Source organism: Tachypleus tridentatus, chromosome 2 (assembly GCF_004210375.1).
Source record: "Tachypleus tridentatus isolate NWPU-2018 chromosome 2, ASM421037v1, whole genome shotgun sequence".
Lineage (NCBI taxonomy): Eukaryota > Metazoa > Arthropoda > Merostomata > Xiphosura > Limulidae > Tachypleus > Tachypleus tridentatus.
Window position 1 is genome coordinate 62594996 of NC_134826.1, and position 262343 is coordinate 62857338.

Below are 262343 nucleotides of genomic sequence, written 5' to 3' on the forward strand. Positions count from 1 at the left end.
GTGCCATTCATATATAATTCTTGCTGTTGTTTTTTGTGTTTTGTCAATTTCGTAAAGACTACGAGTTGTGTTTTTGCTGTGTTTGTTTTTATTCTATATTTTTGACAGTATTCACTTATTCTATTTAGTTGCGGTTGTATGTTAGTGGCTGCTATCGTGGGTGTTACGGCACTTTTCCAGACTGCCACATCATCTGCGAACTGTGCAGAGAATCCATGATTCGGATCCCTCAGTGGCATATTGTTTACATATATGATGAAGAGTATAGGGCTAACCACCCCTCCCTGAGGGACACCAGCTTCAGGAGTAAAGTATTCAGAAAATGTTCCTTCAACATTTACTCTACACTTTCTATTTTACAAAAAAGTTAGATAACCAGCGAATAATTCCTCACGGTAGTTCCATTTCATTCATTCGGAACCTTAGACCATCGTGCCAAACAGTGTTGAATGCTTTCTCGATATCAAGGAAGCAAGCGACAGTACATTCTTTTTTATTGAAGCTATCTATTATGGTTTCGGTTAATCTGATTAGGTGGTCTGTCGTTTGTCTAAATTTCCTGAATCCACTTTGTTCTTTTGGTAATTTTGATGTTATTTCCAAGAATGTGGAAAGTCTATTACTGATTATTCTTTCAAGAATTTTGCCTACACAACTGGTCAGGCTGATTGGTCGGTAGCTATTAGGTTTATTTGCTGGCTTTCCTTCCTTATGGAACATTAATATATTTGCAAGCTTCCAAGAAACTGGGATGTATCCTGAGGATAGAGATAGGTTAAAAAGTGAATTTAGGTGGTCAAACAATTTCGGAGTGCCCTTTTTTAGAAGGATAGCTTGTATTTCATCTTCATCTGGTGCTTTGTTTTTTGTGTTTTTTATTGCTTCGAGTAGTTCTTGAACGGATATTTCATTTGTTAGTAACGTGCTTGCATAATCTGTGTCGGAACTTGTATTTGTATCAGTTATGTTTATTGGAAAAATTGGTTCAAATTGACGTTTATTGTTTAATATGTGATTAGTGACTTTATTGTACAAATATGTATCCATATCTGGATCAGAGTGAATTTTAAAAGTATTTTGGAGTTGATCTTTGAAAGCTTCGGCTATTTCTTTATTTGTGTGTGCTGGCTCGGCATGGCCAAGCGTGCGACTCGTAATCTGAGGGTCGCGGGTTCGCATCCCCCTCGCGCCAAACATGCTCGCCCTCTCAGCCGTGGGGGCGTTATAATGTTACGGTCAATCCCACTATTCGTTGGTAAAAGAGTAACCCAAGAGTTGGCGGTTGGTGGTGATGACTAGCTGCCTTCCCTCTAGTCTTACACTGCTAAATTAGGAACGGCTAGCACAGATAGCCCTCGAGTAGCTTGGTGCGAAATTCAAAAACAAACAAACAAACTTGTGTGTGCTATAGTATTATTATGTTCAAGTGGAGGATATTTCTTTGTGTGACTAAAGTTTGTTTTTTTCTGCATAATTTAAAAATGACGGTATAATCATTGGTTGAATGCTGAAGTAAACACTAGAGTTTTAGATTTAGTAACGCAAAGTATAAATCAATACAATCAGATTCATAGCTTTTGAGCGTTGTTTAACATACTTGATACTATACATTAGTATTATTAGGTCATTTACACATTTAAGTTCTACTTTTCGTTATTTAAACCCTTAGGGTTTTTCAAGAATTAAAAAAGAAAGTATTTCAACCACAATATATTCGCCATTTCAATTGTTAAAAATGTTTGTTTGTTTTGAATTTCGCGCAAAGCTATACTAGGGGTATCTGCGCTAACCGTTCGTAATTTAACAGTGTAAGACTAGAGGGAAGGCAGCTAGGCATCACCACCCACCCCCAATTCTTGGGCTGCTCTTTTACCAACGAATAGTGGGATTGGCTGTCAAATTATAACGCCCCCACGGCTGAAAGGGCGAGCATGTTTTGTGCGACCGGGATTCGAACCCGCGGCCCTCATATTACGAGTCGAACGCCTTAACCCACCTGGCCATGTCGGGCCTCGTTAGAAATGTAATAGACCAAATAACTGGCGTAAGTACGGGAAGGTTCGTGTCAAAAGGAGTCCAGAAGGACCTAATAAACTTAAGAATCACTGACAAGGAGATTAAATATAGCGGGGCCAATTGCTTTTCGTGTGTGTGTGTAAGAGGGGTACGCCTTTTGTAGTTTCGCCACTGGGCCTGGTACTAATGCCTTATGATAATTATACTTATTTATAATTATGCTTCTAACCTTAGGGGCATTGTGAAGTAACTAGGGCACTCGATCATTTCGCAATCTCAGAGTTGGGGGTTTGAATATCCGTCTCCTTAAATATGTTCACCCTTTCATCGGTGTGACGGTCAATCCCACTAATCGTTGGTAAAAGAGTAGTCCAAGAGTTTACGGTGGATAGTGATGACAAGCTGCCTTACCTCTAGTCTTACACTGCTAAATTAGAGAAGACCAACACAGATAGCCGTCATATACCTTTGTGTGAAATTCAAAATAAACTAAATCGCAAGCTTAAAAAATGACATTCACATCATAACAATTCTTTTTAATTTGGGAAAGGTTTTGTTTCACAAGCAGTGATTGTTGGCTAGATAGTAAGTTTGTCAAAATACTTCTTATAGCCAAAAGTGTTTTTAATTTTGATGTTGTTATTACGTAAAGTTTTTATTTGCTGTTGATTTTTCAATATTTTAAATTATGTGTTTGTTGAAGAAACTCTATTCTTATGATGACACTAAGATCTAGAAAGTTCATAAAAATTAAGAACTGAGAAGGTTTGTCTAATACAGAGGAACAAGGGTACTATATAAATATAAGAAATGACTGATTGACTGAGTCATTTCAGTGTCAGAAGAAAGAGTTACGCTTCTCTAATTTTATTTAATTATTTGGCTGTTTGCTCATTTATCAAAATCAGTTAAACCTTTCACTGGTCTTGGAATTTCCGTTGAAACATTGTATTGGGCCTAAAAGCAAACGTTTATTGAAGAAATGTATTAGTTATCGTTAGATGGCTTAAACTTAGCATAACTGTTGCCAAACAATCGAAACGTACCTTTCCAGTGATATAACATGTTACAACGATATACATATGTAGTTTTGACCATTTGGTTTTACCAAAATTGAAAGAGAAAGGAAGTTTTTGTCTGAAGCTGTAAAATGACCACTATTGTGAATAATATCCAGAGATAATTTTACAGTGTTATTTAATAGGTTAGTTTCCGCATTTCATTACTGAGGCGTTTCAGCCTTTTTTTTTTTCATCGATCTTCAATATTGTTAAACTGGAATATAATAAAACGGTATAATGAGGCCTAGTAAGTTAAAATGTGTTTAGATAAATATAACTTAATTGAGCAATCAAAAGTTGTTTTCTTAATAATGCAAAGTTACACAATGGGCTACCTGAGCTCTGTTAATCATGGGATAGTAAACCCAGGATTATAACATTGTGTTTGTTTGTTTTTTTAATTTCACGCAAAACTACACGAGGACCATCTACGCAAACCGTTCCTAATTTATAAACTAAAGGGGAGACAGCTAATCAACACAACTCACCACCATCCCTTGAGCTACTCTTTTACTAACAAATAAGGGTATTCATCGTCACATTATAATGCTCTCACAGCTGAAATATTGAGCTAGTTGATAGGACAGGGATTGGAACCTATCAACCGCAATTGCAAGTCGAGGGCCCTAACCGTCAGGCTATACCAGGTAGTTTTGGAATGTACTCACCAGAAAATATCTAAATCATTTCTTCTGAAAATATTTTCCTTTGTAGTGTAATGTTATTGTGGATATGTATCAGAAACTTTTTATGATACATTTAAACTGACAAAATAGTAATATTAAAATAACTAAGAAAATAAAGAAATGTCGCATACCAAACCTGTTTCAAATTTTACTACTAATTTCTAAGGCAATATATGTACGGTGATTGAAATGAAACTGTAAAATAAATATTGTATATTTAATATTATAAAAATAATCTTGTAGGTTATAAAATTAATTAAAACTTTAAAATAAATGTAAAATATGAATGAGCTCTTGAATCTTTTTAGATGGAAGTGATAATTTAAAAATAATAAAATTACCAAAGAGTTTTGAATTCTAATTTGTCTTCTAGTTTTATAAGAAAAATATTTCTATTTATCTAAACATTTTGTATATATTTCTGTTTTAAAGCACTCGACTCGTAATCCGAGGGTCGCTGGTTCGAATCCCCTTCACATTAAACATGCTCGTCCTTTCAGCCGTGGGAATGTTATAATATTACGGCCTATCCCACTATTCGTTGGTAAAATAGTTCAAGAGATGAGTGGGTGGTAATGACCAGCTGCCTTCCCTCTAGTCTTACACAACTAAATTAGGGACGGTTAGCGCAGATAGCTTTTGTGTTGTTTTGCACAAAATTTAAAACAAACAAACAAGCTGTTTTAAAATTTATCGGGAGTTGTTTGTCTCTGTAGTAGAACTCTGGATTCAGATTCATACGTTAAAAAGAAATGTTTCCCACACTTTGTGCTGTAGGTGAGTTATAAGAGTGACAATCACACCATTGGTGTGGGTGATGGGTGGTACGGTTCTGCTGACCAACTGAAGGACCTCTGACCAGTGGTTGAATGTTTCGGACAGCGTGCAGGTAACCTTAACAGCTTTGCTGTAAATAGAAATAAAAACCGAAGTTTTTATTAATCAGATTGCAAAGAGCATAGATACATTTGTATTAATTTGTAGGAATCAAAAATTTTCATAATTCCAATTTACTCATAATTATTATCTATTCTATTAAGTTTTGCTTCAAGTACACATTATTTCTTATACCATTGAAGAAGAAAAAATACGGAGAAAATTATACATTTTGGGTGAAAACGAAAGCGAAAATTTACTATATAATTTTAATATTATATAAATTATGAGATAAAGTTAAAATTATTTTTGTATTTTCTGTTGCCCCACTGGTTCAACGGTAGCTCTGACGGCTTATAACGATAAAAACCGAGTTTCGAAACCCTTGTGGACACAGCACAGAAACCCAATATGTAGCTTTAAGCTTAACAACAAACAAACAGTTTTCTCTGTTGGTGTTTCCAGTGCGAGTTCGATTGAATAAAACGACAAATTTAGTAACGCCACACATGCTTACTAGGTAGCGCCACGGACCCCAAAGTTGTATGCGCACGTATTTGTTTTGACACGACATTGCAACACACTTTACGTCTTACATTTTTACCTTCATTAGACTCTAATGAGGTTTTTGGTTTGTTTTGAATTTTGCGCAAAGCTACTTCAGGGCTGTTTGTGCTAGCCGTCTCTAATTTAGCAGTGTAAGACTAGAGGGAAGGCAGTTAGTCATCACCACCCACCTCCAGCTTTTGGGATACTTTTTTTTCCAACGAATAGTGGGATTGATTGTAACGTTACAACGCCCCCGCTGAAAGGGCGAGCATGTTTGGTGGGACCAGGATTCGAACCCGCCACCTTCAGCTTACGAGTTGAACGCCTTAACGCACCTGGCCATCCCGCGCCAAACATTCGTGACACTAAACATTTCTTTATATGATATACATGTATTTAGCGTAACTTATCAATCGGGTTTTTTTTTTGTACAGATGAAAATAAAGCTTATTTTATTAAAATTAAATAGTATATTTTCTAATAGCAACAAAGGAAACAAGACATATGCTGGATATCTTCTTATTCATATAAGAAACAGTTCATAAGATATCGACTCGAAAGCAATTTAATAAAATTGTATGCAAGACCTGAATTAGTTAAATAAAAAAAGTATAGCTCGAAATGGCTTAAAAATTGTTTCAGAAAACCCTATATTGGAAAAAGAGTTACAACAGTTGAAAAATTATAGTTAAAAATCATAGATAGAATAAATATTCTGGATTGAAAAAATTCCGCAATACGTGAGAAAAAATAACTTGATTGAATGATAATAAAGAATAAACTGATACATTGAAATGAAACGTTTTTCTCGTTTATATTGGGCCCGGCATGGCCTGGCGCATAAGAAGTGCTACTCGTTTTAGCCCCCTTCGCGCTAAAACATGCTCGCCCTCCCAGCCGTGGGGGTGTATAATGTGACGGTCAATCCCACTATTCGTTGGTAAAAGAGTGGCCCAAGAGTTGGCGGTGGGTGGTGATGACTAGCTGCCTTCCCTCTAGTCTTACACTGCTAAATTAGGGACGGCTAGCACAGATAGCCCTCGAGTAGCTTTGTGCGAAATTCCCAAACAAACAAACAAACAAACAAATCGTTTATATTGTGCAACGTTTCGGGAACACGTCCCTTGTCACGATCTTTCCTGCCTGACGAAGGGCGTCTGTTTGAGACGTTGCACAAAATAAACTAGGTTTTAGTATCATTTTTCCTAGAATAAGTATCGTTACTACATGTATAATTCCATAACTATGTAAGTTCTAAAATAAAGGTAACAGATACTTCAGTAAGATCTGATAAACTGTATAACTACAATAATTATATGTTTATTACCTTTTGTTTCACTCAAAAGAACTGTAAGCCTGAGGGCTTATACTGTTAAGTATCAAGGTTAGATACCCGCAAGCATCAGAATACACATATACCGTTATGAATGTATGTACTTAACCACAAACAAATAGTATTATGTTATTGTCTTAGATATTCAAGTTTCAAAAAATGCTATTTTATTAATACCTACAGACGGTTTAAATAAAATGATATTAATCCTCAATAGATTGCTTAAAAAAATGAATCTTCCGTTAATAAAAATTATATATTTTTCAATTGTTGATTTACAGAAACGTACTAACGTAACGTTACATTACATTTCAGTCTTTGTGGATGTTAGTAACATGTACTTATACATAAATAATAGACATCTGTTGTGTTTCTGTGTTTTACTTAAGTAATAAGAGCTTTTCAGTTTTCTCATTCTATTTATTTTTACTTTTTACGTAATGTCAAATCTATTTATCTATAAGTATATACATTTAAGGTAAATATTTATAACTAATTATTAACCGCGGTGTTTTTTCATTGTAAGACTAGTTAATGTAAGTCTTCTAAACTGAACTAATCTCATAATATGATTCCGAAATTAAGTTGACAGGGCAATTTTCCTTATTTTAGTAAAGGAAATACGGTTGAAGTTATTCATAATACATTGTAAATATACTAGAGCAATTATAAAATCATAGCCTAGAGAAAACAAGAAATGACTTTTTTCACTGATATTTTAAAATTAACCAACTATCAACTAAAACTAATACTTATTAAAATTTACAACGTTAAGATCAAGGGTTCGATTCCCCTCGGTGGACACAGCAAATAGCCTGCTTTGGATTTGCTCTTAGAAAACACACGCACAGAGGCTCTATTGACAAAATACGGCATTTTCTAACAGTGCACCTGGTGGACTAGTATATATATATATATATATATTTGAACTACTACGAATTTTAATATATACTTCTAGCTATTATTCCCAAGTTACTAGAGCATAATTTACTTTTAATTTAGTTTAATGCGTCTGTTATCTTAAACCGCCATCTCCAAGTGACCGCATATTATAAAGCTCCCAGGGCTGAACGGCCGAACATGTATGGTGTGACGGGGATTCGAACCATCGACCCTCAGATTACGAGTCAAGCGCCCTAACCACTGGCCATGCCGGGCCCCTGCATGGAACGAACTCTGAATTTATGTTTTTTTTAAATTCTCACACTTACTGCTGATCGTTTTTTTGTGAATGTTAACTACATTGGAAAACTGCTATCTTCCGTAAGGCCATTACTGTCTTAGACTAGCTGTGCGATAGTCTGTGACCAAGGAAAAATAAAAGTATTTAAACATACCATATTGATAAAGGTTACAAAGTGAATTTATATATTTATCACCGTGTTTGTCATTCATTTAGAAGTCTTATTGCCGTTACGAAGAATATTTTGTAGCTTATAACAGTGTCAAGTATTGAATAAAATCGTGAGCAATGTCTATATTTAACGTGAAAATATCAATGACTCATCTTTAGTAATTACCTGAACATATCACTGTTGTGCAAGGTTTGAGATTAATTTTGTTTAGAAAACTATTGTAAATATTCTTCGTATTCCCCAGACATATCAGAGTTTTCCACTCGAATTCCCTGCCAAGTTGAGTAACTTTTATTTTGGTTATAAATTATTGCCGAAATAAGATGTGAAATCGCAATCCATATACAAGAATACTCACGTGGTCGTGAATAATTATTCGGATCTTTCCAAAATTGTATTACGTTATATTTGCATATTAATGCATTAGAAATATTTTCGCTTTTATACATAGGCTCTCCTAAAATAATATATGCACAGGAATGTTAATTGTCTTATGAGAAGCTGGATAATCCCTAAACTTTATAACTGGTTTGGAAATAGAAAGGAATGAAATTTCCAAGTTATAAGAGCCATCAAACCTACTGATTATGTTCTTTAAAACTTACACCAGTAGCATATGAATAAAGTCACCCGCTGGTACAAAGGTAAGTCTACTGATTTACAACGTTAGAATTAGGGGTTTGATTCTACTCGGTGGACTCAGCAGATAGCCCCGTGCGGTTTTGCTGTAAGAAAACAAAGGAAAGAATAATATTTCAGCAGGATCTCCGAAATTGTCTTGCTTGAAGAGTAAATAAAAGTAACAAATATTTTTATTTTTTGTTTTTGAAGTTCATACGTCACGATGTGTTATAGTCTACAGAGTGCATAATTCTTCTCGTGATTCTTGGCATGCGGACATTTTACTGGCGCCACGACAGTATAAATTGTTAAGTTAAGCGTCGCTTTTGTGACAGTCTGTTTGTTTGGGAATTTCGCACAAAGCTACTCGAGGGCTACCTGTGCTAGCCGTCCCTAATTTAGCAGTGTAAGGCTAGAGGAAAGGCAGCTAGTCATCACCACCCACCGCCAACTCTTGGGCTACTCTTTTACCAACGAATAGTGGGATTGACCGTCACATTATACATCCCCACGGCTGGGAGGGCGAGCATGTTTAGCGCGACGCGGGCGCGAAGCTTTTGTGACATCATTTTAGTTTGTTACATATTATAATTTGTCCCGGACAAGTCTCCAATTTATTATGTTATTTATTACGATTTCAAATAGTCGAAATTTTAATTTTAATTTAGAATTTACTTGAATATCGATAACATATCAATTTTATGATGTTTGCCAATAAGACTGATACATACCATATTATTTCTTAACATATATATTTTAATATACAAACAATAATACAATTTATAATAACGGTTATTACAGATATTTATTAAAAATAATGATTTATATACAAATGTTTTACAAACAATATTGAGCCTTATATCTGGTGTGGAACTGAATATTTTATCGAAGGTTCTCGATCAGCGAATTAGTTTCGAGTTGATATCAGTATAGTTCACTTAACAATTTTCTCTATTTTTGACTGGTCTCACGTCACGTTTCAAGCTGACTTTTCATCAACGAAAATATCTAATGTCTTCGAAGAAAAACTATCATCCGAAGTTAATTCTCCGAATCTAAATGATTTATAATGTTCGAAATCTATAAACGTTCTTGGTGAAATATCTCTTGAAGACAAGAAACCTACTTGAAATAAAAATGTATCTCAGAACGGCTGGTATAAATATTAACATTTTTAATGATAAGCAGAGAACAACGTTTCGACCTTCCTAGGCCATCTTCAATGATTATCAATAAAAGTGGTGATACTCATACCAGCCGTTCGGGTCAAATATTTACCTGTAAACTATGATAAGCGTTTATCATAGTTATTATTTCCGAAATTTATAATATAGTAACTGTAGCAAACCAACAGTATAAAATTGTCTCTCTGAATTGCGTTGGTTACCTTTTATAAACTTTAGATGAGATTTTCTAGAACGTTTAGCTAAGGCAACAATACTGGTATACATTCTTGATTCTTATACTCGAGAATATTCTACAAATTTAATGAATAGGCGAATATTTTGCAATGTACATTTAACGGTATAAGTTACACGTAATTATAAATATATATATATATATATTTGACTAAAACAAACATCAATATGAAAATACATTTACATTAGTAAATCCGATACAAGTGCTATCTGACTGACTCACCACACAACACATTACTGTATCGTTGTGCGAATGATTAAAAAGGTGGCATTTAACATGCTTTCAGGGAAATAATCTGAAGATAACGGAAACGGAAATAAGATGAATTTATGAACAATGGATGTATACAGCAGATTCACTTATAATTTTGAATCGTTTTCACGTGTAACAAGAATCTTTACGTCATATTGTATCGATGACAGGTATGTAAGATAAGAATTAGCAGATTAGTTTGTCATAAAGGAAGTAAAACGAATTTTGGATAAAATTTGACATTTTATGAAATATATATATATGTGTGTGTATTGCACAAGCTGAATGTAATACGTAAAATGTTATGTACCCGAATGTTAACAAAATACATTTTTGGAAAAAAGAGTCTTAAATATTTGCCTAAGAGCATGTCATTCACAGGAATAAAAACGTTTTTAGATCTCAACTGTGTTGTCGTGAATAAGTTTAAACAAGGAATATTTAATGACGAAATCGATAAGAAAATATTTCTATGTTTCGAACTCTTAATGAGCGCGTAAGGCGTGCGACTCGTAATCCGAGGGTCGCGGGTTCGCGCCCGCGTCGCGCTAAACATGCTCGCCCTCCCAGCCGTGGGGGTGTATAATGTTACGGTCAATCCCACTATTCGTTGGTAAAAGAGTAGCCCAAGAGTTGGCGGTGGGTGGTGATGACTAGCTGCCTTCCCTCTGGTCTTACACTGCTAAATTAGGGACGGCTAGCACAGATAGCCCTCGAGTAGCTTTGTGCGAAATTTCCAAACAAACAAACTTAATCTAGTTTTTCAACCAGCAAACAATATTTCTATTTCTAAACAAAATAATTTGTTCTCACAAAGCATATGCTAATGAATAATAATAACATGGAAAGACCTGTATTTTTTCTCCAGTTTATGTGTTTGCAATGAATACATTTTCTGATGAAACTAACTGCATGATACACAAACAGCTCAAGTTTTCACTACATTCTTATCCGTGCATCTTGAAGAAATATGTCTTAGCAGTAACCGGTATTAATTCTTGATGACGAGAAACGTTGTTCTCTGTTTATCAATAAAAATGTTAATATCCATACCAGTCGATCTGAGATAAAAATGTTAATATCCATACCAGTCGATCTGAGATAAAAATGTTAATATCCATACCAGTCGATCTGAGATACATTTTTAACCGGTAACAAGTTCTGTTAGTATAAACTCGTATTACAGATGTGCAACTTTTAATTATTCTGCTCACAATCTGTTATGGAGTTCACCCATACATATGTAGTGCAAATTAATAGTCGTCAGCGTTATTACTTTGTTTTATTTCTCTATTAACTTGAACATCTAAAAATTAATTGAATCTTGCATTGGAAGTTTAATTTCACATGAAAATGATGTATTATCACATGAACGAGGCGATGTAATCGTTTTTGTTTGAGAGAAAAACGAGTTTCTTGGAGTGAGAGGAATTAGATGGATGACATTTCAACGATTCTTGTGAAGCCTTCATCAATATTGCTACAGAAACATACTGTAACTGCCATCCACTTACTTTACTTCAGAATGTTGAGTCCGAGAAACGAGTTCGCTTTCGTACGTGACAGTAAACGTATTATACGCGTTAAAAAACAACAAAACATAAATTAGTGTTTATGAACGAAGTAATCAAGTTTAACAATGTTTTGTAGAAAAAAATAATATTTTTCAAGAGCTGACAACAAAGACACTTCAGTTTTTTTGTCATGCCACTCTAAGTTACTTGGTACGAAAAAGAAAGAAAACGAATACAAATGAAATCATAAGAAAGTGTATCAAAAATTCAATAATTTTTCATTTAAAATTAATTTTGCTATAACTAAATATAATAATATAGCACTATATATATATACCTTTTAAACCAAAATAATCGGGTTTTATTATTCGTGATGGGCATAATAAAGATAGCTAATTGTGTGACTTTGTGCTTACCAACAAAGAATACGATATTTTTTTCCTACAATTATCACAATATATTTCGTCAAATTAACTAATTATACTATGATAGATTAGAATAATTAATAAGCGGATAGAATGGGTGTTTTCTTATTGCAAAGTCACATTGTGCTATCTCCTGAGTCAGTCCACCGAGGAGAATCAAACCTTTAATTTAAGCGTTGTAAATCCGTAGACTTACCGCTGCAGCAGTGGGGAACCAGCTGAGAGAAAAAATTAGCTAAAACATCTTTCAACTAATACCCTATTATTTCACATAGATATACAATGTTGAACAAACGTTTTTTTTTTTCCACACGTAAATGTTGCGTTTACAAGGGTTTTTGTGAAGTACAGATTCTTGTGTTAGTTATGTATCGCTTTCAGTTTCTGATAATTTGATCATAGTATGTTTATACTAAAATTAAAACATCACTTGTTTCAGTTTCTGAGAATTTGATCATAGTATGTTTATACTAAATAAAATTAAAACATCACTTGGACCGCTTCCAGTATAAATGTTATTTTATTTTTAGGTTATTCACGTGTAGTAATACAGTTTATTGATCAACGTAAAGAAAGTAGGAAAAAACAAGCTTAGCCTACACAATTTCGTCTTCTCTCGTGGCGAGTGTGAAAGCTCAGCAACACCTAGAATCTTTTGGGCCTTGCACACGAAACTACTGAAGTAATGTAGATAGTAGGTGGAGAAACAGTGTTTGTTGTACTGATTCACTAACGAATTCACTTGCAATCTGGTTTCACTTTGAGGCCATTCAAGAATTGTTCACCAAAGGTTTCTTTTCTTGAGCATTTTGTTTTACTTTGAAAAGAAAAGAAGTCCCATAAGACATCGATATCTTAAACTATTGCGCATTGTATGCAAGTCTGACTTCAATTGCGCAAGAGTTCATCAATACGCTAATCTTCGTAACGACGTTTATAGACGTCTGTTAGACAGCATTACTAATAGAAATATATGTCAACAAGTGCACGATATATTCATTGTTAGCCCTAACCACCAAAAGTATCATAGATAGTTTAAACACAGGCAATTGTATGTAGTCCAGTATCTGTCACAGAAACACCAACAGGTTGACAACAGATTGTTTCAAATACTAATTGATAAAAAATGCAATAAAGAAACATTGAAAATACCCATACTAAATTTTTTACACTTTCTTTAAGTTATATAAAGAAGATATTTGTTTAACACTTTAAGCATGACATACGTCAGTTCCATTTAACCAGTAGCTTTATTGTTCGCGGTCCAAACTGTTTTGGAGCTTGCTTCCTAAAGTGGACTCGTCCAATTAATTATCCATACAAACCTTATTTGTTTAAAAGGAATTCATATAACATTGTTACTAACTGTCTTTTAATAGCACATTTTTTATAATCGTGAATAATCGTATACAACATGATGACTTGCCGAGCAAACACGTGGGTCAAGGCTAATAAGAATTTTATAGCTTCATTAGATTTGGATGTAATGTTGTTCTATGACAAAAGAGAGCGCCTCATTTTTATTCTGAAAAATTACATTGATGTGAAGAATATAATTATAATTTTCTTCTTTAATTTTGCAGATTCCAATATCTATTAACATAAATAAGCAGGGACAAAAACAAAATCATTTGGGGCAATTTTCGAGTCATAACCATTATTTTGTAGGTATATAACTTATGTACCGATAGTTTCAGTTTCATGGAAGATTATATAAAGTTAATTATAAATTTTGGACTTATCGTAAGAAAATACGAAAGCATAAAAGATAATTCATTTTAAAATCATTTTCATAGAAAATAAAATCTTATTTTAGTTGTATTTATTTTCGCTTTTGCATCGTCTAAAATCACGATTATAAAGCGTAACTACACTTCAATTACTTAAGGCGTCAATTTTTTTTCACATATTATTAGGCGCTGTTCCAACAGCATGTGGAAACGTGCTTATACAATAACCTTTAAGAATAACAACGGCTGTTTCTTAAGCTCTTTTATTTGAAGACAGGCATTTGGTTTAACACTGTTATTTGTAAACAATAGGTTCAAGATTTGACATTCTTTATCAGAAATTTACTAAAAAAATACCTAAAAACCGGTCTGGGAAGTCTATTCAGATTTTATCACAGGGGAAATTGCGAAGGGTAGAAATTTACTTTTTAAAATAAATGTCAGATTGCTGAAATGAACTTTCAGATAGACTTCTGTCTTGGTTCTAAAAATCGATGATGTTTCGGGCTTTATGCTGAATATTTTACAGGAACCTTAAAGTAGACATGAAAACAAAGTCAGACTTCAGCATACGAGTCCAAAATGTCTCCCACTTTAAAATCCAGAATCAGAACAGTCCAAGCTAATATAGACTTAAAATGCCAGTTTCTAAACTGTTTTGTTAATTTTAAATTCATTAATAACCATATTAATTATTTAAATGAAGTATTAAAATGTTTTGATACCTAAAAACCTGATTCCTAAGCACCTTTTATTTTGTTTAAATACACCTTTTTTTCTAAATCACCGGTATGGTTTTAGCCACACTACTAGAGTGAAAATTGAGCATTTTAATAATCTAAATACCTTTGCCTCTATTATTAAGATGAAAACAAAACTGCTAAGGGTTCTAAACCCACAGTTCACATGAGAAGGAGATACAGTGTGGAAAGAACTCCATCTAACTTTTGATTGACGTAAATTAAAGGCCCAATTCTGAGATATTTCTGGAATCATTATCAATTTGACTTTCGATAATGATATGTAAAACTGGAATTAATAGAGAATGGTAATTAATATTTTATTTAAATCCTGAAAATATTTCGAACATACTAACTTGTCTGAACAATGTAGCTATTGTAATCTTTAAACACTAGTCCTATTCTAAGTAAATTTACTTCCACACTTTTACTTTGGTTACCATAAAAATAATACTTTAAATACATTTAAATTCTACAAGAGTAGCTGGGAAATATACATACATACGTTTGGTTATTTATAACCTTATTTGAAAAATACAACACCCATGACATACTTTATGTTAGAGTTCCTTGCTATTAAATTAACCTTCACGAAGTGTGAAAGGTTATAAGGTCTCTAACACTTTGAGTTCACTCTCATGAAGAAAGTTCCATGACAGTCAACATGTCAAATATATTTACAGCTCATTATAATAGAAAATAAAACATTCATAAACAATATTCAGATATGTATACACAATAAACATCCCATAATTACAATTTATGAATAATATGAAGAAATATAGGTCAATAAAACCACAAAAATTTTAAAATGCAAAGAAAAAAAAACAACAACAATAAAAAACAACACATTCTAAGACTAAAAATATTATATAGTGTAATATGATTTTAAATGTACCATTAGACGTGAACTTCATTAGTTTAAAGTGAGGCAAAAATGTTAAAATGCAATCATGAAAAAGAGACTTTAAGAAGATGTTTTTCTGACACTTTCAGCTGCCTATTTCTAATTTCAAAAAATTCTTAAGTACGATCAAATGATAAAATAATTAAAATTAACAGAATTTTACAAAGACTGTAGTTAAATATAAATAAAGAATAATTTTCACCTTAATATTCGTTGACAAAGTGTTCAGGTTAATTATCTTTAAAAGCATAAATTAAGAAACAAAAATTGTTTGCGTAGTTAGAGAAGACAAGTATCTTTAACATATAACATTTTATTCCCCAAGATTAACAGCAAAATAAGAGCTATTAGTCAAATTAAGGTCTAGAGTGGATTTTTAAAAATAACTTTTACCTGTTATGATTTTATAGCTTATTTTGTTTCAATAAAACAAAAATGATGCATATTAGTCAACTTGAACCTTAATGGAAAACTAGTACAATAGACGAATTTCATTAAAAGTTGTTTCGAACGGTAGAAACTTTTTCCAATTATTTTTAAGCTCACGGAACTTGGTTTCATTGTTTCATTTTTCGAACGGTGAACTTTAAATTAGGTATATTTGTTTTATCATTATCACTTTTCATATAAAATTCTTAAAAAACAAACAAACAAACAAACAGTACAGAGCCTTACATAAACACGTCCAAAAAAACTAAATAAAACTGGCAGTTACAAGAGAACTAACAATTTCATCCTCAAAAGAATCTTCAATAATCTCAAGTTGAAACTATGTTTATTTAAGAAAGTCTGGACGTTGGAGCTTGGGACAGTTTATAGTCTAAACATTCGCGTACGTACTAAATTGGCAATAATGTTACACTTTGAATATGTATCCTGCACAGTCTTTAATTTTTACCTTAAAAACACTAAAAATATCATAAAAATGATAAACTATGATAAAGAATAGTTAGTAGTATACATATCTAATAAACATGTTACTGATAATAAACATGCCACTGATTGGACTTGTGCTTCTTTTAGCCCTTCAGTGTTGCCCTTTCTCAACTTACTTTTCTCACTAAAACATTTGGCAATATACAATTAAGGTGTGATTATAAATGGTATTATGATATGGTTAGAAGTAATCAAATATGTGAATAAGAGTTCACATCATAAGATCAAAATGAAATAACTTGATGTGACATTTGTTGTGTTTAATGACGAACGACTAAAGTCCTGGAACAGAAACATGAGGAACATTTTTAATCACAGACTGAGTTACATATTAAAAAATTATTTTCTCTAACACACTAGCTACGTCATTAGAAGTGACTTTTTTTTTTCACCACCTCAAATACATCACGTGAAACTGGTTATGAATCTCGCTGCTTTTGGCAAGTACAAAAGATTCACATGTTAGCAGAAATGACGAAAACATCACTTGAACAATCTCGTTACTCCAGCCGTTTATAATTCTTACACAAACAATAAACAGAACTGATGTGACCAGTTTGTGTATATCTATATACAAACAAACACAGACACATACTAATATGGGTCAAGAGTCGAGCAAATAGTGTAGGACCACACACGTCGAGAACCAGGTCGGACGATCAAAATGTACCTAGTTTGTTTTATCACACTTGTACAGTTATTATTATTTGATTGCTTAACCCTAACTTTACACACATAGCAACATGAGTGACTCTTTTACCATAAAACACGTCAATCACAGCCTTATTATACGCTTTAAGTGTAGCTAGTGCTACTGTTGCCTTCTATTGTTACAGACTCATCACACAGCTTAAAGGTAGCTAGTGCCACTGTTGCCTTCTATTGTTACAGACTCATCACACAGCTTAAAGGTAGCTAGTGCCACTGTTGCCTTCTAGTGTTACAGACTCAACACACAGCTTAAAGGTAGCTAGTGCCACTGTTGCCTTCTATACTTACAGTTTCAACACAGTTTACGGATAGTTAGTGTTGCTGTTGCCTTCTGCAGTTACAGATTTACCATAAAACGTCAGGGTAGCTAGTATTCCTGTGCCTTCTATATCCACAGTCTCATCACATTTTAAGGATTGTTAGAGCCACTGTTGTCTTCTACAGTCACAATATACGGATAACTTGTATCGCTGTTGCCTTCTACAGTCAGAGTATGAGGATAATTTGTGTCACTGTTGCTTTCTACAATCACTGTATAAGGATAACTTGTGCCACTGTTGTTTTCTATAATCACTGTATAAGAATAACTTGTGTCACTGTTGCTTTCTATAGTCACTGTATAAGGATAACTTGTGTCACTGTTGCTTTCTATAATCACTGTATAAGAATAACTTGTGTCACTGTTGCTTTCTATAATCACTGTATAAGAATAACTTGTGTCACTGTTGCTTTCTATAATCACTGTATAAGGATAACTTGTGTCGCTGTTGCTTTCTATAGTCACTGTATAAGGATAACTTGTGTCGCTGTTGCTTTATATAGTCATTGTATAAGGATAACTTGTGTCACTGTTGCGTCTATTGTCACTGTATAAGGATAACTTGTGTCGCTGTTGCTTTCTACAATCACAGTCTCGTCAAACAGATTAAGGACTTTTATTTGTTATTTGTTGCAACAGTTTCTCTCGTCCGTTTTTAACATGCTGAAATGAAAACATATCTGCTCGTAAGCCCAAAATCCGGAAATATATTGTATGAAATTATCATTTTTTGCCAATGTTTGAAGTCTACTCATTACTTTGTTTATCGTTTTATTATTTCTCAAAAATAAAAAAGGACGTCTGTCAAGCTCGATCTTTTCACGTATTTGTTTAATTATACGATGGCCTGGATCTAGATGAGTAGCAAAGGTGATAATAAAAACTTCAAGCGGATGACGTCACGCTTCGAATCGTTCTTATGCCAACCAATCAAACCAAATGTTGGAGAAAATGAAACGTGAGCGAAACCTAATAGATGGTTTCGATGCTGTAGGGAAATGAGTGTTCGCAAAACTGAGAAACTTTGAGCAATGAAATGAGTAAACTTTGTGACTTGTGAGCATGAGAAATACCTGTAAGTGTAAAGCTTCTGTAGATTGCACAGTATATTTAGAAAGAGTAAAAACATAAACCGTACAAATTTTTAACATTCATACGCTAGTTAGCATATTTCTACTTCAATCCAACAGTCTTTGAAACGAAACTTCAACCAATATGCATCGTAGTTACATATTTCGTAATGACTTTTGGGGCTAAATTTTTAATTCAATATGTTTAACTTAAAGCAGACTATCCAATTGTATAATTCATACTATATATATCATACGGTTGTTGGTGCTCAATTTGAACAGTAGTAAAAATGGTTAATATAGTTCAACAAAACCGGCACAATCCTTTGTAACCATCGCCAACTACCTTTAAAGCTGTGTAAATTTTATACATAAGAAAAACACATACGTAACAGGCTCCTTTCTTAAATTTTGAAATAGTCCAAACTTAATAATAACATCTGTATTTAAACAAAGCAAAATCACGTATGAGAAACGCAATTCATTTTTAATAAAATATATGAACACATCTATTAATAAAGTGTTATCATAACGTTATCTTATAATTTTTAAGTTACACAAACTCATGTCACCATTGTTTCTTATCTTTCGGTATACCGAGTTTTAGCTACACTCTTTAAAATAATTAACTATCAATAAAATATATTTTCACATATGTGTATATGGTGTCAAGGTCCCATATTTCTTTTCCCTTTTTGTAATATAATACAAAAGAACACTAGGTTACTTCAACACTCATAAGTTAACAAAATCGTTTTTTTAAAAAGTTAATCAAATCGAATTGAAATTTAATACAAACTAATTCAAAAATACAACAATGTAGTCGTCCATTTTTACGTTTCAAGCGACACACAGCCATCATAATGAGTCTATATCTGATAATTTTGTATTATGTTTCAGTGCGTCGGTCACTCTTAGTCCAAAAATGGTTAAAACTTGTTTTAACGTTGCAAAACCATAACGCATCACATGATTTGATGTTAAAGACATTTTAAAACTGGTGTCACAACATAGAAGAGCTGGTATTAAGAGAGAGTAATACTGAACAGAAAATACCTTTTTCTTCAACATTCATAATTCAAGTAAAAAATACGTCTCGAATGTGGTCATAATTAATGGCACGTAAGATATATTTAGATTTTTCATGTTTGCCGACTGTGTGACTAGAGCTCCAAACAAATCCAATGTTATCAAATATAAACTCTTTTTGGTAGAAATTTCAAATCTATCATTGAACACCTGTTCAAATTTCAACACTTAAGAAAGATATAAGGTTTTCACCAATTTTCAAGAATCGTACTTCATTTTGGATCTCTCGCAAACGAATATATTAAGATTAGTGATACGCATCATTTTTTTATTTAACGTCATTGTCAGTTATCTTTTACTTGGATCCCCCTAGTGCCAAAGAGGCAAAATAATACATGATATCCTATAAAGCTTGCCCTAGATAAAACCTTGGCATAAATACCCCAAGGTTTCTAAAAAGGGCGTGGCCGCAAGAAGTTGACAGTACTTGCATGAAGGGCAACAGTATTTCCCTTTGAAGACATAATGACACATTGTCGCTTTTCCGTCCATAACTTTCATAAAACCTGCAGAAAAAAAGAAAACAAAATACTTTTATGAACGATTGCAAGCAATGAAACATACAAAAATTTTAACAGAATCATTCAACAGACAAAGTTTCTGATTATAAAAAAATATTAGCCTAAATTAATAGTAACTAGCGTAACATGAGTAACCGATGCGAAATCTGCATCCTTTATTATTAAAATGGTGAGACAGTTGTATTACTTATGAAATACAAATATAAAATAACAGAAATTTTATATTATCCGATGAAGGATATAGTTAAAGCAAATAAAAATATAATTTTGCTTTATTCAAACCTGCCTTTTTCTAGGACCACTAGAATAATTCACTTTCATTCATATTGGATAACTATTGTTTTATAAATTTACAAATTTCTGGAATGAAAATAATTTAACAATTCACATCAGACAGTTAAAATCCAGCGTTTAATCAGTTTCTCAAACCATGAAGCCTACTTCAATACTTTATTAATGCAAATGCAATCACTTTTAATATGTTGTAGAAATTTATAAAATTACTGACATAAACAATTGTGTTTAAAATTATCTACTTTTATGGTTAGCTTAGATACGGAAGGATGGATTCCATCTGGAATCTTTCACAAAACATGAACTACTTTTCAGTAAAATCAAAGATAAACAATGAGGTCAAGTTCTTTAAGTCACCTGGTTTTGATATTTTGGAGAGAGAATAGTTCAAAATTAAACTGGCCTGGCATGGCCAGGTGGTTAAAGGCACTCGACTCGTAATCCAATGGTCGCGGGTACAAATCGCTGTCACACCAAACATGTGTGGTGAAGAAACAGATAATGCGAAATAAATCCATTAGACTCTTACAAAGGTAGATAAAGAACATGTCTACGAATATTGTATGTTGAGGTGGTATTAAAAAAATTGTTGTTTGTTCTTGAATTTCGCGCAAAACTGCACGAGGGCTATCTGCGCTAGCCGTCCCAATTTAGCTGTGTAAGACTAAATGGAAGGCAGCTAGTCATCATCACCCACCACCAACTCTTGGGATACTCCTTTACCAACGAATAGTGGGATTGACTATCTGTTGAAGAGTACATAACTAGTTTATTTTTGAAGTGAAGTATTCAGAAATACAACAGACCTTACTTTTCAAAGACGAACAGAGCGACATGGTGGTCAATTACACAAACCTGTCTTAAAATCTTGGCACAGTTCCAGGGTGTACAGCAACTAGAGGAAATAAGACAATAATTTATGTTTATAAAAAAGATAAAAATATATAAAAATCACTAGATATGCCACTAACTTGTCCACCCAAAGTACCATATTTGTTTGCATTTTAATATCTTGAAAACAATACAACAGTTGAATTAAGAATAAAATTACGTCAAAGTTAGGACTAAATTATTGATTTTATGTTTGTAAATTTACCTTTAGCCTATTTTATTGTAAATAAATATGGTTATTCAGTTAGCCAAGATACACAATATTTCTTGAACTTTCTAAATAAAATACTTTAAGAATCATACTGCTTTTTACTTAACGGAAACAGGTCATCTCTGAAGCACAAATATGTATTATAACACAGATGTTTAAAACTATGAACATCACCTATAACATTTATATGTTTCACAGATCATTGCTTTTCATGGTTGGTATTCCAACCATTCACAATCCGTGTAATCTTATTCTTTCAAATTCACACAAACAACCTGAAAGAAGGAAAACTAAATACTAACAGTGAACAAAATTATGCATTGCTGTTCTGTTGCTGGCAAAATTATGCATTGCTGCTCTGTTGCTGGCCTTAGTTCCAATAATTTACTTTTCGAAGTGATAAAGTTTCGTAATAGGTGAATGTAATTTGTTTTTCAACTTGATAAATGTCATCACAAAAAATCGAATATCATGCATACACCTCAAGAAAGTAAACTGAGGATTACATTGTAATATAAAACAATTCTAACTTACAAATGTTTTATTATTATATTTAAATATAAAACACAACTCCTACAAGTAAGATAATATCGAACAGCACCAACTCCTACAACTGAGAATAATACTAAAATATCGAACAGCTCCAACTCCTACAACTGAGGATAATATTGAAATATAGAACAGCTCCAACTTCTACAACTGAGAATAATATTGAAATATAAAACCGCTCCAACTCCAACAACTGAGAATAATATTGAAATACAGGACAGCTCCAACTCAAACAACTGATAATAATATTGAAATACAGGACAGCTCCAACTCAAACAACTGAGGATAATATTGAAATACCGAACAGCTCCAACTCCTACAACTGAGGATAATATTGAAATATAGAACTGCTCCAACTCCTACAACTGAGAATAATATTGAAATATAAAACCGCTCCAATTCCTACAACTGAGAATAATATTGAAATACAGGACAGCTCCAACTCAAACAACTGAGGATAATATTGAAATTCCGAACAGCTCCAACTCCTACAACTGAGGATAATATTGAAATATAGAACTGCTCCAACTCCTAAAAATCCTAACATTTATGCCAATTTTTAGATACATATTTTTCTTGAGTGAAGTATTGGAAAAAAAATTTTCTGTTTCTCTCCAAGAAAAAGTTACAACACAGACTATCTGATATGCATATCATAGGTATCGAAACTCGTCATGAGCTTCCACGACGACAGCTTTCTCGTGCCAGTATCAATACTTGAGTCGCAAAGAAATATAACAGCTTGCATATCGGTTTCGTTTTCTGTCTGATTTAGGTATATGACAGTAGAACTGAAATGTCACAGAAAAGATTTTTGTACACGCGACTTTTGTCGGTTCTACAGACGGAAATCCTTCTTGATTATTTTATGTAGTATCGTGTACAGCACTTGAACGACTTTTAACACTACCCTACGTCCTCGTAAATTCTCAGATTTCACAAGACGCCTTACTTTGCTTAACACGGCTGGAATATGACTTGTTATAGGTCTCTTTCTGGATGATTCTTCACCCCAAATTGATATATGATCCTTTATTTTCTTAAACAATTAAGCGTAAGGATATTTCTATTTTGAAACGTTTAAATCCTTGATCTAAGTAACATCCTTACAATCTGAGTGCGTAAATATTTTACGTTTTAAAGGGTCGTTATACCCTTACCAAAAGCGACTAACGTTCTAGGAATCCGCACAACCTCTGTCACATTTTAGTTCTGATACATGCCATTCCGCAGCAACCTTGTATCAGTTGTGATCGTTGTTCGACTTGCTGATTTACATACTCAAAGTCGTTTTAATATAACCCAATCAACTTTGTATTTTCTCAAAACGTTTTAATTTTAATACATAAAAAATGTTTTAAATATAAATACTTTCGTAATCTACTTATTAAGTCTTTATATATACATCAATCTCCTATTCTGTTTTTCTTAACATTCCAGTGATGAAAGGTTAAAGTGTTAGATAAAGCTTCTAACAGGCCAAATAAAGTTAGTGTTAATTTTTTGAGGAAAACATAATCTTTAACGAACAATGCATTATATAATGTATCACAGTTCGAGGGAACTATGGTTGTCATGGAAACAGAGGCTCGTGCTATTAATGAGCTATAGAAGGAGGGAGGTATATATACAGAATTTAATTCAAACAATATATAAGAATGACGCTGAGAGAAATATACAAAACATTCAATTTAAAAGCGAATGTACAAAAAAGATTATTTCTCCTGAAGTCAAACTAATCAACAGCTCGCGAAGTTTTATACTCAATTTTTTCAGGCCTACGTGTGGAATTACTGCATTAAGTATTTTAATTAAAAAGAAGAAAAAACAACCTTAGTTTAAAGATAAAGAAGATATATATACGAAAAGTTTACATCATATATTCTGCAGCGAACAAGATGCAATTGTTTCAAATACTCCTTTACTGTCGTCTCAAAGAGATAAATATAAAAAAGTAGTGATTGTTATTAAGCCTAAAGCTACACAATGTGCTATCCGCGTTGTGTCTATGGCGGGTATTGAAATGCGATCTTAGCGTTATGAGTTTTAAGAGTTATTCCTAAGCTACTGACCTCGTTTTCACAATGGTTTTCCATTCATCTCCATCCACTTTTCTTTTGTTCTACCTTTTAATAGCACGAGACTTGTACGACATACACATCACAAACTAATTTAAAGTATTTTTGCTTTATTATAACCCATCAGTGTAGGTGATTGTTTCACAGTGCAGTGTTCTCGTTCGCCTTAAAGATGACCAATTTTATTGAAGTCCTGTGATAATACTGATCTACAAATGTCTGAAATCAATACCATGTTGTTGTTTTTTTTTTTGTTTTTTGTTTGGGGGGGCTTTTATGAGCGTGAAGAATTGTTCCATTATATCCTGGAAAAACACTTGCCACCAGGATGGAAATATTGTATTTTTGTTTGTTTTTTAATTGTTTGTTTTTGAATTTCGCGCAAAGCTACACGAGGGTTATCTGTGCTAGCCGTTCCTAACTTCCTAAGCCGTTCCTAAGAATGTAAGAATAGAGAGAAGATAGTGAGTCATCACCACCTACCGCCAACTCTTGTGTTACTCTTTTACCAACGAATAGTGGGATTGACCGTCACATTATAACGCCCCCACGGTTAAAAGGGTGGGCATGTTTGGTGCGACAGGAATTCGAACCCGGAACCCTCAGATTACGAGTCGAGCGCCCTAAACACCTGGCCATGCCAGGCCGCAATACTTTGAAAAAAAGACAATAGATAACAGCAAGAAGATGCATTATATATTGTATTTTACTTTTAAAAGAATCAAATCCCTTAACTTTTGCCATAGGAGTATTCTCCCTCACCACTCTACCACCTCAAGCATATTTTAGCAGATACCTCATATATTCATTTTATACTCAGTAAAAATAGAGTGAAACTATACTTAACATACCACACTACATATTTCTAGCAATTAACGAGTTTATGCTTTAATAACCACTGAAGTCGCGCTTTCTTGTTTGTATCGAAATGAACGATTTTCGTACTTGTTTCCAGTCCTCAAGCCACAGCTACGTTAGTTGACAAGTACGCATTTGCTTAGGTCCAAACCCACTTATAAAACGTGAATATCAGAATACATAACATTTGTAAATCATTCTATGGATATGTATATATAGACATGTATATAAAGTAAATATTCTTATTATATTCTACATCCTTCTTGTTCGAAACTTAATATACAATTTGTATTATTATTTTGATGCAATTCTCTACCAAAATTGCGAAGCTATTCTGCCTGGCTTGTTTATTTTTGCACGCGAGGTTAAAGACCTGGATTGCATATAAAAACGAAAATTTTCTACGTATAAAATAAAATTCGCTTGTAGATAAAACACTAAAATTTTAATGGACTACCAGTATTCTAAATACCTGGAGTAAAGTTTTGCAAATTAAAGTGGCGTAACTCGACTTCACATTAGTACGTACGAAGTAAATTCATAAACATTATTTTCCCATCCACATTCTATTAATATTCGTGAGACAGAAAATTAAGTCTTTTTTTTTAATATGTGCACAAAACAAATTAGCAATCAACCATAGCAACTTTTTTAAATAGAGAAACAGCAGAGGTGTAGTCACGCATGTATTTTTATACAACTATATTTAGGTCCATCCCACGTGATGAATTCTGATTTTGAGCGACAAATCTTCATCTACTTAAAGTCCTATATAACATTTTCCTGGGCTCAAGCATGCGTAATTTCCATAGCATTTAATACGCTTAAGGATATTTCTCGCTTTAAATACTTTGGCTTATGAACCCAGGTTTATAGTATTGATGCAGCTTTAGGTTTAGTTAGGACTAAAAGGCTATTGATAAAAGCAGAACAGAAGTAGAATTTACATTCTCATACATAATGGATTTCGAAGATAACTGATTGGTTTGGCTTGTTTTGAATTTCGCGCAAAGCTACACGAGGGCTATCTGCGCTAGCCGTCCGTAATTTGGCAGTGTAAGATTAGAGGGAAGGCAGCTAGTCATCACCACTCACCGCCAATCGTTGGGCTATTCTTTTACCAACGAAAAGTGGGATTGACCGTTACATTATAACACTCCCACAGCTGAAAGGGCCAGAATGTTTGGTGTGACGGGGATTCGAACCCGTGACTCTCACATTACAAGTTGAGTGCCCTAACCATTTGGCCATGTCGAGCCAAAAAACATGTTTCGCGCAGCGAAATGAAAAGAAGGTAAACAATCAATAGAAGCTCGAAAATGGCAGAATGGCGTATGTAATAAATTTTTATATACTTAATAAGAATTAGCAATTAATTATTAATTAATTGGAAAAAAGTGACGATCAATACATAAAATAGGATATCAAAGAAGCAGACACTGATTTTGAAGGAACAATTATCGAAGATTATAAGATACCAAATTATGGCGTTTAAGGTTATAAAATAGTCTACAAGGCTATAGTTTCATTGGTAAATATATAATTGATCAACCTAAAGACTTATGATGGTTTTTGCTTCTAGAGATTTTTAACATTCCTAGGAATAAAAAGCAATTTACATAAGGAATGTCTTATGTAATAGAAGGAATTAAAACATCGTTGAAAACGAATTCTTCAGTAGACAGTGCAGCTCAAACTTTAATCGAAATTAAACGACGTCATTTAACTGGCGTATTTAATAGGCTAATTGTAATTGTTAAGATATTTTGGCACAGAGAAAGAAACCATGGTTTTCACGGTACATTTACTAAACTAAGAACGCAGTAAATGATATTTTGTTTTTAATTTGCAATAAATGGAATTGATACCAAAGCCTGATTCCATAACTAATGAATTCGCCAAAGTAAATTTTCATTAACTGAGTCTTGAGGTTCAGAATAAGCTAATTCAGATGTTATTTTGAAAACTCGTTTATGCAGTTTTAAAAATCAAACGTAAAAGTTGTAGTGTGTAATGATGAACTGTAGATCTTACTTTAGTCACCAGGAGCAGATAGAAGGAGAATGTTGAAGAAAATTTAACCTCCTTCATTAACACTGAGAATACCACGGGTTCTACTCTCTGAGAAGTGATTATTTTTTAAGAGTTTACAAAACATGGAATATTTCCAGAAGTTTGCAGATGACAGATGTCACAATAGCGACACAAATAAAACTGTTCAACACAAAGGGTTCAATGTTAATTACTGGAATTACTTAAGAAGGTATTTTTCGCTCCTTGTGGCCGCCACTCCTGAAGCTTCATGATACTGCAAGATCTTGCAACTGATCAAAGCTTTTTGGGGTTTTCTTCAATTAATATACACTTTTCTCTGCAACATCAACTTACGTATGGGCAATTTAAAGTCCTTTATCAATATTATTCTAATACCTATTTCTAATACTAGGTGGGGCTGTAAAGCTGAAAATTGAACAGTGGATTCCAAAATGAAACAGTACTGACAGCATTAGTGACATTGTTTGTTTGTTTTTGAATTTCGCGCAAAGCTACATGAAGGCTATCTGCGCTAGCCGTCCGTAATATAGCAGTATAGGACTAGAAGGAAGGCAGTTAGTCATCACCACCCACCGCCAACTGTTGGGCTACTCTTTTACCAACTAATAGTGGGATTGAACGTCACATTATAACGCCCCCATGGCTGAAAGGGCGAGCACGTTTGGAGCGACGGGGATTCGAACTGTGACCCTCAGATTACGTGTCGAACACCTTAACCCATCTGGCCATGTATCAGTTGGTGGAAACTTTTGTAAGAGATCTATAAACGAGCAACATACTCATCACGTGATGAGTTAAGCCGTTAACATAAGCATCGGGTCTACAGTAGTTGGTGAGATATTCAAGGGCTGTGCTTCACGGTGAATCACGGATAAGTTTGGCAGGTTATAAAGCTAAAATTCGGGTTTCGATACACGTGTTGGGCAGAGCACAATAGCCCTTTGTATAGCTGTGTGGTTAATGGTAAAACAAACACTTCCAAGAAATGTACATATGGACGTTTTGTTAAATAACATTTATGAAAAACGCGAAAACGGCCATTTCACGTGAACCATTCCCAATAGCTTATCTCATTTGGGATTTACATCAAAATCTTTATTGTATCCAATATAACCGTTCGCTGTTTATTCCACAAAAAATTATTACAGTCGTGCACATAACTAATGGCAGATCAACATCTGATGTTAAGTCAATTTTAATCTTCCAAACCATGTTAATTGTTTGTCTCTAGTTTTTGCAACTATTATATATATATATGTATACACACACACACACACATATATAATATATACATAAATCAGGGTTAGGCAGTTAGTTACATAAAATAACGAGTGGATCGGATAGGGCTATCCAACGTTGAGGTGAAAAAAAATTCAAACCTTCCAAAAGTACTATTCAAAACAAATAACATTGAAAGCATTTTCCTTTCTACAAAAAAATGTGTTTAAATGGTGTCTAACACCTGTTTGTTATGCAGGTGTTGTGACATAAATTTCCAATAAATAAAATAAACAAGCGAATTGTTAAGTAACTCACACGAAACAGGCATGAATGGTTGATGAACCTGCATTGTGAGAGCTTGTTGATACGGTGTAGTACTTGGCTGGTACATGGGGAGTCCGCTCTTGTCAGGTGCTGGCCTTTTGGTACAAGGGACCATACCAGGAAAAGCCTGTAAAATAAAAGAAATATTTTCAAATTGTATGAAATAATACCATCACCAAGAGCTAAACACAAGTAAATGTTGAATGGTTTAAAGTGTTTGACTGTTACTTGTAATAGAGACGCCTTACGCGTACACTAGTAAAAAAATAGTTTGTTAATAACTCTGAGGAGACATTCGCTCTATCAGTATGTCATTTACGCTACACATTTAAAGACACAAAAATAAATACAATAGGACACTGAAGTTTTTGAAGAAAAAGTTAAATGAAATCCTAGGTTTGAGTAGTTTCTTAACAAGGTAACAATAACTTATTTTTTATCATGTTTAAAAACAGAAACAAATAAACGACACTTTCCAGTTATGTGTATCTTAATACACAAGTATGTAACAAGCCAATGTCTGTCTGTTCGTGAAACTTTTCCCACAGTTTAAGATCGATTTGGATGAAACTTTTCAAAAATTTCCAGCACCATAAGGGAAAGTTACTAACAACGTTTTGTTACAATTGGAATTTTGTAGAAAAACGTTTATTGAGTGCACGTGTTCACTTTGTATTTTAAATAAATAAATCAATAGCAACTTTACATCGTGCCAAACCGAAAAAATGTAATAAAATGATCCTTACAATTTTTTCCCAATTCGCTACCTTAATGGATAAATTGTACTTCCTTCCTCTTAACACGTCTATTAGGAGTGAATTGGTGTTTTTACATTAATATTTGTTGAATATTAAAAGTAAGATAAGTCTGAAAACTCCCAGAGAAGACTGTTTTGGACGTATATTTTCCAGACAAGTTTTCATTTCTTAATTGATAAAATGTTTAGTGAAATACAGCGTCTTCAACTATATATAATAGCTGCTATTAAGGCCTATCTATAAAACCACATTCTCAACATCGTTAATCAGGCAGCTGACAACCTATTATGTTTCTGCTGTCACCTTTTTATGTTTAGTTTTCAACTTCGATACGAATGATTTCACCTATGATTTGGTTGGGAAGGTCGAAGCATCATGATAGTCAGCAGTAAGATGAGTAGACAGGAACACTTTGAAAGCAGCTAAAAGTATAATATTATTTTCAGCTTGATGCACAATATCTACAAGGTGGTTCTAAACAGTTCCTGAACACCTCTGTGTGTAATTTGGAGACTTCCACGTTTCTTGTGCTTGGGCGTTAAGCTCATGAAATGCTGACAGATTTCAGTCACCTTACCATTTAAAATCACATTTTGCAGCCCCAGTGCTAAGTAAGTGTGAGAAATACCTTCCTTTTAGCCAATAAAAAGTCTAAAAAAATGTAGTTCAAATTATGAGAAACCGAATTGGGTATTTCTTTTTTCGTTGTTTCTTGAACAAAATTGTCCCCCATTGGATCGTGATGGGCCTATTAATAAACTACATTATTTTCTATATTTATTATTATTATCAACAAAGTTATTTTTTTAAAATAAAGCTTCTAAAACTGTGGTAAAGTGAGGTAAATGCAGAATTTCAAAGTGACTCCCACAAGTGACTTTTTTTGCTGGAGTAATTCTCCAGTGTACGATATGAATAGAATTGTTCTGTGACAGATGCAATTTTGTTTTGTTTGGTTTGTTTTGGATTTCACGCAAAGCTACACGAAGGCTATCTGCGTTAGCCGTCTCTAATTTAGCAGTGTAAGACTAGAGGGAAGGCAGCTAGTTATAACCACCCACCGCCAACTCTTGGGCTACTCTTTTACCAAAGAATAGTGGAATTGACCGTCAAATTATAACGTTTCTACGATTGAAAGAGCGAACATGTTTCGTGTGACGGGAATTCGAACCTGCGACCCTCGGATTACGAGTCGAGTGCTTTAACAGCCTGATCATGCCACGCCTTGGAATTTTACAGTAACTCGACCTTTATTATAAGTTACACAAGTAATTGTTTACTTGATTATTAGTATAAGGTGAACAAACACATCGAAAATCACGTTACCAAAAACTGTCAAAGGTAAAAGTGACGGTGAAAGCCTGAAACTTTGGGAAAGAAAAATGAAAAGTCAGGATTGAAGTTACAAAAAGAAAAAGCATTAGAAAGATAGGCTTGTTGACCAAGTTATGAAGCAATACTTAGTGCAAAAAGCCATATATATATATATAAAAGTATCAGGTTTCTCGCCAAGATGCAATTAAAAAAAGTCGTGAGTAATTTCGTGACAGAGAAGCACACCGTTCAGCTTGTCAAGATTCTGACTGAACAGTCGCCCGTGAGGGGGCGTGTCTGGATTTTATGTATATTGTTCTTCTAATTTGTTAATATAGTAAAACATAACATAGAAGTATTATAATTAATCATTTTAGTGTAATTGGACAAATGTACAAGTTGAACAGCATTTGTCAGTTGTACTACAGTTGCCCAGTAGTTATAAATTATTGGAAGGGGCGACTCCTCCAATCATCCGGTCGGAAACATCTCTTAAGAGTTCTGCTCCAACACCCTCGAAGAATCTAGATGGATTATCCACAAATTGTTAATTTTCATGGCGCCTTTTCTTAGGTTTTGTTTTTTCCATTATAATAAATTATTATGTTCATTGTATGGAAACACTATTTCATTTGAAGCTAAAGCACCTACTTGCAACCTAATTTAATCACGCCAGTAGTTCTTGTCTGATTAGCCTAGGAATGTGCAATTTTCTACTTTAAAGCGTAGTACCATTAATACTTTATAGTCCAAGACGTCCAATTTAGGCTGTGATTTCTTTTGAAAAATTGTCACATTTCTCTGAAGTAGAGGAAACTTTAGTTAGAGATTGTAGTTTCATTTCTGCTCTGGACGTGATTATTAAATGGATATTTGATATGAATACAAGCACATTTAAATGTTTTCTGGAAAACACCACAATCTTGCTCCAAACGAGTTGTATTTCTGAACACAACCCATGAATAATGTAGTTTTCTGAGCTATCTAGGAGTCCGTTTTTGGCAACATCTTCAAAAGTATGCTTGCTGCAACAAAGCAATGGTAACTATAGACACATTTTACTGTACAAAAGTTATGTTGGTAACAAGCTAGAGAACAGCATACAGACAGTACAAATGTACACTAGCAGTTATAGTATTTAATTTATTACAGTTAAAAACATCTTCTAATGTATAGGGTTAAAATATGAAAGGCCATTAACAGAAGTTGTATCAGTAATTTTTTCTATTCATTTAAACTGATGAAGTGTATAATACATTTAAATTAATATGAGACCAACTACCCCTAATATCCCTAAAGAAAATTTATCATCCCTTAATTTTGGTACCATATGGTACATGCATACAAAATATAATAATGCTACTAAAATGGAAATAAAATAAATGTCGTTAACTTTTATTTCCTAAGTGAATTGAAGACGTTCTAACAAGAAATTATGTATTTTCACTTGACTGTTTCAGAATGCTTCAGGCATTTTATAAAAACAAACATTCAATCTAAGGTAAATGTAACGGAGTATGGAAAACAAAAACAGAACAACTTAAGAATTGCATATTGTAAAATTTCACACGATATTTCTGGTTTTTCAAATCATTATTTGTTTTCAATTGTTTGTTGGATTTCATGTAGAGCTACACGAAGGCCATCTGTGTCAGCCGTCCCTAATTTAGCAGCGTAAGACTAAAGGGAAGGCAGCTAACCATTACCACCAATTCTTAAGTTACTCATTTACCAACGAAGAGTGGGATTCACCGTAACATTACAATCTCCCCACGGCTGAAAGGGCGAGCATGTTTGGCGTGACATGGATTCAAATCCGCGACCCTCAGATTACGAATCAAGCTCCTTAACCACCTGACCATGCCAAGCCATTTGTTTTTAAAATATATTAATATTTGTATTGCTGTATATTTTTACTCAAACAACTCAGTTACAAAAGTTTGATAAATTACGATTAAAACTTTCGATTCGTGGCGTCAGCTAGTGGATAATCGTTTTCATGAGCAGAATTTCTAAGCGATATACAATTGCACATCTGTTTTAGTTTTATATGGATACTCTGTTTAACGATATAGCTACAAAATTAGCTATATGTAAAATGTAACAGACATACAACTAGGGGGAGGCAGGAAATCAGAAAAGTTAATATTTTGTTCAACGTTCTTCTTCTGTGGCAACGTTTATTTAGTTTTACGTCTAACGTAAAACTACTTTTACTACTTACTTGAACTTGCTATACAATTGTATTGCATTATTATAATCAAAAAGCCCTTGACCATATTTCAAAAGAAATATAAGATGTAAAATGGTTATTTGCTTATTTTTTTAATTTCGCACAAAACCACATGAGGGCCATCTGCTCCAGCCATCCTAAATTCATCAGTGCTAGACTGATGGGAAGAGTGCTTGTCATCACCACCTACCGCTAACTTTTGGACTACTCTTTTACCAGCTAATAGTGGAACTGACCGTACATTATAATGCCCCAATTGATGAAAGGGAAAGCATGTTTGGTGCAACGGGAATTCGAACCCGCGACCCTCAGATTACGAGCCGAGAGTCAGAACCACCTGGTCATGCCGAACAGTATAGAATTATATGTTTCTTTGTTTGTTTTCGAATTTTGCGCAAAGCTACACAAGGGCTATCTGCACTAGCTATCCCTAATTTAGCAGAGATAAACTAGAGGGAAGCCAGCTAGTCAAAATGTTCGCGCCAATGTCTGGGATACTCTTTTAACAACGAATAGTGAGATTGACTGACACATTATAACGCTCCCACGGTTGAATGTGTGAGCATGTTTGATATAATGAGAATTCGAACCCGCGATTCGCAAATTACGAGTCGAGTGCCCTAACCACCTATTATAATATGAATGTTCTATTGTAGCAACTATGCAAATATATAAAGGTTTATACAGATATTATGAAATATCTATAAAACGCATTATCTCAAAACAATTCCAGTCACGGAACTTAAATGTAATTCAATTATTAATTGAATTGATCGTTAGGTATAGAATCCAAATAATGCGATTCTGACGGTACACGGTAAACGTAAGCTTTCTGCGAATACCCTTAACTCTGGAATTGGGAAATTGGAAGGAATGCAGCTAGCTAATTAACTTTACCTTATGCTGACTCTTGGACCAATCACTTCTAATTGAATAATGAGAGTTGACTGTCGTTTTTATAACGCATCTATGGCTTAAAGTGCGAAATGCGATATTGCACAAAGGAGACGTCAATCCTGAACCCCTGGATTCACAGTCGGGCATTATAATGACCAGGTCACGTTCGGCTGTGAAAATTAGATACTAATATGCGTACGTAGCCAGTGTGTAGTTTTATAATAAAAAAAACCAACAACAACAAAGAAACATTTGAATTTAGCACATCTAATCATGCCCCCTTCAATACATGAATAATAAGGTATAACCCTACAATATACGGGTAAAAAAAGGATATGTTTTCACTTCAGAAATACGGGCAGAAACTAAATAAAGTCGATACGAGTAAAATTTGAGCTCGTAAAATATGTTAACTCGTTAATGAAATAAAGGTTTGAAATTGATACGTTTAGCAAATCGACATGAAGTAGTGACATACAAAAATAAAATAATCACGTGTTCATGTTATGTAAGGTCCATGTTTCTGCACTCTGATCAGGATAAGAACACAGTAACGTAATGCTGAAAGACATAATTCAAATCCATTTCATTATTGTAAAATGATTTTAATAATCTAAAATTATAATGTATTTGTACTTAAAATGTACATTTATTTCCGTAATGTATTTAATTGTATACTTGAGCAATGAACTAGCCGAAAAGGATGGTAGTGAATTATTACTGAATTCACAGAAGTGTTACTAATAATATTAAAATAGATATACGATTTAATGTGAAACAGCGACCATTTGCGAGACTGTAGTTATTGTAATAATTCAAATAAAATATACAATCTAAAAAAAATAATTAAATTTACAAAGAAAAACATCTACAATATTCGGAAAGAGAACAGGAATATTATAATAGGATAAGTTAGTGCTTACATCAGAGTGTTCTTAGATATTCATTAGATTTACGTCAGGAGATTTAATGTTGTTATTTTTTGTACAAGTGTGAAGTATTATCATAGATAAATTATACAAAAAAGCAAAAATCTCTAATACTAAAAGGTTTTGATCTTTTTATGTGAATAATGCAAGTTTTCTATTTCAAGTAAAAGTACTACATTGAGAAAACATGTGCAAAACATTTACAAAATAAGAAAGAAATGGAAAACAAGACAGAAGGCGTAAGGAAGGCAGTGAAACATTGGCCTACCATAGAAGCGGTGTTTACTCTACTTTGGGCAGCCTTTAGCTGTGACTGCAAGTGAAGTGGAGGGTGAAAGTAGCGGCAGGGATCCCGCGTGCACCTCCCTTTCATGAAATCCATACAGACTGTCACCATGCCTTCCACAATGTCCACAGCCACGTGCTCTTGGGGGTGAGCGAAGCGGCACTCGGTTTCTGTCCTTTTACAGTTGCCGCGTTGGTATTCTCGGCAAACCTAAAGGTAAGGGAGAGGCAAGGCAGGAGAAACCGTTTTAACAAAGCCTGCGCAAACAGCCATAATAGCAACAGGCAATACAGGAAACAGCAGAGGATCGTGCAAGGTTATCAAAATGAAGAAGCAGCAGATATACAAATACAACGAAAAGGGTGAAAAACCAGGCTAAAACTTACTATATAAGATTTTGTCAGTTGCAATTGTAAAACAACAAGGGAAAGTAAACTGTGCTTTGGGAAAAGAATTGATTAGTTTTGTGCTATTTACTTCCATGAATAAAATAAACAAAAAACAGGTCCAATAAAAATAAGATTGAATCATACTTGTGTGTAATACTTCTAAGATCCCACGATATATATATATTATTGTATACACACCATTGCTTCCTTTACTAATTAGATAAACTATATTACTCTGGCAATACTTACGATACTGGTAGCCAATACGAGAAATCTCTAGAAAAATTATTGAAGTAATTAGCCAATATTTTCAATACTTACCGCGCCGAGGTCAACATCTTTAACACTTCTGAGAACAATGACCAGCAACTTGACCATTTACTGCATTCAAATCAGTGGTCAACATCTTGAAGATTTAATGCACAGAGGTCAATTTACATCATTTCGAGCATCTACTACACTGAGGTCAATGACAAGCGTCACGAAGATTGACTATGTTAACGTCACATGCCAGAATCTTGGACATTTGTTACACTGAGGTTAATGAACAACATACTGAGGATCTCGAAGAACAGTACCTGTACTAATGTCAATCACCAATGGCTTGCTATACGGTAGTCAATGTTTAATATGTTGAATACTTTTGAGGTCAATGGCCAACATTTTGAACTATTAGTGGCCAACATCATCAGCATTTTCTGTACTGAGTTTGATAGCCAATAACTTGATAATTTAATCCACTGAGATCATCTTCAACCACCTTGAATATCAACTGCACTGAGGTCAATGGCCATCAACTTGAATACAAACTACACCATGGTCAATTGCAAACATCTTGAGCATCTACCGCACTGAGGTCTTGAATACTTACTGCACCGAGGTCAATAGTCAATATCTTTATCATTGACTATTCAAATTGCCAAAAATGTTCACAAGATTGTCATTATTTTAAAATTCAATAAACTGCCACAGAATAAAGTATCATAAGAACAATGTTTCGGTCTACTTATCATTAGGCTACCCTAACTGTTGATTAATAAAGTATCATAAGACCAATGTTTCGGTCTACTTATCATTAGGCTACCCTAACTGTTGATTAATAAAGTATCATAAGACCAATGTTTCGGTCTACTTATCATTAGGCTACCCTAACTGTTGATTAATAAAGAAGATTCCAAAAAAAATATTACTTGCTTCTCAATTTTTGCTTTAGTAATACATGGAATATATAGTTTATACAAATAGTAATATATTCTGTGCGTTTTATAAATGCTTACATAAAAGAGGTTTGTTCCAACTTTCTCACGTGACCAGGATCAATTTAGGAGTATCACTACTCACTAGTAAGATGTGTTTAGTTACATGACTTGGTAAGTATAGAGGTGTATACTTATCATTAGGCTACCCTAACTGTTGATTAATAAAGTATCATAAGACCAATGTTTCGGTCTACTTATCATTAGGCTACCCTAACTGTTGATTAATAAAGAAGATTCCAAAAAAAATATTACTTGCTTCTCAATTTTTGCTTTAGTAATACATGGAATATATAGTTTATACAAATAGTAATATATTCTGTGCGTTTTATAAATGCTTACATAAAAGAGGTTTGTTCCAACTTTCTCACGTGACCAGGATCAATTTAGGAGTATCACTACTCACTAGTAAGATGTGTTTAGTTACATGACTTGGTAAGTATAGAGGTGTATACTTAAGAGAAAACAACAACAATGATATCTAAATATAAAGAGACATTGAGTTACTTATATTTACTACTTAATATAATGCTCAGTGGAATATGCTGTGAATTTGTTAATAAACTGAATTTGAAACACACGCATATTTTTGTTTCTTAGGAAATTAAGATTAAACGAAATGTTAAAAATACGAGAATGCTTTACTAAAATTAGCAGTTTTAATTTCAGTAATTTCTTAAACATCTCAATAAATAAAAAAGTTTTGATTAGATTTCCAAGAGAATCAGTAAAACAAGGACTTGCAACAGTTTTTGAGACAAAATATTTGAAGATAATATTTATAGGAAAGAATAACAAGTCTGTTTAAATATACATAGATATACTTGTGCAACAGACGAACATTTGAGACCTTAAAGTGTTTTTTAATTACATCGATTAAAATACGATCTACTAATTTACAGTAAATATAACAATTTTTAATTAAAATTTTGCAATGATCCTTGTTTCTTTGATAAATATACGTTTTCCAAAATATTTCATAAAAAGATTGTTTCTCGTTTGTCTTGACTAATTCCAAGTTCAAGACAGAACCCGACTACTTTAACACACGATGTATTCATAAAGATACGTAACCTACGACTATTCTATGAGGTGGAGGAATATTACATGAGAACGTAGAAACTGCTTTATTAAACCGAATTTTACTTACATTCCTTGATTTATAGGGTAAAGTAGGCTTTAATCTTGCTAACAGATGTTCTTAAACAATGATTTTCCTCTCGTTGTCGGCCAAATTTATTTTGCTATTTTCAAAAAAGCGTTCCTAGTATTAGGTATGAAGTATGTTTATGTTTCTAACTAAATGAATCACTTGCACGAGTTCGTTTCGCACGGAAGTTTATTCAATCACTCGCTGGATCTATAAAAGCAGGCACGTGCCAGAGAAAGACATTTTTGTGGTTCGTTGATTACGATTTCTATGCTAACATTTTTGCTATTCAGAGATACAATAGTCTACACAGTTTTATAAATCTTGGAACAATATTTTACTTACAAAGCTCAGACGTTTTTTGAACATATGTACTCTGTTACAGTAACCATGAAGATTGTAGCACTCACGTATACGAAAAATTCGGGTTCAACAAAGCTATTTTAGAAAATGAACTATAATGACGTCAAATGAAAGTATGAATACGCTGATAACAACAAACGCTTGCATTTTAGACATAAAGCAGTTTTGCGCTTAATTTTAGAATATTTTTTCTTGCATAATGATAATTAGGCGGACCCTTGTTATCCTTCATAAAAACTCTTCATTATTCATGAAATACGTATTTCGGTATTTTTTTCTGTTTAGTTTCACGTTTCTGCTTTCACTTAATTTTTCACACATTTTATCTCACGGTATAAAAAATAAATGAAATTAAATTAGTAGCTGATTATTTTCGTCATAAAATTAAAACAAACCACTTACCTCTAACCTGTCCGTACGTGGCACCTTCTGAGGCGTGACCATAGGTGTGGGTATAACACTCAGTGGTGCCACAGCATCAGCTGGCATCATCCCCATCATGGGACTTGGACTAAAGTAGGGACTGAACGTTGAAGGTGTGGCCATTGTGGGAAGAGTGGCCAAGTAAGAGTTCGTTGCAGCCTTTAAAATTTCCCCGAAAAAACAACAATAACAACAAATATATTTATAGTTACAAAATGGAAATGATAAATGGGAACACTTATGACTAATTGCTACGTATGAAATGTCACAAATTATCTGGATAAGTTAAAAGATATTCAAAACAAATCTATTAAGATATTGAAATCAATATTGACTGTCAATTACTATCGATACCGAAGTAAAAAAAAACTGTAGAAAATTTTCAAATCTTCTATGATAACAGTTGGTATTAGAAGTTGGCTATCCCGTTGCTACTTAACGACCGCCACACATAGCGTGTTTTCTTGGCAGTCCAAATTGTTACAGATACATAATAGTGGTTAATAAAGAATCACAGTGGAACTGTAATCTGCCCACAAAATAGTAAGTGTTATCATTAAATGTCATGCTGTACAATACTCACTCCAGGTGCCATCCAAGAAATGGAATAAAGTTTGATTTAGATATTTTACTTTTGTAAAGTTGTTAATTTAACCCTGAAACGACAGCCATCATCAAGTTATGTTGTTACCTACAACATTCCCGCTGCTATAAAGCCCATCATACTGCCAGAATGTTGATATTTGTTTGGTTTGGTTTGTTTTTAAATTCGCGCAAAGCTACACGAGGGCTATCTGCGTTAGTCGTCCCTAATTTAGCAGTATAAGATTAGAGGGAAGGCAGCTAATCATCACCACCCACCGCCAACTCTTGGAATACTCTTTCACCAACGAATAAAGGGATTCACCGTAATGAAAGGGCGAGCATGTCTGGTGTGATAGGGATTCGGACCCGCAACCCTCAGAATACGAGTAGAGTGCCTTAACCACCTGACTATTCCGGGCCTAAGACGTGATCATAATATTCTTGATTCTTAAAGCTATTGCAAATTAATATTAATTGCCACAAATTAAACTAATATTTTGATAAATACATAATTTCACTGTAAATATGATTTCCACAGTGAAATTTATAGCATTACTTTCCACTTGTTATACCTTGGAATTTGAAAACTGAAAAAATGTTAATTGTATATTTTACATCGATAACAATTTTGGATTATAATATAGCCTCACAAAAGAGAGGCATTTGTAATGGAACGAATTTTTTTTATAAACATTAACTTTTTTGTTGTAAAGGTTTTTCAACACATTTTCAGTAACTCGCAGATGCACACAGGTTATTACATTACGAACGGTTATTTTCTTAATATTTTATCTCGTTCAGGGTTAGCCTACCTTTCACTCTTCCAGGATGTGGTTACTGGAGTTAGATTAAAATTTAAACAGCCAAGTGAATAAATATGGAAAATAACTAATTTAATACAGTTTCTTAATTAAGCAATGATGAATTGTTTTACGTCATCTTGATATCCCCTGTTTTTCTAAGTAGTTATACAAACAGCTTGATAACATAGGCAGTGTCTTAACCGCTACTGCGCCTGTTGTATCGTAGCAGACATGATGAGCTCTGGTATCGGGCGAAAGGCTTCGTCGGTGCTGGGTATGGCAGATAAAGTATGGTTGACATATTATTATAAATTATCCTGCATTTTCAATGACACTTACTTATACGTTCCCTGTATATGATACTTTCTTGTCAACCTAGTAGGCTAAACGGAAACTCTAGCATTGCATAACTCTTCAGTAAATTCCTTGCGGATATGACGTCATTGACAGTGAAGAAAAACTTGCTAAATTATTGAAACGTAGCCTGCCCAATAAAAAGTTTATTATCAACCTTCAAGTTCTAGTGTAACTTGTTATTCTACACGAGGACAATCATTCTTAGAGCAAAATACAGACTCATAAATGTATAATTCGAGGGGTGAGCAGTGTGTGTGTCGGAAAAAAGCTACCTCAAGAAGCCAGTAGATTCCATCAAAATATCTCCGTTTCCATCTCTTGGGACCCACAGGAAGTATAGAGTATGGTACTTATGGTGGTATACGTCGACTAGCATCTGACTTTACGACCAACTAATGGGAATTTACACTCAGCCAAGCTAGGGTGGATGTTGGGGGAAGAAACCAAGCAACGTGCGCGTTAGGGTAATGAATACAGTAGAAGCTGCATTTACTGCATTACTTTATGGCCCTAATATCGCCATCATAGGTGGGTTATATCACTCGACAGGAGCGTTTTGTGTCGTCGCAAGGTAGCTAGATGACACTGACTGGAAGCAGAAAATTGGTAATAATGTAAGTACTTAACACACAAGAAGAGATAACAGACTTAAACATACGAGTAAGTAAAGTGAAAATAACAGCTTGATAAACACGAAACTGCTAGAGTACACCGCATAATGTAACTTGTTATTTTTGAGTCCATTCTGTTCACTTGTTGGGATAATAACTGTTTCTTGAATAAGTAAATATGAGATATAATCCAGTAGTTTCAGCGTTACGCTTACAGAAGTTATTGCAACGAAACGGAAATAAAGTGTAAAATGTGGTAACAGACTTTAAATTACTCGTATATGACTAACACGATCCAGTCACTGTGCTGAGGACACTCCTCGAAGTAAACTTTCATAAACTTCATGACGCAAATTTGAATTTCCATGTTACGACTGATATATATCTATAGAAAATGTCTATAATATCGAGATATTAAATCCACTTACATGTAAATGATTTATAACTTTTTTTCTTAAACAAGTTTAATAATTTGCAGGTGCACGAAAAATTCCATAAAAACATGCAAGACTTTGAAAATATCGAAAACGTAAACAGTAAATACTGGCAAAAAGACAAGTAATAACTGTATAAAGTTGGTGAGGCAGACATGCAGCCTGAAGACATGTTCAATAACTGTATAGAAATACAGCTGTTATGTAGTTAACTGTAGGTATTTGTCTTTGCAATGAATACATCACTTAAAAACGATATGAAATCTAATCATTGTAAGTTTTATTTATTTCAGCATGTTCATTTGTAGCACTGTACATGCATATTTAATGTGTTAGAAAGAGTTGTCTTAATTAACATATATGTCATTTTAAAATACCTCAGTTCTGATCCATGTAGTTGATTCACATTTGATCATAAGTTCTTGGTAATATGTATTGAATACTACTAGTTACTAAGTGAAATAGCATGGTAGAAAAACAAGATGGCTGTTTAGACCTCACTGCCATTTTTCCCATTACAATAGGCTTGTTTATGGACTAATGTTCTGCAGTGCAATTTCCATGGCAGTACATTGATATCAATGTTGCCCAAAGTCCATCATCATGTGCAGAAGAAGACTTACGAGGACCTTTTTCAGCAACATAAAGGCACAAAAGCCTATGAAAGATGTCTATGAATGACAAAACATGGAATTCCATTTGTACTTGCGTCGTGTAGAGAAACAGTACTTGTTAACTTGGATAAGTAAAATGAATTAACTGTGAACCAATCATGCAGATGTTACTGATTTCTTGTGTCTATGGATGGATACGTTACATTGATGAAGTCATACTTAATAGCACCGAGGTTTTGGAATGACGATCTTTCTTTATGGTACAATAGTGTTATTACTAAACTTCTGCAAAGCTCACCATGACATTTTTCTCTTCTCTGTGGAAGTCTAACTTGGCATTATAGCTATAACTTGTAATTATCATAATACTTTATACAACTATCAGAAAACCTCTGAATCCTTTATAAAACGTTGTGTTATGGGAAGGATAATAATAAACTAAAAGGACTATTGCAGATACTTGGATAGACATATGCATGACTCAAAGGGATGACATATTTCCATTCGGCAACTGCCAGATACTGTTTGTACAGATGTCAGTCAATTGTTTTGGTCTGTAAATAAGTGGTGTGCTTGGGGAGTAACTTGTAAACATGACTTTTATAAATCTAAACCTGTGTAAGTTATCCTACAAATAATCTTCCTTACCTTAGCTACAATGGAATACTGAATTTCTGGATTATCCTTAATAAGCTGGAATAACGCCTTCCCTTGCTGTACTCATAAGTTTCAACCCAACAGAATTTTTTGTTCTGAAAATTAAATTTGTGCTTTACATAATTTTACAGTCGCAAAGTAGCAGAACTTCGTGTCGCAAACTCCTGTAACATAAAACCTCCCAAAAGGAGGTAAGTTTTAAGATACTATCTTGCATTTTCAAATCACTAGATTTCAACTAATTTGCAACATGTGTAAACATAGGCCAACTGTTATCATAGATCACAATCAGCCCTCTGTAGTTATGAACTAAATGTATTCTATAACATTTGGTTAATGCTACCAAAGATTCCATAGGTCATCTAAAAGGCCGTATACATAATTGATGGCAAAGTATCGCTGATTGACTTAACCTTTTTAATGTTGGTGTAATATCTAATACAGAACCCTGTAAAACAATCAGTTTTATTTCCTATTCGATTCTGTTGAACATACTAATGTTGTTGTTTGTTGTTTTCAATTAAGCCCAAAGCTACACAATGGGCTATCTGTGCTCTGATCACTACGGGTATCGAAACCCGGATTTTAGCGTTGTACGTCCGCAGACATACCGCTGAGCCACTGGGGGACTGAACATACTAATAACGAATATATTGTTAATCACACTTAATATCGACTTGGCCGTTTCTTTTATAGGTGTTACGATGCAAAGCTATAATAAGGGCTATCTGCGCTCCGTCTGCCATAAGGGAACGAAACTTATGATAGCGTTATTAAGTCCGTAAAATTTACTCTGTCCTATCGAAGATTTCGTATACGTATAAATATATATTATCACACCGTATTTCATCAGAAAAAAATATTTTCCTTTGAAAATTAGGTAGTATAATCATCTGTACTTTCAGAAGATATCTTTGACAAAATTTGGTAAAACGACTATTCTCTGTACCGTAAAACATAATTATACTCGTTTATAAACATGTTAATAACGTGAAAATTAATGTTCACAAATTATCACATTATCTCCCCTGCCTCCAGGTTTATCTCAAATACAAACGAATTATGGAGTCTAAATTATATTTCATAAACAATATACATCACACTACATACAACTGAGAAATTTCTAGTAGAAATAATTCATTCACAAAAATTGTAACAGAAAAGTGCGAGACTAATTCGAGTGCTAATTTCGCGTCGGTTTTTATAAAATTTTTAGATTATTACTTATATCCCAGCTCCTTTTATGTTTCAAGACTTCTATATAATAGATCAAAATATATACATTTAATCACTGAAGGAATAATATTTACTGACAAAGTAACTATTTGTATGCATTATAGAAAAACGTTAAATCGCAAATAAATCCACTGCTAGTAATTGAATCTTGTGTAGCTGGAAGTGTTTACATAATTTTATACTTTACTAATCAAATTTTATAACGTAATTTTATGTTTGAAAGCTGATACCACTGCGTAATAAACATTTTAAAGACTGATTAGATCATAATCTTGGAAAGCAAAACAGGGCCATTTAATATTTAATGTTTATACGTTATAAGACCAAAAATTGTATGTGTAATAAAAATAATTTTTGCCATCTTGAACTGAAATATTGATCAGTAATGTGTTAACATTTATATGATTTTATAAAATGAATTACAGAAACGTGAAAAATGTTTTTCATAGAAAAGAGTAAACCAGTTTATAAAAATTAATGACGTAAAACAGTTCATCCGATGAACAAAGATATGCTGTGTCTCCTTTGACGAAGTATAAGAGCTGGCTGGTTTGAAGAGATTTTAAAATACCGATATTGACAGTTCAGTATAACATGATATGAAGAGAATAAACTTATCTTAGCGAAGAGACAAGATTTACTTCTAATTTAAATAGATCTTGTCACACAGATAATAAAAATACGTAAACGGCACCCAGTTGTTTGTACTTAAATTAAGATTATGCATTCAGGGTTATAAGTGTTTAGTTAGTACCATTTTATCATTATTATAATCGTAAAAATATACCTAGAGTACACATTCATTATGTTATTCAGAAAAAAAAAAACGTGACAAGATGGATTACCCACAATTTAAATTCATTCTTCATAACCTAAACTGTCAAAGCGTCTTCCGAGGAGATTAGATCTTACAACTATAGCCACCTGTAGGTAAAAAAAAAATAAAATCTGACTTAATTTACAAAACAGAAGGAGATTTCCGATAAGGCAGAACAGAGGGACCGAGTTCTACGTTGTTTGTGAACACGTAATTACTTCCATTTAAACGGTAGTTCAGGTTTTAAGTTGCTTTTTGTTAGGCTTTGTTTGGGAATGTGTTTCTATAGTTATGATTTTTATTTCTGCAAAGCTTGTAGTTGACATTTAAACTACATATAAGTGTAAAATTACATGAAATAAAAAACATAAGTATAGAAATACATTCCCAAACAAAGCATAACAAAAAGCAACCGGCAGCCAGGATTTTCTGTATTTGTTTTGAATACTATTTAAGTCAAAAGTGCTCGATTTTAAATTTGACGCTTTAAAGCCACTGCTAATCTCCTAAAAATATAAAGCACGTTAATTCAGGATAGTGTCACTAAATCAGCATGATATTCGAATGTTACAACAATAGTAACATCATATGAATAGCAATATCATAATTTTTGTATCACTTTATCATAACAAACACAATAATGAGAATAGAATACGTAAACGCTTGTTCATTCATAACATTGCATACTGTTCCCCGTGGGTCAGAGGTAAAATTGAGCACTTATAATGCTAACATTTAAGGTTCGATTCCTATGATATTCAACGCACAGATATCCCACTGGATGTCTCTGACTAATATACGTATAACATACAACTCACATTTTATTATTATCTTCGCCACTCTCCAAACTGTAAAATCATGTTTAATATAACGAACACATTTAGATCACATTATCAAACTACATTGTCTATTAACTTCGGGAAAACATTCACAACAGTTATATACGAATTGATTCAAATAAATAATAAATCACAATTCTTGAAAAAAATGTTCTCGTAGAGTCTTGTATTATCATTATCATATAGGGTCACGATTATTACAATCTGTTGAATAAAACTACAAACTTGTATTATCATTATCATATAGGGTCACGATTATTACAATCTGTTGAATAAAACTACAAACTTGTATTATCATTATCATATAGGGTCACGATTATTACAATCTGTTGAATAAAACTAGAAACTTGTATTATCATTATCATATAGGGTCACGATTATTACAATCTGTTGAATAAAACTACAAACTTGTATTATCATTATCATATAGGGTCACGATTATTACAATCTGTTGAATAAAACTACAAACTTGTATTATCATTATCATATAGGGTCACGATTATTACAATCTGTTGAATAAAACTACAAACTTACATTCTGATCTTACAACAAACTACTTCTTTTTCATGTAATATTTGTAGTGTAATTAACATATTTTTATAATGTCTATATAAATTAAATTAATGACTTAAATATAGTCTAGAGAGAACTTGAATGTAATTTAGTTTGAGTTATAAAAAATACTATTTTTAAATTTAATGAAGTATGTGAAAACATCCAGTCTTATCAATATGGGGCCCGGCATGGCAGGGTGGTTAGGGTATTCGACTCGTAATCCGAGGGCTGCGAGTTCGAATCCCAGTCACACCGAACATGCCCGCCTTTTTTAGTCGTGAGGGCATTATAATACGACAGGCAATCCCACTATTCGTTGATAAAAGAGTAGCCCAAGAGTTAGCGGTGGGTGGAGATGACTACCTGCCTTCCCTCTAGTCTTAGAATACTAAATTAGGAACGGCTAGCGCAGATACCCCTCGTGTAGCTATCCGCGAAATTCGAAAACGAACGAACAAACTTTGGTAAGTTTGATGATAGTCTTCTATTTGTGATTAAAAAGTAAAATAAAAAATCTGAGTAGGAATTGAAATAGATTTAACGGTAAGAAATCAGATATTCTGAAGACAATAAACATTGTACATCTCTGTCTACAACTTCTCATTTCACTTGTCGAGAAAATAACGATCGGATTTAATATTGATTGTTAAGATTCTCTTCTCTGCAGTGTTCCATAATATTTCAGTTGTTAGCAATAAGTACGATTCGATTTCTTTTGTTTCTTTTATTAACGACATTCGTTTATAAGATTTTCTCAGGAGACCAATTCAATCACGGCGACAAACTTCTTACCTTAATGTTGTTATTTCTTCCTTTATCATTCGCATTCTTTTTTTCTGTTCGTCTGCATGCATTAAGTCTTTTAACATAACTTCTCATTTCTGTCGAAAACAATACTTAAAGAATAGATGGAATTGAAATATACAGTATCCGAAAATCTCAAATGTGGACTTACCACAGTTGGAATCTGGCTGTGGAGAACTGGTTGGAGAGGCATCTGTTGTAACAAGGCATTCTTAAGGGCAAGATGATTTCTTCCATTTATCAACAGCTGATCCTTAAGGTGTTGTGGAGGATGGAAGTACTTACAGGGTGGTTTTTCTCTATTACACCGGCCCTAGAATGACAGATAGTAAACTGGTTCTAATCAGACTGAAGTAAAATCAAAATTCAAGCAATAATAAGGTTCTCTTTCAAATATTTCTTAAGTACCGACGTGAAATCATCAAAATGCTTATGAATTCAAACTTTAAAATATTTTATGAAGTTTTACGTAAAATTAAAATAATTTTTATTTTGCTTTAGATTTTGTTTGTTAGTTTTTGGCATCCATAAACTTTGGAGAACTATCTGTTCGAGAAAAAGACTAAAAATCTCCATGCATTAAATAAACTAGACGAAGTCTTGTTCTCCAGTGGCAAAGTGGTATGTCTGCAGACTTCAGTGTTTGAAACCGAGTTTTGGCATTCATGGCTGAATAAAAATAAAACACTTTGCAAAGGGAAATCAATCAAGACTAGGGTTTATATTCTAGAAGCTACACCGTATTCAATCTTACTACTAGTTATCGACTGTGGGCTCTTATATTCCGATAAAAAAAACAACTTAATCCATAGTATGCTATTATAAAATAATACAACCATAAATCCTTACCTAAAATAATTCAGCAAAAATTAAGTATCTATCTTCCATTCCATTCGAAATCACTGACGAATAAGCCGGGCTAGGCCTAAAATGAACTTACCTGCTTGTAGATAACCTTTCTAGGCCTATAACATTAACTTTGTCACTAATCAAATGGGAATTTGTAGGTTCTAGTAGGTGAATCCTAATTTCCACTTGCAGGCTACCCTGTCTTTGTTAACGTTTTTAGAGGTAAGTGTGAAAGTCAGGATATTTCCAAAGCATTTGAAAGCTATTGTCACAAACATTTCTCGGCCAAATGTTTTTGTTGATTTTTATTAGCCTTTGTTGCTGCCATAGTAATTTGTTCATCTAAATTCGTTTTTTTTTGTTACAGTTATAATGGTATTGAATAATCATTTATGTAAATCTGAGAGTTATGACTTAATATTTGTTTCGATAATCAGTGTTAGCATACTCGGTTCAGTTCTGGCTTATCGACGCGCTGAAACAAATCTGATCCCCTATCACATCAAATCATAGACTAAATACCAATATACACTCATCAGTTGTGGAGGCCGGGCTTGGCTAGGTGGATAAGGCACTCGACTCGTAATCTGAGAGTTTCGGGTTCGAATGCCCGTCATATCAAACATGCTCGCCCTTTCAGCCGTTATAAAGTTACGGTCAATACCATTACGCGTTGGTAAAAGAGTAACCCAAGAGTTGGCGGAGAGTGGTGATAACTAGCTGCCTTCCCTCTAGTCTCACGTGTTGTTTGTTTGTTTGTTTGTTTTGAATTTCGCGCAAAGCTACACGCGAGCTATCTACGCTAGTCGTCCCTAATTTAGCAGTGTAAGGCAAGAGGGAAGGCAGCTAGTTATCACCATCCATTGCCAATTTTTGGGCTACTCTTTTACCAACGTGTGTAGTTGGATTGACCGTCACATTATAATGACCCACCGGCTGAAAAGGCGAGCATGTTTGGTGTGAGGGAGTTTCGAGCCCGCGACTCTCGGGCTACAAGTCGAGTGCCTTAACAACCTAGCCATGCCGGGCCTCAAATCCGTTAGGAGACACACTATAGCTAAATGCAATATAAAGATCTCTGATAATCTATCAGGGATAGGTTGAACATTCTACTATATTACAATTACATTTCTCTATGAGTCGTTTTATCTTACTTTTTCTTTCATTAATAATTGTTTGAAAAATATTTACTTTATTTTTAGTATGCTCTAATGACGGTTTGGATAAACATGCTAATAAATTAACGTTTATCAGAAAATAATAATTATTTTTCTTGTAGTAAACAGTAATGTACATTGATCAGAACGTTATTACCATAAATTCGTAGAACAATTATTGAGCTGGTAATTTTGAAACACACCTACCCACCGTTTTTAGTGAACACAAATACAGTAATATGTGCGAAGATTGAGAAGATATGAATTCAGCGTTAACAACTTAAACGACATCCGGAAATTAAACATCATGGGCTACGCCATTTTCACGGTAAAAATACGCGATTCCTAGTATAAATGAAGCAATTTATATTTGAGATACCATATCCGAATTAGTGGAATTTACAGTAATATAGATTAACGTTATAAAGTCAACGATAAAAACAAAAGGTTTGGTTCTTCTTGATGACGAGAAACCCACTTGGAATAAAAATGTATCTCAGAACAGCTGGTATGGTTATCAATACTTTCATTGATAAGGAGAGAACAATGTTAAAACCTTAGCCTGAAGATGACCTGAGAAGGTCGATACGTTGCTCTCTCCTTATCGATAAAAGTGTTAATACCCATACCAGCCGTTCTGAGATACAAAAGGTTTGTTTTGTTTTTAATTTTCGCGCAAAGCTACACGAAGGCTATCTGCGCTAGTCCTCCCTAACTTAACAGTGTAAGACTAGATGGAAGACAGCTAGTCATCACCACCAACAGCCAACTCTTTGACTTCTCTTTTACCAATGAATAGCAAGATTGACCGTCACATTATAACGCTCCACGGCTGAAAAGGCAAGAATATTTGGTGTGACTGGGATTCGAACCCTCGAACCTCGGATTACGAGTTGAATGCCTTAACCATCTGGCCATGACGGGCACAAAACAAACAAAAGGACTGCCAGCAGATAAATGGTACCTTGTATTGTGAGAATTATTTTGTGCTGTCAGCTTTCCTTACAATTGACAACAGTTGTTTCAAAAACAAAATAAACTTATTATTTGTGTAATTTATTTAAAGAAACCAAATCTAAAATCTTTTAAACAATAGCAACTTAAACCTCTGAATATTAATATGAACATACATTATGAAGTAAGATAAAATACATACATGTATGTATATATGTAACAAACTTAATAATGGTTTTACAGTAGCTTTGCTTACCGCCAATGTCAGTCATATACAAGTCTTATACCAAAAGTTATGACACCAAGAAATTTTTGCTTTTCATTGGGGGAAGTTAAAAACCTAAATATACCCCCCCCCCCCGATATCTTTGAGAGCCCAAGTTCCTGATGGCAAACAGTTTCGATACTAAATGTTATCATATTAAGTTTTCTAAACCAATGACCTATGCTACATCTACAGTGCCCCTTGATGGCTCACGGGTAAGTCTAAGGCCTCTAATGTTTTACAAATCTGCTTTGGATAACCACGATAGATAGAACACAGATGGTCTATTGTGCAGTTTTGCGTTTAACAACAAACAACTATACTATATTGGACACAAATTAATTGGCTGGTGAATGATGTTGACCAGGCAAGACTAAAAGAACAACAACCGTCATTACAAAATGTGAAACTTCTTAAGAAAAGGATGGAAAAGAAGCGCAGGTTTATTCTTTTCTATATTTATCTTTATCGTTACACGGCTATGTACGTACACATCTTTTGGTACAAATCTAGTTCTATGACATGTAGGACCCATCAAAGCAACTCAGTAAAAAATATTTATTTTGTGAAATATATTTTAAAATTAAGAACGTTAAAGTTCTAGAAAACTTCGATTTCCTTAGATTAGTCGCTGTGTTTATTTGGAGTACAAAAATAAGGCAGTTTTTCTTGGCGTGATGTTGATTGCCATATAAGTAGCAGTTGAAAAATAGGCTTAGAAAAGTTATTCAAAGTCAGCGGTAATGCGCAATTTATGCAATAAAATAGTTATTTTTCGAATGATAACGCAAGGAAACTTTGTATTGTTGTTTTGGACAGACATAATTTCACCTTTTACTTTTCCTGATATAAATCTGTGCGATTATTTAATATATGCATGTTTTTGATAAATATAACAAAAGACTAGCTATAAAACGTTTATTCAATATACCAGGGTTACTTTTAACAGTTTCAACTGATCGTAATTATTAATTCGATGTGATTAAACGTTTTCTTTATCTGTTGAATTTTCACGTAAAGATGCTTTAAGACTATCTCCGCGAGTCGTCCCTAATTGTGAAGTGATAGACCATAGCAAATATCTGTTGCTAACTTTTAGGGTACTCTTACCAACGAATATTGGAATTGATTGTACGATCATAACGCCTCCATATTACAAAAAAAAAAAAAAAAAAGTGGTGAGCATTGCGGGCCGAAACAAATGGAAGTAAATCTCTTGTGGTTCGTAATTGGAAGCTTATTTTAATATAGCAAAAAAATCCGTTTGGAAATATTGCATGTTATTTGTTAATAAAAAAGCAAATTTAAGTTTCAATTTAATACGTACAATTAGATTAAAGATATTATTTTATTTATTCAAAATTATAAGCGTTATTTGTCCTAGTGAAGGATTTTATATTATAATTTTGTAATTGAAATTTGAATTTTTTCTTCCGTTTGTTTGTTTTTAATTTCGCGCAAAGCTACTCGAGGGCTATCTGCGCTAACCGTCCCTAATTTAGCAGTTTAAGACAAGAGAGAAGGCAACTAGTCACCACTACCCATCGCCAACTCTCGGGCTACTCTTTTACCAACGAATAGTGCGATTGACCGTCACTTTATAATGCCTCCACGGCTGAAAGGGCAAGCATGTTTGGTGTGACAGGGATTCGAACCCGCGAACCTCAGATTACGAGTAGAGTACCTGAACACACTTGGCCATGCCAGGCCTCTCTTTCTTCCGTTCTACAAACTACTGTATTTGGTAATCAGATGTCATGAAGAACATTTTGTTCACCTTTCGGATAAAAAAACTATTAGCTGATAGAAACTTGAAATATACTTTGTACGTATCCATACTAACACCTACAGATAAGACAAAGTGTGGTATTGCTGTGAATATAGAAACAGCTTTGTATTACCATGGCGTTACATGTACGATCTTAATGCTGGTACACTATTACAGCGTTATGATAGTCAGTAGATGTATTACTACAGTTATAGTATTATCATGGAATAAATAATTGTCTTCTGACACTTACCCTCCAGTGGCTCAGCGGTATGTCTGTGGACTTACAACGCTAAAAAGCGGGTTTCAATACCCGTGGTGGGTAAAGCACAGATAGCCCATTGTGTAGATTTGTGCTTAATTCAAAACATCAACAACTTATGACACTTAGAGTGGTTTACGTTGCACCCAATTGTATTCAAATTACGACAAACGTATTTCAGAAATTGTCTCTCATAATACATAAAGAATAACAGTAAATAGCGAAAATCAATAATGAAATCTACACATTTACTTTATTTAAGTTTATTACAATAAATAAATTGATTTTTAATTTTAAAACTATTTCTAAACTAAGGTGCTTGCAGGCTGTTGATAATGCTTACTCTATTAATATGTCTATTATGTGTACTGGGGTGCCATCTTCAGGGAATAAGTTGAAGTTACTGTAAACCTAATACCCATCTTATGTAAATATGTGGTACTCATAGTTCGAATATCCTCAACTAAACGTGTTCATCCTATTGTTTGTGCCTTGGCTTGATTTGGACTCCCTATATTTTGTTATTTCGTTAGTGTATTGTTGAAGGAAAAACAAACTAAATGAGTAAAACCATATAAGATCACCTTGCGAAATAAGGGTATGAAATTCCGAAATTAAGTAAATACATAAAACAACGTGACAGCTATTGTTAAAATTTCGACAATAAGTTATGGATGATCTTACTATATTAATTTTGAGTTTTAATGACTTAATCAATAAAATATCCTTGAGCTTAGATTTCTTTAATCACATTCTGTTAAAATCCTGAAAATTTATCCATAAAGTTATCACATTACATCTCCATGCTTGAGGGTAACCTACAAGTGTAAAACAATGTATTTAGGATTTTGGCAAGGTGTAATGATGAAAAAAATATTCTAAGTATCAAAGAGATTTTATTGATCAAGTGGTTAAATTCCGCAAGTAAAGAAACAAGATTTGTCTATGAAAATATCATTGATAAAATACGTCTTCTTTTGTGGTCGTTTGACTTGAAATGTGCAAGCAGTATCATTAGACGGTCACTACGCCTACTTTATATTCTTGAAAACTACTAATTAAATAACAGATGGAAGTATTTTCAAAATAACGTTCCAAACAAAGTTGTTTAAAAGTTTGTCGAATCTATTATTTCTCACGCAGTAAGCGTGACGTGCACAACAGACCTTTGGCTTCCGCCAATCATTCTAGAGTAAAGTAACATTAAAGTAAGTATGACGTGTAAAATGGACCTTTGGCTTCCACCCATTATGATACAGTAAAGTAACATTACAGTTAAGGTTACTTAAAAATCGATTCTTTCATTAGAACCCATGATTCTAAGTTAAAGAAACATTACAATTAATGTAACGTGTACAATAACTCTGGTTACCACTAGTGGAAGTTGCATACTTTTAATCCCAGTTTATTCCATTAGAGGGCGAATAATATTTGTGTTAATTATATTACTTGTGTGACATTTAAACTTTCTTTTTTTGAAGTATTCAGTTATGCATATTAATTTGCAAATAAATACTGTTTTAAAATATTAAAACCTCACCAGGTATACTTATAGAATACCAACCAGTAATGCTTCAGGGACTGCATACGTTCAACCTACTAACGTGCAACACGTGCAGACCTTTTACAACTGTGCTTGAGAATGTTTTTTTTATGTTCATAAATGTCATGGTAGCTGATTATTCTTTTGTTGTCATGGAAATGCCACTAGTTCGTGTTCCTCCATAGTTATTATGGGACGATTCTCTTGGAAGGAAAGTTTAAAGAACCACAGATGTATAGGTTATGGTTAAAATAACAATAAAACAAAGCATTATTTTCTTTTACAAACAACTCTGACCAAATTATCGGGATAAAATAGCACTTTCCTTCTCTAATCATCATTGTGAATTATCTTATTTGCTTTATTTAAATAGTTAGCTTTTGAAATAGTAACCGTAAAAAGAACGATGGTTACAATACAGACTCGCTTCTAAATAAGAAGTGATTCTAACTTATCCACTGTGAATGACTCGCTACTCATAACTCACAATATCACTTTAAACTGTTTTATTTTGAAATTGTATATCTTATACGAGTGATAAAATCCACAGTTCTGTTGGTTCTTTTTAATTTCGCGCAAAACTGCACGAGGGCTATCTGCGCTAGCCGTTCCTAATTTAGCAGTGTAAGGGTAGAGGGAAGGCAGCCAGCCATCACCACCCATCGCCAACCCTTGGGCTACTCTTTTATCAACGAATAGTGGGATTGACCTCACAATATAACGCTCAAACGGCTGACATGGCAAGCATGTTTAGTGCGATGGGGATTTGAACCCGCGATCCTCAAGTTACTACTCGAGCGCCCTAACCACCTGGCCATGCTGGACCTCCACAGTTCTAGCTGTAATGATTGTATAACTTATTCTTTTCACTGACATATTCTTTGTTCGAACAGTGACATATGAATGAAGAGGAAGGGTTGAAATAATATGAAAATTAATGTACAGATGTTTTCTTCCCCATTTCTCTTACTTTGTCCATTGCAGCCCAAAATCGGATGTGTGTAAATACAGCATTTCCGACCTGGATTTTGTTTTCCACAAGAAGCATTTCATACAATGCCGCAATTCATCAAATGTGCTGGACAATGAAGGATATAAGACTCAAGGAAATGCTATTTTTATATGCAGTATGATACTTTAAAAATTATGGTTTAAGTGCCAAAAAAACAAAGAAAAAACATTTCTGCGGCTAACTTCGTTTTTACAATAATTGTTAGTCCTATCGGTTTCCAACAGTTCGCCTCCGTTCAGTCTTCATACTGAAATATAAGTAGTTTAAAACAACAAATAACCAACGAAAGTTGCTAACGAGACGAAAATAAACAAGAAATAACGCTATTTGTTGTTGTTGTATATTTTGAGTGGAGAATAAAACACAAATTAATTATTTAACAAAGCGCCAGGTGGACATGAAACACAGCTGCCACAAGCTACATCAGTGGTTATTATTATTATTACAGCCTTATGTTTACTACTTTTCTCCCTTTCATTAAATATTTAAAAAAGAAAGTTCATGGAACACGTTTCAAATTAGCAAAACAAAACAAAAAGTGTTTATAAGATTACAAAATTTCTTACGTACGCAAAGGATCTTTCAACATTCTTTGAAATAACTGCGTTTAAGGGAGTTTTTATATTACAAAAGTTTATAAAATAAACACTCATAGAATACAGAACTCGAATTACTTGAGCACTAATATAATAGTTACAAACTTGGAGAGGAGAAATACGGTACTGCACTTCTATACTGGAGATCAAAGTTAACTGGGTTTGGTTTAGAGGCCATCTTATAAACTAGTATATTTTTTATTCTATTTAATAAAGCAGGAAGTTCATTCAGATAAGCTCGACATAGCCAGTTGGTTAGGGCGCGTCACTCCTAATCTGAGGGAAGCGGGTTCAAATTCCCATCACACCAAACATGCTCGCCCTCTCATCCGCGGGGGCGTCATTATATAACGCTCAACTACACTAATCGTTGGTAAAATATTAACCCAATAGTTGGCAGTGGGTGGTGATGACTAGTTGCCTTCCATCTAGTCTTAAACCGCTAAATTAGGGACGGCTAGTGCAGAGAGCCCTCGTGCAGCTTTGCGCGAAATCCAAACACAAACAAACAATCATTCAGTTACATAAGTAATGGAAATTTCAATGATATTTTTCTCCGTTTCAGTTCATTGTTTTTCTACTTAACATACACTTCTTAATCTTATGGGACTGGGTGTGGCTAATGGTTTGTGTACCCGCGGTGTTAAACTGAGATTTCATAGCTTGCAAGCCATTTCCTAGAAAAAACAAAAAACCTTCACAACCTAGGCCAACAGGATGCTATTTAAGAGTGACGGCTAAATCCTACTATTCGTCCAGAAAATAGTAGTCCAAGCGTTGCCATTGGACGTTGATGGTCAGTTGTCTTCTCCCAGTTTAAAATCAGGGACATCTGTGTACAGATAGTCCCTGTGTATATTTTCGTGAGAAAGTGTTTGAATAAATGTCTCCGAATATGTAACCTGGTGAATACATCAACAAGAGCGTGAATAATATTACTGTACGTAAGTACATAAGTAATCATTATACATATATTTTAAATAGAACATTTTTATTTCATAAGAAAATTGTTTATTTGTTTTTGAATTTCACACAAAGCTACAGAAGGACTATCTGCGCTAGCCGTCCATAATTTAGCAGTGTAAGGCTAGAGGAAAGGCAATTATTCATCATCGCCCACCGCCAACTCTTGGGCTATTATTTTACTAAAGAATAATGGGATTGACTGTCACATTATAACGCCCCACGGCTAAAAAGACAAGCTTGTTTGGTGTTACGGGGTTTCGAGACCCCAACCCTCAGATTACGAGTCAAGTGCCCTAACCACCAGGCCACGCCGACCCCGATGGAAAAGTAGAGACTAGATTTGGTTTTCATCATTTGGAGTATAATTCTGAAATTTCAAAGAGTTGACCCATAATTTCACTCTAAAAACTCAAAAATTGAACGTCCAAGAGTTGATAGCAGGTGCCCAAAAATTATTCTGTAATTAATAATAGTAAAGTTCATCGAGTCATCTCTAAGTACCTAATATTGAATTATTCGCGTTTCCGCACAACGCAAACCAATTAAAACATTCGATGACCAGTTAATCACGTTACTTTGCTTTGTAATGACAGAAAATATAAAGTCTCAACAAACGATGACACACTAATAAAAACAATTTGTTTAACAGTGAAGGTTGTGAAACAAAAATAACCGCGTTCAATGACATTTTCAGCTAACACTGACATTTCTACTGATCCCTGGGAAGTATGTATGTTCCGAGTAGTAACTGTTCAGTGAACCAGACTGAAGATGGTTTGACAAGTTGTGCTTCGACTTGTCATAACAGAGAGAGAAGGGAACACATGCGATGCTAGACAACCGGCTCATCCTGTACGTGTTATCACAAACACATGTCGTTTTAGAACATGAAAAAACTTGCAGACGACACCAGGTGACTGATTCAGGGTAAAGGTACGACGTTCTTTATTCTCAATTGTAATTCACATTCCAGTGTACCGCGAAAAGTGAATAAACGGATAACTTTTGGCAGCTAGATTATCAGACAAGCACGAATGTTTTACATATCAACAATATATACCCCCACACTCATGTATATTCACACACACACACACACACACACACACAAATATACATGTATGTATATATATATATTTCAGAGTGTAGTTTCTAAACATTTTTGGTAAGTTGCGCATGGCTCGTTAACCTATACATGTAAACGGATTTATATTTTGAAAACCTCAACCATGTTGTAAGTTCATAGTGATTATGATGTTTTGCACTCGTACAAATGTTTCATTATTTCAGTAGCTATTTTGAAAACCTCAATCATGTTGTAAGTTCATAGTGATTATGATGTTTTGCACTCGTACAAATGTTTCATTATTTCAGTAGCTATTTTGAAAACCTCAACCATGTTGTAAGTTCATAGTGATTATGACGTTTTGCACTCGTACAAATGTTTCATTATTTCAGTAGCATCATCTAAACGTTTCGTTCAATTACCTAACTTCCCATACTTGTGCTTGCAGGTTTCATTTGCAAAGGCAAAGTCAATCCTCGTGACGCTTGAGCAAAATACCTAATGATATACTTGATGGTTTTCCATATACTGCTATGTGGTTAGACTCGTAAATCAAGTGGTTTACTGCGTTCCAACACGTATAGTTTACATCTGAGGGCGATAACAACATTAATTAATAACGTAAAATGGCGACCCAATTACATTGGCATACAATACAAACTCAAATTATGCGTGGCGGTAATTCTGCTATAATAAATGATTAGATAATTCATTTGGGATATAAGAATAAACTTTAAGATCTATACTGACTTACAAATGTAGGGAGAATTTATGATATCACACCGACTGTTTAGAATTAAGTACCACTGTTCATCTGTATTTGTTAGAAAATAATACAAAATACACAAATTTAACACTTTAAACCCGGCATGACCTAGCGCGTAAGGCGTGCGACTCGTACTCCGAGGGTCGCGGGTTCGCGCCCGCGTCGCGCTACACATGCTCGCCCTCCCAGCCGTGGGGGCGTTATAATGTGACGGTCAATCCCACTATTCGTTGGTAAAAGAGTAGCCCAAGAGTTGGCGGTGGGTGGTGATGACTAGCTGCCTTCCCTCTAGTCTTACACTGCTAAATTAGGGACGGCTAGCACAGATAGCCCTCGAGTAGCTTTGTGCGAAATTCCCAAACAAACAAACACTTTAAAAATTATTTTACAATGATAGTGGGAGTATATTCCAATATTGTTGACATCGGCGATAAATATCCTTTTTTACACATTGTCAACATCCCGTTTATAACAAAATGATTCGTCCGTCTACTAACAGGTTCGTGTCTAGATTCTTTTTATGTAAAATAAACAATTAAGTACTCGGCAAAATCAACTACGTAGAAGAAAACTCGTGTGCTTGTGCAAACTTTTAATACACTTTCATACCTGTTTGTATGTATGAAACTGTCTACCAGAGGCTATATCCGGTATTCGAAGTCTTTTTTTCTTTTTGTGCACAACTACATATTGGGCTATATGCACCTACTCCATCACGACGAATAGAAACTAGGATTTTAGTATCATAAGTTCATAAACGTGTCGCTGATCGACCTGAGGACAGTAGACGATGTACCCTTACAGATGTGCGAGTTCCCCTTTTCATATACATACCTTGCAAAAACCAATATCCATTTTATATTTTCCCAGTATCATCGGGTACTAGGTATCTGTTTTGTACTTTTTCTTACGTTTTTTTGTTATTTTTTTCACGATCTGGATTCACAGTACCCATATTTATGGGTATTAATGGCCATTTGAGATTTAACGCGGATTAGATTTAACAGAGGATTAGGGAGCCCCAAAGTTCTTAGAGTTTTCTAAAAAAAAGCAATGATATTTAGCTTTGTACTATAATTTTTGTCGATTCACAGCACATACAATAACATCTGACACTACTGTCAGGCCTAGCTAATCTGTGTGTGGTGGGAGCTGTTGTCCCTCCCGTCTCCCACAATAGTCTAATCCAATTCTGGCATGTATTAAGGTTTATTATAAAAACCAGGGGTGTTCAGAGATCTTGGGATCCCTCTTCGCTTTGCTCAAAGTTAAAAAGAAGCGTGCTTAGATTAATTTAAGATGGTTATTTTAAGTGTTTTACTGGTGGTTAGGAAGTTCATGGAGTGAAGCGGCAGCGTAGAGTCCATCGATGTTGTGGTACTTGAACGACGCTACACGACTGGGTTATGATTGAAAATTATTATGCGGTTTTCTTCTTCTCATTCTAAAGTTCAAATAGTCCCCGTGGATGGGAAGTTCTACGGGGAGGCAGTAATCTACATATCATATGTCTAGGCTGGGATCAATAAATACAAAGTTCGAGAATTAGCTGTGTGTGTGAGAGAAAACAAACTTTTACGGTCCAGCCGACGACAGATAATGCTCGAGCATAATAATAATAATAATCAATCAAAACATTTCGTAACAATAATTTTATTTTAAATGGCAAGAAACATTCTTAAACAGAGATGTTCTGGAATATTAGTACCTACCTTCATCCCGCTCGCGATAATTTATTTGTTACATTCGTGAAGTATCTAATTTTAGCTAGAGGGATTGGTCGTATGTTGTATTCTAGTGAATTTGAAGTTATTAATTAAGACAGAACTACAATGCGACACCAGAGAACGCTACATGTGTGTCGACCTCAGAGGAGAGAGGAAAGGGGCTAATGACGATGACGTCATAGTTCCACAAAGTGTCAACAGAGGACGCGTTGCTAGACTATCATGTCAGGTGGCCATGACACTATAATTCTATGGAACTAGCATGAATTTCTTCAACATGTCTCAACATGACCATAATTAATACACTCGGTATAAAACACTAGTTCATTAGATCTATAAATTTCATGACAACTTATATTTAACTTGTTTTAAAAAAACGATATCGTGAAATAATTAAAACTTACTGTTAACTCAATTATAAATTAGTGATTATTTCCAAGATTTTTAGTGCTTATGCAAGACAAAATATTTAATTTTACAATGTCATTTACATAACTCATGAGACTTAGAAAGACAACAGGTTTACTATAATTCTACGTGTGATTATGTTATCAAACCACCCGCTAATACAGCGGTAAGTCTATGGATTTACAACGCTAAAACCTAGGGTTAGATTCCCCTCGGTGGGCTCAACAGATAGTCTGATGTGGCTTTGCTATAAGAAAAACATATACAAATACGTTATCAATGTCTAGATGGAATTATTCTAAAACCAGCATATTTTAACATCTGCTAATTCATTTTTCAACAACTAAAAATACTAAACGAATGACTTACTGTTTATCTATCCATTTTTCTATAAAACGTTCATTTGAATATTAAAATTGTATTAAAGATTGAGTGTGTTTAATACAAGGACACTATAAAAAAATCACACACATACAACCCAGACATTGAATTTTAACAATTACAAAAGTCGTGACGTGGCCATACACGTGCAGATAGTGATTCTATAAACGTAGAATGATAGCTTCATTGTGTCAGTGCATCATCAATTACTAGATTTAATCACACGCAAAACGTTCTTCTTCAGTACACAAAATCACCGAGGAAGTTTGGACGTCATTACGTCCAAGTTTCAACCAATTTTTTACTAAGAAGAGAGGAGCAGATAGGTCAGTTTGGTCACGGTTTAACCTGTTTGTTACTCAAGGCGTTAGGTAAAATCGACTGTGACCAAACTGAAATATCAACTCTTTTCTTTTTAATGAAGCGTGGTTTTGTGTACTGTAGAATGCAGTTTTACATGTGATTAAATCTACTAACTGATGATGCACTGACATCATCATCCAACACTGTCTCCAGTGTGGTTTCCTAATAATGTCCAGTGGACAGTTTCAACGTTTTAAGAATTTTAGTATTTCACTTGAGTGAATGGAATTAAGCACAGCACTACGGGTACCAAAACCCGAATTTTAGCTGAAGACATCACTATACTATCATAAGGCGAAATTCTGAATTTACTGCGAGAATCGAATGCGGGTTTCCGAGGTAAAAGCCCGGTATGCTAGCCACTACACCACATAAGATGGTATTTAAACTGTAAGTCGTTTGTTTATTATATTTAGCTACAAAATAATAAAATTAAATTACTGGTTATAATAACTGTCTCATGTATGTTTTACTTCCTACAGTTCATTGTCCGAAAGAAACTATGGGTAGTTTAAATATGTATTCCATACTTTCACAACGTTTGTGTACAGAAAGAAATTTGGAAATATGTTTATCAGTGATCGATTCCTAACAGCATTAGAAAGTCTCAAATGTTTATGCAGTTTTAACCTCCAATTAAATGTTTTGAAGAAAGCAGGATGGATAAATAGCAAGGCATTCATTTATTATTTTTATTTGTAGCAAAATGAATCCGCACCGATGTTAAAATATGCAAATTACTGGTTTTAACGTAACTGAATCTAGACACTGATAACGTAACGACACGCTAATGTATGCTAATACCGTCACAACATATCTGTTAACACCCTACGTAGAAATAATGGTTTTAACATAATTAAATTCAGTATTTGGAGACGTAATCATATGTAGAAATGTAGTAATGCTGTTCGCCTCAGTAAGATAAAATATAAAACTATCAAATGAAATATCTTCTCTTGCATAAACACCAAAAATGTTTAAAATAATCACTTGATTTATAATTAAAGAGTCCAGCGATAAATTTTAATGATTACATTATATCTTACTTTTACGACAATTTAAGTATAAACGGTCATGAAATAAATGTATAAAACTACTGAATTAGCGTTAGACGTCATTTTTATGGACCGTTTACATATAAATGGTTAATAAAGGTAATAAACTAACGAATTAATGTTTTATACAGAATGTATTAATTGTACTCAAGTTGAGAGAAGTTAATCAAATTTGTGCTAGTTCCACGGAACTGGCCTGGTATGGCCAGGTGGCTAGGACACTTGACTCGTAATCTGAGGCTGCGGGTTAGAAATCCGTCACACCAAACATGCTCACTTTTCAGCCGTGGAGATATTATAATGCTCGGTCAATCCCAATATTCGTTGGTAAAAAAGTGGTCCAAGAGTAGGCGGTGGGTGGTGATGACGAGCTGCCTTCTCTCTAGTCTTATACTGCTATATTAGGGACGGCTAGTGCAGATAGCTCTCATGTAGCTTGGTGCGAAAAATGAAAAACCAAACAAACAAACATCTATGGAACTACAACGAAATGGCAGTCTGTCATGGCGGCTTAGCAAAAAGCCCTCTTTGATGATATAATTGCATGGCACTAAAGCCCCATGATGACATTTTGTACAACTATGTTTTCACGTCATTGATTGTAACATTAGCCCCTGCCTTTAGGAAAAACAAAAATTTAGTTTCTTGGTTCACGCACTATCCACAGTTTGTATAAACACTGACACCAATATACTTAAGTCTTTAAATATAATCAAAATTAACTTAGAGATACTAAAATGTAGTTTTTCCACGTGCTATCCCTGATTCTCCGTCTCTAGAGACATTGACTAGTGTACCTAACTCTTTTGTATATGATGAAAAATAACTAAAGAGACACCAAAATCTAGCTGTTTGTTTCACGTACTATAGCTGGTTCTCTGTCTCTAGAGACATTGACACCAGTATACTTAAGTATTTATATATACTAAAAATTAACAGACAAAATTAGATGTTTGTTTCACGTACTATAGCTGGTTCTCTGTCTCTAGAGACATTGACACCAGTATACTTAAGTATTTATATATACTAAAAATTAAGAGACAAAATTAGATGTTTGTTTCACGTACTATAACTGGTTCTCTGTCTCCAGAGACATTGACACCAGTATACTTGAGTATTTATATATACTAAAAATTAACAGAAAAAATTAGATGTTTGTTTCACGAACTGTTCTTCGTTTTCTCTCTTTAGAGAAGGTGACAACAGTTTATTCACGTCTTTAAAAATAAAATTTAATTCAGTAGGCACCAAGATGTAGTCGTCTGTTTCATGTACTACACTTGTTTCTCTACCTCTAAAACATTGACAACAGCATACTTAAACTTGTATATATATAATAAAAATTAATTTAGGAGACAGAAATCTAACTTTGTTTCACGTACTATCTCTTGTCCTGTGTTTCAAAATTTGACAATAGTATTCTTGAGTCTTTCTATATAATTCCTTCCAATAACGACAGATGAGCAACGAACGTCAACTAATACACTCCTTTTGAGTAACCTTGTCTTAATATCAGATGGAAATAATTGTTAGTTTAGTAAAGGTCCTTCAGCGGAAAATATTAACGAATCCAATATGACAAGGAAATGACTTTATAATACATGTACAGAAAGACGGGAATCGGCTTGAATTCCCTCTTCATTTTCTGTTCACTCACATGTTCATAGAATCTTCTATGAACCGTACGTACCAGAGAGTGAAAGAAACTTCTACGAACCTTGTGTACAAGAGCGTGGAACAGTTTTCTATGAAGTAAACAGACAAGAGTGTGTGAAACAGCGTACTGTGAATTGAGTTTCTTATGAATAAAGGAGTGACACAATCTTAGATGAAGTGTATTTTCTGCAAACACGAGAGAGTGAAATACACTACTGTGAATTATGTCTCTTATGTACAACTGAGTGAAATAAACCACCATAAACTGTGCTTCCTACTTACAAGAAAACGGTTCAGTATACTATAAAACGTGTTTCTTATGATCAAAATAGTGTTTTACTTACAACCGAGAAAGTGGAACAATCTAACAAGTGTATCTTATTTCCATAATACCATAACTAACAATTGGCTAGTGAGCCTTAAACATTCATTTGACATTTACATACTTAAATGAAAACCTTAGTTGGTCCATTCACTGATCTTCAAGAAAGCAATGTTGAAAGAGACAATGGAAATGACGTTAAGAGACCCTCTGTACCAGATCTACAGAGGAAATTTTAAGCTACTTTTCTTCCAAATGTTTCTCAGTAAAACACAAACCTTATTTGGTGTTTGAGTAAATTCTAATCGCTACAGATTGAGCTGAACGTTTAACAGTTCAGTCTCTACAAAGACACAGTCTACAGAGAGTTATCATCTAGATAATAAGAGAATACAAGACTAAGTAGTCGAATGCTATCGCTTGGCGTCCAGCCGGCGAGGTCGATGCGGTTGCCACGGCTACCGACAATGCAGACGACCTGCGACCCGCGCAGACATCAATAAATGAAGCAGTTGGATCTCGTAGCACATCGTCCAGGTAGCCAACTTCGTAATGGACGAGAGGTGCCCTTGATGAATACGGAAACTACCAGCTCCTCAATACTTCAGTCGATCACGTGGAGTCTTTTGCTTCCATCTTCTTCACCAAACGGAACTTACTATCACTCTTATCACACTTTCTAATAAACATTGCTTTTTTTTGCATGAATCTGTTACACTAAATACTCAAGTGCTTGGTCTTTCCGTCAGATCACAGTTAGTTAATACCGACTCTTAGGTTTATCAGATTAACTGTTAATTAATTCAGCAAACTTAATTTGTGCTAGAAATAAACAAACGTGAAACTTGAAAACCCTCTCCAAGTGTACCACATCTGTTACTATTTCCTCAAGTATGTGTCCAGTTTAATTTCTCAGGATAGTCACGACACATCGAATTTAGGCAACAAACCAAAATATCATTAACTTGGTTCTAAAATACTTCACTTATTTATTATGGTACATAAAAATATATATATATTACAAAAAACATACGTATTTATAATGATAATTTGTGAATTGGTGTGTTTTGTGTAATTTCAATACTATTACTAGCAGATGCATCAGGTTATAGCACTTCACGGATACAGATATTATTAAAGTCAGTGTATCAGAGACAAGGGAAGTATTAGGTTCAGTAATGAAATTCGATATTTTCCTATGTTGTTGGAAACAGACACAACAGCGAGGGAATAGATTATTGAACTAAGCCAGCATCTTAACACATCACACGCTGTTGGTCTTTAGAGGAACAGCAGCGTTAATTTGGTATTTTGTTTTTATCCAATTTATACGTAGAATGTCTGTTACGAACACATAAGTTTATCTTGCCCACATAATTACTGATAGAACTCGTATATCTGGTTGAAACGATTCAGTTTTTGGGATTGTCAAAACAAACATAGTTCAAACGATTGGGAAGAAAAACATCAAATAAAGAAAAACATTTGTTGTTTATATCTAAGGCTTTTCGTTCCCTAGAGGAAACGGATCAGAACGAAATGTTTCTGTTTTGTTTTCTGGAGTTACAACATCTACTAGGAATCTTTCCTTTTTTGTTGTTCTGGAACTGTACGCTCAGTTGGAGATTTTCGTGCTCGTTTACCCATCACGTGTCCCCATTGATTGCAGGCACTTAGAGATGAACCTCCCAGCAGCTCCGCCTCTGCTTTATAATACTAACACCTCTTTTACTTCTGCTAACAAAGTCAATTTTGGGTTCGATTGAGTCTACTCAAAGAGGAGTTCTTGTTTTTTTAATCTTATTTTCTTGTCTGTTCTTTGCATGTTTCATGGTAGCTGACACTCGAGACACGAACCCAACTTGTTTTTGCTCAACAAGCGTGTTTTATATCGCTTATTGGTTCACGTACTCAGCGACTAACAACGTAGTTTTCCCTAACGTTGAGGCAACTGTCCGTTATGTTATAATTGACGAAAAATCGATTGTTTATGGTTTACTTTTTACCGACGTGATACTTCTGGAAATTTCTATGCAGATGTAAAGTTAATTTCCTTCAATACTCTCAAAAACAAAACGAATAAACAAAGTCCTTTAAAATCTGTAGTACACACTAGAGGAAGTGACATATTTTGATCAAAGGGGTAGGGAAAAAAACGACCTTTAAACTTCAGATAAGTGTAAAAGAACTTTCTATTTAAGCGAGCGTTTTGCCTTTTCGACTCTTTCAGAGTTAGAACATATAACTGATTGATATTAGAATATTAACTAACAGGAAATTGCTGAGATAGGAATATACACACAATATATAATACAAAAACAAACTTATCACTTGCATTTTTTGGTATGAAGAAAATATCTCTGAGAATTAAAATAGAGGTTGACGCTTAAAGAAAGATTAACATGTCCAAGAAATTGGTTTGATATATAACGCTTAACAGAATAACATGATTTCAAAAAGATGTAAAACAATTTTTCTACTTAGTTCACCAGGGTGCGCCACATGTCAAAACGTATAAAATACTATGATTTTGTAACGCCATATTGGTTGACCCTGGAGAAGTTAAACGTGTATTCTAAATTTTTTTAAGGACTTGATACTAATAGATAGTACAATAAATCTTCTCCGAACACTGAAGTGATTGAAGTTTATTATGTTTTAGAACGCAACTTTTGTTGATGCCCTCAAGCTTAATGTAGTGTATTTCAGAGCAAGTTATTTTTAGTACAAACCTATGCAATGGGAAATCGAACCCAAAATTTTAGATTTTTAAGTCCGTAATCTTTCCACTGACCAATCTGGAGACTGTATAACAAGTAACCAGTATTACGTAATATATTTGGTTTACTTTCTACAGAAAGTGATTTCAATTTGAAAACAAGGACGTAAGTACTAACTAGCATTTAGCCTAATCTTTTGGTAACGGAATCGTTTTTCGCACTACATGACAGAAACTGAAAACATCATCACGTTTGTCTTTTGTTGATTTAAGTAACATCTTATGCAACTGCTAGATCTAGAAAAAACCAAAAAACGTTTGATTACGAAGACCATTATCAGCTGTTCTCCCGTACTTCAATATTGTCTGTAAGACTCGAGGTTGGTTTATGTTCAGTTTTCGGAACGCATATCTGAAACGTAATTACATTTGTAACCTTCAAGTACTTTATGCTAGAAGTTCTTCTATTGTCTGTATGTTCAATATACACATTTTAATTGACACAAAAATATATCTGAGAAAATAAAGCGAAAAACACGTATTATAAACCGAAGTCTCGAAGGATGGAAACATTAAATGAACGAAATCGCCTGCAACTTTACAATACGTTTTGTAACGTGATATGAAAAGTACTTAAGATATGTTTAAGTATAAAATTCTGGAGTTTTACAAGTCGTTTGGAACTTATATGTCGTACAAGTTATTACAGCTTAGTTTCATTCGCTATGGCAAAAAAAAATATTGTTTACAAAATATCTCAAGAATGTATGTTATTAACACATCAATGAGATGACTTCCTCACTATTCAGAAACGAATCGAAGGTGGGATTTAAAATATTCTAGACAATTTCATACACAATTATGTTGATTTTGCAGTTTCAAAAATTGGTTCTTATCTGACAAAACACACAATTTACCTTTTGGAAATACTATAAAGCTATCAGAATTCTATTTTCAAAAATGCTGCACTAAAATGAACATGGTACGTAAAGCTTAACTTTATAAACTGGTCTAACTCGCAACAGTTTAGTTATTATACCTCTAGCACACAATCTTCGCCATGGTTGTCAGAAAATGTATCACGCGGTATGAAATATTTTTCAATGTTGTTCAGCTGTCAAGGCCATTGCCATTAGGAAGTGACATCACAGCAGGACTTTGTAGACAATATTTGTTTGCAACACAGTCAAAACGCGTTGATTTATTTAGACCAAATTAGAAACAGTTCGCTCAAACCCATTTAATGAGTGTGGATACTTTTATGGCGTAAGATTTCAGTTACTCACAGATGAAGAGCTACAGGGTCGTTTAGGCGGCAAACGACTTTTGTTTTTGTTTTCATAGCAAACTTAAAACACGCTGCTTCACTTAGGCCTAATTTACAAACAACTTCGGAATTCTCGACAGAGCCTTGGTAAATTTTGTGTCAAAGTTAGACAGATGCATAGTTTATTCACTCATTGCTATGACCACATGATGAGGAGTTTCATTATATTCTGAAAATTAAAAAAAACTTCTTTATTTACCATTGATTTTTGAAATGAGATCAAAATCTCCAATTACTGCTTTGAATTTCGCGCAAAGCTACTCGAGGGTTATCTGCAATAGCCGTCGCTAATTTAACAGTGAAAGGGAAAGCAACTCGTTATCACCACTCACCGTCAACTCTTTAGCTACTATTTTACCAACGAATATTGGGACTGACTGTCACATTATAACGCTCCCAGAGATGAAAGGGCGAAGATGTTTGGTGGGATAGGGATTCGAACCTGCGACCCTTAAATTGTGAATAAAGCTCTCTAACAATTTGTTCATCCCAGGCTCATGTTCGATCAAGTATTGAACTTCAAAATTAACATTTACGTTAAAAATACTACGTGACAGTACTAATAAATAATATTTTAGTAAAACTAATAACAAAAAAAGAGGGCTAGAATAAAACAATTATTTATTGTTTTAACGAATTGTTTTTATTTTCCTTTACTACGTAAAGTCTTTGTTGGCAAGAGATTAATTGAACCAAAGAAAACTAGAAAGTTCTCTTTGAGTCCTTTTATTAATTATTCAGATTTAAAGTCCAGTGCAACACAACGCATTCATAGTCTTCTAGCCTTAGTCAACATAATGTTGCATCACTCTAGACACCTTAACGTCACACCTGTTTTCGTTTAAATTAATTACACTGTGTGTCTGAATAGCGTGTGATTTAGCCAATGAGACGACCCGGATTTGAATCTTCCAATACTGCATAATATTCGCTACACTTTAAGTTGTGGGTGCGTTATAAGTTTGTTTGTTTTTCTTATATCAAAGCTACATCGGACTATCTGCTGAGCCCACCGAAGGGAATCGAACCCCTGATTTTAGCGTTTTAATTCCGTAGATTTACTGCTGTACTAGCGGGGGGGGCGACAGGGTTATAAAAGTAACAGTCATTCCATTGGAATGTGGATAATAGAATGATGGCGCTGACTGGCTGTCTTCCCTCTTGTCTATTGTTCAAAATCGGCAGATATATTTAGTATATTTACCATAGATACAAAACACAAATAGCTGAGTAATTTGCTACGACTATACACACTAATCATGAAATAAATAAAACAAAAGGTCACAATGTTTATATTGAATAAAACAAAGGGTCATAATGTTTATATTGCAAGCAAACAGATTTCACAAACTCATAATACCACTATAAATAGTGGCGCCTTTTCGTAAGAGTTTAAATTAGTTGTTTTATTGTACGGAAGTAACAGTTTTTCTAAAGTGTTACTACCTCCAAACGCAGTTTTGAAATGTCACGTGATAACTGTGATATTTTCTACATGATTATTTCTACTGACGAATATGTAAAGTTAGCTAATAATTTATATATATATTTTTGCGCAAAGCTACACAACGGGCTATTTGAGCTCTGTTAACAGTAAGAAATTGAACCTAGAATTTTAATCTGTAATTTATAGGATTGGTTTTTGAATTATTACTATAGGACTGGATTTTGAATTAGTGCTATAGGATTAGTTTTTGGATTAGAGCTATAGGACTGGTTTTTGCATTAGTGCTATTGGATTGGTTTTTGAATTATTACTATAGGACTGGATTTTTAATTAGTGCTATCGGACTGGCTTTTGGATTAGTACTATAGGACTGGCTTTTGCATTAGTGCTATTGGATTGGTTTTTGAATTATTACTATAGGACTGGATTTTTAATTGGTGCTATCGGACTGGTTTTTGGATTAGTACTATAGGACTGGTTTTTGAATTAGTACTATAGGATTGGTTTTTGCATTAGTGCTATAGGATTTGTTATCAACATGATCATAGTAATTTATATTTTTAATACTTTGCCCTTTAACTATTTCTTGAGATTTTCTTTGTTGAGGTCTGATCATGCATATCTAAGTCTATAGGTCACTGAAGATCAAGACAGTGAAAGTGGTAACAACGAGAACAACATATTCTATTATTTCACAGATTTGTTGCAATCTTTTGCTGAATTTCTATTGTTTCAGGACGACCTTTCTTTATGATCAGTTTAACTTGAACAGGAAACTCTTCGTGACGACATCTACAATATTTGCATTTCATGTACATGATTCAGTACGTCACATTTTCTAACTTTGCGATGGCATTTTTACATTATATATTTACTAGTTTAGGAATAAAACAACTGTTGTACGAATAAATTACTTTGCAAAAATTATTGATTTTCACTAAAACCTTGACACAAACGTAGGTAGAGAAGGACTCACCTTAGAATCACAGATTTCTCCATTAAAGATGTGATTTAGAGATGTGCTATCAGTATACAAGAATCTGTTTTAGTGAGGATTTATTTACATCACTTTTAAATGTAAAGTTGTCATCGACTTATTTTCTTTTAACAAGAGAACACATTATAACGCCCACACGGCTTAAAGGGCGAGCATGTTTGGTGTGACGGGGATTCGAACCTGCGACCCTCAGATTACGAGTAGAGTGCCTTAACCACCTGGCCATGCAGGGCCGCGTAGAACAGTAAAATAAGTTTTCAGTATTTTCACCTGTTTTCTCCGAAATATCCTACAAGTTACTACATTAAACCATAGGATTAATTTTGATAAAATAGACCAAAGCATTAACCTTTAATCCGAATGTTCAGTGACTAAAATTATGTGAAAATCGAGAGCGTTTACTTACCGTGACTTGTTACACAACAACAACTAAAACAAATTCTAAGATATCTTATTACGTTAGATTATAATGTATATCACTACGAGAACTCTGTCGTAAATTATATTTGCAATTTAATTTTCTTGTTTTGGGTCTGGCATGGCCAGGTGGTTAAGGGCGCTCGACTCGTAATCTGATGATCGTGGGTTCGAATTCCCGCAATAAAATATATTATTTTAGATACATACCTTCTGAAATTATATTCTTCTCTGGAATCGTATGAATGTTGTTTTAACTTTTACTTTTAAATGTTTCTATATAAACTCAATTCCATTTTTAGATCTTACAGTCTTTTAATCCCTGCGAAAAACACACACCAAAAAACAGGACCATCACTCAAACTAAATGGTCCATAAGAACGTTAATTGAGCGAAAAACGCAGTGTTAACTGTGAAAAGCATTTACAAATAATGTTAATCAGCTTGATACATACAGAAATGGACACTTAGGAAGGCTTAAAGCAAAACATGCTCATAGTGTTTAGAATATTATCACTGCAATTTGTGGAGACGAATCACTTTTAAAGTTAAACTTACAAAAGAAAAGATCGATCTATTTATTTCCCTTTTTTACGTTGTCAAGGTTGGGAATCTGAGATATGCATTTGATTGAAGGCCTCAGACTAGCAGCACAGAAGTGTTACATCGGTAAAAGTTTCTAGAAGTTAGAAATAAAAAGGAGAGCAGACACTGAAGGAAAGTTTCTGAAGTTCTAGAACCAGGAGAGAAAAAAAAAGTCTCATGAGTTATACTATGAAATACTTAACTAACCTTAATAATCATCGGATAGCTGCTGCCAAATATAAAGCACAAAGAAATATCATTCTATTTACTGGTTCTTGTGGACCCAATAAGAATTTATTTTCAGAGTTTGTCAAGGGTGGTTATGAACACGAAAAGAATACGAATCTGGAAACTTACAGTTTTCTCTGTCACACTTTTTTATTTTTTGTTTTGCTATTAATAGTGCAATTCGTACAGGATCTATCCTAGTTAACTCTTTATTACTATTACATTGGCATCCTGCATCATTTAGATGTTGGCTGGAGAACAAATTACCTTCGATTTCTTCCAGCTCAGTTGTAGATAAGCCAATTGACTGAAATGAGATCCTCTAATTATTGATTACAACATTAAAGTGCACGAATCACAGCACATTTTAATGGGATTTCTTTCTTGTAATGAAACATTTTATTTAAAAAGTAAGCTTAAAAATAGTAATCACAGTCAGATCTGTCTTTACCTATGACAAATGCAAAAACAAAACTGAATGTTATCAAGTGTACAATGTCTATTCTAACCGTTGGACCAATGCATGGTTAGCGTATTTGTTTGTAGGGCTGAGGTCCAATGAATCGTGTCTTAAAAAATTGTTCTCCACGCTGGCGGAACTTTGTGGCATTATAAGTGTGACGGTCTAATCCTATTATCCGGTATGACAAGAGCAGCTAAAACTTGAAGGAGAGTGGTGTTGTCTCCTGAGGTCTGTCACTTCAAAATTATGAACGACTAGCGCAGATATCTCCACTTCTGCTGCTACTAGGTGTCACTTATTGACAAGACTTTCTTGTGTAAATAGGTGTCGTTAGTTTATCACAGTTTCAACAAACACCAGTATTTCTAAGGAATTACGGGTATTCCCGAGTTAATATTAAGTTTAACATACTTGAAGTAGAATATCTCTTGCATTTATTATTAATATTACAAAAATCAGCGTGGTTTACTTTCCTTACAACAGATTATGTTTGGACAGTAAGTAAATAATAAACAATGTAGCTCATTGTTTAAAACGAATAACTTTCAAATTTAGTTTTGCTCAAAATTATCCCCCCCCAAAAAAAAAACAACAGAGTATATGAAATGCATAGAAATGCAAGAGAACTTATTTAATAGTGGCGAATAATATATAACAAATAGGTAGAACTGTCTAATATAATGTTCAGTACACAATCAACCTACTTACATATGTGAATGAAATTGATTCGTAAGAAGAAAAAAAATACTGGTGTTTTGTCATGATCTGGAACTTTTTCAAATAGCAATGTCCGTTGACTTGTTGCCAGACTTAATGTATACGTTGTAGCGGAGGTCGGTTACAACAGAGAAAAGGTTTGACTCTTTGTCGAGAAGAGGACAAAGCTTCAAAATAAAGAGAGAACGTTTCGCTTTTCTTGTCAGTATTACACCTTGGCTGATTCAGCCTATTTGATTGTAAGTTTCATGGGAGTTGAAACGACTAATTTGTCATCCGCATTGTGTGAAGGGGAAGATGACCCACCTGCTTGTGTGTTTTGATGTTGACTCCAAGAAGACTCTCTTCCCTTAAGGGGTCATCTATTCAATGTTTGTCACCAGAAAGGGGACCTCTTCTACCCCACAGAGCTTACAATAATTTCTCTTTTGCAGTTCCCAGATTTCACACTCGTGTGTGCGTGTGAGAGAGAGAGTTTCAAAGAATTTAAACTGTATGTTTGAAACATTATTTCGCAACAGTGAAACGTTTCAACATGATTAAAACATTCTCGTACGTTTGCATTACATTAAAGAAAATCAAATCACTATCAAGAAATTTCATTTTTTCCTTTTCCTGAACCATTTACATTTGTAGGTGTATTTTTATACATTTCTTTCATTATTGTGGTTTCTATAAAATAACCAATTTTGATTTTGATTTAACATAACCGGGAACTATGGCTCATATCATTTATAGGCATGAGAAACAACAGCTGAATTTTTCAGGTTATTAGAATGTTCATTCAGTTCCCAGTTTAATTCTTTCAGGATTCACCTACTTAACATGGTCTAAATCCTCAGTTTACACCTTCTGGACCTAATGCCAAACATGCTTGCCCCTTCACCTTCATATGGTCAATCCTACTTTTCGTTAGTAAAATAGAAAAAGAGTTGGCGGTGGGTGGTGATGACTAGCTGCCTTGCCTCTAGTTTTACACCGCTAAGTTAGAGACTGGCAGCGCAGATAGCCCTCGTGTAGCTTTCCGCGAAATTAAAAAACAAACGAACCTTCTATACCTTCCTTTTTTGTGGTTGTTCTTTTTGGCTTTTGTCAGAAGATTTTCACTGAAGGTCTAGAGATAAATATTACCTTAAATCATGCTATCTGAATCTCCGTCTGGATATTTATTTATTTCCTTGAAACGTTATAAAGATAAGGATCTTTGATCGTAGTTGATGACAAAGTGCTTTGGTCGTGCACAGAGAAATATTTTAGATTTTTCTTTTTACGAATTTAAATTTCTCTGAGACGTTTGGAATAGCATGAACTTCCATGATCCTTTTCAAACGATACAAGTCTTGTCGATATTCAAGTATTGTTGTCTCTTCACTGCCAAAGGTTTGAATAATCCAAGTCTCTGGCTTATAACTTTGATTTGCAAATTTGATGACTGTCTTTTCTGCTTATACCATGCAACGACAGAAATTATTTAACTCACGTTTAGTAGTTAAATGAACAGCAGATTGTTGTTTCATAAACAACTGTTTATGAAGTATTTGAAATTCTACTTTTATATCTAATCAAATCTCGGGTCTAACTGGTACCTTGTTAAACATTTCTTCAAAATCCTCCAAATTAAGAAAAGTGGTAAATTTATTAGTGTACCATCTGACATTCAAATATAGTAAAATTGAAAGACACAACGCAAAGCAATCAATGTTTGGTGTTAACGTAGTATTGCAGAATGAAATATCTACCCTGTGCCCCTCGTGGAAACTGAATGCGTTGTAAGCCTTCAAACTTATTGCTGATCCACCAGGGAACAATCAGTGATTACTATGTGCGTATTAATCTCGCGCTATCGTTCTGTAATGTCTCTGAAGTTATACTTACTGTAACTTTAATGACGTGAGATAACAAGCAGAAGCTCACGCGAACGTTTGTGTTATACTTAATTTGATCTTCTATTTGACTTAAGAAAAGTTTTAACTCGAAGAAATTCCATGTTGATTATGATTTTCAAATGAGATGAGAATTGGGAAACAATGTGTTGAAACTTAAGCACTGACGCGATGCTCTTTTAATTCCATTATATAAAACAGGTTTTAATATTCATCATCACTAATAAAGATTTCAAATTAACAGCAACTGGAATTTCGGTCTTATTACAAAATACTTATTCCAATTCCCTCTAGCACAAAAGCGCCATAATAATTCAGAAAAGACTAGCAGAGTTAAGTTGTAATGTAGGATCAAAAATCAGATAAACTACTAAACAATATAATCCAGGTGCTTTCGTAAATCACACTTTCTTTTTTCACCATGAACCAACAAACAGATATTAAGAGAAGATGGGGAGTAATGTATACCATAATATGAATTAATTAGATGCTGTAAAACTAAGTAAGCTTTATCATAAAAGGCTTAGACAACATAATGAAAATTATTTTAACGCTGCATTTCTAAAATAAGTAACGTTTGTATCAGATTTAGAAGCAAAAACTTTATGACTTATTACTAATTCACATTTTCTACAAACAAAGCAGTTGTCCAGATGAAAGTAGGATGAATATAATTAGTTTTCCGGTTTTGTTCTTTTCTTAGAATGACAAGTAGATTGACAAATCATTTGGCATTTTTTAAGTTTCGCCTTCGTAGTTCATCGTATCATTCATTATATATTAAAATCCCTAACAAAACAACGTTTTGTCTTAGAAAATGAACAACTTCATTCATTCATTTATATCTTTAAAAAGATATGGAGTGATTTATTGTTTAATCAGAAATAGAGCAGTGGCAACATTATTCTTAAGATGGTAGCAGAAGCAAGTTATATAGTTCTGAGTTGTATAATATTGATTCTTATTTATTGATATATATATAGCTGTTGAAGTGTTTGGTGTTAAAGCTGCTCCTTTTGGCGTCTATTATTTATCACTTCCATCTCTATAGATCTGTATAGCAATAAAAAGATGTGTGACGGAGGAAGGTCAGAAATGATACTGTTTAAGCTATTTCACTTTCTTCCAGTTATTTTGAATTTACTGGTTGAAATAGTTTAATACAGAAAGACTGTCAGATAGTCAAGTATCAAATAAACCACCCTGTTCAGCTTATTCATGCTTGACAACCAATTTATATTGATGGTTGAATTCCTACTCATGCTATTTGTTTTCTGTTATTGTTTTGTGTTTGTTCAATACAAACGACTCCTGGAAAAAATACATATTTGTACCAACGCATGAGAATATAAATTTTTGGCTGATACGGAATTTGTCATTCAATTCTAGATAATATGTGTATATATACTTTTTTTTTTTTTTTTTTTACAAAAATAAGACATAACAACAAAAGCTGGACGATAAATTTACTAGGTGATCCTCAAGCACTCTTGCCGTGTAAAAAGAGCACAAACGCATGCGCATAAAAACATTCAGACCAAGTAGAATTTCATACCGAAAGACGCAGCTTGCACCTTTCTCGCTCTGTCTATACGTACAAATACGAAACATTCCTTTTTTATCTTCCTAGTTCAGCCAATGAAGGTTAAAAATTTGCAAAGGTCTAAATCTCAGTCCTAGCTTTGGCGTTGTACAGAGTTTGTTATACAATACGAATAAATTCTGTACAACTACAATCTGAACAAATTCCGAAAGTTAAAGTTAAATAACATACGACGAGAAAAATGGAAAAAGTTAAAATACGAACTGGGATTGGCCTATTGACTAACATATCCGGACTGTGAATCCGAGATTTCATGATTTGCGATCACATATCGCAAAAATGCACTTCACACTTTGGAGCTGTGGATGACCAAACCCGGACTGTTAAAGTCAGACAAAATTGAAGTGAAAAGATAGAAAACCTCAAAATAAGAGTCAGGCGTTGAAATTGGAAATTTTTAACATGAACGGCACTTGATGCAATCATAGTTTGTACAGCGAGGTCAAAAATCAATAGAATTCAGGCTTAACAGTCCTAAGTTTTGAACTACTAACCAAGATTTTCTTTGGCTCTTTGAATCAAATAATTGGCTGTCAGTTATACAAAATGCCTGAAAATCTCAGACAAGCATCCCAACGAACTGATAAAAAGGCATTACCCCCATTTTATAGAAAATTATATTTAAAAAAGGGTTTTTCTATAGACTCACCTCCATACTTTCGTTCACCGAGCTTCTTCAATGTTTAAGAAACATATAAATATTCTAGCTGATTGTTTCACTGGCTTTTGTCCAATTTCGGACAAATAATTCTGTAAAACCGCTTCTCAGTGACAACCCACGATTTCATGAGGTGTAGTTCCTATTTGTACGACAACAACTAAACAAAAATTTAATCAACAACATTCAGTAAAAGTTGTAGTGGATAATAAATATATATATGTTTTTATGCATTAACGTTTCGATGTCTTCGTGATATCTTATATACATATATATTCGCTAAAGTTGACTTTAACCCTTATTTAGTGTATGGCTGCATTCGTAAGACTCAATTTTTTGTTTTCCTGATAAAATTTACATATTTGTTATGTTATATGTTTTGTAATGATCACAAAATATTATGTATTGTTATACCTAGCAGAAGTTTTCGAATTTTAATAATTATTTTTCTATTTTAAATTATAAATTTCCTAAAAAATGTTCCATGTAAACCAGCCAAGAGTCAACGTTTTTTATTTAATTTTTAGAAAAGTTTGACAGTTGAATTTTCACGAAGCATAATGTTTCCGTAAATTCCTAGAGTATAATCACCTTATATCAACGTTTTCTTTAATTAATTAATTTACACTGAAAATAAGATATATTGTTAGATTTTATAAGTTTGTAATTCATTACAACTGTAGCTTCTGTCAGCTTTGACTTTACTGCGTGGTAAAAGCCCTGAACCACTTCGATAAAACGTAAAAAAAATAACCATTACCTTATACATACCTATATAAAATGTTTGGTTTGGTTGGTTTGGAATTTCACGCAAAGCTTCACGAAGGCTATCTGCGCTAGTCGTCTCTAATTTAGCAGTGTAAGACTAGAGGCAAAGCAGCTAGTCATCACCATCCATTCTTGGCATACTCTTTTACCAACAAATAGTGGGACTGACTGTCACATTATAACGCCCCCACGGCTGAAAGGGCGAGCATATTTGGTGTAACAGGGATTCGAATCCGCGACCCTCGGATTACGAGTCGTGTGCTTCAACCACCTGGCCATGCCGGACCCTTCTTTTATAGTTGTTTGTTTGAAGTAGAGAAGATTATTAGAGAGAAGTGTAATTGGAGCATCCATAATTCTGAAAAGAGCAACTAAAGCTGTGCGTAATGTATAATTATACAAAATGTTAGAATTAAAATGTTCCTTCTTTTACATCTCATTTTCCCTCTACATCACTTGCTTTTTTGAAGATGTATAATGAATATTACGTTTATTAAACAGTTTTAAGAAGTGCTATCCACATACAAAGCTGTGGAAAAAATCCATGTTAACAAATTAATGCAAAATGAATAAATCTGAGAGGACAAAGTTTTATTCTAATCTCTTTTCCTCGAAACTGACTCACAATCTGTGAAAAGAACTACAGATAATTATAGGATCTTAGATATGTTTATTTTTAAAATCTCCACTAAGTGTGAAACTCGCGAAAAAAAAGTGTTTTGGTATGTTCGTTTGGTTGTCCTTCCTCAGTCAACATACCCTCATCCCCATTAGCACAGCGGAATATCTCTGGACTTACAACACTAGAAACTGGATTTCGATACCCGTGGGGGACAGAGCATACATAGCCCTTTAGTAAACTACAAAAAAAACTTCCTCAGTCAACATTTCTGATATTTTAAAGCAGTAACAGCGTATTTATTCAATATTCGTCACTTCCGACTGGGCCCGGCATGGCCAGATGGTTAAGGCACTCGACTCGTATTTCGAAGGTCGCGAATTCGAATTCCCGTTGCGCCAAACATGCTCGCCCTTTCAGCCGTGGAGGATTTATAATGTGACGATCAATCCCACTATTCGTTGGTAAAAGAGTAGCCCATGAGCTGGGCTGGGTTCCTAAATTAGGAACGGCTAGCGCAGATAGCCTTCGTTTAGCCTTGGCGAAATTCAAAACAAACCAAACCACTTCCGACCGACATTTATGACACACGAGTTTGAAAGAGAAGATATTTTTATTTGATTTTGTGTGATCATAGTAAATCATACGTGAGAATAAACACTTGGGTAAACTAATATTATAAAATTATCTAATACCATAAACTTCATCTGAAATTACAATGTAAAACTTGAGAATAATAAAAGATTACAGACAGATTGCATGGCTAATAGAGCAACTTCTTATTCTACTTAACTATAAAACATTTACTTAACACCGACTAGTTTCATGTATTTTACTTGACATTGTCTGAACGGCTTCTAAGACGTGGGTTTCAGACTTGGGTCGCGACTACCGATAAGCCAACCCTATAGATATATTACAGATATTAAGCCTCAAGGAAGTCGAGATAAAATCTCAGCCGACCTACACACACCTGTAGAAAAATAAGCTCATAATCTATCTTTGGCAAACAGGCTTTGCTAATAAAATACCTGGAAATAAATAAACATACTTCCTAGGAGTTGGACAAAGATGAAGACGAGAACTTTATCGTCGATCACTAAGACGTGTAGTGGAGAAAAAATACAATAACATTAAGTTATTATTCAATGATAATCAACAGGTATAATCACAGATCTAATTTTTCATTTTAAAATATCGAGTTCCTTGTTTGTCTAACGAGATTATGCTTACGTGAGAGAAAGCAGTAAAATGAAACCTCATACTCCAACTTGGATCAGATAGGCCACACTTAATATTCTGGAAGCATTGTTGTCAAATGCAATGAATCATTTCCGTAAAGACGTGCCCCCAATGGTACAACGGTACATATGCGGACTCACACCATTAGAAATCAGGTTTCGATACTTGTGGTGGACAGAGCATAGACAGTCCATTGTGTAGCTTTATGTTTAATCTCAAACAAACCATAAGGATCTTGTGGGGTTGCGCATCAGTTTAGGGCTTCAAACAAAATTGAATTCTGAGAAAGCAATTATTTAAGACATAATTTGTTACACTTATTACGTTTTACTGTATATCGTTAAATTTCCATAACCAACAACACCAAATAGAGACTAGCGACATCTTGGGCATTGCTAATCGGGAAGAGTTTGCAAATATTATGATTGTAACTCTTTCATTACATAGAAAATAAATGCACAGATAAATACATACACATGTATATATTAAAATATAATCGCTCCTTATATGAGAGAACAGTAAATCTCCAGACTTACAACTCTACAATTCGGGGTTTGATTCCCCGCGGTAGACACAACAGATAGCCCAAGATGGTTTTGCTCTAAAACAAATAGACAAATCAAATATAATCAGATACATTTGTAGAAACTTTAAAACATGTTGCCTGTGCTTAGTTAGATATTCTATGTGACGTAATTGGTTTGGTTTGAATTTCGCGCAAAGCTACACGAGGGTTATCTGCGCAAGCCGTCCCTAATTTAGCAATGTAAGACTAGAGGGAAAACAGCTAATCATCACCAGCCACAGCTAACTCTAGGGTCACTCTTTTACGAACGAATAGTGGGATTGATCGTAACTGTATAACGCCCCCACGGCTGAAGAGCGAACATGTTTGGTGGAATAGAAATATCAACGACGAGACATTATATGTCTTGCAGACAGAAGAGTCAAGTCAAGTTCTTTGAAGCTTGTTATTGAACACAAAGATCTACCACAGTTTTAAAGATGTAAAATAACAGTAGTATTTTTTGTACTATTTTTCATTTATCGCAAACTCCCTTAGAAGTTTTAAATTTCATTCTTTGCTGTAAAATATTTTAAAAAGCGAAATACTGTTAATTAACTTTTAGTAATATCTGAACTTATTTTATTTTAAACGATACGAATTACAAACAGCTTGTTACTTAATCAATTTACGAGTAGAACTCAAAATGTAATCTGTGATGTAGAATTCTGATTTGAACTTCGCGCAAAGCTACACGAGAGCTAATTGCGTTAGCCGTCTCTAATTTTCTGGTGAAAAAACTAGAGGAAAGTCATCACCACGCACCATAAACTCTTTAGCTAATTATTTTACCGACAAACGGTGGGATTGATTGTTACATTATAACGCCCCCATGGCTGAAAGGGTGAGCATGCTTGATGAGATGGGAATTAGAGCCAGCGACCCTCAGATTGTAGCACAAGTGCCCTATCCACTTGGTTATGACAAGCCACAATAAATCTGAAGGCTGAAAATGCAAAAAACCCACAAACAAACAGATAGAGAAACAAGAAAAAAAGGTTCGATATCTGCGTTGGGCACACGCAGATACAGATCATTATGTAGCTATGTGCTTAACTGCAAACCTACAATCTGTATTATACCGAAAAATAAATTAGGCGCAATGCCGTAATATTATTCACACATCTAAATTAATCTAAGTTAATAATATTTTAATTAGAAAAGGACTTAAACCCCCCATTAATATCATTGCGAAATGTCTAAATCTCTCCAATATACATTACAAATTCCAGTGTCGTCACACTTCCTTGCTGGGAAGAGGGCGTAACCCTCTAGTGCCCCCCATCGGCCTTTCACTGGAATGAAATAGCTAGCTCACTTATTTGCTTACAAGGTCTGAAAAACAATACAATGTACGAGGTACATTTCGATTTGCTAAATTCATACTCCGATATAAAACAGTCTGTATGGAAACTTTATAATTTGATATTGTGTAAAAGGTAGAACAAAAAAAAAACTGTCTTACACGGTTAGAAACCGAATCGCTAGAGAAACGTAAAAACATTGTTGCTTTTTATTTATTTAACTGGAATAAAATTTGTGTCTTTACAATATTAAAAAAATATCTAACAGTTCTGCTAAAATGTTGAACAATTAAAAAATATATCAAAATATTTAAAAACGTTCGAAACATTGAACAACGTTGTTAGGCTTAAGTTTTTATATGCCATTAATTTCAGAAGGTTAAATAATCTTAATGTATTTACTGATAATAATGTTTGTAGCATAAATTTTCCTAATAACTGATTTACTTCAGCTATTATTTCTCTTTATTTATAGCTTTTTTTGTTCTTTGTAATAAATTATAACAACACGTGTGTATATATAATCGGTATGTCTGGAACTATTCACAAAAACATTAATGGCATTGGTTTTGTAGATACAAGTCGTATGTTATTGATGATGCTCTATTAAAATTAGTTTGACCACGAATATTCGTCCTTAAAATCTGAAGAAAAAAATATTTACGTTTTGTAATTAAGAACTTATCAAGCAATTTTCTCTCAATGTTACTGTGTAAAATTACAGAATTATGCACATGCTACACAAACCGTCCTAAAAAAGAAAACCCAGCAACATTGCCTAAATTTCTAATGTTCATTCACTGTTGAATAAAAAAAAATGTTGTTGTTTTGAATTAAGCTACACAATGGGCTATCTGTGCTCTGCCCACCACGGGTATCGAAACCAGGCTTTTGTAAGTGCGCAGACATACCGTTGAGCCACTGATGGGCAAATAAAAAAATACTCTGAAACATAAATATGTTTGTAAATTCGAAATTTCCGCAGTTAAGAAACAAATTTCATAATTATCTGATGCAACGGTGTATTTCAACACCAATATATATAAGATATTCAAACTGTACACATTGTTTTTTTTCGCACAAATTAAGAGTAATTTATTGTAATGTAATTGTTTTTATCGACGACTTGAGAGAGTTAGTTGAAGGTTGAACGTTTCTCTATGACAAGTTCTTGAAACACGGTCAAGGCTGTTGGTTAACTCTTCACTATGTAAAACAAGCACAAGAACATAAACAAACTAGCCTTGGTTATCCATATTAGGTCTGTCTGTATTGGCCTAATATTAGATTAGATTTCAACACCAAACGTCATAGGTTGTTATCGTAAACTTCTGTATAACTTGGCAAGGAAAAAACAAGCAAAAATTTACTGATGTCACGTGTCATAGATATGATTTTAGTTGTAAGTTGTCGACAATAAAAATTATTAATCGTATATATTTAAACTGTTTCTCCTCGCAATCTGTGGGTCAAAGGCTCGAATTCCGTCATCGAATATGCTCGCCCCTTCAACTATAGGAACGTTATAAGTGATGGTCAGTTTCATTTTTTTGCTAGAGGAGTAGTCTAGAAGACAGTTGTCGGTGATGTTAACTAGCCAGCTGCATTCCCTCTATAAAAATCGTTTCTAAATTAGGATGGCTGGCACAGATAACCCTTGAGTATCTTTCAGCGAAATTCGGCAAAAAACAAGTAAATTTTAATTTATTGGTTTCAATCAAGGGCATATTTCAGATATAATAACTAAATTTTTTTCTGAAATTAAAAATAATATAAGTAATTAATTTGTCGAAATGAGTTATTTAAATGCTTAGGATAAAAAGTTAATGAAGAAATACAATTCTGTTGAATATTTAATATTCTTTCTAGCTTTGGCTGTCTTAATACCGAAGCCTGGCCACCATCTTGAAGTAAAGGTTTATCTGCCATGACTTGTTCAAACTAAAAAAGTAAACTGGTCATGCTATGGCTGTGAGCTTCTTAATACGCCTCTGTTTTAACAAGGTATTATAAGACATTACTTACAGCTCGTCTATTAAGAAATGCGCTCATGTTTAATACGCTAATGTATAAAAGGGTTCAAGCAGTAATCAAAGAAATGTACCACGACACATTCACACAGGAACATAATTTATTAATGAGGTTACAAATAAAACTCTATATTTAATTAGACTTCACTAATCGATCGATCATGTTTGGCCTGGCATGGCCTGGTGGTGAGAGCGCTCAACTCGCAATCTGCTAATCGCCGGTTTGAATCCCTGTCGCAGAACATGCTCGTCCTTTCAGCCGCAAGGGCGTTAGAAAGTGAGAGTAAATCTCACTTTTCCTTGGTAAAAGAATATTTCAAAAGTTGGGTGTGGATGGTTTTGACTAACTCGAATTTATCATTACTAAATTAAGGACGTCTAGTACAGATGGTCTTCAAGTAGCTTTGCCCGAAATTCAAAACAAACAAAACAACCAGATTTACTTTCTTGGTATTTCCTGTACGTGAGCTCAGGGACAGTCAAAGTTATCTTTTGATTATATCCAACGAAATATTTGCAATTTATAGCGAAATCTAAACTCCAAAACATGTTTCTTAAGACTTTCACATAAAGCATATTATGACAGAAACCTACCAAACATTTTTATGAGTACTTAACTAGCTCATTGATATGAAAATTCAGAGTCTTTCCTTACTTATATTTAAGCTTGTGAGTTTAATATTTAGTTTACACTTACACTGTGTAATATCAAATCTGGATTAGTTCAGCCAAACTATTAAGACAGTACGAGAGCATATTACTGTTTCTGTGCTACAAAGCTGTACGGTGAAGCCTCGGAACAGTTTTCAGTGCAGCTTAATCAGTAAAAGTTTACATGTATACATTACCGTGTTTCAAATCAGGTTTTTATAACGAATTATCATAATTGATTTTAAATTATTTTAGTGCTGACTTTACGTCATAAATTCTAAGTAATTATCTTTTTCTTGTGCAGAAAATAATTACATTCCAAGCTATACGTTCTTGTCTACAGTACCAATTTAATATGTTTGATAAACTCTCATTACTTTCAAGTCGACAATTAAATGTTACTATTTTTGTAACTCTATAGTTAATTTCAGAATTATACCCCAAATTATTAAAACCAAATTTAGTCACTGCCTTTCCATTGTACTCGGCGTGGTCTGGTAGTTAGGGCGCTCGACTCGTAATCTTAGGGTCGCGGATTTGAATCCCCGTTACACCAAACATACTCGTCCTTTCAGCCGTGGGGGCGTTATAACGTTACGGTCAATCCTACAATTCGCTGGTAAAAGAGTAGCCCAAGAGTTGGCGGTGGGTGGAATGACAAGTAGCCTTCCCTCTATTCTTGCACTGCTAAAGTAGGGATGGCTAGTGCAGATAGCCCTTGTGTAGCTTTGCGCGAAATTAAAAAAACAAACAAACAAAAACAATACTTTTGGCCCTTCCTGTGTAAAATACCTTTTTTATCATAAGATCTTAAATCTGAGGTGAAGAATGTTAAAAGTCCATTTATCAGGCATCGATTATCGAATAAAAATTAGTTATTTAATATCTTTAATTAATAGACATCTACCAACAAAAAATAAACAAATGCAAATAATTATCAATCACGGTGCTTTGTTTGTTTGTAGTTAAACATAAAGTTACACAATGGGCTATCTGTGCTGTATCCACCACAAGTATTGAAACCTGCTTTATAGCGTTACTAGTTTGCAGACTTATAGATGCGCCACTGAAGGCTGTTGTGATGCATAGTTAGAGAACGTTTCAGTTTTGAATACAAAACTCGTAAATAGTTAACAGCAACTATCAACCAATAAGCGCTGGAAAGAGGTTACTTATCACCGACACTTATTCAACGTACATCAACAAGTACCTAACAGATGCCAGCATTTACCACCCATGAAAAGTGCAAGTCATTAGTTAACAACAGTCTGTATAATAGATACCCACTATCAACTGCTCTCCATCACGAAACGTAATGATTAAAGAAACACATGTAGAATCGTAAATGTAAGTTACAGCCATGGCACATGATTTAGGACACATGCCAATAGTAAGTATAACACTTACCGAATATGTACAAATTACACCTGCATATGCAATTTAGGAAAATTTTAGTCGTAAGCCTGACATTTATCGAATGTTACAGCCACAATATGTTAGTACATCAGTTGTAAAATATAATAATTTTGTTCCGGTTCTGTTGGTATTTTCTATGTCTGAATATGAAGATTGTACCATCAAACAAAGTTTCTTTTTCACACATTTTTTATACCGTATAGGAAGTGCAAAATTCTGTAACAGAAACCAGTGTAGAATACTATTGTCATAAACCACGTCATTTTTGACATTTAAGGAAATGTTTCGGTATAATTTTGTTTCTTTGGAATTTCGCATAAAGCTTCTTGAGGGTTATCTGTGCTAGCCGTCCCTAATTTAGCAGTGTAAGACTAGAGGGAAGGCAGCTAGTCATCACCACCCACCGTCAACTCTTAGGCTACTCTTTTACCTCAGATTACAAAGCGCACGCCTTAACGCGCTAGGCCACGCCAGGCCGATGTTTCAGTATATATTTAATGGTTAAGTCGCATTTTCTTTCAAAAAGAGCCGACATTAGCTGAACTTTTAGGTCCTTAAAATGACGTATTACAAAGAGTGTTGTACAATTTAACACATTAATTGCCATGGGCTCACTGGAGGGTCACAATAAACTTTTATTTATGGACCATGTAACATCGGTGGGGCACAAGTTAGAAGTAGCTTCAATGAGCTAATTAAACATAGTATAGATAGCCATATAAATATTAAACATCTAAGATAAGTAAAACAAAACATTTACTTGGCACTAGGGTAAGAAGTTTTAAGACTACTGGTGGCAACAAACATGTTAAAGCCCTTTTCAACTGTAGGACACACTATGAGACAAAATGAAAAGTTTACTGTTTTTATTGTTTGTTTTTTAAACAGATTTATTAAAATAAGATAACGTCATCTACTGCGTATCACGCCACTATATTCTAAGCTCATATATTCAGTTTTTACTACTCAGTTGTCCAACTACAGTTTACTATTTCATATCTTTAAGGGTTAAGTTCTGTTCTTTTTCTTCGATTATAAAATATAAATAGTTTTGAGGCTTTTAAGTATTGCTATTAATCAGCTCCTCATAGTCAAATGTAAGTATCTTGTTACAAGTAATTGTATCCTTAGGAAAATAAGTAATCCGAAATGAAACTGAATTAGCGTACAATATAGATGGAATAAAAATATTAATAATAATGAAAAAAAAACAATATTGTTTCTGAAGGTCGATTGCAACTACATAAGTACAAAGACTTGAAAACAAGAACATGAAACTTAAATATTAATTTGTTTGTTTCTTCAGAAATAATCATAAAGCTACACAATAGGCCATCCTTACTCTACCCATCACTGGTATCGAAACCCGATTTTTAGCGGTGTGGGTCTACAAACATACTGCTGTGCCACTGGGGAGCTCACCAGAAAGACACCTTAAATAAACAATGAGCAGGCATATCCATCACTAATTTTGATCTACAGACCTCAAGAAAGGAAACCAATTGGCAGCATCCACCGCTTCAAACGACTACTCTTAACCGAGTGTCCGCAGACTTATAACGATAGAAACTGGGCTTTGATACTCATTGTGAGCAGATCACAAATAGCCCATCGTGTAATTTTGGGCTTAATTAGAAATAAATCAACCGAAAAGTGGAGTTGATTGTCACATGTGCTTGGTAGCACCACGTCTCGAGCCAGAGACCATGTATTCTTTAGCTAATAACCAATAAGTCACGTAGTGATGTATAAAACATGTCAAGGAACAACAAAGTGTAACAAAGCTCTAAAGTCACTTAGTATTCCCAGTTTAAAAAAGAATATGCCACATCTTTAAATATAGTCCGGCATAGCCAGGTCATTAAAGTACTCGACTCGTAATCTGAGGATTGCTCGTCCTTTCAAACATGGAAGCGTTATTATGTAACGGTCAATTCCACTATTCGGTGGTAAAAGAGTAGATCACGAATTAGCGGTGGGCAATGATCACAAGTTACTTTCCAACTAGTCTTACACTGCTAAATTAGGTACGGCTATCGTAGATAGACCCAGTGTAGCTTTGCATGAAATTAAAAAACAACAATAAATCTTTATGTATATTAGAAAACAAACTATACTAAAACTAGTCAGAGTGGCAGCATACCCTCGCTCCGCTGTTCCTTTTCGAGACTGTATTCCTTTATATACGGTAACATATAATTTGATATTCAAAATTTCCTGGCGCTGATAGCCTTGTTGCTTTGCGCCATAAAACGCTAAACCAACCAATCAAAATATCAGAAACTTTTTTCTCATATTCTCATATCCAAAACAATTAACGGCAAATGTCAGTGAAAAAAAAACAACAACTGATAAAGCTCCTCACAGATTCTATTTTAGAACATAGTTAAAGCTAATAGTTTCTCACTAATTGAGAAAGATATTGAGAAAAGTCGTGAGCATTATGTTATGTTTCCAGCAGCAAATGAGAAAGGTATACTCGTAATCTGAGGGTCGCTGGTTCGAATCCCCGTTGCACCAAATATGCTCGCCCTTTCAGCCGTGGGGGCGTTATAATGTTATAGTCAGTCCTACTATTCGCTGGTAAAAGAGTAGCCTAAGAGTTGGCGGTGCGTGGTGATGACTAGCTGCTTTCCCTCTAGTCTTAAACTGCTAAATTAGGGACGGCTAGCGCAGATAGCCCTCGTATAGCTTTGTGCGAAATTTAAAAAAACAAAAAATGAGAAAGGAACGTCACCATCGCACTTGACAATTTAAATAATTTCAATTTATCAATCACTATTGTTAAACTATGGTGCTTGGACAGCAATAAGTTAGTAGTTTGAAGTGCGAATAATGTTTAAATACACTGGAGGTTAGCTTGACCACATGCACAGTGAACAGATTCATTTCTTCCGAAGTAGCTTTTAGGTCCATTCTACCTCAGAAAAGAGTATTGTGTTGTTGTTTTCAGGACCCTGTTTGACCTTCAAAAGAGAGTCAGTAAATGTATTACAAGAACTTGATTCACTGTGGCAGACCATATTACAAGAATTGATTCACCATGGTAGACCATATTACAAACAATTTAGTTCACCATGAAGACCATATTCCAAAAAATTGGTTCACCATGGAAGACCATATTACGAGAATTTGGTTCACTATGGAAGACCACTGATGAGCTACCCAAACCACAGCTGACTCCATGATGGTCACAGAAGGTATCATGCAAGGTTAAGCTTTCAGGAAGATGCCGATGTCAAAATTCTACTGTTTGGCGGCTGTTCAAGGTATTCTTCTGGTTGTACGTAACCCGACTGATCCTGTATAGGAGTTACTTCTTCGCCGTACTGCGCAGCAAACTTGTAATGGATAACCAGTCTGTCTACAAGACTACTTCTGTCACGGGTGAGTGATTTTTAAATCCATGGGTGCTGAAAAGGTTTTATGCGCTTACTTTGACAAATTGTTGATTCAAGTGTTATTCTAATGCAATTGTATAATAATCCAATTACTGAAGTCTGGAACTTGGTGCATTACACGGAGTGGTTCTCTGCGAAGTCTCACTGCTACTCCAATTTTGCAACATTGATGTTTCATTCCAACTGCTCGACATTTGTCAAGTAATCACTTGTGTTAAATAAGGGTGCATAAAAGCTAAGTAAAAGTATTGATTTAGTGGTTCCAGAACCCGTTAAAGCACTTACAGGCACCATCTCAGCAAATTTCCCTCAGTGACCTTAATAACATACATTGAATGACTTCAGAAAGAAACTCATCTTGACACTTTCAGGAAAAAAAAATGAAAGTGTTTTACTACTGTACAAGGGGAATTACTCTACAGACATTTAGTGTTCCCAAAAGTCCAGTATACTGTAGTTCACCCTGAACACCATTAAACTTTTAACAAACTAACACTCCCTTAACACTGTAGAACCCCACTGAATAAGTTATGATTGCCATGTTAGTATCTAGCGTGACTTGTATACATCACATTGGTCCATTTAAATAATTAGGATAAGAACATCCAAATCTGTGGCTGCCTTTACAAGAAGCCTTCTTAACTCACTGAAATAAAAGATATTCTGGTGGTTTCACTACCCTCTCCTTCCACTTTGATTCTCTTTTTATGAAATGAATTTTCATTGGTCGTATCATAAGGCCATTCAACTATATTTCTCGCAGAATGACTACTCCATTTTATGATGTAAATAGCTCAAGAAGCATCAAAATCTTGCTGAGTACCTTGTAGAGTGCAAGTATCCTGAATCAAGCAATAAGCTTAACTTATACTTTATACTAAAACTAAGAAAGTAACATTTATTTTCTTAAAAAATATAGCAAGAGTATGTTACTAAGGGAGGGGAACAATTTTGGTTGTTTATTTGAAGGTGCGCACAATGCTCTGCTCACCATGGCTATCGAAACTCGGTTTCTAGAGTTGTAAGTCCGCAAACGGCCCAGCATAGCCAGATGGTAAAGGCACTCGACTCGTAATTCGAGGGTCGTGGGTTCGAATCCCCCTCACACCAAACATACTCGCCCATTCAGCCGTGGGGGCTTTATAATGTTACGGTCAATTCCACTATTCGTTAGTAAAAGAGTAGTCCCAGAGTTGGCGGTGGGTAATGATGACTAGCTGCCTTCCCTCTTCTCTTACAGTGCTAAATTAGGGACAGCTAGCACAGATAGCACTCCGTTAGGTTTGTGCGAAATTCAAAACAAACCAGACCAAGTCCGCAAACATACCACTGTACCACTGACGAGAGGGGTGGTCCAATAGGACGGTTAAAATAAAAATAAACTCACTTATAGTTAAAATATTCCATAAAAGGCAAACATCTGGAACTTATTTAAATGGAAAATTTACTGCTCTGTCGGCTGGCAATACGAAGTCGTGTAAATGTTGAGGGTTTGTCAAATAATGGCAAACTATAAATAATAACTGGTGATCTTAGTAATAAATCGAAATCAGTATTTTAGTGCACAGTTATAAGCAACTGGGCCCGGCATGGCCAAGCGCGTAAGGCGCGCGACTCGTAATCCGAGGGTCACGGGTTCGCGCCCGCGTCGCGCCAAACATGCTCGCCCTCCCGGCTGTGGGGGCGTTACAATATGACGGTCAATCGTTGGTAAAAGAGTAGCCCAAGAGTTGGCGGTGGGTGGTGATGACTAGCTGCCTTCTCTCTAGTCTTACACTGCTAAATTAGGGACGGCTAGCACAGATAACCCTCGAGATGCTTTGTGCGAAATTCCAAAACAAACAAAAACAATATAAGCAACTGGAGTTAATATTTAACTGAACTTGCTGCAGAGAGAACTCACGTGCTTCACCTATAATTAACACGTTGTGATCAGTGATTAAAAAACAACAACAACGTTTTTAAGAATATTGAGTAATAATAGAAATGCATGGTGTTTATCCAGGTCACACCGACAAAATTACAAATAACATTTCACTTAAATAGCATTATTTTTTGAGAATTACATAATCACATAATTAATATTCTATAAAATATTTTCCTCGATATGATTTCGTTCTTGTAATCAAGCCCTATGTGAACAGCAGAAAAACATGGAGCCTTGAAATTAGTAATTTGCATTGAAAACAAAAGAACGTTGTAGTACAACGGTTTGCAACCATATTCTCTTCGTGAACCCCTTGACTAATAGCAGTTTCTGCAGCGAATCCCTTTAAGCAGCAATAAATTTCGTAAAATAAATTTTGGACGTGTTGCTTGCTTGCTTCTTCTTTTTAGGTATTTGAGTTTAGATACCCAGGAGAGTCAAAAGACCTCTTCCTTCATCTCTAACATTCATATCGGTTGCTACTATGTTGTAGCTATAATGCTTTAGGGCCAGAGTAACCCATAGTACTCAGGCTCTTTTCAGGGCAATGTCCATATATGGTCTCAAGTTGCCTTTTTTATTTTCTTCTTTTATATATGTTTTTCCATTATTATTTTATTTGTTTTTTAATCTATTCATACATATATACACTTAACGATGAAAAAGAGAGAATAAAAGCTATGAATATTATACTAGTTCTAAACGTCTAGTGCATGGTGACCAGCTTGATTTATATTTCTTATATATATATTCATTGGAGAGAGGTACTTAGAACTATGTTCATCACGTATGTAGTATCTATCGAGATAACATAATAAATCATTGTTATGTCCATTTTTATTAAAATAAATTAGTGCATCTGGATGTGTTGAATTTATTGTTTGTTGTTTTTGAAACTACACGAGGACTATCTGCGCTAGCCGTCCCTAATTTTGCAGTGCAAGATTAGAGGGACGGCAGCTAGTCATCATCAGTAGGATAAAAAAATGCTTTGTATTCTACAATTTCAACATCTGCTTACAGGTAACTTTTACAATCTATTAATGTTAATCTCCTGATGAATGATATTCTGTTTGTTTTCGTGTTTTAGTATCAGTTTGATTAAATCTAGAAAATTAAGTAGTTTAAAAAACGAATGATTCGACCTGAACCATTAATTAAGGCAATAAAATTCTAGATGGCATCATAATAGGAAGGAAGGTAAAGTACCCCAAACTATCTGGTTGAAGAATATTAAAATGTTGTTTTTATATAACTGTAGTAATATAAATTAAAAGTATAACATATTTTGGAATTATACACAGATAATGCGTATTTTCACCAACACTGTTCTCATATTACGAAATGTTGAGTCGGTTATTAAATTTCTTTACATCATCAGTGACCAGATGTTTAATAGCCGCACTTTCGGATTTTTTCCATTTGTATATTTTTCTTCAATTTTCTCAATCTTATGCCTAGATATTTCTTCTTTCATTAGATTTTAAACGCAGATGGAAAATATTTCTACACGAACAAAAGTCACCGAATAGCTCAGGGTTGAAGGTTTCATTCAAAATATTTATTATGCCTCATTTATCTTGGTTGATACTAGGTTTCACTCGTATCTTTCATAAAGATTTATTTCCACTTAACTAATATAAGAAGATTAAAAATATAAATTGGGAAACAGCTCCCCTCCAAAGAAACATAAACTATCTCCAAACACATATCATCAACTGACTTCTTGAATAATTACTAAAAACAAGAAAAAAATGTTATAAGCTACTTTTTATATGGTCGGCTATTCATAAAGTGTCCATTAATGAGCTGATTAAAGATCTGGATTTAGGCTTAGCGAGTAAAAGAATATTGCTCCACAGTTTCGAAAACAAAGAAAGAAAAGAAGCAAATATGAACAGAAGTGAATATTTTTAGTCATTTGGACAAAGACAAATGATATAGAAATATGTTTGTTTTGTTGAATTTCGGCAAAGCTTCTCGAGGGATATCTGCTCCAGTCGTACCTAAAGTTGAAGTGATAGATTAAATGGGAAGGCAATCAGTTAACATCACCCATTTTCACTCCTTAGGCTAGTCTTTTCAGTCTGAATAATAAGATATAACCATCAATCTTATAAGCAATCCATTGCCCAGAAATATAGAGAGTGATTTATTTCTTTTTGGTGGTAATGGGATAAGAACCACAGAAACTGAAATCTAAAGTACAGCACATTTAACAACTGGGCTGCTCTCGAGACTACAACAAGATATTTAAAAGTGTTTTATTATTTACATGAAAATTTAAGGACTGTTTATTTTGAAGAGCAGAGCCACAATAGGTTATCTGCTGTGTCTATCGCCGGGAATCAAACCTTCCGATTTTAGCGATGTAAGTCCGTAAACTTATTGCTGTCCCACCGAGGGACAATATTATTAAAGGCAGTTTCGTTTTAGGATTGGTATCTTGGTTTTTACCAATTACTGTGAGACTATGCAGTCTATTTTTTGTAACAAGTTTAATCACTATATATACGTGGTAGTTTTTTGTTTTGTTTATTGGTTTCCAATAAAATATGTTAATTAAAATGGTTGACAATCTGTTTATTTCGGGTTTCATCTTCCAGGTTTCTTAGAAGTACGATTGTCCTAGCTTTAATATAAAAGAATAAAGCTGCTAATAACGCTGGCTGAAACACACGTGAGAACAACAATAAAGATATTCTTCATACGAATATTTTATAACTTATCATCATATGTAATAATTGCTTGTCTTTTTTTTCTCCGTCTACAATAGCTAACGAAAAAACTAATTTCGTCAGCCTTATATTGGGCAATATTTCTGGGAAGTATTATTAATGCATAATGCAAGTTATTAAGATAAATATTTATTTGTTGGTAAGCACAAAAACAAACCATCTGTGCTATGTCCAGCACAGTTATCAAACATGATTTTGAATGTTATAAGCCCCTACCCTTTGACAACCTGGCCCGGCATAACCAGGTGGTTATGGCGCTCGCCTCGGAAACTAAGGGTCGTGGGTTCAAATCCCAGTCACATAAAACATGCTCGCCCTTTCAGCCGTAGGGGCGCTATATGTGCCACTCAATTTGTCAGTAAAAGAGTAGCTCAAGAGTTGACGGTGGGTGGTGATGACTAGTTGCGTTTTCTCTAGTCTTATACTGCTAAATTAGGGACGGCTAGCGCAGATAGCCCTCGTGTAGTTTTGTACGAAGTTGAAAAACAAAAAACAAACAAACAAATAATTGGACAACCTGTTGGAGGGAAAACGAAATTAAGCCAGAAGTGTTACAACAGGGTTCATACATAAGTTTTCTGGATGATTTGGTCTTATATTTCTAAACAATATAATTATTTGCATATTTCTTGTATCTATATTATTGTTTCTCAGCCTTCTGCACAATTAAGAAATACGAATTCATACATTTTGTAAAACATCAAGGCTTTCTCTTTTATCGGATTCCTTCTTGTTACCAGTTTTGCCCTGTATTTTCAGGGTTTCCAGTTAGCCCACGACTTCTGTGTCAAATCCAAAACAAAATAGTTTATAAATATAACGAACAAACCTCGCTTTATATTTAGTATAAATAACATAATAAATTAATATTATAATTTGAAGATAAGCGCATTTTACAAACTCTAAAAATTAAATGGGTGAGATTTTATACTTGGATACATTATTATTCAAAGGAACGAACTAACACTGGAGTATTTTTAAGAAAACTGTTTCTAGGATATACATATTGAACCAGTTAGTTACAGCCCACAAAAAATAATCACCATCAAATTCAAAGTGGTCAAAGTTAGGTTCTCACAGGATAAAATGTCCCGAATATTTGTTTGTTTTTGTTTTCGAATTTCGCACAAAGCTACTCGAGGGCTATCTGTGCTTGCCTAGAGGGAAGGCAGCTAGTCATCACCACCCACCGCCAACTCTTGGGCTACTCTTTTACCAACGAATAGTGGGATTGACCGTCACATTATAACGCCCCCACGGCTGGGAGGGCGAGCATGTTTGGCGCGACGCGGATGCGAACCCGCGACCCTCAGATTACGAGTCGCATTACGAGTGGCATGCCAGGCCTGTCCCGAAGAAAAACACATTTGACAAGAAAAGATACCCTGGAAGAAGAATACCATGAATCCTTTAGCTTTGGTACAGATGGTGCACTGTGAACACACATGTAATCAGTAGATGGTCGACACTAAGAGTGACCAGAACTTGTTCCTTTGACCAATCTATTGCCTTTACGATATGGTTTCGTTTTCAAAGCAGTACATCGCAGTCCTGACACCAATAGACTAGACATTATCTTACATAAGAAAAGATATAGTCTGATTTTACCTGTGACAGGTTAAACATCCGGTTTAATAGCATGTCGACATACAAACAGTAAAATCCACAACACCAAAACGGTCACATTTATTGATGACTCAGATTTGAAAGGTAATGATGTCTATTGGGTTTATTCCTTGTTCTGTGATTTCGACAAAAGATTAAACAGGCTACGTAATGCTGTTAAGGCAACTATAGATACTAAGGCAGGTGTTATTTACCTTTAGCCGGACTAACGAAGTCTGTCCCTTATTATTTGGTTATTGATAATCATTCCAGTTGCCATCTTGAAGTCCATGTTCAGTGGGAGAGCAATCACTGTGGCAAAAATGACCTTATATGATTTTATCTAGGTTTTCTATTACACAAACATGTTGTCTAATAGTAGGTACCAATCTAAATACAATAAAATGAATCACAACTTGTCTCTTTTAGTAGAAATACCAGTTGTATAGTAGCAGATGTCTAAACCTTCACAATACTAACCTGAACACAATAAAATGAACCATAAATTGTATTTACTAGTAAACATACCAGTTGTCTTGTATTGTGGCACATGAATTTTCACCGTGCCAACGTTTCATTGTGTTTGTCCTCTTTGCAATATTTAAACAGCTCAAACGGTATAAACTTTAGTCAAAAACATGCACCTGACCACCAGTAGGTAACATTGTTACTCAATTATATGGAAACAACGAAGGATAACACAACGATATACCCAAAATATAGAAAGCCATCTTTGGATCTTCTGAATACGTGATTAGATGGTATAAATTACCTGGACAGATATGCCATTTTTTAACAGCGAATAATTAATATGAGATAAGTAATAGATTGTTTGTTTGTTTTGGAATTTCGCACAAATCTACTCGAGAGCTATCTGTGCTAGCCGTCCCTAATTTAGCACTGTAAGACTAGAGGGAAGGCAGCTAGTCATTACCACCCACCGCCAACTATTGGGTTACTCTTGTACCAACGAATAGTGGGATTGACCGTCACATTATAACGCCCCCACGGCTGTGGGGCGAGTATGTTTGACGCGACGCGGATGCGAACCCGCGACCCTCAGATTACGAGTCGCACGCCTTAATGCGCTTGGCCATGCCAGGCCAAGTAATAGAACATTATGGGTTGAAAAACACCGTAGCTTAAAAGTTTGTTTTGCTTTTCACAATTAATATTAATTTAGTTGATGGATTTCGATCGATATCTTGTGTTTAACTGAAGAACTCTTATAAGATGCTGTCACTGAAAGAATTATTTTCATACAAATATTATTTTTATTTTCTTATATTTTGTTCTCTTGGGGAATGAATTACACTTAACACTGCTGTTGTTCTAAGCAGCCAGCGAATATTTATTATTTTGCCATTTCAAAATCTTTCATCTCAGTGTTTGGTATTAACCACAAAGCTACACAATAGGCTATATGTGCTCTGTCCACCACAAACATTCCGCTATGCCACTGGAGGGCTTTTTCAGGTTACTTATATTACTTATACGAAAATTAAATAACCAATCGGTTTTATAGTTGGTTAAGTGGTTTAACAATATTCATAACTTATTGATCCTGAAAGGTAGAGAAACATAAATGAATAAAGTTTGTTTATCGTTAAGCACAAAACTACATAATGGATTTTCTTTGCCCACCGTGAGTACCAAAACACAAATTCTAGGATTGTAACACCTGATAATTACAGTTGAGCCACCATCGGGCATTAGTGATAAAACAACGACAAAGATGTAAAAAAAATGGAAACATTAACTACTTTACAAAATATAAACATGGAAATTATGAACTCTGGTTTATCGTCTTTGAGCATAGAATCAACAAGTTTTATTTATAAGAGCGCAGATAGTTCTCGTGTAGCTTTGCGCGAAATTAAAACCAAACCAATTAATTATTAAAAAAATCATTAAATAAATTTTTAAAGTCCTAACATTAAGCTTATGGACAACAAACAAATGGAATAGTTGGGATATAATAAATTATTACATCCATGCACTCCATTTGATATTATCTCAAACACGCGTTTGTTAAAAACTGGCACGTTTCTTAAAATCATTTTTGAACTGCAAATTGTTACATGCTTACAACCTAAATACTGTCATGCCTTAGGTAAACAGTTTCTTAGAAAACCTGTAGGTTGCGTAGTAGTAATTGCAGTGGTCATGCTTTAGCTGCATGAATAGTCGAGATTATGAACATTTCTTTGAATTTGGCGCACAGAAAAGAAACATCTGTGTACAATTTAGACCACAGAATGCGGAGGGCCAACTAGCTTTGTTATAAACCACTATTTTAATAGCTGGATACACAATGAAAAAGGGTTAAAACGGTTACGGCGAAAACTGGTTCAGGCCTATACATTTTCTTACAATGAGATCAGATATAACTCAGGAGAATGCAAAAGGAAACATTCCTTCTCCATCTTCCCCATAACTTTCAATTATCACCAAAATTCCCATCACGTCACTTTAATGAATACTGCAAAGTAAAAGCCAAAAACTAAAACAATACTGTATAATGTTCAGTGTGGACGCTAGGAAACATTTGTTTCAACGTTTCGATGTAACTCTCACGTGTTGTTTGTTTTTGAATTTCGCGCACAGCTACACGAGGGGTATCTGCGCTAGCCGTCCCTAATTTAGCAGTGTAAGACTAGAGAGGAAGGCAGTTAGTCATCACCACCCACCGTCAACTCTTGGACTACTCTTTTACCAACGAATAGTGGGATGGACTGTAACATTATAACGCTTACACGGCTGAAAGAACCAGCATGTTTGGTGTAACGGGGATTCGAACCCGCGACCCTCGAATTACCAGTCGGGCGCCTTAATCACCTGGCCATGCAGTGGCGCAACTTTCATATGTTCAGTACTTTTTTGCCATAAATAAATGAAACAGTTGTTTACTCCAAAGAATGTAAAACAAGATTTGATTAAAGGAAATAGTACAGAAACGCATTAGTAAATATTTGTTCATTATTTTTTCCGTTGGAATCTGACATATGACTAACAAGGCTTAATGAAAACTAATGTCTGACGATAGACCATAGAAATATTATTAAGTTGTAAAGAATTATCCCATAATCAAACAAAATACTTAATTAATATTTTAATTCTTCTAAGTTTGCAAATGTGATTCATTTCCGACCACGGATAGTTTCAATTTGGAATAATTTACATCTCACATTACTAGGAAATGAAGTTCTTACGAGATCCTAAATTCGCTGACTTGAACTTGTGCTGCGAAAAGTACCCTAATTAATTATTAAATCTTAATGTTAGGAAAACAAATAACTCATTATATATTTGCCAACTCTATTCATGAACGACATTCTTATAGAAATGTCATGGAGTAATTCATTAAAATAGTATAATAATAACTTAGTTACTAGGCCAAACGCGTAACAAATAAGCGAAGTAAAAACTACTTTTAAAATAATATTTATAGAATACTATATCTTTGAATTTGTATCCAAAACTTATATTGCAGAATAAAAATATAATATCCCAGTTCGTAATAGAATAAAGACCATGTTAGGATTTATTCATAATATAGTATACCGTTGTATTTTTACAAATCGTACAGTTTACGTACTGAATCAGGAACTTATAACAATAGGCCCGACCTGGTCAGGTGTTTAAGGCATTCGACTCCTAATCTGAGGGTCGCGTGTTCCAATACCCCTCACACCAAACATGTTTGCTCTCTCAACCGTGGAGACGTTACAATATGACGGTCAATCCCACTATTCGTTGGTAAAAGAGTAGCCCAAGAATTGTAGTAAGTAGTTGCCTTCATTCTAGTCTTCAAAGAAATATGTTAAGAAATGCACGAGATATTAAATCTCAAATTTTGATTGAATTTTTCCATTTTTTTCCCTTGGCACCAAAAGTTCGGGAAAATATATTTGATAGAAAACATACTTACCTTTTATGGATTTGTTTTTCAAAATTTAAACACAGTTAAGTGTCAAATTTGGAATGTGCAAATACATTCAATAAAAAACGCTTAAGTTTGACTAAAATATTTGTGAACGCCTAAGAAAAAATCACGTGAGCTATTGGTCTAAAATTTTTATTATAGCTTTACTTAAGAGTAAAAGTGGACAGCTTTTTTTTTCATTTGAATTATAGACGACTGATTTAGAGCTGCAAAACTGTAAAGGTGAAAGGACGTGCAGATACAAAAGTACTGGTTAGCAAACTAGATTAGCAGTTCTATCTCAAGTTTTCAAAAGAATCATGTGAGTGAGCAATTATTATCCATCGCCAACATTATATAAGAACACATTTTCTAAATGTTATGAAATTCTCCTAATAAAAGACTGTTTACCTCAAGTGGTATTGACTTAAGCGATTACTGTAAATGATTATGCATGATATGGCTGTCTCAAGTGCATGTGGGTGATGACAAGAAGCTATTAATCTATATTCCATGACGTTACTATAAAGAAAGTTATTAATACTATTTTAGAGAAGAAAAATTACCGCCATGTATTTCAAAGAATTTAGTTGGTTCTCTAAAGTATAGGTCTGTCCTAAGTTATAGGATTGCGATCCTAAAGCTAATGTTGGTTGCTATCGAGTGTCACTTTTTTACTTGCTGTGAGTTGTATGTTTGTATTGACAGAGAGTCATAATATTTAATCAAAAACATCTTAGGTGTGAAAAAAGGTGCAACAAAAAAATAATCTGCGACCTAAAAGAATGAAATCAATACTGGTGGACAAACTGGTAGCTACACTTACAGTATTGATAAGAATTTTACAGCAAATATTAATTAGTTATCTAGACGGCATGTTTTGTTTAACTGACCATCATGTTACAATATGAACAAAACAGGCAGCCTGGCCAACTGCGAATGATTATTTGCTGTAAATTTCTTATCAATGCTATAGGTATTGTTTACAGTGAATATATTACTGTCTTCATAATAATAATAAATAACCAAGGTGAATATTACAAACAGTAGACGGGAAGAACTACTTTTATTGTAATTATAAATAACAAAGTACACGTGCTTCACCGGTAAATAACGCACTCTCCACCCCCATCCCCCAAAAAAAAACAAACACAACTACTTTTGCATTACTTTCCGGACTATCTGTGCTCTCAACGCAATATTTAGATTTATAAGTCTCGAAATTACGGCTGAGGCACCGAGGTCATTTTATGAGTTAGTGTTCGAAAACTGTTATTAGTATATTTTGCTGAAAGCGTAAGAAATCGAACGAACTTTAAACTTTAACTTGCTGAATTCTACTTTCTAAATAGATAAGTACGAAATTATTCACTAAAATGACAAATAATAAAAGAAGTATGAATTAGTGTTATCGTACATGTTGAACTACTGAGAAGTCTTGTTGCTAAGAGGATTTAACGAGCCTCTTTGGATCACTGAAAGGAAGCGCTAATACAGTCATGTGATCAGGCCACACCCAAGCTGCCAGACAACTGAATAACAGTCGGGTCACAAGCTCACGAGACAAGCTGTCACTCGATCGATATGTCTGCTCAGATAGGAGGTAACTAATAGTTGTGATTTTCTGTTATTTCTTTTTTATTATTATTTAACTTGTAATCCATTTGTCGTCAGTTGTATTCTAACTTCTGATGATGATGTCATATATTTTGATTATAAACTTTAAAAATCCCGTGCTTTATTAGAAAACGACAGGAACAGAAAATGAGAAAGTAACATTTACAAAAAAAATCATTATTTGAAGTTGTAAAATAAAAATATAAACTACAACAAAACCACTATTATCACTGAATGGATACTTATAAGGAATGCAGATCTATATATATACATGTACATTCCGTTTTGATCCAACGGTTTCCAATTAGATTACCCTAACCTTATATATCGTACATTATGCGCTGACCATTTTGCTAGAACGAAACCTTCGTTTTTATATACCTTAAAACATGGACGTTATAAGTGCTAAATTCAAAATATTTCCACTTGGTAGATACAATGGTAATTCTTCGCAGACAGACAAAATCCATATTAAAAGCCGTTTCTGTTCGTTCATGTTAACGTCCTTTTATTATCAATTATTTTAGGTAATATTTGTACATGCATTCTCCTGGATTATTGTTACCTTTGTTCGTTTTTAAAACGTTACCGCTGTAATTCTAGAAACTTCTACTGCTCGTTTACTAATTCAAAGAATCTACAAAACGAGCAAAATACTGATAATCCAAAACGTCATAAACGTAATGACTATTTCTACACGTCACGGCAACTACATTATTCTATGGAGAGCAGTGTTTCCTCATCATAATTAAACCTGTTAGGCCTAAGCCTTAGCATTACTAGATGTCAATTCATGTTATGTTACTCGACAAAGACAACACAGTAACTCTTGCTGACATAGACTGGCGCAACGTTTTGGATGTATGTGTATAGTACATGACATGAACACACAAACCATTCTCAAGTTGTTAATTTCATATTATATTTATAATACTAATTACTAAATCCATATTCATTAAATTAGTGAAAAACACCAAACAACGTTTATTTATTTTTTGAGTATTTTTAAAGGTAGATTTGGTTTGGTTTGAATTTTGCGCTAAAGCTACACAATGGCTATCTGCGCTAGCCGTCCCTAACTTAGCAGTGTAAGACTAGAAGGAAGGCAGCAAGTCATCACGACCCATCGTCAGCTCTTGGGCTATTCTTTTACCAACAAACAGTGGGATTGAGCGAACATTATAACGCCCCCACGGCTGAAAGGGCGAGTATGTTTGGCGTGACAGGAATTCGAACTCGCAAACCCCGGATTACGAGTCGAGCGCCTTAACCTTAGCCACCTGGCCATGCCGAGCTTTTTAAACGTAAGATTAAACATTGAAAAAACATGCACACCATGTTGCAAAACATACGAAACTCAAATCAAAATATTTAATATCCATTAGTTCACGTTTTAGCAGAAGAAGAGTTAATTGTTCCCTAAATCTTATCAAATAACCATTTCGAATTCGCGATCACAGAAGCAACTAATATATTATCTGATACTTAGTTTGAATGGTTTGAGCATAAATTTTAACCAACTTTTACTGCCTTGACCTGTGTAGCAGTAGAACTAAGCTGATACTTTGCTGTAATAAAAATATAACATTTACGTGAGAATATTAAATAACAGAACCCACGTCAACTTGAACACATATGCTAAGGATTCATATCCTGACATGACAGTTGGTGCTAATGAGTATTTTCTTATGGACCAGCTCGTAAAATACTTCCTGATGAGTATATGCAACATCATTTAAGCAATGCAAACATTATGTTTCTAGCTTAAGATGTATTGGGCACAGCTCGGTTTGAAACGGTAACTTCAGCCAAGTTGCAAAGGTAAAAAAAGCCAGCAGCGGTCATTACAGTATTTACAGTTGCATATGCACCAAATAATTAGAGAGTTTGGCAGATGGAACCATACCAACAAGAACGATGTGGATTAACATTGACTGATAGGGCTGGAACTCAACATTAAATCAGCTGTTGCCATAGCCAGTAAAAACAGGCTTTCTTTTCGCAAATGGTTAATGGTTTGCATTTAAAGGAGGTTTAGTTTGTATAACTTCAGAAAATAGTCGTCTTAGATCCTGCCTTTAGATGCAACATTTTAGGTTTGAGCATCCTACAGACGTTATTTATTGGTGTAACCTATGCAACAGATTAATTGCAACCATATGCTAAGATTATAAAATGCTGATCAAAAGATGAATGGGAGCAGTGGATTGTATGAGAGCATATAACAAAACATAATGTTTAAGAATAACAAGGGACTTGTTGGTCCATATTGGCTGTCCCATATTCTAAGCTAAACTAAAACTGTTTTTCTTAAAAATTAAAGCCAGCCCCTATCATTCATATTTATATCAAGCTTTCTTTTAAACCCACTCATATTTACTGCCTCCATTTCGTTCGAAAGCAAGCTATTCCACAGCTCAAATACCATATTTAAAAAATAAAACTGTCTTAGTTTAACACGGCTTCTACCTTGTCTAAATCTATATTTATGTCCCCTAGTTCTGTAATTCCCGCTGTTAAGTATGAAAAATGCTGATTAATCAACATTACCAATTCCTTTTACAATCTTAAACACTTCAATCAAATGCAATTAGTATGTTTTTAAAAAAATGTAAATGTTGTCCAATAGACTGTCATAAGTACATTTATAAATTAACTGTGATCAATGATATCAAACGCCCTAGAAGTATCAAGAGCACAAAACTAGAACAGATTTATTAGGCTCATAACCTTTAATACGTTTCGTACTAACAGCCAATAAACAATTTTCAATAGATTTTTGCTTACTGACACCAAACTATGAATTATTTAAAATCTTATTTTTTCCCCAAACCACAATTCTATTGTAAAATATGCGGTCAATAATGCGAGTAAACATAGATAAGATGGAAATTGGCAGATAATTTTCCACGTGATCAAACTCCCCATTCTTGTAGATTGGAACAACCTTAGGAATTTGAATAATCTCGGAAAACTTACCAATTCTATATATTTTATTTAGAAGTACAGTTTAAAGTTTAATATCTGTATAACTAGCACACATAACCACTGATAATAGAACGCCATCCCAACCAGCTGAAAAGTTCTAGAGAGTGTCTTTACGGCAGCCTGAATTTCAGTCACAGTTACAGGTGCAAGTAAAAACTCTAAGCTATAGGCTTGTCTTGACACTTAATACTAGAAGTAGTAACACCCTACCTAGTGAAACAATAATTAAAAGTACTAACAATACCAGCAGGATTAGTGCTATAAATACGTGTTATCTTTACATTATTTTCTATAGTCCTACATAGTTGTTAATGGTTCATCATATCTAACGAGTCATTATCCTGAAAACATTTGTTAGAGTATCTAGCTTTACGAACAGCAGCTTCATTATGGACAAGTACCTTAAGTTTTAAATATTTATTTCATGTCCAAACAATAGCTGTATTTCTAAAGTGGTAACAGTCTTTGCTTATGTCTAATCATAAGTATTAAAGTTAGGGTTATCCAGGGTGGACAACTGGCATTATTCAATTTAATAGTTTCAACATATGAAAAACATGAATTATGCAGTTTACAGCTATGCCCTAAAGAAGGAGAAAAATCATCTCTAGTAGCTACGATCTTCTGAAAACGATTATTTTCATTAATAAGTTGTTTTTGACTCAATAAACATATACAAACATCACATTAGTTAACAGCCAAGGGTCGCCTATTGGTTAGAAAGCAAAATTACGGACAGGAAATCCAACTTCCGCGTCCGAATTTCTATTTGTAGGCAGTGACAGTCAACCCTACCATTAGTTTACGAGTGCCTGCTTAATTAAGCAGGGGCGCTGCTTACTGGATGCCTTCCGTCAGAAATTCTGAAACGTCTCTGATCTAGTCGTTTAGCGCATAAGATACTGTGCAGATTGAAAATGCCCAGCACTCCGACAAAAAGACAAGTAAATCGAAATAAAATTAAAAGTAATAAATGAATAATTTCCCCAAGCAACTTTTCTACCCATAAAACGCATTAATGAAATAAAATAAGACTACCGTTTGTTTCCAGTAAAACAAATATCTGTATGTTTTCTAAATTATATCCTTTTATTTGTGTTATATTTACTGACTTATCCAGTTCTTTAACAGACACTAAAATATTAAATCCTTAAAACGGAGGCCCGGCATGGCCAGGTGGGTTAGGGCGTTCGACTCGTAGTCTGAGGGTCGCGGTTTCGAATCCCGGTCGTACCAAACATGCTCGCCTTTTCAGCCGTGGGGGCGTTATAATGTAACGGTCAATCCCACTATTCGTTGGTAAAAGAGTAGCCCAAGAGTTGGCGGTGGGTGGTTATGACTAGCTGCCTTCCCTTTAGTCTTACACTGCTAAATTTGGGACGACTGGCGCAGATAGCCCTCGAGTAGCTTTGTGCGAAATTCAAAAAACACAAACAAAAATCCTTAAAACGGTTTTTTGTACACATAATCTGTTCCATACAATACTTCCATTCGTTTATTGATTTGAAAAGCAGAACAAAAACTGCAAGTATTTTTAGCCCTCCAGTAGCACAGCTGTGTGTCTCCGAAGTTACATCACTAAAAACTGGGGTTCGATATCCGTGATGAGCGGAGAACAGATAGCCGATTGTGTTGCTTTGTGCTTAACTTCAAACAAACAGTATTTTTATCTCGTATTTCTTGATTATAATACAACACGTCTCAAATTCATCCGATACTCAACTGTTATCTCCAGCAATACTATTATATCAGACGATCATACACGTTTCATTTGTTTTAAACGTTACAATGAAAAATACGACATATAACCATTACCATCTGCATAAACATACTTCTTTCTTATGCAACTAAACTTCCGTTAATCATATCGCAGTTGAGGTCAAGAGTTTACCATCCAGGATGTTACGCATGGAGGCATCCAGCAGTAGTTGATTCACCAAATTATAGCTTAGTTTTCTCGAAAGAGTAAAATTATATAAATATATATGCATTCTTAGAACGTAAGAATCAAAACTAAGTTAATTGGCAGGTTACGAATGTGTTATTCATGTTCAAAGTTTGGTTACATTCTTTTAAGCTTGCGTTATTCATCGTGTATCTAAACACTGTATATTTAGTCTTCAGTTATTTATTTTGATCTGTAGGTTGTTGATAACACTTTGTTAGCCATTTATTACTGTCAACCGCCTAAATTCCTCGTGCTGTTTGTAGAATCCTTTGGCATCAAAACAAAGTACAGACATGACATCTGTTCATTTACAAATATATATGTATGCAGTAAGTGTTTTATAAATGTTCATACACTACACAAGTCAAAGTTCACAGTTCATCTCTACAACCTGCTGTGTAGGACTTAAGATTCTTAATACAGCGCTTTCATGAAATGAATGAAACAGTTTTCTGAAAGCCAGTTTATTTGCGATAATTTATTTACTATCCATCAAAAGTAGAAACTATGTTAAAACTTAATTGGAAGAGAACGGATTTTTGGCTTACACTGGGTGGAAATTCAAACGCTTCTAGAATATATTGTTATACCGAAGCTTATGCCTTGAGCGTATTAAAGTGAGTCAAAGATCACTAATTATTTGTGAATATTAAACATAATATAAGTGATAACTAAAGGATAGAATCTGTTATACTATTCATGACCTGTAACATGTAAATGTGAACACATTCTTGTCAAATATTTTTCAGGAATTTAAAACAACAACAACAAAACTTCCAGACTTATTGATATCACTTTGTTTTCTTGTATTGTTATAAAGTGTAATATAAATTTCCTTTTATATTTGTTTTCTAGTATTGTTATAAAGTGCAATACAAATTTCCTTTTATATTTGTTTTGTAGTATTGTTATAAAGTGTAACATAAATTTCCTTTTACAATAGTTGTTTTGTAGTATTGTTAAAAATTTAACATAAATTTCCTTTTATAATTGTTTTGTAGTATTGTTAAAAGTATAACGTAAATTTTCTTTTACAATACAGAAAAAAGTTCTTATAGAAGAACACCAAAACCTGGTTGTTGAAAATAAACGATTACATTTTTAATCGTGGTAAAGTACTTGGTCTATCCTATTGTCAAATACAATTAATGAAATAATTATCAGTAGTTACAACACATAGTGGTTGGCTAAGATAATGTTAAATATACACCAATATTTAATAAAGCTAAAACAAACTAAAGGCTCACAATTATCTCGTAATTTCTGCAGAGTTTGATGTGTTTTTCTTTTAATCTTCCTTGACTTTCTTTTTACTTCTTTTTAAAACTTCCTGGTTCTTGGTTACAATCATATCGTATCAATGACTGGTGTGATGATTTGACAACAAAGTTTACTGTAACGTATGAATGATGTTTTAGTTGAATCTTGTACTGTTCCACATCGTTTGTTTGTTTTCGAATTTCGCGCAAAGCTACACGAGGGCTATCTGCGCTAGCCGTCCATAATTTTGCAGTGTAAGACTAGAGATAATGCAGCTTGTCGTCATCACCACCCACCACCAACTCTTGGGCCCGAATAGTGGAATTGAGCAGACACATTATAACGCCCCCAAAACTGAAAGGACGAGCATTAACCATCAACCACTTAGCCACGCGAGCCTTCCATATCGTTTAACATACCTTTTATTTACCAATATCATACTAATAAGCAGTATGGATCGCTGACAAGTTACATGTTAAACATAATCGAACAGATTTATTCGATTCATAAGCAAACAAATCAAAACTGACAAAAACACCACATCAGATTAAACCTCGCAAAAATATTTTTTTCCAATTAACTTACATTATAACAAAGCTACACGGATGTTTATTGTTACACAGATATGCTGTTAATTTTGCCTTACGCTTCCAATAATTCAACCAAGATTTTAATGAGTTTCTGCACATCCTTAAAGGTTTCACTTCACGCACACTCAATGTCTGAAAACACTGATGGTTTCGTCATAGGTCAAGCGTTGCTGAGATACTTTCGCTAGTTTGCACAAACTGATCATTAACAACCAAGTGTAGTGATATAATAAACATAACGATGTGATGGCTAGGTAAAAACAAACAAACTTGTTATTAGAGAGCATTGGCTTGTCAGAACTTGTGCCAAAACGGGTTTAATTAAGTCACTCAAAGACATTGTGCTATTAGTGAGATCTTTCCGGTAATAAAGAAACAGACTAGTCACAGCCTTTTTTCAAGATTTTCGTATTATAAAGTCAAGCAGTGCGCAATAAATGCATTATGATAGTTATTCTCTTTATAACGTAACAGAATAATATGATAATATTGAAATATGTAAATAAGGACACGTACTGCTGAGTGCACTCTTACCACTACTCCTTGAAAATTCATTCACAGTGTCTTTAGTAATAGTGGCACTTTGATGAATGACATTAAAGAGTGGTTCGGAAACAGTGTAGGAATTTAAATTTAAATTCATTACTTCAGTTACAGTTAGGTTAGACATGTTTATTAGATTTCGCGTACAGCAAATCGAAGGCTAGTTATGTTAGCCGTTCCTGAGTAAGACATTATTGACTAAAGGGGAAGGCATCTATTCAACATTACCAGTCGCCAACTCTAAAGCTATTCCAATCGAATAGTGGAATTGGCCAATATGTTACAAGGCCTCTACGACTAAAAGGTCATGCATGTTCAGTGATGAAATTCGAAACTGCAGACTGAGAGTTGAGTGTCTTAATCATCAAGCCATTCCAAAGCGCATAAAAACAATATGAGTATGATAAATGTAAAACTTACCTGAAACCAAAATTATGTTTGTATTAACTATAAAAAATGAAGTAGCAATGAAAGAACTGAATACAATAAATATGTTATACTGGGAGGGTAAAAAAATGCACCTCTTTAATAGCACAAGGTTTCAGGTATTTGACATTTCAAATAAAATAACATATATGATACCTAAGACTTTTTCATGTCACATTTTCTTTCTGCCACACGATATTCAAGTATTTTCTGTTAAGGAAAGTTTTTTTTCCTTCCAAAGCATATGCTAATATAAGGTTTTAGAAGCAATCGATTTCTTAAATATGCAAAACACCATGAAATGCCTTCTTGGCTGTGGTAAGTCTATGTAAATTATAAATAATACGTGCACACAGACTATAAGCTCAGGCAGACCTGACGGAGCCTGGTGGGGGACTTTTATGTTTTATTTCAACCAGTCGGCGCCATCGGCCTTGTCTTGTCTGGTGGGATCACGTGACAAAAAGCTATCAGTGTCTGGCACGAAAGGGTTTAGAAATGACTGCAGCGTGCTTTACTTTAAAGTGCTGCTGTTATTGAATATCGTTAGCCACCAGGGGAGTTAGTGATATCCTCATCTGGTTTAATGTTTACCTTATTCTTAACTTGGTATTTTTTTTACTCAATCGCGAGATAGCGGAAAAGAAAAAAATCAATAATTATTGGCGCCTTTATCATTAAATGTGGCATAGAAAAAGAAACAGATGAATACATCGACTCGTCACACAAGTGTCATAAGTAGGAAAAAAAGTTACTCAAGTACAGGTCTCTGTGTGTGAGCACGCGTAAGCATGTGTTTGTATGTCTGTCTTCGTTCAATAAGATTTACACGGTTACACCGGGGAGAAACACGCTTGAAAAGTTCAGTGTGAACCTTATCCGCTTTCCATTTATATGGAAATTTTTCGCTGTGTCTCCTGATATTCTCCTGCAGGAATGCGTGCCAGAAATATCAAGTCACCAGTGGGTTAGGATAAGAATCGTGTGGTGGTTGTTGTGAAGATTACAAAAATAATGTGGTCGAAGTTTGATCTCTAACAATGTAACTAAGTTTGACAAGTGTTTTAAAACGTTATTATAATATTTATTATCGAATTACTTCTTGTTGTTTCTTAATAAACTATTTCGTAAATATTTATGATCTATGTTGAGCTTCGACTGCATGGAAATCCGAACTTGTGATTGCCTTCTAAAATGGCAAATTAACAAAACGTAAAAGTTACTCCAACGTGCCACGTGTTAAAAGCTGTATAATACAGCAAAAATTACATACAAAAACATAGACTGGTTTACTTATTGACAGGTTCTTTACCTGCTTGTTGTACGTGACACCAGACATAAATCTTACATAGTTCGTTCAAGTTGAACACCTACTATCCCCATGTGGAGGACTCGTTTTTTGGACCAAAGAGGCATGAACCCTGGCCACGCTTATCCCAATGGTGAAAGAAAGCTCACTTGTACATTCAATTCGGAGGAGTGTAATGGTGGTTCAATTATGGAGAGTCTGTAAAAACGTCGAAGCGAGTACTGCTACCGTAGTATTGACAGAAAACTTTACAAGTTAAATACGTCATCATTATTCATGCACCAACAAATGAAAGTTATATTATGCTAAGAACGTATTTTCCAATCTGGTTAAGCATGATTATAACTATCACAAGTATAATAAATTATAGAATAAAGTTTTGTTGATAAACCATACACTCATATACACAGTAAAGAGTTTATCTTTAGGGTTTACTAAAAATTCTATAGAAAGACAAAACACACCTAACTTTAAATATAGTAAATCTTATTAAAACTAGGATAATATTATAGATATGCTTACTATTTTTACAACTAATGTAATTACTGTAGAGTGCTTATGTTAATTTATACAAGTAGGGCAATAGTGTAAGTGTTTTTCTTATACCTTTTCTTGTAGTCATTGTAAGGCATTTATTCCTATCCTTAAAAGTAGGGCTATTATTGCAGGTTGTATTTTTCTTATCATTGCAAAGAGGACAATATTGTAAGATGTATTTTTTCACCACATTGTATAATTGTACATTGTATTTTTCTTACATTTATAAAAAGAACAATTATTGTTAAGGTGCATTTTTGCTATCTTTGTAAGAAGCAATAATTGTAGGTTGTATTTTTTCCAGTCTATGTAAGAAGGACATTATTGTAATTTGTATATTTCCTATCTATATAAGGAGAACGATTATTGTAATTTGTATTTTTCCAATCTACCAAAGAAGGACAATAATTGCATGTTGTATCTTTCCTATCTTTACAAGGAAGATAATTATTGTAAAGTTTTTCTCTAAAAGCAGGATAATTATTTATGGGATTTTTAGCCCTTTATAATACACTGTACACGAAAATTTTTGTTTTTTCTGTATTTAGAGCTGACCATAACCCTAAAGTTCAATATCAATTTAATCCATATCTTCCATGCTAGAACATCAACGTCAAGTTTACATCGCGTATCTTCATGTATTCTTCCTTGTGAATTAGTTTCGTTTCATAATGAAAGAAAAATAAGAGAATTTATTGTTCATACTAGTGTTTTCAGGTTTCGTTTGTTTAAATGTAGGATTGTAAGATAGAAATAACATAAAAATAAACCCAGTCGTCAATATAGTTAATTAAATAGACTTTCCTAACACACATTTTAAAAAGATTAGAACAGTGTAATGTATTTACCGTTACACGTTTATTTTAATACTTACGTGTGTTTCAGTTTAATGTATGTGACTGATACTGTTGGATGTATATTGCGCAAGTTTCTCCTGTTCTTTAAACTTGCAAAGATTCTCGAGAGCAATAATCAACAATAAGTGGTTTACGAAAGCGCTACCGTGTTTTCGAATTTTGTTGAACATTCGAGAAGCTCGCTTTAAACTAGAAACCTACTGCGCCAAGAGACAGATTATTATTAAGCAGCTCCTTTAAGTGTGCTATAGGCATCGGGAGCTATAATAATGATTAACAGTAATCAATCGGAAAATTACAGATATTTGACCAGGAACGTTTATAAATTTCAAACATTATAAACCGTTCAAATTCAGTAAATTACTTCGGACGTTATTATTTCTACGAGAGCATTAAATCTCTTCCTCAATAAGAAGTGAACTTGTAATCGGTGTGAGGACAGCCAAGAAAAGAGATGCAACAATATTAACTCAGAATAAATATGCTCGTCGTGGACCTGGACTATCGATAAAATATTCAGTTCTAGACCAGATAGAAGACTCTGTATAGCTCGTAAAACACTTATGTATAATCCAGTATTTGTAATGACTCGTTGCTATAAATTGTATTTTATTTGAATATTAAAATATATCTGTACTGAAAAAGAAAATTTTGTACATCAGTTTTGTTGTCAAACATCGTAAATTTGGTACATACTAACATTTAATTAACTTCTAAATTAAAATAAAAAATTCCGATTATTTGACATTTTAATATCTGGTATACGTAATATAATAAATCAGAGACTCGTCCGAAATAAATTGTAATACATCACAATATGCACTGTCATTAGTCAGAGACTGTGCTATCAATATTTTCGGCCGTAATCCCATAACATAACGTCTTATCAAATTCAGGCAAGCTTAAGAGATTTACTCTAGTTCTAAATTCATATATATTAAGCTAACAATGCAAAACAATCTCTATAATAAAAGAATAAATGTAAAAGTAATAAAATTAGATATATCAAAAAGTCTAAGCAATATCGTTAACAACAGTAATAATACAAAAAATAACAGTACACTTTGCTTTGTTTTGAATTTCGTGCAAAGCTACTCGAGGGCTATCTGCGCTAGCCGCTCCTAATTTAGCAGTGTAAGACTAGAGGGAAGGCAGCTAATCATCACCACCCATCGCCAACACTCTTGGGCTACTCTTTTACCAACGAATAGTGGGATTGATCGCTCATTATAACATCCCCACGGCTGAAAGGGTGAGTATGTTTAGTGTGACGGGGACTCGAACCCGCGATCTTCAGATCATGAGTCGAGTGCCTTAATCACCTGTATTTGTCAACGCGTTTATTTTATAATTGGTGGCCAATAATGATAAACACATCCAGAAAGCCCTCATTTTGAAGAAGATACAACAATATGAGAGGAATTTACTAACGAATGGGAGAGGCACGAACCATGCTATCGTCACAGTTTATACTTTACAGAGACACACGTAAAGCTGAGAAAGATAACCATTATCAAGACTCTCGACCTTGTATGGAAAACCATTTTGATTCGACTAGTCTTCGGTTTATTACAGAAAGCGGTTATCGTGGTAAATACGCATACATCACAAATGTAGTGTGACTAGTAAAACACTATTACCGTGTTTCTCCGATAATAAGACCTACCCATAAAATAAGACCTAGTGTGATTTTTGGGGATAGTTTTAATATAAGCCCTACCCTTAAAATAAGCCCTAGTTAAGAGTGGCAGGAAGAGGAAAGAAATAAAAAAAATTAATTTATTAATTAGTTTAATAGTTAGTTAATTAGTTTGTTTAAGTATTAATCAGTTAGTTTAATAGTTTAATAATAGTTTATTTTAAATGGTTAGTTTAATAGTTTTACTTTGTAACTTCATTTTTTTAATATATCAAAATAAGACATCCCCCGAAAATAAGCCCTAGTGTCATATTTTGGAGTGAAAATTAATATAAGCCCTGTCTTATTTTCGGAGAAACACGGTAGTGAACTATGGCTTCTTTCTTTTTTTTATATATTTGTCAATGAATGATTCCAACATTGTAAACGTGCCAAAAAGCAGGCACAAAATGAAGTACATTGATGTATCTGAAACCAGTCTCTTAATGGAAATTACAAGTACATTATTTCTACATGAGAAACACATTTTCAATAAAAATGTATTAGTTATGGAAACGTTAAGTATTGCTTCACAAGAGATCCGTAGTTCTTGTACTAGACATAGAACCAAACAAATGTTAAAAGTCTTGATATAACAATTGATTGCTGATATAACTTTTTACACTGACTAATATACCCTACAATGTACCCTGTCTTCTTAAATAAAAATAAAATATAATCTATACATTGTTCAGTCGATTTACTAGTGTTCATCTGAAATAGTACAATATACTCTCTCTATACGGTGTTTAGTCAGTTTACTAGTGCTCATCTGAAATAGTACAATATACTCTGTACGGTATTCAGTTTACTAGAGCTCATCTAAAATAGCACAATATACTCTCTCTATACGGTGTTTAGTCAGTTTACTAGTGCTCATCTGAAATAGTACAATACACTCTCTCTGTACGGTATTCAGTCGGTTTACTAGTGCTCATCTGAAACAGTACAATATACTCTGTACGGTATTCAGTTTACTAGAGCTCATCTAAAATAGCACAATATACTCTCTCTATACGGTGTTTAGTCAGTTTACTAGTGCTCATCTGAAACAGTACAATATACTCTGTACGGTATTCAGTTTACTAGAGCTCATCTAAAATAGCACAATATACTCTCTCTATACGGTGTTTAGTCAGTTTACTAGTGCTCATCTGAAATAGTACAATACACTCTCTGTACGGTATTCAGTCGGTTTACTAGTGCTCATCTGAAACAGTACAATATACTCTGTACGGTATTCAGTTTACTAGAGCTCATCTAAAATAGCACAATATACTCTCTCTATACGGTGTTTAGTCAGTTTACTAGTGCTCATCTGAAACAGTACAATATACTCTGTACGGTATTCAGTTTACTAGAGCTCATCTAAAATAGCACAATATACTCTCTCTATACGGTGTTTAGTCAGTTTACTAGTGCTCATCTGAAATAGTACAATACACTCTCTCTGTACGGTATTCAGTCGGTTTACTAATATTCATCAGACGGTAACATGTACTCTGTACCATTTTATTCAGTTTACTATTCATCATCACAAGCTACGTAATAAGATCCGTAATGACTTCGTAGGTTGATTTTGATTCCAATTCAAAATTTTTACTACAAAGCTTTTTTTACATTAATAGACCTATTTTACTTCCATGTTTAACAAGTCAAAGTAATAACATCAAATAACAGATGTTAAAGGTGTTACGTTCTCCACAAAAATTTAAGATTGTGTGAGGAAATGAATTATTTCACCAGTTAACACCATGTCATCAGCTCTAAACGAAGAAGATAAACACACACTTTATAACTAAAGGTTTATAAAAGTCATTTGTTTTTAAACATGAAGCTATTTGTTCTGCTTGCCACTGGTATCGAAACCTGATTTTTAACGTTATAAGCTTTCAGACTTATCGATGAGCCATCGGGGGACACAACTAAAGGAAATAGTACATCAAGTATTAAAGACATAATAATAATTGGAAAAAAAAGATTTTCAAAATGTAATCAAGAAAATATCATGGAAAAAACATTATTAGTGGTAGCTGGTTAGAATACTTACCCACGGTTATAATGGTATTTTTGGATGCAAAACAACCCTGTGGGTTTAAACTGAAACAACTAAAAATATACCGGTACCAAATCCCACTTCCAAAAATGTAAACTTGATTATATACCTTCATCAATGTGAAATTTGGAATCAGCAATTCGGAATTTTCTAAAGTCGATCAACTTTCGTTGAATTTAGTACCATTTGTCTCTTTTAGTGTTCTTTTCGCTGCCATTTTGTTTCAGTATTCGCCTCTTATGATTTTGAATGAGCCCTATTCATAATGAGTAATATCATGTTTGATACACACTTGCCGGGAAATTCCCTTTTCTATATATCCGTAGAACATACAGTAAGCCAAAGTTAATAACCGAACTCCACTACATGACCAATTTGTGTTTAACTTTGTCTACACGTAGAATTTTAGTAATCGAGAAATTTTCTCAGTTCTATCCAGTTCTTCCAAAGAAGCAAAATAAAATCTGACAGTAGAGATTTGGACAAACGTATCTGAAAAGCCCAGAAGCAAGGGCTTTTACCTGACAAACTTTACTGACAGTGAACCTCACTTTTTATTTCTATATATATATATATATATAATTATAATAACTACGAATTGAAAATCTCCAGTGAATAATCGTGAATATCTTGGTGAAAGGACTTTTACCTGACGAACTTTACTGAGAGTGAACCTCACTTTTGATTTCTTAAGGGTAACTTAAACTGGTCCTTATCGGAAGCGATTCTCAAATAATTTTAAACAATTTAAAAGTGAAAAGGACATAAAATTAGTTTAAACTTTGCCATTTTATTCCAAACTTTAATGGTTTATGATAAAGTTCCATATTTACTTTTTCATATTTGCAATTTTTAAAATCGAAACAACTATTATTTGAACAATTAAAAACAACAACTAAAAACGCAAATTATACAATAAAAAGTAAATAAACTGTATTTGTTTGTTTTGGCACAAAACCCCATGGAACTATCTGCTGTGTCCACAGTAAAGAATCGAACCCTAGATTTTTGTTTTACATTTTCTTGAACCTATCCTTAACCCACCAAGCAGCAATACACTGTCTACAATGGGTAATCTCATAGAACTTTTTGTTTTGAATAATATAATAAACATGTCATTTGTACATGCTGTTTTAAATGTTTCTTATTAATGCACAACTTGAAGCACTAGATGTTATAAACAAAATTTAAAATCTAGTGAACATACTTACAAAGATGATCGATTCTGGGCTGAACTTTGACCTTTTTTATATAAAATAATGAATGCCATGTGTAACAAGCAATATATAATTAGAATTGTTATTCAAACACAATTTATAACTATTACGTCCATTGAACGAAATTCTGTAATGAACGAATGAGTGTTCACTCGGAAAAATTACATTGGGAGTTGCGTTCCGCTATGAAAATAACCACGAACCATTAATATAAATTACATGTTCTATCCCTGGTGGTTTGAAACGTACAAACGGAAAATATATGCGCTTTAGTTCCTACATTTAGGCGTAGGCGTGACACAATGATTAGAGCGCCCAGACTATGTATCCGAAGGTCCATGGTTCTCTTCCCGTTAAAAAAAAATCAAATTCTGCAATTCGGACCAGTGGGTGTATTATAAAGGGTGACGCTGAAATCGTACCATTCTTTAGAATATAACACTATTTGGCTGTGGGTGCTGTTGGTCAGCTGATTGTCATTTAGTTCACAAGCTCTAGCAAATAATCTATCTATGTATATCCGCCTCTTGTTAAGCGCAAATTTACAAATTGGATTACTAGTGCTGTGCCCATCGCTGGTACAAAAATCTGAGTTTTAGCGTTATAAGCCCTCATATTTATTCCCGAGCCATCAGTTGACTATTCGCATATTAAATGTAGTTAGTAGTTGTAGTTCCTTCCTATCGTTACTTCACACGAATCAGCAGTACGTGGAAGTAATACTCTGAATATCATTCATTATTTATACACTCATATACAGTTGCTGTGTTATCTGTTAACACACTCAATCACGTACAGCTTAAATGAAGCCGAAGAGAGATGTGCAGATAATATTTAAAAAGTTAATGTTTCCTGGAATTACTAGGTGCTTTTTAACAGTTTCTATAGATCCATAATGTAAATGATCAAGAAACATGACTGGACAAAATGTTAGAAATTTCGAGTAAATATTTTACAAACACCTTTATCTTACATACTTTGAGTGTGCTAAATACAAATTTAGTATTTGCTGCAGTGTAATTTCATTTCATAACTTTTAAAATCCTCAAAGTGGCCATAATTGAAGATAAAACATTAATTATTTTTGTATGAAACCGCCTACTGAAAATCTAGACCTTCTAATTAACAATAATATCGTAGTGTCTTTCATCACATATCATTCACTTGGATATCATCACCAACAGTAACGCTTACTTGACAACAGGTGTTGTCTTTACTTGGAGACAAATTGATCTAAACTATTGAGTTTATCCGCCCCAGAATGTTTGGAGATACGAGCCGGTTATTTTACTACCAATTCTTACGTGTCTGTCACTTGTCCCCGAGTCCTAGAAATGATTTCGTACAGCAGAAACACTGAGTATAAGATGTAAATTCACATCTTATCTGCCACGCACAGGGATATTAATGACAACTGCCACGATGTTAAGAGCAAATATTTGGCTGAAGTACTTCTGAGAGGCGTGTTGTATACTCGTTACAAGATTATATCAGTTTGACCTGGAAAGCTTTGTCACATGGCTTCAACACTTGTCTCTAATTGAGTGAAACACTTTGTAATACTAATAATACCTTTCTGTTCGCAATTTATGTAATTTAATTAGTGAAGACACCAAGTATAAACTAGTCTTCTTGGTTTCTGCATTCCAAGTTTGCAGTATTTTCCAGTTTATTGTTGTATATGAACTTTGCAACGTTAATTTCTTGACAAGGAAAATAACATCTGAAGATATATATCTTAATATTATTACAACAACATATTTAACTTGTAATATTTTTTGTTTTTGTAACTAATAAATAAAGAAGATAAATCACTCAGAACCGTTGTATTAGCTACTAAAGTGACAATACCATAAATAATGCAGTTAATCCGCTCGATTGTTGCTGGTATTTACTTACTTATTTTACATAAAAAACAATAAGTGTTTTCACTGAATTCTTTTGTATTTGTTCATCACACTGAGTGTTGTTACTGGGGCATAAATATAAAATCAATCAGAATGAAGTACATGGCTCTACCGACGTTGAACTGTATAAACAAAACGAGTTGGCACTTTGAGGAGTAATACATAAAATTGTTTTTCTTTACATGTATACATCCACTTTATATGCTATATCTGCACTAAATCAATTAAATCAATGCTTTAGTTCTAGTCATCTGCTATTGTTCATACACGATACTAGTTTAAAAATATAAAATTATTTAATTTGATATCAGTGTTACAATATTAGTTTTTAATGTTAATACTAAGTCTAGATATACACGAAGCGGTCATTAAAATAAACATTTTTTATACAGTACTTACAAAGAACTATACTCAATAACACGTATGGACACACACACACACACACACACACAGACACACACACACACATATATATATATATTACTAACAGTACATTCTAACACGGTGACTCACTATCTCTTGTCACAACATCCACATCGGGGTTTAATGAACTGTCAGCAAACTTAATTCGAATATAAAAGAAAACTTGAGTTTACTTTATGTTAAAGCGCTAAAACAAATATTAAAACACATTATATCAATCGTATCACGGGTTCTTGTCGAACGATGTGCGTATGTTTGTCTGCATCTATCTCTCGCCTGCGTATCCTCGAGGGAAATGACCACTATACACTTGGTTCTTACTAAAAAGTTCAGTTACGCATTATACATCAGTCTATCTGAACTTCAGTTATACATATAATATTAGGAAAAAATGTCGCTAGTTGGTAACCCCTCACGATAAATATTTGTTTTTCATTTTAATTTCATATATATATAAACTGAAATGCTTATGGGTTACTTGTGAAGATGTTAAACATGTCTGTTATCTAATTATAAAAATACCAATAGCTTCGGTTTTACCGATAACCGGATAGTATATTAAATAAGCTTCCAAACAACAAGAAGCGTTTTCGAAATGTTATTCATACAAGACATTCTGGAGTCATTTTAAGTAAATCCAGAACTGTTATATGTTACGCTTGCTGCGTGTCTATATAAATCGCTATAAACTCATCGACAATTATACACAATGAAATATTGGAAAATAATCTCCTTACGACTATGAAGATTTATGCATTGAATTTAATAAGCCAGTTTTAACACGTTAAATTGAAGAAACAAATAAAAATAATCAGAGTTTTGGTAAATCAAAATCGCGCCAAAAACAAATATAATGAAACACTAAGGTTTTATTGAATGTAAATATGCAAATTATACAACTTGTGAAATTGGGCAAATAATTTTAGATATCCTTATACAGTATACTTGTGGGAAATAAGATACGTTGGCTTGTGTGCATAAGAAAGAAATTTTCTATTGGGTAATCGACGTCTTCTAATCCCACCAGGCCAGTCATAACCAGGTGGTTAAGGCACTCGACTCGTAATCCGATGGTCGCGGGTTGGAGTACTCGTCATACCAAACATGCTCGCCCTTTCAGCCGTGGTGGTGTTATAATGTAAAGGTCAATCCCACTATTCGTTGGTAAAAGAGTAGCTCAAGAGTTGGCGGTAGGCGGTGATGACTAACTACCTTCCCTCTAGTCTTACACTGTTAAATTAGGGACGGCTAGTGCAGACAGCCCTCGTGTAGCTTTGCGCGAAATTCAAAACAAACAAACAAACATGCCCTGCCTGCTTATTTTTCTTATAGAAACGTCTTCTATTTCAACACTGAAAATTATCCAGTGATCCCTGGTGTTCATTGATTAATCCAAATATACCACAGTTATATACCACAGTTGTGAATTATATCAATGATGTTAATGACAATTTAGACCAACCCACTCACTTTTCATGTATTTTACTTTTACTGTCAGCAACTATATTGTGAATTAAACCCAATAAGGATACAGTTATTAAAGGATGAAGTTGTTCATTTCATAGCGCAGTTATTCATATAATTATAAGAGCATATGCAAGATGTATATACGTACATTATTAAGTTTATTTATTTGCTTGTACAAAATACATACACTAGTCGAATTACTCGTTCCCTGCAAAGGTCTTCAAATACTTAAAATAGGTAGTTAAAAACACAAATATATTATTACTTTTATGAATATTTATTTAGAAAAATTCTACTTTCGTAACATTTTTATCTAAATCTTTGATTTTCAAAACAAATTTACGCAGGTTGGCTGTTATGCCTTCTTTCCACAATATAAACAGGTTTTATTGAGGTCCAACCATTAAACATCGTACAAGTAAGGCTGTTTTAAGAACAAGCCAGCATCCTTTAAACTTTAACCTTGTTCCTAATTAACTGACATTGCAAAACAAATTGTCACTGAGAAACTGAAGTCTTCTAAATTCAAAAGTGTAATCACTTGGCAGCAGAGGAATTCTTGAAATGAAGACATCTTCTTCTTTGGCATGACCAGTTGTAACTGTTGCTTCAATAACGTGTGGTAGTGAAGTCTTAATATCTAAACTTGTGATATTGCGTAGCTTGGAAAAATTAAGATTTATCAACAACGTCATTAGTGAACCAACATTTCATTTCAGAATGTGATCTGACACCCCCTGGTGGTTCAAGAGAATTAGTGATCCAACACTTACTTTCAGAATGTGATCTGGCACCCCTGGTGGTTCAAGATTTATCAACAACATCATTAGTGAACTAACATTTAATTTCAGAATGTGATCTGGCACCCCTGGTGGTTGAAGATAATTTAGGAATTCAACTGGGTAATTTACAACATTATCTGTAACTGGAACACTGACAGCTGAACTGTAGATAAATGTCTGTCCAGGAAACTTTTGTAATAATTGGTCAATGATGTCATGAGTAGTATGATTTGGAGGTCAAGAATTGCTCTTTCACAAACATTAATAATTTTGACAGATATTAGGAAACTTTTCCTTTAGTTTTTCTGTACCCTTAACTAATGTACCATATTTATCTGGAATAATAATGTAGTTGTTGGATTGATTGGAATATTTTCATCATGAATATTAATGACTTTGGAAATCTCACCAACTTCACTAAGTATACTCGATTCTTTGTATAGAAGGTAAATTTTTCAACGTCTATATAAAAGAAGACTTCATACATGCATGTACATCATGACCTTTTATACCTCTTACTATGACAGGGACAGTACAAAATCCCTTTATAGTAATAACGTAACACCGCCAAATAACAGACGGTGATACAACTTTATAGATAAGTACAGAAATAAATTAAATGTTGCAAGATGTTTGTCAAAATCAAATGTGCCCATTTGTGTGGGAAACAAAGTGGGAATATTTCCCCTTCGAACTTTTCCTGGGGACTGTAGGAGTAGCCATGCTAAGTTTGGTAGAGATTGGTTAAATAGTGTGCGAGGATATAGAGGACAAACAAACACATAACTTTGCTTTCATATATATTTGGACTGTTTTCCATGTTCCAGCTTTGTTAACCTGCTGAGCTGAAGAAACATGCTTTATTTTAACTTGGGCATTTTCAAAACTTAAATGTGCTGCGACTAAACCATGAGGATTAGTACAACATTCTGAGGGTTCGAAATGGACAATTTTTTTATGTTATGCCAATGTGTCTCCTTGACAACTAAAGAAACGTAACAGGGAGTTTTAGCCAATTATTACTATTGTTAAACACTAGCAATACGATTTTAATACACCTCATGACTGCGACCAGCCTACCTTCAAATCTAATCTATTAAATACCTAAGTTTAATGGCGTGAAAGATAGGCAGACAGAATTTTTAACCCATCCGTGTTACTTCTTTGAGACCGTAGGAATCACCATGCCAAGTTTGGTGGACATTGGACAAGTTGGGTGAGGGGAGTTAACGGACAAACATATAATAGATTCCACTTTTATAAATAAACACATTTATGAGTACTCTAAATATTGTGTGGCTTATCATACATTTTACATATCTTACAAGTCATGTTCAGATGTGGTAACAAGCGCACGCGTTGTAGTATTTCAAACATTGCTTTAAAGGTAGAAGTATCGATACACAAACTAAATGAAACCTGAAACGTACTTTGAGGTGCATCACATTAATTCGAGACGTTAAACGCAGTAACTTCAAACATATTTCTCTGGAGAAAAATTACATTCACTTGAACCATGAGGCAATTTAAACGCAGTGTGCAGATCTTATGTAACTGCATAAACTAGGGCATAAACTTAAAGGATCTCAGATTATCAATGCATAAATTGCAAGTCCAAATTACTTTACATAAATTTGCGAACACTTCACACATTTAAGCAAACCAAAACTAACAATGCTCATCTAGTAATGTCAAAAATGTATGTTAGATTAATTAATTATAGTACAAGTGTGCATTTTCTTATAACAAAGCCACATCGGGCTATCTGCTTGGTCCACCGAGAGAACTCGAACCGCTGATTTTAGTGTTGTAAATCCGAAAACGTACCGCTGTACTAGCGAGGGACTAATTACAGAAGAAATAAAATAATATTATATGCAGAATACAAATGTACAGCTAAATGGAGAAAATATAAAAATCTTCGAAAACTGACATGAGACACAGCTTAGTTATCCGTTTGAGTTACCCATATACTAATTGAAAATTTCATTAAACTTCCTATAAAATTACTAATTCGGTTTTATGCTGTTTACTAATAGTGAAGGCCTGGCATGGCCAGGTGCGCTTGACTCGTAATCCGAAGCGGATTCGAATCCCTATTATAAATATGCTCACCCGTTCAGCTGTGTGGACGTTATAATGTGACACTCAATCCTACTATTCGTTGATAAAAGAGTAGCCCAAGAGTTGGCGTAGGGTGGTGATGACTAGCTGTCTTTCCTCTAGTCTTACACTGCTAAATTAGGAACGGCTAGTGCAAATATCTCTCGTCTAGCTTTGCGTAAAATTCAAAAACAAACAAACACATTTTAATATATTGTCCAGTAATGTTATATCTTTTGTTTTAGCACCCTGCGTAGAGAACTAGTAATCAAAGGGATTAATTATGGACGAGAAGAAAACACTGAATGCACACATTTAATTGGTGACATTTAATCACATTTATATCTACGTTTTTACGTTATTCAATCTCCACTCCTTATTTGTAATTGGTAGCCACACTGGAAGTTTTTAAAATATTATATTCTATATACACATTTCATCTGTAATACTTCCAATTTCAAGACTGAATAAAAGAAAATTTAATCAGAGTAGAGATACACTTCAACTAGATAGAATATTAAGTGTATATAAATTCAACAAAATAACACGCGTATTTTGTTTCAAATTGTATTCATAAGACGGCCGCTATGGGTCCTAACACTTCAATTAAAATAAAGTATAGAACAACCTTTCGACATTCTTAGGTCATCTACTTCAGTAATCTCATGAATTTTTACTTCAAGTGGATTTCTCGTCATCATGAATCGTTTCGAACCGTCAACAGCGGTCTTTGAGGATATTTTATTTCGCCTTCATCTGAACTTTGCTCTTAGTAAAGATGGCGTCAGTTCTGGAGAAAACGAGGGTTGATCATCACTTCCGTGAATCACAATTTTATTTTGGCTGTCGCATATTAAACAAGTAGTATTTTACAGAATTTGTTATTATAGGTGAGACATAGAAAGAAGTATAACTTCTTAAGCCACATCACCAACGTGGTCTATACGGAATTTAAAACACATTTGAAACATTTATAGAAATATTACAATTCAAATCACTAGTTACTGCTGGGGTTCCAATGTGGTTTACATAAAAAATAAGTAATTGGCCCAGTTTTATTTGGTCAGTCCTTTAAACTGAACGTCGTAACCGGGAAAAAAAAACACAACAATACATAGTTATTCAGTACTGTAGAATATGTGGATCCAGTAAGTTGGTTACAAATAAAGAGCAAAAACATAAACTCATTAAAAAAACATAAAATCAATATGAAAATTTATTTATGCACACATTCATTCCATTACTTATATTTACGTATTACTGATGTACCAAAACAGTTTCTTCTATACCATAGTGAAAATGCTAGTGAAACGTAAATACGTGTAATGTGCATTATTTTGATAGCTGAAAAGAACAACTTAAAAAGTAAGAAAAACGATTTGTAAATGGATATTAATTATTAATTAATTATTTCGATATTAGTATTTGAAAACCGAAAAATTATGCTTTTTTTGATACCCAAATTATCAACTCGTTTTTATACCCTTTACTAGAGTCCACACACCCGATCATATGGACTACTATTTCATTTTCACCTGTTACAAATGCATTGTAAGTAACTGATAAAAAACTGAGTGAAATCACTATTGTTTTACAAGTAAGACAGACAGTGGACTCTAGTATTAATCAATGTAACATTGATGGTATTTTTTATTCAAATTTTGTGTAACTTACATTAGGGACCCTGTAACCAAGAAAATCATAATAAACAAACTTAATATTCCGAAAACTCTTTAGTCTCGAAACCTAAGTTCAAGGGAGGTCCAGTTCAATATAATCTTTAATTAACATGTGTCATTGGGTTGTATTAGTTTAGGGTAATTCCACTTCTCATCAGTGAACAGGTCCTACATGGCAAGACGGTTAAGGCACTCGACTCGTATTTCGAAGGTCGCGGATTCGAATCCCCGTCACACCAAACATGCTCGCCTTTTCAGCCGTGGGGGCGTTATGATGTCACGGTAAATCCTGCTTTTCGTTGGTAAAGGAGTAGTCCGAGAGTTGGTGGTGGGTGGCGATGACTAGCTGCCTTCCCTCTAGTATTACACTGTTAAATTACGGACGGCTAGCGCAGATAGCCTTCGTTTAGCTTTGCGCGAAATTCAAAAACAAACATCAGTAAACTTGAACGCAAATTAACCAAAGATGAGTTGTTCCTATATCAGAGTGAAAAGTACCAAACATAATTTGGCCACTATTACGTTTTTCAAGGAGCAGATGGCGATGTCGAGACACCGGGTAAAATTCCGGTGGGCTGGTGACGCCTGGGCCGATGGCATGGTCACCTGGCTTATTTCTCCCCGTGTTACTGACTAGCCAGCCTACTATACACCTCTTTTTACATATATTATATATATGATCCTGTTTCGTTAGCATTTGCCCGGGCCATTTTAAACTCCCGATTTGCCTTTCAATTCTTCACATTATATAACTGCACAATTGCAGGTAAAATAGACCTATTTTCCGAAAATTGTTTAATCTCAAATAGTAGCCAATGACACTTTTTCTTCACCTATCCAGTGTATAAGTTTTGTTTTGTTTTGAATTTTGCGCAAAGCTAGTCGAGGCCTTTTTGCGCTAGCTGTCACTAACTTACCAGTGTAAGACTAGAAGAAAGGCAAGCTAGTCATCACCACCCCCGCCAACTCTTGGTCTACTCTTTTACCAACGAATAGTGGAATTGACCGTCACATTATAACGCCATCACGGCTGAAAGGGCGAGCATGTTTAGTGTGACGGGGATTCGAACTCGCGATTCTCAGATTACGAGTCGAGTGTCCTAACAACCTGGCCATGCATGGCCTAGTGTGTAGGGTTTTTGTCATAATGATTTTAAAAGCAGTTCACACGAATGATGTGGGTCAAAAAAGTCATAAACACCCAAGTAGATAGTTCATAAAAGTATGTTTAAAAATACGATGTGATCTATATGGTATATCATCAGTTCATTTTGTTGAATTTCGCGCGAGGCTGTACGAGGGCTACTTGCTCCAGTAGTTCTGCCGTTTCTAATTTTCAGATGCTATATTACAGGGAAAGGAAGCTAATAAACGTCACCTATCACCAACTTTTGGACTACTCCTTTACAAACAAAGAGTGAATTTAATTGTAATATTAAAATTCTCCCACAGTTAAAAGTGCGAGCATGTTTGGCAACGGGATTCGATCCCACGAACCGCAGACTGCGAATCAAGCATTATATCTACACGGTTACTCACCATCAGTAATGCCCGATTAACTTACCAGTTGCCGTTCCGACATGATTAAACGATTATATGCAAAAACATCATTCCAAAATACATCAATAAAATAACAGCACTATTAACTAACCCCCGTTACTATTTTAATAATTGAAACTAAAATATCCAGCTTATGTCACATCGTCTTTCGTTTCGGGAATTTTATAAATAAATAAATTAATATTGTTTTATTAACCCTTATCCTAATTCCGATTTGACAAAAACTTGAAAATATGATTCACAACAATTACATTTCACTTTCTTAATATAGTTCACATCATAATAGTTGCAACACTTGATAGCCAGTGATATATTATAGACCGGTATAATACCTGTCGTATCCTTGCAGCCCTGACGAACCCTAATGTTTATTGAAAAGACTCGTTGGCACTGGATACTGCAAATATAGTGCGATTGACATATTATTACATATTTTTCTTTAATTTAATTCGCATGCTCATAGAACAAAAAAGATTTGGCATCTCTTAAGATTAAATTACGTGTATTAGTGTTGTCAGTCCTAAACTACATAAAGTTACTTGCAGACTGCAAATTACGTTTATTAGTGTTGTCAAGTCTACACTACTTGAAAACATCCAAGTGACACAGCGGTATGTCTGTGAACTTACACCGCTAGAAACCAGGTTTCGACACCGTGGTAAGCAGAGCACAAATAAACCTTTGTGTAGCTTTGCGCTTAACAACAAAGACTTGAACAAAACAGCCTACTAAGGATAATTATAGTAGTAGTTTAGTAACATTTAATCAAGTCTGCACAAGATGGTAAAAACGTAAAATTATTAGATGAATCTGAGAGCAGAGAGACTTCAGGATGCCATAAACAGAAAGGAGAAACACGTATGGTTTTTGAATCACCGCGTGGTAATTCTTTATTTTACGTAAGAATATGCAGCGTTGGTGCTATTAATTTTTTCTTGTGAATTATTCAGCCAAACAAAAGAAGGCGAGATGCTGTACACAAGAGCTTAAGGAGACTTTTGCTGGTAATAATCGTGAAAAAGTTATACACCATGTGACTTGTCTGTTAGGCGTGTGAAGAATGTTCTAGATAATTGGGGGTACTTGGAATACGCAAAATACACAACACTAAGAGAAAAGCACTGCTTTGCTTATAGTAAAACAAAAACTCTGAAATCTTCAGGATTGGTGCTATGATAGTCACTCCACTCCGCTTAGTTTGGAAGTACTAACCAGTATAAGTTTAAATGCAGTCGCGCGAACAATTCAATGATCATAGTGTTATATCAAGCCCGAATGAATGAATGGCCAGGGATCCTACCTTAATGACAATGTCATCAAACTTTTAAGTTAGTTCTAGTAGTTACTAATAAGAATAGATTTAATATTATATTAAATATGAATAATAATAAATTTAAATTAATACCGAAAATTAAAAAAAACAAAGGAAACATTTATTTTTTCCATAAAGGCAAATGCGGTTTCCTAGAAGGACAATGATTCCTGTGTGTTGCATGACTACCTCAAAATAATAACATTAATATATTAGAAAGACATAGCGAGAGCCAAGATATTAATCGTGTGGAATTTTTTAAGGTAATTTTTTTAGAGTAAATTGGAATGTTTAGAACTCAACCTTGCAAGAGTCGTCAGTTTGGTTGAGGCTTTAACATAAAAATTAAGATAAATTAACCTAGATACCTATCAGAATCTAGTTATTAGTAAGTCTTGTAGAATTTCAGCAGTTATTCAGGCTAAGGCCTTGCTACACCATGTTAGAACATTAATAATTATGAAACTCTATGACAAACTGTATGAAAACTTGTAGCAGAACAGTATACATTTGTTGCATAGCGAATGCGACACTATCTATTATGTTAAAAACACATAAAAAATGATAACATTTGGTAGGAAAAACGTTCACTACAGCAAAGTACACCACTTACCTGAAAACTAACAAAATAACTGAGTTTCGTTATTGTTATTTGATAGTATGGAGAAATGTACTGGATATAATCTTAATCGTTTTTATTAAATTTAAAAATTATATTAAAAACAATGAGAAAATTACGACTGGTAATTTTTTTTATGGTCTTGTTGTTTGTTTGTTTTGAATTTCGTGCAAAGCTACACGAGGGCTATCTGCGCTAGTCGTCCCTAATTTAGCAGTGTAAGATTAGAGGGAAGGCAGCTAGCTATCACTACCCACCGCCAACTCTTGGGCTACTCTTTTACAAACAATTGGTGGGATTGATCGTTACATTATAACGCACGCACGGTTGAAAAGGCGAGCATGTTTGGTGCGACGGAGATTCGAACCTGCGATCCTCAGATTACGAGTCGAACATCTTAACCCACCTGGCCATGCCGGGCCTATCTTGTTGCTGGAACTTAGGTTAAAAACATAGATATGACTTGTAACAAATGAAAATAATAATATTTTATTACTTCAAATACAAAAGTAGGGTAGTCAGAAACTACAAGTCATTAAAGTACTTATTTTACGCAAATAGTGCCTTTCCTTCTTTATTATTATTTTAGTAAACAATCAGTGCTTAACTAAGCTGATTTCTTAACGCTTCGTGATTATGAGAAACCCACTTGAAGTAAAAATCTTTTCTGAAGATGACTGGTATGGGTATTAGAACTTTAATTAAAGTACAGAACAACGTTTGAACCTTCTTAAGTCATCCTCTGATTAACCCGAAGATTTTAATTAATATGAAATATTTATTATCATTAATATATATATATATAACGACTTTAGACAAAACAGGCCGGTACTTACGAATTCAAGTGTTAGAAATTACTATATTCAGTTAATCTGCCTGCGTATTAATCACATGAGATATTTTATATCAACATTTCCGTTTTTCAAATTATTAGTATGACTGTAGAATTGTAAAAAAGCTTCAGTCAATTCGAAAGAAAACATTTTTATCGACTATCGTTTCTGTTCAATCTACAGTTACTTTTACTTCCATTTCTACTTGAACCAATCAGCCTCTCTTGTTCAAAATACCACAGTCAGGTTATAGTGATTATGATAAAGTGTTTCATCAAGTTCAAAAGCTAGAGGTCTAGTCGTATGTTTTTTTTAAATTTGTAAAACAAATTACGGTAAATGGGAATTAAATTGTTCTCTAAGATATCTTGACAACATATCAAGTTGAATCAACCTTTATTTTACAGTATATCAAAGAAAAGTGAAGATACAATTTTACTGAATAATTCCTTACTTTCAGATCTCCTATCGACAAGTGTCTTATTTAAAAGTTATAAAAGTATTTTGAATGTCCAGATTTCTGTCATCTTGGTAAGATCGAATATAATTCTGTGAAGATCCAGTTCTCGTTTCTAAAGCGAACTATAAACTAAGTTCCTCAAAATGCGGGCCTAGCATGGAGTGGTGGTTAAGGTGCTCGACTCGTTGTGTGCAAGTGGTTGGTGCTAATCCCTGTCGCCGAAAATGTTCGCCATTTCAGTCGTGAGGACGTTATAATGTTCCAGTCCATCTCCCTATTCGTTATTAAAACAGTAGCTAAAGGGTGGGTGGTGTTGAGCAGCCCCACTCATTTTAATTGCTAAATTAGGGACGGCTAGCGTGGACAGCCTTCTTGTAGCTTTCGACGAAGTTCAATCTTAAAACAAGTCGTTTTTAAGTTTTGTAAAATAACAGGGGACATTCATCATATATTGCTTTGTTGAATGTTAATCCTTATGAGATTAATTTCACCTAAACTCACCCTTAAAATTACTCATACTAGGAATGTATCTATACGTCCTTCAAATAACGAGAGATTATTACTTTCGAATTAAGCTAATCAGTCTTAAGTTCAGACATATGTAGACTGTGAATCCAAAAATGCATAGTTTCTAACCAGTTACCATTAAAACGCGTTGATACTATGGGTACATAAATGCTTTATAAAAATGACGGCTATATTCCACTATTTTATCACACAAGAATTCTGAAAAATGTTAAAGGAGGTCGTTGTTGACTGACTGACTTTCCTCTATGACAGTTCTGCGCAGACAGCTATTTTTGTAACTCTGTGTAAAAATTGTGAAAAACAAAATATGTCTCTCATTTTAAGACAGTCACAATCTAGACACTGACACGATACAAAGTTATGTATAATTACAGAGGCAGAATAAATAATTCGCTTTCCCTTTGCTGTCGAATTAGAATTGAGTTTCGATACCCACGGTTCGCACAGCACAAATGGTCCATTATGCAGGTTTTCAACGGATATGCACTATAATGAAAATGTTTAATACGATCAGGTCTAAAGTGATCTATTTTAACATTTATACCGTGATAAAGTTGTTAGCAAACTATTGATATAATATTTACTTTTTATTATAAATATTTTTTGAAAAATATTGTTTTTTGGTTGTGTATTTTAAAATTTCTGCGCAAAGCTACTCAGTATATATGTTGTCGTCCCTAATTTGGAACTGAGAGATTAGAGAAAAGACAGCTTGGACTACTTTTGTCTGACCGAATGGAAGGGACTTCACCGTCACACTTAAAGAACAACTATGACACCTTAGTGCGGGGCGGGTTTTTGTTGCAATGAGCCACGAATTATGAACCGTTGAATTCACAGTTCGAGCACACTAATCATTAGACCAGCTCCGCTCGACTCCTTACGACTTTTGAGAATAGATACATAAATATGAAAAGCAAAAATATGGTTCTAAAGTTTTATGACGTTTGTGAACAATTACAATGAACAAGGAGAAAATTTATAAAATTAATAACATGGTATGATAATGAATATATGATATGATAATTAACGTATAATTGGATATAAATATATGATGTTTAAAAGTAACGCACTACTCGACATATTATGATGTTTGAGAGTGCCGAATAGGGACTAATTAATATTAAAATCCGTTTGGTGCATCATTTGCTAATAATATGTTGTTATCGAATTCTTCTAGAAAACAAATGACAAGTTGACAATATTCATTGCTAAACTTTATTCTCGCCCTTTTCTAAGGCAGCCCGGCATGGGCAGGTGGTTAAGGCACTCGACTAGTCATCCGAGGGTCGAGGGTTCGAATCCCTGTCACACGAAACATGCTCGTCCTTTCAGCCAATCCAACTATTCGCTGGTAAAAGAGTATCCCAAAAGTTGGCGGTGGGTGGTGATGACTACATGCCTTCCCTCTAGTCTTACACTGCTAAATTAGGGACGACTAGCGCAGATAGCCCTCGAGTAGCTTTGTGCGAAATTCACAAAACAAACAAACGATACCCTAAAGCGTTGGCCTTTCAAGTACCTGATAAGCTGGTTCGATGCATGGAGTCTGGTCAGAGTGAAATATTGAAATAGGTTTAAACTGAACGATTTATTCAGTCAGAAGACATATCACTCTTTAGCACTTAAAAAGAATCAAACTGAACCATAAAATAAAGAAAAAGGACACAGCATCAAACAGGTTCGGCTTGTTTCCAGGCATGCAACTTGACCTACGTTTACTTAGGTAAGATCATCGCCAAGTACACGTAAATCGTGCAGACACCAAGTTGGCGCAAGCGCAGTGGAATTGCAAAAATGTTATTCAAGCATGTATCAAAGTTCCGTGTACAAGTTAAGGCCCAGTTGTAGTAAGACCCAAGTAATTTTATGCTGTTAATCGTGATTTGATATTGAGATTTACTTGAATCTCGATATCGACTGAGGAAGAGTGCATGTGTATCAGACAAACACAGGAACTTATAAAGAATTAACTTCATCATTGTAGGTTTGATTTTAGCAAGTTTCAAGTGATGACCAGACTAACCATAAAACAATCTGTACTCCAAACAAAATGAAACTTACAAGTTAGGCACATATCCTAGTAGTATAACTGTATTACCAACCGGCACATCTAGACATTATAACTGAAAGATCCCGGCTAGGTATCGAAACACTGACTTTTTGCTTTAAGTTGTCAGTATCTTGAAACAAATGAACAAAATCTTAATAAACAAATAGCAAATTTACGGTTCTTGTTCGTTTTAGGTCGAGCAAAAATGTGGTCACTGCAGGACTCAAACCACGCATTTTACCTTTATAAGCTCTCGAGTTTACCGTTGAGTAATCAGGGGAATATTTAACAGGACAATGCAGTTTGGTAACTTGTTGAACTTTCAAGAATATAAACGAAACTATGAGCCAAACCTATTGACAGTTATTACAGAGCATTACCAATCGTTTATTATATACTGAGTTTAAAATCTTCCATAAGCCTCAGTACCAAACCCATAATCATCAGCTTTAGAAAAAAACCTCACAAACATCAGCCTTAGAACAAAACCCATAAACACCAACCTCTAAATCAGACCCATAAACATGAGATTCAGAACCAAACCCACAAACATCAGCCCCAGCGCCAAACTTATAAACATCATCCTCAGAACCAAACCCGTAAACAGCAGCCTTAGAAACTAGCTCATAAATATCTGCCTCAGATACAAACCCATAAATACAAGCCTCAAAACCCACAAACATTCAGTCTCAGAAACAAATTTATAAACATCAGCTCCAGAGTTAAAACCTTAAATATCAGCCATCAGGACAAATCCATAAACATCAGCCTCACAGCCACACTCATAAGCATCAATCTCAGAATCCATCAATCTCAGACCCATAAGCATCAGTTTTATAGCCAAACCAAACGTAATCATTTTTAAAATTAAATCTTAAAACATTAGCCTCAGAAACAAATCTAAAACCACCAACTTTAGTAATAAAATATGAGCCTCAGAATATCTGTATGTTTGTAGTTAAGCACAAAGTTACAAAATGAGATATCTGTGTTCTGCCCACCACGGGTATCAATACCTATTTTTCGGTGTGTTTTTTGCGTCAAAAGTCGTAGATTTTTTGCTGAGTCACTACGGATCCAATCTGAGAAACAAGCTGAGGAACATCACGCTCAAAAACAAATCCCATAGCCAAATCTGTACACACAAGCTTCATAACCAATCTAAAATAACATCACTTTTAGAACGAAACCGGTGCATATAGATCTCGTGTAGTTCTTCGCGAAATTCAAAAACGAACAAACAGAATGAAACCCATAAACATGCAAGTTTACTCACAATTCGTAGTTGTGTCCATCATTCATGTCGCAACCAGTTGAATGATGATATAAAAATATCCACACTGTATGTATAAATATAATGTTCATTTAATAAATACAAAAAGCTTTTCGGTATTTCAAACCACGTGCATTCTGATTAATCATTCGTATCAACTTCTCTAGAACTCGCTCAGTTTTCTTCGATATAGCTTAATTAGGCAACACGCTCACAGGTAGATTGACATCTCATATGATATTGTAATTCAGGTATCTGTAAGCATGTTTTCTTGTGCCCTTCTGAAATTGGTACTTCTTATATTTAGTGTACTATTTGCTTGAAATACTTGAATCAGATAATTCCGAATGCCAAACTTCCAAAAATTAAAGTTATTTATGGTATAGTACCTTTGCTTAATTTTCTTAAAAATACACTGCCTGATTTTATTCCATTATTGTCTTTGACGCGTGCCGTAGAACTGTTTCGTTGCTGTGTGCCTCAATCAAGTTGCCTCAGAATTAATTTTGTTATTTAAATAAGCTTTCATAATTCGTTCTTTACTCTAAGTTTGACCTAGGTTGTTACTAGTCGTCGATTTTGTTTAAAGTGGTAAATAGCACGTAGTTCAAATTAACATGATTTTCTCTTTATTTATGTATCCACTTGTTACAGGATCGTACACTGTTAACGGAATAGGAAAATGATATACGAAACCAGTAATGACAAGATAAACAACGACTTGTTATCTGTAAAAATCAACACATGGTAGATTAAATATCAATAGTAGTTCAGATGGTATCAAATTTATTTATAAATTACTTACATCACAAATATCTAGTTTGTTTTAAATTTGCTACAAAGCTGCACGAGGGCTATCTGTGCTAACCGTCACTAATATAGCAGAGAAAGATTAAAGGGAAGGCAGCTAGTCTTTACCACCAACCGTCAACCTTTGGACCACTTTTTTACCAACACATACTGGAATTGTCCGTCACATTATAAACCATGACCAAAAGAGCAAGCATTTTTAACTGGACGGGTAATCCAATCCACGACGCGTTAAATGCAAATCGAGAGTCATATCGACCATCACAAAGATAAACGTGTCATGCGTTTCTGGAAAAATGAACATTGTACGAATAAAATAATCGTACCAAATGAAACATCACTAAACAGCGATTATGCCAAGCTTTGAAGCAATACAGAGATAAATGCGCAAGTTGCTACAGATTATTCTAGAGATGAATATTGTTTATCTCTATGTTGTAGAAGCTTTTTCACAGTGCTGCTAAATCTCATGTCTATTTAGTTTAACCCACTGTTTGAGATAACCTGCAACAGAGTACGCTACACAAAAAACAAACCTAACATTTTGGTATTCTTCTAGAAAGAGATCACGTGAATAAAATGTTAAGCTTCCTGACTTATACAAGTGGTTGAGATTCTTGAAAGTAGAAAGTATTACACGAACTTTAACCAAGTGTCCAAAATATAACATATAATATTACATAGAAATGTTAAGACCCTGCTTAATTAGCGATAGCATTTCGAGTATAAAACTTGAACAAGGACTGTACTTCTTCTGTTTTTGTTTTTACCAAGAGACAATAGATTTATCACAAATATCATACTATGTTCAAGTTGCTTATCTCCCTCGTAATGTAACTGTGGTTTATTCCCGCGCTTATAATTTTCCAAGTCTAAAAATTATTACAACACAAAGCTCGAATTATTCGTTTCATAAGCAGAGAGAAAAATCACGTAATACGGGTGAGTATCAAAAAACATTTTACCACTTAATTTTGTATATAGTAAGTACTATGACGATTCTCGCAGAATACGCGATTTGAATAATGTAACTGCGCTTTTCAAATAAATTACGCGGTCATTCAACCAAAATGTTATCTTTTTTTTTGGTTTTAGAATTTAAAAAATAATAATATTTTTATATGGAGTTCCATTTTTTTCCCTCTGAATAATTATTATATTAAACGTTGGATAAAAATGTTAAACACCTATGGTGTTTAATTACGCTTACATGACTGAAAAAATAAGAAACTAAGAATTCAAACTTGAGTAAGAACAACAAACTTAAAAATATCCGATGTTTTTTTAAAGTTCTGATCTGTAGATAAACTCGCATTTTACGAATGTAAGAAAAGAAAACAGTCATACCTTTATGGAATCGTAGCACGTGATCACTCTTCCGTTCTGAACCTCCACATTTCCAGGTGGATGTGCAAACTTGCACTCCGTGTCAGGTCTCGTGCATTTGTTTCGCTGATATTCTCGGCAAACCTCCAGCTGTAGCCAGCGTGAGTCTTTGACCGTCGGAAGGTTGTTTACCATGGCCATAATCATTGAATCTTCTAGAAGAATAAACCGCAAAGGAGCCTCCAGGTTCCAACGTCAAATGCTCCTTCAATCCGACGAGTGGGTGAGAAGAACGAACTAGTAGTCTCTCCTCCTGGGATAGAAACCTAAGCTTCGGCGATGTGTGGTGGGACGAACAGACGAGAACCACTTTTTGTTATACTTGGATTGGCTAGACGAATTACTGAATACTAGACTACGTCGTTCGAAATGCGCCGAGCCTTTCACACACGTACACCTGGAATCAAAGGGTTAAGGCTGCTTCGTGCACAGCGAGTTGGGTAGGTTTGTTTGTCTGGTTGGCTGGATGACGCTGAGTCGATTAACTGGCACGACTCCAGCAAGTTTTCAGTTTCAGGTACTCCCACAGAAGTGAGGGATGAACAGAAAGGGTTGCGGCGACACTGTGTCTGAACTGTCTGGATAAATGTGACTCATGTAATCTACTACACTGTCCGTCTTGTCCGTTGAATTTATCGCATCAGTGAACAAACAGCTGGCACTAGTTGATCGCTGGTCTTATAGGCTGGCCCCAGGAAATTTGGGAAAATTGGGTAAAACTAAACGACACTTCTAAAGAGATGCGGCGTGTGTTAATGAGGCAATAGTAATGACGACAAGAGAGAGATAATGTCCCTTATTGCATCATAATAAACGCTATATGTAATCAAGGATAAAAAATGTTTTATCGAATGACTTGTTGCTCTCTGGAGTGCCAAGACAAAAAAGATAAAGTTTAAAATATTATCTGTAGATGATGATTTAAACGTATAGGACGACCCCTGGTGTTTTCCCCAGAATTCTTTAACCTACCAATAGATGCAGCTTGGACGGTAAAGCAGATTTAGGTGAACTTCTGTAAAAGATGGAGAAGAAAAAAAATGGGTTTTATTAGCATACCATATCAAAATAAACAACTACGAAAACGAGATATTTGGCATGAGTACAGTGAAGCACTTACTCTACTAACTATTTCTAGATCACAAAACAAATACAAGTTCCACTTCTGAATGGGATTGTTTATTCATTTTTGAATTTCGCACACTGCTGCACGAGGGCTATCTGCGCTAGTCGTCCCTAATTTAGCAGTGTAAGATTAAAGGGAAGGCAGCTAGTCATCACCACCCATCGCTAACTCTTGGGCTACTCTTTTACCAACGAATAGTGGGATGACCGTCACATTATAACACCCCCACGGCTGAAATGGCGAGCATGTTTTGTGCGACGGGGATTCGAACCCACAACTCTCGAATCACGAGTTGAGTGCCATAACCACCTGGTCATGCCGGGCCATTTGAATGGGAAAGTGTATGATTTGCTCTATGTACAGTTTACTGAGCGTGAAGTAAATATGTGAAATATATGTGTTAGCCGATGATTTAAATATAAGAGACATACGTTAAATCTCTAAGATATATTACAAGCAGAAAAAGTTTTGATTTCTCATCTGATTTGAGCTTAATAATATCTTTCAAAAGCTATTTTAAGATGTGATCGTTAAGTATTCGATACCAAAGTGAAAAAAAAATCATTTATAAATTTTATTTTCATTTTGTTTTCATACGTCAGAAGTTAGCAAGTTTAACTATCTTACAAACGAACATTAACTCCAGTCTTGAAAATTAACGCAATATGACGTAATTACTTAATGTTGGCCATCTATCGTCAAAAAATACGAACAGTATCTATGTTGTGTTTACAAAGTTCTAGCAAAATAAAAGTTTGTAATATCTTGTGTAAATATAACTTTATCCCAAGAAATAAATACAATGTTAATGTTATTTTAAGCTGAGAAGTTCGAAGAAATAACTGTGACATTTCTCTAAGACACAACCTGTCGATATACCTTACAAAATAAGCATATTATTTATGTCCTTTATCTGACATTACAACACATAATGCACAATCGATTTTTCGCAAAAACGTAAAAACATTATTTTACGTATGTTTTTATTTTCGAGTCGTTAAATAGGCAACACTGAGAATAGAATAAATTAGCAGGTTGTATGTTAAGCATTTTTGTTCTTGTTTTCGAGTAAATGCATAAATACACAACTGTCAACAAAAACATCGTAAATTGGAAGCTTGAAAACAGCCAAAACAGAAATTCGGTGAAATAACATGGCATGGAAGAAGCGCGGCCTGATAAATAGATAATGTCTGATCAAAAATTTGACATCTAATTTAGAACGTTCCTAAGTTTGAACAATGTAATTACAAAACAATACGAAATAATGTAGTTCACGAAATGAAACAGCAAATAAATAATTTGGAAATATATATATATATTATATATTAGATTCTACATATGTAGCAAGTAAAACCAGAATGTCCCCCTAGTAACGTACAGCAGAATTACAGTAAATATACATTTTTATTATTTAATTCTAAGTTGTTTTTTTAACGCAAAGTTGCATTAAGGGCAAAATTTTAAGGCTGTGTCCATTGTAGGCATCAAACCCCGAATTTTAGTGTTACACTATTTCAAATTTACCGCTCAACTATCAAGAAAGGGGCTTAGTTTTAAATTTCAATGTAATTCTAAAATATGTGATATAAAAATCACATACAATTAAATTAAACGACTTTGAATCGCTAGAAATAAGGTTACATCTTTTTCACAGTGTTAGAAAATATAAAGCTCAGAATGCATAAAATAGTAATTACTTATATATATAGCTTTTAACTCGGCGAAGAATTGACAGGACTCAAGTTATGATTAACTGTTTTAAGTTTGATAGTTAAACAGTTATTACTTCCATCAAAAACAAAATAAAATAGAGACCACACAGAAAAAGTACGTTTCAAACCAATATTCTACCGCAAAGAAATCACGAGATTTTTACCAAAGATAAACAAACAATTATATATACATTTATAGAAATACTATTAAATAAGAAACGTTTCTAGCACACAACCGTGTTCTCTAAGAAGACCATATTAAAAAAATTATGAATTTATTGCATTACTATTTTGTCTGTTAAATCTCGAAGCAAAAAAAAACAAAAAAACATTAGTTACGAAAATTAATTTATATAAATCTTTGGTATGTCAAACGTTCCACGAAATAAAAGGAATAACAGGAGAAATAGATTGTAAAACTATTTATAACGGTATTAAATTATTTTTGACATTGAAATATCACGAGAAACAGAATTATTTTCAGCATTATACAGGTATATGTTAACTTAGAACTAATATTAACTTGTATTTGAAATGTTTCATTATTATGTCATATAAATGTTTAAAAGCATTTAACTACTTTTTTTTAAATAAAAATACTTATAAATTTGGTTAAGTAGATTTCAACACATACATCAGTAGATAACTATCAGTAGAACTGAAATAGGCTGAGATATTGGAAAATGTGAATTCTTGCCATGTGTAAGTTATTATTTCTAATCGTTAGAAGATAACAAAGTATTTACTTTGAAATATTTTTTATGATGATTTATTGCTCAAATGATATACGAATCATCAGTCACTGGCCTATTGATGATACGGTTTACAACTTAATGACACATGAATGACCAGTCACTGGTCAACTAATAATATGGTTTACAACTCAAATTACATACGAATCACCAGTCACTAGTCTACTGATGATACGGTTTACAACAATGACAAACGAATCACCAGTCACTGGTCTATTAATGATATGGTTTTGATCCCTTTTACATTTTCATCACGTATGTAATAAAAAGAAATTAATAAATAAATGTATTTATTTATTAGACACTAAGTTCTACATAGTAGGAAAACACTAACAGTACTGTGTACTGTGGAAATAAGATAGTAAGTTCTACACAGCAGGGAAATACTAACGGTAATGCGTACTGTAGAACTAAGATAGTAAGTTCTACACAGCAGGGAAATACTAACAGTAATGTGTACTGTAGAACTAAGATAGGTTGTGACATTATACATCAGAGAAAGGCTTAAAATAACCCGTATCACATCTTTCTTTCCTCACCCTATACGGGTTTCCGCTAATAACACAACAGCAACACAAGTGCATATAATGGCACTCGAAAAATCTTATTTGTAGCTCACGATTCGCAGGTATAAGATATTATAATAATTTAGGTATTATATGACTGATATAAACAGCGTTTCAACCTAAGCTTTGTGTGCTTTCATGTCCAGCTGACCTCATGAGCTCTGGTACCAGGCGAAAAGCCTTGTCAGCAGCGGTGTGTGTGGTGTACAAGGTTTGTGGTGATGAAACCACTTCGTTTTCACTAGAAACCCATATAAACCAAGTAAAGGAACATTTGTTAACAAGAGGGTATCTTCAATAACTGCAGCACTAGAAATTCTTTTAGACAAGATTAAAATAATCTATAATTATTTTCTTTGTTTTTTAATATCGCGCAAAGCTACTCGAGGGCTATCTGCGCTAGCCGTTCCTAATTTAGCAGTGTAAGACGAGAGGGAAGGCAGCTAGTCATCACTACCCACCACCAACTCTCTGGCTACTCACATTATAACGCCCACAAGGCTGAATATGTTTAGTGCGACGGGGATTCGAACCCGCGACCCTCGGATTATGAGTCGAGTGCCTTAACTACCTAGCCATGTCGGGCCGAGTAACCTATGAGGCCTTGTACGTGGTTACAAAAATCAATCGAAAGGGTTTGCTCTCCTGAGTCCAAAACTGTAATTGAATTTTAAAGTAGTCAAGAGATGACAGAGCTATGAGCTAAAAGTTTGTGCTTAAATAAAAACACACTTCAGAATCTTTCTATAAGCCGTTATGCCGCGGCTAAAAAGTGTTATCAGTCTTGTTGTGACGTGACCGATTTACGTGCACAAGACTTGATATACCAAAATAATTTTTAAATAAATATTGCTTTTAGTTTTAGTAAGTACCGTTATACGATATTTGTAATATATCCATATTAGTTCAGATGCAGATTCAAATAAATCTCCATTTCTTGTGTTTCTTTTATTTTAACAGCATATTTTGACGCTCTTCCGATTTATTATTTCGAGTAATATTAACAATTCAGGTTTGCACTTTTGTGAGATTTATATTCTATAATCGAAATTTATATGTAAACATCAGAGCCATTACCAACTATAGAAAACTTTTCTCTAATAAAAGAGTACACTCTTTGCGTGAAATGTATACATTTTGAAAATTCCTGCATGTGTACACTTTTTTTATCGAATGATAAAACATTTCTTTCACTTTTATCACTAGTTAAACATATCGGAAAGACGAACTAAAAATGTTTAAATCTAATATTTCTTTCCACTTTTATAACCCTGTCTCTGTATATACACATATTTAAAGTGTAATGCAAATAACCTCTAAAAACGTAGTTATTTAAATAATAATTTTATGAATTATAAAGCTATAATAGAGGTTAGTTGCCAGAATGCCTTTATCGTTGGACCCAAAGGCCACTGACAAAATTCTTTAACTATTTAAATTGAATTTGTGAATTGAATCATTCTCATTGGTGGTCTGATTATTTTAAAGTACTTTTTTGTTCTTTTTTTACTTTCACGCAAAGCTACTCAAGGTTTATCTGCGCTAACTGTCCCTAATTTAGCAGTGTAAGACTACAGGAAAGGCAGCTAGTCATTACCACCCACCGCCAACTCTTGGGCTACTCTTTTATCAACGAATAGTGTGATTGATCGTCACATATTAACGTCCACACGGCTGAACGGGCGAGTATGTTTATAATAGGGATTGGAACCGGCGACGCTCGGATTACGAGTCGAACGCCTTAACCCATACGAGGTCATTTAAAGTACTTACGGTTTGAGTGTATTGTATACATGGTTATCATTCAGTAAAGTAATGGTAATGGTTGTTGACGTATTACTTCGGTTTTTAAAACGAATAAGATATTTCGTAGTTTAGCATAAAGTCCTGATTTTAAGTCAATTGAGTTTTTCTCAGTTAACATAAGTTCGTAGTCACATCTTTATGTTTTGAACGTATTTACTGGAACTAGAATTTGTTTATTTTCTTTGGCGAAGTATAGAAATAAAAAAAAAACAAATCGAAATGTCAGGTGATATATAGGGATAATTGTGGGTGTTTTTCTTATAGCAAAGAGACATCGAGCTATCTGCTGAGCTCACCGAGGTGGATCGAACCCCTGATTTTAGCGTTGTAAATCCGTAGGTTTACCGCTGTACTAGCGGGGAACATATCTGGGAATAAACTTGTTCTGTTAAAAATCAATGGTGTGCAAACAGAGCTCTGTGTTCCGCCATATTTGAATTACATATGTAGAAATTATATGGTTATTATCCAGTAACCATGTCACACATGACAGCTTCTTCAAATATCTTTGACTAAAACAACTAGTTTACAATATAGACTTACGAAAACACAACTATTAAGTTTATTTAAACGTACTTATTTACAGACAAGGTCATCACCTGATCACACCTGTTTACAGAAGACATACACACTAACTGACATTTAAGCTTCAAACCTAATACTCTCTATAATCCTTATAATAATCAATTAGCTTTTTGAACTTTTTGAAAGATAAGGGCTAATTTAGTGAGAAAATAACTAGTAACAATGATTTTCCAGTTAATTATTACTTACAGAGTTCCATTTCAATGATTTTGACAGAAATTAGCTATCAAAACCAACTATATGCTCTTAAATCCGTTGCTCTTCTACACACACTAAAATTAACAAATTAGTTCATTTCCAAACAGGTTAAGTTCCAGAAACATATTTGCAAAGGTCATATAATAGATTTGTAAAGAAAAACAGAAAATATTTTCTTGGAACTCTCTAGTTTCCGTGAAAACTGATATATCAGAGAAACTAGTAAAATCATAGATTAAACAAATAAGGTAGCACGAAAGCATCAAAATATCATAAATTACCGAGAAATTGTTCCTAGTTGAACATAACAACAATATCGACGATACCCAAAGTTAAGACACTACGAAAATTCCTTAGAAGTTCACAACACTGATAAAAAAGTAAAAATAATCATTTGTTATTAAAATCAACCACAATAAAGGTCTTGACTTTAACACTACACAAGTGACACCACATTTCCAGTTCTTAATAAGAAACCCAGAACATTAATGATGTCACATACAGACCTAAGCAAACATATATTTAAAAGAGGACCACAAAACAAACACCTGGACAATTACAACACTTTATTCGTAGACATGATGAAGGTTTCACCACAAAGTGCGATACGTTGCTCACTCATACGTTGTAATAGATATTATCCATAATGTCCCCCAGTGGCACAGCGATATGTCTGTAAACTCACACCGCTAGAAACCGGGTTTCGATACCAGTTGTGAGCAGAGCACAGAAAGCCCATTGCGTAGTTTTGTGCTTAATTATAAACACACACACATAATACATGACAAAATTAAAACATAATGTAATGTATCTTGGAAGAAATGTCTCTGAAACAAGTGGCACGTTTACTTTTAGGCACATGTTTATAATGCTGTTACAAAAATATCCAAGTTCATGTGCATTATATCATATAAATATACACTACTTTAGACACATTCATATGTTAGAATCCTCTAGGCTGTCATCAAAGTTAGACCCATAATTTTGAAGTGAACTATTAGCATCACTACACTTCGTGTTTTCTTTGACCATTGTTCTCTATCCCAACATTGAAACTTAGGCGGACGGGATGGTTGACGTCAAGCATTCCCTACTGCCACGAGCGACTTATAGGCTGCAGCCCTTCCCTCAAAGAAATATTTCAAACTTTTCTGAACCAAAGAATAATTAATGTGGGGACATCAGCTAACATTTCACAACAGCGACATTAAAGATAGTTTTACGTATGCTAAGTACATTATTCACAGACACACTGTACATTTAGGGATAAGTAGGTTGGCTGAAAAGGTTTCAACATTCGTACCACGAATGTCGCTTCCATTGACCATTCCTATCTGAAAGCTCATGAGCTCTTTTTCACGTGCCGTAATACCTCCATTCAACCGTCTTTATAAACTCCGGAGAGATGTGCACCAGAAATTCATTTATATATTTCGTAATATCGGACTATCTATATGCTGGGAATGTAATGTTCCAACAGTAACGTAAAGGAGGAAGAAGCAATACCTAGAAAGCTGGAGTCAGGCTACTTGGTCAATCCAGTTCTCCTTAAATGCTCTTTAGAGAAAAACACACAAAAATAGTTACTTTGTCGTAAGAGGTAGAGAAAGAAAAGTACTAGTACAAAAATAGAAGAAAACAAAACTGATAAACTTATGATAAAACGAAGAAAAACAATAACAACAAAAAGCTGTAGTTTAAAGTTTGGGAAACCTAAGATGTAATATACTTATTTCATGGTCAGCCTCTACTAAATACTTTCTTGATGGAAAGGTGTCCTCAATAAATATGGTACCAGCTTTAGTTGGAAAAGGTAATTGTACAAAACACTGGTATCAGTATTTCATACTAAATTGCCACCATACTAATAACACAGCATATGCTTGTAGGAGAGGCGGTTGCATAGTAAAGCTTCCTGTTAGAAACTTTTGCTATTTTCCTAGAGGCAACACAGCTGACAGATGGTGTCCTTTGTTAATAGTGGAATTTCCGCCGGTTTTTTTACTTATTTTTCAAGTTTGCCGATGTTACAAGATGTAATTATTCGTAACACAAGCACGCCTTGAGTGGAAAACTAAAGATAATATTATAATTTCATTTACTGTACGAGCAATTAAACTAAGCTTATTTAAAAAGATTTGAAACTTCCTTAATATGGACTTACAATATAAATAAATTATTATTACGTTAGAATTAATTAACTTATTTACAAATGTTTGTTCTTGAAGTGATTTATAAAAGAGAAAAAATTATAAAACTAAAAACTTGGATTAACTTATAGCTTCAATTATTCTTAAGCCCGAAAAAATAATACCATGACGAAATTAATTGCTTGATAAGATCATATTAAACGATTGCTTATTTATTTCAAAGTAGTGGTGTGAAAAGGCAGCTCTAAATAGTTTTAATGGCAACTTTCTTGTAACCTTTTGATACTTAATGTTACCGTAATTATTAGTAATCAGTGATTCTTTGTAAACAAAAAAAGAGTACCTAATGAAATGGAATTATAAAAGGAAAGATATTACCTCAAAAATTCACCATTGTTTCTTGAGAAACTCCTTTATGACGTTGTTGGAGTGGAAACAGAAAAGAAACAGCACTGTAATTTCTATTAGAGTGAGAGCAATCCGTGTCTAAGTAAAGATGAAAACTATTAATTCTGCCCAAAAAAGAGGGCTAGGAAGCGCGTTGTTTTCGCTAAATTACCCATGTTTGGTCATTAGTTAGGTTTAATTACTTCAAAGCCCAGTTGGTTTCTAACGAATCAAACGTGATTTCGTTTTTCTTACGACTTGAGTTAAGCTGTTTGTCTCACAATTTTAACAAATGAAGCAGAAGACGAGCAGTAGGTATTTAAACTGTATTTCTATTCTTCAGGATTTTATTTCAGTTCTTGGGATGCATTCCTTATTCCAAAACGAAAAACAGCGATCAATAACATTTTTTCACAATAAATAAAATCTTACACCACATTGGAACTTAGTAGTAAAATTATATCTTATGACACAAATACACACTCAATATCTTTAAAATTGCTGAATCTCTCTGGAATTGCATTATGATGTACCATCCTGAAATTTACAAACGTATATAAGTTATAAACTTTAAAACTTCTTTTAGCGTTACTACTATTAACATAGTGCCTCGATGTCTTCAATGTCATATCCACGAATATGCTAAGATATTTTTCTGTTTTTTCAGTTACTCTACTGAGTGGGTTCTCGTATCTATTAAAGGTGCGATCAAAATATGATAATAAAGATGCAACATCTTAAGACTGTTAAGACTCATTTGCCAGACATTTGACCAACTTACCTACATCACTTTCTAATAACCTCAAAATCTTCAATGCAGCTAAAAATACCTAAGAGTTTGAGGTCATCAGAAACTTGTACTTATTCACTAGTTATACATATATTATTATTATTAATGCACTTAACAACGCGCAAGTGTCCAGGCAGTGGCATGTAAGGGAATCCAGAAGCAAGGGCCTAATTTGACTGGACTCTATTAATAAGAACCCTTTGTTTTTCCTATACAACAACTACCCTACAATCCAGTACGTGATCATTTTATAAGTTCCATCAACTTGATTTTCTTATCTAATCGTTTGTTCGACACCTGTTAAATAGTCTTATGAAAATCTAGGTACGCTGAATCAAAAAACAGCATTTCCATCGTACAATTAAGAAGAAGTAACATTTGCACAAAATCGTAATAGATGTCTAAGCCTTACGAAACTCGCTAGAATCTTTATGTACAACACAAGTAAAACTAATTGGTCTATAAACTCTTTCTTAACTTTGATTATATCTTATTTCCTTATGCAAAAGTACAAGTAATATCAGCAACGATCCAATCGTCAAGCACTGACTCACTGTTTACTGATCTAGCAAGAATGAAAGAAAGAGATTAGCTTATCTCTTATTCGACCTCCTCTTTTTTTTTTAAACACTAGGGAATATCGTGTTTAGATCTTAATATTAGTTTCGTTTGTTTTGAATTTCGCACAAAGCTACACGAGGGCTATCGGCGCTAGCCGTCCATAATTTAGCAGTATAAGACTAGAGGGAAGGCAGCTAGCTAGTCGTCACCACCCACGGCCAACTCTTGGGCTACTCTTTTACCAAGGAAAAGTGAGATTCGCCGTCACATTATAACGCCCCCATGGCTGAAAGGGCGAGCATGTTTGGTGTGACGGGAATTCAAACTCGTGACCATTGGATTACGAGTCGAGTGTCTTAACCACCTGACCATACCGGGCCTCTTAATATTGGTATCATCTTATCTCATAAAAATAAAATATTTAATAGCTCAGCCATCTCATAGTTTTCAACAAAAAAATCCGTTCAGGGCTCAATCCTCATTCTGATATCTTGCTTAACTTTAGCCTTATTAAAACAGTCTTTTTATTTACTTTTAACATTATCAGACAGATTGAATCAAGCGAATCTCTTCCTTAGAAAATAATTCATCCTTAACCTGAGAACTATTTAACAGGTCTAATTTAACCCACTTATTAAACTAAACGTATATGCGATAATATCTCATTTAGGTTTCATATACTATTTCCAGCATTTAATTTCTGCAGCTAGCCCGACAGAGCATTCCTAAAAGAGCTACATGTCTGTTTATATCCTTACACTTCTGAAGGGTATCGTCATACATTTTAGGAAACTTTTCTGATTTACCAATTTCAGTATCATTTGGTCCCACAGCTACTACAAAATTAAAATGTTTCTTAATGTCAGCGACCAAACTGTTAACACGTTCCCTTATGTCCTGTACTTTAACAACAGGCAGTTATAACACTGAAAACCGCGTTTTGATACCAATGGTGGACATAGTATATATAGCCTATTGTACAGCTCTTTACTTAATTACAAATAAATAAACAAAATAAACTAGCAAAATATGGTCATTCTATTCTTTCTATGCTCCCCACTACAAATAACTTTATCAATGAATGTAATTTGTGAGTCAATTATGATTTAAATATGATTACTTCGTTCTTTGTTGCAAGCAGTCTAAGGCTTAGCTATGTCAGAAACTGGAACTTGAATGTTAATTGAATGTGTCTCCAGTAAAATGTTATAATCTACAACTACAGTTGTTTCTAATCTCTCAATATCAAAGTTAAAAAATATGTCATTTGGCATTTTCTACAGCTTCCTTAAAGTTTTAAAATGCTATAATTTTGCAAAAAAATTATACAATTGTTTGTTTGTTTTGGAATTTCGCACAAAGCTACTCGAGGGCTATTTGTGTTAGCCGTCCCTAATTTAGCAGTGTAAGACTAAAGGGAAGGCAGCTAGTCATCACCACCCACCGCCAACTCTTGGGCTACTCTTTTACCAACGAATAGTTATAACGCCCCCACGGCTGGGAGGGCGAGCATGTTTAGCGCGACTCGGGCGCGAACCTGCAACCCTCAGATTACGAAGCGCACGCCTTAACGCGCTAGGCCATGCCAGGCCCAATTATACAATTAAAATACGACATCAGATAATAAACATTAAATACCAAAACGCTAGTTTATTCTTCTCTGTTGTGTATCACAAGGTCTAACAGCTGTTTTAGCCTTACTATAATATTATAGCCATCAATATCCGATAATATGCATTAAATATAAGACGTCCACGTTTTTTTTTTCTACTGTCCCGATGTATGCTAGTCGTGATTCCTCTTGCAATGATCACTGCGCTAGGTTACAAGCCATTGTTATATATGAATGTAATATGGTAAGTACGTTACAAGAATATGTCAAACAAAAGTGAACATGCACAACAGAAGTCAAACCTACACTACAGATATAACACATTACAGCGGATATGTTATACACAATTTTTAATTGTAAAAATATTTCAATTATTTGAAAAGAAACATTAATAATCTTTACCGTAGCCCGGAAAATAAAGGCCTAATAACATATTAAAGACTTAAGAAATACATTTATTACGGAAACAGTTACTGTTGTTTTTAGGGCGTTACACATCATAATTAGAATATCACTTTGTAAATAAATTGAATATACTTAAAATAATGCACTTTTCTGCTTTTTATATATCTAATCAGCTTGATGGCATCGATGAATTTCTGTATTTTTTATTTTCTTACATTAGACGACTTCGTTTTATAAGTGTAATAAATAATTTGTTATGTATGCGAGGCTATACAATTCGTAGTTGAGAGAAAAAATTGAGAATACTATATGTATGCCAGTATCTTGGTGTATTTGTTCCACCGTTGCTTTTAGTTTGGCATTTGCGTTAAAAATGCATGATATTAATATCAGCACTATAATAAGATACTGTATTTTATAGTACACCATAGTGTAATATAATATAGTGTAACGTGGTAATTACAGATCTCCACTGCTTCAACTAATTGTACTTTGTTCTAATATTATTCGTTCCCTGTAGTACATAACTTTGATTATAGTATATAATTGCTACTCTGTGTAATGGTACTTTTGTTATATGTCGTGTTTTTTCCTCATAGAAATCTTGGACAAAATCACTTATGGGAGCTTATGTAATCACACCAAGATATTGTACATGATGTTGCTCAGAATTTAACAAATATTAAAGGCTATACAAAGTTCAGTATATCTCTCAAGATATGTATTACAGAAGATTCAACCAAACCAACGGGCTTCTATGAATGATACACCTTGAATATGATAAAATGCTAGAATACTATTTACACGAGGCCAGATGTTTTGTATGAAATAAAGAATTTACTGTATTTAACGTGCACTAAAACAAAATGTTACCCAGTTAGCGTGTGCATCAGAAAAACCAACGAGAACAATATCGAAGTGAAAACATGGATTTTGGTTATAGAATTACATCAGTTTGGTTTAGTTTGATTTGAATTTCGAGCAAAGCTACACGAGGGCTATCTGCGCTGGTCGTCAATAATTTAGCAGTGTAAGACTGACTTGTCATCACCTCCCACTACCAACTCTTGAGCTACTCTTTTACCAAAGAATAGGGGATTGACCGTCACGTTATAACGCCCCCACGGTTGAAAGGGCGAGGATGTTTGGTGTGACGGGGATTCGAACCCGCTACCCTCGGATTACGAGTCGAGTGCCTTAACCACCTGGCCATGCCGGGCCAAATTACATCAGAAAATGTAAATAAAAATTAATATTCTCTTACTGTTCGGATTGTTATTATTATACATTGATTTGGGTCATGCTTTTCCAGGATGACTTTCAACATTTCTAACAAAACGTTTTCTTATACGATGAATTGCTATGCGCATTATAGTGAAATAAGCTACATACACTGTGTACACAAAGTGGCAAATAATACATCCACAATAAATTTATTCATTACCGAAAACCTCATTAAAACAAAGTAAAAATTAATTAAGACATAATGTAAAGATATACATTAAGAGAAGAAACAGCTCAGTATAAATGATTGGTTAAAGTAGGACAACATTCCGAATTCCATTCTTAATTTTGTTTTCCATTGTTAGAACAGAAAAATGAGGAAGAAAAGGAAATTGGGATGTTGTCCTACTTTAACCAATCATTTATACTGAGCTGTTTCTTCTCTTAATGTATATCTTTACATTACGTTTTAATTTTCAACAGGAAATCCAGCATTAACTTCAAGGTTTCTCCTACCTTTTCTTCCGTTTTTAATTTTTTAATTTACTTAGAACGCCAACTCATTAATATATATTTTAACTGAAGGCATCAATGAACACACTTACCTTATGAACTAATAAAACTTACTGTGAACTAAAAATAAAACAGGAATCTAAGAATTCAAAATATAGGATAAAATAATATTATATGTTCAATCAAATCGTTAAATGTGAGAAGAGGCCTAAAATTATTTTTTTAGGTAGGTACATTACTATCTAACACAAGTAAATGAAAAACTTTTCAGTAAAGGAAATAAATGTAGGGATTGTTAATATCAAACCTCTAAAAACAATCTGAACCAGATAGTATGGATGACATTTCCATCATATCTACCATATTGTTGTTGTTTTTTAAAATTTACATTAGCCATCCTCACATTTACTTCGTTTTATGAAAAGTTTTTCTTTATTTGTTTGCTTGGTTTTTAATGCAGTGTTTCAATAGGCATATGAAAGTTATATTTATAACTAAGTTCTAAATACAGTGAGGGTCCAACTGTAATATTTATTGTTTATCTATTATTGGCTGGTAATGCCTGTTTCATCCTGTATTTAAGCTTTTCACAAGAACAACAAAAGTTCTGTTAAAATGCTAACTTCAAGGGGTGCTGGTAACATAGTTTGTATTAGAATTATGAGTTTAGAAAATACTACTATTTAGTAATTAATAATACTTAAAAATGCGGATACTCTGTTTGAAACTGTGTCACTTCAGTGAAACTGGTTGACACAAGTGTTTTGATGTTTTGAGTTATGTAAAAACGAGAAGCAGAAGAGGAGAGAACAACCAATTAAAACTTTCTGTAACCATATCTACACACATTCTCAGAGCTTCTGACTCATTGCTACAAAACGAAATACCTCTGTATAGTATCGTAAAGTTCTGATGACCTACTGAGAAGATATTTAAAATACCATTTCGATGAACAATCCAAGCCATAGGTAGTGAGTGCTACAGCTTGACTGATACACAGAAAGAAGCAATGCAGATGGAGCACCGACTACTCAAAAAATGGCGACCTCGTTATACATTTTTCGGAGCCATAGTGTATTATGGGATATCATTGCTCCCAGTGGCTCAGCGTTAAATATGAGAGCTTATAAAATTATAATTTCGAAACCGCGAGCAGACAAATCACATCTCGCCAATTTGTATAATTTTTTGCCAAACAGCAAATGAAAATAATGTAAAATGTAAAAAATCGTATAAATTTAGATATAAGATTAAATTATATGAAGAAAGGGCGTCACTTGATAAGCACTGTACAATTCACTGTACATTCTGGATTTCAAAATATATATATATTATCTTATGAATTCTTCCTTATTCTTATAAAATTTGAGAAATTCAACATATGATTCAACATATACAATGTATACGAACCTGAGTAATTGGTAGTCGCACATGAAAGGATTATATTCTTTGCATCACATTTAAATGGTTCTGCTCTACTAGAGGAAGTTAAAAATGTTTAATTACATAAAAACAGAAACACGTTTAGACAATAAGCAAAATAGAAACGTTTCCACCGAACTGTTTGTGAGGCCTCATGCTCTTGATCATAATCGGTTTGTGTGTGCATCTCTAACGTTTGACATTCCCTGCTAATTTGTTCTTTTGGTTAGCCATAGTGTAGTGGGGTAGTATGCCCGGACTGTGAATCGGCGAATACTAAGTTTAAAAAACAAAAACATACTCTGCAAATCGGGAGTCGTGAGTGTGTTATAAAAGTGACAGTCAGATACCATTATTTGATCAGAAAAGGTTGCTTATTTGTTTGCTTTAGAGCAAAACTACATTAGGCTATTCACTGTGTTCACCGGAGCAATCGAACTCCCGATTTTAGCGTTGTAAGTCCGTAAACTTACCGCTGCCCCACCTTGGGGTGGAGGGTGGAGAGGCTCAGAAATGAATAACACAAGAGTTGGTGGATGCGGTTCACAAACCGCCTTCCATTGTAGTCTGTGAGAGTCTTTTTTATATCTACACGGTATTCTGAAATAAAACAAAAATATCCTATTTGTACGGCAAAATAAGTGTTAGAAAACCACATTAAGCACGAAGTGCACGTTTTATGATAATAAGAAAGTTCAAAGGCAAAATCGTAAACGCGAAGAACAGTATCTTTCGTTCCAGTAGTAAGTAGTTACTTATTCATACAGAGGACAGTAATCACCAGGGCAACGAACAACCGATAAAATGTCTATGTATGTGTACCAAAAACAATATTTGAATATGGGGTAATTTTTCATTTAGGTTTTATAACTTTCTTTCATATTTCAAGATATTACCAAATGATCACGGGAGTGCAAGCTTAGTAAGAATTTGTCTGTCGTGTAAAATAATAGACCAATACATGTGGGTTGGTCATACTCGTAAGATGAATAATGCACAACTATAAAGTTATTCCACCCGAAAGTTCTGTTTAAAAATCTATATTGTACCGCGGAAGTGTAAATAAATGCATAGGTAAAAATGCTAATATACATCACTGGACTAAAAAAAACAATTTATTCGACGACTCTAAGAAGAAATAAATACCTCGTTGATTTATCGAGGGATTTGAAAAATGATAAAATTCTGTTTATTAACAAGGTATCAAGATGTAAGTGATAAATCAATGGTAAGCTTGAAGGTTTGCAACTCTATAATTCAGGATTCGATTTCTGTGGTTAGCCAAATTCTAGAGGCCTTGGTTACCAAAGACCAGAAAAATAAAATTTTCAAAAATAATTAAATACGTTTTTTTTTCAATATTCAAATCTTATTAATTAATTATTGACGGTTTAACAGAATGTACTGAAATTTCCAATATATATTTCCTGCAACAAATTGAAAAGAAGAGACCGATGTTTTTTCCCGTTTTAATAATTTTAAAGTCAATATACACACTGACTGGTCTCCTTATTTTAATTCCTACTAAAACACGTACTGTCAAGTATTCATTTTTGTACTTACATAAGCCATACCAATTCGTGATGTAGTCACTTTATGATAACGTGGTAAATGCAAGGATCTCTCCACCTTTTAAAAAAATCTGACAGTAGGTGCTTGACTGCCAAAAACATCGTCAACAAAGACTTTTCTTTTTAGCAATCGTACAAATCCGTCTGTCATCAAACTCTATCTGCAATTACAATCAGAAGAGAACAGGCTTTTGAAAAGAGAAATTTTAACCATCAACAATTGGTGACTGATTGAAAGAAAAATAACTGAATAGGTGTGTATAGTGTAAGAGACGTCAGGTTGCGTCTTAACTGACCAATTACTTCAACTGTCTCATGCGAAAGATGTCTTTACAATTACCGACATGTGACAGCCAACAAGTCCAAAAATTGCTCTTTGGTGCAAAACGAAAGGACTAACTATATCGAGAAAAACCATGTGACACTACTGACTCGGATCTTGCTTCACAGTGCAAATTGATAATATATTGGTGAAACGTTATTGGGAATGATTACAAGGAAAGGGATGACTGCTTTTATTTTTCTCAAGGGCGAATAATATTCAGAGTGTGAGTTTTCACGTTGTTTTTAAACGTGTTCTTCTCATAATGCTGCATTTTCACCTTGGTCGACAACACATCTTTCAGGATTATTGTAACAATCTATCGTCCTTATTTCTAGACTTGATTTGGCATTGATGTTAGTCACCTTCGAATACAAGTTTCTTAAATGTCACCGTAATCCACTATCACAATCTGAAACCAATAACACTAGGTATCTCAACAAATGAGCCAGGACTGAACAAAACAGTTTCAACACCTTAGTAACGTATTAACAGAAAAATTGTTGTGTATCGCAGGAATTAAAATATATATATTATGATCTTCTGAATTACAACTATCATGACAAATTATCCAAGCTTTCTTGAAAGTAAAGGACACGTGAGGATTGTACCATTTAGCCTGGTTGAAAATCCACCCATCTTAACAATTCTGTTTATAGTTGCATCAACATTTATGGAACTTTCATTTATAACATAAGGATTGGTTTGTTTTGAATTTCGCGCAAAGCTACACTAGGGTTATCTGCACTAGCCGTCCCTAATATAGTAGTGTAAGACTAGAAGGAAAGCAGCTAGTCATCATCACCCACCGCCAACTCTTGGGCTACTCTTTTACCAGCGAATATTGGATTGACTGTCACAGCTTAAAGAGCGAGCACGTTTGGTGTGGCGGGGATTCGAACCCACGACCCTCAGATTACGAGTCGATTGCCTTAACCACCTGGCCATCCCGGGCCGCATACTAAGGAGCTAGGATAATGCCAGCCAATATCCTAATAGGTGCTTAGGTGATCCTATGTTACTTTCTTTGTGAATAATGTATGTAACAGTACGTGCTTTTACTTTTTGTTATTGAAATATTATTAGGAAAGATCAGTTTTACTCCATAACTATTACCTATCCAATTTCTTACCTGAACCTTACAGAAAGAATAAATAAATAATTTTGTGAGTTATGGTAAGATGATTCCAAATGACAATAGTTAACTAGCTAGCAAGTAACTGAATATGTTTTATTTTCTTGCTTATTCTACTATACGAACGTGATTACGAAACATTCTGATTTCTTGGACCAAAAATCCATTAAGGAATGACAAATTTGATTTCTTTTCAATGGCAATCATAGATGTGCGTGCGTCCACATCTATTGGATCATAAGTTAATATGATTGGCAGTAAATATCCTTTTTATTGATATAAAAATAACATTACGATTGACATCACGAATTATTTGATACAATCCTAAGTACAGGGAGTTCGGAAAGTTACTGTGCACTTATATATTTATTAACAGACATGTTTCAATACAGAATACAGGAGGTAAATATGAATGACAATTGCAAACAATGTTGAAAGTGACCCCCGTTGGCATCAATACAGGCCTAGATCCTTCTTATTTTGTTTCTAAACACCGCTATAAGTTGCTGGCTTGAAATAGACTGAATAAAATATGATTACAAAACTGCACAGTGACTTTCCGAACACCCTGTAGAAGCTTACTTACATTGAGATTCTTTCGCCATAATATAGTTCCAATAAGATCTTACAGCATGCATTAATACTTTCACGGAAGGTGAAATGTTGTTTAGAGAGTATTCTGTAAAATAAGTATTGATTAGTTTGGATAATTTCCAGATTATTATTACCCCTAATTTATGAAAAATATGATATTATTTGATTTAAACTTTATATAGCTAAATAACATTTTTAAATTACGCTCGTAACTTATTCGGTCAATTTGACTTGTTTGTAATCACGCAGAAAACATTTTTATTGCATGAATTGAAATAATGAATACATGCTTGCTTTGATAAAGAAAATGAAAACGAATTACATAGTTACTACACGTTTGTCAATCGAGTTATTTACTTTTAGGCTCTTTAATAACTAGTTTTTTCAATATTGAAAAAAAATGAAACCTCATAGTACATTATGTACTCCTACTTGTGGTTTCCTTTATTATATTTTCTTTTGTTTTTAATTCTCGACTAAAAGAAGTTTTATACTTTATTTGGCGATACTTTGAAGGCTTAGAAAGCTAATGAACTTGTGATACGGAATGAAGTTAAAGTATTAATAAAATACTAATTAAATATGATGCTCGTAAAATAAGTATCCACTCTGAAATTAAAGTAAAAAAAGCTATTGCCTTCCAAACACAAGACAGTTTATCACAAGTCGTTATAAACCAAAATAACGGCCAACAAGTGCTCAGTAATACATGAACACCATTTATTAAAGATATAGAACATATTATTTGTCGTGGTATTATCTGATGTATTAAAATTTCTTTATTTTTATCTAACCCACATAAAAGTCGGTGTGTGTCACATTACGTTTCATTTGTCGAAGGAGGAGGATCCATAAAAACCAAAATGCATTTATCCAGATAGAATAGTTCGATTACTGTCTACCATTTACTATTTTAATGTCGGAAGTTGAAGGGAACCATGAAACTTTATAAGTGTAGTGAGTGTTGATATAGAAAGCCTGATGTAAAGATATAGGTAATGTGGAATCACCTACCCAAGTGTACAAAACTTATCTTGAAATTAAATAGATTAATTCAAGCTTAAATTTAAGTCGATTCTGAATTAAGCTATTTTATGTTATATCACCAATGTTTTAATAAAAACAAACTTTTTCAATCAACGAAGACTCTAAGTAGAAATATTTTTTGTCGGTTTTGTTATCTCTACTTTTCATTTTATACTTTCAGTACAAAACTAACAACTGCATTAGATTATATTGTTGTTGCTAAAAAACATGACATCAAAGACATTGTTGGAACGTAGTGTTACCAAAACACACTGGCTTCTCTATATAATAGAAGTTGTTAATCTGGCCTGATTTTTACCAATAATTACTTTATGAATATGACACAAATTTATTTCATTAATTATCTTAATTTTGTTTCCATCACAAAGAAGTTTACCGAAATTTGGATGCTTCGAGTACATTTTTCTGCTTCTTTGTTAGTCAAGCTTGATTTTGCAAAACATGTTTATTTTAGTAAGTAGAGGGCTATTTTAACTATGGAATGTGAGGACAGCGTATAACTATGGATTAGGGTGGGGTTGGTAGTACATGTTATGTCATTTTTGATGGGCTATAGGCTAGTTTCTGTATAAAATACCTATAACAGTATTTTCCTTACGTTTATTATATTAGACAAATTGATTTATATTTAATATTTATCATAATTCTTTATGTTTAATAAGTTTAATACCAGATGGCAGTTATTGTTACAACTGTTGCTTAGGTACCTATTTTAAAGCTGTTTTCCACTGTTAATTTGTTTGTTTGTTTTGAATTTCACCCAATGTTACGCAAGAGCTATCTGCGCTAGCTGTCCCTAATTTAGCACTGTAAGACTGGAGGGAAGGCATTTAGTCATCACTACCCACCGCCAACTCTTGGGCTACTCTTTTACCAACGAATATTGAATTGACTGTCACAGCTGAAAGAGCGAGCATGTTTGGTGTAACGGGAATTCGAACCCACGACCCTCAGATTACGAGTCGAGCGCCTTAACCACCTGGCCATGCTTCCACAGTTAAATGCATCTGTATCGCTCAGTATATTGTCGCTCCATAAAGGCTCTGGTAAGGGGGTCAAAACCTTACAAATAAAAGTATTTTAACGTAGAGAAAAGTTCGTGTATAATTCTACATATTAATTTACCTACGTTATTAGTTTTAAAAACATTTAGATAAACAGAAATTTATTTTTGAATATTTTAGATTTACCCCTTATAAATTTTTGTATAACTAATCTGTTGTTTCCTACTCACAACTATTAATTGCTTTTGAACTCTTATATGTTAACCATTCCCTTAACCAAAACTACTACCAGTTGAAAGGCATTCTGTACATAATTAAGGTATAACAGAGTAACATCTTATTTTTTATAGCATTTTGGATTTAGACAGAAATTGTGGTAAAGTTTTAGGATTGCTTGTATGTTCTGTTCATGCGTATCTTTCTTCAAAGTTGCCACTCGGTTTCAAGGATGTCTGGTGGTTGCCTTTGTTCACATTACTGTGGCTAGCAACTGCTTTCATCTAAGCAGGGAGTTTTTTTTTCTTAAATAATTGACCTTGTCTTCAGCCAGATACTGGAGGTTACAATCTTGTCGAACGAAAGGCAAGAGTTAGGCGTGTTCAAAGGATTATCTTGTGTGCAGGCTTTGAAGGCTTAGCTATGACATAAGGCGGTAGAGGTAAGAGCACGAAGGTATAGTTATAGTTAAAGTGCAAAAAGCATTTCCATAAGAATCAGGACCAAGACAGTACTGAGGGTGAGCCCAGGATGTTCTATGTGTATCTGCATCAACTCCAACTCACTGACATATAGTACAAAGCTTAAAGAACCACTAGGAAATAAATTAAGTCATGAAAGACCAAAACCAAACAAACGTGAAAAAAATCTAAGATTAACAGAAAGAACAGGAAACATGAGAAGCATGAGGCGAGCAGATGAGAAGAATCAACTGGGAACAAACAGATAAGAACGAATAAAGACTTCACAATGCTTTTAATCGTTCGAAGTGATAAAAATGTGGATTGTAAAACCTTTCAAGTTGTCATTGAGTATAAAACCAATGTTAATTGTATCCAGTATTGACAGCTTTCAGGTTTAATATGAAGGAAATTAGAGTTGGTACGAGACTTTGTAGAATTATTTGAATGTAACGGAAAAGACTGTTTGTCTGCCTTAATGATTACGCTTCTTACTATAAACTTATACGAAGTACGTAAGATCGTGCGAGTCGTGCAAAAATTACTCGAAGTTAAATGTGTTAACATACAAGTCCATGAGCAGTCAAAATTTATTTACAAGTCGATGTTGAGAGATTTAAAATAAAATCATTTAAGTAATCGCGTTATATAACCTAATTCATACTATAACGAGCTAGGATTTTCTGTTGTGAGTCCAGAAAACAAGCTTTATAGGAAACTAGCGTATAATCTGATCCACGCCCCACATTGTACTCTAACCTAATATTTACTATAGATAACTAAAATAAATACATTTTGCAAAATTAAACCTGACTAATAAAGACGCAGAAAAGTGTAGACGAGGCATCAAACGGAGGTAAATTCCTTTGTGAGCCAATCAAAATTAATTTCATTCATAAAACGAATTCATAGTACAATTGTTTGTAAAAATCAGTTAGATTAGCAACTTCTACCATACGGAAAAGCCAGTGCATTTTGGTAACACTACGTTCCAACAACGACTTTAAAGTATAACCTAATATTATTTTTAGTTATGTACTGAAAGTATAAAAAGAAATGTATAAACAAACAACTGGAAAAATATTTGTTGATTTCTTTACTAATTAATTATAGAGGTTTGTCTTTTAATTAAAAACGTTGATGAAGTAACAGAAGATGGATTAATTCAGAAACGACTTATGTTTTAAACTAAAGCAATATTTTTACTTTCATGATAAATTTTATGCACTTGGCTCTAGACTAAACGATCCCACGCAACGTCATTACTTTAGGCTTATTATACTAACACTCACTACACTTATAAGGTTTCATCTCATCTCCCCCTCCAAGTGGCTCCTTTGCCCTCCCGTCACTAGATTCGTGACTGGTAAACAGTATTCGAGCAATTCTATCTGGATAAATGCATTTTGGCTTTTATTACTTCAGTTTCGAGAAATATCGTTTAACGTGACGTGATACACAATGTCTTTATATGGATTACATCAGGTGTGGAAGTAGAGTTATTTTCGTTAAAATTAGTTTGTATGTATCTTATCTTAAAACTTAGTTTTTGTTCCTTTAACTTAGGTATTGATTAAGTAAATTATAAATAGCGATTTTTAAATGTGCTTTTTTAATAACATAAGGTTAAATAAACTTGTTTTGGAGATTTTGCAAAAATTACTGACGATCACTCATAAAAACGTTTCATTTTCTTTTTAAAAAATAAAATTTGTTAACTACCGTATTTTAATTGTTAGCTTAGTTAATGAAATATATCAGCAAATATTTCAAAACATCTGCAGTAAGTGCTCGTTTGCATACATCAGTGAAAAGTTAACGTTTTTATAAATATTTTCCAAAACTTAAACCTGAAAACAGTCATTATGGCTCTAAACCATTCCACAGTTATGTAATTTCCAATTTATTCTAATCTCTTTTCAAAGTAACTTGTTGCTAGAAACAACAGTTAAATTCTCCATACATAACTGTTTGTCTGTGGACACATAATCAAATTACACTAAAATAATCAATTACAGTGATATCAGGGTTAGGGTGTGGTGGTTATTTGAAATGAAAAAAAATAAATTTAACTCTAGAATTTCTAAATTACTTATGCACCAAACCGTTTGTAGGTCAAACCTTTGCTGGCAAAGGATCACTAATGATTAATAAACCAAGCACAGAAGAAAATGTAAAACACAAAACATAAAAACCACTATTGCAATTAATCCCATTAATTACTGCAGGCGTTTCTGTGTATTTTTCATAGAAAACGAACAACTTCATCCAATTTTATGTAGTCAGTTATTTTCAGCGTGTATTGTAAATACGTTAAAACATACAGTAACAATATTATGTAATGTATGGTTCCAAACAATAGTGAGAAGCATAAAAACAAATCGATAAATTGTGGACTACATAACTCTTCTGAGCTATAAGTGTTTAAATCCAATATGCCTTATATATGCAATATGCAATTGAAACTGTTCCTTCTTTATATTAAGATAGGAATTACTCCACGGCTAAGAAATTAAGGGAAGAAAAAATACTTTCATTACGCTTAAATAAGAACGTAAAATACCTTAACGTTAATGAAACTTAACGAAAGTGAATTTCTTCTGAATAAATGATACGTAAAGACATGCATACTCTCAACATGTTGGCAGATGCATACGTAGCCCCTGTTATAATCTGTATACCTTATAATTTCATGAGACATCGATAAATGTAAGGATGTAAATATATTAGAATCACATCAGAGAACGAGCTGACTGTACAAAACAATTATTCTCGTAAAGCAATATGAATATGAAATTCAGAAGAACAACTATACTGGATAAAGCCGTGTGATTTTGAAGAATAACTATACTGAACCAAGCCTATGATTCTGAAATTCAGAAGAATAACTATAGTGAACCAATTTATATGCAAAAACGGCTCGTTTGGGCTGAGAAAACACTTTACATAGAAGAGCGAACAACGTTTCGACCTTCACAAAGTTGTGAACCTGACGATGACCGAAGAAGGTCGAAACGTTGTTCGCTCTTCTATGTAAAGTGTTTTCTCAGCCCAAACGAGCCGTTTTTGCATATAAATTTCTCAACAAGTGGGTTTCTCGTCATCACTGATTATAGTGAACCAAGCCTATTATTATGAAGTTCAGAAGAATAACTATACTGAACCAAGCCTATGATTATGAAGTTCAGAAGAACAACTATACTGAACCAAGCCTATGATTCAGAAGTTCAGAAAAACAACTATACTGAACCAAGCCTATGATCCTGAAGTTCAGAAGAACAACTATACTGAATCAAGCCTATGATTCTGAAATTCAGAAGAACAACTATAATAGATAAAAATGTGTGAATGTGAAATTCAGAAGAACAACTATAATAGATAAAAATGTGTGAATGTGAAATTCAGAAGAACAACTATAATAGATAAAAATGTGTGAATGTGAAATTCAGAAGAACAACTATAATAGATAAAAATGTGTGAATGCCAAAATCCTACATTCGATTTTCCGTGGCGGACAAAATGCAAATACCCAATTTTATAGCAAAACTTTTACCATTTACCTGTTATTTTTAATATGATTTGATTCATTTCAACCAATATAGCTTTGTGGGCGGTGGGAATAAAGATCAACATAGTTTTCTTCACTCTGAAGTTCCCCACATATAGCAGTAGTTAAAGTTCCATTTTCTTGTCTCTGGACTCAAATATCTATGAAGGGTATTTCTTATTTCAAGCCCTTTTTCTCCCGTTAACTGAATGCTATTACTAATAATTGTTGAAGTGATATGAAAATAAAATAGTGAGACTGTCGTACGTATATCTTTTTTAGATTTTAATTTTAGGGGGAAGCCCCCCCCGAGGCTTTGATTTCTAAATGCTTCATATTCTTACAGAAAATTACCTTCTAGTTGGGAAAATAGGAGACAACAGTCACGTGCATATAGGTACCAGTACAACTGTACCGATAGAATATCATATGAGCTACTGTAGAGGTACTCCATCACTCATAATGATTTACAACACATAGTGACTACTGAAAAAGACATTGCTTTGTGTCGAAACATGTGGTGGGGTTTTTAACTACCAATTTTAACACAACCATATTAACCTTTATTGTTTTAAATTTAACTTTGTGTGGTTTGTCAGCCCTCACCCTATCTCCTAGTGGTACAGCATTATGTCTTTGAACTAAAAATACCAGAAACTGGATTTTGATATTTGTGATGGGCAGAGTACAGATAGCCAGCCCATTGTATAGCTTTGCGCTTAACTTCACACAAATAAATAAAAATAGTCTGTTGTGTCAGTAAATGGGTCGTAATGCTATTTACTCGAACTTTTAATTTGTCCTTGACATTTAAAACACACGTTTTCCTCACAGAAATAAACGAACATCAAAAGTGTTATGCAGGTACGTTTTACTATTAATGCAAGTTCCTTTGTATAATAGGTGTCACTAGAACGTCTTGCAACTATGCAGTAATCTCCTCAACGAAAATTCTGGAATTTTAAATTGCTGTTGCATTTCACGCTAAAAATACACGTTTGAAAAAAATTCTAAAATTTAAAATAGTTAGATACTCCTGATAAGCCAGTGAAGCTGCCATCCCTCCGGTAGGTAAACATTATTAACTACTTTTATCTTTAAATGAGCGTTGGTCTTGTGTAAATATCATTGTACTAAAGTTTGAATCCTGTTCATTGTGTTGCCTCAAATACAAGTAACCAAATCTAGAAGCTGTGGAGCGCCTCTCTCTCTTTGGGCAAAGAAATCAGTTTAGATAACATTACATGGCAAACTACAAAAAAAGGTGCTACGGTAGATCTTGATTTCACTAAATATTTTAGGAGAACTTCAATGGAAGACACACCCAAAAATAGAGGATTATGTTAATTTGTTTGGTGCTTAGCACAAAGCTACGCACGGCATGGCCAGGGGCTTAGGGCGCTCGACTCACAATCTGAGAGTGGCGGGTTCGATTCCCCGCCAAACCGATCATGCTCTTCCTTACAGCCGTGTGGGCGTTATAATATTACGGTCAATTCCACTATTTGTTGGTAAAACAGTAGCACAAAAGTTGGTGGTGGGTGGTGATGATTAGCTGCTTTTCCTCTAGTCCTACACTGCTAAATCAGGGACGGCTAGCGCAGATAATCATCGGTAGCTTCGCGAATTTAAAAAACAAACAAGTTCTCAATAATTAATGAAATGTACGTGTGATGGTTTCTACAATAACTAGAAGTCTGTACAACCCGTTCCTGTGTCAGTATCTATGTCTGCGGACTTACAACGTTAAAAATCGGGTCTCGATACCCGTGGTGAGTAGAGCACAGATAACCCATTGTGTAGCTAGCTCTGTGCTTAATTCCAAACAACCACAACAACAACTATGTCAGTATGATAAATAAATATATATAACTTTTCATTTGAATATCAAATAGTAAGAAATTAGGCTTAAAAGCTATGTTTGTGATACAACTTTGAAACTAAAACTTTTAGTAATAAAGATGTTTCCCATGCTGTTGTTTAACTCTTCCCTATCACGGTGCAAAGTTTCAGTACATTCAGTATATTGGTTCGAAGTTTTAAGAGTTAATGATGCAGAAGAGGAAAGGAAAAAAGAAAACGTGACATTTATTTTAAGCCTATAAACCTTATCATTTAACTATTCTATACTTGTTATTTATTATACAGTCGGTTCCTATTTTATGTGGAAACTTTTCTTAGTTAGAGTTATCTGATGTGACGTTTGCTCGAAAAATCGATAGTTAGCATGTTAACCCATACTCCTATCTTTAAATGGCATTTGCTATCGTTCTTCAACCCAACGACTTAGCGGTAAGTCTTTAGTTAAGTGACATATCTTATAGTTCGTCAGTCTATAAGTCTACAGGCTTATAATGCTACAAAACAAGTTTTAGTACCCGAGATTGGTACAGCAAAAATATTCCATTGTGTGGCTTTATCCTTGCTTGTTGTTTTGAATCTTGCGCAAGGCTATACGAAGCCTATATGTACTAGCAGAATAAGGTTAGAGGGAAGGCAGCTAGTCATCACCACCAACTAGGTCCTTGTGAGAACTTAGAAAACAATGTATGTCCATCAGACTGTACTGCAAACGTGGCTTTATCGAGAACATATACTGTCTTCTCTGGATAGAGATGGAAAGATATTAAATCTAACTAAGTCACTTTATCAGAAGTAAAAAACTAAAAAATTACAAGAATATGAGGAGTTAATTTGTTTCTTCCAATTAGACCTAAAATCAAAGTCAATAATATGCTCTATGCAATTTTATATACCAATTTTGGAATCAAGATGTGTGACATTTTAGTTAAGACGGCTTGATATCACTCTAGGGAGACTTTTCTTCCTAGATATGGTCATATTTATTAAGATAAAATCAATTTTCCCTAAAATCTTCAAACTGCTCAGAGTGTTTGTTGTACAAATCTCCAATATTCTATCTGTCATATCAAAAGTAGGGCATGAGCTAATAACAGCAGTCTTATGATTCTGTTCATAGCCTCTTCGCTAACAAGGGACAGTAATGATTTAGCTTACAAGTACAGCGTACTGAACAGTTCAGCTAAAGAAACCCACTCACTCTATGAAACAATCAACACTCACTATGTGAAAAAATGAGCTGTCTGAACTTTGAATGCTATCTAGCACACACACATACATATATGTAAACTTACATCAAGTAAAACTTCCTGAATGAACAGTGATATAATTCACCTAAAAGTGTGCAGTTCTCGCCAGAAGTGGCACCAAATCAAACATTGCAATCGCGTCACATGTCAATGATATTAACACCAGTAGAAAGAAAATGATGGCAAATATTTTAGAAAATATGCGCAGTACAGACTGTAAGCAAAAAAATTACATTTTCCTATTCCATGTTATGTTATTATATAGATTGATTTTAAAATCTGTTTATACGAGACAATAGTAAACAGTTATGACCGTTAACTTCACCAATAACAAATTATTGAAGATTAGTCCTCCTTGTCTTTACTTATATTTATCAGTTAGTCCGCATACCTTAGGCGTCATGCCATTAGTTAATACAAGGAAAAATTATTTTGTGAGGTCATATAATACTCCTGGCGACAAGTGTATTTTATTCCTGGAAAAACATGACCCAAATATAACGTTTTGGTGCTGGCATTATGGACGTGGTACATCCTGTCCATACATTCCCATGACGCCAAATGGAATACAACTAGAGGGTCACCACTAGAAGAAAAGGAAATATGATCAAAAGATACACGACACGATCTTTCTTGAAATTTATTACATTCATGAGAGCTGTGTGAAAATACTGTGATTATGGAGTTACGTGATTCAATGATTAAGGTGTACCGCACATGGAAATCTTGGCTGACTGCATTCGTAACTAAGAAAACATATAGATACTGCCCCTAATAACATTTCCATGAAGAAACTGCAGTTCAGTTCGATCCATGGGATATGATTGCTAAAAATACCAGCAACAAAATTTCAACACTGTAAGTGACAGTGAAAATTGTGAGCACATTACTAATGGAGGATTTTTCAAACTAAAGGTCACCGTACGTGTATGTGGCCAAAGCAGCTAGGTCGGGCCAACCAAAGATTCAGGGATACCCGTTCCCACGTTTGAACTACTAACAGTGCACCAGCATAAAAAACCATCACATTGGATTGGATGTCACTTTTATAAAGTGTCCATAGCTAAATGCGCAGAACTGTGCAGCAGCATAACGTCACGAGTTACATGGCTCGAAACAATAACAGGTAGGCCACGTCTGGCCCTGAGGAAAGAGGAACTTTCCTGTTGGGATGATAAGTGTAATATTCAATGTGATTTTGTACTACTGTTAAAATGTACATACATTAATGTATAAAAAGACTTTGGTAGTATTTGTGAACGATGTCCAAAGTTCAGAGAATTATCATCGATACATTAGGCTTAGAGAAATTTCGCGGACATAATAAGCGGATATTCAGCACTAGCCAGATTGACAGAAGTTAACTGACACAAAAGCTAAAGGCCCGAGGTTAATCTGATGACACTGAAGCCATGATGGAAGAGTAATTAGATATACACAATTTAAGTGTAAACAATAACAGAATTTGTAAGATGAAACTTTGAGTGAAACAAATACAGATCAGAATAAAAAGAATTTGGATTTTTTTAAAATTAAAGATGTACTTTCAAAGAGGACAAAAACGATATGAAATGGTGATAGAGCACGTGATAACTATTGATATGAATGAAAATGTGTAAATAATGTCAGAGCAAACAAGTTTGATTAATTTTTTCGTAAAGCAACGCAAGGGTTATCCATCCCTGAACTGATAGTCTACAGCACCATCCGCCATGTGTTTTGCAGCAAAGGACATAAATTATAAACCGTTGAAGTAATTCTTGATGACGAAAAATCCACTTGAATTAAAAATACATCTCAGAACGGTTGGTATGGGTTTTAACACTTTTATTTATAAGCAGAAAAATGCTTATCAATAAGTATTAATACCCATACTAGCCGTTCTCAGATACAAATTATGAACCCATTAATTCAAAATCCGGTTTATACAGGACAAAATAAAGGAATACAGCCATAGTAACTTATGCAATAGGATAATCCCAACTCATTTTGTTTAAATTTTTAAGGAAATTTTGTAGAGGAAATTTGAGCCTATGACATGGAACCACTTGTCTTAGCGACTTTTGTCAAGGATAGCTGTCTGTATTAAGAAGAATTGACAATTTTAGTGTTAGTTACTAAACCTTTAGAAAAAAGGACAAACTACGAGTTAGATAGAAAGTCTGCTGAACAAACGACGAAACACGTTACTCAGAAACTGAAATGCGCGAATAACGTTCAACAAACCCTGGTGCGTGTTAATCTTCGTGTCGAGGAACACTGTGCATTTAAGTATAAAATATAAACCCTGGTGCGTGTTAATCTTCGTGTCGAGGAACACTGTGCATTTAAGTGTAAAATATAAACCCTGGTGTGTCTTAATCTTCGTGTAGAGAAACACTGTGCATTTAAGTGTAAAATATAAACCCTGGTGTGTCTTAATCTTCGTGTAGAGAAACACTGTGCATTTAAGTGTAAAATATAAACCCTGGTGTGTCTTAATCTTCGTGTAGAGAAACACTGTGCATTTAAGTGTAAAATATAAACCCTGGTGTGTCTTAATCTTCGTGTAGAGAAACACTGTGCATTTAAGTGTAAAATATAAACCCTGGTGTGTCTTAATCTTCGTGTCGAGGAACACTGTGCATTTAAGTAGAAAATATTTTTTAATAAAATATTTTGAGGAAAGACTTTCCTTGTTTGTTTATTTGTTGTTGATCAGAGTTAGAGAATGTACTATTTGTGTTGTGCCCACCACAAGTACTGAAACTAGATATTTAGTGTAATATGTCTGAAGATTTATCGTTGGGCCATTGAGAGAAGGGGAAAAAACGGAGGAATGGTCACATGAATGTCAACACCTAAACGTTAGAATAAACACTAAACTACGAGAACAGTCCTAATATCATACAGAGAAGACATAGTAGTCCTTTTAAAAGTAAAGTTGTGAATCATTTCTATTGGCCTAATATTTTCAAATGTGTGGCTTCAAATCGCAAATTGCGCACTAAGTGTCAGTGGGTAGGTAATTTTAGCAGTAAAAGTAAAAAGCAGTTTATATCTCTTCCAGTCATATGTGAATCCTGTGCTAGGGTTGGAATTGATAGAGTAGCTCAAATGTTTAAAACAAGGTAAGTCTTTAAATACATATTAAAAACGTACGACAACAGAATACGATATCCAGATGTACTAGCTTTATGTTCTGAGAGAGTAGCAGAGAAACTAGATATTTGGATGCACAGCTTTATTCCTGAATAAATCATTACTGATCGGGAACCCAATTTTACTTCCAAGTTCATAACTAAGTCATGGCAACACTAAACATCATGTGGACCACTTCATGTCGTCCGCATGAGACAAACGGTCTGAGAGAATTGGCCAAATATCAACTTGAGCACTGAGATAATTACACTTCATATTTACTTCCTACACACTGTAATAGCCCAAAATCACCTGCGAATTTCACCTCATTAAAATTGCTTCTTTTCAGGACATGAAAAGCCCATTACAATTGATAAAATAAATGTATTTTAAGGAAAATGAGTGTAACAAGGAAAAAGGTAAATACACCTTACAGAAAATTGTGAAAATGGCTTTAATGACTCCTACAGAATTGAAGGTGACTGGTTATTACTGTAGATTCGTTATAAATGTCTTGCATAATAAACATTTATTACACGTAAAGGTCCTATACAGTGAAATAGAATAAGACTTGGGAAAATAGAAACCCACTTGAAGTAAAAATGTATTCTAAAGACGGCTGGTATAAGTATTAAAACTTTAAGTATAATGAAGTACCCATACCACCCGTCTTTAGAATACAATTTTACTTTAAATGGGTTTCTCGCTATCTTGAATCCTATATTTATTGAACATTAGAATAATTTGTTTAATGGATGGATCAGAAACGTGTAACACTTATGTGGATGATGGGTTATCCTTACGTTTTGTAGCTGGCCATATTCTACAGGTGCGTGTGTGTGTGTTTTTTGTATAGCAAAGCCACAAAGGGCTATCTGCTCAGCCCACCGAGGGGAATCGAACCCCTGATTTTAGCGTTGTAAATCCGGAGACATAGCGCTGTACTAGCGGGGGGCTCTACAGGTGCGGTTAATAAAGTAGCAATCACGGTCATAAATTCTTAAAATAAGGGTCGTATTCTCTCTCTGATTTATTTTACATTGTATTACCAGATAGGTAAATTATACCAACATACAGTGTGTGGATAATTCAGCTGTTTCTATTTCGACAAAATGCTTAACTTAGTATTCATGCATGTGACCTTAATAAAGTAAACGTTGATGCACAATGTATATCTTTTATTCTAAAGTGTTTATTTCTTTTTCGGTTAGAGCAAAGTGGCAACATCCGTTCTTAAATCCTTCCAGATTTTCTAAGAAAAATTCCTGATTTTTCTTATTTTGATATTTCAAAATTTCCCTCATTGTTCTAATTAATTAAAATGTGTGTGTGTGTGTGTTTTCTTATAGCAAAGCCACATCAGGTTATCTGCTGAGCCCACCGAGGGGAATCGAACCCCTGATTTTAGCGTTGTAAATCCGTAGATTTGCTGCTGTACTAGCAGGAAGCATTAATTAACATAATTTTAATTTAAAATTTCGCAACAACAATTTCATAACGTATTAATTCCGATCTACAACAGTAACATATTGTCTATCAAGAATAGCGATGATAAACGGTGAAATGTTGCATTCTTATTCATAAAAGAATGTTTGATCTAATTTATTATTAATTACAAATAAGTTATTATCGAAGATAAAATAACACAGAGTGACTTACCAGGGTTATGGTAGAGTGGGTAATCGGCAAAGCTAATTAGCAGTATTTTCTTGAGTCTGTTGGTTCCAAGATAAAATGACAAACAGTTGTCCCTGAATTTTTCAGATTTTAAGAGTATTTCATTAACTTTTTGACCATCTCTCCAAATTCTGTTACAACTCCAAGTGTTCTCTGAAAATTGTTGGCGCTATAAAACTACTGCAACAAAGAATTCCCAAGTTACATAAAATTATTGTTTTCTCTTTGTCTCGTCTTTAAGCTCTATAAAAGTCTAATAAAACATGGATTGTAAGAGCGCAGATATATATATATATATAGGAAGGGAGGTGCACTAAAGGAACTAACAAACATGTGCGAATTTACTTTGTTTTTGCCATCATATTTAACTCACAAGCCAAACTAATAATGAGAGTCCAACACTTTTCTCGTGCTGCTATCAAACAATATGTACATCGGAAAATGTGTTCAAAAATCTAATATTTTATGAGTTAATATAGGAGTTACTAATTTTGAGCTACTGACCGTAGAGAAAGTAGCATTTGTCCACACAAGGTCTTTGTCTATCATTTTTAAGCGAATAAGGGAATTTACTTTTATAATGCGTCATTGCAGAAAAACATAGAACGCGTTCAGCAGTATCGCGTCTCGAACTTGAAACCTTCGAGTAGTATTAATCACTTGGCCTCACTCAACAGAGAAAAGATAAGGAAACTTGTGTAAAATTTATATTTAAAATCTCAAAGTTCTTGATGATATAATCAAATATAGTTGTCTCTTGTATTTTAATAAATGTAAGACATCTTGATATTAAAGAGAAAAATAATCAACGAATTTAACTAACCAATAACAACTTTACAACAAGATCTACTGTATGAAAATGTTAATAATATTAACTGTATTGCCCCCCGCTAGTACAGCGGTAAGTCTATGGATTTACAACGCTAAAACCGGGGTTCGATTCCTTCGGTGGGCTCAGCAGATAGCCCGATATGGCTTTGCTATTAGAAAACACACATTAACTGTATTTTATATGTTCATAACGAAAGTTAGAAAACGAGAAAAATAACAAATTAATCTGATAATTTATAAAATTGATTCGAAATAAAAATAGTTTACAAGTCAATGAATGCTCACGTATCGTTATCGACACAGGATTATAAATGATTATCTGAAACAACTGCAGTTAGCAAACAATAACATACGTGTCGCAAGTTTATAGAATTCCTATTCTCAACGCTAATGTTTTAAAATATTTCACAGTATTTGGAACATTTCAACTTTTAAAAATTCCGGTGTTGCATGAAAATCTTGAAAATATTTCAGTAAACAGTAAACAAACATTGTTTTTCTCCATTTTTAATGTCTACGTCTGATGTAAAGTAAAAATGACTGAACACATTAACCATTATAAGAGCTGAAAATGTTCCAAGCAGTTTGAGTCTAGCTAGGCCCGGCATGACCAGGTGGGTTAAGGCGTGCGACTCTGAGGGTTGAGGTCAATCCCACTATTCGTTGGTAAAAGAGTAGCCCAAAAGTTGGCGGTGGGTGGTGATGACTAGATGCCTTCCCTCTAGTCTTACACTGCTAAATTGGGGACGGCTAGCACAGACAGCCATCGAGTAGCTTTGCGGGAAATTTAAAACAATTCGAGTCTAGCTACATTACTATTTCCGAAAATGTTTCACCAAACTTAATAAGGAGAAATGAATAAAAATTGTTCTTAAGCGAAGGTGGTTTCAAAGTAGAATGTGTTTGTGTTTTGTTTCTGATTAGTAAATCCGTACTGGATTTGTATCCTTATGGATTGCATCAGCCTGAAATGTAGAAGAAGCCGACATTTCCATCTCGATACAGACTTGCGTACACAGAGGAAAACATCATCTACTTTCACACACGTGTTTAACACACTGTTTAATACTTTAAATTAGTAATTAGAATTTGATTATACATTAGTACACTAGCGCTCTTCGTATTGGTTGAAAATCGGCTGGGCTCTGATGTGTGCAGAATCCAGTTGAGCTATCACTGTTTCAAATTCTCTTACAAAAATGCATATCAATGACATTTTTTCTTGCTTTTAATCCAGTTAAACGCAACAATTACACAAATAGAGTCTGGACTGAAATAAATTCGTGAGTTTAAACTCCATATTCTGCCATTTCAAGTGATGCTCAAATTATCAACTGAGTAATATTTTCTTATTAATCTGTTGATAGTTATTGGAAAAATAAAGGTTCGGATTCATAATATCATTGGCTTCATTGATATGAAACGAAACGATAATGTTCTAGACGTTTTTTTTTATTAGCAGACGTTAAAGCAACGACAAAAAGAGAGAGAGATAAAACTCGAAACATCTGTTAAGGTGTTCCTGCAGCTTTACTAGCAGTGATGCGAAATTGCTATTTATATTCCTGAGAACATTTTACGAGAAACGTAAGTTTCGGCACATAAACAATTTATACCAAACCGAATGAAAGCTGCATCTATTGTACAATTGCTTTTTTGAAATATGTGCAGTTTCAGATATAGTCATGTACAATCTAAAGCAGTTTATTCTAAAGACACTGTAGGTCACTATGCTGATAATGCGAGCTACAGGATATTTATCACGTTTTCCAACAGCAACAAATATGTCATCCAATCATCTGGGTTTTAGTTGCCATAAGCATTTATTCTTAATAAAGCAACACTCTGAAGGAGCTGGTGTCGAATCTAAAATAACATACTGACACCAACTACTAGAACTGATACTAAAGACGAAGTAAAGAAGTATTAAGAAAATATTTTTATTAAAATGGGCAGCTTATATCAACTCTTGTGTTATTTGTCAACTTCTTACAAACATGTGATTTTGATAATATTTACCTTATCAATCATATACGTAACCATTACTACTGCAAACAAGCACCGCCTTTAAGGCATACCAAATCACCAAATAATAAAAGCTACCTCATATAACTTAGTTAAACTAAAGCGTACTTCTTTGTCACTGATTTTCCTAACCTGAAAATCTATACTTACTTTTAAAAATAAAATAGGACTTGAACCAAGTTTGGTTAGGTAATTTACACAAATATATAAAAACAGCAAATTTAAAGATAGTGTTCTGCCTCGATTAAATGGTTACTAAAATTAGTAAGTATTATACTAGAATACAAAAGAATACTAATAAATAACTGTATTATCCGTCTAGAACAAAGATTGTAGGCAGTAACACAACAACTTGCTTTTAATTTCTACATTGAGAATAATGTTTCATATGTTATATGTTCCGTTGTAATGAGTCATGGTGTCAGTAAATCCGCAATATATGGAGATTCAAACAATTTAATTAGTCACTATACAAGTTAATTAGTAACAGATTGAATTACCTAAAAGTGTTCCATGTGCGATAGATAATCAAACAAGTTTACTTATTAAGAAATAAAGCCGTAATTGAAGCTGAAATCAAATTAGATAAAAACATTGATATAAATCTGAATACAAGATGAAACAGTTTCAACTTTAACAGGAAAAATTATGTTTAAAAATTGACTGTCGTGTTAACCTGGAGCTTTGAAATCTAGAGTTTAATTGGTTTGGTTTGAATTTTGCGTAAAGCTACACAAAGGCTATCTGTGCTAGCCATCCCTAATTTAGCAGTGTAAGACTAGAAGGAAGACAGCTATTCATCACCACCCACCGCCAACGCTTGTGTTACTCTTTTTAGTTTAGATGAATCTCTCACAAAACTATTCGAGGAGTATTCGCGTTAGCAATTTAGTGTGGTCGATCGACATATTACAAAACCACCACGGCTAAGAGGATGAGAACTTGGGATGATAGGATTCGATCTCGCGATCCGCAAATGGAGAGTCGAGCGCCCTCACTACCAAGTCGAATTGCAGATATTTGATGAACAACAATATTCAAGTATAAAATGGTAGAACGTGTAGCTTAAGGTTAATTCTATCTTAATGTGCTTGTCCTATTCAGGTTCATTTTGGAATACACAGTATCGTGTTTAAAATTAAATATTTCATTTAACTCAGATGAGGTACTCGACTCGTAATCTGAGGGACGCAGGTTCGAATCTCTGTCACACCAAACATGCTCTCCCTTTCAGCCGTGGGGGCGTTATAATTACAGTCAATCCCACTATTCGTTGGTAAAAGAGTAGCCAACGCTACTGGGAGGTGATGACTAGCTGCCTTCCCTCTAGTCTTACACTGTTAAATTAGGGACGGCTAGCGCAGGTAGCCTTTGTGTAGCTTTGCGCGAAATTCAAAACAAACCAAACCAAATTGAGATGAGAAACTATTATTATCCTAAACGTACTACACAGCCTAGACGACTTCTCATATTTATATTAAGAAATAGAACAGCGCTGTTCGAGAAACTAAACTATTTACTTGGAGTTATTTAATGTTTCCAGAAATGCAAGAGAATAACTGAAAAACGTTTATTGTATGTCGATTCTGATATATGAAGCAGCAAATAACATTCAAGTAACTGACCTTCATACTTCTACAATTAAAAAAGACATACCACCAGAATTTGAAGATAACGGATTCGAATCACCGTGCCACTAAACATGATCCTCCTTTCAGCCATTGGTACGTTATAACGCTCGGTCAACCCCATTATTCGTTGGTAAAATAGAGCACCACAAGAGTTGGCGGTGGGTAGTGATGACTAGCTACCTTCCCTCTAATATTTCACTGCTAAATTTGGGGCGGCTAGCGCAATTAGACTTCGCGTAGCTTTGTGCACAATTCAAAACAAACATAGCACTAAATGGCGGCGGTTACAGGCCTTGGTTTGTGTTTTTCATGCATAGAAAGTAATTACTTTATTTGCAAGTGTTTTCTTCAAATTAAGTTTGGATTCAAGTTACAGTGAACATAGAAGCATATCGAAGGACTTTCGAAGCATAAAAAAGTCACGTATGATAAATTAAGATCCGAGTACATTTAGCTTTCTGAACTTTAAAATACCATTATTTCTAGCAAAGAAAGAAACTCTAATATTAACACATGCAAAACAAAAAGAGCACACAACAGCAACATTTCATTCTTTTATAAATTAAGAAACAACTAAGATGTTAATAATCGGAATTTTGAAGCTGGGGCTAACTTCTTTGTTATTTTTGTTAGTGGAGTCATAAAGAAACCTGTTCAAAAACATATCAGAAAGGATACGTCACTTCGAAGTCCAAACTGAACCAGTAGTAAATTCTTGTAGAACATAAGTGCACAATAATGCAATTTTTCTGTTACTAAACGCCTGTTTAATGATAACGTATTTTCTACCTGAACAGAATCTCATAGTTCATATTAATTACAAACTGATAACAAAATGGATATCAGCCACTCATCAGTACTCGTTAACTAACAATTACCTAAAAAAGAATAGAGAGACTGACTGTAACTTTCATAATGCACGCACAGATTAAAGTACGCACGACTTTAGTGATTTATTTCAGATTTATTATTTTGTTTGTTTTCGGATATTCGTGCAAAGCAATTTTTTTAAAGGCTGTGTGCACCAACCATCCCTAATTTCAAACTCATAGGCTAAAGAGAAGTCTAGACAACAATACCTACCACCAATTCTTGGGTTAATTTTATCTTAGCTAATAGCAGAATTTTAGAATCATTCTTATAATACACCAACGACCTGAAATTGCAAAGAGCCATTTAACGAAAACATAACTCGAGCCGTGGACTTTAGGATTCATAGTCTGGCGTACTTGTCATTGGACCAACCCAGGTTTCGGGAACCTGTAGGTGTTTTTTGTCATGTGTTATTTTACATCATTAATATTAATAAGTGGCTGTTGGTAATGCTTATTGATTCTTTTCTACTTTTTTCTTTCGTGATTATTAATGTCTCATTCACATTCTTCTGATAAAATTTTCTTAAATGTGAAAAGTTAAGGAACTCAACTTTCGAAACGGCAAGTCTAAATACCTTCTTATGTTTTACTATAACAGTCAATTTTCTGTGTAAACTATGATTAGTAATAACAAATTGTAGAATTAGTTTCAAGTATATTTTCAAGTGTCGCTGAATCATTGTTTGGTTTTTAGGTACTCGTCACTTTCTAGATCAAAGTATGCTAAACTGAGTAATAATCATACACATACACGAGTATGTTAGTTTCAAAACTCTTATATTATTTAGCAGGTTTTCAATTTATACTGAACTTTTTCCTCTCTTGATACATGCTGTAGTTGAAAGTTGTTCAAAATTTAATATTCGAATATTAATAACCCTAACAGAAACTATAAGACTTGATATAAGAGCTGCAAAATCTGCTTACAATCAACTGTCATATGTATAACTGATCCGTAATCAACGTGTATATCTGCCTCAATTATTAATCTACTGATAGAATACAAGTAATAAAAACATTTTGAAATGTATAACGTGAGAATGGCAATGCCATAAATAATGCAAACAGAAATATGGAGCTACAAAAACTCAACTTTTTGTGTCTTTCTATTTTAACATTTAATGCTACACTGAAATGCAAAAGTACAAAATGGTTACAAAGTCGGTCGAATTGACCGACTTCGTATCGAAGGTTTGTAATAATCAAGACATATTTTACTCAACTTGGTTTTCTTTGTACGCAAGTCCTAGGCTCTTAGTTACAATAGATTGTTGCCTACCTTGATATAACCATAATAGTATATCACAAACGAACTGCATACCAACAGTCTGGAATATGTAAACTCTTACTTCAGTATTATTAAAGCCATGTGCATCTTTCACGGTGTATCATGAATTCTGATTTTCAAAGTCATGTAGGGATGATATATATAACTGTAATATCCCAATATTCTTGTTTGCATACTTTTTGGGACTGCCATCCCTACATCATTCTATATTTACAAATATTTTTATTGCTTATTTTGTGAAGTTTTTCCTGAATAAAGGTTAGTGTATTATATGAATGTGTTTCATAAAATTTAACATTATGTGTTTTTTACCCTTTCACTTCTCAAATAAGATAAGGATTGGCTCCCTAAAGATATCAGTTATGTGATGTACTACACGTTATAGTAACCTAATGTTCATCTATTATTGACTGGTAATTCATGTTTTAGGCAGTGTTTGTGGACTTACAGTGCTAGAAACCGGGTTTCGATACCCTTGGTGAGCAGAACACAGAGAGCCCATTGCACAGCTTTGTGCTTAATTACAAACAAGCAAATCATGTTTCATTGTATACTTTACTTTTGTAAAAAAAACGCCACATATCTGTATGACAGATGACTCTGAGAAGTAATGATAACATCGTTTATACTAGAATTATGATTTTAAAACTACTTCTGGTTATTACTATGTGATGACATTGTGCACTGTCTAGGAACACATAAAGTAGGTTTAGCTCTAAACTGACATTAGTGATGAACTAGTTGTAGAGTTATCTCGACCGAAACAGCAAGAAGAAAAAGTGGGTTGGTCACTTTCTAGTTTGGTATTTTGGCGATGATTTCTTGCCTTGTTTTGGAATTGACTGGGTAAAGAAACAAACAAAAGTGAGTGGAAATTACCTTTTTAATGAAATACTATCTGTCTGTGTGTTTTCTTATAGCAAAGCCACATTGGGCTATCTGCTGAGCCCACCGAGGGGAATCGAACCTCTGATTTTAGCGTTGTAAATCCGTAGACATACCGCTGTACTAGCGGGGGGCAAACTATCTGTCACTGTTGATGCTTTTACCATTCACATTTGTATTATGCCTACCGAGTACCTTGGTCATCCTTAAGAATAGTTTCTACCGATTCTATGATGATAATGCTTACAGAAACATGAAAGTGATAAAACCATAACACACAGCAAGTACACTACAAAACCTTATTGGTTTAAGTCAAAGCGTATTAAGAATTAAGTACTGTTATTATATGTGTAAATTTTCAACTGATTTTATAAATACTATTTCTATTTAGAATAGCAGACACATGCATTTTTTTTACAATATTTGCGTTTGATATCAAATAAAATAATACCAACATCAAGCCCTTTATATTATACATATAAATCGATGGGCGCTTCTCATGCATAAAAGAGGACGATATACTCACACAAAGGATGCAGTGCAAAATGTTACAGCATACAGGATAAGACAGAGTGACATACATCCTTTGTAACGTATAACACAATTTCAGCATCTATTATCTTAAGTGCATGCGCACAATCTACTTAAAAGTTTCTGGAGCAAGTCGACACTTGCCCTCCCTTCCCTCTCATAGAAACGTCAGTATATCACAGCCAATCCCGTCCATTTCATTACCGAACGACATCTGGCATCATAATAGCTTGAAAGACTCGCAGACAAGATATATTAAGGCTGCAAGTACAGTCTCACTTTTATCAATTACTAAACGCATTTTCCCAAAGTACAGTTACGTTTCAAATACAAACGATAAATATCATGAAAGGCGTCCGAGCATGGGCAAAATGAATCATGATGTATATGATTTGCTTATATAAAAAACAATGTGTGTGTGCGTATATGCATTTCAGTTAAAGTTTGCAACTGGTCTATTTTTATTGAAAACGAAGAGCCAGTTAATAATTATGATATTTTCTATAGTCATCTCATCTTGTTTCACGCACGGTTTAAAAACAAAATCTAAAGTTATTTCTTATTTTCGAAAGTTTGGATGTTTATGTAACATTACAACACAGACGATCAAAGTTTAATTGCGGTTACTACGTTTTTCTTTATGATACCCTTTGCTGTTATCCAGGCCCAAATATGTTACTAAAACGCTATTTACTTTCAGTTGTTGGTGTCTTTAAAGACTGATAGTCAGTCCGGGTTTTCGGTTAAGACTAGTCATGTAGGTGGTAGGTGCTGGAAGCTGATTATCTTCTTGCAATTTCTAAATTAAAGAAGTCTATGCCTGAATTCTTGGGACTGACGTGGTCATTTAGCTGATCTGACCTATAAAGTGCCATTTAGGTTGAAAATACTAAAAACCAGATTCCTAAGGGCGCATAAACTTCCGAGCGGAAGGTTCGTCCGACATTATCTGCAGTAGAATTATCTATATAGAAGTGTTTGATTAAGCTTCCGTCTTTTTTGATTGAGGTACGTATTTATACGCTTTGTACGGTTTTATTCTTGCTTAACCTCTCGGCGTCCCTCCATAACTAAAGACATTTTAAAATAATTAATATACACTAACTTACATTTTACTTCACACATGTTCGATGAATCACTCTCTGAAAAAGTTAATTTTTATCATAATAATTAGAAACGTGCACACAAATGAGGAGTTTTCTCTAGGTACTTTAAACTCTGGATACATTCCAGAATGAACACCAGGATAAAATCCTTTTAACTTTAGACATGTATCTGACCAAAAAGAAATGAAACATTTAAGAGCCCTTAAATTTCGGATATATATTTACTATTTATCTGAAAGGAGGAAAAACTGGCACATCCACATCTTGAATGAGTATTTGATCTATAACGAAGCTACAAAAATAAGTCATTTACACTTTATATACGAATATGAACCAGAATGAGTAAGAAAACTAAAACCATATATCTTAACCAAATACGAACTAAAATTCTTCATATCTTGTGTATGTACTTCACGTATATAGGCATGAGAAAATATTACTAAAACTATGTTTGCATGGAGGATGATGTTTTGGTGTAAGCTGACGATCTCTTTAAACAAAATATTTCAGTCAGTTCGTTTGTTTGTTTGGTTAGAATCCCGCGCAAAGCTTGTTTTGTTTGTTTGTTTTTTGAATTTCGCACAAAGCTACTCGAGAGCTATCTGTGTTAGCCGTTCTAATTTAGCAGTGTAAGACTAGAGGGAAGGCAGCTAGTCATCACCACCCACCGCCAACTCTTGGACTACTCTTTTACCAACGAATAGTGGGGTTGACCGTCACATTATAACGCCCCCACGGCTGAAAGGGCGAGCATATTTGGCGCGACGGGGATTCGAACTCGCGACCCTCAGATTACGAGTCGCACGCCTTAACACGGTTGGCCATGCCCGGCCTACCGCACAAAGCTACACGTGGGTTATACCTGCCATAGCCGTTCCTAATTTAGCAGTGCAAGACAAAAGGGAAGGCAGACAGTCATCACCACCTACCGCCAACTTTTGGGCTGCTCTTTTACCGACAGATAGTGGGAGTGACCGTCATATTATATCACTCCCACAGCAGAAGGGGCGAGCATAGATTGGTGTAACAGGGATTCGAATCCACGATTCTCAGATTACGAGTCAAGCGCCCTCACCACCTGGACATGCCGGGCCATTTCAGCCAGATTTTCAATGCTACAACACAATACGACAAAAATAATTCCCCCCATTTTACAGAACCTCAGTTCTTTAAAGCATATTTAAGTCCACGTAGTTAAATGGCATAGACCTTTTATAGTTATGTATAAGCTTATTGACACATATATACACATTTTTAACATAAAAATGTTTGTTGTTTTTTTGTTGTCTAGCTTCGAGATACATTTTTGGTTTATTTCTCTTGCATATCTACTTGTTCTTACAAGTAGGGAAGAGAGAGAGAGATAACTGTAATCGTTTAGATAACCCAAGCCAGATCTAACGGTTAGAGTACCGGATTGGAGGCCCCAGATGTGTACCACAAAAAAGAAACAAATTGACAGCCAATCCTTGTCTTGATAAATTGGTCACATACATAGCAGAACGTGTTTGTCGAATGCTTGCAGCTTCTTGATGCCATCCCTGATAAAATCAGATAGGTCTGTGTGTTCACTTAGGGAGCTAGAACTAAACTGATGTGATAAGTGGTGAGTCCCTGTTTATATATATTACTCTGAAAAGTTCTACAACATTCTAGAAAGTTCTTGAAATTATTGTAAGTTCGAGAAAATTCTCTATTAGCTACTCAGCACTGAATCTACACGGAATGATCTGGAAAATGGGTAAATTTGAAAATTTCTTTACCCAGGTCACAAAAGCAAAGTTTGAAGAGAAAAACAGGTCTTTTCCATTTACTTTATGCGCAAGCAATTGGAAAACAACACTTTTCGCTCAGAAACAAGAAAAAATTAAAAAGTAAAAATGTTGTTACACAGTGTAATCAATATAGCGCATAAAGAAATTCGAAAAAAATGTTAACTTATTTTTCTCGCATATAGTTAGCAGGTGTGAGTTTGATGTTAAGGAAAAATTAACTTCGTTTTCGACATTTTATATCAAATACTAATCCACGGAGTTCTAATTGCCGGTGTCGTTAAAGTGTTCATTTACAGTTGCTTAAACAAAGTGCTTTCACTAAAGTGAAGTTGCCGTAGATATTTGTTGTTGACATGCCTAATGTAAAATGGACTCTACAATGCTATATAACCTATACGTATAATTTAATATCTCTGTTTGACTGCTTTTATACCAATAATAGGTAAGGATTATTCTTAAAATACTTGTTTAAGTACAACCAAAACAGAAAGTCGCGATAAAGAAATATTAGTATAATCTCAGAAATGGCTATTGAATTGAACAAGTGTTGTTTCCCATACAATAATATCAGGAGTGGCTGTTGAATTGAACAAGGTGTTGTTTCCCATACAATAATATCATGAGTGGCTATTGAATTGAACAAGGTGTTGTTTCCCAAACAATAATCTCAGAAATAGCTACTGAATTGAAGAAGTATTGTTTGGGAAACAACACCTTGTTCAATTCAGTTGCCATTCTTGAGATTATTGTTTGGGAAACAACACCTTGTTCAATTCAGTTGCCATTCTTGAGATTATTGTTTGGGAAACAACACTTGTTTTAAGTACATAAAATAGAATTTATAAAATCCAGGTAACATTTCAAATATATGTGTGTGAATGTGTTTATAGAAATTGATGTGGACTTGAACAAATAGTAACATACATGCTAAATACATTTTATACAGTGTATTTGTGTACTTAAGAAATAAAATACCATAACTAGTTTAATTTTTTTACTCTATAAAAAACAACATTTATTTCTGTAGTTACAGGTATTTCTAGATTCCTATTTCCATTAACATGTGAAAGTATGCAAAAATATCATACAATTAAGTAACAAAACTGTTTATACTGCAAGGTTCTATTTTTGCTTTTCTTATTCCTCAATGAGAGAAAAAAAAAACACGCTCAGTTACTGTACGGTTTGGCGAAATCACCCTTTTTCCAGATGAATACATCCATTTACTGTCATTAGGATTTTAATCACGAAGATGAGTGAAAAGCTCATCTGATAAGCTTCCTCTGCTCTCCTTCTCAATACATCTAATTCGATCCTTCTCCAAGTGATTGAATACTAACGTTAATCAAAATCATTGTCTATTTATTTTTAGGAAAAGTTCTTGTCACCATCGTAAATGAAATGTTTTTACTTTTACTCATTTCTACCTACCTTAGAAGCTTCGGAAAATTTTTTTTAAATGTGTCCAATTTGTTCAATGAAAAATCCTTAGTTCAAAGTATCTTACAACAGAGGCATTCAGCCATTAAAATGTACTGAATTATTTAAGTCTTTTTTAGGATACTTTTACCGATCCATAGAAAAATGTTTAACATATAAACAGTTACATAAAAACTCATCTAGATTTTCCACTTTGGGTAGAAGTTAGAAACCTAGTGATTCTTATATGATCGATTCGTAAAACCTGCCGACCGAGAGGTGTAACAAGATCAACCCATACACAGTCAGACAACATGTTCTCTCTTTAGGGTTAATCAGCAACTGGAGTAAAATGTATAGCTTGAAATTGTTTTTTACTACAATCAGTGCTACTGGTCTCCATTAAAAGCACTTATAGGATGTTGCTTCCACAAATTCGTGCAATCATGAACATTGTTACTTTCTGAAAAACCACTTTCAACACAAAGTAGTTTACTACTGAAGAGAGTTAGGAAATATCACACTAATTATTTGTCTCACAAGTGACTTGACGTTTGTCCGTGTTCTTATACAGTACTATGTCACCAAATATTCTGAATATATCTGTAAGTAAAACAGCTTTTGAAAGTTCAATAACAATTAAGTTAGTTCGTTTCTCACCGAATCGTGTTGCCCAACAGGCGAAACCATCCATTCATAAATAAAATACAAATTAAATATCGCCTCAAATACTTTTTATTCAAATAAAAATGCGAGTATTATCTATTAGATACTGTTATTAAGTGTTATTCAATACATCAAATATATAGACAGTTTCCAAACCATTAGGCAGTCGCAGATTTTATATTACAATTTTAAGTGTTTATTTTGAATTTCGTACAAAGCTACGTAACAGATATCTGCGCTGACCGCCCATAATTTAGCAGTATAAGACTAGCGGGAAGGCAGCTAGTCATCATCACCCACCCCCAACTCTTGGGATACTCTTTTCACAACGAATAGTGAGATTGACCGTCACATTATAACACCCCTACGGGTGAAAGGGTGAGCATGTTTAGTGTGATGGGGATTCGAACCCGCGATCTTTAGATTGTGAGGCGAGCGCCCTAACCACCTAGCCATGGCGGTCCCAATTGTAAGATATTTCTAAAACGTTTTTATATATTTAGAATTCAGCACAAAGCTACACAATGGACTATGTGTATTCTGTCTACCACGGTTATCGAAACCCGGATTTTAGCGGTGTGAGTACGCACACATACCACTGTGCCGCTGTGGGCGCACTGCAAGGAACAACTGAAAGGTGATAAAGACATGTGACATTCAAGCTTTGAGAAAACAAAACCAATGTTATGTTGGATGCAAGCCAACAATACTTCCAGACATCTGCTTACATTACGTAGCACAAATTTTGTTCCTGGATAGTATGTATTATTTCTTAATGGCTTATGTTGTAAAAGTACAGAAAATGGCCATTATTCCCTTCAAACTTTGCTTTTGTAACCTGGATAATGAAATTTAGAAATTCACCTATTTTCTATGTAAAAACGGGCAAATTTGCACATTTCATTCACATAAGGTCTGAATAAAACAACATATGAATCAAGATTTACACGTATTTACACTAAAGTTATACAAAAATGTTTAGAATTGAGTAGTTTTTAGAGATTTGCGACTGTAATGTAAATCACTTTAACGTATCAGCCCCCAAATATAGTCTCCCATTATGTTTTCGATATACGCTCCTTAGTAGCGGCGTTCAAAGTCCAGTATATCTTGGTGGAAGCGCTCGCCTTGCTCCTCTGAGTATGCTCCCATGTTCTTCTTGAATTTATCAAGATGAGCGTAAAGGATATGGACTTTCAGGGACGTCCTGCAGCCCATTTTGCCGTAGTTTTTCATCAAAGCCTAAACTAGTTCTACATAATATTTGGCCTTGTGATTGCCCAAGAAGCCCCAAACCACTGCGAAAAAACTGCCCAAAGCTTTTTTTTCCTTCCTACTGAGCTTTGACCTTTTCCTCAGACAGATGAGGGAAAAAGTCTCGAAGGTTCTTGAAGGCTGCAGACTCCTTATCAAGAGCTGTGGCAAACTGTTTCATAAGACCCAATTTTATGTGTAATGGTGGGAAGAACACTTTCTGGCGGTCCACTAGTGTCTCACACTTGACATTGTGCCCTCCCACAGAGAACTCGGTCCGTTGTGGCCAGTGCTTCCTGTTATGGTGCTCTGCGGTGTCCCTGCTTTCCCAAAGGTACAAGAGAGTAACTTGGTAAAGCCTCCTTGGACACCCATCAGGAATGCCACCAATTTGAAGTCTCATACTTCAAGGCTTCTAGCAAGCTCTTGTTGCTGTTGTATTTCTCTTTAAGGTGCACCGAACGAGCCAGGGAAAGAGACAGAGACAGATACTTATTCCCGTTATGGAGCAGCACAGCTTTGAGGCTTCTGGATGAGCTATCAATGAAGAGGCTCCACTCGTTTGGGCTACAGGCAATTCCAATCGCCTCGCACAGACCGGACACATTGTGGCAGAAGCAGAGCCCATCTTGACGAGCGAAGAAGTTTGAGAGATGTCGGTGACGCTTCCCCTGACTTGCGACTAGCACACTTTTATCTAACAAATCCCACTCCTTGAGCCTATATGTCAAAAGCTCGGCATTTGACTTTGTTAGACCAAGTTAGATCAAGTCATTGAGGTCTCTTTGGTTAGGGTAGTATAGGTTTATCTTACCAACTGCACCTCTGAAATTGTAATCTGGATCTTCAACGTCTACCTCCTCTTCTACCTCATTCTAGAAAGTTCTTGAAAATTCTTGTAAGTTCGAGAAAATTCTCTATCAGCTCCTCAACACTGAATCTACCTGGAATGTTCCGGAAAATGGGTAAATTCGAAAAATTCATTATCCAGGTCATAAAAGCAAAGTTTGAAGAGAAAAATAGGTCTTTTCCATTCACTTTAGGCGTAAAGAGTTGGAAAATAACACTTTCTGCCCAGGAACAAGAAAAAGTAAAAATTTTGCTACATAATGTTATCTGTTACGTACGAAAACAAATTATTCATAATTCAACTTGTATATGCTGTTAACTAAAATCAATGTGTTTATTAGACCCAATAAATATTCTTGACCACCCTACTGAAAAAACTGTCGCTGTTCCTATGGCATTTTTTATTGTCTGTAATAATTTGATGTAATGTATTTGTCAAAAAGCATTCCCCACACATTTCATCCCCGTCACACTAAAGATGCTCGCCCTTTCAGCCGTGGGGGCGTTATAATGTTACAGTCAATCCCACTATTCGTTGGTAAAGAGAACCCAAGAGTTGGCTGTGGGTGGTGATGACTAGATGCCTTCCCTCTAGTCTTACACTGCAAAATTAGGGACGGCTAGCGCAGATAGCCCTCGTGTAGCTTTGCGTGAAATTCAAAACAAGCCAAGCTAAACCCCACACACTTAATAAGTTAAGCCTGGTGATCATGTGGGTCTATCTGTTCGGTCATTACCCTCTTCCCCAAGGAATGTGTTGATCAGTAGACCAATCCTTTGTTATAAAAATTACTTAAAGCTGCAGGTGTTATTTTTTTTACACGTTACTCTTATCCTGTCCATTTCGGATTTTGAATCAGATGTGTGTAAATATAGCACATCAGCTTTCTTCAGATGTGTGTAAATATAGCACATCAGCTTTCTTCAGATGTGTGTAAATATAGCATTTCAGCTTTCTTTTTTTGTCTCTCACAAATCACTGCCCACCCAAGCGATCTTTCTTCAACAGAAGTTGTCAGTTGGGCTTGGCTTGAAAGACAAAAGTTTCTCTGACACATTATATAAGAAATTAAAGGACGAAGATACGATTTACGATAAAAGCCAACGAACCACTGGAAAGCAATAGGCTTAGTTTCAGTAATACAAATCACGCAAACTGCAGATGTTTTTAGAAGAATGTCAAAAAACAAAATAACAAACGTGTGCAACTTATGTGATTTCTATCACAAGGGTTAGATGTATCGGTTTCCAATACTTCGTCAGCTTTCAAATAGTTTACTGTTACTTTTAATGTGTCGATCGGCCTAGCAGATGTTATTATCCCCTCGGCTAAAATCAAAACAAGCTGCAGTAAAATACGGCAACCTAAAGAGTCATAAGATTTAGTCTCTGTAATCCATGTTATTAGTGGAGATGTTCTACAGAATACGGAGGATACGCTGACACCATACGCCTAAAACTGCTATATCCGTCACCTTTTTGTTTGAAAATGGCCTGAATCTGGTACTAGTTTTTCTGCAGATGAGTATGCGACTGTTATCTGATTGAAGAAAGATCCGCAAAAAGAATAATGCTGTACATATAATTTATTCTCGACTACAAACTGCAGGCGACCTGCATAATGAAACTTACGTGTCTATACCCCTTGCCGACCTTGTGACGTCTGTTTCAGACGGTATATAAACACTGACACAGCATTCAGCCAAAAACCTGATTTATTTTTGATACATCGTATCGATAAAAAACAACTGTGTGTAACTGTGTAGAATCCGCTACAGTTGCCAAAAATCTCGTTTATTTTCAGTGCATCATAATCGGACGACAGTGGTTGTATATAATTGTGTGGGGCATCTTAACGTATCCAGAGATCTCTGGCTATCTGACAATCCCCCTATAACCCCCGGTTTTTATTTTATATTTGACATTAGTGTCCAGAATATTCTCAAATAGTTGTTTCAAGTTTTACTTCATCAAAATTTCATTACGGTGTAATTTTGAAGTTAACCATTCTTTAAAAACTGGAGAAAGGTTTTTTTTCATTTTCTTGTAATGCTTGCTTTGATACTTCCTCTGGATTTTTTTGGTCACGTATTATTGGCATTTGCAAACTCTAAAGCCAAGGAGGTTTGACCATCTAATTTGCCAACCCCACCCCACCACCTACCCCAAGTAATCCTGGATACGCTGTTTTACATGGTCTGTTTTGTCCACGTAACCAAACAACCAGTTTGGAAGCGATACCACATTCTGTTAACAACACTTTGAAAGACATTTGATATTTGATATTATTGGCTGTCTTTAATTCGTCCAGTGGTTTTCTACACTAATGTCATATCCATCGTTTTCTCTAAAGTATCAGTCATGGTTCATGAAACACTTGAAGCATTTACAAATCTGGGTTTCAATTAACAACGGCGGCTGAGACAAGACAGTACGAGGCCATAAGTTGGGTTTCCAATTATTTTAATGTTAGATTATTTACCTTGCACAATAATGAAACTTTTTTGTTTTTACTATTATATAACATTAATACTGTCCTCGAATTGTTTTGTGTATAGTTAATAATTGTTGATTATGCTGTTCAAGTGTGTATCTTAATTTAGCAGATTGGTGTTATTCGATATTGTGGTTGGATTGATTTATAAAACATATTCGCTTAAAGAGTGACTCATTTACCTTAAAACTCCTTATGTAAATACAATAAATCAAATAGATTGTTTTTGTTCTAATTATGAGAAAGTTTTTAGCACCTTCAGTTCTTTGTCCTATATTTTTCTACAGGTTGTTATTTTTCTTACTGTTTTTATTAGTTTTATCCTTACTTAGTGACATAAAGATATTAACTGTCAGAATCATCCGGGCCCTGGATGGCCAGGTGGTTAAAACACTCAACTCGTAATCCAAGGGTCGTGGATTCGAATTCCCGTCACAACAAAAATGCTCGCCCTTTCAGCTGTGGGGGCGTTATAATGTTACCATCAATCCTACTGTTCGTTGGTAAAAGAGTAGCCCAAGCGTTGGCGGCGGGTGGTGATGACTAGTTGCTTTCCCTCTAATCTTACATTTATAAATTTAGGACGGCTAGCGCAGATAGCCCTTATGTAGCTGTGCGCGAAATTCAAACCAAATCGAATCACCGGTTCACGAACTCTCATGAGTTTGTTTCCATCTACAAACAATTGATTTTTATGATATTCAAGAAAGTTGAAGCTGATGGAGGAATTTTACAAGTTTAAAACATCGAAATTTAGGGTTCAGTTCCTTGCGGTGCACATCAAAAATCTTCTTTTTTCACATTAAAGCTGTAATATATGTATATAATTCCAATTTCATCTTAGTTTATCACAATAAACTAGTCGTGGCGAATACTTTCCTATCCGTGATGTATTAATAATCACAACTAACGAGTTGTACTTCGTGCGTAGACCTACAGCAACTAGTAAAATCTAAGATGAGCTAATATTCTATTGCTTCAGACATAGATGGATAGTAAGTATGCAATTACAATTAGGAAGATATTTTCCCCATCCAGATTTAGTTGCAAATAAGTGAGAGGTATGAGATTGCTCTTTACATAATAAACAACGTTTCTGGATCATTACGGTCTGTAATTAGTAATTGTGCTTTTCGTTTTATCCAGAATGCACAAAATGTGAGCAGCTTGCTTTTTTCATCAAATGCAAGAAAAATATTTATTAAAAAAAAAAATAGTGAAAGAATGTATTACTTGATAACACTTAGCGTTGGTTTAAACGAGTCTTAGATTTCGTATTTAACGAATTTTAATCTACAACAATCTTAATTCTTTATCGTATTATATTTTTTCGTTAAAAGTGATTTTTCTTTTCGTACCAAATAAGAGCTCAAATAATGTAGTAGTTATTTTCTTCCTTTAATTTCCAATTTGGATTTCAAAATTTTCTGTTTTCTCTGATGTGTGCAGTATTTTAAAATTTAGTCTTAATGTTGAAGGAACAAGAATTACTGAGACAGCTTTGGTTTGGTTTGAATTTCGCGTAAAGCTACACGAAGGCTATCTGCGCTAGCCGTCACTAATTTAGTAGTATAAAAGTAGAGGGAAGGCAGCTAGTTATCACCGCCAACTCTTGGGCTTGTCTTTTACTAACGAATAGTGCGATTGATAGTGACGTTATAACGCCCCAACGGCTGAAATGACGAGCATGTTTGGCGCGAAAGGGATTCGAACCCAAGACCCTCAGATTTCGAGTCGAACACCTTAACCACCTGGCCATGCCTGGCCGGCACCAGTTGAAACTAAATGTATTCTGTACAAAAGTATTGTTAACTCAAATCCCCAGCTCGCACTAAGCTCCTCCCCACTACATTGGCATATAAATCTCATGACACATTAACGTAGAGATTTAAGTGTCGGCAGCTGTTCTAAACACCCAGCTGGAGTCATAATACAACCAGAAAGGGAACTCGCGGTTCACTAAAGAAAAAAGGTTATTGAACACAGCAGTGGTAGCATAAGTGCCTGAGATATTTTAGCCCCCATATTCATACACAAGTAAACTGTGAGTTAAAAATAACAAACAAATATAAGACCTGTGTACATGCTATTAAACATGAGTCTAGCTACCAAAAATGCTTATTCTCTGGTCCGAAGAAACTTCGATACGAACTGTGAAATTAAACCACATATATAAAATTAAATCTACTGTCCCAAAAGTTACTTGAATTTAGATCGAAAACTGGTACATTTACCATGTGCAGACATTTTCATGGTTGTAGACCCAATAGATGACTACATTACATAAACTGCTTGACACAGAAACAATGTAAAGCGTAGCCTGCTCTCAAGGTACCTTGACGTCGAAATGAGGGTGAAAATTCCAAAAATGTAGATAACCAGTTTACGGAGTGAAGAATCATATTCTCCATTGTTTTTGTAGAATTGATTAATCTGAGTTTGTTAACCTTAAGTGTCCGAGTTCACTCCTGGATTTGTCGCCATATAACAATTGCAAAGGAAACAAACAAATAACGGAAATTATGAAGTAAATATTAAATAATTTCTAACTTAAAAACATTGACCAAAAACCCGGATTAGGGGCGATTATCAACAACGGGACACACGCATGATATTTATATAGATATTTTAGATCAAAATTGAAGCATCTTTCGTTGCTTAATTTAGTCAATGGAATAATTGTATTTGGACTATATTACTTCAGATTAACAACGAAACAGCTACGTGTTCACACTTTCTATATAACTGTGATATGTTAATTACATTGACATTTTTTAACGATTGACGATTTAACGATTTGCAATTTGAATAGGATATTCGTGGTTATCCTGAAAGGTGCCATCACGAGATAGAACTATTCTCCCTAGTGAATAGCTATTATTTTGAACTTCAGTGCAATACCTGAATCGAATTAATATCAACAAAATACAGCACAACTAGTAATGTAACAGCATGCGCCCTCTGAGATTATTAGGTATATTAAGGGTGAATATTAACTAATCTCACCTGATCACCTGCTGTCATTGTAAGTACCATCTTGTAACATCTGTTTCATAATAACAAAAGACTTGCATAACTCAGATGATTAAACTCAAGTACTGCCGTTCTTTCTCTTCTTCTGTGACTTTGTATTCTAATGTTAAACGTTAATCTTTGACAGTGGTCCCCAACAGACGGCCAGGGGCCATATCAAAACTTCAAAAGCCTGATTCGCGGCCCGCGTCTTATGATCACAAATTCCAGACGTACCAAAACTGTATTTATGATAAAAAATGTATTTCCCAACAAGATTAGTCCCAGTTATTTAGTTTTTGATCATCACCTGAAGAGGCTCATTGTGGAAAATAATTAGGGACCACTGGTACATGAGCCTGCTTTTGTTGTTCCTGTCTCATGCTTCCATTTATAAAGTAGCTCACAGCACATGCTAATATTAGGTATGAACTGACTCATCAAAACAACAATTAATCACTGATCTTTGCAAACTTTGAAATGTATTGTGAAATGAAACCACACATAAAGTCGTAATGGTTCTAATGTATTTCACCTAAGATTTGTTTAAGGCCCACACGAACCGTTTTACACTGTCAACGAAGTCAACTAGGAACCATAACACCAAATTTACTTTATTATCAAAATTACAGCTCAAAGCAGTTCGATAAGATGCCCTAGCTTTAAGAAAATTCTTGTTATAACATTACTTTATCCAGAGAATCATAAAAAACGTCAGTTACACTGATAACAATGTGTGTGTTTAATGCTCATCACTTATCAAAAAAGTAAGGATGAATGTATTGAAATATTCAATTCAGTGTCGAGATGTTTAGCTTATCAGATTCGTTGTTTTATCGACCAAGTGAAAGATTAGAGATGGTGTGATGGTAATTCGTTATCCAATGGATGACTTCACATACAACCAGTTGTGCATATGAGCACAAATTTGTTGGGTGAGTCTTATTACTTTATTTCCTAAACAAGTCTCGTTATTTAAACACACTGCCAGTGTTTCCTAAACGTTTCCAGCTTGCCAAGATAGCACCTCGTTTTACGAGAGCAACCAAAATAGTTTGTTCTTTTGAAGTTAACCACAAAGCTACACGAGAGTTATCTGCGCTTATCGTCCATAATTTAGCAGTGTAAGACTAGAGGGAAGACAGCTATTCACCACCACCAACCGCCAACTCTTGGGCTACTCTTTTACCAACGAATAGTGGGATTGATCGTAAAATTATAACACTTTCACGGCTGAAAGGGCGAGCACGCTTGGTGTGACGAGGATTCGAATCCGTGACCCTCGCATCACGAGTCGAGTGCCTAAACCACCTGGCCAAACCGAGCCGGGACATGACGCAGAATTCGCAATTCTGTAACTAATACTATTAATACCCGAGAGTATGACATCACTGGAGTATTTACTACAGCTTAAATTCGAGACAAACAACGGGGCCTCATTCACTATACACAAGACTATACACAATGAATAAACTTTAATGAACAAAGGCAGTTCCGATGTGCATCTCGAATAGTAAATTGTCTTTGCATAATCTAACAGTGAAAGACTAGAGAGAAAGCAGCTAGCCTTGGGTCGCTCCTTTGTCAACCAATAATGGGGAATTGACCGAACATTATAACTTCCTCGCGGCTGAAAAGAAAAGCATGTTTAGTGCGATGGGAATCTGAGCCTGCGAGCGCAAATCAAGCACCCTGATCATCCGGCCATGACAGGCCGACAGAAGATGGGAGAAATATAGATTTTATAACCAAATAACAGTACTAAAACAAACTTCTTAGAGAGCTGTTTCAATAAGTTACTAACACTGCTTTTCTAAAAACAAACAAACAAGCCAACTATTAACTCTTTGACGGTTGTAAACTAACCATCACTTGCTTACTATGAAACCATCATCCAAATGAAGAACATTACCTAAGTTACGAATTTATCCTATAGTGAAAGAAGGAATAGTAGCGTCTGACTGTATTTATCAGTTGACTCGCAGTATCGAAAATCGCACTATGATGAAAGTGACAAGCTACGCTTTTTAAAACGCATATGAAGCTTACTACTATGAAAGTAATCTTTGGCATGTAAACTTACGCTTTCTCTTTTACATACACATCTATAAACAGTCACGTACTATGCGAAATTTTGAATGAAATTGGTAGTTTAAACTAAGATACATGTAAAATACAAATGAGCATGAAATAATAGTCACGTCAAGCTAAAAATATTTTCTTTTCTTTCCATATTCCTCCTAATTTGTGATTCCTTAACAGATCAACTGAGAGAAATTGTAAACAGCTCTCTAGACAAAACTAATTTTTATGATAAATATTAACCCCCTTTGGATCACGATGCTGCGCCATCTATCGGCGTCCAAGCCTGTAACTTTAAAAATGATAAAAATTTCCATGTCAGGAATGTGGAATAAAGTGTAGATTTTCCTGATATTTCTATAGCACGATTAAAAAGACGACTTGTAAAAATTAGAATAAATTCGCAGTATCCATAGAGTTTTACTATCCTGATTTATTAACAAACTTGGAAACATTACATCTTTTAGGAATCTCATATAATATTATATTTAAATAAAACTAGTTGAAGTACGTAGTCCGATTAAAATCGAATAACAATTAAACTATTGCAATTTATAGTAGGTGGTGCTTGTGTATTATGTAAGGTTTGAGCCTGACCAGGTGTAATGGAAATAAAACGTTCACATTGATTATACAGCACAAAGTCAGTCCTTACTAACCCTGTAATAAAGAAGGAATATTGTCTATAATTCCGAATTTACTGCGTGTACCTACACGAAGTGTGGCAAGCTTTTATACATTGCACCAGCTTGTGTACGTAAAAATAAATTGTTTTCCTACAGGTATTCGTACTCAATATACACTGCTGGCCAAAATCTTTAGGCCAATGAACATAAAAAAAAAAATATGCATTTTGCGTTGTTAGACTCAACCATTTATTTGAGTAGAGCTTGAAAGATGAAAATAAAAAAGAGAAAATAAAAATAAAAAACTTTTTTAGCATTTAATAGGGAAATTTTAAACACCATAAAATTAGCCTAAATACTCGCTAGTCAAAACTTTAAGACCATACTGAAACGAAACGTTAACTGGTAAACGCGTAACGAAATTTAGTCATTTGTGTTCAAGCATTAGCGTTGTCAACATCTCCCACCGACATCTCCTGTGTTACATTGGGTAAAAATATGTCAAAGACTGAAAAGTTAACAGAGTTTGAACGTGGCAGAATTGTCGAGCTGCAAATGCAAGGTCTCTCTGAACTGCCATCGCTGATGAGATTGGGCGTAGTAAAACTGCCGTTGCAAATTTCTTAAAAGACCCTGAGGGATACGAAACGAGAATTTCAAGTGGTCGGCCCAAGAAAATTTCGCCGGCGTTGAGCACAAGGATTCGACGGGTTCTCCGGAAAGACACCAGCTGATCGTCGAACCAGATTAAAGCCCTTACAGATACAGAATGCAGCTCAAGAACAATAAGACGACATCTACGAGAGAAAAGCTTTTAAAACCATAAATGTTTTTAAAGGCCACGTGTCCTTCCACACCACAAAACAGCTCGGTTAAACTTTGCTGAGAAACACCAAACATGGGACGTAGAAAAATGGACGAAGGTTTTGTTCTATGATGAGAAAAAATTTAACCTGGATGGTCCAGATGGCTTCCAACGTTACTGGCACGATAAGGATATTCCACCGGAGACATTTTCTACACGACACAGTGGAGAAGGTTTCATCATGATCTGGGGTGATTTCTCCTTCCATGAAACAATAGAGCTTCAGGTTATACAGGGGCGTCAAACAGCGGCTGGCTACATTGACATGTTGAAGAGAGCAACCTTATTGACTGAAGGCCCTCGCTTGTGTGGAAATGACTGGATATTTCAGAAGGACAACGCTGCAATCCACAATGCCCGCAGAAGAAAGGACTTTTTCACGGCGAATAACGTGATTCTTTTGGACCATCCAGTGCGTTCGCCCCAACTGAACCCCATTGAAAATGTTTGGGGGTGGATGGCGAGGGAAGTCAATAGAAATGGACGTCAATTCCAAACAGTGCATGATCTTAAAGCCATTTTCACCACTTGGAATAACATTCCAGCCAGCCTTCTGCAAACGCTTATATTGACCAGGCCAAAGCGAATTTTTGAAGTTATTCGCAATGAAGGCCGTGCAACTAACTACTGAGACCTGTTGTTGGGCATTTCCTACCCTGTTTAGGACTTCTTTTTGGTATGGTCTTCAATTTTTGACCAGCTAGTATTTAGGCTAATTTCATAATATTCACATTTTCCCTATTAAATGCTAAAAAAGGTTTTTTTCCCTCTTCTTATTTTCATCTTTTGAAGCTCTACTCAAATAAATGGTTGAGTCTAACAACGCAAAATGAATATTTTTTTCTTTATGTTCATTGGCCTTAAGATTCTGGCCAGCATTGTATATCTATGGTTGGACGACGTCAATCCGACTCAGAATCTGATACACTGGAGAATAAAAATATTTTTATATGTTGTATTCCACATTTACTTCATTCTACCATGAAGTATAGTTAATCCAGCAAAGTAACGTAAAAATTAATATTTGATAACTTTGATATCAAATACAAAGCACTTTACAGAATGGAAAACTGTACAAAATCGTGACCCTCAACCGTGCACACAGGGTTAATACGTCAGAAATAAAAAAAAGACCAAGTACCTATTATTGAAAGTTTACTAAAACAGTATAATATTCATAAAAAATAAATATTTGTGAAAATGCAAATTACTGTAGTTGTTATAGTTACAACTTATTTCCATAAAATAATAATAAATTGTTAATTCCAAACAGCAAACTTGAAAATATTGGCTACAAACATAAATTGCATTACTTCCATCTACAGTTCACTTTTCTTTTGCGCGAAATTCAAAACTACACGAGGGCTATCTGCGCTAGCCGTCCCTAATTTTGCAGTATAAGACCAGAGGGAAGACAGCTAGTCACCACCACCCACCGCCAACTCTTGGGCTACTCTTTTACCAACGAATAGTGGGATTGAACGTCACATTATAACGCCCCTACGGCTGAAAGGGCAAGCATGTTTGGTGTGACGGGGATTCAAACCCGCTACCCTCAGATTATGAATCAAGTTAATCAACCATCTGTTCATGCCGAGCCTTCTTGTGAGGACAAATAGAGTGAAATATAAACAAAAATTGAGCTTATTTCATTACTAATATTTAAAAGGGAACGACTAATACTTAAGAAATAAAATTATTAAAGATTGTTTTACTTTTCTTCACATTTTTGAATAATTCTCGCACGAGCTTATCACGTGAAAAATTATACGTAGATTGAATGGTTATTTGTTTGAAAAATTAAATATTTAAATTGATACACCTTTGGTCCATTTTTTTTTTCTTATCTCAACGTGATGAAAAATGAGAACATTTTGCCTCCGTAAGAATTTAAATTTCAAGGTAGTCAAGGTAGTCTAATACAAGTTTGAACTGGAACTCATATTTCACACTTGAATTGTATTTTCATAACTATATTTCTTACTTCACATTTAATTACACTGTGACAATAAGCAATTAATAACAAATCCCTGCCACTCACAGAAAAAAGCAAGAATATAATTTATAATAATATTTTCAAAATTATTACTCTCCATAAAATGCATTATTTATAAATGTGACAGAAATAGTGCAGTAACGTTTGGTAGAATTTCGGGCTTCGTATTAATGTACAAGTATACAGGTACCGAGCAAGCAGAGATTAATTTTTGAAACAGTTTGATTTTAGTCATAGTTCACAAGGTCTTGGAAAACGATCCATATTTTTAACGTGCAATAGCAGTAATATGTCTAAGCACTACGATCGATATTGTGATAAATACTTCACATTCTGCAGTTCAAATGTTTAACTTTTTGTATTAATTTTATATTGAGATAAGTATTTCAAATTCTACAGTTGAAATGTTTAACTTCCTATATTAATTCTATATTGTGATAAATATTTTACATTCTACAGTTCAAATTTTAACTTTCCATATTAATTCTATATTGTAATAAATATTTTACATTCTATAGAATAATATGTCACTTTATACGTAAGGTACAGTTTTAGTTATTTTAAGTCAAAATAACATATCCGCCTAATTAGGAATGACAAAAAAATAGGACAAAATGGAGTATGTAATTCACGTGTCCATCAGCAGCAGAGTCGGTCATGATGTAGTTAGTGAGAGGCATAATAGCAACAGTAGAAACCAAAGCAACATCCTATACTACAAAAGAAAAGACTCTAACCAACCAAGCATTACTCAGAACCATAATCATATTTTATATCCTATATCAGCAGTTAAGAAATCAGACAAAGCGGTGATACAGAGAATAAAATTATTCAAGACGTAGAAGAGAATGTCCACTGGAAAACATCGAGAGTAGTGATTGGATTTTGACAAATGGCATTTACTAATGTATATTTATTTATAATCTATATATGCTTCAGTTTAATATATATATTTAGAAGAGCGTGTAACGTATATTGTTAAATGTGAAATGCGAAAAATTCGCCTGTTGTCTACTTTGTAGAAGAGTCTCGAGTATAAGAATCAACAATATATGTTTTACATTGTTGCCAACTGAGCTTTCGAGAACCTCGCTTAAAGTTTATAAACCGACACGCGAAGAGATAGTTTAATATTTTTTGTTTGCTACAGTTGCTACACTATAAAACTTAGGAAGCTATACTTATGATTAACGCTTATTAATCGGGAAAGTGCAGATATTTGACCAGGAACGTTTATGCATTTTGAACGTTACAAAACCATTCAGTTTCCGAGAATTAACCTCGAACGGTAATATTTCTATGAGGACATTTCGTCTGTGAAAAACTCATCTGTGAGAAGCGAGAGATAGCTTACCCATTAAGTAAACTGTACCGATATCAACATAAAATTAAACCCTTTGTCGTGAACCATCGATAAAATATTCAGTTCTAGGTCAGATAGAAGACTCAGTATTGTACGTAAGAGTGTATATAAATCATTATTTGTAATAACGGTTATTAAAAATTGTATTATTGTTTGTACATTAAAATATATTTGTGTCAAGAAAGAACACGGTGTGTATTAATCTTGTTGGCAAATACCATAAAACCGATGCATATATCGACACTGAAGTAAATTCAAATTTTCGGCTATTTGAAATCGTAATACGTAAAGTACGTAGCATAATAAATCGGAAACTCGTCCCAGATAAATTAAAATATGAAACATCACGGAATAGTAAAGTTAAAATTATGAAGTATATATAAGTGTGAGGTTATACAAACGTGAATCTAAGAAAGGATGAAATATGTGGGCAAAAGTTTAGATAATTGGCCACACAAAGTAATGTGTGACACTATCCAATCACTTGTGAACTGGATATTAAAACGCCTGCAGCCTGTCTTGACAAACCAATAAACATACACTAGTTATAACTATTATTGGATTTCTTTTCCGAGACTGACCTTTTATTGTTAACTTGCGTTGCTTTGAATATCATGAGTCAATAAGTTAGACAACAGGTTTCTAGATCTTATAAATATTCTGAATTTCTGCAGAAGCAACAATTCAGGATTTGGTCGAGAGTGTCTCTCAGAAATAAAGAACATTCAATTAGGTTATAATATGCCATACACTGTTTGTACAATAATCAGTGATTAAACTCTGATACTTTTGCGGCAATATTGTAGGTATATTGGACAGGTTCTTAGTCTCTGAATTTCTAAACATAATGTGAATTTGTTGTTCATTTTTGTTCAAATTCAGTGTAGAGGCTGAATCAAAAACATACAAATAAATTTACCAATGTCTTCAACGAGACAAATGATTCAGTACATATGTTGACTCAATAACTTTCCAAATGTTTGCTAATTACCATGGTCTTTAAAGAAAGATAATTCACTAAATGGCTTGGTTTACGCTTCCAAATGTTTCTGTTTATCAAGGATGATTATGAATCACTACATATGTTAACTCAATACATACCAAAATGTTTTGCTATCTACCATGATCTTCCAAAACAAATGAGTCAAAACATGGGTGGATTCAACAATTCAAAAAGTATTCAACAAATAAATAATCCCAAGTTGTCTGTTATGGAATTTCTGCATATGCTTGCCCAACGTAAAGCTAAATTACTTAGTTCCATTATCAAAACATTATCTTATTAATTTATATTATATATTTGAATTCCAATGAGGTATTCAATTCATTTAACCCGTTAATAGGTTTACAATGATTCCTAATTGGGTGTTAACATAAATAGGAAGAAGACATCACGTCTGATTATTATTATACATTACAACTATCCGTCAAATAAAGAGCTAAAACTTAAACAAGTTAGTTTTATGTTTTCTGTAAATAGAAATAAAATAACTATTTGATTACTTTTTATACCTGTTATTTTTTTACGAAAGCAAAATATGCTTCTCAAATATTTTACATTGATTCAAAGTTACCTGTGATGTATTCGTGCAGGAATTATTTATCCTCCTATAAATGTAGCCACATCAAATAATAGGTTAAAATATTTTAGTTCACGTTAGTTTACCACTTTAAACCATTTTTAACAAATTAAGTATCTTAAGCTATAGCTCAGTCTTATCCAAAAAGCTAATCGTCAGTTTATTGCACACCATACCTTTCACACAACATGTATCACAACTTAATGTTCTTGTACATTACCCAAATATGCATTTATGTCTTGATATTGCTTTCAACCTACGCAATTATGCAAGTAGTAATAACAAAGAAACACAAAGTGTAGTTAGGACTCAAAAAGTCAGAAATGTGAGCATTAGAATCACCATCATTTACTGAAAGAATCGTGAAAATGCCATACCTCTTCCAACAAAGCTGTACAGTATACTTTAAGAGACTTTTTATACATGAAGAGGGTGTCAAACGAAGCTAATCCTAACGTTTTCAGCTTTATACTAATTAATTTCACAAAATTCCTGGACTAGTATGTTACCATTGCAGACCATGTCGCTAAGAGAGAAAACTGAAGCGGGTGTCAAACTTGTAAAAAATGTGAAATGAATAACGAAAAAGTTTTCAGATTCCTCCTGGTCTTAAAAAAGATTTTATTTGGTTTGTTTTGAATAGTGGGATTGACCGTCACGTTATTATGCCCCTACGGCTGAAAGGGCGAGCATGTTTGATTGAATGAGGATTCGAGCCCGCGACCCTCGGATTACGAGTCGAGTGCCTTAACCACGTGGCCATGCTAAGCCATCTTACAAAAAAAAACCTTTACAATTTTCCCTGTGCTCAGAGTTTAAAATGTTATAGATACAAAGCCGGCAGTGAAACAAAGTTTGAAATGTCTGATAGACTCGTATAAATGAGAAAATAAGTATATATAGTATAGAGTTTCAAGGCCATAATTAAACGCAATAAGAGGTGTACAAATTGGAATATTGTTGTTTCAAAGAAAAAGTAGAGATGCATACGTATACAAACCACTTTTAACATAAAATGTAGTAATTACAATGGAATATTTTCAGTTTTCATTTTAATTAATATAAAGAAAATAATGGTTTCAATAATAACCAATACACCTATAGAACTGGTCATTATATTTCAAAAATATTGTTTTCAGGCAAAAACTATGATAGGGTGATAATTTAAGAAAGAATTTCTTCTGTTAACAAGAGCGTCTTAATAGTCACGTATACAGAAATTACCAGATTTACAAATTGCTAATTACATTCTTTCAATAACTGTAATATGGTAAGCCTATGTACAAATTATTTGAATAAGTGGCCTGTTTTCAGCTACAGAAAGTTTAAGGCAATTCAAATTAAAAATACTTATGTTACTGATCTTATAGTTTTGAAGATACTAAAGGTCGTCCGAATAAACGGTAAAAATCTCTCATATTAAAGATATTCCAAGTTACTGTTCCAAATTCTTGGCACGATGCCAAGTTCAGAAATTTTGACTACAGTCTTGCATCTTTTCATTTTTATGAATATCTGGATCTTGTTTTATTTAGACAGTAGTATTGTTCTTACTTTTCTTTGTCTAAAATGATAGATAAGCAAAGATAAGAACAATGCTACTGTCTAAATAAAACGTCTGAAATGCTTTCGAGAGTTTAGGAAACGGGTTGAGCCACATGAAATGGGAATTAGGCTAGAATAGATTAAATATTGATCACTGAGTCAGTTAGTTAATTGTTTACTCAGTAAAGAAAGTTAGTTATTCAAAAAGAGAGTATGTTAGCTGTAAATAAGTCTAGCATATAAAGAGCGCTATTTGAAAACAAAATATATTAGAAAGCTAAGAAGTCCTTATAGTATCGTGGATTATTAAATATGTTTTCGTGTCAGTGTTTTTATCTTGAGAAATCAGAATTGAACAACAAAAAATTAAGTAGATTAAGTAAGAGTATAGACTAAAATAGTAAGTATAAGCTTTTAATTTAGAAGTTAGTAGTGTAACGTGTAGTACAGCATTAGATTAGGCTTAGCAAGCGTAATGGTTCCTTAGGTTTAATTATAATTCAACTTGCACCTACAGTTGATAATAATACAGTCCTAAAACTATATACGTAAAAACGCATCGTTTGGGTTGAGAAAATTTTTTACTTAGAAGAGCGAACAACGTTTCGACCTTAAACTAGTTAAATGTTAAAGTTATGCTTCACAATTTTAACAGTTTGCTGGTATTATAGTATTAAATATTTTTTAATTGTACAAATAATATGATGGTTAAAATGTGTTTGAGGGTTAAGTGTTGCCAGTTTGTTAGATGTAATAGGTACAAACAAATGTTGTTATTTGAGAACTCTAGACTACTACGCACTTTTAAGGACGCTAGTTGTGATGATGTTCAACTTATATGTAGAAGGGCGAGCATGTTTGGCGCGACGCGGGCACGAACCCGCGACCCTCGGATTACGAGTCGCGCGCCTTACGCGCTTGGCCATGCCGGACCAAGAATTTAGAAAGGGTAGCATTAAGATTAAAAACAGTGAACTTAATTGTAACGATCCTATTCTAGCGAGCAACATATTTCAGCCCATTGGCTTATGTAGAAAAGGAACTACTGGAAATAAGAAAGACAAAAATAATAAGGCCCGGCATGGCCAGGTGGGTTAAGGCACTCGACTCGTAATCTGAGGGTTCGAATCCCCGTCACACCAAACATGCTCGCCCTTTCAGCCGTGGGGTCGTTAAAATGTGACGTTCAGTCCCACTATTCGTTGGCAAAAGAGTAGCCCAAGAGTTGGCGGTGGGTGGTGATGACTAGCTGCCTCCCTTCTAGTCTTACACTGTTAAATTAGGAACGGCTAGCGCAGATAGCCCTTGAGTAGCTTTGGACGAAATTCAAAACAAAAAAACAAAAATCGTAGAGAGAGATATGAATTATGAACTTGATGACGACGTATTTATAGACTATTCCTTGATGCAACAAGTGGATAGAATAGTCTGTGGGGTAAATAGAGAGATAAGGAGTTAAATTATGCTATCCTGGAGCACAGGTGGAATATACAACTGACAGAGCAAGAGAAATAATGAAGGGAACTGGCAGTGATGCAGTTTTTATTGTGCATGTATTGTCTAATCGTATAGGGAGAGTAAGTCAGAAGAGCTATTTAACAAGTTCAAGAGGTTGATAAAGGCATTTAAAGCTACAGACTATAACTTATGTCAAGGATATTGCCAAAAATTAACTGTGCAGATGAAATTTTGAGTAGGTCACTGGGGCTAAGTGCTAGGCTAAAGGTAATACGTCAAGATGAACAGGTTAGTTGTTTGAACGTTGTTACCAGTTCAGTTATAAGAGGGAACTTTTGGGAATGGCTAGTTTACATGCAAGTAGGAAAGAGTCTGGTATGTTTGCAAGGACTATTAACCAAACTATAAGAGAAATTTTAAACTAGGACGAGGTAGTGGTGAGAGCAAAGAAACTAAATGAAACAAAATCCAGATGTAGAGAAAAGTTTAGAAGAGGAAATATTTGTTAACCTGAAGATGACCAAGGAAGGTCGAAACGTTGTTCTCTCCTTATCAATAAAAGTGTTAATACCCATACCAGCCGCTCTGAGATACAATGAGCTTAATTTTTACTGTTGTAATATTAGAAATATAAGAAATAAAATAGTTGGGTTTAGGGCACTGGAACGAATAGAAAATTTTGATGTAATAGGAATAAGTGAAACATGGATAAATGTAGATGGTTTTGATGACAGAAATGTCTTTGAAATACATGGTTATAGCTTATTTAATACGAACAGAGTAGTAAAGAGAGAGGGAGGAGTGGCTCTGTATGTAAAATGTGAGTTAAATCCTTTTGAAATTGAGAGTATAAAGAATAACAGTAAGAAGACTGAATCCATTTTGGTTTTTGTTGGTGGATACCAAAGGAGAATGCTTTTAGTAGGAACTCGAGTTACAGACCTCGAGATGAAACTGATGAAACTAATGAGAGACTTAACACAGAGATTAAGATTTCAATTGCTAATGAAGTCATAATTATGGGTGAGTTTGACATCAAACACTTGATTGGGATATGCTAGAGTCAAACCATGAGGAAGCAAGGTTTCTGTAAATTGTTCAAGATGGATTTCTTCACTAATTGTTCAAGAAACCTACTATAAATAATATTTTACATTTATTGTTAACTTATACAGAAACGGTTAAGAGGGTGGAAATACAAGTGATTATTGCTGCATTGGACTTGATATTTTGCCTGATACGGAAATAAGGAATAAAGGTATTTTGATTCAAAAATTAAAAAAAAAAATCTTACAGGGGTGCAACAAGAATTATCTGTTGTGAATTGGTCAGTTTAGTTATTTTAGAGACACTAAGCAAATTTGGAAAATTTTTAAAGAAAAACTTTCAATGTTAAAATCAAATACATTCTTTATGGAAACAAAAGGGTAACTCCAAGTAAAACAAACCAGGTTGGCTCACAAATGGTATAAGATATGAAATTAAAGAATTTATCACAAATTTAGGAAATTTAAATTGACTGGTGTTATAGAAGATCAAATAATTCAGTCAAACAGGAAATTAAGACATCAAAAAGATGTATGAAACAAATTTTGCTGAAAACAAAAGTTAACAGTAAGTTTTTTTAAGTACAGTATGGTTAAATAAAATTTTAAAATGTGGCTGAGGGGATGACAAATAAAGACTTGTATTTAATGATTATGAAACTGCCAGGTTATTATGTTCTGCTTTTCTCTTTAATTTTTAACTAATGGACATTTGAGCCGTAGTCATCATCTTGAGCCACTGATGGAGGAAAATAAAATTAAACAAGACAACTGCAAAAATTCTGAGCATGTTAAAATAACATTTGGAAGTTTAAAGAACAATAAATGTCTTGAGTAACATAACATTTACCTGAGGGTTTTAAAGGAGGTCAAGGATTGGATATATGTACCACATGCCACAATTTTTGTAAATCCGAGAATAATGGACAAGTACCAACAGATTGGAAATTAGTTAATGTCACACCTTTCTTCAAGGAAGGTAACAGAAGTTGTCCAAGTAACTACAAACCTATTAGTCTTACACAAGTTGTGAGAAAAGTTTTGAAAATCTGATAAAATATTCTTCAAAGTAATTTGACAAAGGTTAGAAATAAGTTGGCATAACTGGATAGAATAGTGGCTTGATGAAAGAAAACAGGGGGTTGTTATAAATAGAGTTCAGTCAAATTAGATTAGTATTACAAGTGGTATACCTCAGGGTTCAGTCTTATGGCCATTCCTCTTTTTATACTTAACTTAATTACACAGATGAAGGAGGGTCAATAAATTACTTAAATTTGCCGATAATGTCGAGGTGTTGCGTGTTACTGACTGTGAAAAAGATGTTGATGCTTTACAAAAGGATTTGGATCATTTAGTGAGCTAGGCAAATAAATGGTAGATGGGTTTTAGTTATGGTAAATATAAGATACTGTCCTTGGATTAACATAATTTGAATTGTAAGTATAATATGGATGGGAATAGCCTTAACAGTGTCATGAAAGTAAATTATCTTGGTGTAATGGTTTATCTCTTAAGCTATCCAAGGAGAGCAAATAATATTGTAGATTGTATCTGCAGAAATAATGAATACAAATGTAAAGAGAATGTAGTTTTATTGTATAGATCACTGGTTAGACCACAATTAGAGTACTATGTTTAGTCTTGAGCTCCTTACTTAAGGAATCACATTGAGTTGTTGGAAATGATTCAGAGAATAACTACTAACATGGTACCTGGGATGAAGATGTTGTAAGATGAGTGGTTAAGATAATTATAATGACTTTCTCTTGAAAAAAATAGAGTTACAAGGAATCTGACTGAAGTTTCAAGATTGTAAAAGTAATTGATAGTGTCAATGGATCAACATTTTCATACTTAACAGTGAAATTATAGAACTTTGGAAACACAAATATAGATCTTGGCAAGGTTGAGGCGGTCTTCACCTGAGAACGTTTTATTTTGCAAATAGGGTGGTTGGCCTACGGAATGAGTTGCCTTCGAGTGTTGTGAAGGCAGTAAATCTGAGTGAGTTTTAGCTTGACAAATATATGAATGAGAAGGGCTGGCTTTAAATTTTTATTTATTTAATAATTTTGGTTTGACTCAGAGGATGGGACAGGCTAGATGGACCGAGAAGTTCTTTGTTATCCCTACACATTTTGTTATATTACGTATTGTGAAGCATTTATTTTAGTTTTATAAAATTCGAGTTTTTATTTGCGACGAAATACTAGAGATACGAGAGAGTGATATACGTACGAATGAGGAGCAAGTTAGTCAAATTGTTGTATTAGCATCTATGTTAATTTAGGGCCGATTAGTAAATATCAGTTGATCAAACTTGTGGAACTTGTAACCGAAGAAATAAAACGCTTTTTTATCATAAGGTTAGCTAAAATCTATGGTTTGATTACCCGCGGTGTATATCACTTATAGCTCATTCTGTATTTTTACGCCAGAACAACAATTGTTACATGGACTGGAATTTGTGCCCTATCTACTTAATGATCAAAAATAGCGTGGGCAAATGACAGAAACCGGTACAACAGGAAATTTCGCGCCAAACTACATATGGAGTAATCTGCGCATAGCTCTCTCTAATTTTTAGTTGATTGAGGGCAATTAATCAACGACAATACTTTACCGTGTCTTCAGTATGAGGCCCAGCATGGCCAGGTGATTAGAGCATTCGACTCGTAATCCGAGGGTCGCGGGTTCGACTCCCCGTCACACCAAATATGCTCGCCCTTCTATATTCAAGTATTCTATGTGCACTGAAAACATTAAGTGTTAGCGTAATGTCTGAATATATTACGCCACTTTTCTTGATGAAACTCTTATAGTTTGGTGTTTTAGCGTAATGCTATAGATGGGCTATTTACACTCTGCAAACCGCGGAATCAAATTCTGGACTTCAGTGTTCGTAAGTTTATCGCTGACCCATCGGTGGACAGCTATCCCACAGTAAACATCATTCAATAGTTGTTGTTTTTTAAAAAAAGGTAATATATCAATTTTAGCGAATTGTTTCCTTTTTATTTGGTGTACTAATCGATTTTAATTATTATTTTATATATTAAAAAGCAAAAAAGCGTAATATTCCTGTTCTCGGAAAATATTTTTAATGTTTCTTTATTCGGACAAAAAATGTGAACATGCGGAGACAAGGCTGTGACGATTCCTAGAAAGGAAACTATGACAAAATATTAAAACTGATATGCGAAAAGTGATTAAGACTTTTTGAAAATATATATTCAAGTTTCCAGAACTGAAACCCGCTTTTCCGCTGTAGATACGTCTCTGTCTGCTCCAGTTGCTTCTCAGGAACAATCCTGCAGTTGTGTTTGCAAAAGATCTGGATAACAGTCACGTCCCTGTTATCCCACGTCTTTCGTGAAGTTTTTCATAAACCTAGTGGTGGATTTAAGGTTTTGTGGGTCCAGAGGCTAATAATTTTTGTGGGCCCTACATCTCATGTAATTTTACATAGAATAAAATTATCAATGGGCCCCCATTAACACCATGGATCCTAAGGCTGAGCCCCCTCTAGTCCTTACCCAAATACGCCATTGCATAAACCACTTGATTTTTTAGGCCTAAAACTTTCATGAGTAAGTAGACCGTAAGAACAAAACTATTTTATCTGCATCCCGGTACTTAACAGTTTCTTTTTCGCCATATTTCTCTTCATTTAGACTTCTTATTGAAAGATTACAAACTTTTGTCTCGTGAAATTTCGCCAACTTCAAAATGTTCTTTATTGTTCACATTAATTAGTACCTTCGTTACAATGGCTGTGACGATTCCTGGAAAGGAGTTGCTTCTCTGGATCAGATGTGGCTTTATAGTCTGTTGCTATTTCAAATGTTTTTCTGAATAAGTCCCCCTTCAGGAAGAATATTGAATACTTCATTGTTGTTGGTTTTTTTTTGTTTTGTTTTCCTAATCATAGTGTAATTTGACTCGTCTTTTAACAACTGCTCTGCTTAAATACGTGTCTTCAGAATGAAGCATTTGGAGGCATTTCATATACTCGGTCAGCAAAGCTTGGTTTTACTCGTACGACGAATGTCTGCCTATGAAATGACATACCTTATATAATATGATAATTCACAGGAAAACGGTATCTAATTCTAATTTCCACGTGTTTTCATAATCTGTAAATAACCATAACTCTGTAATCATAATTTTGAAGGTTAAAATCTGCAGCCAGTCCTTACTTTTTATGAAACTAACTTGGGCTTGCTCAGTGAAATACTAGATTTACATTGTATATTTATTTACAACAAGATAAAGACAACGATAATTATAAGGTTTAAAATTATATATTTATTTACAAGATAGAGATAATGATAATTATAAGGTTTAAAATTTGGAAGGTTGATGAGTTCTGTATTTTAAGTTCGAACTGTGTTTGAAAAATGAGAACAAAAAATCAAAGAACTATCCTATAGAAAACAGAACTACGGTTATAAAACCACAATTTGAATGTATCATGATACAGATGTACAGTTATAACATAATGATATGCTAAGATCACTGGATTTCGCTCTCACGTTGACGTCAGGCATCCCTTCATTAGTTCTGTTCTGGTATTCCTCAGAGTGAAAGTAATAATGGTAATTATGCATTATAATAAATACATTTTAGTTACCTATCCAGACTTTGAGAAGCATAACGCAACAGAAAAACTTCAGTACACTATTAGAAACTTGTAGCATTTTTATGATGTTTGTCTATATTTGTTACCCTAAAACTTTCAGGTATTTAAAGTTTTACCACAGTCAGTAAATATTTTATGTCTTGTTAAACGTATCTAAATTCTGTCAGCACTTTTTGAAAGAAATATAAAATACGTTCAATAATTTGAAAATACATCTTAACCTAACGTGCTTTACCAGTGACCAACAAATGTTTAAAGAAATTACGATTGTAAACATTTTTTCAATAGCTTTGTTATAACACCGAACTAATACTATACGCATACCTAATACTTAAACATAAATTACTGAAGCGTTACATGTTTACTGTTGTTAGTTTAAGATGGTTATATTTGCATCTTGTACAGTTTTGAACTTGTATTTAACGTATGCATACGTACTTACTACATATGACTTGAAGATTTGACTAAACTTCTACATCATATCTTGCTAACATGACTCACACGTCACACGAGAATACAGAATGTAATTTTCAGCTTTATCTCCCTGCCATCTGTTTTGCATTTCGATAACAGTTGGTACAGATTCTACTTAACCTTAGTGATATACGGAGATGCCTGTTCAGCAGAGATACGAGTTTCGTGAATACCCATTTTATTTCCTTTACTGATCATTGTTTACAATTTGAATGCAACTTTGATGAATAGAGGAAACTGCATTAAGTTTTCCACTATTGTATTTCTGTTGTTCACAGAATTTTCGCAGAAAGCTAAACAGATATTTGCCTGTACATAGCCATCCCTAACTTTGAACCAATAGACTGGAGGTATGAACAGCACATACCGCCAACTCTTGGGTTACCTTTGTCTAACCAAATATTTGGAAGTCATTTGGAAAGTCCACTCACGGCCCCAAAGTGCGAAACGAATTATTTTGCGGTGACACATTAAATCCCCGGTTTCACATTTAGGAAATACCAAACAGTAAGCCACACCCTGTCAACTTTGCACTAAAGCAATGAACGTCTAACATGACACACTCTTTAGTGATGTTTCACACTTTGTTATCACATTGCTGCAGTTTAGTTAAAAGTGAATTTGAATTCATTTTAAAAAGAAAAAAATGTTAAACTCCTTGATATACCAACGTTTTATGTGTATGTGCATTTCTACAAGCAAGCATGTTTTGTATGTTCGAAAGCAACGTTTTATACATTTATCATCGTTGACATCGAAGTCGGAGAAACAGCTTAAAAGCGATTTACTCAGTAACCAATTTAGAAATCCCTGATGTATCACGGATGTTAATTTGTATATTCCTGAAATAACATAACATGTTTTTCAGTGAAGTTTACCTGTAGGACAAGCAGGTGAAACAAACTGAATAAATCTAGAAGTAATAATATCTTAAAGGCAGCAAATAGCCCGATGTTGCTTTACTAAAAGAAAGGCACATTTTAAAAGCAAATGAATAATGACGAAAGTTGCACATTTATTGGTAAGGCCCAGGATGCCTCGGTGGTAAGCCAGTAGTAGTATAACGCTGAAATTCAGAATTCTATCCCTATGGTGTTCCCAGCCCAGATGACCTACTGCACTACCTCACAATGTTTAATGGTCTCTAGGTGTCGCTGTGTGATCAATATTTTATATAAAACTCACAGTTTTGATTTTAGCAATGCCTAATGCTCGACATCAAATATCAACTCAAGATTTACGACAACTGGTCTGAGTTATTCATTAATGCCCTTAAAGAGTATATCTAACTAACTGCACTTGATTCATTAGCAGAGGCTACTTACCGTAACAAATATAAATATATGCTGATAACGCAGATCCTTTTAGTAGCACTTCTGCAAGCTTCGTTTAAGTTTCAGCTTTATGAATACTTTAAATGCATACGCTTTATTTGATCAAAATATTCCATAATACGAGAAAGAAGCATCTTTCTAAAATAAAGATTCAATGAATTTTTTGTTCATTTTTGGTGACAGAAAGTTGTTCCAATCGTCACAAGGGATTGATTTATTCGAGTTAAAAAGACGGAATAACCTTTACCCGAAAGACTGTCAAAATTCCTTTAGACAGCCAGCTTCTATTTTAGTAAAACTTAGCAGTTTATATATTCTTCTAAGTAATATGGTTAAACTGTTTTTATGCAGGGCACTAATTAAATTAGAATGAGATCGCGTTTTACCCAAATATTTCATCTAAAAAGTGGAACGAAGTGTCTATATCTCTGACATTTCTAAGCAAATTAATTTGCTTTTAAATCAAGCGAAACTGAATTTTAAAATTGAAAATAAAAACAGTGAACAATTTTATAACAAGAAATACGAGATAAAGGTATAAACGATCTTAGTCCCATTTCCCAAAATTTACTTTTAATGTTACAGCGATTAAAATTATTTTGTATTTTACTGATTTTATTAGACTGTGGATATAAATTTGACCATTACTAGGTGTTTGATACAGAAAGTTTATCGTACTTATTCCTTATATTAATTATGAATACTTCCCTAATAATACTTATTCGAATTCTAAAAAAACACTCTAGAAATCCATAACTTTCATTGTCGTACAGCTTTTCATCTGAATTAAGTAGTGAAATATTCAACTGTAAATGATGTTCTAATCATGGGCATGTGATACAATAAAGAGTAATTATGAAGCTTTATCTTTTACTTAAAAAGAAGAAAAGATAACCGTCCAAAAACGTAAACATTTTCAAGTCTCAAAAAAGATTCACTATAGGTAGCGCGTCATTCTATTCTGGCAACGTCACCTGGTATTATTTTTTTTCTTTATTGTAAATTTTTCTTTATGTTGACTTGCTCACATATTTCCTGCCCGACCCCCTTTATCACCCAATATAATTTGTCGCTTACTTATCAGTTACATCCTAAAGTGTGAATACGAAGGATCTCCCTAGCAGCCATTCTGGGTTATAATTAAGAGCTCAAAGCCAAAACTGCAGCACATTTTTAAAACCCATATACACATTTAATGACAATTTAGATACTTCACACTTAAGTAATTAATATAACATTTGCTTGGTGTTTGAAAAATGTTTTTGCAAAGAATCATTACTTCACATGTGCATATTATTTCATTCTTCTAAAACGCACAGATAACAACTTTAATTAAAAGTAGAAAAGATAACAAGGTATCAGAAATGTTCTTCAGTGACAATATTTGTTAAGCCTTTACACCATTAAATGTTCCTCCATTCCCCAATTGTTAAAACCTTAAATAGTTATTATTTCGTATTGAAATTCCAGTATTTTAACTTCAACACTCATAAGCCTACAATGCGAAACTGAGGTCAAAATCTTATTATAATATCAAACATTATTTCCTAAAATGACAAAATTGCTAAACTTAACACAAACAAGCATAGTTTTCATACATTCATGATTTACATAGGAGGCTAATGGAACAAAACAAGTTTCTTAATATGCCTTTCATTTATTTATATTTATCTTTTAAACAACGGAAATTGTCTTAAAACTATTTTAAATAAATTTCAATATTTAACTCATTATTTCCTTCAAAAACCATGTTATACATGCAGAGTGAAATTCTACATTAAATATTTTAACGCAGGAATGGAAAGTGATTATTGACCCTATATTGAAATGTTATAAGCTTTTATTAAAAAATCCATTCCAGAAATTTTCCCACGTTACATAATTGATGTGAAGTAAAAACAGTTAAGAAAAAAAAAAAAAGTCCTACAGTTTAGTGTTAGGAAAAGATGTCCATAAATATGTCAAAACTCTTTCCCACCTCTGTGGAATTTAAATGTAGACTGTAATATCAGGTTCTAAACAGTAAGAACACAAAGATGACAGCACTGGGCGTTGTCGATTGAACCAACGGGAGAACTGCGCGCGGATCATGTCTTGTCGGGTCAAGTAACGCTAACTGCTGCATATGCCTGTTTAAATGTTACGGTGTTTTCAAAGGCAAACTAACGTGGTAAAAAACATTCTTGATGTCAAAAATCACTGGAATGAAAACATCCACTTACATGCATGTCCTCTAAACCATAAATCTAACTGAAGAGACTTGTGCTTACCTCACTGTTAAGATGTGGTGGCTTAAAACCAGTGGCAGAAGATGTTGAGCATTCGACACAAGACTCTGTCATGTACTGAGACTGCTCGTGACTGGTACAGCCACACTCGTGCTGCACCCGCTCTTACGTGATCGGCTGAATAGCCAATGCGCATGAACGCTAAACTGTTCGTCGAAGACGAACACCTTTTTGACAAACGGCTCGAAACATAACTCGGCACAAATGACGTTGACCTGCTAGTGGTAAAATGTGAATTACGATAAATTTCGGATCAAAACTCTAAAAGGAAAGCCTTTTATGGGTATTCTCAGCTAAAAAATACATACAAACAAAAACTCATGGAGAAGTGAATATTTGACAAGCGTCATTTGGCTATGTATTGCTTCCTTTGCATAAAATAGTACAATTCTACAAAGAATAGGGTACCTAGTTGTGTGGACTCCAGGTACATGTACAAAGGCGTAAAGTGCAATAAATGACGTAACCCGACTGCTTCATCTTTATCACATATAGGTGGAGAATACAGAATAGGCGTAATTGGGTAAAATTACAAATATATTGTCCCTCGTTCGTACAGCAGTAAGTCTACGAATTTACAACGCTAAAGTGAGGGGTTCCATTCCACTCGGTGTACTCAGTACTTAGTTCGATGTGGCTTTGCTATAAGAAAACACCCATACAAACATATTACAGTAATGAACTTCTTTAATTCTAACAACGATGAATAGTTGAACAATAAATTATCTAGATTAGAATATTTTTTATTTCTCTACTATTTCTTGGAAAACATTGTCTATTTCGAATTTTGAGATACTTTGGTGACAAGAACCATGATTTGCTTATGAAAATGGATGTGACTGGTGGTCTAAAGTTACTTAAAATACATTAAAGATTAGTTATAGAACGTCAGAAAATACGGAACGTTCTGCTTTAATACTCCCTAATAGTGAGGGTGGAAGTCAGTATCCGAGCCAGATGTCGCTCTGTGCTACTAGCTGAATTACGTAACACTGAATACTTAAGAGTTCAATATTACAACCCGGTATAAGTGACGCTAAGTACTCCCACAGCAGATACTCGCACTCAAGTGAGGTTCAACACTAATATCAAAATCAGATGACACTAGATAATCCTAAATTAACCACTAATACCTTATCAAATCAAGTTAGATACTCCCAGGCTCAACGCTAATACTCCAGTCAGGTGAAATTAGATACTCCCAGGTGCAACGCTAATTCTCCAGTCAGGTGAGATTAGATACTCCCAGGTGCAACGCTAATACCACAGTCAGGCGAAGCTAGATACTCCCAAATGCAACGCTAATACCCCAGTTAGGTGAAGCTAGATAATCCTAGGCTCAACGCCAATACAATCAGGTGAAGCTAGATACTCCCAGGTGTAACGCTAATACCCTAGTCAGGTGAAGCTAGATACGCCCAAATGCAACGCTAATACCCCAGTTAGGTGAAGCTAGATACTTCCAGGCTCAACGCCAATACTCCATTGAGGTGAAGCTAAATGCTCCCAGGCTTAACGCTAATACCCCCTTCAGATGACGCTAGATACTCCCAGGTGCAACGCTAATACTTCCAGGTGCAACGCTAATACTCCAGTCAGGTGAAATTAAATACTCCCAGGTACAGCACTAATACCCTAGTCAGGTGACGCTAGATGATGCCATACTATAACAAAAGTTATGTGGTGTTGAGTGCTGCCAGATTCATTATTAGAAAGCGACTCGGATAACACCGAATAATCCCAGATTCAGCACTGGTACTCGACTTTAATAGTACAGTGTAGCATCTTTTTCACGCGAAGTTGAATACTCCTAGGTGAGGCACTGATACCAGAATCAGGTGACAGTTAACAATTAACATTTCATATTTTACAGACTGAATATGCTACCGGAAGCATAGCCATTAATCTAGAAAAGTACCACTGTGTGAAATGCGGAGACAAAGTAACTTGGATGAGCTTCAACGTTTGAAAACCCAGGAACTCTTGTTAAAGATTGACTGATAAAGTAAGTTATGCTTGTTTACTGATTATTAAGCGTATAAGGAACCTTATATAGGAAATATTGTTGGTCTATCTTCTAGTAATTATATACTAAACATTAAAGGTACGTTGCTTTTATAAAATATGCAAAACAATTGTACATGTGTCTTTGCAGTTATGTATGTTGCATCGCACTTAAGCCTGATTGCGTTGTAGTGAACCGACTGAAATTGTAGGGTTATGGACATGATATTATTAAAGTTGCTACGCACTTCAGCCATGGGTGTGTTAAGAGAGTGACAGACAACTCCGGTGTTCGGTTGAGGGGTGAGTATAACAACCAATGTAAACGAGGTGCCTTTCATGTGAACAAAGAAACAAGCCCTTAATTTATCTTGTTACTAGTTTTAGTATTCAAATTTGCCAAGAAAATTGTAGAACCATGTTTTATATCTTGTACAGCGATAAGACGTCTAGTTTTTAGGTGAAGAGTATATGTGATTTGTAAAGAATAAAAAAATCTCTATATATTGACTAGCAATGTCAAAACGACTGTTTCAATGCCGTTCTTGAATACATATTAAAATAAGAACGATATTAAAATTACATATATTTTTCAGACTCTTGTACAATACTTAGCTTATAGGACTTTCAACATGTGGTTTCAACATGAAGAAACGTATAAGAGATTTCGTTTCGTAGATACATCTTCTGACTCGGAAACTGACGTAGTTTAAATGTAATATTTCAAACAAAAATGTTAGCTATGTTAGTCATTTTCAATGTGTAACAGCGAACTCTGAAAATACCTCTACTTGACACAGAGGTTTCGTGCAATTTCATATTTGAGTTACAGGTATATTACACTACAAAACTTAAGATATGGATGACAGAAATCCAATCAAACTAACACTATTTCGAGAAGCTGTATGTGTGGGAAAAACGTGCCACATCTGCCACCAAACTTATGAGTTTTGTAATTTTTGTTTTGACTGGGGTTCTTCCTGAGGCGAAAAATATCGACCAGTGAATTTGCAAGTAAACTCCCTCAAAGTCCACCTCACAATGATGAGGTTGAAACAGACTGAATTGAAGAAAAAAAATTTGGATCGCTATGAAACTCCTCGGGATATCAGCATTGACGATATCTTATCTAATAGACATCTCAAAGAAATGAAACATTAAGGTCTCAGTGCATTGATGTTGCCAGAAGTTAAACCACTATTAAATTGCTTTGGTAAACTTTAAAGAATGTGCTTGTATCGCGAATAAAACATTAAAAAGAAATTTAAAACATGCATCAAATACTGTTTCCTCAGGAGGTGATAGTCTTAAACTTTGTAGAGGCTGTTCTTGTAGTTGGCACCTTTAGAAATTTAATAGAAAAACTTGATTGTGTAGTAATTACACAACCTATATAGTTTATGAAGAGTGAATAAAACTGGGATATATTTAGCTGACTGAAATGGAAAACTAAGCAGTTATGAAACGAACAAAGATAGCAATCTTCTAGACAATATGATTTGATTAGTATCATATCTTCCGAATACAAAGTAATAATTTTATCATACAGATTGCATATTTTTTTTATTAATGTAATATTTTGTTTTATGCTAGCGGTTCGTGAGAAGTTCCAATATCTCGAAGTAGAAATATTGTATTTGACTTGTGATCAGTTTTCTTTAAAGTTACAGCGAACAAAGTAGGAATTTCAATCATTCAAACCAATTGTCCTACTGCACGGGAAGATGGGAGATTTATAGATGTTTTAATAAAACTCGTATAGCAGGCATTCAGCACTAAAAATATTCTATAGGAAACTGTATACTGCCATTTGGTCTGTGTAATATATAATATTTTGATTGTCTTATTGAAGCTTACACTGAGAGAGGGCTAACTATGGGATAGATGCCTGATCTATGACGTCTTGGTGTTGGGTTACATGATTAAGACAGCTGCTGAATTTCTGGGTACGAGAATCCAATAGATAAAAAAAGGCAATTTTGATTCCGAAGCTATGGAATAGTTCATTCGTGCATACACTCCTGAAATTCCTTGACTTCAGTAATATTATGGAAAACAAATGAAGTCTCGATTGGTATTGAAATCACTGTAGTCAGAAGGTTACATCAACTCATCACTGAACAACAGGTATGCATTTTCCAAGGTTTTGTGTTATGTTATCGTATTCTCCAAAATTGTTGTACCGTTGTCTGGTTTCACGAAAACTGAAATGTATTTCACGTCATCTAAAAACCGGTCACACATACCAATCATTAAAGTATGCTTTATAGAAAAATGTAGACAAGCTTGCCATTTTGGTTGCAACTGATGACGGTGCCAATGATATGGGAAACGCAATGGTATTGTTGCAGATACAAGATAAATTGTAATGGCCTACAGTAGTCGTAAGCTACACGTAGATACTGAAAAACAAAGAAGGAACTGCTGCAGTTGTGACACATATGTTACCTGTGTTACTTATAAATGACACTATTTGTGTGATAAAATGTTCACCATTAATTTAACCTATGTTTCTTTGAAATGGCTTATATATTTTAACGGCACGATCTACAACAACATGGAAATACCAATGAATTTCTTTGCCAAACGGTGAAATACTGCCAATTCACTGAGCGTCCTGACTTTGGAATTCACCTGGCAGTAAGTGTAACTGTGACGTCGAATCATACAGTATACGATTCCATTAATGAATGTAATTCAAGAATGATATTTTAGAAGTTTCAGAAATAATAAAGGGAAGTCTCAGATCTGGCTTGGACATTACTTAGCATCATCAAAATGAAGTGTAGCCCTCGCAGTTCAACAAATGTAACATAAATGTACTTAATATCTGGCAGCTACGAGCTCGTATACACTACTCTAGCATGATTCTCAACCTGTGATACAGCTAATGGTTCTCTGAGCCCTGAAACAATAAACAAATCAGGCTTATATAATACAAGTACATATGCGCTTACCAATGAAGATGGTTATCCTAGTTTTATTCACTTGACAATTTGAGCTGCAATGTAAACAATGTGTGTGTTTCACAGAAGAAAAATCAGTGAAGAGAAGGAAACCTTATGAGAAAAAGTTTATTTTTTCAGTAAAGATAATAGCCCCATATATAGCTGACCCTCTCTTGGAAAACGAACAAGGTAATCAAAGTGCAATCATTATCCATTATATCACCTAGTTGACTAATTCTTATGCACTGCTTTATGTACTAACGCAATACACCACACATTTGTTAATGTAAAATGGATATCATTACTCAGAGCTTCTATAAACATTAAAAAAACTAAGGATGTCAGTTATAAAGTGCATGCTTGGAAAATTTGTCAATCCTAACAAAATTAACTGGAACAAATATTATTTGTCATAACAGGGTATCACTAAATAAAAGTCGACTTGTTGCTTATCAGACATGTTCATGTTTAGTTAGGAATTGCAACTCTTTGTTAATGTGATGTACGATACACACCTAAAAAAGAGATGCAATAGTATCTGAAAAGTTGTGTATCGTGATTAAAGTCTGTATTAATTGATACATATGAATATGAATGTTAACTGATAGAAAACCCCATTAAATGACAGAGGAGATGCTATAATAAAACAATATAGAAATGAATGTTCGAGTATGAAAAACGGGATGTTGCTTTTGTACATGCCTATGACACGAAAGCAATTTTGTTCTGATTGGACAAATGTTTATCACATTATCTGACAACTCAGTACCACAATCTATAAGCTAAAGCCACATGTCACTGATAAACTTCTTGTGCACAGGTTTGGTCAGGAATTAAACCTTGGAGCTAATGAATTAGAATATAGTGAGAGCCTTGTTTATTATCTATCTAAACTCGTGAGAAGAAAAGCACTAAAAAGAATTAAATGGCCCCCTGAAAGAACTGAGATGAAGAAATCCTAGTAGAGTAGATTTGTTACAGTTCTTATGTCCATCTAAGATGGTGACATCCTTCTAGTTGATAGGGCTGTAATTAACTACATGAATGGCAGCCGAGATGGTTTTCTAATTGATAAATCAATAATTAAAAGAAAGTGGAATTATTTGCTTTCCGAACTATCGAGCTTTGTGTTTATCATATAATAATCCCTTCATTATTGTAAAGTTAAGAATTTTATTAACTACAATATTAACAGAACCAATAAAGGCGCCTTAATCCTCAGTTTCTAAGTTATCACGTGATATTTCATAAAGAGTTGTATGTCTGATGTCTTGTGGTAACCACTGTCTATTCAGAAAAACAGTTTAACGCCTGCTAGATATGCAGCTATTGTTAGGTGTAATACCTCATAGATTTACTGTTAGGAAAATGATCGCAATGGTTTCTAATACATCTGAATGTCTAATGAAATTCACGATCCTTGCATTTTGATCACTCAGGTGAAATTTTATGATGAGCATTTGTAAGAGATGAGAAATCAGCTGAAATTACCTGTGTGTATTTAAATGCAATATTTAAGGTTATTTATGGGCCCCCTTAACGACTTACATACGCACAGTGAAGGATTTGTGCTCTTAATCAGCACAAAATTTTAATGAGGCTGCAATAAATCTTAATGGAAAATTTCTTGTTTAAATGTTTTTCTTTTCCTGTAAGGAGATCAACTCACAAGTATGATACAATATCATGATGGCGCAGTTACTGATGGTTGTAGTCACGTAGAACAGTGAATGCATTTTTGATATTGAATATTGTATTTAGATGTACTCATTTGTCGGAGTGTATGTTAATGTGCATGTATATGGACAGCACGAATATCAGTCCCAGCTGAAAAAGGTTTAACTGAAAAGCTTGCAATTATTTATTACATGATACTTAGAAAGAGCCACATTTAATGGCTTCTAAATGGTATTACAGCATTTCTAAGTATGACCATAAAGAAAAACCTAGCCAAAGAAAGCCATACTGGTTACTTATTATGAATACTGTGCGCTGTAAGGCAGTCTGTTCAACCTTAGAAGAAAATATGATAGTAAGTGAAGTTGACATACATATATATATGTGTGTGTGTGTGTGTGTATAACAAAATACACATTTGAATAAATATATATTTGACACTGTGTTACATAAACTCATTCATCAATATTGTATCTTATGAATGAGTAAGTTACACAACAACTGTCAATCAACAAATGTATACAAAATGTGTGATTTAATTTGCATATTAAAGTTGTCATATTTGTAGTAAACTGTCATTAATAATCTGTAAGATATCATGCATCTGATACATATTTTTCATTGATGCTAGTGAAATCATATTCTTAGTTTCAACACTGAAATATTTAGCAGATAGTGGATTTTATCAGGGAAAAGGTAAAAGTAACAGTAAGGTCACACTACATTTAGGGGGAAATATGGTTTTTTAAGCGTGCACCTTTATAGACCAACTGTTTTAGTGCAAGTTGCAGTTAGAACACATATTAGTATGGAGAGGACGTGTATGGGATGGCTTTGCACGTGCTACATTGCTAATATATATTCTGTGGAGAGCATTCAAATAACAACACACTCATAATATTGACCACAACTGTATCGAAATAACATATGTGCGCTAAAGGATCAATGTTTTGAACAACTTGAGCCTGGAATCTGTAGAGTGGCCAAATTGTAGTTACCTGTTAAAGAACATTATTCTGGTACAGTAACAATCAATGGCAGAAGTTTCATGATCATGCAAGTAGCGTGTTAGTTGAAGCTATTTCTTCAACTAATAGAGGAGAATTTCTTAGTTCTTAGTATTCTTAGTTTCAACACTGAAATATTTAGCAGATAGTGGATTTTATCAGGGAAAAGGTAAAAGTAACAGTAAGGTCACACTACATTTAGGGGGAAATATGGTTTCTTAAGCGTGCACCTTTATAGACCAACTGTTTTAGTGCAAGTTGCAGTTAGAACACATATTAGTATGGAGAGGACGTGTGTGGGATGGCTTTGCACGTGCTACATTGCTAATATATATTCTGTGGAGAGCATTCAAATAACAACACACTCATAATATTGACCACAAATGTATCGAAATAAAATATGTGCGCTAAAGGATCAATGTTTTGAACAACTTGAGCCTGGAATCTGTAGAGTGGCCAAATTGTAGTTACCTGTTAAAGAACATTATTCTGGTACAGTAACAATCAATGGCAGAAGTTTCATGATCATGCAAGTAGCGTGTTAGTTGAAGCTATTTCTTCAACTAATAGAGGAGAATTTTGTTAAACGCTGGATTTTTCTGGTCAAATGTAAAAACTAGGCTAAGCTTTCTCCATTGGGATGTTCACTGGTGTAGGAGAGTTTTTGCTAAAGACAACACACCTAAGTTTATAGAAACTTCACTTTTGCTGAACAGTTTTTATATACAATGTTTAAACATGTATTCTTAGAGTTGATAAGTGTTGTTACTGGTTATAATAACTTTCAAATATACTGTTTTAGCTTAACACTTTATCATAATCTAGGTTAACCATGCATTTGAAATCCTTACTTTTCTGGCTATCTCGTTTTATCACTTACTCAGAAATGTCAACATATCTAACTTGCTTAACCACCTTCTGCTTATTGCAGAAAATCGAAGGTAAACGCTAATTCTTTTGTAACTTTCAATAAGTTTACTAATATCCAAAGGTCTCTAAGACTCTTAGAGCTAATTTAACATTTATACCAGCTGAAAGAGAACCAATAGGTAAAGACATGTTGCTCTTAATACACTGACGTTCAGGCTTTCGCCAAAACGAAGACTAAATTAAGTTTGGGTTTGAGGATCACAAAAACTTAAGTAATCATCAAAGACTTCAGTCTATAATGTTTTGAACAAATGAATAACGTTAAAGAGTATTTTTAATTACGTATTGAAAATGTAGTATTTTCGTTAAAGGGTGGTAGTAACGTCCAATGTACATTGTTTTCCTATTCCAATGCACAATATAATTTAAATGTCAAATCCAAATATAACGATCCAAAACGTTTTGATTTTCTCTCTCGTCTACATGTTTTAATGTGTCATGAGTATAAACACAAGTACATCGTACATAAAAATGCTATGTAGTTTCATCTTCTACTAAGTATAATTCACTTTCACAATTAAAACTGAAATTCATCATGGACCAAGCCTAGTAAAAGAAAGAGAAGTGAAATGGATACAACTCACTATATATTTATTCTATTTATCGTTTTAAGCAGAAAAAACATTTTCTGTTCACCTAAAAATTTTCAAATTTGTTTACGCACACACGACCGACATGCAAAATAGATTTAACTATAGAGATAAGTTGTAAAATATTTGTAAATTGGGTTTGAGATCACCGAAAGCTTTCAATGAAAGCTGTCACATTAAAGTTATATATATTTGTTTGCCGCATAACTACTGTAAAGGTTTTGACTGTGTGGCGTGCTTGGTGACACATCGACGATATATCTTCCCTGTTTTTCCTGGTAGAATAATACGTAATACTATGAGCACTCCGTACACCACAGGAGAGGTAATACTTCTGTAAATAATTGCTGTAGTTTTCGAGACGTAATCAGAATATCCTCAGCGTCTCTAAGTAACCAGCTTTCTTAAGTTGCGTAAAATAAAAATTCGTTTTCACTTTGTTATACATTGCGTTTGGCCTCTTTCTTCAAACACGTTTAGAATAAGAAACTCAGGTTTAATTTACATAATATTTTTGCTATTTCCCTTGTTATCTACGATAATATTTTTGTCATTAAGGTTAATACTTGTACCTGTGAATACCATAACAGACATGCATACAGAAGTCCTTACCGTGAAAAACTGTTAGGGGTAGAACTAAGCATATATAGTTCACAGTAAAATACATCCTGTGCACTAAGCCGTACAATCAGTACTACTAGTCTGAAAGAACTTAAGCTCTTTCTATAAGAATGTTTTGATACTAAATGTTATAAACTTATGTTATCACATTATTCACGAAAGAAATACCTATAGATCTTGAATATTTCAATCATCAATGTTTTCTATAAGGTGGTGTACTGAGCATTTGTACTTAAGTCCTTCAGTTTTAAAATGTTTCTACATTTCATCAGCTGAAAGTTTAGTACGTTTGCATGCAAATACCATGGTCAAAGCAAGTCAAGCATACCTTGTGTTACAAAGATGAATAAAGCGTTCAAAGCAATGTCTTGTGGTAGGTTTTAGCATTGGTATTTGTTTTTACACAGAAGGTTGTTTGTTTTACACCAAGTGCACATTGCACTATTTGCACACTAACATTAGAGGAGAGGTAAGTAGTCAACAGAGCCCGCTAGTAACTCTGGGATTATTGTGTCTCACCGATTACAGGTTTGAGCACGTTATAAGAAAAACGATATTTGAATATGAAAGACGGCAACTCAAGTGAAAACTTCAGCCAATATAAATTCGCGTGGTATAGCATATTTTACAATTAAAATTTTGACGTTTTTAGCGTTTGTAAGTAGTGTGATGTCACCGATAGCCGATCAGTTTTAGCAACGTTGTAGCACTGCAAGATATTCATTTACATCAAAACTCTGTGTTCGATGAAGGGTTTTAGAATACTCAAAAAGGGAACAATTCCTTGTACTAAATGCTATTGGAAAACAAAATAATATATATATAAATTTAAATCCCCAACACTATCCAGGAAGAGGCATGCAACAAGTAAAATTCCAACCATAACAAGCAAAGTTCAGTGTCTTCTAATAGGTGGAATGGAAGTCCGAGAACAAAAGGGTCAATGGCAAATGGCGTTCACGTGCTCCAGGTAACAGTACACAGCATAATCACGTCAAAAAGTAGTTGTCTAGAAAATTAACACGTGCCACGTTATACACAAATTACTTCCACGACATATTCATGCAACCTTTGCATATCTCATACAGCCAAAAAGCGAAAACTGTATTCATGCATTACAAACGAAGATATACAGACTGCATGTACTGTCTATGAATATCTGCAAGATCGGTTTGTTGAAACAGACACTGAGAATCCGTATTTCTTGCGCACCAGAAGAATTATGTAACTCATGCAGGAAGGGCTGGTGTGCTTATGGCATGAAATTCTTACAATGGAGCCTTTGTTTTAAATACAATCCGAGCTGTAGGACTGACTATTCTAAAAAAAAAGTATACTCATTAGTTGGAGTAATATCCTACGTAGCGACATAGACTGTAACGAGAACGTGAGGCTCCAAAATGGCTGTAGCAACTTGATGAAAATCATGACTACTTGCATTCATATTCTAAAAATTACAACAACCAGGCTAAGTCAGGCTAATTTTTACAAAAGTATATTAAGACTTATAGCAAAATCAACATGAATACAATAAAGAAGTTGAGTATAATTAAATCTGAAGTTTGGTCGCATACACTTACTTAAGAAGCTTCGCTACTCAGTGGCGTATTTAGGTAGGAGCTAGAGGGGGCTCAGCCACAGGGAACATGGTCTTAATGGACGCCCATTAATAATTTTTCTATGTAAAATTACATGAGATGTAGGGCTCACGAAAATTACTAGCCCCTGAGCCCTCACCACCTTAAGTCCACCACTGTCGATAATTCTCACTGGTTTAGGTGTTTCGCTCCATAATGATTTCAAAATTGAGCAAAAGATACCAAATACTAATATGTAATGCGTTTGTTTTTCTTCTGTTTAAAAGTACAATAGTATTTGATATTTTATAAAATTTGCCTCTTAACATTAATTGTTAAGCCTTAACCCATGCAATTGGCTATCTGAGTTCTGCCCACCACAGTATCGAAACTAGATTTCATCCGTTGTAAGCACGCAGACTTACCGTTTAACCATTAGGAGGAGGGGCGATTACAGGAAGAGCTAGTGACACAGTGAAGATACAGAACTCTCATGTACGATAATATGCTGTGTCAATGAAGTTACAAGTCCCAATATTTTAGTTTTAGTATGGTCACCTCACTAGATAGAAAGTTGTTGGGTTGAAGAGACTCATACATCTCGTTGTGCAAATAACATTGTTTGACTGGAGTACTTAGGTGAACAAAGAGACAAGAAGACCTGGGACTAAAATATAACGTAGAAGTTGAGTTTATATCTGATAAAAATAAATATACAAAACCAACAATTGAGGATAGTAAAGTGGTCAGTCGTAGGTTGGGCGAATTAATTTATGTCTCTTAATATCCTGTTGTTATCTTCTTCCATAGTTCGCATTGTCAACAAAGATTCTGCCTTTCCCATATATACCGTATTATTTAGCTTAGCTTTCAACATCAAGTATTCTCTAAGTTACAACGCACCAGGCTTGTTTTCCATTCTTCTACAGAGTTATAAATAACAGTAATAGTACTAGACTCGAACAGTAAGAAAAATCGTGAACAATAAACTGAAATGTAATCGATGAAACAACTAGTTTTTATATTCTAGAATATCTTGCATGCAGACAATTGTTTCAGTTAATTGTAAATCGTACACATGTACAGGTTGTGACAACATAAGTTCAATTATAACATTTGAGGTACAAGGTAGTGGTTGTTCACGTTTTCCTTCATCGTGAAATTCTTATGATATGTATCACTCATTGTACAGTCAACATTGTTATAAAATATAACGTACAATCATTGTTAATTACCGCGAGGCTTCGTTGATAACACTGAAGTGTAAATTTCCGGTTTTGAGCTATGAGTCAGACTTCAGTTCAGCGTACTTGTTTGGAATTAGCATTTCGTTCAATTTCTGTCGTTTGTTAGCTCGTTTTAAACTACAAATAAGACATCTGAACAACAAAAGGATAAAAATGAGTTGAACAACCAAATCTCACCATTAAACCCTCTCAAGTTTTGACTTTTAATATTTGTTTGTTTTTCTGAATTTTCTGAATTACGCCATCCGTAATTTAGCAGTGTAAGACTAGAGGGAGGGCAGCTAGTCATCACCACCAAACGCCATCTCTTAGGCTACTCTTTTACCAACGACGGATAATGCAACGATTGATCGTTACATTATAACGCCCCTGCGGATGAAAGAGCGAGCGCATTTTGTGTGACGGGGATTCGAACTCACGACCCTCAGATAACAAGTCGAGCGCCTTAAAGACCGGCCCGACATGGCCAGGTGGTTAAAGTACTTGACTCGTAATCTGAGGGTCGCGGGTTCGAATCCCCGTCACCCCAAACATTCTCACCCTTTCAGCCGTAGGGGCGTTATATGTTACGGTCAATACCGTTATTCGTTGGTAAAAGAGCAGCCCAAGAGTTGGCGATGGGTGGTGATAAGTAGCTGCTTTTTCTCTAGTCTTACGCTAATAAATTAGGAACAGCTAGAGCAGATAGCCCTCTAGTAGCTTTGCGCTAAATTCAAAACAGACCAAACCCTAACGACCTGCCCATTCCGGGTTGCTTTTAAGATACAGCGATATGTCTGCGGACTCACACTGCTAAACACCGGATTTCGATATCCCTGGTGAGCAGAACACACATAGCCAACTGTGTAGCTTTGTGCTTAATTCTAAAACAAACCCACCACGGGTATCGAAACGTGAATTTTACTGTGTTAAGCCTGCGTTATGGCCACTGAGGCTCGCTCTAGAGAATAACACGTTTAATCTCTTGTCCTTTGATGAACATTTTAGCTTTTAATTTTCCTTCTCTGATGCATGTCTATACTGAAAGATACAGTGACTCACGTCTCTCGAGGAACAAACTTGTCACAAAGATTAAAAAGTGAGACAGTTTCTCAGACATATGAAAAATAAAGACTGTCATTTAGAACGTCACGGAACAGGCAGGAAATAAGATATTTTACTCAAAATGATATTTAAAAAATGTTATGGATATAATGACTATATATGCATACATATACACACACACACACATATATATATATGTAACGTCCTATATTCATAATATGGTCTACATGCATGGAATAGTTATTGATCAAATGAATGTAGTAACGGAAAAGACGGAATACGATTGAACAAACATGTGCAAGTTGTTACTCTGGTCTGTATAAGTTGGTTTGAGCATTTGTTCGTCAAAATACGAATATGCTATCTTGTTATTAAAAGGTGTGATTTTGATATAATGTTTTTCTAAGTAAATCAACGCTTTCTTCAGATAATTTATCTGTACTTGATGTAGATTAATGCTTCGTCACGTGCCAAAAGTTATAGGGCATCAAACTGTTCGACTGTCCAGAAATATACGATTTTGGTTTTTGGTTTGTTTTGAATTTCGCGCAAAGCTACATGAGGGCTATCTGCCCTAGTCGTCTCTAATTTTGCAGTGAAAGACTAGAGTGAAGGCAGCTAGTCATCACCACCCACCACCAGCTCTTGGGCTACTCTTTTACCAAAGAATAGTGGGATTGACCGTCACATTATAATGATCACACGGCTGAAATGGCGAGTATGTCTGGTGCGACGGGGATTCGAACCCGCGACCCTCAGATTACGAGTCGAGTGGCTTAACCACCTTGCCATGCAGGGCCGTAGAAATATATGAAGCAATCAAACATTGCCACAAACTTAGCCTGAAGACGACCTAGAAAGATCGAAACGTTGTTCTCTCCTTGTCAATAAAAAGGTCTCCAGGTTGTAATCTCATTGAGAAATAAGCCGGTAAATTGCTAACCACTACCTCAAACCAGCTACTGTAGCTAAGTGCAACGCATTCTTGTGACAAGTTGTGGTTAAATCATGGTGGACTATGTACATGAATCCTTCGACAGCATGCCGCTTTACCTTGCAGAGGTTATTAGGCTACGAGGAAGGCCATCCAAGTACAGAATGCTCAATATAAACTTATATAAGGTTACAGGCGCTATTTACGATTTTCCGGTTTTACATTTTGTCATTAAATTTGTTTTGATATGTTACAAGTGTTTGTTGAAATTTTCTGTTCTGATAAATCTCTTATGATTTCCATGGAACATCGTACATTATGTAACATGTACTTCTTAGTTGGATGACGTTAAGTGTCTTTGTATTCATGAACAATGATAATCTTACTCGTTACAAAATACGCAAATATTTTGGCCAAACATTCGAACAGTAATAAAAATATATAACAAATTAAACAAATGAAGAAACTTTGAAATGGTAAAGTAAATTAATAATACTTTAAAATAAAAAACAATGTTTTATTACTTTAACTGAACAATATTCCTCTAAAGTTAGAAAAGTTCACTAAAAACATTTCAGATTCTCAATACGATTGAGTGAAAATTGTAGAATGTTAAGTTCGTATTATTATTATTATTATCCAAAAAGTGAATTGTAGGATGTCCAAAGCACATAGAAATATCACATTAAAATCTGATTCATTTCTAGCCTTTTTCTTTCTGGTAATTGTGCTTATTTAGATATTCAACTGAACTGCTTTTATTTTTCTGGCAAACTTTTAATTTCTCTACCTTTTTCAAACTTCTATTTTTGTGCTGTGTAATTAGACACCCAACGAATAATGTAATCTTAATATTACACAAACTATTGTATGACTTTCACAGCATAATCTCAATTGTTTTAATGTATTAGGTTAAGGAATAATTCGTGAGCGTTTTTAAATAATTTCATTCAAGCATTACAAGACTATACAATACTTCAATGCATGAACACATTACACCCAAAACATTTATTATGATACTTTATTTCATGTAATACCTAGGTATATAGTATGCATTGTTTTAAACGAAATTGCAAGAAATTAAATGCGAAAAGCAGATGGTGTCGAAAATGCTCGATTTTGTCCACTTGACATTCCATTTAATGAGCTGAAAATGAAAGCAAAAATTAAAGACATATGAAAATCAAACACACATCTATTAGAGCAAAAAATTATCTACCAAATGACATGAAATATTTTGCGAAAGCGTTTCATTTATGAATATATTTTGTTAACTTGAAAAAACGCTCACGAATTATTCCTCAACCCAATAGATCTCTATTGCTTAATTCATTACAGGGTGGCATCAAATTATGTGGAAACAATTAGTCTACATGTAAATGATAATTTAAAGCAAGAATATTTTTGCATTTAATACTCTAGCAGCCTCCCGCTAGTACAGCGGTATGTCTCCGGATTTACAACGCTAAAATCAGCGATTCAATTCCCCTCGGTGAGCTGAGCAGATAGCCAGATGTGGCTTTGCTATAAAAAAACACACAATACTCTAGCTACTAGTAGCCTGGATAGCACTCGCGATTTCCTTCAATTCGCATGTTATTTTTAAAAGAACTTGATTAATAGATTTGAGTAAAATTTAAACCGTTTTAATGTTGCTCTTGCAGCTTTTATTTCTATGGATATGATTCATAATTTTGTACATCAATCATTTGATATATAAAATATTTGTCACCAGCGAAATGCTTTCAGTTCCTATGTGAATATATTTTAAAAACTGTCAGACGTATTTCTAAAGAAACATTCTTTCATCTAGGCTAAACAGCCGACACATTTCGAAATACTTAACTGTTTATCATACACAGTAAATGGTTTACACAAAAGGAATGGACTCTTGTAAGGAATAATTATTTTTTTATTAGATTGAGGTAAAGAATAGGAGAGTTGATGTGTACAATTGTACAATCGTAAATATATATTTGAATTTATCAAATTTTTAACCTCTAAAAGCCAGTTGTACATAAAATATCTTTAAAAAGACGTCAATTTTATAATTTCACTCTATTTTCCAATGGAGCGGTTGTAGAATTCTTTTTTGAGATAGTTGTATTTTGTTTGTTTTGGAATTTCGCACAAAGCTACTCGAGGGCTATCTGTACTAGCCATCCCTAATTTAGCAGTGTAAGACTAGAGGGAAGGCAGCTAGTCATCACCACCCACCGCCAACTCTTGGGCTACTCTTTTACCAACGAATAGTGGGATTGACTGTCACATTATACGCCCCCACGGCTGTGAAGGCGAGCACGTTTAGCGCGACGCGGGCGCGAACCCGCGAATTACGAGTCGCACGCCTTACGCGCTTGGCCATGCCAGGGCGAGATAGTTGTAATTAAACAAGTTTAATTAAGGTATATATTATTATAGTCTTCAGAGAAACATCATGTGACTAGCTATACATTTTCAACTTTTGTTCATGTTAACTTTTTTTTTTTAAATTCTACAACAATGGTAGTGTCTCTAATTTTACTTGTTTGGAAGACTGATGACTATATTTACTGATGAATTTCCATAATCGATATATATATCTATAATGAATAAAAATAATTTAATATCATTTGTTACTACTAGTTTCAGGCATAAAATAAATAGTCAACCTTTTCGGGTTATTGTTTAGCTAAACAGAAAACTTGTGTTAATTAATAAGTATTGTTTGTTTGTTTATTTGTTTTTTTGAATTTCGCACAAAGGTACTTGAGGGCTATCTGTGCTAGCCGTCCCTAATTTAGCAGTATAAGACTAGAAGGAAGGCAGCTAGTCATCACCACCCACCGCCAACTCTTGGGCTACTCTTTTACCAAAGAATAGTGGGATTGATCGACACTTATAATGCTCCCACGGCTGAAAGGGCGAGCATGTTTGGTGCGACCTGGATTCGAACCGGCGACCCTCAGATTGCGAGTCGAACGTCTTAACCCACCTGGCCATGCCGGGCCTTATTTAATAAGTATTAGTTGCATAGCACTTCCTCTGATTTCTATGACATTTGTCTTCTCATTCCATATGGAAACCATATGACATTCGTATGGTCTTATATGACAGTTTTAGATTTTTAGCACATTTAGCGAATGCAATCTTTAATATACTATTGAGTTTAAACACAATAATAATTACTTTTAATAGTGTTATGCATATATAATGGCTTCTTTACAGATTTATCTCTCTAACAATTAATTATTTCTTACTGTTAAGCCTTGCATTAACGACTTACATATAAACTGCTCTCTACAGTTGTATCGTATTAAGCAGTTTTTGTTTGTTTTTGCCAGATGCATCATTCACTGTAAGGCCGGACAAAAGGAAGAATAAAATCGTCCATTTTCTTTTTAAGCACACAGAAAAATTTCAAGAGGAGTTATTGAGATTAATTGTTACATCTATGTTCTTTTGCTTTAAGATATTGTGCATAAATTTCATGTTATTAGAGTTAGGGTTTGTAATTAAGCATAAAGCTACACTATGGGCTATCTGTGCTCTGCCCACCACGGGTATCGAACCCGGTTTTGGGGGGCATGAGTTTGGTGGACAAAATTTGACTAGCTTTTTTTTACTACCGCACATTGAAATTGAGTTTTCTGTTGTTTATGAATTAAGCTCAAAACTACACAAAGGGTTATCTATGCTCCACCCACCAAGGGTATCGAAACCCAGTTTATAGCGTTGTAAGTCAGCAGACACAGCGCTATGCCACCGGAAGATGGGCTGTTATTAGCAACCTCGTAACCACCAAATTCGTGGACTCACAAGTAGTTGGTATATAAATAGTTTTTGATAAGATGTTTAAAAAACAACCTATGTGCTTCGTCATTAATAATTCTAGGGCTAAGCGTTTTCTCTTCATGATGAATCAAGTAAATTAGCTGAAGCAGGAATACCAACATTAATTTCTCAAATTTCTAAAACTTAAACATTCTACCATCATCAAAACAAGTTCATGAAAATATAATAACCTGCAGCTAAATTTCTATCAATGTGCTTATTTTAGAAAATTATAGCAAGCAAAGTAGTTATAGCATTATTGCAGCTATCAATAATATTTAAAATGTGCCATCACTAAAACATGAATTATTATCTCTATCTTCTTTTAGTCGAATTATAGCACGTATTCCAGTAAGAAACCATTCTGTACAGCTTAACCACTAAACAAATTAAAAAGACGGTTATTAACTGAAACCACCGTATAATACAGAAAAAAAAATTATCTTTGAAATAACAGCTATCAGTAAAACTCTTCTGAATTACATTCATTTTCCAATTAGGTCCAATTTCTCCTAATCATTAGCTGGTATTAAAACTGTTGTATGTTATATATTTATATCTGTATTCGAAGTGTCCACATGTCCTTCATTAATTAAATTAATTTGCTGTTTGGGTTTTTTGTCTTTAACAAAAAATCATAATCTGTGGTGTCAGTATAACTTAAATGAATGGCCATAGTTCAGTTATCCATACCTATTCACATTTATGTATTTTTCTTTGTGGTTTTAAAATGTTCTTTTATAAATTACTGGAAAAGGAACATATTTACCTAAAGATTAACAAGAGAAACTAGAATTGATAATTATTATATTTTTCACACTTTTTTAGAAAACTTTTCAATTAATAAATTTCTTTATTACTTATTGTTTCAATGAAGAATGACTGAGCAGTAAACTGGTATATAAGTTGATAAAGGACATTATGCTTATTTGAAACAATACAAATTTAACTGTGATCAATTCGACAAATAAATAGTTCTTGCATTAACAATAAGATATATCTATTGAAAATAAGGTATGTATAATGATTAAGTTCAATATTTTATACTTTTAAACGATAGGTTTTATGGACCTCTGTGAGCATAATTTATCAGTTCAACAAATTAATAAATATCCTTTAAAAAATCAGTACTGAGTGTTTAGCTTATCGTAATCTGTCTTTCAAAATGAAACAGTAGAAAATCACTTTACATACTCAAGTTTACTTGTTTTATTAAACACAAAGCTGCACAAAGGTCTGACCATCATGAGTTAAAAACGATTTTCGTCATTAAAATCCCTCAGTTTACCATTGATCCATCAGGGCGAGGAGAGGGATTACATCCATTATCTATTATATGGATTTAATAATATATCTTATTTTTATTATTTCTTTTTCTATTTGTTTTTTATGCTTTCTTTTCTCATTATTAATTAAATGAAAATAATTTTGAATATATGGATTGTTAGTTAAGTTTCTATTGCCAACTAAAATAGGTAAATTAGCAAATATAGTTTATTAACTTTAACTGAAGTGTTAAACTTGACACGTTTTGTTCTCTTTAAACTAATGGAAAACACAAAAATGAAATCACGATATTTAATCGATAAACGTATAACGTGATCCAAAAGTTATTTTCTCTGATATTCGTATAGTCGTCTGTTTATTAATAACACTGCATGTCAAGATACTGGATTAAGCTACTGAATATAATTTTATAGTTTTGAATTAACTTTCGTAATAATTGTTGAGTATTATACTGCTCCGTGTTCAAATAATACGCTTTGTGAGTAGTTTCTAATAAATTAACATATATAATATTCTAAGGTGAAACGTACGAGTAAGTTAATCACAATAAAAGGAGTTTTGATAGGATGTACACTATCTAACTTAAAACGACTTCCGTAAAAATAGAGAGACTGCACAAACATTTTCTAACGTAACAAGATACACATTATCGACAATTAGATAAAATAAACATCATGTATTTGTAGAGATGGTTCAGCGTTGAACAACTGTTTCCCGCTAAGATAGCCGTAAGTCTTCGGATTTACAACGCTAAAATCAGGGGTTCTATTTTCCTCGGTGTACGCAGCAAATAGCCCGATGTGGCTTTGCTATAAAATTGTTTTTCGTTTGTTTTTTGGAATTTCGCACAAAGCTACTCGACGGCTATCTGTGCTAGCCGTCCCTAATTTAGCAGTGTAAGACTAGAGAAAAGGCAGCTAGTCATCACCACCCACCACCAACTCTTGGGCTACTCTTTTACCAACGAATAGTGGGATTGACTGTAATATTATAATGCCCCTACGGCTGGGAGGGCGAGCATGTTTGGTGCGACCGGAATTCGAACCCGCGACCCTCGGATTAGGAGTCGAACGCCTTAACCCACCTGGCCATGCCATAGTTCATAAATAACTACATATTTAAACTACTACTTATCAATAAAATACAAAAACTATAGCTTCAATGCAAAATGTCCGCAGTAACAGAACCAAAGATTATTTGGGATATTTCGTCTACGGTCCAAATACAAGTACATAACAAGACATGGTAGCTTACGAAAGATTAGTATACACTGGGTACCTTAACCCACAACGTGTCAATACCCTGCAGAAAGTGAATAGTGATAGGTGTTTCCTGGAACATTTTCACGTTTTTCCCCCAAGAACTCAAGTTCTTCTTGCTGTTAAATATTGAGATTGTTTAAAGAATCTTCACTACAGGAACAAGTTACTTTTATAACTGTCTGTTCTATTCTGAGTGTATTGAAACTGCTCCAATTGACCATATATTTAGTGTTATTTCACCTTCAGCTACTGTGCTGAGAACTATTCCAACTGGTAATTGCCTGATCACAACAAAAATAAATTCTTCATTCAGGGAGGTAAAAGTTTTCGAAAGAAATAACTTGTGTCAGTGTGAATTCCATCACTGCATTAACCACTGACAATTTTTCAGAACGAATACCACAAAACATCACTTGTACGTTAGAAGGAACGGTAAATTCTTCTTATAGACTTATAGACTTCTTGTGTGGTTCACTGTTTTGGGGTTCTATCTGGAAGGAAGATTATGCTTTTGTCTAAGTCTGAAGATAACTTGAGGCAAAATCAAATAAAATCCTTCATCATGTGAGAACAGCACCTTTAGGCAGATAATATTGTATTTTTCGGTTTTATTCAAAATTTATCTTTAGCCAGGATAGAGTCAACACCGAGTGACTAGAATGGTGGCTGTGGCCATAGTACTTGATTCACAGTTAGGCTTGGTACAATTTTAGTAGTTTTGTACTTTCAAAAAATTCAACTTTACATTCATGGAGTTTTTGCACACATGCAAAAAGTCACATCCAGTGAACTAACCAAATCAATGAAGAACACAAACTACAAGGCCCTCCTAGGTTGATGACCAAGTTATAGAACCTAGAAACAGCGATGTCATTTGAATGAAGTTTTAACATCACGTTTTGGAATAATATGTAAAAAGGGAACATCAACTTAGTTTTATAACACAAATCCTCGGTCACCTTAACAAAAACTTCTATCAGTAATTTATTCTGTGTTATTCCAAGGTAAAATGTAATAACAAAAAAGGCAAACCAAGTTACTAACCAAAATAATATGAAATTCTATAGGAAATTCTAGCCAGGATTTGTATTAAGAAAGTCCCCATGTCTTGTTTAAGAAATGCTCTAATATCAATAAACAAAATAATTGACACAAAATGTTACGGTTAAATTGAAAGTTAAATGTTAAGACACTTTATGTTTCTCTTACAAGTTTGTTATGTATGTTATGACAAAAACTCACAGCTTAACAATTCCAAATGACGAACGCTAAACTAAACATTAGAATATCTTCTTGTTAAGAGTTAAAATACAGCATTCATACACTGCGTTAGTTGTTTGACACATAAATATTGTGATAAAGTAAATACTTCAAAGTTTCAGAACAGGTTATCTATCCTTCACTGGATAATATTCAGGAACAGGTTGTACTTAATTGTGCGCAGCACTATTCCTTGCTTTTAAGCAAGTACACATAGGCAGACCTAATAAAATCGTGACCGTCTCTGTGACTGACCAATTACGTTTTTCTGAAATTAGCATACTGGATATATACAAAGTAACTCCACTGTTCTTCTCTAGATAATGAAAGTTTTCTCTTGACATTTTTAGCATGGTGTGTGTGGCAGAGCTTGCATTCAAACCTGGGTTCAAGCAATAATAGTTGACAGAAATAAAGTACAGACACTATTATTTTGACAGTGAACCAGAGCCAAGAAGACTACAAACATTATTATTTTGTCAGTGAACCACGTCCAAAAAAAATACAGACACACTATTATTTTGTCAGTGAAACACAGCCAAGAAGACTATAAACAATATTATTTTGTCAGTGAACCACAGCCAAGAAGACTACAAACATTATTATTTTGTCAGTGAACCACATCCAAAAAGAATACAGAAACACTATTATTTTGACAGAGAACCACAGCCAAGAAGACTACAAACATTATTATTTTGTCAGTGAACCACATCCAAAAAGAATACAGACACGCTATGATTTTGACAGTGAACCACAGCCAAGAAGACTACAAACATTATTATTTTGTCAGTGAACCACAGCCAAGAAGACTACAAACATTATTATTTTGTCAGTGAACCACAGCCAAGAAGACTACAAACATTATTATTTTGTCAGTGAACCACAGCCAAGACTACTACAAACATTATTATTTTTTCATTGAACCACATCCAAAAAGAATACACACACACTATTATTTTGACAGTGAACCACAGCCAAGAAAACTACAAACATTATTATTTTGTCCGTGAACCACAACTAAAAAGACTACAAACATTATTATTTTGTCAGTGAACCACATCCAAAAAGAATACAGACACATTATTATTTTCTCAGTGAACCACAGCCAAGAAGACTACAAACATTATTATTTTGTCAGTGAACCACAGCCAAGAAAACTACAAACATTATTATTTTGTCAGTGAACCACGTCCAAAAAAAATACAGACACACTATTATTTTGTCAGTGAAACACAGCCAAGAAGACTATAAACAATATTATTTTGTCAGTGAACCACAGCCAAGAAGACTACAAACATTATTATTTTGTCAGTGAACCACATCCAAAAAGAATACAGAAACACTATTATTTTGACAGAGAACCACAGCCAAGAAGACTACAAACATTATTATTTTGTCAGTGAACCACATCCAAAAAGAATACAGACACACTATGATTTTGACAGTGAACCACAGCCAAGAAGACTACAAACATTATTATTTTGTCAGTGAACCACAGCCAAGAAGACTACAAACATTATTATTTTGTCAGTGAACCACAGCCAAGAAGACTACAAACATTATTATTTTGTCAGTGAACCACAGCCAAGACTACTACAAACATTATTATTTTTTCATTGAACCACATCCAAAAAGAATACACACACACTATTATTTTGACAGTGAACCACAGCCAAGAAAACTACAAACATTATTATTTTGTCCGTGAACCACAACTAAAAAGACTACAAACATTATTATTTTGTCAGTGAACCACATCCAAAAAGAATACAGACACATTATTATTTTCTCAGTGAACCACAGCCAAGAAGACTACAAACATTATTATTTTGTCAGTGAACCACAGCCAAGAAAACTACAAACATTATTATTTTGTCAGTGAACCACATCCAAAAAAAATACAGACACACTATTATTTTGTCAGTGAAACACAGCCAAGAAGACTATAAACAATATTATTTTGTCAGTGAACCACAGCCAAGAAGACTACAAACATTATTATTTTCTCAGTGAACCACATCCAAGAAGACTACAAACATTATTATTTTGTCAGTGAACCACAGCCAAGAAGACTACAAACATTATTATTTTGTCAGTGAACCACAGCCGAAAAGATTACAAACATTATTATTTTGTCAGTGAACCACAGCCAAGAAGACTACAAACATTATTATTTTGTCAGTGAACCACAGCCAAGAAGACTACAAACATTATTATTTTGTCAGTGAACCACAGCCAAGACTACTACAAACATTATTATTTTTTCATTGAACCACATCCAAAAAGAATACACACACACTATTATTTTGACAGTGAACCACAGCCAAGAAAACTACAAACATTATTATTTTGTCCGTGAACCACAACTAAAAAGACTACAAACATTATTATTTTGTCAGTGAACCACATCCAAAAAGAATACAGACACATTATTATTTTCTCAGTGAACCACAGCCAAGAAGACTACAAACATTATTATTTTGTCAGTGAACCACAGCCAAGAAAACTACAAACATTATTATTTTGTCAGTGAACCACATCCAAAAAAAATACAGACACACTATTATTTTGTCAGTGAAACACAGCCAAGAAGACTATAAACAATATTATTTTGTCAGTGAACCACAGCCAAGAAGACTACAAACATTATTATTTTGTCAGTGAACCACATCCAAGAAGACTACAAACATTATTATTTTGTCAGTGAACCACAGCCAAGAAGACTACAAACATTATTATTTTGTCAGTGAACCACAGCCGAAAAGATTACAAACATTATTATTTTGTCAGTGAACCACAGCCAAGAAGACTACAAACATTATTATTTTGTCAGTGAACCACAGCCAAGAAGACTACAAACATTATTATTTTGTCAGTGAACCACAGCCAAGACTACTACAAACATTATTATTTTTTCATTGAACCACATCCAAAAAGAATACACACACACTATTATTTTGACAGTGAACCACAGCCAAGAAAACTACAAACATTATTATTTTGTCCGTGAACCACATCCAAAAAAAATACAGACACACTATTATTTTGTCAGTGAAACACAGCCAAGAAGACTATAAACAATATTATTTTGTCAGTGAACCACAGCCAAGAAGACTACAAACATTATTATTTTGTCAGTGAACCACAGCCAAGAAAACTACAAACATTATTATTTTGTCAGTGAACCACATCCAAAAAAAAATACAGACACACTATTATTTTGTCAGTGAAACACAGCCAAGAAGACTATAAACAATATTATTTTGTCAGTGAACCACAGCCAAGAAGACTACAAACATTATTATTTTGTCAGTGAACCACAGCCAAGACTACTACAAACATTATTATTTTTTCATTGAACCACATCCAAAAAGAATACACACACACTATTATTTTGACAGTGAACCACAGCCAAGAAGACTACAAACATTATTATTTTGTCAGTGAACCAAAGCCAAGAAGACTACAAACATTATTATTTTGTCAGTGAACCACATCCAAAAAGAATACAAACACACTATGATTTTGACAGTGAACCACAGCCAAGAAGACTACAAACATTATTATTTTGTCAGTGAACCACATCCAAAAAGAATACAGACACACTATGATTTTGACAGTGAACCACAGCCAAGAAGACTACAAACATTATTATTTTGTCAGTGAACCACATCCAAAAAGAATACAGACACACTATTATTTTGACAGTGAACCACAGCCAAGAAGACTACAAACATTATTATTTTGTCAATGAACCAGAGACGAGAAGAATACAGACACACTATTATTTTGACAGTGAACCACATCCAAAAAGAATACAGACACACTATTATTTTGTCAGTGAACCACAGCCAAGAAGACTACAAACATTATTATTTTGTCAGTGAACCACATCCAAAAAGAATACAGATGCGCTATTATTTTGATAGTGAGCCACAGCCAAGAAGACTACAAACATTATTATTTTGTCAGTGAACCACATCCAAAAAGAATACAGACACACTATTATTTTGTCAGTGAACTACAGCCAAGAAGGCTACAAACATTATTATTTTGTCAGTGAACCACAGCCAAGAAGACTACAAACATTATTATTTTGTCAGTGAACCACAGCCAAGAAGACTACAAACATTATTATTTTGTCAGTGAACCACATCCAAAAAGAATATAGACACACTATTATTTTGTCATTGAACTACAGCCAAGAATACTACAGACACATTATTATTTCGTCAGTGAAATTCGCTCTTTAGTCAGAAGTTCAGCGACTGTGACAGTCAATTCTTTATCGACCAAATTTTATTACTTCCATTTGAATTTTCTAAAAGCCTTCTGCTATTGTAGTATATAATCTACTTACCTGTTAATCAAGTAAATCTTAAACTTCTATAGATCTCAGAATACATTTATTCCTACACTGCCTGTCCAATTTAATGATAGTAAACGACTTCATAACATCCTCATGTTACCATATGTTTGAAAAACCAGTGACTCTCCAAAGTTAACTAATGAGATTATGAAACATAGCATTCAATTTTGAAGGTAGACGTGTCCCTAAATCACACTTACGGCTCACATGAAAAACCCTAATAGTGTTATTAACACATTTGAAGTCTGGGTAAATATCTCTACTTCGATCTTGGCTAAGAACAGTTAATTATATTATGATTTTGAAACAAGTTACTGATATAACGATATATTCCAATTCCAATTTATAAAAGTGTTTAAGTTATGATATCAGACACACGTTAAATGGCAAATTTATCATAAGATCTGATTGAACTTTATGTTCATTCATTCAGAGATGTTTAGTCTTAGCTACACGAATGACTACACTTTTGTTTCTCTTTCGTACAAGAGCACGAGTACTCATCTCTTTCATCATTTCTCTGAACAAAAAAAATCCCTGTTTTGTGTATTATAAAATGTAGTCTTTGCTCAAAATATCATGTTCAAATATAGAATAAAAGTTACACAAAGATAATATGTCGAAGTTCAACAACTTATTTGCAATAAAACAAACATCAAATACCTAGTTCATTTACAAAAACAATTTCAAAGACAAGTATAAATATCGAGCAAAGAATAGAAGGAATAGTTCGATATTAACTATTTCAATTTCACCGTCTTAATGCTGCAACTAAGGCCAACTGACCAAGGGCGCGAATACGACATGAAGACCAACTAAGCAAGGACGTAAATACAACCTGAAGACCAACTGAGCAAGAACCTAAATACAACCTTAAGACTAACTGAGCAAGGATGTGAATAACCAAACAAAAGTAACAGTTATTGAGTTAATACTGCTGCTGGTATCTGATGAGGAAGAGTAAAGAGAGCACAAGACTGGCAAAAATCGATGTTGATTAGTTCCTTTCCTTTTTTCTCATCGCTTCTGCATGAGAGATGGCTAGTGTAGATAGACTTGAATAGTTTTGTGCGAAACTCAACAAGCAGACAAACAAAATCATAAGGGGTAGTGAATAAACTGATACGTTACAGTTTTTGTTTGAAATGTGTAAAGCTTGGTTTGGTTTGAATTTCGTGCAAAGCTATACGAGAGCTATCTGCGCTAGTCGTTCCTAATTTAGCTGTGTAAAGATAGAGAGAAGGCAGATAGTCATTACCACCCACCGCAAACTCTTGGGCTACATTTTTACCAATGAATAGTAGGATGGACCATCACATAATAACGCCCCAACGGCTGAATGAGCGAGCATGTTTGGTGTGTAAAACTGCTTTTGTTTCCTCCTGTTATTTTGATAATTGCCATTACGTATTCTTATTTATCGATCATTTACACAAAGGAGATATGATAATCAATTATTAGATTGTAAGGATGGTCACAACAGAATGTGGATGAGGAAAAGATAATAAGGTTGGAAACACTCATACAGTTTACTTATTTGACCTTAATCAGTTTGTTTCAAAACATATTGCAAGTGAATTGACTGTTGAAAGATGTCTCGCGATAACCACTCTAAGGGTATGCTGAAACGTATTTGACACTGGCAACAAAATTATATTCGAGTAAAGCCATTTACAAAGGAGAAAATCATCTTTATAATAACTGTTTAGAAGATAAATTTGGCTTGAATTTCGCGAAAAGCTACACGAGAGCTATGTGCGCTAGCTTCTTCTAATTTTGCAGCTAGTCATCAACACACGCCGCCCTCATTTTAGGTACTCTTTTACATACGAATAATGGGAATAACCATCAAATCATAAAGCCCCCACAGCTGAAAGGTTGAACATGTGTGGTGGTACAGGGATTTGAACCCGCTTATAAAAAAAACGAGCAGTAATAAAATAATTTAAGTTCGGTAAAAACTGAAACATTTACTCAACTGTTTTCTTTGTTTTTTATTCCTGTAAATGGATCTTCAACAAATTTAGTATGGAGGTTGTAACGGATTTAGTTTTATTTATTTATTTTAATATCTGTTTGTTTCAGTTTAATATATTTAGAAATACATGTAAATTGTATTACTAAATGTGTAATGCAAAAGTTCTGCCTATTCTGTAAAATTTGTGGAAGATTTGCAAATAAAAATTAAAAATATATGTTTTACAAAAGTAGTAGAGTATCTTCAAATATTGTTGCCAACTGAACCTTCAAGAACCTTGCTTTAAAGATTATAAGCTTTATAAACGCGGAGAGACAATATAATAGTGTTGGCTTGCTGCAGACAGTATGGTATAAACCTCAGAAGCTAGACTTGTGATAAACGCTTATTAATCGAAAAACTACAGATATTTGACCAGGAACGTTTACAGGTTTTGAACGTTATAAACCGTTAAATTTCATAGAATTAACTTCAGATGTTAGTATTTCAATGAATATATTGTACAACTTCGGCTGTGAAAATCTCACGCGAGGCCAGCCAGTAATAGAACTGCTACCTTCCCTTTTCAAGTGAATTGTATCTGTGTATGAGCACCGAATTAATTTGCTCGTCGTGGAACCGTTGATAAAATATTCAGTTAGAGATGAGATAGAAGACTCAGTATTGTTTGTAAGCTTGCAAAACAGTTGTGCACAAATCATGATTCTCAATAACTACTTGTAATAACCGTTATTATAAATAATTGTTTGTGTATTAAAATATATTTGTATTAAGAAAGAAAATTGTGTGTATTAATATTGTTGGTAATGTAATAAATTTAATACACATCGATATTCAATTAACCTCTAAATACAAATTAAAATTTGCGGTTATTTGAAATCATAATACATAACGTATTAACCGGAGACCCGACCGAGATAAATTATAATAACAAGGTTTATTACCTTCATGCGGAGATACATGCAAATTTATGGTTTCACATTTTGAGTCTTGCAGTTTTTATTAGCGTTTTAGTGCTTTTTTACGACTACATATAAGAGAAGCAAGTTTTTATGTCCTAATATAACCTTTTGTTAATCATGAATTTTCATAACTTCCCTCCCGGGTACAAGTACACCAACTAGTCTTTTTATATTAATAACGAACATACGATAAATTTGCCGATAATTTCATTTTCAAAGTTCATTATTCTGAAATTTTTCTATGAAAACGCAAATAAGCAGTAGACTACAAGAAATATTGTTAAAAGTGATACACGAACCACACAGGTACACATAATACATAAATAATTAGCGTATAAATTTGCGAAAAATGTCAAAGTTTGTGAATTATCCGAGACAAAAAGCTATAAACGCTGAAACTAAGAAAATCAATGTATGTAATTGTCACAATACTTAGTCACGAACGACTATATATTAACATACATTGATATAACTGCTTAAGAATTTCTTAGCGGTGTTAGGCCTAACATCTCAGCAACACAATACAATTTCACTGTCACTAAATGTAGAAAAATACCATGATGAACAAAAAATATCCGTTCTCTAAAGTAGAATGAAACTATTCAATCATAATTGTTAGGTTATACATGATTAGTATAAATATAAATGTATAATAATATAGAAAATTAGCTAGTGATTAAAATTCATTTAATAACAGAAAATTAGCTAGTGCTTAAAAATTATTATTTGTCAATGATATTAAACATATTCATGCACTATCCAGTAGACAGTAATCACTGACTTACAAAAAAGCCTTGTTGATGTACGGCGTATTGAATCTGAAAGAAAAACTGAAATAATTGAATACAAACAATTTTTCTAAACAAACATGATCAATACAATGCTTATTTCAAAGTATTCTATTTTACAAGTATACATGTAATTTGTTTAGGAAAAATGCGACATCTTACTATCAATGGGAGAATGATTTGGTGTTTCTGTTTCTTTAGAAATGCGTACTGTTGAAATTCACCTCTTATTACATTTAATCTGTTTATATTGGTTTATTACTAAACTTTCATAATACTATGTGACACAAATTTTTTCCTGGATAGTATGTGTTATTTTTTAATTGCTTATGTTGTAAAAGTACAGAAAATGGCCATTATTCCCTTCAAACTTTGCTTTTGTAACCCGGATAATGAAATTAAAAAATTAACCTATTTTCTATGTAGAAACGGGCAAATTTGCACATTTTCATTTACATAAGGTCTGAATAAAACAACATATGAATCAAGATTTACATGTATTTATACTAAAGTTACACAAAAATGAACAACAATGTTTAGAAGTGAGTAGTGTCTCGAGATTTGCGAATATAAGTCACTTTCACGTATCAGTCCCCAAATACAGTCTCCCATCATGTTTTCGTTATACGCTCCTTGCTAGCGGCGTTCAAAGTTCAGTATATCTTGGTGGAAGCACTCGTCTTGCTCTTATGAGTATGCTCTCATGTTTTCCTTGAATTTATAAAGGATATGGACTTTCAGGGACATCCTGCAGCCCATTTTGCCGTAGTTCTTCACCAGAGTCTAAACCAGTTCCACATAATTTTCGACCTTGTGATTGCCCAAGAAGCCCCGAACCACTGCGACAAAGTTACCACTAGCTTTTTTCCTTCCTACTGAGTTTATTGGGGAATTCTGTGCACTACAGGATCTTCTTTATTTGTGGTCCAACGAAGACACCAGCTTTGAGCTTTGTCTCATACAGCTTAGGGAAGAAGTCTCGAAGGTACTTGAAAGCTGCAGACTCCTTATCAAGAGCTGTGACAAGTTGTTTCGTAAGACCCAATTTTATGTACAATGGTGGGAACAACACCTTCTTTAGGTCCACTAGTGGCTCACACTTGACATTGTGCCTCCCCACAGAGAACTCGGTCCCTTGTAGCCAGTACTTTCTGTTTTAGTGCACTACGGTGTTCCTGCTGTCCCAAAGGTAAAGATAACAGGGAAACGTGACATAGTCTCCTTGGAGATCCATCAGGAATGCCAACATTTTGAAGTCTCCGATAACCTTCCAGACATACTCATCATACTTCAAGCTTTTAGCAGGGTCTTTACACTGTTGTATTTTTCTTTGAGGTGCACCGAAAGATATTTAAATTTTAAAAGGTCTACAATTTGTATAATATAAAATCTTACTACTCAAGCAAGCAAAAATTGTCCGTCTTACCTTCTAGAGTTTTTTTGCAGTGCTCGCAGGTAAAATGAGGTGCCCAGGTTTGTTTTGATTCCCGATAGGCATGCCGAAATATGCCTTGTAGGCTTTAAACACTTTAGCAGATACTGTCACAGAGTACTTTTTCGCTCTTGTCTTGAGAAATTGGCCACATACATAGCAGGATGCGTCTGGAGAATGCTTGCAGCTTCTTCTTGATGCCTTCTCTGATAAAATCAGAAAGGTCATGTGTTCACTTAGGCAGCTAGAACTAAACTAAAATGGTGAGTGGTGAGCCCCTGTATATATATATTACTAAGGAAAGTTCTAGAAAATTCTAAAAGGTTCTTGCAAATTCTCGTAAGTTCTACAACATTCTAGAAATTTCTTGAAAATTATTGTAAGCTCAAAAAAAATTTTCTATCTGAAACTACCTGAAATGTTCTGGAAATTGGGTAAATTTGAAAGTTTCATTAACGAGGTCACAAAAGCAAAGTTTGAAAAGAAAAATAGGTATTTTCCATTTACTTTAGGCATAAGCAATTGGAAAATAATACTTTCTGCCCAGGAACAAGAAAAAGTAAAAATTTGGTTACATAGTGTAATAGCTAATGTAGTTATCTTGATTTGTTATATAAAAATCACACTAATATTATATCATGATATTCAGATATCGTACCTTCCACTCTTTAATGCATATATTTAACGTATCAATAAAATGCTCTAATTTTCCCAAAAAAAATCCATTTCAGGCTCCTCTGATAATGTGAAATTATACCTTAGGTGGTGCGTATTCAAAGGTGAAATATCCTGTCTCATAAAGTACTTGTATTGTCGCCAAGTTCGCTATGTGGGCGAGACTATTTTATGACTGTCATGGTTTGAAAACAGCAACACAGTCCCAGAACTCTGTCATGTGATTGATGAAGACAGTTTTAGGTTTTAATGCATCGGAACAGACACTTGTCGACTTAGTAAGAGCCAAGGAGCGCTTTCGAAGTATAGTATCTTCCTCATTCTTGTTCTTTGTGTAATACCCTTAACGCTATGAACTTGCTGACCATGCACCTCTGACTTTCGTTTTCTAGCTCCAGCTGTTTAAAAGATCTTCAGACAATTTTTTTTGAATAAAACAAAAGTATTTATTTCCGTTGAATTCGGTAGCTTCGTTTTTCATTTCTAGATTTGTAACTAAAGAATTTTATCACAGTCAACCATCATTATCGGCGATATTTGTTTCTAAAATCTTTGTCTTCGCTCAAACACATTTAACGTGCAATAAATTCTTCCATTATACTTTAACATACTAAGTTCAGTTATCTCTCACTTCCTCAGCGGTCATGTGACAGTCTCTTGTTTTAATTCAGAACCTTCGAATAAGTGTGTGTGTTTTTCGTATAGCAAAGCCACAAAGGGCTATCTGCTCAGCCCACCGCGGGGAATCGAACCCCTGGTTTTAGCGTTGTAAATCCGAGACATACCGCTGTACTAGCGGGGGGCCTTTCGACTAAGACAATGTTAACATATGATAAGTATTTTAAATGGTGGAATAGCAGAAACGTCCGTCTTTTACATATTACAAACTATGATATTTTAATTTCCATTTTCGGAAACAACCGTATAGCAGTCATAAAACTACTGTCCTTTTAGTATTTTTCAAACCTTTCATCCAGATAATGTTATTAATATCTATACATTAAGCGTTTGTACATGTTGTATATAACGTAATGTTGTTTAAATGAAAGTGTTTTGGGAGTTAAGAGCAGGATGAACCGAATGCCTCAAATTTTTTATCTAATTATTAGAGAAAAGAGTCATCAGAGATTTATAATTCGAATGATATTTACCTAAAATACGATTTCTACAGTTTTATACTATAACAAAGGATGGCAGAAATTGTTACGGAATTCTCCATAATGAAGCACAATTTGTGATATAAATTTTTTTTTCTCATTTAATGATTTAATTTTATATCCCTAGGGTATTCTGTAACTAGATCGCTATGCTTAGACTCAAGAGTGATTGAAATCAGCTATTTCTATTTTGGTTTGAAATCTAAGTTTCCTTTATAAAAAAATCTAAATTTTCTATCCATTATCACTTAAATTTTACAAAAATAGAACGTGTGAAGACGAATTTATAAGATGGAAAGAAATACGTGAGCAAGACATCTACATCTACGAATGCCAATTCAAACAACAAATAGAACTGCTGCCATTCTCAAAATACTAATCCTGATCCATGACGAACAAGCACGTGCTACTGAGCTTAAAATACTTTAACTGACATGATTACATGCAGGCATGCACGAACATCTATCTCCTCGCTTCGCCTTTCTACTGGTACGTTCTTTCATGCTGCAAAATTATACACAAATGTCAGGGCTAGTAAGTAACCCCTTTTCATTTTGGTTTGCTTTAAGTAGTATTATGTTTGTAACTGGTCTGTGTTCGACACAAAAATAAACCAATAACTATTTCTTGATTACGAGAAACTCACTTGAAATAAAAATGTATCTCAGAACGTTTGGTATGATATTAACACTTTTATTGATAAAAAGAGAACAACGTTTCGACCTTCTGAAATCGTTACAATAACAATTCTGGCTTTGTTTCAGCAATGGCTCGTAGAAGGATGCTAAAACGTAGTTTTTTGTTTTATTTTTTTGATTCAACACTAAATTTACGGCCACTGCTCTTCCCTTGCATTGACGGCAGACGTTTCTAGCTGGCTACCATCCCCCTGGTGAGAAGCTCAAAATTAGAGAAAGTTGTACTTGAAGCCTAGTGTTTTCTGAACTATCACCGCAGCCAACAAGGACACAAGAAGTTATTCAAATTGGAATTTATAATTTCAGCTCGTTTTGTTAACACACTTTGGACTGGTTTGGTTTGTTTTGAATTTCGCGCTGGCCGTCCCTAATTTAGAATTTTGAATTTCGCGCTGGCCGTCCCTAATTTAGAAGTGTAAGACTAGGGGGAAGGCAGCTTGTCATCACCACCCACCACCAGCTTTTGGGATACTCTTTTACCAACCAATAGTGGGATTTACCCTCACATTATAACGCCCACATGGCTGAAAGAACGAATATGTTTAGTATGACCGGGATTCGAACCCCTGACCCTCAAATTACGAGTCGAGTGCCTTAACCACCTGACCATGCAGGGCCTCACGCTTTTGTACTTTTTCTGCTGCGTATTTTTAATGCTAAATATGCTTTAGGTGTTTTCAGACATCTAGTGAAATTTATCTAATCTCCAATTATGTGTCTCTCCAAGTAACAATATAGCAGATGTATTATGACTGGCTTGAAATCAATATGTCTAATTAAATTTTATATTTATTGCATACACATTTGTGTCAACCCATAGCAAATATGTTTAGGGAGGAATACTGCCTGGGATAGTTTTTAGAGTTTGATATGATATTTTTTAACTTAGCGAAAGGCTACACGAGGTCTATGTGCACTAGTTGTCCATAATCTTGAACCTCCCAGAAGCACAGCCGTATGTCTGCGAACTTGCATCTCGAAACCGGATTTCGATACTTATAGTGGGCAAAGCACAGATAACCCATTGTATAGCTTTGTTTTTCACTACAAGCAAACGAACAAACCCTAATTTAGAAGTAGTTGACTGAAAGCAACTAGTCAACACCACTTATGGCCAATATTGGACTGGTATCGTATAAATGTTTTGGGCCGGAATGGTCAGGTGGTTAAGCTACTTGACTCACAATCTGAGGGTCAAAGGTTCGAATTCATATTCCAGTAAACATGCTCGTCCTTTCAGCAGTGGGGTTTATAATACGACGGTCAGTTACTCTATTTGTTGGTAAAGGAGTAGCCCAAGAATTGGAGGTGTGTAGTGATAACTAGCTGCCTTTCCTCTAGTCTAGCGCATAGTCCTTGTGTAGCTTTGCAAGAAATTCAAAACAGATAAACAAACAATAAACGGTGACACACTGTTTTATGTCAGCCAATGTATTTGGCTTGTAAACGTGGATAATGTAAAAGTATGGTGCAATGAAACCCATTAAAATTCTATACATTTCGAATTCCAGTGGCAGTAAATGTAAAAATTGAAACTGCCTTAAATTCACTGTCTTCATTACCTTTCGATTTCTACTGTGTTTTATTTTTGAGTATACATCATGCTTTAACATGTATAAAGTAATCAATAATTATTGCGCATTTATTGTAAAGGATACAAAAATATAATGCAACAAAATCACTGCAGAAAATGATTTAACAGTTTATCCTGTGTAAATGAAGTGCTTTATAACTTACATATAAATACAATTAGCATGAGTTATGTATGAAGATTCATGCAACACTGTATATAAAGCCCCCTAGTGTCACAGCGATATGTCTGCGAACTCACACTGCTATAAAACCGGGTTTCGATACCCATGATGGGCAGAGAATAGATAGCCCATTGCGTAACTTTGTGCTTAATTCTAAACAATCAGTTAATTGTATGCAAGTTCGCAAACTAAGTGTTAGCGTAATTCATAACACATTTTCTTACTACGTAATATTCTTTCGCTAATAATCAGTTTGTTTTGTTCACAAGTTTAATACATGGGCTATCCTAACTGTGCCCATCGAGGCATCTAACCCCGATTTATCGTTATTAGCACACAAGCTTAGCCCCCCATTCACAGAAAGGGTATTAATTAGCATGAACTATGAACATCATACATACATATGCAAGTAAAAATTAAGATCACACCGTATATAATACAGTTTTTTTATTCATATATAACAATATTTGTATTTATTTATGGTCGAGCTACTAAGGCCATCTATCGTCATTCCTAATATTAAAAGCACTGATCACAAGGAAGACAGACGCTCAGCAGCACCCTACCTCCCATCATCTACCCTGATAAGGTTAACTCTCAGTTTTATATCTCACTCACACCTTAAATTACAGAGAATAGTTTGTGGTACTTGCACGTATTCGAACCCAGTTCGTCACATCCAAAAATTTACATTACGAACCCGCACCCGTATATAATAGCAAAACATGTGCTGAGATGATTACGGTATCACCTTTATTGTGTTTGTTTGTTTTTTGAATTTTGCACAAAGCTACTTGAGGGCTATCTGTGCTAGCCATCCCTAATTTAGCAGTGTAAGACTAGAGGGAAGGCAGCTAGTCATCACCACCCACCGCCAACTCTTTTACCAACGAATAGTCGAATTGACCGTCACATTATAACACTCCCACGGCTGAAAGGGCGTGCATGTTTGGCGCAACGGGTAAGCGAACCCGCGACCCTCGGATTACGAGTCGCACGCCTTTATAGTGCTTATATTGGAATACATTATTATTACGAATACCATAATAGTGTAACAATTCATGTTCATTGCATACTGTAACTAATTAATTTGTATATGTCTGTTTTTTTACAGTGAAAAAGCTATTTCACGTACTCCTAAGCTTTGTACAGATTGAATACTATGCAAAGCATATAATACGATTTTTCCTTTCAAACTCTCGTGAAAGTTTACTTAACATTAGAAAATTACATTTTGAAAATGTTTATTTCTCGCTAAGCCCAAACCTACACAATGGGCCATCCGTGCTCTGCCAACTACTATTTTTTAGCGTTATAATCCTTCAGTCTCACCGCTGAGCCACTGAGAAAGAATTTAAAGCTAATAGTATTTAAAAAATAATTGAAGTGAGATTAAAGACACCTAACGAATTTTCTCACGTGTTTCTTCTCCTTTCCTGGTAACTGCTTAATTAACTATAGCAGAAATTTCCGTTTATAGTAACATCTTCAATAATGTATCTATTGAATAGGCAGATGGTCATCACCACCCATCACCAAATCTTGGGCTACTCTTTTACCAACGAATAATGGGATTGACTGTAAAATTATAACGTCCCCATGGTTTAAAGTGCGAGCATATTTAGTGTAACGGTGATTCAAACCCGCGACCCTCGGATTACAAGTCGAGTGCCTTAACCGCCTGGCCATGCGGGGCCTTTTTGAATAAGCTGCGAAAAGCAGATTTTCATTTCAGTAATAAAATTGTCGCCTATTAAACTTTAAATTTAATTCAAAATAAATGTGGATATGTCAGCCTAAATGAAACAGTAAGATTTTTCTTCCCAAAGAGACCGAGTCTGATCACTGAATGAAAATAGGTAGCTCGTAACTGTCGCATTTCCGCATTTGCAAGTGGCAGCACAATCGTCAGGGTTCTTCACTTAATTTGTTGTTACCTTCTCTGGACGCGGACTATTATCGGGTAAATACACAACGTTTTGTCCTTATATGTCTTATGTAACTTAGTTAGGAACATGAAATAATTAATATATAAATACAATGTGTGTATTCTTTTTCAAGTGAATCATGAACTTTTAAATAAGTGATAATATAGGTCTTGTTATCGATTTCAATGTCATCAAGGTTTAAAAAACATTTATAGAGTAGGTGCATGACGAAATAAAAATGTCTGTTTTATGATGATAGAGAGCCTGTGATATTCCTTGATTTTTATGTTTACTAAGCCTGGGATTTTGTCATAGATAAGTATTTTAATTACGAAAATGATTAATTCATTGTAGCATGCCGGGTACAGATTCTATCAGTTACAAGGTCAATTTTTTTCTACAAACAGTGATGTGTGCAAGTTTGTTGTGTATACTTTTAAATAATTCAAGAGTCATTCCAATACGGATAAATTAGACATTTATTAGCAAAATGGTTTTACAATTGACAATGTTTTATGAGCAACATTTCCGCAAAGTTCTTTCGGAAAATCTTCTATAGGAACACAGAAAAATACAATTTTAATGATTACTAATACATGCATTGGTTAAGCTGTTTAATGTTATTGTAACTGTATCTTCCACCCACAAATTATACAATTATTTGGTATGCCTGGTTTAACTCTAGTATCCCTTGTTGATATTCTGTATTCCTGTGCTCCTCCCCGCTAACGTGAGCTTGGTCCATGTTCAGATATACAGCAAACTGTCCGGAATGATCGAGGTTACATCTACATGCATGTTCACTTTTTACTCGAGGCTTGAAAGTTCAATTTGAGCAGAAATTGTATGCCACGATAAAGATGTCACAGTATGCACAGCTTTGTAGTTATTTTATCTCGCACTCCATGCATTCCTGGATTGAATGTGAACATTCTGGCAAACTCTGGCTTGACATCCCTGTTGCAGTCCGATTCAGGCGTTTTGTTTGGTGAGCTGCCCTCTCCTTTGCTTCCGATGTCTGTGAAGCCGTCCAGGGAAACACTTGTCGCAAACGTTTTGGTTGAGATTCATAACCTGAAAGAGAATTATTTATAACAAATATATATCACTAAAATCCACTTGTACAAATACAAGCTATGATGTACAACTTGTCATATTTTTAAATATTGACAACATTGTGTTCATATGAGATCAAAGGCTCTAGAAGCAAAAAAAAACAACATTAGTGATGGTGTCAGGTGATGTGTGTGTGTGTGTTTGTTCCTTGGCCCCTGTGATGGTGGTGGTTGAGGTAGTAGGGGGAAGTAGTGGGTGTCATATTTTGTTTTAAAATACTGGAATGATAATTACCAAATTATGTTTCACTGTAGTAATCTGTCGGTACAAAGTGATCATGGAACACGACACAGCTTGGTCCAGGCTTCCACACATGAAACTTGGCCTTAGGATCAGCTCTTCTGATGGCCAGAATCCAGCGTTTTCGAACACTCTTTCCTCACTCGTATAAGACAGAAATCTGTGCCCACCACGACTTTTGCACAAAGGAACACAACATTCTGTTTGCAGCATACTGTTGTTTTCTATTAAACTGGCACTATCAAATACCGAAAATAACCAGACAAATATGGCATTTGGACCATATCGATTGTGCTGCCGTCCCGCAACTACGTCAGAACTATGATACTATAAGTCAATCATGCCACACACTCATGTGACCATATATATCAACTGAACTAACTTCTTTAAATAGAATTGGGCGAAACCTTTATCGTATATTAACACAAACCTTAGTTAGACACTTGTAATATTTAGAAAGCAGAATTCATTGTTTTTTTTTTGCTTAGGATGGGTGGTAAGGTTATGAGAAATTTTTGAGGGGCTAAATCCCTGTGTTCCTTTTCCCTTTTGCGACTAGGGGAATATATTAACATTTTAATTATTTCTTTTAACGAGGTAAAGATTTGGCTATCTGAGCTATGGAAATTATTTTTGTGTGATGTCAAACTGTAATAATTTTAATTAAAATATTCAAATTAATTATTAACGCAAACTGCTACTTTTTGACTCAGCTACTAACAAATAATTAATTACAGTAAAACCTGTTAAGGGACCGAGTAAAATTTCCGGCTTTGACGTAGTGAACATGCATTTCCTTAATTATATATAATTTTTGAGCGGAACGTTATACTTGCTTGACTCAAGGGAAGTAAGACGTTTGTGAATAAAGTTATACTGTTTGTACTATATTTATTAAAATAAGAACAAAATCAGACATTCAAAATATACACAATTACACAAAATCTTAAATTTATTTGAAGAAAGTGTCTAATTTCAACTGTTTCGGTTTTTCCTTATGGGCTTCCTCATGCGGTTAAAAGAAAATGCCAATTCTACGGCCTTTTCATAAAGTTTCTTTTCCCCCTTCATTTTTGCATACAATTAGATAATGTTAATATAACTTAACACTTGCGATGAAGTAGGAATTACTATTTTAAAATTAGGGAAGATAAGAATTTATTTTTTTCGAAAAATTATTTACAAAGTAGAAGTTTGCACTTGAAAGACGAATATATTTCTACAAATCACGAGTTTAATTTAACTCCAAAAATAATGACGGCAGAAAAAAGAACAATATATTTAACCAATACTTACTGTAACAACACGTCCGAGAATTTGTTAAACAAATAATTAAACAAGAATTTATTAATATTTAAATAAATTATTAATTAGATAAGAAAAATATTTTTTCCGCCTTACTCAAGTTCTAATCCTACTTGTTGATAAATGAGGTAGGTAGTAGTTTTCCGTCCGCGTTACGCAGGTTCCGCCATATAGAGGGCCTTTTGCAAGAGAAATCTCAAGATAATGCTGCAAACATTTTGATATTTCCGGCTTGTACAGGTTTCTGCTCAATACAGTTTCCGGCTTAGACAGGTTTTACTGTTACAGTGTTAGAAAAGTCAGTCTCATGTGGTTATGAAAACAATTTCATTTTGAATCATTTTTCCGAAACATTTATGAAGAAGTAATCAGTAGATATTAAGCCTAAGAAAAGTTACGTTTGGTTACCGACTAAATTACGAATGATGTATTTAATTTACTTGTATTGATTAACATCAATGTTTTATGTTTTCATGTAAGGGATTGTCTTAACAGTAATTGCTACAGAACCTGTTATGAAGTGTTCTGATTCTATACTCGCTGGTTACTATTATTTATTTCTCTCTCTCAAGTTTAGCAATAATAGTGCGCTAGTTGAAAGGACGACTTATGAATTTTCGTTTATTTTGTTTATTTATTTGCATTCAAGCTACTCCGAGACTAACCCTATTTGTTGTTGTTTCTTCTTCATGTTTGTTTAAATTATACATGATACTCAAAGATTTTGCTGAAAACCAGCTTAATAAATAAGAGCAGAGAACACTGAAAGGTGGCAAGTTGTGTCAAATAACACAGTTACACTCACACTCTACAGACACTCAGAAACATTGAACTCCCTCACAGTTCTAGCCTTTCCCATATTTTCGTTAAAAGCCATCAACACTGGTTAAAGTTCAATTTCTATTTCCAACAAGTAAATAACTATTTCTAAAGAAATTCGTAAAAAAAGACATGCAGAATATAACGAGCGTGCTGTTTGAATTATTCCCTCTTCTAGTACAAGTACAATGAGGTGAGGTGTATGAGAAATAGCGTTAAAAATCAGGTCATTTTACGAAAATAGTCCACAGGAAGAAGAGTCTTTGAGACATGTATTCTACAAATAAAACAGAATATGAACCATAGAGAAGACATGTTATTGGTAACACACGGCACAACAAAACAAGGAAAAAGTTCATTTAAAGCATATGTTCTAAATATAGGTGATTGCTGTATATAAGAGATTAGAAGTGAATTCCATTTATGGATCTGACAATATATCTACGGCAAAAATCAATGAAAGAATAAGAAAAGTGATTTGACATGACAGAAGCAATTACTATTAAATTATTAAAATTTACAATCGTAATTTATATTTATGGTTATCTTCCGCCATCTGTAATTTTGAACTACTCACCATAGTAAGTCATCGGCGACAAACCGCCTACCATCCATGCTGAGGGATTTACCTTCACTCAATAACGCACCCACAGCTTACAGTGGTGGAAAGATTTTGTTATATTGCATGGACTCAAAACTGGCTCTTTAGCTTACAAATTCATAGCTTTACCACAGAGATAACCTGCTGCAGTAAATAGTAAAGTGATCCAAAATATTCCTGGTAGGAACCATACAGAAGCAGTACTTACTGATAAAATATAAAGCCAGCAATCAATCTAAACAGGAGAGAGCTGTGTATTTAATATCTAATATTTTACCAACACTAATATACTGTGATGTTGTTCTACAAAGTTCATATGTATACTCTTCAAAAAAAGAAACGCAAAAGGCAAAATTTGAGACATATTGTAAACAAGTTTATTCCGGGTAGTTCTGTATGACATGTGTGAAACTTTGCACATTCACTGCTGAACATCCAAGGTCTGCAAAGGCGAAGTCCACGCTCACTAGTTGAAGTTTAACGTCACTCAACGTCAATAACGAGTATGCCCCCAGTGAGCATCAATAACTGTTTGGCATCTCCCGCCCATGGAAGCGATGAGATGACGAATCACATCCTGTGAAATGGCTGTCCACTCAGCCTGCAAAGCTGCTGCAAGCTGAGGTAGAGTCTGCGGAAGGGAAGAACATTGATGTTGTGGTGTCTCAAGAAGACAGTGGTGAGTCGGGCTATGTGAGATCGGGCGTTGTCATGTTGAAAAACGTCGTTGACGTTCACCATGATGGGTTGCACATGGGGCCTAAGAATCTCGTCGACGGTTGCGTACGGTCTGATCGGAAATCCTACGCAGCCCTGGTATGGTTGAAGCAGTAGACGTCGCAGTGGTGGTCCTATCCCGAAGATGACGTAACCGGATGTAGCGATCTTGTGCGGGCGTGGTCACACGAGGTCTGCCAGATCGTGGACGGTGACGAGTTGATCCATGTTGTTGTTGACGATTCCATAGCCTTGTGATGGTGCTTGGGTGGACATTCACAGCTCTGGCAACATCTGATCGAGATTCGCCTGCTTCCAAGTGACCAATGGCGTTGTTGCGTTGTGCTTCAGTCAGTCTTGGCGTAACTGTATTGCGTGTCGGTGGCTTAACACTGAGCTATGGAAACCAAGAACCCGTCACTTTTATAGGGATTTTGCACATGTTGCACTTGCAGAACATGCAGATCTCTCAAACAAATTTATTGGACACGAATGCATTTTGGAGAAAAATCCGATGTTTTCCTTCGTTTTCAACGTGCACAACTTTTATTGTCATTTTGGTCTGACAATCAGTGCCTTAACACGTGTAACATAACATACTCTGAGCTTGTAACGTTATTGCATATATTTCTCTTTAAAATAACAAAAAATATCCCTTTTGCGTTTCTTTTTTTGAAGAGTATATAATTTATATTGTTTGTATTTATATTGTATAACGAGGTGCTTCCTTGTGTTGTTGTCTTTCAAATCCATGCCTCGATCAGACACGCGACGTGAGGTCTAGGAACTATTCTGTTTTCTCATTAAGTTAAATTCACTCCCAACACACCTTTTCTTTTGAGCTGTGCCAAACTAAATATCATCCTTGGAATAGCAGAAACTGAACTTTTGATTCAAATAAACAGTTTAATTTCTCAAGTTTGCTGCTTTTTTCTTTAGAAATATGTAAATTACAATTGGCATTATATAATTTTAAAACCAGAAACTGAAAAAAACTTAAATCATTAATCAATCTAAACAGTGCTTGTTTAGTGTCCTTGTATTCAATTTTTGATAACATCGTCTAAAATTTTACCAACCTTGATATGATGTGATAGTTATATTTGTTCATTAATATTATTAAGAATTACTAGAATATTGTTTTGTTAAATAAAGTATTTTGATAGTGTCATGAAATATTCGTTTTCTTTCTTAAACATTTTATTCACGCATGTCTTAAAATAATAAATTTGCAGTCTTTGATAGCCCTGTTTTCAAATGTTTTTCAAAACGTTACACCACCTAGGCGGTTATAGACCGAATGATTTTTTGAGCCTACATAAGGAACAACTGATACACCCAGAAACCCTTGAAAATCGAGGGTGTTCATCCTGTAACATTCAAATTATATTATTCAAAAACTTATGTACGGGGTCGTCTTTACACTTTTATTAAAGGGTGCAAAAGTTAAGAAAAAAAAAAGGTTTCACGTACACTTAGAATTATCCAGTCACGATTCAGTATCAGATTCGTTCGGTAATACGTTACCACGTAGAATGCACGATCCATTTTATTTTCGTGCAAAAGACCATTTCTTTCTGGCTACGTTGATATTAAAAAAAATCAAAAAATCACAAGACTGATGAAATTATAAAAAGGCTTTTTCTTCGCCTACTTACTATTTAATTTTCTGAGATTAGTTATGCATAGAATAGTGGTATAGAAGTAATTCGAAAAGCACGTTACTAATAGTAGCTAGGAACAGGAGTTACTTCTAAGAAAACAAAACAATAAATACTCAAAAACAACTTGACCTTAAGATTAGGCTTAAGAAAGAGACTCGTCTGTAGGAATGTGGTTGTCTGAGTTATTAAACTGCGTCTGACAATCAACCACAGCAAAAACAGATTCAACTAAGATAATTACTTTTAACGCTTTAGGTTATTATTCGACCCGACATGGCCAAGTGTGTTGAGGCGTTCGACTCATAATCCGAGGGTCGCAGGTTCGAATCCCGCTCGCACCAAACATGCTCGCTTTCCTAGCCGTGGGGACATTATTATGTGACGGTCAATCCCACTATTCATTGGTAAAAGAGCAGCCTAAGAGTTGGCGGTGGGCGGGATGACTAGCTGCCTTCCCTCTAGTCTTACACTGCTAAATTAGGGACGGCTAGCAGAGATAGTCTTCGAGTAGCTTTGTATGAAATTCAAAAACAGGTTATTCAGTTATTCAGTTAAATTATATTCTCAAATTTTAGTTATTTTTCTACCTTTCATAACATTGGTAATTTGCTGTGGAAATGTCGAAAAATAACTAAAATTTGAGAATATAATTTATTTCTTGTTCCCCTTTAATATCCAAGTTTCTACTCTTCAAATACATTTTATTTTAGTTTAATTCTGTTTAAATTATTTTTAAATAGCTCTCATTTATTGTTTTTGTTTAAAAGGCTATTAATAACAGGAATAGAATTCCTTATATAAAATTTTCACGTTTTAGACAAACCTTCAAATAAGTAAAATGTTAATAATTAAGAGTTCGCTGCCATCCAAGTAAGTATTCCTTTTCATTCTATCTTTTAAAAATCTATATTTTAATACTCACTAAAAGAATGCTAATAATTTTGGTATTAAAACGTTCTTGCTTGTGCACTGAAGATTATTTTTGCCGTAAATAAAGTAATAAGTATAGTTCTTAACGAAAAATGTTCTTGTTCTTTCCACAGAATAATAGCACGTAAAAAAGCAGGCAATGTCCTATAACTGTTATAATTTCGGCTTTCTAACTATACGACAAGAGCCGTTAAAAATTCACTTCAACCGTTAAACCTGCTTCCCGTGAGAACAAAGTTTGAAGTAAAAGCGGTATATCCTCTGGCGAGCGGACAACGTAGTTTAATACGTCGTTTGATAGGTTATTAAATCTTTGGCTTTCTATTGATTACAAATAAATCAATATTAAAGGTCAGAGTGAACTATTGGTCACTTATCAAAAAAAAAGAAAAAAGGATGGGATGGGTGGGCGTGGCAAGAAGAGGATAATTTTCTAGTTTATGGCTCTGTATCTAACTAAGATTGAAGGTTATAAAACTTATCTAGTGTCTGAGTAATGAATGTATTATAAAAGTTCTATACCTTTCGAAGGGGTGGTGAATAAATTAGAGAAGAGGGAAAAATCTAGAGAGCAAATGTCACAATTTTGAACTAAGGAAGACTATAGATATTTTGACATATATCCTTAAAGAATAAAACTTCAGATTCATATAGTATTCAAATTTGGTCTAGTAACTACGTTTTGTTCTCAAGTTTATTCATTTTTGAAATTTGCGCAAAGTTATACGAGGGCTATCTGCGATAGCCGTCCCTAATTTAGCAGTGTAAGACTAGAGGGAAGGCAGCTCGTCATCACCACCCACTGCCAACTCTTGGGCTACTCTTTTACTAACGAATAGTGGGATTGAACGTCACATTATAAAACCCCACCGACTGAAAGAACGAACATGTTTAGTGTGGCAGAGATTCGAATCCGTGGCCCTCGGATAAGGAGTCGAATGCCTTAGCCGCCTGGCCATGCCGGCTCCAAGTTTATTTATATGCATTTATGATACAATAAACGTAAGTGCTCGCTGGAAAAAGGGAACATTTCCTCCCTTACATTTCTCACACACACCAACAAATGCACGTATTATGAGGTAAACTTAACATTGTAGTTAAACTAAGTTTTTTAGTAATTTTTATTAAGTACACATAATACACATTACTTTATTCTGTTGATTTACACTGTTAAAGCTGATCACCAAGATAGATGTTTTTACCCATTTGGAAATATTTCTATGGGCGTCCGATGTTAACAAGGTATCAACATTAAATTTAACATGTAAATGTACACTTTGATCTACTCGATGTAATAAGGTTAATTAGTAAATGTATTCTATCATAGCTATTATTATTTTATACATTTTGAACAGTCCTCAGCAGCAAAGTGGTATACCTGAGGACAGCAATGCTATAAACCTAGTTTTGATACCCGTGGTAAGAAGAGCACGAGGAGCCTTTTATGTAGATTTGTGTTTAATTACAAACAAACAAAAGTTATTTTGAATAAATTTAATCAGTTTTTGTTTTTGTAAGAACTTGATTAATTTACAATGGAACAAACCTAACGAGGTTCAAGTATTACAAAAGTTTAGTTAGAATTCACTTTCTTCCTTTTGGAAAGCCTTTCAACAGCAGAAGTGACATATAATTGACATTAAAGGATAATGCACAAGCTACTATAGAATCTTTTAACTTTGTGTGTAAATTAATTTTTATACTCTGTAATATAAATTGGGAGAGCATGAATTAAACATATCCTTCTGAGGTATTCAGGCGCAACTTCCTCACTCAGGCCCACAGGGCATATTTCCCAACTGGAAGGTCAGTACTCTGACCCCTCCGAATAAGTAACATCATATCTTTGTTATTAGGAATCAAAAAATGTAAACAAAAATTTCTCCCTGCAGATAGTGTTTTTACTTTTCTAACGCATATAACATAAAAACAGATAAAATTCAAATAAGCAATAAGTTTTCACGATTCTTCTGATGAGTAAAAGCATTGATCATCTCTTCCATTTTGTCCTCTATCACAAAATTTGTTGTTGTCCTTTCTATATCCAAAATGGAGAACACAAGACAGTCTTTCTTGTCCAACAGTGGAACGTAAGTAAGTTTTGATTAGAGGTAAAACAGAGAATAATATTTCAGCAGAACAGGATGTGGCTGGAACAGTGCTAAATATTTGCGCCAACTAAAAATAAGTTAGAAGGAATTGAGAGATGCCATTCTCATAAATCCATTTTGACAAATTATATCCCTAATACAAATGGAGATTTTGTTTTTCTTGATCGATAACACCAACTACAGTCTTTCTTTTTGAAGATAAGTAATTCTCATTCAGTCCACAAAAGTCGCAAAGTAATGAGACATCATCTGTAGCACCTTCTTTTTCTGGTTGCATTATGACAGAAGAGAGACTGCAAAGAATATTTTGATCATTTTCATCGAAGCGAGGCTGAATTTGCTCTTTAAAAGCTTAAATAGTGGAAAAGAAGATGGCGTATCTTCTATAAGAGGTTGGACTATCAAAATATGCAGTATTAGATGCAAATCCAGGTTCTAAGGCACGTTTTGCTGGTATTCAGCAGCGAAGTACGGTCAGTTATTTGAAAGGGGTGGCTTGTTCTTCTTTCATTATTTCTTTTATGTCTTTCATCAAATTTCTAGCTTCATCCGTAGCTTTGAAAAATTTTCGTTTATCTCTAGTGGTTTAAGGTTGTTGATTGCCGCATCAGCAGATTTTTCGCCAAAAAGACATCCATTTTTCTGATTAAAGGTAAGTTGATAAAGATGAAGTTTCACTTAATGACTTTTCCAAGAATAGGAGAGTGAAGATAAATTTTAAGTACAGATTGAAACTAAGAGGCCTTTACCGTGGCTGAAGTGCTAGAATCGTTTGAAACAGTTTTAAGAAGAGCTGAAATTGTAGCTTCAATACGTTTCTTCAAGACCGCCACTGTGACATGTCTTAAGGCCCAACGGGTCTCACTCTGAGACTGAAGTACAATGACTTTCTCTCCGAGACTACTTTGAATTTCCTGAAAAATTTGGTGACAGTTAAAACTTCCCTCGACAAAAGAATGAATTGTTTGGATTGTTTCTAGAGTATTTCTCAGTGATTGAGCTTTTTTAGGATTTTTGAACGTCAATATTAATCAAGTGACCAAAACAATGGATACAGATTGATTTTGGAGCCACTGTTTTGATTAGACTTTGAAGCCCAGCATGCTCACCTTTCATGTTACTGGCGCCGCCGTATCCTTTGCCAACTATCAAAGAAAGATTGAGACCCTGTTGAAATAAAGTTTCAAAAAGAGTTTTCTTTGATTTCGCAAAAAAGAATCCTAAAAACTCTTCTTTAATGACACCTTCTGAAATGTAGCGAAGGCAGAAAGAAAGTTGCTCGTTGTGACTAACATCTATGGTTTCATCTGCAATGACGGAATTAAAACCACTGGATTTTACTTCATTGGTTATTAATTTTCTTACGTTCATCGCAACAAGAATCAAAATTTCACTTTGAATATCCCAACTCAGCCATTGTTTATATCGGCTAACAATCTCTTTCTGTGAATTTTTCCTCAAATCCGCAGGTGCAAAAAATCAAGAAAATTTCCTCGATTTACATCCGAAGAATAACATACAATAAGACGATCTTCATGGTCAACTCTAATGGCAACGCTTTGCTTAACAAGAAAAACGAGTATTTCTGTCACTTTTGAAAGATAAAGCATTTTCAGTTGCACTTTATTTTTCCCTTTGTTTTCTGGTTTGAACTATCATAGTACAGAACTATGACAAATTTCTTTTGCTTTTTAAAGGATCCATGTTATCATTGAAATTTGATAGCTTACACTTTTAGCGTGTTTTTGCAATCTTTCTAATTTTGACAATTTAACAAATGTGAATGTCTTACAAGATTTTGGAGCACACTTCTCACAAGAATAACAAGTTGCAGGAACAAAATCTTGACGACAAGACGCACAAGGGAATTCTTTATACCACTTAGCTTGAAATGATTGGCGGATCCTGTAGATAATCCGGAACTCGAAAAGTTGTGGTTGTTGTGGACCAGCAAATTAAAAAACACTAACTTTTTCTGCCATTTTACTGCTATTTTCGAATAGTTTCATTTTGATCATCTTCTAAATTATCATTGGATGAATCAGGGTTTACTATGAGAGGTTCCACCTTTTCCAAAAAAGCTTCTTCCTGAAAATCCTATACCTCTTTTGAAACAGTGCTTTCAACTTTTGTCAAAAACTGAGATAGCGAAACTGATTTCTTGAGAGTTTGAATCAGTCGTTACTTCTACTGACTGTTCATGAGTTTTGATTCCCATCGTAAGTAATGATGTAGATGGAGCAGAACAAATAAACTTTGATATCTTCTTTTGAGATTCTGATACGATTTCAGAAAACGTTGAACTTCTACCATTCTTCAACATATCACTGTAGCAACTTTAAATATATCTATTTCCATAGTCATTGCCCATGACTTTTTCACATTATAAGTATTTGATTTTATGACGATCACTTACATGTCTTTTTCCCAGCATCTTTGTACTTTTTACGAAAAATACCTAGAACAGAAAAAGGTAAAAACTGATTAGTTTAAAAATCGAAAAAAATCAGTGAAATGAAAATGACTAGTGTAATATTTAAAAGAATTATTCTATATGTTTATTATTCAATGACCCCCTTATACCCCATGTCCTGGTTAGGCTAAAATATGCAAAAAATGGCCATACGTTAACGTTTTAAATTTTATTTAATTATTCACAAAATATAAATACATTTTAGGTCAATATAAATATTCAATAAAACAGTTATTTTGGTTTGAATTTCGTGCAGGGCTACACAAGGGCTATCTGCGCTAGCCATTCTTAATTTAGCTAGAGGGAATAAGACTAAGGGAATAAGATGTTCGATAATCCAAGATAATGATCACGCAATGGCCCAGATGAGGCTCCTCGGCGGAACTGTTGGCGACTTCGGCTTTTCAGTCACAAAGGTTTAAGCCGCAGACCACTTAAGCCGCGGTTAAGCAGGTTGACCCCCCAAATACCGCGGCTTAACGGTGCTCCACTGTATAGACTATTCAGAATTAAAAATAATACTTTAATTATTGATCACTTTTTTCACAGATTTACCGCGGATTAACTTTAATGTATGGAGAGGTGTGATTTGGTAACAATGGCGGCCTCCATAAAGCTGACATAGAGAGCGGATAAGGTAGATTAACAGTCGATTTCTATTGTAATATATTATATTTATTTCCCAAATTAAAGCAAATCCTTTTTAAATATCCCCTTGAAGTTATAAAGCCAGGATTAAATTCGTAAGCCGCGTTTTTACACGTTCTTAAATTAGCGGTGAGCCGCAATAATCCTAGCTCACATTTGTCATGTCAGTGTCAACGACAAGGAGAGAAACTTTAAAAAGCCAGGTAGTATATTTAATACATAAAAAATTTTGGGACAAGACTTGCTCCAGCGGCTTAAGCGATTTCGCGGTTTACTGGTCCGCGGCTTAATGGCGCTCCACTGTATTTTGGTATACAGGTATATAAAAACAGAGAAAATGAGGTTGCATGAACATAATTAAACCTTATTCTGTATTCACAATCAATAAAACCTGTGATATCCTGGATACGAATAAAATATTCAATCTATTTACTTTTTATTTATACTTTTCACATTTCGGTTCCTCCCAGTGGCACAAAGGAATGTCTGCGGACTTACAACTTTAAAAACTGAGTTCTGATATCCATGGGGGACAGAACACAGATAGCTCTTTGTTTAACTTTGTGCTTAACTACAAAAAAACAAAACATAAAACATATTCTGGTTTTACAAGTTATAAAGAAGCCAAATAACAATTTTATTTTGCCAAAATAATAATAAAACAATTATGACAGTGGGTAGGTGTTGGAATCACAACTATTGTGAAAATAAATATCTTATTTGTTGAT

General features: G+C 34.3%; 1 protein-coding gene and 2 long non-coding RNA genes across 6 annotated transcripts; 1 reads left to right on the forward strand and 2 right to left on the reverse strand.

The window, feature by feature from the left end:
• Nucleotides 1-12608: 12608 nt before the first annotated feature.
• LOC143243971 (muscleblind-like protein 1) lies at nt 12609-211175 on the reverse strand. 3 transcript variants are annotated; one of them, XR_013024822.1, is made up of 8 exons: nt 211032-211175; nt 135452-136505; nt 47073-47234; nt 38589-38768; nt 35011-35238; nt 28603-28738; nt 21231-21319; nt 12609-20115 (listed from the first exon to the last, which is right to left on the reverse strand). XR_013024822.1 is itself a non-coding variant. In XM_076487874.1 (8 exons), exons 2-7 carry the CDS (start codon nt 135635-135637, stop codon nt 21285-21287), a joined length of 927 nt encoding a protein of 308 aa, XP_076343989.1. In that variant the 5' UTR covers nt 135638-136505; nt 211032-211175; the 3' UTR covers nt 12609-20115; nt 21280-21284. The 3 variants fall into 3 exon arrangements, 2 of the variants coding, with proteins under 2 accessions (XP_076343989.1, XP_076343990.1); XM_076487874.1 differs by having other exon boundaries at nt 21280-21319; XM_076487875.1 differs by having other exon boundaries at nt 21236-21319.
• On the forward strand, nt 100503-228918 carry LOC143243972 (uncharacterized). Its single transcript, XR_013024823.1, has 3 exons — nt 100503-100872; nt 212923-213054; nt 228373-228918. It is a non-coding gene; the product is annotated as an uncharacterized LOC143243972 (long non-coding RNA).
• Nucleotides 228919-249459: 20541 nt separating this feature from the next.
• Nucleotides 249460-253318, reverse strand: LOC143235793 (uncharacterized). 2 transcript variants are annotated; one of them, XR_013019372.1, is made up of 2 exons: nt 253049-253318; nt 249460-250065 (listed from the first exon to the last, which is right to left on the reverse strand). It is a non-coding gene; the product is annotated as an uncharacterized LOC143235793 (long non-coding RNA). The 2 variants fall into 2 exon arrangements; XR_013019375.1 differs by lacking the exon at nt 253049-253318 and adding an exon at nt 250342-251100.
• Between the last annotated feature and the right edge of the window lie 9025 nt (nt 253319-262343).

Bases quoted from the DNA above. Each gene is read 5' to 3' on its own strand.
- LOC143243971 (XM_076487874.1), bottom strand. From the start codon at position 135,637: ATGATTATGGCCATGGTAAACAACCTTCCGACGGTCAAAGACTCACGC. The intron at 35,239-38,588 runs GTAAGTGGTTTG...CCTTACCTTTAG, and splicing joins CACGTACGGACAGGTTAGAG to GTTTGCCGAGAATACCAACG. The intron at 21,320-28,602 runs GTGAGTTACTTA...TATTTCCTCTAG, and splicing joins ACCATTCATGCCTGTTTCGT to TTGCTGTACACCCTGGAACT.